The sequence below is a fragment of the Panthera onca genome, chromosome E2 (genome assembly GCF_046562875.1).
Source record: "Panthera onca isolate mPanOnc1 chromosome E2, mPanOnc1 haplotype 2, whole genome shotgun sequence".
Taxonomy (NCBI): domain Eukaryota; kingdom Metazoa; phylum Chordata; class Mammalia; order Carnivora; family Felidae; genus Panthera; species Panthera onca.
In genome coordinates, this window is record NC_138353.1 from 27,934,288 (window position 1) to 28,218,647 (window position 284,360).

At 47.8% G+C, this 284,360-nt stretch overlaps 3 protein-coding genes, 3 long non-coding RNA genes and 1 pseudogene across 20 annotated transcripts in view; 4 read left to right on the forward strand and 3 right to left on the reverse strand.

Moving 5' to 3' along the window:
* The first annotated feature begins 2,122 nt into the window (after positions 1-2,122).
* TENT4B (terminal nucleotidyltransferase 4B) lies at positions 2,123-78,672 on the forward strand. Of its 5 annotated transcripts, none has more exons than XM_078438619.1 (13): positions 2,126-3,085; positions 57,702-57,825; positions 59,587-59,633; positions 61,113-61,233; positions 63,125-63,232; positions 65,553-65,681; positions 66,438-66,651; positions 68,285-68,411; positions 68,509-68,612; positions 68,716-68,903; positions 70,948-71,112; positions 72,566-72,611; positions 78,266-78,672. In XM_078438619.1, exons 1-13 carry the CDS (start codon positions 2,454-2,456, stop codon positions 78,316-78,318), a joined length of 2,058 nt encoding a protein of 685 aa, XP_078294745.1. In that variant the 5' UTR covers positions 2,126-2,453; the 3' UTR covers positions 78,319-78,672. The 5 variants fall into 5 exon arrangements, with proteins under 5 accessions (XP_078294746.1, XP_078294747.1, XP_078294745.1 ...); XM_078438622.1 differs by lacking the exons at positions 2,126-3,085; positions 78,266-78,672 and adding exons at positions 42,389-42,526; positions 45,002-45,078 and having other exon boundaries at positions 72,566-75,278; XM_078438620.1 differs by lacking the exon at positions 78,266-78,672 and having other exon boundaries at positions 2,123-3,085; positions 68,857-68,903; positions 72,566-75,278.
* LOC132690404 (small ribosomal subunit protein uS8 pseudogene) lies at positions 16,806-17,351 on the reverse strand (annotated as a pseudogene).
* Positions 78,673-80,571: 1,899 nt separating the features above from the next.
* Positions 80,572-85,494, forward strand: LOC144614687 (uncharacterized). Its single transcript, XR_013552655.2, has 3 exons — positions 80,572-81,286; positions 82,893-82,945; positions 84,622-85,494. It is a non-coding gene; the product is annotated as an uncharacterized LOC144614687 (long non-coding RNA).
* A 611-nt stretch (positions 85,495-86,105) lies between these two features.
* ADCY7 (adenylate cyclase 7) lies at positions 86,106-145,288 on the forward strand. Of its 7 annotated transcripts, none has more exons than XM_078438627.2 (26): positions 86,106-86,184; positions 119,632-120,068; positions 121,771-121,974; positions 122,844-123,005; positions 123,743-123,892; positions 124,214-124,362; positions 125,172-125,283; positions 128,168-128,295; positions 128,466-128,624; positions 128,860-128,992; positions 132,645-132,836; positions 132,971-133,005; positions 133,508-133,591; positions 133,818-133,890; positions 135,259-135,356; positions 136,075-136,159; positions 136,550-136,675; positions 137,541-137,642; positions 138,266-138,459; positions 139,326-139,419; positions 139,824-139,979; positions 140,544-140,690; positions 141,597-141,701; positions 141,935-142,049; positions 142,666-142,790; positions 142,997-145,288. In XM_078438627.2, the coding sequence occupies exons 2-26, from the start codon at positions 119,898-119,900 to the stop codon at positions 143,141-143,143; spliced, it is 3,246 nt and encodes a 1,081-aa protein (XP_078294753.1). In that variant the 5' UTR covers positions 86,106-86,184; positions 119,632-119,897; the 3' UTR covers positions 143,144-145,288. The 7 variants fall into 7 exon arrangements, with proteins under 7 accessions (XP_078294753.1, XP_078294752.1, XP_078294750.1 ...); XM_078438626.2 differs by lacking the exon at positions 86,106-86,184 and adding an exon at positions 87,700-87,802; XM_078438624.2 differs by lacking the exon at positions 86,106-86,184 and adding an exon at positions 88,004-88,123.
* Positions 145,289-146,673: 1,385 nt separating this feature from the next.
* Positions 146,674-184,026, reverse strand: BRD7 (bromodomain containing 7). 4 transcript variants are annotated; one of them, XM_078438630.2, is made up of 17 exons: positions 183,731-184,026; positions 183,027-183,235; positions 170,530-170,659; positions 170,127-170,184; positions 167,523-167,667; positions 163,912-164,022; positions 158,911-159,095; positions 157,805-157,928; positions 157,101-157,176; positions 154,632-154,739; positions 154,139-154,274; positions 153,539-153,674; positions 151,265-151,321; positions 148,316-148,430; positions 147,894-148,037; positions 147,220-147,363; positions 146,674-146,904 (listed from the first exon to the last, which is right to left on the reverse strand). In XM_078438630.2, exons 1-17 carry the CDS (start codon positions 183,777-183,779, stop codon positions 146,849-146,851), a joined length of 1,983 nt encoding a protein of 660 aa, XP_078294756.1. In that variant the 5' UTR covers positions 183,780-184,026; the 3' UTR covers positions 146,674-146,848. The 4 variants fall into 4 exon arrangements, with proteins under 4 accessions (XP_078294756.1, XP_060506786.1, XP_060506787.1 ...); XM_060650803.3 differs by having other exon boundaries at positions 148,316-148,427; positions 183,731-184,025; XM_060650804.3 differs by having other exon boundaries at positions 148,316-148,427; positions 153,563-153,674; positions 183,731-184,024.
* A 30,782-nt stretch (positions 184,027-214,808) lies between these two features.
* LOC132691357 (uncharacterized) lies at positions 214,809-217,003 on the reverse strand. Its single transcript, XR_009615704.2, has 3 exons — positions 216,845-217,003; positions 216,239-216,411; positions 214,809-214,971 (listed from the first exon to the last, which is right to left on the reverse strand). It is a non-coding gene; the product is annotated as an uncharacterized LOC132691357 (long non-coding RNA).
* A 62,896-nt stretch (positions 217,004-279,899) lies between these two features.
* LOC132690402 (uncharacterized) overlaps positions 279,900-284,360 on the forward strand; it is a 15,530-nt gene continuing 11,069 nt past the window's right edge. For both annotated transcript variants that reach the window (XR_009615388.3, XR_013552432.2), the window contains exons 1-2: positions 279,900-280,023; positions 280,868-281,378. This is a non-coding gene — a long non-coding RNA (uncharacterized LOC132690402). The remainder of the gene's footprint in view (positions 280,024-280,867; positions 281,379-284,360) is intronic.

Here is a 284,360-nt window from a genome sequence, read left to right on the forward strand (position 1 = left end):
TCTGTTAAGTTTCTCAGGATCCACATAAGAGTGAAAACATATGGTATCTGTCTTTCTCTGTATGGCTTATTTCACTTAGCATCACACTCTCCAGTTCCATCCACGTTGCTACAAAGGGCCATATTTCGTTCTTTCTCATTGCCATGTAGTACTCCATTGTGTATATAAACCACAATTTCTTTATCCATTCATCAGTTGATGGACATTTAGGCTCTTTCCATAATTTGGCTATTGTAGAGAGTGCTGCTATAAACATTGGGGTACAAGTGCCCCTATGCATCAGTACTCCTGCATCCCCTGGGTAAATTCCTAGCAGTGCTACTGCTGGGTCATAGGGTAGGTCTATTTTTAATTTTCTGAGGAACCTCCACACTGCTTTCCAGAGTGGCTGCATTCTTGGTTGATTTTTAAAACAAATTTGAAGTTGTCAAAATAAACCTGTTTCTAAAATGCTTTATTTTTATATAATTTGTCAGTAGGTATAGCCTAAAAAGTACCACTACTTATTTTCCTGGCTTTGTAATTCACAGTATACAGCAAATTTCATTCTGAGAACACTTTTAATACTGGTATGTAGTAAATCAACAACCAATAAGATGAACCAAAGTTCTTTAGGGTTTTTTGGAGGGGTATGTTATTCTCTCAGCAAGAAAAACGGTAGAGCAGTGCTTTATAATTTGACAAATATTTTTTCATCTTTGCCCAAAACTACAACAACAACAGTCAACAACAACAATAAAAACTTTCCAGGATATTGGGGGGCACCTGTCTGGCTCAGTCAGTTAAAAGCCCTACTTGGGTCATGATCTCATGGCTCCTGAGTTCGAGCCCTGTGTTGGGCTTTGTGCTGACAGCTCAGAGCCTAGAGCCTGCTTCAGATTCCGTGTCTCCCTCTCTCTCTCCTCCTCCTCCCCCACTCACCCTGTCTCTTAAAAATAAATAAACGTTAAAAAATTTTAACAAACAACTTTCCAGGATATTGAGCTCCCAAAATAGAAGGTCAAAATCAGGCATCAGGGACTCCTTCTGACTTTGGACCAACCTCAGAGGGCACACAGGAAACATGCTCACTTATTTTTTTTTCAATATTTAAAATACTTAAAATTCCCTTTTCCTTGTAGTTTTTACCACAGGAATTGGGAAGACATGCAAATAACCACTTTGTGGAAAATCTCTACTGATGCCAACGATATTGGGCTTAAAAGGTTTGGGGGTTGTTTTTTTTTTAAGTTAATTCTGAACCGAGGAGAGCTTTCTATGGCTGCCGGTGCACCTGATGGCAAGTGAGAATTCTTTACACGCCGAGCAGCTTGTGTGCCAATCTCCATGCCTGTGCAGCTGTGCGCGCTTCTGTGTGCGTTATGTGTGCAGAACGGGTTTTGGGTGTGTGACGGTGGTTCTGAGCCCCTGGCTTACAGACCCAACGAAGATGCACGTACATCCATGCGGGCTGGCGCAGGTCTCTCCAGTCTAAGCTAGGGCGGGGGATGCTCCGCCAGGGCCTGGGGTGCTGCACGCATGGCGCGGGGACCGGTGGGGGAGCCCGCGCAGCCCGCGTCCACGCAGGGTCCCGAGCACATGCTCGGGAGTGGGGCGCATCTTCTCCCCTCCCCCCGCCCATGCCCGAACCCGACTTGGAGCGGAGTTCTCGAGAGGGTCGCGAGAGCGTTGGGGGGGGGCGGGTACCGGAGGCCCTGGGTGGGGGAGGGGACGACGAGGGGGCGGTGCCTCCCACAATCCATTCCCTGCGGAGCCGGGGTCCGTCCGGCCTCGCCCGGTCTCAGGGACCGGGAAACCCAGACCGAGGGCGGCGCACGCTTCACGGGCGCCTAAACGCCCAGGTACGAGCGGCCCCTTCCTCAGGAGCTACGGGGACGGTTGAGTCGGGCGGTTGCAACCCCCGCCACGCCGCACCACGGCCTCTGTGACGCACGCCGCGGCCGCCGGGGCTAGCCGGGCGGCGCGGCTCGGCGCGGCGCGGCGCGGCGGGGGCGGGGGCGGGGCGGGGCGGGGCGGGGGGGTGGGCGGAGCGGGCGGGGCGGGGCGGGCGGAGGCCCCGCCCCGGGGCCGGAGGAGCGAGGACGCTACGGAGCAGGCGCGTCCTGCCGCCGCCGCCGCCGCCGCTGCTGCCGCCGCCGCCGCCGCCGCCGCTGCCGCTTGCCCTACTCCAGAGCCGCCGCCGCCATTTGCACGGGGACCCCAGTGACAGGGGCTCGGCGGAGGGGCGGAGGGAGGGGGGTGGGCCCGCGGAGCCCCCGAGGGCGGGAGCGACGCCGCCGGCGCCGGCCGGGCTCCCTGCGCGACCGCGCCGCCCGCGGCGGGCCCCGAGCAGCAGTAGCAGCAGCAGCAGCAGCAGCAGCAGCCGCCGAGGCCGGGCGTGCGCCTGAGGCGCGGCGGCGGCGGCGGCCCTGCGGGCGGCCGGGAGGGGCGGGGGCAGCGGCCGCCGCCGTTTGATGGATCCGAGGATCGCCTGGTTCCAGCCAGAGCAGCTCGGACCGTCCAACAGTCTGTGGATGCAGATCTGGGAGACGACCCAGGGGCTGAGGAACCTCTACTTCAACCACCACTGTCACAGCAGCGGCGGCGCGAGCGGCGGCGGCGGCAGCAGCACGGCCACCGGCGGGAGCGGCAGCAGCACCGGCAGTCCGGGCGGCGCGGCCCCGGCCCCGGCCCCGGCCCAGGCCGGCATGTACCGCTCCGGGGAGCGCCTGCTGGGCGGCCACGCGCAGTCCGCGGAGCAGCGGGACTTCCTGCCCCTGGAGACGACCAACAACAACAACAACCACCACCAGCCCGCGGCCTGGGCCCGCCGGGCTGCCGCGGGCTCCTCGGCGTCCCCGTCCCCCTCCGTGTCCTCGTCCCCACACTCCTCCGCCGCCGTCCCCGCCGCGGAGCCCGCGGACCCGGCCTCGGGCAGCAGCAACAAGAGGAAGCGCGACAATAAGGCCAGCACCTACGGACTCAACTACAGCCTGCTGCAGCCCAGCGGAGGGCGGGCCGCGGGGGGCGGCCGGGCCGACGGCAGCGGGGGCGTGTACAGCGGGACCCCGTGGAAGCGGAGGAACTACAACCAGGGAGTCGTGGGGTGAGTGGTAGCCCTGCGGCCTGGTGGCCTGGCCCTTGCATACGCGCATCCGGGCACACGCCCACAGAAGGTGGATTAGGGGGAGCCTGGGCGAGGCCACCCCTCTTGGCCTGCCTTCGTTGCTGCTTCTGAGGGGGCTGATGGCCAGCCATCCCTCCATCCCTCCACCATTCACACCTTCCCCCACTCCATAGCGGTCCACACCTCCCCGCGCCCCCCCCCCCCCCCCCCCCCAGCTTTCCAGGCCTTTTCTGGACATAACCTCCGCCATCCACACCCTCCCCTCACGTCCCTTAGTCATCCACACTCTCCCTCTTAACAGTCCACACCTTCCCCGGCCCCCTTATCCATCCACTCTTTGCTCCCATCCCCCCTATTCACACACACCTTCCCCATTCTCCCCCCTCCAATCCTCCCCATCTTGCTCCCCACCAGCACACCCCAAGATGAAATCTATTAGCATGGACAAATCATTGATTTCCTGAGAACATTCCTGTGTTAGTGCCATTTGATGGTACAGGACCTGGAGGTGCTTTCCTTGCCAAGAATAGAAACATCCAGAAAGCTCCTCCCCCTCCCCCAATCCCAAACAGGAATCATTTCAGCCCCGTAAGGCTTTGCCTGCTGTTGACCCTTTTGCCCATCTTTAATTTTTTTTATTAAAAAAAAAAAAAATCCTGCATTAGCGATGCTTTTTTTTCTGTGGGGATTGAGGAATGAGGTGACAGCTAAGTTTAGGCTGGTGGAGATGGTGAGCTCTTCTGAGGCCGATAGAACTTTCTAGGAGTTCATGGACCTTGGCTCCAGCTTCTTACTGTAAAGTTGTCATATTGGCAGATACAGCCAATGCTTTTCGTTGTAGGGGGTAACTTTATGCTAATGAGTGAATGTTGCACCATTAATGACTTTCTGTTTAAAGTTCAGCTGTTACAAAATGGAATCTTACCTGATCCCTAGTGAACTATGTACATAAGCAGGGAATGTTTCCAGCTAGCTTTCCCTTCTAGAAGGGCCCCTGTGCTGGAATAGGTTCCTGAGTCATTTATATTTTGTAAAATAAAAATTTGGGCCGTGTGTGTGTGTTGTGTGTGTGTGTGTGTGTCGCTTGAGTATGGAGGATGAGCTTTCAAATTGCTTTTCATTTTTCAGATCCAGTTTTACATTGGGGGCTACAGTAGGCACATGAAATTACCATTAGTAATCTTTTGTGAAACGTTTTCTTAGATTCACCCATTCAGATCTGCCCTGCTTTGGCAAGCACAGACAGTTCTGTGTACCTTTTTGGAGGTCTGGGTAAAATGAGTTGGTGGGTTCCCATCTGCTTCTAGTGGGCTGGTGTCTGCTATATGCTACTATTACAACTCCCACCTTTTATGGAAAATGCAGTCCAGCGTTTTAGGACTGGCACGCTGGGGTTACATGTCAAACCTGTCCTCACTTTCCAGAGGGGAACCTTTTAGGGTTGAGTCCTCTGTTGCTATGCTTCAAGGGCGCTCTCCATGGTCATCACGTTTTAATAAAAGGCTCATGGGTTCCATCCTGTTAGCATTTCCAAGACAGAGCATAAACCTGTGGTTTAGCGACAAGCAAATTGATGTTTTGAAGGTTCTGGTAGTTTCATTTCACAGGAAAAGCTCCAGTTAGGCAATCACTGTCAACTAAAACCTTGGAGTTCCCTGGTTTCATTTTACCGAAGCTTTTGCATATATGTCTAGCAGAGATAGAGAAGAAATCCAGAATACTGGCTGCTCTTCTTTTTGACGGGTTAGAAATTGTCCTCTCCTCTACCTGCTATGTAATGTTGGGGATACTGTAAAAGGCTCACATTTGAACTTGTGTAGAGGCAGGATGTTCTTATTCCTGATTCAAATGTATTGCCCCCAAAGGGATTAAGGGGAGGAATTTCCATTTCCCAGATAGATTACTGTTTAAAAACTGATTGTAAACCTGTTTTTAAAACTGTTTATCACTTCATCAGACCTTCCATTCTTTTGCCTTTTCCTTTAGAGGATATCAGCAGTAAAATTTTCTATCAGGCAGTTCGTAAGAGTGTTTTTGTAAGAATGTCTGGGTGTTTAAAAATTCTTGTTTTGATTTGTGGGTCCTTATGTCTTGACTTTTCCAGAAGTTTTGCTATTTTTAGTACAGGTATTTAAAAATCTGAATTCACAGGGCATCTCAATGTTATGCTATGCCGAGATTAAATTTGCTAAAACTGTTACTAACATTCTGAGTTCTTGGGACTCACATTTAGCTGATAGGTCAACAAACTGTAGTGGTTCCTGGCCTCTGAGCTGACAGTCCAGGTAGGGGAGGAGAAGGCAGGCAGCACATTGAACAACGGACTGGAACTCTAGGACAGCTGTATACATATACTGTCTCGCATCTTTGGTCTCTGTGATCTCTGCCTCAGCCAAAGTGGTCGGCGTACTCCCTGAACATTCCTAAGATACAGTTCAGTATCCTAAGATACTTCTCCATCGTCCAGGTCCTTGATTCTCTTGGTGTTCCTCCTTTGGACTTTTGAAGTACTTGCCTCACGCTCTTGCTGTAGCCTGCTTGTGGTTATTTTTCCTTTTATGTATATGTTTCCTCTTACCCACTAGGTCACTAGTTAGGATGGACATTTCTTAAATGTAGAGTATGATATTTGGATTTCATCCTGAAGCTTTCATATTCCTCTTTCAAAGTTAAATCCGTATAAGCTCACCATCTCAGCCTTCTCCATGTACCCGCAGAGCTAGGGGGTTTGCTCATGTTCCTTTTTTCTTTTCCCCTCTTTTTAAAGTTGCTTTCAGTATTCTACTTCTTGGACTTCATTCTCCTCCAAGGCTGGCTGTGGTGTAGGAAGCAGTCCACCTGCTCCTTCTGGTTGTCCATGAAAATGAGCCACGAAACCCTTTTCAAAGATTTAATTGTTGATTACCATGGAGAAAGAAGCCATGACAAGAAGTGAACGCAGTTAACGTATGGAGATTCAGAGCCCTTGGTCCCGAGTCCCCCTGTCTCTAGAAACTTCTTGTGGAAGGTGCTTGGAGCTTCTCCAAGCTCATCAGGATAGGTTTGTGTTGGCTGCACTGCCAGATCTGTAGATATTTTTTTTCAAGGCTTCAATGACATGTTCAAAATAATGTTTTGGAGCAGGAATCTGACGGTGGGACATCAAGAAGACCCCATTGGAAAACTTGGGCTTAAGGAATAATTTCTTGAACTGCGATGATGGGGATGGGAACTGGTAAAGAATGAATGAGTGTGAGAAATGCTGTAAGGTGAGGGTGGAGAGGATTCTGGCTCCCGGGTTCACTGATCACACCACAGCTTTGAACTAGAGTGGGGAAACGTTGCTTTTATTATTGCCAATAAAGGATGGGATTGTTGATTTGGAATGAAAAATACGGTGGGGTTTAGGTGGAACTGTCTAACAGGGAGTTGAAGTTCGGGGGCCAAGCCAAGGTGTAGTCTTTGCTGCAGTGGGCCAGGTCCTTCCTCACATGCATTGTACACTGTATCACAGTAAGTCCAAGATGCTTCTTCAGCACTGGCATCGTGGCCTCTTTCTGCTGGTTTCTATACTGTGTGATCAATAGGTTGGTGTTGATGCTAGGCTCCAAAGTAAGTGATCCGATAGATTAACGTGGGTTGAATATGAGAGAATTTAGAAGCCTTTTTCCAAGTGCTTGCTGTATTAATTTTTGTGCGTTCACAAATGTAGCCCACAGTAATTCTTTAGTGAACTAGAATCTTCGGGTCTTTGAGTTTTGCTGCATTTTGGTACTGAAATGTGATTTCAGTAAGACAGGAAGTTTTCCTGAAACCAATACTACACTCTGTTAGCTAATTGGATTTTAAATAAAACCTTGGAAGAAAAAAAAAGACATTAGGTTTTCTACAGTGTTGATTCTATACTAACAGCGCAGTTTGTATTTGAGAATTCCCCCAAATCTGGTATGGTGTGTTCGACTAAGATACTTCATGCCACAACTCGTGTTCTGTCTAAAATCTGTGATCAGTGAACACTGTCACTGTCAGAATCCTTGGTATTTCAGGATGTGGTATCTTTTTCATCCCCTATTAAGTTTTTAGCTGTTGAAAAACAAAAGACTAGTGAGTAAATAGAGCTTTTTGGAGTCTACCTTGGGTTCCCGCAGAAGGTTTAGTATATATTGCAGTGAAGGAAGGATAGGAAGGGGATACTAGAAAAGTCCAAGGCAGTGGGGTAGCAGGGGAAGGGGAGAGGAGGGCGGCGGAGTGCGTGTTAGAACAGTGCTGGTCCTGGTGTGACAGATGGCTTTATATCACGAATACTTCCATGAAACCCCTACTAATAAATCCTAGTGTTAGGAGTCCAGAAGAACCCATGGGAAGAAAATTTAGGGGCTCCCTTGCTGATATGGGACTGGTCAGATGGTTGTAGTTAGATATTCTTATACCTGCTGAAGCTGAGAAAAATTTCAGCCACTTTTTCTATGGAAAATAGAAAAGCAAGCTGTTGTGTAATTTCACTCAGCTTTCTATTCTTCCTTCTGTTGAATCCGTTGGAGTAATATTTAGTGGAGGAAACTATTTCAGGATCACACCCACGGCACTAGAGACTGGATGTATAATCACTTACACACACATAGGTGTGGAGTAATCCTGAAGGGGGCTATAAACCAAAGAGGGTGCTAATTTGAAGAATTAGAATCTAGTTCCCAGCAGCTGGTCTGAGACTCCTGTCTTTGCTCTTTTCCTACAGAGCTGACCGGACAGCTCAGAGCCTGCTTGAGGAATTCAGAGGACTGCCGGTAGAATGTTCTTTCTGTCCTTAGGAATATTTGCTAGGGACTCAGCTGCTTCAGGACACCAGCATCTTCAAATTCATTTTACCATTTTGAACATGACATGGATTTTTTTTTTTCCCCTAAGAGAATATTGAAATTGAGGATGGCCCTGAGCTAGGCTTTACATTAATTTGGATTCGAACAGCAAGTGATATATCTGTTTTCATTTTTTAAGTTATTTGATGATCTAAGAGACTTTTGTATACTAAGGGCTTCAAGCCACATGGAGATTGAAGCTGGAGGTTTGAGGAAAAAACAATATGGAGATGTTTATGTTGTATACTGGCTTCTTACTCGAACACTTTCAAATCTGAAAAAAATCTTGCCATGTATGTAAGAAATTTTTCATGTGGTATCTGATAACTCAGGAATTCTAGTTTCAATCATTCTCTCTGCTGAAGTAGTTTGAATAGTCTGCAGAACCCGTGTTTTCAAATTAGTTGATTTATTAAAAGTACTCAATGAAGTCAGAGTGCTCATGGTATATAGCGTTTTTACCATGTTCCAAATGCTGTGTTAAATTTTTTCTGTTTGCTGTATCAAGCTTCTCATGCGTAGCCCCATCTGATTGTTTTGTTTTGTTTTGTTTTACTTTTTATTTTGAAATACAGATTGACAGAAAATTGCAAAAAACTGTACAGAGAGATCCCATCTTCCCTTCACCTAGTTTCATGCAGTGGTAACATCTTATATAACTATAGCTTCATAGCAAAACCAGGAAATTGACATTGTTACAATTCGTAGCATTACTTAGATTTCCCCAGTTTTACATGCACTCATTTGTGTTTGTGTGTGTGTGTAGTTCTGTGCAATTTTATCATGTGTAGATTCGTGTGACACCCCCATGATCAAGGTACCATCACCTCAAAGATCCGTCATGCTACCCCTTTTTTCTCTTGCACGCACCCACCCTCATCTCTAACCCTGAGCAGCCACTAATCTCTCCATCTCTCTAATTTTGTCATTTTGAAAGTGTTAGATAAATGGAATCACACAGTATGTTACTTTGGCTTTTTTCCTCTTACCATAATTCCTTTGAGATCTATCCAAATTGTTTCATGTATTAATAGTTCATTCCTTTTTAATGTTGAGTAGTATTCCAAAGTGTGGATGTACCACTGTTTGTTTAATGATTCACCTGTTGAAGGACATAACCCAAAAGTTTCCAGTTTTGGGCTGTTACAGATAAAGCTGCTATAAATATTCACATACACATTGTTATGTGAACATAAGGTTTCATGGGGGTGGGGGGATGAATGCCTAAAAGTGCTGGGTCATATGGTAAGTACATACTTAGTTTTGAAAGAAACTGCTAAACTCTCTTTTAGAGTTTTGTATCATATTACATGCCTACCAGCCCTGTGAGATCCAGTTTCTCTGCATCCTTGCCAGCATTGAGTGTTATCGCTGTTTTTTATTTTAGCTGTTCTGTTATAGGTAGTGATGGTTCATTGTGTTTTTATCATATTAACCTCATAAATAACCTCACCTAATTTTAACTTTAACTTTTGTTTAAAAACTTGTTGGCAGTATTGAGAATGTCCTTAATTAAAAATTTTTAAGTAAAACTCATTTTAACTTTTTCTTTGTTTTATCTTTGAAGTACTTTGCAGTGTTTCCTTTACATGTTGCTTCTTCTTAGAAACTAGTTAGAAACTAGTATGAAGTAGAGCTTTATTTTCATATTTTAAAAAAAACAAGTAAAAGGGGCGCCTGGGTGGCTCAATCTGTTGAGTATCCAACTTTGGCTCAGGTTATGATCTCATGGTCTGTGAGTTTGAGCCCCGCATTGGGCTCTGTGCTGACAGCTCAGAGTCTGGAGCCTGCTTTGGATTCTGTGTCTCCCTCTCTCTCTGCTCCTCCCCTGCTTACACTCTGTCTCTGTCTCTGTCTCTCTCTCTCTCTCTCTGTCAAAAATAAACATTAAAAAAAATTAAAGTCCCATCTTTAAAAAATAAATAAATAAAAATAAAAAAAATAAAAAACATGTTAAAAAAAAAAACAACTGCAGAATTGATTTCAGAATTTAGAGTCTGTCCTTTCATATGTTATGAGTAAGCTTTATTTTCTGTTGGCTTGGCTATATTTTGGGGAGTAAACACTATTGTTAGTGTTGGTTTTTGTTGTTGATGGTGAGGTTTTTTTAATAAATATAAATATAAATATAAATATAAATATAAATTTCATTTTTTAGAGGGAGAGACAGAATGTGAGTAGCGGAGGGACAAAAAGACACAGAATCCGAAGCAGGCTCTAGGCTGTGTGAGCTGTCAGTGCAGAGCCTGATGTGGGGCTCAGACTCACAAACTGTGAAGTCATGACCTGAGCTGAAGTCAGACACTTAACTGACTGAGTCACCCAGGCACCCCTAATATTTTTTTTAATGTTCATTTTATTTGAGAGAGAGAGAGAGAGAGAGAGACAAAGTGTGAGTGGGGGAGGGGAAGAGAGAGAGGGAGACAGAATCCAAGGCAGGCTCCAGGCTCCAAGCTGCCAGCACAGAGCCCAACGCAGGGCTCAAACTCATGAACTGCGAGATCATGACCTGAGCCAAAGTCAGACGCTTAACTGACTGAGCCACCCAAGTGCCCCAATGGTGAAGTTTTTCTACAGTATTTTTATATCTGAACAATGTGTTCAGACTGTGCAGAGTGAATACTTTATCTTCAAATTTATCCTAGAGTAAACTGTGTTTCATCAGAACCATTTTCTGGACTGAAATCTGGGACCTGGTCCCTCATTTTTCCCTTAGTGTTTTGATTTTGTTAAAATAACATTACTTTCAGTACCGTCAAGTGTTATAAATTTCTGCCAAAGCAAGAATAAGAATCTGTTAGGATCGTGGTCATAGAGGTTTAAAAGTTAATTTCCAATGATTGGTATTTAATGAAGTGTTAGGTGTCTGATGATGTTTGAAATTTTGATATCTTTATTCCTTGAAGTTTGTTATTCATCCTTTTTTTACTTCTTTGTGTGAGGTGTTAATACCACTGCCCCTTAGAATACTTGTTTTTAAAATCAACATAAAGGAGTGCCTGGGTGGCCCAGTCCGTCGAGCCTCCAACTTTGGCTTAGGTCATGATCTCACAGTTCATGAGTTGGAGCCCTGTATCGGGCTCTCTGCTGTCAGCACGGAGCCTGCTTTAGATCCTCTGTTTGGATCCTCGATCCCTCTCTGTCTCTGGCCCTCCCCCCCTTCTCCTTTTCTCTCTTTCTCAAAAATAAGATAAACATTTAAAAATAAATAAACAAAATCAACATATAGTTTAAATACTACTAATTAATACTAATTGCCAAGAAACTGGAAAATATACCTAAACCAAAGAAGTAAAAAAATAGCCTCCATAATACTATTGCCAGGATATAAACTACTGTTAATATATTGGTGTGAATATTTTTAAATTTTTAGTGTACGTATACCTATATTTCCTTTTTTCTTTTTATTAATATGGACTTCTATTGTGAGTATACTTAGAATTTATTTTCTAGTGCAAAGAGTTAATAAAAATTTTTTTAAATAATGAAAATTTATTGTCTCACAATCTGGAGTCCAGAAGTTAGAACTGATTTTACCCTAAGATTGTTTTCTTCTTTGGGAGAAGGGCATTAGAATATTGTGGGCCTACTTTTTTTGACTGAAAAAAAATTATTAATAGGACAAACATCTTTCATGTAAAATTTCTTTCTTTTTTTTAAATTTTTTTTTTTAACATTTTTTATTTTATTTTTGAGAGAGACAGAGACAGAGTGCAAGCTGGGGAGGGGCAGAGAGAGAGGGAGACATAGAATCCAAAGCAGGCTCCAGGCTCTGAGCTGTCGGCACAGAGCCCGATGCGGGGCTCAAACCCACAAACCGTGAGATCATGACCTGAACTGAAGTCAGATGCTTAACTGGCTGAGCCACCCAGGCACCCTAAAATTTATTTCTAAGGCAATTTTTAATACCTCATTACCTTTAGTAGGACTCTGTGTACCTGCTATGTGTGGGCATGGTATTCCATGGATTTAATGCACCTTAATTTATTTCACTGATCCCCCCCCCCCCCCCCCCCGTTGGACATTTACTTTGTTTCCAATTTTTTGTTTTGTATAAAAATCACGCTAAAATTTTTTTTTAATGTTTTTATTTATTTTTGAGAGAGAGACAGAGTGAGCAGGAGAGGGGCAGATAGAGAGAGGGAGACACAGAATCCAAAGCAGGCTCCGGGCTCCGACCTGTCAGCACAGAGCCTGACGCAGGGCTTGAACTCACAAGCCATGAGATATGACCTGAGCTGAAGTCTGGACGCTCAAACCGACTGAGCCACCCAGGTGGCCCTAAAAATCACATTTTTAGATGAGCCTTTGCTCCAGACAGGATTATTTCTTTCATTTTCTACTATTTTAACCGAGATGTAATTCACATGCCATCAAATTCACCCTTTTAAGATGTACAGTTCACGGGTTTTAGAATAACACAGGATTGTATAACCATCTCTGTTACCTAATTCCAGAACATTTTCATCACCTCAGAAAGAAACCCTATACCCATTATCAGTCCCCACTCTACCTTTCACCCTCAGCCCCTGGCAAACCCATACAGACTTTCTCTCGCTATGGATTTGTTATTCTGAACATTTCATAAGAATGGAATCATGTTGGGTTGCCTTGGTGGCTCAGTCAGTGAAGTGTCCGACTCAGGATCTTGGCTCAGGTAATGATCTCACGGTTCATGGGATTGAGCCCCATGTCGGGCTCTGTGCTAACAGTGCAGAGCCTGCTCGAGTTCTCTCTCCCTCTCGCTCTGCCCTCCCCTGCTCTCTCTCTCAAGTAAATAAACTTTAAAAAAGCCCTTAAAAAAAGGAATGGAATCATCCTATCGTATGTAGCTTTTTGTGTCTAGCTGCTTTTACTTAGTGTAATGTTCTCACAGTTCGTCGTGTTGTCGCACGTGTCCGTATTTAATTCCTTCTGGTGGCTGAATTTTCCATTGTATAATACACCACATTTTGTGTGTCCATTTGTCATTTGAGGGGTAATGGGATTGTTCCCACTTTTTGGCTATTAGAAATAGCGCTGCGATGGACGTTTATATACAAGTTTGCATGTGGACATACGTTTCTATTTCTCTTGGGTAAATACCTAGGAGTGGAATTGCTGGATCATATAAAGCAGCTGTAACATTTTTTGTTCCCACCAGCAACGTATGAAGTTCCCAGTTTCTCCATGTTTTTATCAGCTTATTTCATTATCTGTGTTTTCAATTATGACCATCCTAGTGGGTGTAAAGCAGTATGTCAGTGTGGTTTTGATTTGCATTTGCCAAAAACTAATGGTGAACATCTTTTCATGTGCTTTTATAGGCCCTTTTTTAGTTGGGTTGTCTTTTTGTTGAGTTATAAGGGTTCTTAAAATATTCTAGATACTAGACCCTTATTAGATAAATGATTTGCAGGTACTTCTCCCTTTCTGTGGATTGTCTTTTTACTTTCTTGATAGGTTCTTTGAAGTACAGGGGTTTTTGTTGTTGTTTTTTTCTATCTTATAAATTCCAGTTTATCATTTTTTTCTCTTGCTTGTGCTTTAGGTGTCATAGCCAAGAAACCACTGCCTAATCCAAGATCATGAAAATTAACCCTATGGTTTACTTCCAGGAGTCTTACAGTTTTAGCTCTTACATTTAGGTCTTTTTTTTTTTTAATTTTGTTTATTTTTTTAAAATAATCTCTCTGCTCAACATGGGGCTCAAATTCACGACCCTGAGATCAAGAGTTCCATGTTCTTTTTTTAAAAATTTTTTTTCAATGTTTATTTATTTTTGAGACACAGAGAGACAGAGCATGAACGGGGGAGGGTCAGAGAGAGGGGGACACAGAATCTGAAACAGGCTCCAGGCTCCGAGCTGTCAGCACAGAGCCCGATGCGGGGCTCAAACCCACAGACCGCGAGATCATGACCTGAGCCGAAGTTGGCCGCTTAACCGACTAAGCCACCCAGGCGCCCCAAGAGTTCCATGTTCTTAGTATTTTATTTTTTTTTTTAGAGAAAGCATGAGCAGGAGAGAAGGGCAGAAGAAGGGAGAAAGAATCTCAAGCAGGCTCCACACTGAGCCTGATGTGGGTTCTGCCCAGTGTGGGACCTGGGATCATGACCTGAACTGAAATCAAGAGTTGGACACTCAACTGACTGAGCCACCCAGGCACCCTAAAGAATTGCCTGTTCTACCGACCCTCACATTTAGGTCTTAGATCCATTTTGAGTTCATCTTTTGTATATGGTGTGAGGTACAGATCCAGCTTCATTCTTTTGCCTGTGGAGATGCAGTTATCTCAGTACCATGGGTTAAAGACTATGCTTTCTGTGTGAATTGTCTTGACACATAGTTTTAGACTGGAGGGTGTTTGTATCTCGTAAGACTTTTGCACCCTTTCTTGTGGAAAGATTGGGTCAGCTGTGTGTAAGAGTCCCAGTTTCCCCTAAACCCTCCCAGTGCTAAATATTAAATTACTAGGGGCGCCTGGGTGGCTTGGTCGGTTAAGCGTCCGACTTCGGCTCAGGTCACGATCTCATGGTCCGTGAGTTCGAGCCCTGCATCGGGCTCTGTGCTGACAGCTCAGAGCCTGGAGCCTGTTTCAGATTCTGTGTCTCCCTCTCTCTCTGCCCCTCCCCTGTTCATGCTTTGTCTCTCTCTGTCTCAAAAATAAGTAAACGTTTAAAAAAAATAAAAAAAATAAATATTAAATTACTAAAACCAACATAAAGAAAACAGTTTATGCCAATTTTATAGGGGAAAATAGTATTTTACTGATGTAATTTGTATATACCTTCACATTAATTGGCTATTTATTAATTTTGTTTGAATTTCTTATTTTCCTAGCCTAGCTCTTTTTCTTTTCTTTTTTAAAATTAAAAAAAAAGATTTATTTTTGGGGAGAGTGCAAGCGGGGGAAGGTCGGCAGAGAGAAAGGGATAGAGGATCTGAAGCAGGCTCTACGCTGACAGGCTGACAGCAGTGAGCCCCATGTGGGGCTCCAGTTCATGAACTACAAGATCATGACCTGAGCTGAAGTGGGACGCTCAACCAACTGAGCCACCCAGGTGCCCCTCTTTTTTTTGTTTTGCTTTTTGTTTTGTTTTTAAAAAGCCTTAGTCACTATTGAGATCAAACTCCAAACCTACATATATTTTTTTTAATTTACATCCAAATTAGTTAGCATATAGTGCAACAATGATTTCAGTAGTAGATTCCTTAGTTCCCCTTCCCCATTTAGCCCATCCCCCTTCCCACACCCCTTCCAGCAACCCTCAGTTTGTTCTCCATATTTATGTGTCTCTTCTGTTTTGTCCCCTTCCCTGTTTTTATATTATTTCTGTTTCCCTTCCCTTATGTTCATCTGTTTTGCCTCTTAAAGTCCTCATATGAGTGAAGTCATATGATTTTTGTCTTTCTCTGACTAATTTCACTTATCATAATACCCTCCAGTTCCATCCACGTAGTTGCAAACGGCAAGATTTCATTCTTTTTGATTGCCGAGTAATACTCCATTGTATATCTATACCATATCTTCTTTATCCATTCATCCATCAATGGACATTTGGGCTCTTTCCATACTTTGGCTGTTGTGGATAGTGCTGCTATAAACATGGGGGTGCATGTGTCCCTTCAAAACAGCACACCTGTATCCCTTGGATAAATGCTTAGTAGTGCAATTGCTGGGTCGTAGGGTAGTTCTATTTTAGTTTTTTGAGGAACCTCCATACTGTTTTCCAAAGTGGCTGCACCAGCTTGCATTCCCACCAACAATGCAAAAGAGATCCTCTTTCTCCACATCCTCGCCAACATCTGTTGTTGCCTGAGTTGTTAATGTGAGCCATTCTGACAGGTGTAAGGTGGTATCTCATTGTGGTTTTGATTTGTATTTTCCTGATGATGAGTGACATTGAGCATTTTTTCATGTGTCGGCCATCTGGATGTCTTCCTTGGAGAAGTGTCTATTCATGTCTCTTGCCCATTTCTTCACTGGATTATTTGTTTTTTGGGTGTTGAGTTTGATCAGTTCTTTATAGATTTTGGATACTAACCCTTTATCTGACATGTCATTTGCAAATATCTTCTCCCATTCTGTTGGTTGCCTTTTAGTTTTGCTGATTGTTTCCTTCTCTGTGCAGAAGCTTTTTATTTTGATGAGGTCCCAGTAGTTCATTTTTGCTTTTGTTTCACTTGCCTCTGGCAACGTGTTAAGTAAGAAGTTGCCACAGCCAAGATCAAAGAGGTTTTTGCCTGGTTTCTCCTTGAGGATTTTGATGGCTTCCTGTCTTACACTTAGGTCTTTCATCCATTTTGAGTTTATTTTTGTGTATGGTGTAAGAAAGTGGTCCAGGTTCATTCTTCTGCATGTCGCTGTCCGGTTTTCCCAGTACCACTTGCAGAAGAGACTGTCTTTATTCCTGTTTGTCAAAGATTAGTTGGCCATATGTTTGTGGGTCCATTTCTGGGTTCTCTGTCCTGTTCCATTGATCTGAGTGTCTGTTCTTGTGTCACAGGTGCTCTTTTTAAAAAATTTTAATGTTTGTTTATTTTTGAGAGAGGGAGAGAAAGAGTGTGAGTGGGGAGGGGCAGAGAGAAAAGGAGATGGAGGATCTGAGGTGGGCTCTGTGCTGACAGTAGAGAGTGCCACGCGAAGCTGGAACTCACGAACTATTGAGATCAGGACCTGAGTTGAAGTCCGGTGCTTAACTGACTGAGCCACCCAGGCACCCATCCCTTGCCTTGCCTTGCCTTGCCTTGCCTTGCCTTGCCTTGCCTTGCCTTGCCTCGCCTTGCCTCCTTCCTTCCTTCCTTCCTTCTTTCCTTCCTTCTTTCCTTCCTTTCTTTTCTATCTTCCATTGAGGCATTTTATCTGTGCTTATGTATTACATCCCTAGAAAAAAAAACCCAGGATTTTTTCTTCTGTGTGTTTTCGTCCTGCTTCTTAACGGTCCATGATGCCAACTAAGGTTGCCAGTACAGTGAAACCAAACTGGTGGGACGGGAGCAAATTATTCTGGAGTTTTTCTAGATCTTTGAGTTGTGCATCAAATCTGGGACAGATCACTTCACATTGTTTAACCTGTCTATGAGGTTCACAGCAGTTTTCCCAGCTCTGTGATCATCAGTGATTTTCAAATTTGCCATGTAATCATGCTTCATCATCACAGTTAGAAACTGGAAGATGACTTTGGAGCATGACCTAATAAGAACTTGGCGTTTGCCTGTCTTCTTAGTACTGTTAGTGCTCTGGAGCGCATCTGCTGGGACATTCATGCACACCATTATGGGGCACGGAAAGATGGCAGAAAGAGCATTGCCTACCTTTCTTTCATGTGTGTCTTATTGATTTGTAAGAGTTCTTGGTCTGTCCTATTATAAATATTTATAATTTTTAAATCTAGTTTTATGATTGTGAAATAGTTTTACTAGGGCATGATTTATAATAAAAGCCACCCATTTTAATTGTACCATTTAGGGACTTTGGGCAAATATATATAGTTGTGTAACTATAACAATCAAGATACAGGAAGAGATACAGAACATTTCCATCACTGAAAAAGTACCCTGATGCTCTTACAGCAAGTCCCCTTACCTCATCTCTTGTCCTAAGCAACCACTTGCCTTTTTCAGGATTTCATGTAAATGAAATGGTGTATACTCTGTAGTCTTTTGTGCCTAAGTTCTGTCTCTTACCACAGCGTTTTGGAGATTCAGCCATACTGTTGTGTGTAATATTGTTGTTACTTTTTAACGTCGAGTAGTATTCCATCGTATGGATCTACCACAGTGTGTTCATCCGTTCTTCATGACCTGTAGACTTTGTAAATGTGTCCTCTGCTTTTGGTACTATATTACTTGTTGGTTTTGCCACTCATCTCTGCACAGGCCAGAACTGATCCACACGTTTTTTGGTCGGATAATCAACTGCTATGTGCAGACTATTGTGCTAGACATTTTGTGAGAAGTAATGACAGTAAAACATATTCCTTGTCTTCTGGAAAATTATGGTCTGGTTGGATAGGCAGTGCATGAGAGAGAGGTTGCTTTTGACTAGTGATGTAAGGGCAAGCTTTGAGTGGAGATTTTTGCTCATGTTTTGAAAGATCGGTTAGTTGGTAGAGGGTTGGAAAAGAAAAACTGATTGTATAGGTTTCAAATGATAAGCTCTGAAAGAGCAGGTTGGCTATACGGTATTTAGTATAACTGAGATAGTCAGCAAGCAGGCTCTACTGTAATGGTTGACCTCAACCAAAGGAATTTTGAGATCTGAAATTATTCCAATTAATTTGGTAAAATCTACTTACTGTGGAAAATTACAAGCAATGTGGAAGTGGAGAGAATAGAATAATGAACCTCCATGTATGCATCATGCAGCTTCAGTGGTGATCAGTTGTGGACCAGCCTACTTCACCAGCACCCCCTGCATTCATTCCCACCCCACATTATTTTGGAGTGAATTCCAAGTGTCACATCATTTTGTATAATGTTTCTGTATGTGTCTCTAGATAAGGACTTAAAAAGAAACCATAGTCACAATACCATGATTACACCTAAACAAATGAACATTAATTCCTTAGTTGCATCAAATATCCAATGTTCGTGTTTCTCCAGTTGTGCCGTAAGTGTTTTTTTAGTGGTTAAAATCAGAATCCACATGAGGTTTTGCATTGCTGTTGGTTGAAATGCCTTCATTTTTTTTTAAGTGTTTATTTATTTTGAGAGAGTGTGTGCGCGAGTGGGGGGAGGGGCAGACAGGGAGAGAGAGAGAATCCCAAGCAGGCTCTATGCTGTCAACATAGATAGAGCCTGACGCAAGGCCTGATCCCACAAACTGTGAGATCATGACCTGAGTGGAAATCAAGAGTCCGATGCTCAGCCTGAGCCACCAAGGTGCCCTGGTTGGAATGCCTTTTGAACTACAGTGTTCTCTGCCATCTCTTTTCCCTCATTAATTTAGTTGTTGAAGAAATTGAGTTTTTCCTGTAGACTCTTCTGCTGAGTTTTGCTGATTGCATTCCTGTGGTGTTGATTTAATATGTTCCTTTGTCCCCCTGTATTTTCTATAAATTTGTAATTAGATCTAGCGGCTTATTTATGTTTTTTTTATTGTTTTTTTTTTTTGCAAGTATACTTCATAGATGATGATCTGTACTTTTCCCATAAGATACATAATGTCTGAGTGTCTTTCCTTTTGTGATATTAGTAGCCATTAATGATCATTGCATATATTTACTAGTTCATTATTAGGGTTGTAAAGTTGTGATATTCTCTTGAACCTTTATCAGTTGTCAGCTGGAACACCCCTAAAAGGAGGAACTTTTCCTCCTCAGCTATTAAGTTATCCTTAGGGTACAATTCTTACTGGGGACACAGGATAGGAGTGAGAAGAGGAGATATAACTTCTAACTGGTTCTGTTAATGAGCAGAGAGAAGCATGTGGGCTGCATCCAAAAAGCTGAAATGGCTTTGGGCTGACTAGTGCACGATGGGTGGAAAAAGCAGTAATTCTCCCTGTAGTGAGCTGTGCTTGGCTATTGGTCGGTGGCTGGGACTGGCCAAGGGAGCCCTTTGCCCGCAGCCATACCTGACCTTTGCTTTCAACTTGTGTTAGCTGAAGAAAACCATGGTGGATCCAGTGGCCTGTGAGCCTCTGTTTAAGGGACGGAGTTCTCACAGCCTTAATGCCAGCAACCAGGAGTAACACATTTATTTTTGCTTGAAATTAAACTTGGATTGTATTTCTTCCTCTTGTGTTAATATTCTTTTACCTTAATGTGAATCATTCCTCCCCTCAGGCTAACATAACCCATACAGCATTATAGGAAGGATTCCTATCGGTAGTAAATCAAGTGATTTTTTTTACCCCCCAATCAAATATTTATTTTCAAAGCCGCTATTTACGTATAAAAACCACATAGCAAGCATGGTGGCAGCTGTGTAAAGAAAGGGCTGCATGGCCTCTGTAAAAGAAGGTTCCAAGATGATGACCAGAACCCAACCCCCCGGTCACAGTGTGGCTTCAGCTTCCTTAGGAGTTTGTCGTAGCCCTTTCTGTGGAAGTCAGTACATAAGGTCATCTCTGAGGCCTGGGCAACATAGAGGTAGTCAAGGACTTTTCTGTCCTGAGGTAGCTGTTCCTCTATTTTTTCTCCACCACAAGGCATCTGTGTGTGTGTGTGTGTGTGTGTGTGTGTGTGTGTGTGTGTATTAGAATTTTTTTTGAGCACTTTTTTTTAATGTTTGTTTTTGAGAGAGAGAGAGAGAGAGCATGTTTGTGCGCATGAGTGGGGGATGGGCAGAGAGAGAGGGAGACAGAGGGTCCGAAGCAGGCTCTGCACTGTCTGCAGAACCCATCATGGGGCTTGAACCCACGAACCGCAAGGTCATGACCTGAGCCAAAGTCGGACGCTTAACCAACCGAGCCATGCAGGTGCCCCTGAACACTTTTGTATTTACAGAATAATTGAGCAGAAAGTACAGAATCCTCATGCTCCCACTCCCCCCTATTTCCATCCCATTTCTCCTATAATTACCATCTTGCGTGTTATGACTGATGAGCTGCATTATCAATGCAGTACCATTAAAGTCCATGGTTTTTTACATTAGGATTCAGTCTTTGTTTTGTACATTTTGTAGGTTTTGGCAAATGTATAATGACATGTATGCATCATCATACCATCGTACAGGGTAGTTTCAGTGTCTTAAAAATCTGTGCTTCGGGGCGCCTGGGTGGCTCAGTCAGTTGGGCGGCCGACTTCGGCTCAGGTCATGATCTCGCGGTCCGTGAGTTCGAGCCCCGCGTCGGGCTCTGTGCTGACGGCTCTGTGCTGACGGCTCGGAGCCTGGAGCCCGTTTCCGATTCTGTGTCTCCCTCTCTCTGACCCTCCCCTGTTCATGCTCTGTCTCTCTCTGTCTCAAAAATAAATAAACGTTAAAAAAAATTAAAAAAAAAAAATCTGTGCTTCATCCTCCCCTCTCTCCCTGAGCCCCACAGTCACTGATCTTTTTACTGTCTTCATAATTTTACATTTTCCAGAATGTCATGTAGTTAGAATCATGTAGTATGTGTCTGCTTTCCATTCTATGAATTCAGGTTTCCTCCATATCTTCTCCTGGCTTGATAGCTCTTTTTTTACTTTTATTTATTTATTTTTTTATTGCTGAATAGTACTCCATTGTACGGATGTAATACAATTTATGTATCTAGTTACCTGTTGAAAGATAGCTTGGTTGTTCCAAGTTTTGGCAATTATGAATAAAACATCTGTATGCAGGTTTTTGTGTTTACATAAGTTTTCAGCTCATTTGAGTAAATGCCAAGGAGGAAGATTGCTGGATCTTATGGTAAGAGTGTGTTTAGTTTTTTAAGAAACTGCCAAACTGTCTTCTAAAGTGACTGTACTATTTTACATCCCCACCAGCAATGAATGAGTTTCTGCCATCCCACATATTTGCTACAGCATTCGATGTTGTCAGTGTTCTGGGTTTTGGCTAGTCTGATACGTGTGTAGTAGTGTCTCGTTTTAATTTGCAGTTCCCTAGTGACGTATGATGTCAAGTATCTTTTCACATGCTTATTTGCCTCTGTGTATTCTTTGGTGAGGTGTTTGCTCGGGTCTTGTTTTTTTAAATTGGGTTATTTTCTTATTTTTGAGTTTTAAGAGTTCTTTGTGTATTTTGGATACCAGTCCTTTATCAATATGTGTTTTGTAAAAATTTTCTCTCAGTTTGTGGCTTGCCTTTTCATTCTCTTGACAGTGTCTTTTGCAAAGCACAAGTTTTTACTTTTAGTGAAATCCACCTTAGCAATACTTTCTTTCATGGATTGTGCTTTCAGTATTGTGTCAGAAAAGTCATTGCCAAACACAGGGTCACCTAGATTTTCTCTTAAGTTATGTCCTAGGAATTTTATAGTTTTGTGTTTTACATTTAGGTCTGTGATCCATTTTGAGTTCATTTTTATGAAAGGTGGAATATCAGTGTCTAGATTCATTTTTTTGCATGTGAATGTCCAGTTCTTCTGTCACCGTGCTAAAAAGACCATCTTTTCTTGCTTTTATTGCCTTTGCTCCTTTGTCAAAGATCAGTAGACTATATTTTGTGTAGGTCTCATTCTGGGCTCTCTATTCTTTTTATTTACTTATTTTGAGAGAGAAGAAGCACAAGCAGGGGAGGAACAGAGAGAGGGAGAGAGAGAGAGAATTCCAAGCAGCTCCACATTGTCAGCACAGAGCCCAGTGTGGGGCTTGAACTCGCAAACCATGAGATATAACCTGAGCTGAAATCAAGAGTCAGACACTTAATTGACTGAGCCACCCAGGCACTCCTGGGCTCTCTATTCTGTTCTATGATCTATTTGTCTTCTTTAGCCATACTGTTTTGATTACTTTGTTTTGTTTGATTAGTTTTATACTAAGTCTTGGAAGTCAGGTAGTGACAGCCCTCCAACTTTGTTCTTCCGTGTTGTATTGGTTATTCTGGATCTTTTCCCTTTCCATATAAATTTTAGGATCAGTTTATTGATAATACACAAAATAATCTTGCTGGAATTTTTATTGGGATTTCATTGAATCTGTAGATACAGTTGGGAAGAAATGACAGTGGCATCTTGATTCCTATCCATGTACCTGGAATTGTCTTCCATTTCTTTAGATCTTCTTTGATTTTTTTTAGAGTTTTGTGGTTTCCTTCATAGAGATCTTACACGTATGTTGTTAGATTTATACCTAAGTATTTCTGCTTTTTTTCGGATGCTAATGTAAATGGTATTGCATTTTAAATTTCAAATTCCAGTTGTTTATTGTTGGTATATAACAAAAAATAATTGAGTTTTATTAACCTTGTATCCTGAAACCTTAATGGTTTATTAATTCCAGGAATTTTTTTGTTGTTTCTTTGGGATTTTCTACATATCATCATGTCATCAGCAAACAAAGGAAGTTTTATTTTTTTCCTTCCCAATCTGTACACTTCTCTTTTCTTGTATTGTTGCATCTGGTAAGACTTCCAATATGATGTTGAATGAAAGTGGTGAGAATGAGGGGCACCTAGATGGCTCAGTCAGTTTAAGCGTCTAACTTCGGCTCAGGTCATGAACTTGTGGTTCATGAGTTTGAGCCCCACATTGGGCTCTCTGTTGACAGCTCAGAGCCTAGACCCTGCTTGGGATTCTGTGTCTTCCTCTCTCACTGTTCCTCCCCTGCTTGCTCGCTCTCTCTCTCTCAAAAATAAAGATTAAAAAAAAGTTTTTTTAAAAAAGTGGTGAGAGCAGACATCTTGCCTTGTTTCTAATCTTAGCAGGAAAGCATCTAATTTCTCATCATTAAGTATGATGTCAGCGGTAGGATTTTTGTATATGTTCTTTATCCAGTTGAGCAACTTCCCCTCTGTTTTCAGTTTGTTGAGAATTTTGATTCGGTGTTGGATTTTTTTCAAATGCTTTTTCTGTATCTATTGATAGGATTGTGGGATTTTTTTTTTATTCTTTAGTCTATCGATGTATGGATGGATTACATAAATTTATTTTTGAATCTTGAACCAGTCTTGCATACCTGAAATAAATCCTATTTGGTTGTGGTATATAATTTTTTTTTTTTTTTTTGTACATTGTTTGATTTAGTCCACCAGTATTTTGTCCAGGATTTTTACATTTGTGTTAATGAGAGCTATTGGTCTGTAGTTTTTCTTTCTTCTAATGTGTTTGTCTGGTTTGGAGATTAGGGTAATGCTTGCCTCATAGAATAAATTAGACAGCATTTTCTCTCTTGTTTTCTGGAAGAGATTGTGGAGACTTGAGATAATTTCTTCCTTAAAGCTTTGGGAGATTTCACCAGTGAACCCATCTGTTTCCAGTTTTAAAAGGTTATTAGTTATTGATTCAGTTTCCTTACTAGATATAGGCCTATTCAGATTGTTCTTTTCACCTTGTGTAAATTCTGATAGATTGTCTCTTTCAAGGAATTGGTCTGTTTCATCTAGATTATCTAATTTGTGGGCATAGAGTTGTTCATAATAATCCTTTATTATTCTCTTAATGTCCTTGGGCTTAGTAGTAATGACCATTCTTTCATTTCTGATAATAGTAATTTGTGTCTTCTCTTTTTTTTCCTCAATTAACCTGGCTAGAGATTTATCAGTTTTATTGGTCTTTTCAAAGAATTACCTTTTGGCTTCATTGATTTTTCTCTATTGATCTTATTTTTATTGATTTCTGCTCCAGCTTTATTTATTTGCTTGCTCTTACTTTGAATTTAATTTGCTCATATTTTTCTAGTTGCATAAGGTAGAAACTTAGATTCTTAGATTTTTAGATCTGTCATCTTTTCTAATATTTGCATTCAGTGCTATAAATTTTCTCTAAGTCCTGCTTTCTCTGCATTCCGCAAGTTTTGATAAGTTGTAGTTTCATTTAGTTAGAGATAGCTCTTGAGACTTCTTCTTTGACCTATGTTTTATTTAATCTCCATGTATTGTGTTTAATCTCCAAATATTGTATTTTGGGATTTTTCAGCTATCTTTTTGTTACTGATGTCTAGTGTAATTCAAGAGCATACTTTGTACAATTTCTGTTATTTTAAATATGTGAAGGTCTGTTTTATGTTGCAGAGTGTGGTCTGCTTGCTGGCTTGCTTATTTATTTATTTATAAGAGACGCTGGTGATGTAAGGTTCTCTCATCTCTACCGTATGTGACTTCATTCAAAATGACATATGGTTAGAAAAATCAGAACGAAGCAACTCAAGTATTTGTTAATGGATGAATGGAGGAACAAATGTGGTATATACATACAATGGAATATAATTTAGCCTTAAAAAGGAAGGAAGTTCTGATATGTGCTACAACATGGATGAACCTTGATAACATGCCAAATGAAAAAAAACCCAGTCACAAAGGACAGATATTGAATGATTCAATTTTTGTGAGGTGCCTAGAGAGTAGTCTCATAGAGACCAGATAGTTGAATTATGGTTGCCAGGGGCTGCCAGGAGAAGAGAAAGGAGAATTTTAGTGTTAATGGGTACAGACTTCCACTTGGGGAAGATTGCAAAGTTCTAATCAATAAAGTGGTCTTTTAAAAAGTTCTGTAGAGATACCTGGGTGCTCCGTTGGTCAAGTGTCAGACTCTTGATCTCAGCTCAGGTCTTGATCTCAGGTTTGTGAGTAGTTCAAGCCCCACACTGAGCTCCACACTGGGTGTGGAGACTATGTAAAAAATTTTAAAAAAATAGAAAAATAATAAAAAATAAAAAGAATAAATAATAAAAGATAAATAATAAAAAGAAGGTGGATAGTAGTGATGGTCACACAACACTGTGAATGTACTTCCTGCCATAGAACTGTACACTGAAGAGTGGTTCAAATGGTAAATTTTATGTTATGTGTATTTTTTTTTTATTAAAAAAAATTTTTTTTAATGTTTATTTATTTTTGAGACAGAGAGAGACAGAGCATGAACTGGGGAGGGTCAGAGAGAGGGAGACACAGAATCTGAAACAGGCTCCAGGCTCTGAGCTGTCAGCACAGAGCCCGACGCGGGGCTCAAACTCACGGACCGTGAGATCATGACCTGAGCCGAAGTCAGTCGCTTAACCGACTGAGCCACCCAGGCGCCCTGTTATGTGTATTTTAATACAATATTTTAAAATGGAAAGATTTTTTAAAAATTAGAATGTTGCCAAGGAAAAGGTTAAAGAGTTATTTGAAAATTTTCTTTTATGCCAAATGTTTTTATTTATCTTGGGACTTATTTGACTAGTTTAATTATCTTTTCTTTTCTTTTTTTTTTTTTAATGTTTACTTATTCTGAGAGAGAGAGAGAGAGAGAGAGTGAGTGAGTATGCAGGAGGGACAGAGAGAGAGAGAGAGAGAGAGAGAGAGAGGGAGGGAGAGAGAGAATGCTTAGCAGGGTCCGAGAGAGAGTGAGTGAGTATGCAGGAGGGACAGAGAGAGAGAGAGAGAGAGACAGAGAGAGAGGGAGGGAGGGAGAGAGAGAATGCTTAGCAGGCTCCGTGCTGTAGGTGCAGAGCCTAATGCAGGGCTCAAACTCATGAACCATGAGATCACGACCTGAGCCGAAACCAAGAATTGGACGCTCAGTTGACTGAGCCACCCAGACACCCCCCTAATTTTCTTTTATGGTTGATCTGATAGAACATAATTATGTTCAGTTAGGATTTCTTATGGTGTGATGAGGAATAGGATTTTTATGTAGACAAGACAGAAATGTATATATGATGAATCTGATACTTATAGAAGATATTCATGCATTTATTTAAGGACCACCCTGCTTGTGGCCTTGACTGATTTGTAGCTACTGGGATTTGAGATCAAAGGATCTTCAGAGGTCACTTATTTCAGTCCTTTTTAAAAAAGTGATCAGTTGAACCTCAGAGAGGTTAAATGACTTTACCAAGTTTCACAGCTAATGGAGTGACTTTATCTTTACCTGAAACCAGAGCTTCTTAGTCCTACTTTGTAACAGGTCTCTGTGTATCAGTAGTCTGGGCCCTATCAGTCCAAACCCTGATTTCAAATAAAACCGGCGTTGGTGTCTTACCTCCTTCCCTGGCATGCCACTGTTTCTACAACCCATGCAGATAATGGTGTTCTGCTTAATGAGCTTGAGATCAGTGACTCCTAAACCAGTTACTTCAAAGCAGTGTTCTCAATCTGAGGGGAAAAAATTCCTGATGCCTGGAACCCGCTCTCCGGAGATTCTGATTTAATAGGTCTGTAGGGGGGAAGGGTGGCTTTCCCATCATACTTTAAAAAATAATGATCATATTCAGCACAAGTTGAGAGGTGCTGCTTAAAGGTTCTTTTAAAGCATGGCTTCCCAAACCTGGCTGATTCCCAAATCCCTTAGGGAGCTCAGAACCCTCAGACCCCGCTGCTGTTCAAGGACTCCTTCCTGGTCCAGGAGGACTATGAGGTACTGGAAGTCCTCCGAGGCCACACTCAAGGTGGAATACTAATTTTTCTGTGTTGCTTAAAACCAGACCAAGTGAATGAAACAATTTCAGAACCGTTACATGGGCAGCAGATGTCATTTTAATGAAGTGAAGCTTGGCTCAGGCCTTATAATGCTGTTATTTTTTAGACTAAAAATAAAACTGCTTCTTAAAGAATTTGAGATGGTATGTAAAATTTTAAAAAATTTGGTCTCGTACTAAAAGCACCTTTTTAAAAATATTTTTTTGTAGAGGACGGGGTCTGGGTTTGTTTTTAAGCGAGGAAGATTATATTATTGGAGGAGTATAGAGGGAAATGTTTGTGTATTTACATGTGAAGACACTGTGCCTTCAATGCCCTTTTGCACTTAGATTCGAGCTGCCTGCGTTCATATGGATTTGAATTCCCTGAATGGAATACTAGATAAAGCACATGCAGTTTATGACCCAGAGATTTTTCTTAAATTTTAATTATATAAATGAGGCATGAATTTATTCTCCTTGTAAAAACTGAAACGTTACAGAAAAGTCGGGAGTCCCATATGACTGCCGTTCTGAGTCCTAGCCTAGTCCTAGACTAGGACTAGGACTAGGACTAGCCTAGACTAGTCCTAGTCTTCCTCAGAGATAGTGATGGTTCCCAGTGTCCTGTGGATCCTTCCAGAACTTTTCTGTATCAGGTAGACTGAGCAAAGAAAATAAATACTATTCTGTAACTTTTGCTCATTTTCATGTCCACTTCTGTGCAGCTGTATAGCTGTACCATAGTTCTTTAAGCCATTCTCCTATTGATGAACACGGAGGCCGTTCCCAGTGCTGCAGGGAGCATTCTTGTGCATGGCTCTGTGTGCACATGCGCAGTGTGATTGCTGGGGCAGGGGCTGTACGGTTCAGTGCCGAATCGTCCTCCAGCCAGGCCCTGCTGCAGGAGCTGATTGAACTGACTCAGGAGAATTTGCTGGGCGTCACTGAACTTGCAGGTATTTGAGTGAAGGCACAAAATGGCAGAGCATGTGTCAGCTTTTTGTTTGTAACTGTCATAAATACGAGGAGTATTTTGGGTTTGCCATGTAGACCCCGAATAACGTCTGCTAATAACTGTGTACCCAGTGCCAGTGTGCTGGGTGCTGACTTGGAAACATTTTGTAAAAAATGCTGAATTAGGGTAGTGATGTGAAGACAATTAACAGATAATGGTAGCCAGAATAATTGTGTCAAAACAGCAAGAAATATCAAGAGAATTTGATGTGTTCTGCATTTTCTTTGGTGCTTGCCTTTTGCAATAGCATTAGAAACTTTAGGTTGGGTATATGGTAAGTTTTCTTGTGTATTTGATCAATTTGACCATAAAATAATAACTTGGCCATTTCAAAGAAGCTTTTCATTATAAAGCGTCAACTGTTTATTAGTCTCCATAAATTCTTATTTGTGTCATTGTAAAAGATCCATTTTTAAAAATAATTTTCATCAACACAAATAGTGTTAGTGCTTCCCTTAGTTTACATTTTGCATGGTCTTTTCCATGTATTTACATAGTCTACAAATGCAGCCTTTCTTGGAGGGGGTTAATATATTTTCCTATGTGAATATACAAAGTTTTACTTTAGTTCTCCCCTATTGTTGGACTTCCAAGTCACTTTTGATTTTCTAGTGTGAAGAAAGCGCTGGAAGCATACTTGCGTGAAGTGTTGTTTGCTTTTCAGCTACTTTCTCCACCTGTGTTCCTCAAAATAAGATCGCTGGGTTTCTTCTTCTATGTTGCCAGGAAGATTGTGAGGCTAACAGTGAAGGGGGAGGAACTTTACCACTTTCTGGGGGCTACCCGGGCTCCTCTCTTCTCCCCCCAAGTAGATGAGCTTTTATCATTTTACTTATTTTTGTCTTGGTATAGGGTTGTGAGATTTTGCCCCGTGGGTTTATGGTGTTGGTGTTGGTGTTTTGACATCGGTGTCAGTGTGTTGTTTTGTCATTTTATGTTGGATTTGCACTAGTGTGTTAATGTTTTCATTTTTCTCATGCTTATCAACTCATATCTGATAGTGAGGTGATGGTGGACTTGGCACCACTGACTTAGAACAGTGGCTGTTTGTCCTTGGCCAGAAGATCAGATGACTGGGAGCAAGGTAAGGTGAGGGAGTCAGCAGTTCCAGAAATGGGCGATTGTGTTGTCCAGTGAAGAAGAATGCCAAAGAATTATCTGGGTCCATGTACCTTTCCATGGAATGAGACAAAGTTCCCTAAGTAATGGGAAATTTAAGGACATGTAATATGTGTTCACTGGTAAGGAAGTTGATAGTAAAAAGAGGGTCGCCTGGGTGGCTCAGTCGGTTAAGTGTCCAGCTTTGGCTCAGGTCATGATCTTGCGGTTCATGAGTTCAAACCCTGCGTTGGGCTCTGTGCTGACAGCTCAGAGCTTGTTTCGGATTCTGTGTTTCCCTCTCTCTCTGCCCCTCCCCTGCTCACACTCTCTCTCTCAAAAATAAAGAAACATTAAAAAAATAAAAAATAAATAGATAAATAAAAGAAAGTTAATGGTAAAAAGAGGTTTCTGTTGTTTGTTTGTTTGTTTGTTTTTGTTTTTATCTTCTGTGGATGCTTTGTCTTGTGAAACCAGCAGTGCCCAGGAGGGAGCTGAGATGGGCAGGTACAGATTTGTGGACTTTGTAGTGACATGTAAGAAGCTATTGGGACTCAAGTATTAGGTAGTTTTTACATTAAAAGTTCTGAATGGCCTCAGATAAGTGGTGACCCTGGGATTTCTAGACACTTTGGGTCCTAATGTAATGTGGTCTGCAACAATTTGCCTGTTACCTTAGTCCACGTACTAACTAAAATGTTAAGTTGTTTTGATTTATTTTGGTTTGTATAAGTCATTAATTTACTGGATGTATACATGTTTTTATTGACTTACAGGTTCTTCTATTCCTCTTATGTGCATACAAATTAAGGCAGAATCTTTTTAGGGCTGTGATGGCAGCCTGTCCTGCCCCCCCCCCCCCCCCTTTTTTTTAAATAGCAGCCTTTTTGAACTAAAAATCATACAATCATATAGTTCATCCATTGGAGATGTACACTTCAAATGGTTTTTAGTGTTTTCCCAGAGTTGTGTGCAGGCATCACCAGAATTAAGTAGAACATTTTCATTATTCCCCCCCAAAGAAACCGCATATCCATTAGCAGTTATTCTCTCTCTTTCCCCAAAACTCCCCAGCCCCAGGCTGTCCGCAGTCTATTTCCTGTCCTTATAGATTTGCCTGTTCTGCACATTTCTTGTAAATGGAATCCTACAGTATATGTGGTATCTGTCCTCTTTCACTTAGCATAATGTTGTCAAGGTTCATCCATGTTGTAGCAGGTGCTGGAGCTTCATTCCTTTATGTGGCAGAGTAACATTGCATTGTGCGGATAGAGCACATTGTATTTATTCATTCATCAGTCCTGGACACTTGGGCTGTTTCCACTCTTCTGCTATTGTGAATAATGCTGCTAGGAAAGGTTTCTGTGTGGGCTGCATTTTCAGTTCTTGTGGGTAGATACCTAGGAGTTTTCCCCGTTTGGTTCTTAGTCTCATTTTGACCCGGTATGCTTTCACATCTCCCATACTTGCACAGTATGAAATAGTGTTAGTAGTGAAATAGAAATAGTGTTTCAGCTACAAAGGAGGAGAAGAGACCTGGTCTGTGTGTGTGCCTGGATATGTTGGGTGGGGGCTGACTCTAGGGTTATTTCTACCCTGATCATATTTGTACAGTCTTGATATAACTGGCAAAAGTTGCAGTTGTTTTCAGTTTTTATTAATGACAGCTTTCAGATAACTCGCAGTAAGTAATGATGAAAGAGTCTTTACTGTATTGCTAGCCTGATGGGAATTTATTTGTTCGTTGGTAAAAATGGCTGCAGTTTTACTGCTAATGGGAACTAGCATTTCTTTAACTGGCAGTTGGGAGGCAGGCAAAAATCGTAGGACCAGTTGTGTGCTCAGAGTGCAAGGTAAGTCTGGCTAGTGAATGCTGATTGGCAGTTCTGATTGCTGTTGATGGCATCTTAGATCTGTGGAGAGAGAGGAGGGAAGTAGAAGGTTCTGTTGATGGTAAGTCGGCCTGTCAGTGGGCCGTCTGCTCATTTGTTGTGTAGAGCGGCTCATTATGTAACTTTTGATTCTTAGTCATTTCATATTTTTGTTATTAACTACTTTAAAGGTGTGGAGAGGATCTAAAGTAACATAATGAACCCGATTACTGGATTTAACAAATTTGACTTCTTTTTTCTTTTTCCTGCCTCTCTCCTTTTCCCCTTCTTCCCTCCGTTTTGAATTTTAAGGAATGCAACTTTTTGGATACACTTGAACATCCTTTGGTACGCCTCCCATATACCTCCCTCCTTTCTCAGGTGTAACCACTCTTGCAAGACAGGTAGATATATGTCCTTTTCATTTATGTTTTTATGCTCCTGTGTTTATGTTCCTAGCAATATATATTGATTATGTCTGTATTTTTAAACATTACATAAATAGTTCAATTTTTAATTCTAACTGTAGCAGTGTCTCTCAAATTTTCTCATTTTTGACGGAAGGCTGCCTGGTGGCTTAGTTGGTAAAGCATCTGACTCTTGATTTTGGCTCAGGCTATGATCTCATGGTTCATGAGATTGAGCCCCACATCAGGCTCTGTGCTGACAGTGTGGAGCCTGCTTGGGATTCTCTCTCTCTCCCTCTCTCTCTGACCCTCCCCTGCTCTCTCTCTCTCTCTCTCAAAATAAATAAATAAACATTAAAAGAAAACCAAAACAATATTTTTGGCACATATCTGGTGTTAAGTTTTTCTTGTGGTATGATAAAATATATATAGCATACAATTTACTTTTTTTTTAAGATTTTATTTATTTTTTTGTTTTTATTTTTATTATTTATTTTATATATATTAAAAAAATTTTTTTAACATTTATTCATGTTTTGAGAGAGAGAGAGCACAAGCAGGGGAGGGGCAGAGACAGGGGGAGACACAGAATCTGAAGCAGGCTCCAGGCTCTGAGCTGTCAGCACAGAGCCTGATGCAGGGCCCAAACTCATGAAATGAAAGATCATGACCTGAGCCAAAGTCGGATGCTTAATCCACTGAGCCACCCAGGCGCCCCTTATTTTTTTGTTTTTAAAGTTTATTTATTTTGAGAGAGAAAGAGCAGAAGCAGGGAAGAGGCAGAGAAGGAGAGAGAGAATCCCAAACAGGCTCTGTGATGTCAGTGCAGAGCCCAACGCAGGGCTCAGTCTCATGAACCGTGAGATCATGACTGAGCCGAGGTCAAGAGTAGGACACTTAAACTGAGCCACCCAGGTGCCCCTAAAGATTTTATTTTTAAGTAATCTCTACACACAATGTGTAGCTTCAGCTCATAATCCGGAGATCAAGAGTCATATGCTCTTCTGACTGAGCCAGCCAGGCGCCCCTAAAATTTACCATTTTAACTATTTTCAAGCATACAGTTCGGTAGCATTAAATACATTCACATTGTTGTGCAACCATTGCCATTATCCATTTCCAGAACTTTCTCATCATCCCAACTAGAAACTCTATACCCATTAAACAGTTATGCTCCATCCCCCCCACCCCTGCCCCCCCCAGTTGTTAGGTAACAACTAACCTCTATTCTACTTGTTCTATGAATTTGCTTATTCTAGGTACCACATATAAGGGGAATCATACAATAGTTGTCCTTTAGTTATCTGGCTTATTATTTCATTTAGTGTAATGTTTTTAAGTTTTATCCATGTTGTGGTATGTATCAGAATTTCCTTTTTACGCTAATACTCTGCAGTATAGTTATACCATATCTCATTTATCCATTTATCTGTTGATGGATATTTGCCGTGTTTCCACCTGTTGGTTATTGTGATTAATGCTTTGAACATTGGTGTATAAGTATCTTGAGTTTCTGCTTTCAGTTGTTTTGGATTTATACCTAGGAGTGGAATTGCTGGATCATATGATAATTCTATGTTTAACTTTTTGGGGAACTGCCAAACTGTTTTCCACCACAGCTAAATCATTTTATATTCCCACCAGCAGTACAGGGAAGTCCTGATTTTTTTCCACATCCTCACCAATACTTGTTATTTTCTGTTTCTTTTTTCTTTTTCCTTTTCATAATAGCTCTCCTAATGGGTTGAAATGCTTTTGATTTGTTTTTCTCAAATGGCTTATGATGTTGAGTATCTTTTCTGCTTAGTGGTCATGTGTATATCTTCTTTGAAGAAAAGACCATTCAAATCTTTCTTCAGCACCATTTGTGGAAAAGACTGTCCTTCCCCAGTTGACTCCTCTTGGCACCCCTAGTTTAAGTTATTTTTATTGTAATGTAAGAATACACGCAAGGATGAATTTCTTATGCTTAAAAGATTTTAAAAACAAGACAGATTAACAAATTACATATAGATAAAATGACACAACCGATAAAATTAAAATCAATTTTATGGGCAGATGATGTTTTACTCAACTTGGTACACTTACTGCGACTATAGTATTATCTGCTGTGGTGTTGGGAATGCATTGGGAATTTGGGAATGCCTTTTTTACCTGGCCACCTGACTCCTCTGTTCTCTCCCCACTTTTCTCAAGTCTGAAAACAATAAAACTGTGCAGGGGTGCCATTTGACCTTTAGTTGGATATGTGCGTTATGCACTTATCAGTTCTTACTCTGTTCTTGACTATTGGTACAGACCAATTAACATCCTGTTATTTGGCCTAAGCCTCGTGGTAGGCACAACAGCACACGTGGGTCGGGAAATCCCTGGGCAGCTCTCTGTTTCCAGGGAAGCGTCTGGATGATCCAGAACAGGCTTATGCTAATGTTTTTAGGGTAATATTAAAATGAAAACACACAATTTAAAAATTCTCACAGAGAGTGTATAGACTGGGAGAAGTATCCGCAGACCTGGTTTGAGACGCACTTCTCAGTGTTTGACAAACACTGTTTTATTTCCTCTGCTGCTGGTGAATTTAATTTTTCCCCCTCAAGTTTAAACAATTAAGGTAGGGATCCTGACCTTCAAGTTTGGCAGGAGGAGCTTGTTTTGCTTTTTTGTTTTCCTTTTCTTTTTCTGTAGTAACCATTTAGAGGGCATCTCATTGTTGCCTGCTTTCTGTATTGCCTCTGTCCTAGATGGTGGTAAAGGGTCCCTTCCCCTTAGCTGGGCATCTGCCTCTTTTTCTTAATTGCATTTATTAGCTTTAGTTATTCTTGTAACTTTGGTTTCTCATATTGCTTATTTTTAGTGTTTTTACTTTACTCCTTCTTCCCTTGAATACAACCAAAATAAAAGCTTCTGTTCTTTTTTTTTTAATTTTTTTTTACATTTTTATTTATTTTTGATAGAGACAGAGCACAAGTGGGGGAGGGGCAGAGAGAGAGGGAGACACACAATCTGAAGCAGGCTCCAGGCCCCGAGCTGTCAGCACAGAGCCCGACATGGGGCTCGAACCCACAAACCGTGAGATCATGACCTGAGCCGAAGTCGGACACTTAACCGACTGAGCCAGCCAGGCGCCCCAAAAGCTTCTATTCTTAATCTGAGCTCATGATATATGTGTTTACAAATAATTTTGCTGCCAAGAATCTGTCAGGTTGGCTTTTATTACATTAGTTTTATGTGGTTAACGTGACAACCCTTGAAGACCATGTCTTCTGACTTAAATTCTCAACTGAGCTGTCCCTATTGAAAGTGCGAGACTGCCAGTTTGATTTTAAATATTGGAAGTGAGTTACAGTGAGATAGAGCTGCAGAGCAACAACCTTCATGTTCCTTTGCTTCTAAATGCGTTTGGCGTTTGTTTCTACTTGAAGCTAGCGTTTCCCTGATGCTTTTTTTTTTTTTTGGAGGAAGAACCCTCTCCCTTCTGTGGACAGGTCTGGGGGCAAACGGCTGAGACATGAACTGGGGCCCTGGGCTGCCTCCTGTCAGGAGATCACCTTCACGCCTTCTCTCCAGTGTTCCAGTGTGTAGCTCATTTCTTACTGGCGTGAACTCCTATATATAGCACCTAAAATCAAACTGTTCTCGTCTGTGTGTGACATGAAGTAGTGCTCTAATCTAATTCCAGGACGTGATGAAATCTTCCTATTAACAATATAATAGTTTTCCAAATTTGTGTCAAGAAATAACCAGAGAATTACATTTATTAAGAAAATGCCCCCCCCCCCCTTTTTGGCCAGACTAATAGCATTTATGTGACATAACACATACTGCTGTGTTAGTAGTAGGCTAGGGCCTAGTTCTCAGTGATGTGTCTTTGCTGTTTAGCTATTTGCTGTCTAAGTGAGCTGTTGGCAATTTTTTTTTTGAACAGTGCATTTTTTTTTTTAAAGATTTTATTTTTGGGGCGCCTGGGTGGCTCAGTCGGTTGAGCGTCCGACTTCAGCTCAGGTCGTGATCTCGCGGTCTGTGAGTTCGAGCCCCGCGTTGGGCTCCGTGCTGACAGCTCAGAGCCTGGAGCCTGCTTTGGATTCTGTGTCTCCCTCTGTCTCTGCCCCTCCCCTGCTCATGCTCTGTCTCTCTCTGTCTGTCAGAAATAAATAAACGTTAAAAAAATTAAAAAAAAAAAAAAAGATTTTATTTTTAAGTAATCTCTGCACCCAACATGGGGCTCGAACCCACAACCCCAAGATCAAGAGTCACATGCTCTACCAGCTGAGCCAGCCAGGGGCCCCTGAACAGTGCAATTTTTTATTTTATTTTTAAAATAGTGGTAAAATACGCACAAATAAATTTACCGTCATTAACATTTTTAAGAGTACAGTTCAGTGGCACGTAATTCATAGTGTTGTATAATGATTGCCATTGTGTAGTTTCAGAACATTTTATCCCCAAATAAGCCCCATACCCGTTAAGAAGTCACTTCCCTTCCCCCCGCCCCCCTAGGCTCCGACGGCCAATAATCTGCTTCTGTCTCTGTGGATTTACCTGTTCTGGACCTTTCATATGAATGGAATCATACAATAAGTGGTCTTTTGTGACTGGTGATTTCAAAGTTCATCTATATATTGTAGCATAAATCAGTACTTCATTCCTTTTTTTTTTTTTTTTTTTTTTTAACGTTTATTTATTTCTGAGACAGAGATAGAGTGTGAACAGGGGAGGGGCAGAGAGAGAGGGAGACACAGAATCTGAAACAGGCTCCAGGCTCTGGGCTGTCAGCACAGAGCCCGACGCGGGGCTCGAACTCACAGACCGTGAGATCATGACCTGAGCCGAAGTCGGACGCTTAACCGACTGAGCCACCCAGGCGCCCCCTTCATTCCTTTTTATATCTATCGTATTGGGTATGTCATATTTTATTGACAAGTCTTTTGGTTAGCTAAATTTTTAAAACTTATGTTAAAATACACATACTTTAAAATTTACCATTTTAACCATTTTTTTAAATGTTTATTTTTGAGAGAACGAGGGGGAGGGGCAGAGAGTGGGGAGGGGCAGCAAGGGGGGTGCAGAGAGAGAGGGAGACAGGATCCAAAGCGGCCTCTATGCTGACAGCATAGAGCCTGAGGTGGGGCTCGAACTCATGAACTTTGAGATCATGACCTGAGCCAAAATCAAGAGTCAGATGCTTAACTGACTGAGCCATCCAGGCACCCCACCATTTTAACCATTTTTAAGTGTATATAGTTCACTGGCATTAAGTATGCTCACACTGCTGTGCAGTCATCAGCACTACTGTCTACCTCTAGAACTTTTTCATCTTCCCCAACTGAGACTTTGTACCCATTAAATACTAACTTTCTATTCTCCATTCTCCCCCAGTCCCTGGCAACCACCATTTTACTTTCTGTCAGTGATAGGGAGCTTGATTACTCTAGATCCTTAAGAAAAGTAGAATCATACAGTATTTGTCCTTTTGTGCCTGGCTTATTTCACTCAGCATAAAGTCCTCAAGGATCATCTGTGTTGTAGCACATGTTAGAATTTTTTTTAGTTGCTTTTTAGTTGCTTAATAATATTCCATTGCACATATTATACCATGTTTTGTTTATCCATTCATCTGTTGATGGACACTTGGGTTGCTTCTACCCTTTGGAATATTGCTCATAATGCTATTATGAACGTGGGTGTACAAGTATCTGTTTGAGTCCCTGCTTTCGGTTCTTTTGGCTATATACCCTCAGGTGAAATTGCTGATCATATGGTAAATCTATATCTAACTTTTTGAGGAACTACCATACTGTTTTCCACAGCAGCTGCACCATTTTACATGCCCATCAGCAATGCGCAAGATGAGTTCCAGTTTCTCCATATCTTTGCCAACACCTATTATTTTGTTTTTGTTTTTTTTTGATAGGTGTCATCCTAATGGCTACTTGAAATATGTATTTTAAATTTTAGTTTATAATTAAATGTCATTGTATAGGCAAGCACATAGCACTTAACACTAAGTTTTTTTCAAATTTTTAAAAAATATTTATTTTTGAGAGAGAGAGAGAGAGAGAGAGCGAGCGAGCTGGGGAGGGCAGAGAGAGAGAGGGAAACACAGAATCCAAAGCAGGCTCCAGGCTCTGAGCTGTATGCACAGAACCTGATGCAGGGTGAGATCATGACCTGAGCCAAAGTCAGGCACTTAACTGACCACCTGGGTGCCTGTAAGTCTTTTTAATAAGTAACAAGTATGACCTTAGTTGACTCTTTGATATGAACTGGGATGGGAGCACCGAAAATGTTGAGGAGACCATTGTTACTATAGTACTTCTAAAAATTATGTCTAAAAAATAATAATAAATAAAAACTGTAAGTCTAACTGTATAGATTTATTTACCCCCCCCCCCCCCAAAGTCATGGACAAGGTAGTGCACGGCAGTACTTGATGTAAGTTGGTAGACTTGATCTATCAAGTTATTGTTGGATATATTATAGAGTTTACATATAGAGCAGGGGTCAGCAGCATTTTCCTGTAAAGGTAGTAAATACTTTAAGCTTTGTTGGTTCTACGCCTTTGTCTCAACCACTCAACTCTGCTGTTGTACTACATGAAAGCAGCCATGGAAAATATGTAAATGGATGAGCATGGCTATACAAGTAACACTTTGTATGTATACGGTTATTTGTTTAAAAAAAATTTTTTTTTAACGTTTATTTATTTTTGAGACAGAGAGAGACAGAGCATGAACGGGGGAGGGGCAGAGAGAGAGGGAGACACAGAATCGGAAGCAGGCTCCAGGCTCCGAGCCATCAGCCCAGAGCCCGACTCGGGGCTCGAACTCATGGACCGCGAGATCGTGACCTGAGCCGAAGTCGGACACTTAACCGACTGAGCCACCCAGGTGCCCCTGTATACGGTTATTTGAATTGCATTTAACTCATACCTGTCCCAAAATGTTATTCATCTTTTGATTTGAAACCACTTAAAAATGTAAAAACAGGGACGTATGGGTAGCTCTGATGGTTAAGCAGCCGACTTCAGCTCAGGTCATGATCATGCAGTTCGTGGGTTCGAGGCCCACATCGGGCTCTGTGCTAACAGCCTGGAGCCTGCTTCGGATTCTGTGTCTCCCTCTCTTTTTGCCTTTTCCCCACTCGGCTTTCTCTCTCTCTCTCAAAAATAAACATTAAAAAATTTTTTTTAATGTAAAAATATTCTGGGGCACCTGGGTAGGTCAGTCAGTTGAACATCTGACTCTTGTGTTCAGCTCAGGTCATGATCTCACTGTTCATGAGATTAAGCACCCCCCCTACCCCCCCCCCCCCCCCCGCCCCAGCCTCCTGGAGGCTGCTTAAGATTCTCTTCCTCTCTTTCTGTTCTTCCCCTGCTTGTGTTCTCTCTCTCTCTCTCTCTCTCTCAAAAATAAATATTAAAAAAAAAAAAAGTAAAGGTATTCTTACCTCGTGAGCTGTACAGAAGTAGGAAGTGGATGGGCTGGGTTTGGCCTGTGGGTGTGGTTTGTTGATCTGTGGTATGAAGGAATTAGTGGGTATTAGAGGTGCTGTGGAACTCTTGTGATACTTGGGTTATTTGTTGAAACACTTTGGAGTTAGCTTTTGCTCCAGGCAAAGGGCCAAGGGCTAAGGGAGTCAGGCTGCTGGAAAGGAAGAATAGTAAGCTCAGAGTAGCAGATGCTGGAATCCCAGATGGGATGTGTGCCTTATGTAACAAAGATTAAGTGATCCAGCTAACTTCTGGCATGGTTCTTGGCACATCTTTGCTTTCCATAAGTGTCTGTGGGAATGTAGGTAAGATGAGGAAGGTGAACAAGGTCTGAGAAGGATTGGGCCATATTAAGTGACTGCTGTTTGGGTACCCTGTCATCGCCTTTGTGTGTGTGTGTGAGTTCATGAAGACCCCAGGCAGCTGAAACCTGGGGTCAGTAGGGCTCTAAAGTGTACCAGGTGCCAGGCAGCAGGCTGGGGGCCTCACTGAGCTGCTGGGTGGGTATTACCGTCCCTGTTTTACAGATGCAGGCACTGAGACGGAGGGAAGTTGGTAAATTCTGAAAGGTCACTCAGCTGGAAAACTTTTAGCTGGGATTTGAAAGTAAGTTTACCTCTCTGATCCTAATGGTTGGCGTGTTCCAGTGAGGAGACCTGTTTTTCGGATTTGGTTCTGCTGTTGATTTTCTGTGTGAGCTTAGGGAAATTATTCTCCATCCAAGAAGGAAAAAATTCTTTTAGCTCGAGTAACTTCTGCCAAGCCTGCCTCACAGAATTATTGTAGGTGATTGAAAGAGGGAATAGATAAGAGCTCTTTGAAAAATATGGAGTACCATACAGAAGCAAGATGCTTTGTCAAGGCGAGGCCCCTCCACAGGGCACTCTGGTCCTGTCTGTGTAGCTCTCAAAGCCTTGCACCAGATCTGGGAGCTTGATTCTTTGGAGAAGCCGAGCCCTTAAGCTCTCGTGAGTTTACTTTTTTTAATGCCTGTATTAAGTGGAATAGGAGCTTGAAAAGAGAGAAAGGGAGGCAGTCAGAATGGCAAGGTAAGAATGAGCTGATAGCAAAGCCCCAGAGGGCATATTCAGACCCCAGGCTGATCCAAAGGATGCTGCACAGCTACGGGTGTGCACATGATGGTCCAGAGTTATGAAACCAAAAGGAAAGTTAAACATTTTTTTAACGTTTATTTATTTATTTTTTTTCAACGTTTTTTTGTTTTTGTTTTTTTTTTTTATTTTTGGGACAGAGAGAGACAGAGCATGAACGGGGGAGGGGCAGAGAGAGAGAGGGAGACACAGAATCGGAAACAGGCTCCAGGCTCCGAGCCATCAGCCCAGAGCCTGACGCGGGGCTCGAACTCACAGACCGCGAGATCGTGACCTGGCTGAAGTCAGACGCTTAACCGACTGCGCCACCCAGGCGCCCCTACGTTTATTTATTTTTGAGAGAGAGAGAGGGAGAATGTGCGTGCGTGCATGCCAAGCAGTGGAGGGCCAGAGAGAGACTGAGGATCCAAAGCGGGCTCCACACTGATAGCAGAGAGCCCGAAGCAGAGCTCGAACCCACAAACTAGTGAGATCATGACCTGAGCTAAAGTCAGAGGCTTAACCGATTGAGCCTCCCAGGCGCCCCAGAAAAGCTTTAAATCATGTCTGGTATGGTGATATAGCATATTTTTACCATTATTAAAGCTTTAGCGTGTAGAGATGAAAGTCTGGCAATACTTACATATTTCATCTTCTGTGAGTGAAGAATAATCGCAATGTTATTTTATTACTATTACAAGCCCTTTTAAAATTATCAAAGTACTCATGTCTTCCAAAAAATGTGTACGTATGCAAAGTGTATATAATACATACGCTTTAATTTCGCAGGCTAATAGATCTATTTTGTCTGTAGTTCTTAAGAATTCTAAACTGTTTTCAGGGATTAGGGATAAATTCAGTGAGAGTCTTTAACACGGTTAGTGAGTAAGCATTATTGTGATAAAGTTCTGTGTGGCCCAGTGTAGACATATTAGAAATACTCTTAAAATAGCCGTCCTCTCAGGCCTCACTTTGGAGTGGAAGAAATAGTGTCGAAGAACTTCACAGTGCATTGCAGAGAGGTGGGACTGCTAAGGACTTACGCAGATTTTCAAGAGAAGTTAGGTGGTAAACAGAGAGCTACTGTATTTAAAATAAATTTGGTCTGAGAGATTTAACCTGATGAAACAGTATGGGGTCCAGATCATTTTTATAATCAAATGTTTTAAATTTTATGCACATCCAGCAAACAGGTCTTCCTGTGATATGCTGGTTGGCCACTCAATGAAAGTATCAGATGTATTGTTTCTATTTTGTTTTGTTTGCTATTCTGTTAAGAAAATTATCTAGTTAGGAATAGGGTGGGGGGAGGAACCAACATTTTATTTTTATTTTTTTTTTATTAGGGTTGTGGGTTTCTGTTTGATTTAAAGAATTTTTGTTTCTTACTGTATTTTACTGGCTTCTTTGTAAAATTTGTTTAGAGGGAAGCCACATACTTAGAGTTGTGGCTTTTATTTTATTTTAGTCATCATCATCGTTGTTATAATGAAAGAAAGATACTACCATGTTGCTTTATACTGGCAAAATGTATAACACATGTTTATTGAAAATAAGTTTACTGAGGGAGGCTTAAATGAAATTTGTCTGTTAATTATTTATATTATTTGGCCTTATCTTGGTAATTCTAGCCCGTGAAGTAGGACTAGAAAATTGGTCGATTATGAAATAAACATACAAAAGTCCATAGCTTTGCTGTGTAACAGAGGATATAATTTAAAAAAAGAAAAAGACTTTACTCACTACAGCATCAAAACTCCCAAAATAATTTAAAACAATGCCAGAAATATGAAGAAAACGAAAAACGTTACAGTGGTGACATAGAATACTTGAAGATGTTAAACCAACTCGTTAATTTTTTAATTAATGTAATTCAAAGAAAAATCCCAGTGAATTTTTTCTGACGGGGGAGAGTGACTTGTTAAAATGATTTTGAAGAGCATCCAGGATAATAAACAGGCAAGAATAGCGAGGAACACTTTGAAAACTAAGAGTTTGGGGGAGGATTGGTTTTGTACTATCAGGTATTTATAGATTTATACAAGAATTTTAAAGAGTAATCTGAGCCCTAGAATAGATAGAAATAGCAGTAGATCTGAAAAGAAAGCCTAACACCTGACCCAACTATGCATGAGTTTAATATATAGACAAAGGCTTTGTGTATAAATCAGGACTTTTTCAAGTTCAAGAGAAAGAAAATCAATCATCTTGGTTTAAGCAAAAAACAAACAAAGGCATTTATTTTGTCAAGTACCTGGAGTACCCTTGGGGTGATAACTGGCTTCGGTGACTCCAGAGGAGGCTCAAATGCCCTGTCTCTCCTGACTTTGCTTGTTTCTCAGGGTTGGCTCCTTTCTGTCCTATTGCTGATGGGCTTCCTTTCTGCAGCTTAGAGGAAAAGGAGGTGTGGTTGTTGACAGTTCCAGGCTTCTATTTTTACAGCAGAGGTCAAGGAAGAAAATGACCTTTCTTGCTGTCAGTATGTAAAATCTTAAGGAAGGACGCCGTGTGTGCTGCTGGGGTCATGTGCCCGTCCCTGGGCCATGACCATGGGATGCTGCACTAACAGGGTCACCCATGCCAGTTCTATCCAGGACTCCAGCTGTCTCTGCTGTGCAGTTTCACCAGAACCACACGGAACAATCAGGAGAGGAATTGTTCCTAAGGTGGGTGCGGCACAGGGTGACAGAATTACTGGGGGAAGGTGGAGGCAGAGTATTGGGCAGACTGGGGTGGCAAATGCGTACTCAGTCATTAAGAACAGGATGGAGTATTCAGTAAAGGGTGCTGCATACTTGGTTAACTATTTGAAAAAAAAAAAAAAAATTACATCCCTGCCTTTGACCATATTCAGTAAAATTCCAAATAAGTAAGTGATAGTTAAACAGGGGAAAAAAACTAACTAGAAGAAATAATGTCAACTTTTTTTATAGACTTTGTTTTTTTGAGCAGTTTTAGGTTCACAGCAAAATTGAGTGGAAAGTACAGAGATTTCTTCCCATTCCCCACCAGCATGGAGTACATTTATTACAATCAATGAATTTGCATTGGTACATCAGTATCCCCCGAAGTCCATAGTCTACATTAGTTTTCACCCTTGGTGGTGTACCTTCTGTGGGTTTGGAGAAATGTATAATGACCTGTATTCACCATTATAATATCATACAGTGTGGTTTCACTGCCCTGAAAATCTTGTGTTCTGTCTGTTCATCCCTTCCTCTCCCCCAGCCTCTAGTGACCCCTGAACCTTTTACTGTCTCCATAGTTTTGCCTTTCCCAGAAAGAATGTCATGTAGTTAGAATCATAAAGTATGTAGCCTTTTCAGATTGGCTTCTTTCACTTAGTAAGATGCATTGAAGTTTCTTCCATGACTTTTCATGGCTTTGATAGCTCAGTTCTTTTCAGCACTGAATAATATTCATTGTCTGGATGTACCATAGTTTTTCTATCTGGTCGTTTACTGAAGGACATCTTGATTGCTTCCAAGTTCTGACAATTGTGAACAAAGCTGCTCTGAACATCTGTTTATAGGTTTTGTGTGGACAAGTTTTCAGCTCATTTGGGTAAATACTGAGGCGCATGGTTGCTGGATCTTATGGTAAGAGTGTGTTTAGAAACTGCCCGACTGCCTTCCGGAGTGACTGTACCATTTTGTATTCCCACCAGCAATGTACGAGAGTTCCCGTTGCTCCACCCACCCACCAGTATTTGATGTTGTCAGTGTTCTGGATTTTGGCCATTCTGATAGGTGTATGGAACCGTCTTCTTGTTGTTTTAATTTGCATTTCCCTGATGACGTATGTCGAGTGTCTTTTCATACTCTCATTTGGCATCTGTGGTGGGTTTTTTGTTGTTTTGTTTTGTTTTTTTTGTTTGTTTTAGTGAGATTTCTATTCGTCTTTTGCCCATTTTTTAATTGGGTTGTTTGTTTTCTTATTGTTGAGTTTTAAGAGTTATTTGTACTGTGTATTTTGGATACCAGCCCTTTATCACATTGTGTATTTTGCAAATATTTTCGCCCAGTCTGTGGCTGGTCTTCTCATTCTCCTTATAGTCAGATATTTTTCTAATCTCAAAGTAAAAAAAGTCTTTTGAGACATAGAAAAAGGAGGGCTGAAAAGCAGAGACTACAGGCCGATAGCCTAATAACTGGAGCAGACTGCACGCACGTGCTCTATTTTGCCTACGCTGTTTTGTCTTGTGTAATTTATCTTTTGAAAATTGTGCAGGAATTTTATTTTTTTTAATTAAAAATGTTTTTTCATGTGTTTATTTTTGAGACAGAGAGCATGAGCTGGGGAGGGGCAGAGAGGAAGGGAGACAGGATCTGAAGTGGGCTCTGCATTGAGAGCAGAAAGCCCGACGCAGGGCTCGAACTCACAAACCGTGAGATCATGACCTGAACCGAAGTCAGATAGTTATCCAGCTGAGCCATTCAGGGGCCCCCGTGCTAGGATTGTAAAATATAAATTTTACCTACAAGTCAGGATTTCTGGCTTATCTTGAAAAAATGGGAAGTGTTGGCAACCATGGATTCAGATTCCTATGTGGCAGCAACTGGCCGCGTTAAGTGGAGCCACTTCCTGTAGACAGGGCGTGGGGCTCTCAGACACCACCTCCTCTACACTCTCTTGTGCCTCCCAGCAGTGAGGTTACGTGTGAGTTGACCTTTCTTATTTTAGTTAGGTTCATTTACCTTAGCTGTCTCTTCCTCTTAGATAAAGGTTCATAAGTATAAGTTATGAAGCAACTTAACTGAAGCAACTTCACAACATGGAGAAACTAACAGGGAGTGTATTTGCTGTCTGTGGCAAAAGGTTAATAGCCATAATATGGAAAGAACACTAATGCATCAGGAAGAAAATAAGACAAACACAACACAAAAAAGAAAAGTTAAAATTAAAGAAAAAAAAGGTTAATTCCCAACAGGCCATAAACTTCGTGACGGCTGGGGGTATGTCTGCCTTGTTCAATGTAGTATCTCAGTGCCTAGCTTAGTGCCTCCCACTTTGTAGTAGTCAACAAATATTTGTTAATGATAATTAGTGATAGATGATACGTACTGAGGGTTTACTATGTACTTAAGTAAGCCATCAACCCTGTGCTAAATCCTGCCCGTGCTCTTGTTGAATCCCTCTAGAAACCTGCCAAGATAAGTGCCATGATCCTCACTGCCCAGATGGGACACGGGCCTGGAGACGTAAAGCCCCCACTCAGGTCGGATTCCAACTGATATTCTTTAAGCTACTCTGTTAATTCCATCAAATAGCTTATTGAAATGAGTTGAAAAAGAAAGAATACAATGTTCAGTAAACATGGAGAACATTTCTAACCGTATTAGGAATCAAAGACTAAACCCAAAATACCTCCCGTTGCTGTGGAGGTTGGGGAAGGGTCTTCATGTATTTCTGTGGGAGGCTTCATCAGCGTCCATTCTGGTAGAGGGTATTTTGGAAATTTTCTTCAAAAGTTTTAACTGTTCATAACTTTTAACCAAGGGGATTCCACTTCTAAGAATTTATTCTTTTTTTTTTTTTTTAAGGTTTATTTATTTTTGAGAGAGAGAGAGAGAGAGCACAAGCAGGGGAGGAGCAGAGAGAGAGGGAGACAGAGGATCCAAAGCGGGCTCTGTGCTAACAGCCACAAGCCTGACTCAGGGCTCGAACTCATGAACCATGAGATCATTACTTGAGCTCAAGTTGGATACTCAACCCACTGAGCCACCCAGGTGCCCCCTAAGAATTTATTCTTTTTTTTCCCCCCTAAGAATTTATTCTAAGAGAAAAATTAGGGTTGATTACAGATTTATGTGCAAAGGTAGCATTATCATGTTAATTATAGTAGTGAAAAATTGGAAGCAGCCTGAATGCCCAGCGATAAAGGACTGGTAGAATAAATTATGGTATAGTCATATCCTGGAATAATATGTGGTAATTGAAGATTCTTCCTTACAGTATCAGATGACCACTGTGTTTGTCCACTGACTCTAACGTGCTGTGTGGAGTAAAGAAAGCAATTTGCAGCAGGTCTTTGGCAATGTATATGTCTGGCGCATACTCACCCCCGACTGTGTTTGCTGCTGTTAGAGGGGGTGGAGCTATAGGTGATTTTTATGCCCCCCCCCATGTACTTTTCCAAACAGCTGTAAATTCCCATACTTTGTTTCAGAGTTTATTATATTGGTAATTCTGAAAGAATATAGGACCTCATAAAGTTACCCTAGGTTGACGTACAGTAGGTTTTCTGTGAATGTGTAAAATTCTTTGTGAAATCCATTTGTTTTCATTTTTTTCACTTCAACTTTAAAAGTCTGTCAATACGGGCACCTGGGTGGCTCAGTCGGTTAAATATCCAACTCTTAATTTCAGCTCAGGCCTTATTCCAGCGTTCATGGGATTGAGCCCTGTGTCAGGCTCTGGGCTGAGCATGGAACCTGCTTAAGATTCTCTGTCTCTCTGTCTCTCCCTCTCTCTCTCTCCTCCCTTCTGCCCCTGTCCCTGGCTCACATGCTCACTCTCTCTCAAAAAAAAAAAAAAAAAAAAAAGTTCTGTGAACAATACCAATACTTATCTGAAAGATCTCAACAGTTCAGGAAAAAAAGCAGTAGATTATGGAAGCCTTTCTCCATGTTAGGCTAATTCCCAGGTCCATTAGCCAGGGTAATCATTATCCATAGTTACAGTACTTTAAATGTGCATCAGGAGTTTACCCTGTTTGATATAAATTCTTTATTAACCAAATAGTCACCTCTAATATGTTTGAGATATCTGGATTTTCATGAGTAGTGGTCCTTGAAAGTGAGGTACCCCTGTATTGGTTCTGTGCCTTTTTTATCAGAACCCCAGCACAGGGGAAGACATTCCCAGTGCTTATATATTTATAGAGCAGTGTTTGTTCTTAAACACCAGCCCCTCCATCAAAGATAAATACATAAATGAATAAATAAAAAATAAAATTTTGGTATTAGAGTTGCATGTAAACACATCCACACTCTATCGTTCTCTTTAAGACTGTAACAAACAAACTTCTGTAGAGTGAACTACTTTCATTGGCATTTGGACCTTGCCAATAAGGAAAGATTCAACCTCATTTATTTGTTTTTTCCACTCAGCAAATATTTGAAGACCTCCCCTTTGGGGAGTAAACTTAATAACTAAACTTTTATTTCAAGATATTTAATCTTGTTTGGGGAATGCTATCAACTATTCTTTGAGCTTCCCAGCATTGTCCCGATTTTCTTAGATGTACTCAGAGTCACGGAGTTGTTCAGAATTTTTACTGGAAGGGGAAAGAATTTAATGGCTGAATTAGATAAAGCAAGTCCTTCCCTTTTTTCTCTCTTCTCCTTTACCTTATAATTGCTTGAAAGTAGTGCCTGGAGAGGGTGTCAAAAGTAAGAGTCTTGGGGAAAGAAGTCAGATGGTTTTCATTATCTCTCTTCAGAGCAGTAAAGGGCAAAGGGACAAAGAGGAAATGAAATGAAAAAGCCATCCTTGTGAAACACTGGCCTAATAAAGCTGTGCTCCAGAAACCGAGAGCAACAGACGATGGCATCGAAAGGAATGCTCTCATTTCTAGGAAAGCAGGTATGAGCGCTTCCGAAAAGATGAAGAAAAATGAAAACTTTATACTCTAGGACACAGAGGCAGGATCTGTTCCCTGCACTTTCACTCCCATGTCCTAACCAAGAAGGGGTTGACAGGGCAAATGGGACACTCCTTAACTATGAGTAACAGTTTTAAATGCCTGCAAAGTTTGCAGAAGTAAGACCGTAGACCATTTTCCCTTTTGAATAATTTTATGTCATCATCCATATTTTCTCCCTCCTTTTATTTATTTTTTTTTCTTTTTGATTTTTTTTAACATTTATTTATTAAGGAGAGACAGAGACAGAGCATGAGCAGGGAGGGGCAGAGAGAGGGGGGAGACACAGAATGTAAAGCAAGCTCCAGGCTCTGAGCTGTCGACACAGAGCCTGAAGTGGGGCTTGAACTCACAAACCGCGAGATCATGACCTGAGCCGAAGTCGAACACTTAACCGACTGAGCCACCCGGGCACCCTTATTTATTTATTTTTTCAATGTTTATTTATTAATTTTTTTGGGGGGGGAGAGAGTGTGGGGAGGGGCAGAGAGAGAGGGAGAGAGAAGATCCCAAGCAGGTTCCACGCTGTCAGTGCAGAGCCCGACACAGGTCTCAGACCCACTAATGGGGAGACTGTGACCTGAGCTGAAATGAAGAGTCAGACGCTTAACTGACTGAGCCACCCAGATGCCCCTCTCCCTCCTTTTACGTCTTTAGAGTACAGTGAGAATTATTTGGGGGTATGAATATATTTCTTGTCAATAAATAGAAGAGATAGAGGGCTTTTTCTTTAGCTTTGATACTGGTGATCTTCCTAACTTAGTCATGGCTTTTTTTCAAGCAACCTTGCTGTATCCTTATCAATATTGTAGAAGATCATACACATGGTGCAGACCTTAAAATTTAAGATAATAAGGTATTCCACTTTTGAAATACTTCTAAGCCTTGGCTTTAAAAAAACCTACATGTTCACCATGGATATTTTCTTGTAGCCGTATCTCAGTGCATGTGCAGACTTATCTCCTTAGGCTGCATTTGACAAAGTAGAATAGCCATCTTTACCTCTGATGGACATCTCTAGCTCTTGGGCCAAATTGCCCTCCTTTCTTGTTCTGACATTTTGACCCACAGTGTGTGGGTGTCCCTCTCCTTGGATCCTGGTACTGAGCTCATTTTAAGGCATATAATCGCCATTTTTATCACCATGTGGACGTGGGTGTGGATAGATGTACACCAGTGATCTGAGGGTCCCTTCCTAAAGAGGCATTTCTGTGCTGCATCCTGGATCTGGGCACACAGCCGAATGAAGCCAGGAGAGCCGAGTCCGAATGAGGAGGCCTGGAGGCAGGTAATGGCTCTGGGGTTGACTGCTAGGCGGGAAGCAGGACTGGACCAGAGCGGTTCAGAAGCACTGAAGAGGAGCCAAAGGAATGTCGTGTCTGGGAAGTTGATCGAGGAGGTAACACTTGAGCTCTCAAAGGCTGAGTGAGAAGGTCCTCCAGACACAGGCCTGCCCGGGCAGGATTAGGGTTCTTGAGAAGGCCTGGAAGTTCTGGTGGCCATACTGGGGAGAAGAGCCTAAAAAGGTAGGAAGTGTCCTGATAAGGAGTTTGGAGGTGAAGCAAGTCGGTTGAGGGAGTGGAAGATGGCCTAAAGAAGGGAGAGACCAGGGGCAGGGAGGCCAGTTTGGAGGCTGCTGTAGAGTCTGAGCACTGAGAGACAGAGAGAAAGGGCTGGAGCTGTAAGGCAGCACACAGTCTGATTTGGAAGTTTTTTGTTTGTGTGTGTTTGTAGGAGGGACAGCATATGGAGACCTGTTAGCTCCAGAGGATGAGGAAGAAGGATGAACCAGGGAAGACTGAAGTTTCCATTTGGGGAAACAGTAATTCAAGGAGGAAAACACAAGGAGAAGGAATAGGTTTTGGAGTAAGATAAGGAATTTAGTTTGGGATTCGTTGATTTTGTGGTGACCTCTAGGTAGGGGTGTCTAGCTGGCAGCTGGAAATGCAGGAGCACCAGTGTGTGTGTGTGTGTGTGTGTGTGTGTGTGTGTGTGTGTGTGTGTGTGTGTGTGGCAATTTCTTTGTAAAAACCGACTTCTAGAGCCTCCTTGAAGATGTTCAGACTGCACCAGGATCGCCCCGGGGCTTGCTGTTAGTTACGTCTCTTGGTGCCTACGTGCATTTCAGAAAAATCAAACTGTTCAGCATATAAATCCCAGCACCTCAGAGTCCCCCCTCCCCAGAGGACTGCAGCAGTTTTTGTGTATTCTTCCAGAAACTTGTCTTGTATACACACACATCTAAGTCTGTAAATCCCTAGAAAGGGTGAGTCAGACACCAACAGAAACTCAATACACATACTGTGTCAGGCATGTAGTAGCTTCCCAAATGTTGTGTCATGTGTCTGTTGCTGTGTGTGTGAATTTGGGGTCCCTCTTTGTCCCCAGGGGTCAGTGCTGCTCACAGGCTGACCCCTGAGTTCCTTCTACAGTTGCTCAGGGTCTCCAGTGACTAGGTATATAACCTTTTGATGTGTGAGGCTAGATACTTGAGTCTTTTTCTCCTTTAAATGTTAGTTTTCTTCAGCGAATATTAATTGTTATAAAGATCTTGTTATAAAAATATACAGTGGTGGGCTGGGGCGCCTGGGTGGCTCAGTTGGTTAAGTGTCCAGCTGATTGCCGTTCGTGGATGATCTCATGGGTTTTTGAGATTGAGCCCTGCATCAGGCTGTGTGCTGACAGCACGGAGCCTACTTCAGATTCGCTCTCTCTCCTTTTTTCTCTGTGCCTTTCTTTCTCTAAATAAATACATAAATAAAATAAACTTAAAAAAAGTAATAATAATATACAACCGTGGGGCACCTGGCTGGCTTAGTTGGTAGAGCATGCAGCTCTTGATCTCAGGGTCATGAGTTCAAGCCCAAAGCCCCACATTGGGCATAGAGCTTACTTAAAATTTTTTTTTTAAATATATGTGTATGCATGCATGCGCACGCACACATAATGGGAATTAATATGCATGTATTTTTTGCAAGGTAGACTATATAAATGTATACATTTAAAAAAAGGGAATTCCCACCCACCCCCAATTCACTTACCAGATTTAATCACAGTAAACAGTATGGTATATAAATCCTGTTTTATGGGTTGGGGGTGTGGGGAAATACACACACGCACACACACTTGGGAAAATATTTAAAAAGTGACAAATGGCCTATAAGCTCTTTAAATTGATAATAACCCCTTTAGAAAAGCAGACAAACAAATATACACTGGTGGTTTAGAAAGAAGCACATACTAGTACAGCATGATGTGAAAAAAACCTTTAGTCTCCCTAACTGTCCTGTCATGCCCTGTCCTTAAGGTGATCGGTAATTGCTGTTAACAATTCTCCTTCTAGAAAATTTGGAATGAAGATAGAAACGTGTGTGTGTGTCTTTTGAATGAACATAAAATGAATCTTGTGAAACACATTATGCTTTTTCTTTTAAACTTAACAAATCTCAGATTTTCCTCTATTGGCTCATATAGCTCTACTTCATTCTTTTCTATGGCTTATTGGCTATAATTTAAGAGAAGGTCAGTGAGTACTGCTGTGATTATTTAATTGGATTCCATTGATGGACATTGAGTTGTTTCTCAGTTTTTCCGTATTCCAGGTAATACTGTGGTGAATATCATCATTCCCTCGTGGAAATGCTTCTGAAGGACGAAAAGAAAGGGACTTTTTTTTTTTTTTTTTGATGTTTGTTTGTTTTTGAGAGAGAGAGCATGAGCAAGGGAGAGGCAGAGAGAGAGAGAGACAGAAGATCCGAAGCGGGCTCTGCGCTGACAGCAGAGAGCGCAGCGTGGGGCTTGAACTCAAGAACCATGAGATCATGACCTGAGCTGAAGTCAGCCGCTTAACCACTGAGCCACCCAGGCACCCCAGGAAGTGACTTTTTTTTTTTTTTTTTAAATCAGCTTTATTAAAGTATAGTGGGTATACAAAACACCATGCTTGGTTAATGCAAATATTCAACCCGATGAGTTTGGACATATGCATACACCCATGAGACCATCCCTACAATCAAGGTAATAGACATATCCAGCACCTCAAAAGTTTCCTTGTGTCCCCCTCCCCCTTTTTCCAGTAAGAACATAATATGACATCTGCCCTCTTCAGACATGTTTAAGTGCATAATACAGTATTGTTACCTATGGGTCTGTTGTACAGCAGGACTCCAGAGCTTATCCATCTTGCCTAACTGAAACTTTATACCCATTGAACATCTCCCAGCCCCTGGCAACTACCATTCTATTCTCCGTTTCTGTGAGTTTGACTATTTTGGGTAACACATTATAAATGGACTGGCTTATTTCATTTAGCATAATGTCCTTGAGGTTCATCCATGTTGCAACTTTGAAGATTTCCTTTTTAGAGACTAAATAATGTCATAGGTATAGACCACATTTTCTTTATCCGTTGGTCCGTGGACATTTGGGTTGTTTCCATATCTTGGCTATTGTGAGTAATGCTGCAGCGAGCATGGGAGTGCAGGTGTCTCTTCAGAATCCTGATTTTAATGGAAGAAGGGGAATTTTAAAAATTATTCATAGAAATGTTATTTATCATCAATGAATACAACAACTGTTGGAGAGGTCGTGGTCATTTATACCTTCACACATAGCATGCAGGTGCCTTTTCCATATGTCTTTGTCAAAATTAGTTATTATTAACCTGAACATTTTTGCAGGGGGGTGGGTATCTTGTTATAGACGGTAATTAAATAGAACTTTGCCAGTGCCTTCATGTGAGTCTGAAGTTAATAATTAATGAGGACTTCAATTCTGAAAACTGAAAAGCTGGACCTTGATGTGTGGAGGTGGCCCAGGCGTGTTGCAGGCCAGCAGGTGTCCCTCAGTTAACGGGTGTTAGCCCATGAACGGATGTGGGGTGAGCCGCAGTGGGGGCCAATGGGGGCTCCTCTGCCTGCCTTGGCCTGGGATGAATCTGGGAGGCTGCCTCTGGCTTTAAGGATGCTGAACTCCTCAGCTGCTCACATCCACCCCTGGATAGTCCAGGTGAAAACAAGTTCTTCCCTTTTCTATAGCAAGAAATTGAGCTTTCTGAGGGCCATTTTTTTTTTTTTTTAAACCTTTTTCCCCCTGCCATATGATAAGCATTATGGAATTTGTATAATTTGGAAAGGCTAGCATTTCTCCTCTGGTAGAGCTTATCTCAGAGCAAAAATGATTTTTTTCACTTCTCTATTTTGACTTAAATTGTCTGTGCATTGTAGTTTTTAAAATACAGAAACTTTTTTTGTTTATATCTCTTTCTTTGTCACATTAAACTTTTGTGTTACCATTAATTTTGAGGTCAATGTAAATTTTACCCCAGCAAATTAATTTTGATTCTCATTCTTTTTTGGAGCATGGCATCCTTTCCAGTTACATAGTGACACTTATTTATATTGCTTTTATATTACATACTTATCCTTTGTAAAGAGGAGGTGTGGTGTGCTTTCTTGCTCACTTTTCCAACTCACATCATCCTCCACTGATGTCCTAATAGAGGGCACTGTGCTTTGGTCATACATGAGTTTTGATCAAGAGTTATATTTTCTAATTAAAATGAGAAACTGTAAAACTGGATATGAGGCCTTCAGCTGTATTTACTAATTAATCATACTGAGTTTTGATCCAGATGTGGGAGGAACTGAAAATTCCCCTGTGTAAGTGGAGGATTTCAGAGGCATAAAGTTCTGTTAATTTGTGAGAGCAAGCTTACAGAGTTTCTCTAGTCTCCAGTCTTTATTAGGTCATTGTGCTGACCTTAATAAAGTGTGCCAGGCATGTAGTGGGCACTCCAAAAATGGGATTCTGTTCCTTCCGGATTCTTTAAGCACCTAGATATACATGGTGCCATGCCAGTAAAAGTCCATAGAGATAGAGTCCCCTCAAGATTATGTAAAAGCTATACTGGAAGTTGATTTCCTAAATGTACTAAGATTTCACACTCAGGTCTTTAAGTATTTTACATGCAGCTAATTACATATAGGCAAGAGAGGAAGTCATGTTTGTATTCAGTGTGGGAAGGAGATGGCCTTGGCTGATGTGAGATGGGTTCTTGTGTTCTTATTGTTCAAGTTTGTTTTAGCTTTAATGGCCCTCCTTTTTTCCATGTTCCTCTTTCCCTCATCCAATATTGCACATGCAAATCAATAAAAGAAATCGGATAACCTGTGGAACCAGTTTTTCCTAAATAGGGAGATGGTTCCATGGAATATTAATGTTCAGAGTAGTCTTATTTTAAAGATTTTTAATTTTATTTATTTATTAAAAAAAATTTTTTTTTTTTAACGTTTTATTTATTTTTGAGACAGGGAGAGACAGAGCATGAACAGGGGAGGGTCAGAGAGAGGGAGACACAGAATCCGAAACAGGCTCCAGGCCCTGAGCTGTCAGCACAGAGCCCAACGTGGGGCTCAAACTCATGGACCGCGAGATCATGACCTGAGCCGAAGTTGGCCGCTTAACTGACTGAGCCACCCAGGCACCCCTTTTATTTATTTTTAGTGCTTATTTTTGAGAGCAAGAGAGAGTGCAAGTTGGGGAGGGGCAGAGTGAGATACAGAATCCAAAGCAGGCTCCAGGCTCTGAGCTGTCAGCACAGAGCCCAGAGTGGGGCTCAAACTCACAGACCATGAGATCATGACCTGAGCTGAAGTTGGACGCTTAACTGACTGAGCCACCCAGATGCCCCTAAAGATTTTCTTTTTTAAGTAGGTTTCACACTTAGCACAGAGCCCAATGCAGGGCTTGGACTCACCACCCTGAGATCAAGACGTGAGCTGAGATCAAGAGTTGGATGCTTGGGGCACCTGGGTGGCTCAGTCGGTTAAGCGGCCGACTTCGGCTCAGGTCACGATCTCGCGGTCCGTGAGTTCGAGCCCCGCGTCAGGCTCTGTGCTGACAGCTCAGAGCCTGGAGCCTGTTTCAGATTCTGTGTCTCCCTCTCTCTGACCCTCCCCCGTCCATGCTCTGTCTCTCTCTGTCTCAAAAATAAAATAAACGTTAAAAAAAAAAAAAAAATTAAAAAAAAAAAAAAAAGAGTTGGATGCTTAACCGACTTGAGCCACCCAGGTACCCCTAGGGTGGTCTTATTTTAAACGCTTGTACCACTTGGGGCGTCTGGGTGGCTCAGTCGTTTGAGCATCCGACTTCGGCTCAGGTCATGATATCACAGTTCGTGGGTTCGAGTCCCATGTCGGGCTCTGTGCTGACAGCTCAGGGCCTGGAGCCTGCTTCAGATTCTATGTCTCCCTCTTTCTCTGCTCCTCCCCTGCTCGCACTCTGTCTCTCTCTCAAAAATAAATAAAGATTAAAAAAAAATTTTTAAGCTTACATAACTTAATATGCTAATTAGAAACTTAAAATCTAGTGATAAATGGGAATTTTAGAATCTTCTCTACTTTTTACAAGTTCAGAAGTGTCTTGGGGGAGTTGGCTGTCTCAGTCAGTGGAGCATGCAACTCTTGATCTTGGGGTTGTGGGTTTGAGCCCCATGTTGGGTGTAGAGATTGCTTATAAATCTTAAAAGAATGTCTTATTAGACCTTTGTTTGCCTCATGATCATTTAGCTTCTTTATTTACACTCACAGTGACAGGGACCTCACTACCCTGCAAGGCAACTCACTCCATTCCCTGCAGCTATTGTCACTGGCAAGCTCTCCTTCTGGTCATCTGAAGCCTGCCTGTGGTGGAACAGTGCAGCAGTTATATATTACTCATCACAAAACTACTTTAAATGCATATTTCTTTTCGTTAGATGGAAATTACCAAGGGCAAGGATCACGTTTGACTAGCCTTCTTTCCTTCTAGTGTGTTGAACACAGGCACTCAGTAATGTTTAGAGAATAAATCCTTATTCAGTTTCTTGTGATTTGAAGATTAACTGGAAGTTGGGCTACGTATTTTTCGTCTATATTTAGAAACGGGAAGTGGACCTCTGTGGAGTAGATACAGTCACATTTAGGAGGTCTTTTTCCTCATTGGTTAAAATGGAAGTATCCCCTAGTGCTTTTGAACCACAAATACGCTTTGATCATTTATAGCAAACGATCCAGTTAGATAAGAAGAAATCTGTTTGTTTTCCTTTTTCTCTGTGGTCCTCATCCTTCCAAAGACCCATGCAGAAGAGCAGTGCAAGCTCTGAACTTTCTACGCTGATTATTTTAGCTGTTGTCTTCAAGAAGCTGAAAGGGAGAAAAAAAAAAAAAAAGCTGAAAGGGATACCTTAGAGAAAAGGGGATAACCCTTATAGAAAATCAGAAGGTGAAGATCCTAAGGTACCCAAAAGCGTACCTGGGAAGAGTCGACCCCACTGGGAGTCTCTGGATTCATGTGTAGGACTCTCTGGAGTTTTAAAACCCAGTTTTTCTGCAGTATTGCATAGTATGCATGCAGAACACTGCTACAAATCATTCCTTACTGAATGGCCCAGGTTTTGACATTAAGTCCTGAAAAGGATCCTGGTTCCCAGCCCCTAGTTTGTGCCTGTGGACACCGAGGCTGGGAAGCGCCAGTCACTTTTTGAAGGAACACAACTGCCCTCAGGCAAAGCCTGAGTCTAGAACTCAAGGTTTTTTGACTGTTAGCCTAAAAATAAAACATTAGAAGAAGCAGAAACTGTTGATTGCTTACTTGGCCATGTTTAAAATGTTATAGCCAAGTGGGGGTTGGGAATTAGACATCTTTTTTTTTTCCCTTCCTCAAAACCATTTTTAGTTTCCTGGTGTTTCCAGCTTGCTGTGTATCCTGTAGCTGCTCTAGACCGGGATCCTTCAAGACTGTGTTACTACAAGGCCACCCTACGTGGCCACCCCCCTCCCCAGGGTGCCCCTCTTGCTTCCAGGCACTTGGCAGCCATTGCTGTTAAGTGCTTTTCTCCTGGCCTCCTGGCCCACCAGAGTTGTACTAGAGGAGACCCTCCCTGTGAGGCCTGCCCCTGGAGCCGGCCTCCCGGGTCGCCCCCATTCAACACAAGTTTAGCAGATCTCCCTCCATTTCATCCTCGCTTTCCCTCCCAGAGGTCACTGCTCAGAGCTGTACCTGCTGCCTTCATTTTCTTCTGTCCTCTGGTATTAATTGACTGCCTTCAACTCCGTAGCCAGCCTCATTGGTTTTTCCTTTCATCTTGTTCGTTGATTCCCCAGCCTGTCAGGCTTCAGCACTCACAGGCACCCTTCCTCCCTCCCTTTTTCCTACTGTTGGTTGAGCTCTGCAGCCCAGCCATTGCGTGTGTGTGTGTGTGTGTGTGTGTGTGTGTGATGTCTCTGGAGCCCATTCCTTTCCAGCACCTCCCTTAGGCCTTCATCCAGCCCTTCTGCAGTTGCAGTAATTTATGGACTACTCTCTGCATCCAGTCTTGTCTCTTTGCCAGTCCATTGTTTGCACGGGTGCCAGATGAATCTTCTTAAAACGCTGCGTTTTCGAAGTCAGTCTTTCCCTGGTTCTTCTCAGAAACATTGAAGTAGCTCCTTGTTCCCCTAGGAAAGTCCGAGCCTACTGTGGTCAGGTGCCTGCATTCCTTGGTGGCTTCTCTCCCTCCTCTGTTGTCCTCAGCCTGTCCACTTTGCTCAGTGCCTCCTGGATGAGCCTTGTTCCTCTTGGTCTCGGGGAGTGTTTAGCTCCTCCATGGAGCCTTGTCCGCCAGCCATTCTTTTCAGGTCTTTGCTGATGCTCACTGACTCTCCTGTTCATCTGACTCTTGATTCACTAAGCAAACATTACAAAAGATAGGCTGTTTTGTTCCTGTGAGGAATGGATTATAGAGGGGTAAGATGGCCGGTCCCCATGGCCAGGAAGCTTGCCTGTGTCATCTGGCTTCTGTGTGTGTCTGCTGGATTGGAAGTATAAAGGCAGAGGCCAGGCCTTACGTATTACATTTAAAATTTTTTTTAAATCACCAGCATGCATACACCCGGCAAGGTTCTGCACAGGCAGATAATAAATGCTATGAGAGCGGCTGGTAAGACTTATTGGAACTTCTTCTTTTATGTAACTATTTTGGCAGTTTCTATTAAATTCTGTATATTCCCACTTTAGGCTAGCATCAGTTATAGCATTAACATTTAGGTAGAAATCTATGAACATAAAGTCATCAGCGGAGTCCTAAGACTTAATTAGATAAGGTTATTTAAGATAGTGATTTCTCATTAGACTGGCCCTGCCCACATTAGCTTTTCTGCTTTTTTTTCCCCCTTCAGTCTGCATGAAGAAATCAGTGATTTTTATGAATACATGTCTCCGAGACCGGAGGAAGAAAAGATGCGGATGGAGGTGGTGAACAGGATCGAGAGTGTGATTAAGGAGCTCTGGCCCAGCGCTGACGTGAGTATCTGTCTGGTTGCTGCGTGCTGAGGGCAACATCCCTGTCCGTAGCGGGGGAGGGCACGTGTTGGTGTCTCAGAGCCCACGTGCAGGCGTCTGTACACTTAGGGGCGATAGTCTTCTCTAGCCTTTAGAATTTGGGGCCTCCTGGCACCTGTTGGGATGAGCACTGGGTGTTGCATGGAAACCAATTTGACAATAAATTTCATATTAAAAAAAAAAAGAATTTTGGGCCTCCTAATTATTTGCAGTGAATCGGATGACTTAGTTAAAACTATTTCTTTGCAGTGCTGAAGAGCAAGACTAGAGGTAAACTATATTTAGGAAGCATTAGTACAAAGAGAAGACAGACAAGGCAGGCCTTTTTTTGTAGTAGCTGTGTTTTTGGATCTGATAGATCAAAATCCCATTACTGTTTTGTTCCAGCCTACCGTTGTAAGTGTTCATAGCTGAATGAAAATGTCACGTAGGAATCTCTTAGGTCATAAGAAGCTCATTTTCTTAGGCTAATGCAGGCATCAGTCTGTTTTCCTATCTTGACACTCCTTCTTTCTTCTTTCTGGCCCCTCCTTGTCTCCCCGTGCAGACCCACCTAGTGAGTAGGACTTTTGCCCAGGATTTCCTCTTTGCTTATTTGTGGTTCTTGTTGAAACTAAATACTTTTTAGAGGTTTTTTTGAGGGCCTGTTCTACAGTTTTATTCATTCAAAGAAATTAGAATCTGTTACTCTGTGTTAAATGGCTTTTCTTTAGACTTTGTCTTGGGATGATAAAGGGGAAGCCAGGGAAGTTTCTTTCGTCCAGGTGGCAAAACAGAAAAGCTTTAAATGAGATACTGTAGGTAAAGGGAAGAGGAGAGGACACTAATATTTTATTGAGCAGCTTCTGTGTGTTCACAATGATTCTCCTATGTGATCCAAATCAGTAGCTCTCAGCTGGGGGGTGAGTTTGCCACCCAGGGGTCACTTGCCGATGTTGGAGACATTTTTGATTATCATTGACTGGTGAGGTGCTCCTGGCATATAGTGAGTAGAGGCCAAGGCTGATACTAAACATCCTACAATGCACAGAACAGTCCCTCATGAAGTTATCTGCCCTGAATGTCAGTAGTGCTGAGGTTGAGAAACCCTGATTTAAATGAGTCTTCCTCCTTTAGAGGTGGGGGGTTTTAACCATATTTTTGTTTACAGGTGAGAAACATGTAGCTGTGATTAGGTTCCTGGGTGCGTCTCACCTCAGAGGCTGAGCTTTTGCACCATTCATCCTTTATTGCAATTACTCGCCTACACTGAATCTTCCACTCTTCTCCACGGTTGGGTTAGGATGTGTCTAGTTTTATGCCACAGCTTCTTGTTGGGATGACACTGCCTGGTGCTCTGCATGGAGCTGGCCTGCAGCTGAAGTAGTCTGACCCTAACTCAGTAACCCATGACAAGAGTCCTGCTTAGGGAATCAAAATTAAGGATTTGTCGAACATGTCTCTAGATTACAAGGGAGCATGAGTAACTTGGATATTACTTTTGAGAGTTTTCTGTTTCAGTCTGTACGTTTGTTCTTTTAACCTTATAAATTTAAACTATATTCCTAATGTCTGCCTATGAGATACAGTATTCCTGCTTCATGAAAGCATGGTGTTATTAAAAAGTGCCCTTGTAGTACCAAAAAATACCAATAGAGGGGAGCAAAAAACCAATCTTTCTCTAAAGCATGGTGGCTTTTCATCTGATAAATACCTTAATATAATAATTTTTTTCTATTTCAGGTCCAGATATTTGGAAGTTTTAAAACTGGCCTGTATTTACCTACTAGGTTAGTACATTTATGAAGCTTTCAGGATATTGTGCCCTTTTCTAGAATGTGTTCATTTTGGCTGTTGAATGTAGGCGAGTAGGAACAAAACAGATTTACAGAATGAAAATTCATTTTATCTGTATTTTATTTGAATTACCTTGGGGGTAGAACATCACTTCAGATGATCTTCTCAAACTGATATCTGTATCCTGTCAGATGTAAAGGGAACATGTAGCAAATGGAATCAGTTAACAATGAACTACCCTGCCTGTTCACTTCTGTAACGTAACCCACTAACACAGAGGTTGATGTAATATTCTGGCAAAACACCCGATTATACTGTAAAGCCGCATTTACTCTGGAATGGCCGGTCTGTCATTTCTTATTGCGAACTCCTACTATTAGATTTGTTCCCACATCCTGACCCAGAGCTTCTCTGAGGAAGGTCCCTTATTAATTTTAGTCTTCTTCAATCACGGCAGTCATGGCCCTGAAGTCTGGGGCAGGGCAGGACCTTTTGGGGATGATAAGGCTTCCCCAAAGTGTAAATACCTGTTTTCTACAAACTGAAATTTCATCATGTATTTGTTTTTGCTTTTGTTGTGGTAACAACGCTTAATGTAAGATTTAACCTCCTAACAAAATTTTGAGTGTGCAGTACAGTATGATTTTAACTATAGGCATCCATCATGATTTTTTATTTGAGCTTGATTTGATCTACTTTACCCAAATTAAAAACAAAAAATGTGTTGATGTGGATGGATCCTCGCAATTTCTATTCTGCCCATTGCTGTCGTAGGCCTACAGAGGCCATAAAGTATTCAACTTTGAGTTCATGAATATTTTTCCTTATTTAGATTCTGACTTTCAGCAAAACCCTGTGTCACTCTAAAAAATTTAATTGAATTTTATGAATAGGCAGTATATTCACATAGTTCATATTGAAAAGGGCACAAAAAATTACAATGAAAAGTGTGGATCCCACCTCTGTCCCCTGCTCCTTGGTACCAGTTTCTTGCACATCCTTCCAGGAACATTTTGTACCTAGAAAAGGAAATGTGTGTATGTTTTCTTCCTTTTTTTACACAGATGGTAGCATCCTAGATAAACCATTTGCAACTTGCTTTTTACACTTAATAATCTAAATCAGAGTTAATTAGTTAATCTCATCCATGTAAGAACGTCTTAAGTTTTTTAGTCCCAGAAACCTTTATGAACAGGAAACGTTCACTGGTATTTTTTGAGGTTTTAACTTCTTTCAGAATCACCATTTCCTGAGGCCTGGCTTCTGTGAAACAACTAGGAGGAGGAGGTTGTTAAAGTCCCCACCCTCCACTTCTGCTCTAAAAAACTACGAACAACACATTTAGTCTTCATTGGGCAGTGTGAGAAATAGGTTTTAATTGCACTTTGAAGTCTGTAAGTAAGCCCGAATGCAAGTGAAAACAGGTACAGTTTCTTCTTCAAACAACTTTCGTGTGTGTGTTCTGTGTCCAGTGACATTGATCTTGTGGTATTTGGGAAGTGGGAGAACCTTCCCCTCTGGACCCTGGAAGAAGCTCTCCGGAAACATAAAGTTGCAGATGAGGATTCGGTCAAAGTTCTAGACAAAGCAACTGTAAGTTCTTCTAGCATTTCATCTTAAAATCTCTAGTTACTTATGCATGAAGCTTACAAAATTAAAATTTAGTTTTGGAGAGCATAGTTGGATTCTCAGTGAATGATTCTTTGGTTTCATTAATGATCACACTACCTTGTGTGAAACAGATGAAGTCATTGTGGTTATATATTTCTTTAAAATATAGTACTCCATTTTATCATACATAATACTGTAGAGTTTTTAAATATAAGTGTATTTATATTTATTTATTTATTTTTTAAGGTTTTTTTTTAACGTTTATTTTTGAGACAGAGAGAGACAGAGCATGAACGGGAGAGGGTCAGAGAGAGGGAGACACAGAATCTGAAACAGGCTCCAGGCTCTGAGCTGTCAGCACAGAGCCCGACGCGGGGCTCAAACTCACGGACCGTGAGATCATGACCTGAGCCGAAGTCGTCCGCTTAACCGACTGAGCCACCCAGGCGCCCCTAAGTGTATTTATATTTAAGAAGTGTAAATAAAAATTTGGATATCTATTTAACAGTTTATAGTCACACAGAGGATGTTGCTGTCCTCTCTTACTTTGTGTCCTTAAAAAATTCTTCATACAGCTGACCCTTGAACAACATGGGGGTTAGGGGACCCAACTCCCCACACTGGTAAAAATCCACATGTAACTTTGGACCCTCCAAAAATTTAACCGCTAAGAGCTTTCTGTTGACTGGATTACTGATAACATAAATAGTTGATTAGCACATATTTTGTATGTTATACATATCATATACTACTATATTCTTACAATAAAGTAAGCTAGAGGAAAGAAAATGTTAAGAAAATCATAAGGAAAATACAGTACAGTATTGTGTAAAATTGTGTAAAAGAGGAGCCATGCAGTTTAAACCTGTGTTGTTCAAGGGTCAGCTGTAATTGAAATTTTGTAGATGAAGCAACTCGATATTTTAACTCTTATCTAGAATGGCCATTAAAAAACTTTCATAGATGCTCATTATGGAAATAAATTTATCTATTTTAGAAGTTCGGAGTTTTGTATATTAAGTTTTCTTAGAACAAAACAGCTTATAAAAAGCTATTAATTTGAAAACCCAGTTCTGTACATAGAGTTTGCTGACCTGAGTTTTCTAATACACAGTGCAAATAGAGCCTTTTTTTAAATAAAATTTAAAAAAAAGTTTATTTATTTATTTTGGTGGAGGGGGGAGGGGCAGAGAGAGAAGGAGAGAAACAGAATCTCAAGCAGGCTCCAAGCTTAGCATGGAGCCCAACATGTGGCTTGATCCCACCACCGCAAGACATGGCCTGAGCCGAAATCAAGAGTTGAAAGCTTAACTGACTGAGCCACCCAGGTGCCCCAAGCCTTTTTTTTTTTTTTAAGAGAATTTCTAATATCTTCTATAAACCATCCAGTGATTTTTTATTTGAGAATAATTCTCAGGTTTTAACTTCTCTTGGTAGGTTGTTTTATGGGCTGTTTGCAAAACTGACCAATAATACCAATAATTAACAGACTTAAGAGAGCAGATTTCTTATTAGGAACAATTTGCCGATACACCTGACATTAATCATAAGGACCGAGTTGGAAACTGTTGTCCAAAGTACAAAATGTTGAGAAAGGTACAAAGTACAAAAGATTGAGAAAGGTTTTTTGTTACCTGATTTCGAAATTCTCAACCAATAGAAATGATAATATACATTGTATGAGGCTCCGTGCTAAATATGTGAAGTATCTAGAAGACCAAGCAGACTGTGTAGTACGTAGTAATCAGAACACTCAAGAGTTTTTCTGTCCTTATGAGGAAGTCAAGACCTCAAGTCTAGTAACCTTTCCCATCCCCTGGTGTGTTATTTAACTTGGTCCACATATTTTAATTTTGCCTTTCTTCTCTTTTAGGTACCTATTATTAAATTGACAGATTCTTTTACTGAAGTGAAAGTTGATATCAGCTTTAATGTACAGAATGGCGTGCGAGCAGCTGACCTCATCAAAGACTTTACCAAGGTCAGAGAATGCATAGTGTTTACGCAGTGAAACTACTAGGAGTGGAGTTTTGCTTTGTGATTCTGTCGTGGTGTCCTGATATGCATTGCTAAACTATACTTATGTGTATTGCTGACAATTGCCTCTTTTCTGTGGGATGGTTTTACTTTCCTTGAATCTGCTTGTAATAATCAGTAATTTATAACGTGACTTAAGGTTAAGGGTTGGGAAAGCGTTTTGAAGAACTTCTCTGCTCTAGATCCTTCCTTTTAGGGAGACAAGGGCTGAAATCGTGCCAAACGGTTGATTCTTGTCATCTGCTTTAATCTCTTAAGAGTTTAGGCCCCCAAATCACCTGTAAGGTAGTTCCTGCAGGTTTCCTGGCTTTGTCTTGAAGTGATAGAATGTCTGTTTTCATTGGTTCTGTCAAGATGGGGTAGAATTTGTCAACATCTTCAAAGCATTCACGTGCTTAGACGTATCAGCCTTTTTCTCATTAAGCTAAAAATGTTAACTGCTTTGGTTTATGTAGAATGTCTTTTCTGTCCGTTCACAATACTTTTATCAACTCTACAGATTCACCTTTTTCTCCTCATGTAAGAAATAAATTTAACTACTTTGTCATGTTGTAAACATTATATTCTCATGTAAATGTGCAGAGTATAGAAAAGCAGAAAAAGAAAAATACTGTCCATAATCCCACTCTTTTTGGAGGTGTTGGGTGTATGTAAATTTTCTTTTTCCCAGAAAGGAAACCTTTTTAAAATTGAGAATAATGTGCATGATAGAAAATTTACCACTATCAAAGGAAAACGAAAAGCAAGTCACTTTATACCTTATATGCTTAGATCGGTTTCATGGGATTTGCCATCATCAACCTTTTTTTTTTTTTTAAATTTTTTAAAAAACATTAAAAATGTTTATTTAAGAGAGAGAGCAAGAGGGAGTACGCGTGCTATTGGGGGAGGGGCAGAGAGAGAGGGAGACACAGAGTCTGAACCAGGCTCCAGGCTCCAAGCTGTCAGCACAGAGCCTGACATGGGGCTCGAACTCACAAACTGTGAGATCATGACCTGAGCCGAAGTCAGACACTTAACTGACTGAGCCACCCAGGCACCCCAGTCATCCTCTTTTTTGCTTGTTTATCCTCTTGAAATTTTTAGCAAAAGGAATAGCATGCTGTGTACACATTGTCTTATACTTAATGTATCAGCACAGAGAGGTTTCCTTCATTCTTTTCCTTGACGACACAATAGTCTTTTGTCAGCACATGTCATGCTTTGTGTAGCATTCCTCTAGTGATGTTTCTAGGGTTTTTTGCTATTGTAGAAAGTGCTTGAACATCCTTCCATACCTGCCATCTTTCTTTACACTTGTAAAATGTTTGTAGGAAGATTCTGGAAGTGGAATTTCACAGTCAAAGGATACATGCAGATCAAATTCTGTTGGAAATGTGCCTGATTGTTCTTTAAAGAGACTATTTATAACTTCAACCATAACGTTTAAAAATGATTATTTCTCCATAGATTTGTAGTTATTTCTCATGCTTGCCGACTTTGACATGATTTGCAAAAGTAGAGACTTTTTTCTTTTGGAAGCAGTACCAGGATGTGTTCAGAGTGTCGAGAACAAACTACAAGTCACTAGTAAATTCTACCACTCCTCGGTAATGGCTGTTAAGACTTCTTTCTAGATGTTTGGGCCTGCTGTATTCCCCTCAGCGTCCTTAGCTAGGGCCTGGCTGGTGGAGAGCACTTAATGAGTATGTGCATGAGCGAAGGATGGACTCCCACTCTTCATGTTTGCCAGCTCAGGTGTCCTCACCATCTCTGTAAAGCGTGGTCACCTGCCCACATGGAAGGCGGCAGGCAGGACCCTGAGTGCCCCTGCTCCTGGGCTGTGCACCGTCCTCTGAAGGACCCTGGTCTGTTTGGTGGAGGGCCACCTAAGAAAAGTGATTCTTTAAAATCCCACTGATGTAGTACTTTACAAGTTGAGAATTGTTGTGTACTGTTGGTGTTAACCTGTTTACAAGTGAATTATCATATGGTAATGGCCATAGATCAGTGTCATCAAATATATATTGCTAGTGTTTCTGTCCCATAGTGAGTGCTTGGATGCCATTATTTACATCTACATGTTTTAGATCCTTCGTTGTGAGGAGAAAATCCTTAATTATTTATAGCTTACTTTTTTATAGCTTGCTCTTAAAATAGAAAATTAAGTGTGTTGGATATCTCCACTAAAGTCTGTTAATATAAGGACCCAGTTTATGCTCCTGTTGATGCTTAGCACGATTACTGATGTAGGAATTCACTGAAAATACACTTTTCTTTTTCAGAAATATCCTGTATTACCGTACTTGGTTTTAGTATTGAAACAATTCTTATTACAGAGGGACCTTAATGAAGTATTTACAGGTGGAATTGGTTCTTATAGTCTCTTTTTAATGGCAGTCAGTTTCCTTCAGGTAAGTTGTATGATTATATATCATGCCTCGTGTACACTAAAATAAAATTAATCCATCAGGAAATCATTTTGGAAAAAAATTTAAATCAAGCTCTAATTGGAATGCTTCCCTTAATTACTTATATGACTTTTCACTTTAAAGTGGGACTCTTTATAATTTTATAAATAACTATTTTTAAATCTCAGGAAATAATTTTTGGTTTGTTTTTAACCCCATATGTTCTAGTGGTTTTAAGAATTTTCACTGAAATTTTAACATGCATAGGTATGGCGTGCTTTTTGTAAGTGTAAGTGGTAGTATAAATGTCAAAAATAGTATCTTCTAAGCAACAAATCTTGGAAGTTTAGCTGGAATGGAGATCTGCTATCTGGGTGGAGTGATTTAGAAGTCTTAATGTTGTCTGTGAATGTGTTCATGAGCCGCAGTGCTGTCAACGGCCCGACTCCGCTCATGAGTCAGAATGATTCCCTGACGTTTTGGGCCAAGCCAGCCCTGTTAGCATCCTAGGGCAGCTGTGAAATTCAGCCTTGAATTTTGTAAATAAATTGTCCCCCACCAGTTCTGTACCAGTGGGGCTTTACTGTTGTCTGAAGCTGTACAGCCTGCCGTTACTCCAGTTGCCTGTTGGCTGCTAGCCTAACCAGAATTCTAATAGTATTGTTTTATAGAAGTGAGGATGTCTCTTATTTTACCCACCTTGATAATTGAGAGAAAATCCAATATAATTTCTTTTTTTTTTTTTTTTCCTGGTTTTAGTTACATCCCAGGGAAGATGCTTGCATCCCCAATACAAACTATGGTGTTCTTTTAATAGAATTTTTTGAATTATATGGACGACACTTCAATTATTTAAAGACTGGCATCCGGATAAAGGATGGTGGTTCGTATGTGGCCAAAGATGAAGTACAGAAAAATATGCTTGATGGCTACAGGCCATCGATGCTTTATATTGAAGATCCTTTACAACCAGGTATTGAAATTAGGTAAATTTGTGGGCATTCAAAGAAAGGGCATTGCCACTGTTGTACTTTAAACTCTTTTTAGAAGAGGGGCACCTGGCTGGCTTAGTAGGTGGAGCGTATGACTTGATCTTGGGGTCAGGAGTTCGAGCCCCATGTTGGGTGTAGGGATTACTTAAATAAATAAATAAATCTTTTTTAAAAGCCCCACAACTCACTCTCTCTCTCTCTCTCTCTTTCTTTATAGGTTTTTTTTTTTTAAACATTTATTACATTTATTCATTTTTGAGAGACAGAGACAGAGTGCAAACGGGGGAGGGGCAGAGAGAGAGAGGGGGACAGAATCCAAAGCAGCCTCCGGGCTCCAAGGCTGTCAGCACAGAGCCTGATGTGGGGCTTGAACTCACGAGCTGTGAGATCATGACCTGAGCTAAAGTCGGGTGCTTAACCGGCTGAGCCACCCAGGCGCCCCTCCACAACTCTCTTTAGGTGAAAATAAAAGATTAACTTCTAATTGTACTCATTATTTTTCCTCAAAATATCTTGCAAGAAAACATGAAAACACAACACACACACCAGAAAAACACGCTGCATACTCCCAGTGAGCTGGGAGTAGAGGCCATTTGGCCCTGAGAGGCAAAGGAGTATAGATACTAGCTGTTGGTTTGGGTGGCTTGTGCGCGTCTCCAGTTTGCAGGCCTTTTTCTTCTTTGTCGTGACCTTGTTGACCCTGATTTTAGCCCATTATCAGTCAGGGCTTTGAGCGAGGTTCCTGAAACCCTAAGAGGCCATAAACATGGTAATACCGCTCAGAAATGATGAGCAGAAGGGTTCAAAGAGACTGTTTTCCTTTTGAGCCCCTTCTTTCCTCTTTTAATTTTGCACAGTCTCCCTGTGCCTTTTCCAGCTTCATGGTGGCTTGAAAGGGAACAGCAGATTCCTTCCTTGCTGTCATGGGGTTGTGTTTGTTTGCTTGTATCCTAGTTTTTCTGGGCAGTATTTTTTCTTGCTATCATTGTAGGATATTTAGATTCTGTATTACCAGACTTCAGTGGAGATGCTTTTAGTCGTTTGCTTCACTGTGTTAACTTTGAAAATGATTAAGGAAAGGGAGTTAAGAGAGTAGTCATCTAGGGGCCCTTCTCTGGCTTATTGTGCCATATTATAAACCTTAATAGTTCTGTGTGTTCATTCATGGAGGAAATGTTTATCAGGAAGCTTCTCTACGTAAAGGGCACAAAGATTTTCAGCAAGATGCTCCTTGCTTCAGGAGCTTATAATTTAGTGCTGGAGATATTTAGATAGCTAATAGAAACAAAAGACAGGGATGTCTCATTTAGCTTGGTTTCACTCTTAGGAGAGAGCGGGCAGTTAACTCCTTTGTTTGCATGACTGTATGTGAGATAGTCCCTGTGGGGCCAGAATACATTGAGGCAATTTATATGCCATAATGTACTTACTGCAGGATACACACATTGAGAGCCTGGGGAGTTGTGGGGATGGCCACCCGCCCTGCCCAGATTCTTTGTGCAACTGTATAAGGAAAGCAATTGCCTTTGCTCTTCTGGAAGAGGGCCTGTGCACATTTAGTTCTTATTAAGCACTGGTCACGCTTACTATCTTCTATATATGTTTCTTTTAAAGGTAATGATGTTGGAAGGAGTTCATATGGGGCCATGCAAGTGAAACAGGCCTTTGATTATGCCTATGTTGTTTTGAGTCATGCTGTATCACCAATAGCGAAATACTATCCCAACAATGAAACGGAGAGGTAAAGGCTTAACTAAAGACAGCCCTTTGGGTCAAAATTGGTTGTGGCTTCATATCTCCGAATTAACGTACTCTCTTTTTTCTTTAAACGCATGCAGCATATTAGGTAGAATAATTAGAGTAACGGACGAAGTTGCCACGTACAGAGATTGGATATCAAAACAGTGGGGCTTGCAGAATAGGCCTGAGCCTTCATGCAATGGTAAGAGTTTTTCATTGATTGATTGACCGAGCATTAGTGGCTCTTCTGTGTTGTGTGTGTTTAATGGGAAGAAACGTTTTCCAATCTTTTGCCACTCTTTCAGGAAATGGTGTTACCTTGATAGTAGATACTCAGCAGTTAGATAAATGTAATAATAATCTATCTGAAGAAAATGAAGCCCTTGGAAAATGTAGAAGTAAAACTTCGGAATCTCTTAGTAAACACTCTTCAAACTCTTCATCAGGTCCAGTGTCTTCCTCTTCTGCCACACAGTCCAGCTCTAGTGATGTCGTAAGTATGAGGACGTGGCTTTTCTGAACCTATGCTTAGGAGTTCTGTTGGGGGGATAGCTGTCTAGAGGGCTAAACTTAATTCCTTTTCTTATTTATTACTGGGAAATTTTAATAACTTTATTGATTGTACATGTCCCCAACATTGGATTAAAATTTTGAAGCATACAGCAAAAGTGAGAGAATTTTAGGGAACATCCGTATACATCGCCATTAGACTCTGCCATTAACATGTTACGTACTTATCCCATAGCTAGCCATCCATCCATCCTTCTATCCACTAATTCATCTTATCCTTTGATACATTTCAAAGTAAACTACAAACATCGGTACACTTCCCCTAAAATGCTCTAGTGTGCTCATCACTGACCAGCATTCAGTATTTGGTTCGTTTTTTCTTTTGATACAAAATTGACGTACAAAGAAATCTAAATTGTGCATCAGTGAATGTTAACACTGTGTGCACATGTGTGACCCCAACTATAACAAAGTACAGCCTGTTACCATCATCCCAGAGAGGTCCTTCATGATGCTTTCCAGTCAGTCCCGAATTCCACCCCAGAGGTAACCACTCTTAAGATTTTCTAATACCACAGATTAGTTTGGCCTGTTCCAGAATTTCACATAAGTGGAATCATTATCATGTATACTCCTTTGTGTAGGGCTTCTTCCACTCAGTAATGTTTTTGAACTTCTTGATTGAATTTTTTTAAGTTGAGGTATAATTCACATAACATAAAGTTCACTATTTTATTTTTTTTTTTTTTAATTTTTTTTTTTTTTCAACGTTTTTTATTTATTTTTGGGACAGAGAGAGACAGAGCATGAACGGGGGAGGGGCAGAGAGAGAGGGAGACACAGAATCGGAAACAGGCTCCAGGCTCCGAGCCATCAGCCCAGAGCCTGACGCGGGGCTCGAACTCACGGACCGCGAGATCGTGACCTGGCTGAAGTCGGACGCTTAACCGACTGCGCCACCCAGGCGCCCCTAAAGTTCACTATTTTAAAATACACAGTTCAGTGGTTTTCAGTATATTCAGTGTTGTGCAGCCATTGCCACTAAGTCCAGTATATTGCCATCGCTCCTGAAAGAAACCCATCAGCCACCTCTAACCATTCCTCCCTCCCCGAATCCCTCAGCAGCCCTACCTCTGCTTTCTGACTCTAACTTACAGTTATACCTACAGTTACTGTTCCTCATCAGGGTTAATTGTGAGTGTGCTTCCTTGAGATATAAAATGGGCTTACCCATTATTTGAATTTTGACTTTATTAAGTCTGTGACATATAGAGTAATCTAACTGTGGAAGGGACATCATTTTATGTTGTTGGCGATGACCACGGATCATAATGGAATCATGAATCCTCATATGCACCATCTACCTGCGTGCCTTTTTCCTTCCTAGGGGAGAGTTCTAGAGGACGGAGCTGAGCTAGAGGTCACAGACACAGTGGGGCAGACACAAAGACAGCCTCAAGAGCGAGCTTTAGGGACTATGAGTGTGAAGGTGAAGGGTAGACCTGAGCAGAGAAGTAGCACAGTTGTGTCCCAGGCAGCCCAGAAACAGGTGGGGCTCAGCCCATCGTCTCCGGGAAGTTCTTAACCACGCGGGGTGTTCGGTTGGAGCACTCACTGATTGTTTATCACAGACGCACAGAAATTGAGCCTTTTGAATCAGTCGTTTTGTATTTGGTTGAAGACGTTGAGTCCGGGACCTGAGGCCTTATCTTTGCCGTGCTCTTTGCACTGTACTGTGGTTCATTTCCTATCAGTGGAGGTGCAGATAAACTTGGACCTCTGTGAGCCCCTTCCAGGCTTATTAACAAGGTCAGGTCTAGACAATAGATTTAACAACGAACAGAAATCTTCTGATAAAATAAGCCACTTAAGATGTTTGGAGGGAAATTTGTGGAGACAACTCAAGCGGTTAATTTTGTCAATTTGTCAAGGTGCTTCCCTTAACTCCCAAATGGCTACATTTAGTCTAAAAGATGAATATCCGAATTACTAATACGTCACATAATAACTCATATGACTTATGTTAGGATTCTGATGCGACACCATGCAAAACCCCGAAACAGCTGCTCTGCCGTCCGTCCACTGGGAACCGGGTAGGGTCGCAGGATGTGTCCTTGGAATCATCCCAGGCGGTTGGGAAAATGCAGAGCACCCAGACCAGTAACACCTCCAACAGCACCAACAAATCTCAGGTGTGTGGAATTTGTGTGTTTTTAATTGTTCATATTCAATACAGACTATTTAGAATTTCTCAAGCGTGAATATATATACACATTGTGGATTTGAAGAAAACTCTAGGTTGGAAGAACAAACCTGTTTTGTTCTAAGAGGCTCCAAAGCACAATGCTTCCTGTAACAGGGTGTCCTGAAGATCATTATGAGACGCCACTGTAATGTAAACCTTTGTGGGCATTTAGTGACTGGTCCTCATAAGACATCCCGGCCACCCCACCTTAGTACAGATTCAGCATTTAAACAATTGCACTGAGTTTTTAAAAGATTCAGTTGTACTTGAAGTAAGCCCACTATAAGCTTTTGCATGACCTCATGGCAATGTTGTGCACATCTGGGAGTAATATATCCTTCTTTTATATTTTCTTTTCTTTATTTTTAATGTTTATTTACCTTTTTGATATTAAAATAATTTTTTAATGTTTATTTATTTTTGAGAGAGAGAGAGAGAGAGAAAGAGAGCAAGCAGGGGAGGGGCAGAGAAACAGGGAGACACAGAATCAGAAGCAGGCTCCAGGCTCCGAGCTGTCAGCCTAGAGCCCGACGCGGGGCTCGAACCCATGGACTGCGAGATCATGACCTGAGCTGGAGTCAGACGCCCAACCGACTGAGCCACCCAGGCACCCTCACCTTTTTTATATTTTAATATTCAGTACCTAGTTCCTTGTGTTGAAATGATCAGATAGTGGGTCAGCTGTCGATGAACATCAGCTTTGACTTAGGCCACAGAGAATACTCTATTTTCAGTTTTGTAGTTGTCTAAAATTTTATTAATCATGAGTAAGGAATCAAAATGAGGAAAGAAGCCATTTCATACTGGGCTCTGACCCAAGGCCATCTCACCCTCTCTCAGTACGGTGGAGAGACCCTGGGGAAGGCCTCTTGGAGTAGAGATGGACTGTTAACGTTGGTCACCTCATGTCTGACTCCCAGAATCCACTTTACCTATACAGCCTTGGTCATGTGCACCAAACACACATCCATTTAGAAACAGCAATTAAGTGACAGGTGATAGCAGGATGTAAGATGACCATGACCTGACCGTGATCAGGGGGCCGTGATGACCCCTGACCTGGCAGCACACCTTTGTGTCTAAGAGCTTCTTCGGTAATGCTGTTTATTATGTGGTATATTGATGGATAGGTTCCTTGAGAAAAGTTTCACATTCCATGTACTCTGAAGAGGGAAGAGGGCAAGGCAAAGAAGGCAATGGTCTGTGTTTTCCAGTGTTTCCATTAAAAAAAAGAAACAAAAGTTTTAGAGCTCAGGAGAGTGAATCCCTGAAGTATCGTTTTTTGCCTGCAGGGTAACTTGGCATATTCCTCATTTGAAAGCTCCCTGAGTCAGGTCTTAGTGAGTGCTCCGCTGAATTCACAATACTGATGTCTCTTTGACCGCTTTCTTTCTCTGCAGCATGGATCAGCAAGGCTCTTTCGTTCTTCCAGCAAAGGCTTCCAAGGTACAACTCAAACAAGCCATGGTTCCTTGATGACAAACAAACAGCATCAAGGCAAATCAAATAATCAGTATTACCATGGCAAAAAGAGGAAACACAAGAGGGATGCTCCCCTCTCAGACCTTTGTAGATAGTCGGCGTTGTGCGATGGACTGTCTTCTGTGTGCAATGGTCTCATGCTCAGGACAGTTGGATAGGGACTCCTGGCGCTCGGGAGCCTTACACTGTTCAGACTTTGATTTAGCAACTGCGTTTTTTCCCAGCTCGCCACGGAATGGATCATGAAGACTGACAACTGCAAAAACAAAAAGCAAGCAAAAAAGGGGGAAAAAAAAAAGGCTGCTCATTTGATAAGTCATATGCTACAACAGGGTCATTTTAAGATTTAAAGCTTGAATGTAAAATAAATATATTTCTCATTGGCTTTATGCAGAGTTATAGGGAATAATATTCAGTGTGGGTAGGGTGATAGGAACAAAAACCAATTTCAGAGGATGGGGTGGGGAAAGAAAACAAAAGTATCTTATAGGAAGTCCAGATTCCAAAGGGGAAAGTGATCTGTGCATGTTTTCTTTTCTTTTTTTTTTTTTAATATTTTTGCATATATTTACCATTTTATTGTGTGTATATATAGATGACCATATAGGAAATTGATATTTGTAATAGTGGATTTGTTAATACTTTTTACATAACATTACTGTTTAAATTGTAAACAGATTTTTCTCAGGATTAGTTTCAAAAATAATCTGAATTGTCATCTTAACATCCATATATAGGGAAGTGATTAGTTCTATTACTCAATTTGTTTTCCTCAGCATTGAAATGACTTACTCTAGAACCCTTGTGACCTGCTGCAAAAATTTTTCCTCTAAAGAAAAGGTTTATGGTGGCAAATGACGTTTTATTTTGTAAAAAAAAAAAAGAAAAAAAGAAAAGAAAAAAGAAACAAAAGAAAGAAAAAAAGAAAAAAACGTACTATGTACTTTTGTGTAAACACTGAAAAGCTCTAGTCATCTCTAAGAATTAACTTGCAACTGTTTTCTATAGTGCTGTCGTCTTGGGCAATGGGCAATTACATGACTTTGTGTTTGTTTCCTTTGCAGTCTTGTTTTGTTTTGTTTTTCTTCCTAATAGGGGAAAAAAAAAAAAAAAAAAAAGGCCGCCCGCGTCTGGTCCCATTCCTGTTGCGGTGAAACCCCGAGTCCCACAGACTTTGCATGCTGGCTCCCAACCCTGTGTGCAGCGTGTGCTTGGTTCTCTCGTCTCTTCTTCTTTTCTAAATCCATGCTTAACTACTGTGGGAGAGAATAACTGTAAACAGCTTTAATTAAATCATACTTATAAAAAACTATTTTCTTATACTCCACTTTATGCTTTTGGTATTGTTGATCTTTAAAAATTAAATGGTCTTTGATAATGGATCTATTTTGTATTGCCTTATTAAGACCAAATACTTCTTGTCATCCCATTCTTTATCCTCTCCTTCCATGGAATTGTTATCTTTAATTAAAACTTTTTAAAACATTGGCTTGTTTCAATCATACTGTAAATTTTGGTTGTGGTCAGCTTTGAGCGCAAATGAGATGTATAATTCTGTTACCCATCACATGTTGAGTCTGAAACTCGGGAATGTTGAATATAATAGGATGTAAGTGACATTTCTGAAAATGCTCTCTTTCAATGTGAAGGCTCTTGTGTTTAGCATCAGTGTATGTGGCTCTGTTAATTACAGCCATTTGGGAAATGAGATTCTTTTATATATATACATATAAAGTACTATTGGCTTTTAGGAATTTCTTTTATATACATTTATGAAATACTGAAGACCAATCAGACCATTAATGGACACTTAGTGCAACTTTTTATAAAGAAAATAATGCTAAAGTAAGACCAAAACTGATGTTATCACTGAAATTGACAGTTTTCAATATGTTCGTATTTTAATTCACAATGGGAAAATGTGTTCCACAACTGGAAACTCATGATACTTGTGTAAATCGTGGAAAATTTTAAATGTGATGTTATTTTGACAATGTTTTAAATTTTAGAGTCACATTTTATTCTGATCAGAATTTTTATCAAGATGTTGAGCTTTTGTGTTTTGAAACTAGTTTGTCATAACATATTGTGCTTAATCACAGTATTTATTTTCTAGGACTATTGTGAATGTGTAGACTTATGTTTACTGCTAAGGGAACAATTATTTATAAAATGATATTAAATCCAGTATTAGCTGCCTATTTCAGACACTTAATACTTGCAGAGATCCATTGTTACATTTACCACACTGAAGTTTTGTTTTGTTTTGTTTTGTTTTGTTTTAAGAATCACCCTCATTGTTGAAAGTAAATGTACTCTTAGGGTGCAGATATTAGCGTTCCAATAAGCATGTGATTATATTAAGGTGGTGGTAGCGGGAAGATAATCTTGATTCCATTGGGAATCTTAGGTTTTCGTAAATTTATTGGGAAAATAGTTTTTCCTGTACTGCTGAAGTTTCTTTTTGGTAAACAGTATCTTTCTAAAAGAAAAAGCATGAAGGAGAAATTGAGGTGTGTACATATCCTCAAATGACCAGCATTGTATTCGTGAATACTGTGTATCTTGCAATGAACAGTGTGGAAGCTGTTCATTTTTCAATCTGAAGTAAAATACTTTCAAGAACTTTTAGTTTGCCTGCTCATTTGTTTTGTACATTTCATCTCTGTATTTGACTCCTGTCTTTTTTTCTCTTTTGAGTTTTAATACTTTCTATGAAGATTTTGTGAGTATATCAGAAATGTTTCATTTAAATATTACAGTCCATCCATACTCATGAGTCATAACCTTCCTTTGCTCGTACTTGTAGAATGGGATTTCACCAATTCTGCCTCACTGTGGTGACATTTCTCGGGGAGTCATGTATGTGTGCCTGGTCGGTGTTGGAGCTCCTTGAAAAGTTCTTGATAAACATTTCAGTACTGGTTTTCAGAAGTGTTGATGGGTCATAGACACGTCAGCATAAAACCTGAATGGTTATGTTTTGATGACAAAGGTAAATGCATTTTTTCCTGCAGTTTTGAGGTGTCCGCGAAGGAGCCTGGTTTTTAGCGTCTTTGTCTTGTTTGGAGATGTTGCATGTGGTTTTCAAATCTAGCTTTGCTCTCAGGATCTACTGGTTTTACATACAGTTGCCCTCCAGGCTTCAACAGCCTTTTTTTTTTTTTTTTTTTTTTTTTGTCCTATTTTGAGTGTGTTTTACTTTTACTTGCATTTTGAGCCTGTCATTAATACTTGGATTATTTGCTCTGGCTCCAGATATTCCTGGGTAAAGTCTTCACAGGGTAAAAACATGCATGCGAGGGAGAGCGTTACTAATAGTCTTTCTCCTCTGAAGTCTCGTACCTCCATGTGTTTTCTCGTTCCCTCCCCTGTGTCATGGTTAGTGTGAGTTGTGTTTGTCTTAACCTATGGACTCGTGTTTGGGGTTTCCAGAGCTGTAGGCCTGCCAGGAGAGCGGATGGCCACGGTGAGCTGCAGGGCCCTCTTACTGCAATGTGTTCATTGCAAAGACGTCCCCACTGACTAGGATGTAGTTATCAAGGTTGCTCTGTAGAAGTCCCTAGAAATCACCATTATTGGGTATTATTGATGTTTTGTTGATTTTTTTTTTTTGTTCATAGTTACATTTCAATTTTATTTTAATGTGGATGTACAGTTCAAAACTGATCAGTTCCTTTGATTATTACATGCTGTTGATCTCTTAGTGTTTCAGTCACTGACTAGGAATGTTGATAGGAGATTGGTTGCTTCTCAATTAACTTTTCAAGAACTAAGTGGTAACATATAAAAAAAAGACATTCCTAATTTTCCTGTGATAAATATTGAAATGTTAAATTAATGATTAGAAGAGTTTATTCTTATCCATCAGTTCTTGCTCTCTGAGCTCATTTAACTGACTTCGGTTAGTGGAGAGTAACATTCTCATCAAGTATTTTGTGAGGAAAATATTCCATAAATGGCTCTATTGAACTTAATTGAGTAGGAAGTTATATTTAATAGTTACTCTTTATCCTAATTTTCATCACTGACCTAATTCATCTAGTGACGTATTTAGAGAATGGTGCAGCATCACAGTGGGAACAAAGATGTGTAAAAGCAGTTCTTGGAAGTGATGTCTGTATCTTGCCTCAGCTTCTGAACCTCAAGACTCTATTTTATCAAAATATTTATGGGCGGAATGAACATTAAAAGGACAAATTTTAATACGCTACTTGATATTTAACATAACTGAGAAACTAGTCCGAGTTCACCGTGGAAGTTATTTGCGTGGCTCGGAAACTTGATGTGACCCAGAAGCCTTGTTCTTTACCGTCTTCTTGTGAGCTGTTTTAACTTTATGCCTTGAGCACCTTTTTTTTTTTTTTTCATCAAAGATAATGACCTAAATATCTGTATAAATTGAATGTTGACAGAATTAAGCAGAAGAATTGCTTTATATAAACTCTGTGGATGTATTTGACATCCAGAATTAAATATTTACTTAAGGGCAGTTTTTCAGTTAATACACTGCTAATGTTTGTTTTACTCTTAGGCAGGGTTTTGATTTTAAGTATTTGGCCTTTACATTTTCTACTTAAGTGTATGCCCTATTAAGTGTAACCTAGTCCACAGTCTACTAGCCAGAAGGAGGGAACACCGTAGAAGAGACTGAACCAGACAGATGGAGATAGCACATCCCCTTTGGTGGTTATGAACTTGAGGAATCTCCAGGATTTGCTGAGAGAAATGTTAGCCGTATCGCTAAGAACAGACAATAACAGACAGTCTCTTAATTTGTGTATTTTCAGCGAAAGTGTTTGTTGGTATTTTCTTTATTTTTGCATTCTAACATAAGTCTCTGTGGTTCTACACGGCCTTGACTCCTGGTCAAAGCAGCAGTTTCCATGTGGCCTGATTACAGGCCAGGTCTCCGCTAAGAAAACAGTCTGGATAAATTTGTTAGGAGTGTTGTTTTACCTTCAAGATGCTGTAATAATGAGAGCTTGTGAACTCTCACAAGCTGGGCATTACCAGAATCATGTGGTGGGTGGGGAGGGGAGACAGAGGCCTAGGAGAAACTGTCGAAGCCAGTGACTTGGTGAAGCTCTCTCTCATGGATTAGTGACCTGTACCTTCCAAAGAGAATGAAATTATTTATTGGTTATCAGCCAGATTCTTTGAGTTGAAATTTATCTCCCCTTTCAACTTGGGTTCTGTGCAGTTCGTGGCTGTTGCCTAAATCATTTTGTGATTACCTTTTATATTTGGTTGCAGTCTGTCATAACCTGTCTCTTTGTCCCTAAACTGAAATCTCCAAAATGGAAGCTCCTGCTCTGGTTTTTACATATTTAAATTTTAAGGAGTCACTTTTTAAAAAAGAGTCTCTTGAAAGTCCTATAATCCTAAAATATTCCAAAGACTTATTACAAGAGTATCAAAGTGTTCACTGCACTCACCACTAAAAAGCACTGTCTTATCGCACAGTGTGGTGAAAGTATAGTTTCTGGATATAAAACGTGAAGGGCTATGGAGATAAACATCTTTTAGTGAAATATACATAGATGTATATATTTAGAAGTTTGGCCCGCCAGTGTTTGTTTTTAATAACCTTTTCGTTTATTTCCTCCCTTGATCAGCATTGCCTTCTGTGTTAAGAAATGTGGACTCCTGTGAGGTGCTGGAGGTTTGAGTCATCTTGAAAGCTTTCCACTCTTGTCTAGTTACCGCTGCAGAGGCACTAAGGAATTTACCAGAAAAAGAGATTTGATACAAATGGTTTATGAAATCTCGACATTTCCTGAGGTCATTATCGCTGGGCACCAGTTACCAATACTATGAATTGCACACCTGGAAGCTCGCTTTTTGCTTTTTTTTTTTTTTTTTTTTAAAGCTCACGACGATTTCTTCAAAGACATCAATTGTTTGCCTCGAAAATTTTATAAATTGCATTTCTACGCACATCTGCCCCCAGTGCTTACCATTGGGCTTATTATTCATAATCTGCAATTCAATAAAGGCTTTGTGCTTTCATTTATCTTCAAAACCTCTGGTATGAGCCTTTATGTAAGACTTGAATGGCTATTAAAAAAATTATCTTGTAATTCTAAAGACGGCCCTGTTTAGACCAATGAGAGGTTCTTCTGTACATAGATAGCATTTCTGTGGGCTTCCAGCCTTTGTAATGCCAGTCATGGAGTGGGAGATGCTTTAAGATGCTGTTTTCTCTCCTGCACGGGTCTCCACAGCCACTGCAAGACTGAAGCCAACTCCCCACAGTCTGCTTGCTCCCAAATACCGCCCCATTTGTATCCTTTGCTTTGATGCAAGGGGTTATGCTTGCTGTACTAAGAAGTTGAGATACTTTAACGGTAGGTTTTGTGGAGCCACGAGTTACACAGACTAAAAATAGAATAATGAAAATGTTTGGTTCTCCAAAGAACAGAGAAAGAAGTGGGGTTAATAACCAAGTGTAACCAGAGCGTGTTTTCCCAAGGGGGGAGCGTCAGCCCTAGGACTTGGACTGACGGTGGTTGCCTGGAACCCAGCTGAGTGGTGGTGAAGAAAATCCTGGATAGTTTGCTTCCAGATCATCACAAGCTGACTTAGAGTGAAGAGTAGCTCAGCAGTCTAGACAACTGGCTGGTAAAGCCAGCTCTCCCGCCCCCCTCCCCAGCCTGGTCTCTTCTTGCACATGTACTGGAAATGTCCTTTTTTTTTTTTTAAGAGTATAATCAAAATATCTTGTTAGCATCCCAGAAGTTGCTCAAATGGTAAATTAGAGAATGAACTGAATGTACAGGACGACTTTGTCCATCTACCTAGACACAGTGCATTTACTTAATTTCTCAACTAAGGTGTGAATGCTCCATTGTGAAGAAATGTAAATAATATGTAAATATCTAAATGTAAGGATCTGGTTACCCTTCACCCTCTAATCCCTCCTAGCTCCCTGGAGCTACCTGCTCTATTTATTTATTTTTATTTTTAGAGGGCGAGAGAGTCCCGAGCAGGCTCCACACTCAGCACAAAGCCCAACACGGGGCTCACTCCCATGCCCCTGGGCTCATGACTTGAGCTGAAATCAAGAGTCAAGACACTCAAATGACTGGGCCACCCAGGCGCCCCATTACCGTTTTAATATTTGCGGATGTGGCTGCCTAGATTTTTTAAAATGTATTTACATACATAAACCTATCTGCACATACATGTCAGGAAGTCTCTTCCCCTTTTGCATAAGTGGTAACATACTGTGGTATTCTGTAATCCCCCTACCCTCCAGAGAGCTCTTTCCCTGTCTACACAGATAGAGGTCTATTTCATTCCTTTTATGATGCTGACTTTTGTTTGCAGGTAGCTTTAGTACATTAACATGTCAGATACCCCAGAGCCCTTCTAAACTGATAGATTTATGAAATATCCAGTACTTGAGCTTATCTTGAATAGGAGTTTTATTAAAGTATTGCTATTTGATGGCACTTTACTTCTGAACTGAGCTTTCTGAGGAAAAAACAAAAATTCCCCCCGTTTTCTCTTCTTTTAGGTGACTTTTCATGAGTTGCTTTGAGAAGTGTTTCATCTTTGGTACTTTTGCTAAGATTGAAATGTAAACACAATGTGGTCATGTGAAGTTTTTTAGAAAATGTTGCCGTTGACAAAAGTGATGTTGAAAAACCAGTTATTGACCATTCTCCACCATCTGCCCCCCAAAACTTGATATTTTAGGTTTTAGGTCCTTTAACAACGGCAAGCAGCAACTGAAAGTCTCTAAAGAGAAGTTATCTGTCTTAAAGTAGAATGACTCGTATGGTGAGCAAAGAGAGCGGACTCTGGCGAGAAGAAGGAGCCAGTTATTTGGGTCAGAGGAGGCAGAGAGCTGCCTTGAATTTTGTTTGGGAAATCTGCTGGAAAATTTTGTTGGAAAAAGAGGATGGAAGGTGGCTGTGGGAAATTCCAGACAGTGATCTCCCTAATCCTTAGGAACAGAGTGGTGTTTTTTTTTAGGAGAGATTTTCCTTGAAATCATTTTCTTAGGCTCTCATTATGTGTTTGTAGAATTTCTGCTGTGATTTCTATTCATTAGTGTTCAGAAAAGCCTGTTGTGAGACGTTCTACATTTACCAGGTTAGGTCAGTTTAAGAACGCAACAACTTTTAAATGGGAACATTCTTCACCTTTAAAAAACGTTTTATACTTTTTGCTTGTCTAAGAAGCCATTTAAAAACCCAAACAAACTAATCCATGATACAATCCATCTAGGAAATGGCATAAACTTGTGTCTATGTGTGTATGTTTCTAAAGCGAGTAACTGACTCCTATGTGAAAATATGGGATTACAGGGTTGAAGAGAAACCCGTTAGAAACGTGTCAAGGTTTAATGCCAACATTATTCACACGAAACAGGAGAGGGTTAAACGTATCAAATGACCTGTTTAAGTGGTGTATCAATTTTCAAAAGAGCTGTTGCTCACCCGTGCAAAAATGCAAACCATTTCTGTACTTAAATCACCTGGCAGGTATCTTCAGGAATGTGGCTTTGCACAAGGACTCAAAATAGTTGTAAGGTACATTACATCATGCGTCTTTGGTTTTTAAAATCCAATTCAAGACAACGGTGCTTTCACATAAGTAGGCAAGACATCGCCACCGGAACACAGAAGGTAAGGGGAAAGTCACACAGGAGCAGCCTGTGGAGACAGGTGTGTGTAAGGCTGGCAGGCAGGGCTGGGCTGAGGGGCGTGGGGACTTGGTGAAGAGCAGGTGGATGGGGCAGGACAGCAGTTTTGTCATCAAGTCAAATGGTTCTACAAGTCTGTTTGCCATCCCTTCCTTCCCTCTGCTTTTTCCCTGTCCTGAGGCAGCCACTTCCAACTTTCGGTGGTTTGGGGCGGGTGGAGTGTTTACCTCGATGTCTCTAAATGATATACCTCTAATGCCACTTCTTGCGTTTCAGTTATTGAAATTATGTTTCGGGGCACCTGGCTGGCTAAGTCGGTGGAGCATGTGTGTCTTAGTCCCAGGGTTGTGAGTTCAAGCCTCACGTTGGGTGTAGAGATTACTCAGAAATAAAATTTAAAAATTATGTTTTGGGGCACCTGGTTGGCTCAGTCAGTTATGAGCCCGACTTCAGCTCAGGTCATGATCTCACATTTATTGGGTTCTGGCCCTGCATTGGGCTCTCTGCTGTCAGCACTGAGCCTGCTTCAGATCCTCTGCCCACCCCCCACCCTGCCCCTCTGCTCGCCCGTGCTCTAGCTTTCAAAAATAAACATAAAAAAGAAATTATGATTTGACTTCTTACCACCCCCAAACTCCTTTCGTGCCCCAGCCTCCCGAAATAATTACGTTGGATTTTGTTTAGCACGATATTCAGTGTTTACATTATCGTGACTGTGTAGATGCTGCTCTTATCAAGTTGTATACTTAAAAAAGATTCCTTTTTTTTTTCTGTACAAGTTTTTTTCGTTTGTTTTCTCGAGGTGTTTTTTTTTTTTGTTTTAGTTTTCTATGTACTTTAGTAATTCACCCTAAACACTGCCATTTCCTTCCCTTCCCTTCCCTTCCTTTCCCTTCCCTTCCCTTCCCTTCCCTTCCCTTCCCTTCCCTTCCCTTCCCTTCCCTTCCCTTCCCTCTTCTCTTCTCTTCTCTTCTCTTCTCTTCTCTTCTCTTCTCTTCTCTTCTCTTCTCTTCTCTTCTCTTCTCTTCTCTCTTCAAGTAGGCTCCACGCCCAGCATGGAGCCTAACACAGGGCTTGAACCTACAGCCCTGAGATCAAGATCTGAGCTGGGATCAAGAGTCGGACACTTAAACCAACGGAGCTACTCAGGCACCCCAAATGCTACTATTATTCTAAGCCTCTGCAAATGCTCAGGTGCTCAGGGATTCCAACCCCTTCCATGCCTGGAGCTTCTGAGCAGCCATGCCCGGTGCACACGCACCGCCCTGCCCTCTCTCCACCAGCACCTGGTCCCCTTCACACACCCCGTGGTCAGCTCCCGTTCTCTGCATCCCGTGTCTCCCTCTTTTGTTGATAAGCTCTTATTAGTGCACAGTCCCAGGGGCTCCCTGGGGAAGGATGCACAGGCACTCGACACCTCAAATGGCCTGTTCTTCATTTAGACTCAACTGATAGTTCTGCCGGACAGGGAATTCTGGCTTGGAAAACATTTTTCCTTCAGAATTTGAAAGCATTGCTTCATCCTTCCTCGTGTTGTTATGAGAAAATGAACTGTAACCTTTTTTTTTTTTTTCTCTTGAAACTTTTAGGGTCTTCGTTTTGGTTCCCAATGTTCTGGCGTTGTCACTATTACGGAAATTAGGTGGGTCTATTTTCGCCTATTGTACCAGGCAGTTGGTGGCATGGATGCTTTCCATCTGGCACCACATGTCCTGGATGACGGGGAAACCTGGAATTCTTATTTTTATTTTCCTCCTTTCTGTTTTCTCTGGACTCCACAATTACTCAGATAGTGAGTCTCCTGGGCTGAGCCTCTAGTCTTCTTATCTCTTCTGACCTATTTTCCACCTCTGACTTTTTATTCAACTTGAACTTCCAACCTTTCTGTTGGTTTTTAATTTCTGCTCCCATGTTTTTCATGTGAGTTCTGTTTTTGCCCTCAGATGCTCCTCGTTAAAAAACAGTATCCTATTTGGTTTCATGATTACAATACATTTTTTGAATCTCTGCAGATATTAATGATACAGTTTTTTGCCTGCCTGCCTTGTCTCTGTGAACTTCTTCGTTCTGTTGTCTTTATTTATTTTTTCAGTTTATTCATCTATTTTCAGAGAGAGAGAGAGAGAGCATGCACAGGTCAGGGAGGGGCAGAGAGAGAGAGAATCTCAAGCAAGCTCTGCACTATCAACGCAGAGCCCGACGTGGGGTTTGAACCCACAAACTTTGAGATCATGACCTCAGCTGAAGCCGGACGCTTAACCAACTGAGCCACCCAGGTGCCCCAGAGATTGGGATTCTTCACTCCTTAAATGTTCAACCTCTGGCCTGTAATTAATTAATTAATTAGGCTTTTTTTTTTTTTTTTTTTTTTTTTTGAGAGAGAGGGCACAAATGAGCAAGGGGCAGAGAGAGAGAGACACAGAGAGAAAGAGAGAGAGAAGCGGGGCTTGAGCTCACCCGATGTGGGGCTGGAAGTCACTAACCATAAGATCATGACCTGAGCTGAAGTCAGATGCTTAACAACTGAGCTACCCAGATGCCCTAATTAATTTATTTTAGAGAGAGAAAGAGCCTGAGAGAGGGAGGGGCAGAGAGAGAGAGAATCCGAAGCAGTCTCTGCACTGTCAGTGCAGAGCCTGATGGGGGGCTCAAACCCATGAATTGTGAGATGATGAGTCGATATCAAGAGTCAGATGCTCAACCGACTGAGCCACCCAGGTGCCCCTCCACTCCCCCAACTTTGATTTAGCTCTGCCCTGTGGCCAGAGATAGCTGGCACTTCCAGTCTCTGAGCCTTTGGAGCTTCCCCAGTGTAACTGGGATTGCTTCTTAGTTTTCCCAGCTGCAGGTTTAGGGCTGTGTGTCTTGTGTCTCCCAAGGCAGTATTACCGATCCACTCGCTTTCCTCCTTTCACGTTCATACTGCTGTTTCTTCTCATTTCCTCCGTTCTTAGGGGCGCTAGAACCCTAACACCCATTCTAGTGGGCTTAAGGAAACAGTAAATGTAGATGATGGGTTCAATCCACCATCTTTTCTGGCCAATTTGCATTTTTTCCAGTTTTATGGAGTTATAATGGACATACAGCACTGTGTAAGTTCAAGGTGTATGCCATAATGATTTGACCTGGCTGGTGTTCTAACCTAAAACTGGATTGCCAGGGAGAAGGGTAGAGAAAGAGTCTATCTCAAGCCTTAAAAATCTGTTACCTCAGGGAGTGGCATGGAGGAGACGATTTCCAATTCTTATCTTCGGGTTGTTTCATTTTCTACGGTGAAGTACATAACCCCCTGCTAACTGAAACTCCTTAGCTGCATAGCCCGTCCACAGGTCCTCATGGAAGGAAGCTCCTCCTCTCTTAGGGGTGAGGAACGAGGACCACCAGGCTGGGAAGGCCAGCTTTGCTCCACGTAGTGATGAGCGAGAGGTTGAACCAGGACCGAAGCGATCAGCACCACCCTCGGGAACCTTGTGCGCTGTCCGCCTTGGCTGAAGTGCCCGTTGCCTGCTAAAGAGAAGGGCTGGTTTTGCTGAAATAAGTGACTCACAGCTTCTGTGACAGTGATTTATTTTAGGTTTTTAAGTCTTCTCTCTGCACAAGTGCGACAAGGCCCCCGAACTGTTGCCTGCCCCAGAAATTCATTCAGGCAACGAATGCTGATGGTTCTCTAGCAGCAGGAGCTGGCCTCTCACGGTGGACACTGCCCCTGGGCCAGTTAATAAGGGACTCTTCAGGCAAACGTGCTCTAGAGTTTTCCAACAGAGTGGATAATTAAGATCACAGACACAGTAGATGTGGACATTTGGAGACTACCCCCTCACCTGGATAGAGACACTGAAATTTAACCACAGCCCTTCAGTGTGGATTTGATTCCCTATGCAGACTTCTCTGCTCCAAAATTACTAAAAAATGTTTTTCACAAGGTTTGTTTTCAAACACAAAGATCTTTCATCGATTGGTTGATTACTGTTGTCTTAGTATGATGTGAGGTTGGTAGCTGATACTGTTTTTAAAAAAATTTTTTTTAATGTTTATTCATTTTTGAGAGAGAGACAGAATGCAAGTGGGCTAGGGGCAGAGAGAGAGGGAGACACAGAATCCGAAGCAGGCTCCAGGCTCTGGGCTGTCAGCACAGAGCCCGACGCGGGGCTTGAACTCACGAGCTGTGAGATCATGACCTGAGTCGAAGTCGGATGCTCAACTGACTGAGCCGCCCAGGCACCCCTCTCTCTTTTTTTTTTTTTTTAATTAAGTTTATTTATTTATTTTGAGAAAGAGACAGCGCAAGTGGGGGAGGGGCAGAGAGAGAGGGAGAGAGACAATTCCAAGCAGGCTCCGCACTGCTGGCACAGAGCCCGACGTGGGGCTCAATCCCATGAACTGTGTGAGATCATGACTTGATGGTGTCCCACTGACAGTTTTTCCTCAAGTGGTAGGCAATTCATGCGACACTTACACACTGAAGAAGTCACTCCTTTTCCTCTAGGATTTGAAGTGCCCTCCTTGTCACTAAATAAACTCACCTGGATTTTTAAACAACGCATATTTGCAGACCCCTCCCCAGGATCAGAACCTCTGGGAGTGGGACTCCAACTGTATTTGGAAATCAATGCCTTCGAGCCTTGCCTCCCAGGCTGGCCCGACAGACAGCCAGCCACACTGGCACCCCTGGGGAGCTTGGTGGAAATTAAAATTCTTGGTAGCCACTCCAGACACGCTGAATCAGACTCCGAGTGGGGCCCAGCAATGTGTGTCTCCGCCAGGCCTCCGTTCCATTCTGACGTTGGCTCCAGTTTTCCAGTCACTAACCGAGGGCAACATGCAAGGGGGCACTGGGAGCTGGCCGCAGAACAGAGGGTGGAGCCCGCTCAGCAATTAGTGGTAAGTTAATGGTTCGCACTGATGCAAGCATTGTGTTGAACTCGCTTTCCCCAGCTCCGTTTTCCTGTCTGCTGTCAGGAGAGTTGGTCATAGAATTGCAAAAACATGACACACACACCACAGGGTGGGAAGTCACAGCATCGCTCCCCACACCCCCCATGTGCCACGAAGGGCCCAGGGCTCCCAGCACTGTGCTTGAAGAGGCAGAAGGAAGAGGCCTGAGGGCGAGCCCGGCACGTCCATCCCGGGGCCCAGGGTTCACCCTTCACTCTCTTCAGGCTTGTCCTTGGCCCGCAGGTCACACCAGCCTGGAACTGAGGCACCCGCTGATCTTGAGGTCTGGGGCAAACTTACTTCCTGGGCTCTGCTCGGGGGCGGAGCTGCAGGGTGGGCGGGGCGAGGTGCAGAAGCGGGCTGATGAAGATTAGGTGTGCCCACCACCTCGCCCCCAGCGGGGATTCCCATTTTCCCGCGCAGGGAAGCTCCAGCTGCTCAGATCTTCACCTGTGAGCACTTGGCACGCAGCAGTGACCTCGCCAGGGTAGCGGCCCAGCTCCGGCCCGCAAGGCCAAGTGCCACCCTCTGGACGCCCAGAGGCAGTGGGAACTGAGCTCAGGGAATCAGGGCGCTTTTGATGCATTTAAGAGCTAGGAGTCTCAGCTGGGGACCATCTGGGGACCATCTGGGGTGCAGATCAGATTTTCACCTTTCAGCATCCCACCATCCGATTCCTTTCCTCGGCCTAGTTCCAAAGCAGGTGTCCTCTGGGCTGGCTTCTAGTCCTCCTGCAGGGTCAAGGCACAACCACCAGACCCTGGGTGTCTCTTCCCTGTAGGGTCACTAATGTACCCGGCTCCTAGATTTCATCACGGGGCACCTAGTAGACCAGAGTTTCTCCAACTGCTTGCCATAGGATCACCTGCGTGTTTGTTAAACTGCACATTCTCAGTAATCTTTCCTGTGGAACTGTGGCTACGGCCTCTAGGGTTGGGACCGGAGAAACGGGCCTCACACCTGCCCACGTGACCCCACTCTCAGCCAAGTGGGCACCTAGGATTCCCTAACAGGCATAAGTGCTGTTTGGACAAGTGGACTCATGAAGGTGTCAGTTAAGCGCTCTCCTGGTCTTGATTACCCCTTCAGTCGGTCTCCTTTGTCCCTCCCAGCTGTGACTCAGGAGCGCTTTCTTGCTCACCCAGCCTGGGTGCCTCGGAAACAGGGCAGATGTTTTTGCTGCCAACTCTGGGGCCCCACCCTGGGTTGTAGGCAGCTGTGAGTGGGGTCACCATGGGGTTAGCCGCCTACCTTCTGAGGATACCTACTTTCTTAGGCGGCTTTGTCTCCCGGTGCTCAGGGCGGTTCCCACCTCCGGACCCCCCAGGAGTTGAGAGAGGCAGAAAGTTTCAACCTAAGCTTCCTTCATCTTGGCAGCAGTGCATTAGCCCGACGAAGTCTATAGTTCCTTCTAGAAAGGGGCGTTCCTGGAGGGAGGGAGGACCGATCTGGAGCAGAAACAGTTGAACGAGTTTGCTAGAAAGTGTTTCCCTCTGGGGGTGGAGCAGCACCAGGTGCGTCCAAACACGTGCGGGACTTCGAGAAAACAGTAATTTTGGAAAAGGTTTGGTTTCCTGCTCACGTTCTGAGGGGGCCTGGCGGGGGGTGGGGCGCGGGGGGCCACGGTGGTCGTCCTCGGCATTTCTGGTGAAAATCGAGCAGGACGGTGGCCCGCGGCGCCTGAATGGGGACCGGGCGTCGGACCCCGCCGCGGCCCGGGGCTCTGGGCTCGGGGCTCGGGCGGCCAGCTGGGGGCGCCTGCGTCCGCTCCGCCGCCCCCGCCCGCGCTGCAGGATCCCGCCCGCGGCCGGCGCGGCCACTCGGGCGGCGGAGGCGGCGGCGGCGGCGGCGGCGGCCAGAGCGCCAGCGGGAGAGGCGGCGGCAGGTGAGCGAGGCCGAGGCGGCGGCGGCTGAGGTCCGGCCCCAGCGGGGGGGTGAGGCGCGGCGGCGGCGGCGGCGGCCCCGGGTGGGGGGAGCGCGCGCCGCCGTTCGCGTCCCCGGGCCCCCGCGTCGTGGGGGGTGTCGCACGGGGTGTCTGCGCGCTGCTCGCCGCCCGACGGCCCGGCCCCACCCAGGCGGAGACCCCGGCGGGGTGTAGGGCGGGGGCGGTGTCGGCCGGCGGAGCCTCCGAGGGAGGGGGAGTGGAGGCCGGAGGCCGGGCGGCGCGGCCCCCAGAGCCTCGGAGTCATCCCCGCTCCCTGCGCTCTCCTCCTCCTCCTCCTCCTCCTCCTCCCGAGGTTTGGGGTGGGTCTTCTCGGATGCTCCCTCTCTGGGCCCTCTACCCCCTCCCAGCTGGGGCGGCGGGAGACGCTTCCCAGACAGAGACCCCGCTGGGAGGAGCTGGGGCCCAGCCCCACTTTCCAGATAGCAAAACTGAGACCTGCCAGAGAGACACGGCTGTGGGCCTTCCCCGCCCTCCACCCCGGCCCGTCACCTTCGGACCTCTGTTGGCAAGCTGGTTGGCTTTTGATGGTACAGAGGGGGCTGGTTGGTTAGGTTTCCCAGACTTGGACAAGGCCCAGGACTCTGGGGACCATTAGAGCTGTTTAAAGTAAAAATACCTCAAGGGGAGAAGGCTCAGTGAGGTCCAGACCCGGGCATGGGGTTGGTTGCAATTCAGCCACAGCCCAGGGTGAGCAGGACCCCTCACCAATTAATGGGGGGCGGGGATGGGAAAGCCAGCAAGGCAAGCAGCTGCTGGCCCCTGCCTTGGATCCCCACTGGGGGAAACCTAAAACCTAACCCTTTCACTGAAGAAAGTGGGTTGACCCTGGTTGGGGCCCAGATGCTGGAGCCTTTTTCGGTGGGGCTTGACGTCTTTTCTCTCTGGTTTTTATGTGGGGTCCCCTCCCTCAAAGGCCAAGAACTCATGTGCTTTCTGAGTCAAGGCTGGACATGAGAGTTTAGGCCCCATTACTAGAACTGGAGCCTTTCAGATGAGGAACACAGCTGTCCTGGGTGGTTGGGCTGTGCAGAGAACATCCAGATCTGGACCAGCGTACTGAAGCACCCTCAGACCTGGTCCGGGGTGATGCTCAACAGAGGTACGAATGAATGACCAACAGGACTGCAGTGGTCTCAGGGCATGAGACTGAGGGGGCTTTGGGCTGTTATTCAGTCCCTGCTTTGACACATGGGCAGCTGCCCTCATAGTGGAGGAGAACTTGTCTGGTGTGGATCTGGGCTGTGCGGGGCAGACCCCAGGTGTAGCTAGGAGGCCGCATAGAAGTGGCCAGCTGTGCCTGGGGTGGGGTGGGGGCAGCAGAGGTGGATACTAGGTGCCTCCCCTAGTGCTGAATGTTCAGGATCTACAGACACACGTTGGGTTCTTTTCCCTCAGCCCTCGATGTTCTCAGGCTTTTGAGCTCTTGGGCCCTTTATGGAGGAGGGCAGGGAGAGGTGGGATTTCTCCGATTTCTGAGGCCAGATGGCTTACAGGGCCCCGGAACATCCCTTGTATCGTTTGATCTTGTGAGTTAGGGCTGGAATGACTAGCCCCATCTATAGGTGGGAAAGCTGAGGTCATCAAAGGTCTCGTAACAAGTCAGTCCTGGATCTGGGACTAGGGCCTGGCCTCCTGGTTTTTCCATCCTGTTCTGGCATGGCTCTGGTGAAATCTGTTGGAGTATACATCAGGAGCCTGTCCCCACCCCAACAGGAAGAGTCTCAAATGCTCCCCAAGGGGAAAACACATTGCCTGGCCACCTCTCCCTTCCTCCTGTTCCTACCTGTTACCTGAGGGTGCTGTGGGGCTTTGCTGCTGATCCCCACCTCTTGGATTCTTTTCCTCTGTACCTGGGCACACAGGAACTGGTGTTGAGGGACAGTGGCTTATAGTGGTCCATGGCTGACTCCCGTAAGGGAGCCTCAAGTGGCCAGCCTGGGCAGGAGGCAAAGAGCTGAGTTAGGCAGGGGACCTGCCCTCCTAAGTCCATTAGCCCACTGGGGAGATGAAGTGGTTGCACCTTGACCCCAAACACCTCTACTGTAGGGAGAGCCTCACACAGCAGGCGGGCCAGTCTGTGCACTGGACAGTGGAGAAGGATGGACAGCGAGAGGCCACACTGGGACATCTTTGGGGGAATCTGGTGATAGATCATTTTCTCATTCATGCTTTCTGTATTTTCAAAGTTGTCTGCAATGAGGAAGAAAGACAAAACGTTCTTCCCGTTTCATTTGCTCTGGAGAAATTCTGGCAGTTCTTGCTGCCTCTGGAACTTTCACCAGAGTTTGCAGGTCTGGTCTGGGGGCAGACATAAACTTGCAAATTTAATAGGGTGTCCAATGGGAAGGATTTTGAATATTTCAGCACAGATTAGCCTCAGAACTAACAGAACTGCCTAGAACTCAAGCAGAAGACCACATCCTAGCTGGTCTGTTGCAGAACTTCTTGTTGGCAGTGTTGTCTCTCCCACTGTGAGTCCGGAGGGTATCTGTGGCTCACGACCACCTGTTGGTGGTCTGGCTGGCAGACCAGAGGACTGCCAGCAAGTGGCTGGCAGGTGGATGGGAGCTAGGGGTGATGGCAGCTTCCAGGCCCTGAGCCACATCCATTTGGGAGCCAAAGAGAGTGGTTTCCTAAGCTGCTGCCTGGCCTAGATTGGAATTGAGGATAGGGGCTCTAGGCCCAGAGAGCACTTGATGACTTCATATCCCTGAGGGTCCTCACTGAGGAAGCAGAGTGTGTGGGATCAGCCCCCTCTTAGACAGCTGACCTCAGGGGTTCCATTCAGTGCTGGTGGGGGGAGGGGGGGTTGGGTCGGTGGGTCAGGGACCTGGCCTGGGGACCCCTTTGACCTCAGGCTTTGTTTCTGGGACATTTGTCTTTCTCTGCCTTTTGGACATGGACATTTGAGCCTGAATTGTCACTTTAAGAGGGGGAAGAAGAAAGGCAGGAGCCCTGGTTCCCTTCCACCCTCAGCCTTCCACTGCCCTCTCTGTCTTCCAGCTTATTATAGAGGGGGCTAAATGGAGCGCCACAGGGTGCGGTGGTGGGAATTGGGCCAGGGCCATTGCCAGGTGCACAGAGCTGGCAGCAGGAGGCCACTCCTTCAGTTAATGACCACCTGCTGAGTGAGGTGGCTGTTTGCAGAGGGAGCCACTGTTTTCAGCTATTAACAACAAAGGCTATTATTTGCAAGGCCTGTGCCTGTCAGACAAGAAGGCAACCTCTGGAGGGGACCTCTGAGGCTTGAGTCTCAGCTCCACATTTCCTGGCTGTGTGACTTTGGGCAAGTGCTTCAACTTCTCTGAGCTGGTTTCTCATCTATGAAATGGGGACACTAAGAGCAATTATCTTGAAGGCCAAGGAGCTGTTCCAGATTAAAGTTGACCAAAGAGACAGGACAACCAATGGAGTATGTGAAACCCAAGCTGGAAAAAAAAAAAAAAAAAAATCGTGTAAAGGACATTATTGGGACAGTTGATGAAACTGAATATGAACTATAGATAAAAAGCATTGTATCAATGTTAAATATCCTGGTAACTATCTATATGGGTCCTTGTTGTTAGGAAATATGCACTGAAGTATTTAGTGGTAGAGGGACACAGTTCAAATATTGATGAGAAACACCTATACAGACAGATAATAAAGTGAGACAAAATGACAGAAATAGGCAAAACTGCAAAAAAAAAAAAAAAAGTGTAGGGGAACTCCTTGTGCCTTTCTTATAACTTTTCTGAAAGTAGTACTTATTTCAAAATACAGAGTTAAAAAAAATGCCTATCGGGGCGCCTGGGTGGCTCGGTCGGTTAAGCGTCCGACTTCGGCTCAGGTCATGATCTCATGGTCCGTGAGTTCGAGCCCCGCGTCGGGCTCTGTGCTGACAGCTCAGAGCCTGGAGCCTGTTTCAGATTCTGTGTGTCTCCCTCTCTCTCTGCTCCTCCCCTGTTCATGCTCTGTCTCTCTCTGTCTCAAAAATAAATAAACGTTAAAAAAAAATAAAAAAAAAATGCCTATCTAATGGTCAGAGTGAAATGAGATTGATTCATGTTACTTAGAATGGTGCCTGGCACTCAGGACACATTAGCTGTTATTGTCACTGTTGCCTTTTATTGTCATTAGTATGGGCAAAGTGTATCTTATTGTCACAGTAACCTGTGTGATTTTTCCACTCTATAGATGACACAGTTGAAGTCCAGGGAGGTTAAGTGGTTTGCTCCGGGTCACACAGCAGTGAGTCCAGAGCGCTGATAGGGGAACTGTGTACAAATTAGTTTGGATTCGTTGCCAGAATCCATAATTATGGGATTCTACACAAAAACGCAGATTTCTAGTCTCGTTTGCCAATTCACAGGGCCTGTAGCACTGCCTACATTCCCACGAGGCCAGCCAGTCTCACTTGTGGTATCCTGTCTGGCCTCTGGGGTTCTGAGTTTGCCGTCCTGTCGTGCCCAAGGCTGGGGTCCCCTCCGGCATAGTGGCCAGAGCATCCTGCCACACCCTTCTCCATCCAGTGGGTGCTACAGGGCCCATACTCAAGTAACCACTGTGTGTATGTGTGTGTGTGTGTGGGGGGGGGGGGGGGGGCGGCACTGTGGGTTGCCAGGGAGGAGGGAGAGGAGCCTGAGGCTTTGTGGCTTCAGCCTGCTATGCCCTGTCATAGCTCGGGCCTCCCTCAATCCTACCTGTAGCCCTAAGCAGTGTGCCTGGCTTTTCCAAAGGGATGCATGGAATGGTTGGCTGACACCCCCACCCCACCACCCCTCTCCCCCCGCCCCATGACTTGAGTGCTGGAAGAACTCACTGAAGGGTTCCCAGCCTGCAGTCTTCATCTCGGTTTGGTGTGTGTAGGTGGGTAGTCATTTATCCCCCCGGACCCCTAGTTCTTCCTCCATAAAATGGGGTTTTACCACCTTTCTGGAGGGTGATCAGAAGGATTCAAGGGGCCAGCATGTCAGCCTTGAGCAGGGTGGATTTCTGCATATGTGGCTGTGAATACTGTTTACCCCAGTGTCCAGCCTCCAAAGCCCCTGGTTCCCCACCAGCCTGGGTGCGGGTCAGTAGGTGCCCAGGAGGAGAAGGCATACACGAAGGTCAGAAATGGGCAAGCCTGTCCACAGGGACTGCAGGAGGGCAAGGCTGGGCAGGCATTGTCCACATGACCTTGTAGGTATGTATGCCTTAGAGTCCCCATCTCACAGAGGAGGGAGCAGGCCCCATGCGGATGGTGGGAGGAGCTCACTTGGTGAGTTTCCCCAACAGATGGGGAAACTGAGGCTTAGCAAGGCAATATGACCTTCAGATGGCCCATAGCCATTCAGCCTCTCCCTCCTCAGCTCAAGGCTCTGTGCTGTGTTCCCAGGAGGAGGACAAAATCAGCTGGCATCTTAAGTGGCTTTAATTTTTTATGTTAATTACAGAAATAATTCACATTTATTATTGAAAGATCAGAAAACTTAAGCAATAAAGTGAGGACAAAAACTAGAATCTGTACTCTTTGAAGTAACCCATTAACGTACCAGCGTATGTCCTTCCAGAGGACTTTTTCTTTTTTTTAAACAAAGGACAAGAAAACAAACTGCTCATGACAAGTTTCTTCACTGTCCTCTAAGGAAAGTTCGGTGTGTCTAACGCGCCCCCACGCTTTGTGAGTGCCATCGCTGGGCTTCTCAGACCCCTCAGGCCGGCCCAGCATCTGCTACACGAGCCGCCCTGGTGGATTTTCTCTGTGCCCTGTGGCTGGACATCGAGGTTGTGCCTGATAGCTTTGCAGTAGGAGCGGTCCCCTGAAGAGCCGGCAGCGAGGTGTGTACGCACAAGGGGGGGGATTCTCTCCCGGAGGGTAAAATGAGGCCCGGGCGGCTTTGCAGACAGGATGCAGGTTTGCGGAAGGCGGCGTCTGGGGGCGTGGAGGGCGCTCCGCCCCCTGGAAACTGCTTTGTGGTCAGAGGATGAGACGGGGAGGGGCTTTGCGGGGAGAGGGGTTAATTGTCGCTGGCTGGTACTGGAAGCCTTTAAGCTCCCGTGGGGGAGGTGAGCGGAGGCGGAGGCCAAGGAGGCCGTGTGCCTGTGCCCGGTGCTGGTGGTGACTGTTGGAGCCTGGGACCCTGCAGCCACCCCTGCTTCCTGCAGAGCGGTCTGGGGTTCAGGTTGGAAGCTCACCCTGGTTTGGTGGTTTGCGGGGTGGGGAGCTGTCTCCGCCCAGCCCCATCCCCCTTCTAGCAGGGAGCAGGCGTGAGTCTGGTTTTGTCACTAGGTTCTAGTTCTGAGACGACCCCCCCCCCCCGCCCCGCCCCGCTCGTGAGTGGACCCCTTCACTGCTGACACTCAAATGAGACGACAGGTGCCAGAGCTGTTTCAGCATTTCACTGTGGAAAAATTACATGTCTACAGGGGAAGACAGAATAGCGTGACCACCCCCACATACCCATCCGCTAGCTGCCACCCTTTCCAGCTCTTGGCCAGCCTGGAGTCATCCCTGCTCCCACTTGCTGTCCCCTCCAGACCTATCACTTACTCTGTACAAATTGTAGTGTATATAGGGGCGCCTGGGTGGCTCAGTTGGTTGAATATCTGACTCTTGATTTTGGCTCAGGTTATGATCTCACGGTTGGTGAGATCCCCACTTTGGGCTCTGTGCTGACCTTGTGGAGCCTGCTTGGGATTCTGTCTTTCTCTCCCTCTCTCTCTGCTGCTCCCCTGCTCATGTTCTCTCTCTCCCCAAATTAATAAATAAACAAACACCAAAGAAAATTTAAAGTTGTCATATATATTACTACAAGATAAGGACTAGCCCCCCACCCAGTATTATTACCACCCCTAAAACCTAGCAATAGTCTCTTAAGATTGTAAGTGTCCATTCAAAGTTCAAATTTCCAATTGTTCTATACACATCAAATATATATTTTATTTTTTTTAATTTCTTAATGTTTATTCATTTTTGAGAGAGAGAGAGAGAGAGAGCATGAGCAGGGGAGGGGCAGAGAGAGAGGGAGATACAGAATCCGAAGCAGGCTCCAGGCTCCGAGTGGTCAGCATGGAGCCTGATGTGGGGCTCGAACCCATGAACCGTGAGATCATGACCTGAGTTGAAGTCAGACGCTTAACCGACCGAGCCACCCAGGTGCCCCTGTATTTTAGTTTTTAGAGATTTGAGTCCAAAAAATAAATAAATAAAAATAAAAAAATAAAAATTTGAGTCCAAATAAAGTCTATATAATGACATTGCATGGTATTGTTCTCAAGTCTTCTTTCCTCTGTAGGATTGATACTCATTCATTCTCTCCTAGGTGCCATGTTGATTTTTTTTTATTTTTTATTATTTGTCTATCTATCTATCTATGTATCTATCTATCTATTTATTGAAGCAGAAGCTGGGTCCCTTTTCCTACAGTAGAGCCTCTATCATGTGTAACACGTTCCTTCTTCCTGTGAACCTCCTGGAAATATGTAGTTGGATCTGGAGGCTTGATCTAATTCAGTTTCGGTTTGCACAAGAGTACGCTGGAGACAGAGGCAGGGTTACAGACTTCTGCTGGGAGGTTTGCATCTCCTTTGTGATGCTGGCAGCCAATGACGCCCCGTGGCTTTAAGGTAGTAGCATTTTAAATTATAAACCTTTCCGTTTTCCACCTGGTTACAAGTGGGGCTGAGTCTGGCGTTGGGGTAGTACTTCCAGCTCGGGATGTTGTTATATATTTTTTTATTCCTATTTTTTTTTCTTCATAGTGGTTTTACCTGGTACCTTTTAATAACATGGGTAGTTTCTTTTCTTTAGAGAAAATTGGAAAAAAGTCATAAATAAGACAGATCCGAAAATAAAACTGCTAAGTTCTGTCACTTGGTGATAACGCCCAAGATTTCCGTACATCCTTCTAGATTTTCTTTTGTGCAAACAACTATATGCACGTCTGTGTGTTGTTAAATGAGAGATGGCACCCGACGTGCAGGTCCGTGGGCTGGTGTTTTCCCGCTGCGGCATCACGGTGGTGACCCCCTTCCCGGGGACTGTGGCGGGGAGCATGGCCTTCCTCCCTGCCCCTTAGCAGTTCACAGCAAAGCCGGGCGTGGGGGAGGACAGGCGGCTGCTGGCGAGGCCCAGCTGCCAAGTTTTTCAAAGGAAATAAGGACTTTTGGTTGGCAGGGCGGTAGCTTTCACATCTGTTCTTTGAGGATTCTCTGCTGTTGCTCAACGCACTGTGACCCTGGCTGCCCCTTTCCTTCTCCAAAGCCCCGTCGCCTGGGTCTGGCAGGGGCTGGGGCCGTCGGGGTCGTGGGAGCCAGCCCCCTGGGCTCTGGTAGGCTGTGCCACCAACATGATGTAGTGTTGTTCATCTCTCCTTGTCCTGGCATTGGCCCTGTGACAGGCGGCAGATTTCTGCACAAGGAAGGACAGTGGTTGAGAGGAGCTGAGTTTAATAGCTAAGGTGCTCTTTACTTAGCACATGTGTTTATTTGGAGTGGCTTTGAAGCTCACCCCAAGTCGCCCCTCAGGACCACTGGTTACATCCTGTAACTTGTAACCAGTTGCATGACTTCAGCCAGCCCCATCTCCCCTGGAAACCCAGTTTCCTGCCTGTTGAGTGAAGGAGTGAGCAGAGCGTGTCCCTATGTTCCCAGCCTGGGAAAGAAAGGGATCCCAGCACATCCCTGAGCCCACAGCCAGGAAGAGATGAAGGCAGAGGGGCTGGAGGTGAGTTGATGCTTTGGAATGCACCCCCCCTCACCCCTGGCCCCGCCGAGTGTGAAAGATGATTCTGGGAGTAGGGTGAGTAATGGGTCCACAGGGCTGTGTCTGCTTCAGCGAGGCACCCTCCATGGGTATCACACCACAGCCCTCCTGCCCAAGAGCCTGGAAGAACTGGGGCCAGTAGACGGGCCTTCCCAGTGCTAAGCCAGCCTGCTCTGTCTTCGCAGGCAGGTGGGCGAAAAGGGGACATACGCCCTGCTGGTGCCACAGAGGGGGTGCTGGGTTTCTGCTCTATGCTCTTGTTGGGAGAATCTGAGTGCGGATCAATTAGGCAGAAATGTCCCTGAGGGCAGAAATGTCCCTGAGGGGCCAAACTCAGCCCCACTTGTAACCTGGAGTGCCTGGTGCTGGGGAGAGGTGCGTCTCATGGGAGAGAAGAGGTGATACTTGGTCGCTCCCGAGCAGGCAGGCCCGCTGTGGCCACAGGGAGTCATTCTACCTGTGACCGGAGCTGGAGGCTCTGCTTCCAAGGTGGCTCAGCCACAGGGCTGGCGGTGTGGGGCTGGCTGGAGGGAGGGGCCTCAGTTCCCTGCCACAGAGCTGCTTGAGCGTCCTCACAACATGGTGTCTGGCTTGCCCCAGAGCCAGTGAGCCAAGAGGGGGCCAGGGTGGAAGCCACTGTGTCTTTCATGACCTCAGAAGTCACGCGTTGTGATTTCTACACTATTTTGTTGCTTCTGAAGGTAGTACGGGAGGGGCATGAACACTGAGTCGGCCTCGTTTGGAGGCTGACTACCAGAGTGGCCGAGATGGCATGCATCTTGTTCCCACATAGTTCCAAGAAAGTCCCAGAACTGAATCTCATTGGGCCACTTCGATCAAGTTCCATGCCCATTCCTCACTGGACAGTGGTCCTGGGCCCACCCCTGGAGGGCTGGTTCCCCACAGGAACAAGGAGCTGTTACCAGAGTGGAAGTGGATGTTGCAGAAGGAGGGTAGCACTGTAAACCGTCTCTGGAGAGGCCCATGGCACTGTGTGGCCCAAAGGCGGTAATGATGGGACACTGGCGAAGGCTTCCTGGAAGAGGTGACCTTTGTACTTGTCTTGGCAAGATGGGTGGCATTCTTATTTTTTTAATGTTTATTTAGTTTTGAGAGACAGAGAGAGACGGAGTGTGAGCAGGGGAGGGGCACAGAGAGAGAGAAAGACACAGAATCTGAAGAGGCTCCAGGCTGTAAGCTGTCAGCACAGAGCCCGACGCGGGGCTTGAACTCACAAGCCGTGAGATCATGACCTGAGCCGAAGTCGGACGCTCAACTGACTGAGCCACCCAGGTGCCCCAATGGGTGGCATTTTTGACCATTTCATTTTGGCTGTGCCCTGGTGGTCTGAGTCAGGACATGAAAGAACGAGGTGTGGAATGTGGGCTCGGAGATGTGCTGGGATCCCTTTCTTTCCCAGACTGGGAACATAGGGACACGCTCTGCTCACTCCTTCACTCAACAGGCAGGAAACTGGGTTTCCAGGGGAGAAGGGGCTGGCTGAAGTCATGCAACGGGTTACAAGTTACAGGATGGAGCTAGGGCCTTCTAACTCCTAATCAGGGAGGATGGAAAGATGAGTTGTAGGGGGTCGGGAGGAGGAGCCAGGACTTGACTCAGGAGGCACAGAGAAGCCACGGAAGGCCTCTGACCAGGGCAGGCATGCAGTGGAGTGGGATCTGGGGTTTAGAACTGAGAGAACACCCTCTGGCCTCCCTCCGCTTCTGACTTTAACTTAGCGCTTACTATGTGCCTTATATGCATTTCTCACATAAGCCTCCCAGCCTTCTGAGGAGTTGGGTGACTTTACAGGTGGGTTCCTGGGCTGCCAAGGTTGCTCAGGGGGTCTCTGACTCTGTTGCTCTGAAGCCTCTTCATCCCGCATCCGTGGGACAAGAGGCCGGCTTGGTAAATCGCCAGCCTGGTTGCTCAGACCCCTTCCCGGGTATGGTGAGCCCCCTGACTTTAGGGGAAGGAAAAAGTATTTCCCTGCTCACACCCCTTCCCAGAAGCCTGCCTGGAGTCCGAAACGCGATGGGCGCTATGGGGTTTCTTCCCGAGGGAGGGGCTTGTCATCTGGTGTCAAACGAGGCCGAGCTGTTGGCTCCGGGCTCTGCGTTATTTGTCCTTTGGCCGCCTGACAGCCCTGTCTGCCTTGTTTTTGCTACGGTGTTACGCCCTCTTGCCCACTGTTTCGTGGCCTTGCCACTTTCTACAGCCTGTGGCTCCCAGGTGGCTGAGGTCTCTCTGCCCTGAGCTCCGGACCACGTATCTTGTCTTTACGGGTGGTTGTCCCAGACCTTTGGGCAAGCCGTTGTGGGCATGTCTCAGCCTGGGGGTTTGGCTGATGGGGGCTGTGTCCAAGTCACATTTGTGTCTGCAGCACCAGAGAGGGGTCCTGCCCATGGGGAGGAGGGCAGGTGTTCCTGAGAGGAACAGAAGAGGGTCGGGGCCATGCCTGCGCCCTGGCACCCGGAGTGAACAGACACCAGTTCCTGGGCTGATGCTGAGAAAGCCTGAGCTTGCCCCTCCTTTGGGGGAGTTTGTTCGGCAAGTTTAGGAGTGCTGAGTACCAGGGCTTAGAGGTCTCTGGTGAGGGTACCCACTGAGGAGGGGGTAGTGGGGCTTGGAGTAGCCTGTCCTCAGGGAAGCCTTTCTTTGGCCCCAGGATGGTCACGGGTGAGTGTTTGAAAGCACAAGCCACAGAGTCAGATAGACCTGAGTTTGAATCCTGGCTGTGCCTTTTGTTAGCTGTGTGTGCTTGGGCAAGTGAGTGGCGTCTCTGAGCCTCAGTTTCCTGCTCTGTAGAAGGGGCATAATAGCAGGACCTTCCTCATGGAGCTGATGGGCAGTTATGTGAGGCTGTCCCCAATGCCAGCACACAGTCAGTGTCTAAATGCTGGTTGTAAAGCACATTAGCCTGTGTGCACAGATCCTGTCTGCCAGGACCTTGAAGTCTGTCTGAGGGCTGGGGTGTCAGGTGCCCAGTGGCCAGGGTTGGGGATGTAGCAGGTTGGAAGGGAAGGGTCTGACCACTGCCCCCTCTGAGGAGGGAGCTGAAAGGGGGGTCTGGGGAGGGTGGGAGTGTCAGCTGGGAAAATAGGGCTCTGTTCTCCACTTTGTTACCAAACAGTAGGTTCTGCTGTCAGGATAAAAGGTAGAAAGTGATCCCAGGCCCCCAGGTCACATGCTCAGCGGGTGACTGAGGACCAGCAGTGCCTTCTTCCTCTGTCTTGGGAGGCTTCCGCTCCCTGCTTCCCAGCCCTTCATAACTGCCGCCTCACAGCTGAGCACCACATGATCCCAGTGGGGGAAACCGAGGGCTGGCAAAGCAGAAGGGGCTTGATTCCTGGCATCCTGGGGCCCAGGGCTGTTGGGATTCTTTGGGGGCTCGAGCTGCTTGGAATAGGGGCTCCAGGCATGGGGGCAGCTGGGAGATGGAAAGGCAGCAGATGAGGCTGGAGACCTTTGACCTCTCAGAGACGGATGAAGCCCCCTCGCTAGGTGGGTGGGGAAACTGAGGCTCATGGCCTGTCTGTGAGTGGCAGAACCAGCATGAGGCTCTGTGCCAGGCTGCTCTCTCACTTTTAATGCTCATCAAGGATGCATTTGCTCCTGGCCTCCAGCCGTCGTCTCGGGCCTTCTAACGGAGGCTTGGTGCTTGTTTTATTTTCACTTGTTGAAAATTGTTCCAGCTTAAAGCTTCCAATTTCCATGAAGTCATTTGGAGCCAGGAGCCTGGCCCGATGCCTCCCCCCACTTGTGTTGAGGGCCCCGCTGCAGCTGGGAGCGGGCCCCCCCCCCCCCAACAGCCCCGGAGGCGCTGAGCTGAGGGTTCGGCTGTAGCTTTTGTGAGGCGGCTGCTGCGGAGCAGGAAGTTGTGGGTCCCAGATGCGACTTGCTCTCGTTAGGTAGCCCGGGCGAAGGCGGCCTCGCATGTGTGAGCCTGGACGCGGGCCGAGAAGGGGCCGGCGAGGGACAGCCCACCTCCACGCCGGCTCCTCAGACCCTGGCCTGGCCGTCCGGGGGCCCCGGAGGAGAGCCAGGTAAAGCGGGCTGTGGGGACGGGGCGCCATCTGTCCCAGCGGCCCGGGCTGGGCGGGGGCCGGACAGGGTCTGGGCCGCGGGAGGTGGGGCGGCTCCCGGACACAGGACCAGAGACCACTGGTCATGGGCTTTGCCCAGCTTGACGAGGAGGTGCCGTCATGACCGTGGGGCAGGGTGGGGGGGGGTGGGCCTGGACGTCTGGGAACTGTGGACTTGCAGATGCCCGCTCTGCCTTTCAGGGTTGTAATTTCACACTTACAAGCCCGCTTCTCTGTTCTCAGTGACGGAAGGATCGTCGGGGGAGGGCAATCGAACTTCTTTTGTGAAGTAAAAATGAATAGCCCCAGACAAACTCTGAAAGTGCTACATGCCCCAGAGACAGAGAAGCAAGACGCCCCGGGAAGTGGAAGGGTCTCCCTTTCCCTCCAGCCCCTCCCAGTCTAAGGCCCCTGGGGACCAGTGTGCACCACTGGGACTAGGTCCTTCTGGATCATTCTTTGTGTTCCTCCAAACACATGTACACAGGGCAGATCAGGTGCTTCGCTTCTGTGTCACTACCTGGGGTTCAGGGCAGCTGGCACTGGGTGCTTCCTCTCTGGCCAGCGCTTGGGGGAGGGGAGCGGAGGGGTGAGGAAAGCAGAGGGCTGGGCTGGGCCTCCATGCACGGGGCCCCTGGCCCCGAGGCCTGGCCGGAGTCCAGGCGGGCTCTGCTCCGATGTCTGTGTGGCCGTGGGCTGTCTGCCACAGACATGCGGGTGGACGGCCTGAGGGTGGCCGCCTAGAGAGTGACTAGACCAGCTTTTCTCAGATGGGGGCCCTGTGGTGGTTTTAGGCCGTATGTGGATGAACATGCTTAAAATTTGTTAGGTATCTATTTTAATGTGTTTTAGGAAAAGGAAAAAAAAAAAAACACCTATAAATAGGACCTTAGATCTGTGACTTCATGATGTCCCTTTGCCTGGGACAAAGCTAAAGAAGATACGGAAATGAGAAGTGAGCAGACTTAAGAGGAAGTGTGAAGTGACCGGCTCGGCCGGATGTGCATGTGTCCACGGAATCGAAAGTCTGGGAGGGTTTCTTCTGGGAGGGTCTGTTCCTAACCAAGCTGTGGGTCTCCCCACCTCCAGGTTAGGGGCCTTCTGGGGCTTTCCTGTGGCTTCTGATGTGAGGTGTGGGTGCAGAGGAGGGGAGGCTGTCAGATTGTTCCGGATTCTGGGCCCTCAGAAGGGAAGGTGTGAACTGTGTGGGGGAAGAGCCTCCTGTAATGTTTTAGTGAAAAGAAGTGGCCGTTTACTGGCAGCCGTTTTCTGGGGGCCGGGAGGGGAGGGGTGGCCTCGAAGGGCCCCTTTGCCAGGAGTGGGTCTCAAGAGAGGAGGTCTTCCTGTGGGTCCTACAAGCAATGGGGGCTGGTGCAGGGAGGGCCTAGGCAGTGAGCGGTGGGAAGGAAGGGGCAGGAGCAGGGCTTCTAAATAGGCCAAAGGTGCTTTTCAGGAGGAGATACCGGTCAGATTTGATGTGGTTGTGAGGACATGCACCCCCCTTTACAGTTTATAACTCTTGGTTTAACCCATTTCCTGCTCCCCTCACCCCTACCCTGTGGTAGGTGCCTTTCGCCCCCCAGTTTGCAGAGGAGAAGACAGAGGCCCAGAGGGGCACTTTCTTGTCCCGGGTCACACGGCGAGTCAGTCCCCAGGGCTGTCCAGGTGTATACACTGCCTGTCATGGAGAGCCGCCATGTCTGAGGCCTGTAGGGGGTCAGGGCACAGTTCCCCTTCTTTGGAGAGGCTGCGTGGGGCAAAGCTGAGCAGGGGCTCTGGGTGGCTTTGAAGAGTTAGTAGGACATGATCCTCACCATGGGGAAGGAGGAATCAGGTTCCTCTGAGTTGGGTCCTCCACCCTGCAGGCCTGGCCTGACCCTTGTCTGTACCCACTGCAAGGTGGCGGGGGCTGGGTCAGGGCTCCCCCGCGGCTGGGCCGTGCCTCCTGGGTCACGTGCTGGGGTCCTGCTTCAGCTGGTGGTAGATGATCTGACCCTTTGGATTTTCCATGACTTGCCATCCTCCCATACTGGAGGTCATCAAGAGGTGATGGGTGGCCCATCCCTCAGTGTCCTTGACCTTTCTCCTGTCCTGGAGGAAGGGGGTGTGGGGCACACTGACACTCCGCTGGTGGCAACTTTCCATCTTCCAGGGCCTGGGCAGAGGGCAGTGCTTCACCCAGCTGGGACTGTTCTGGGGCTGCTGAGGGAGCGGGCAGAGAGGGTCACGCTGGACGCTCGAGCCAGAGTGGCTGATTCCAGCCTTGCATGGGGTCGGGTCTCAGGGATGGGAGGGAAGCGTGGGTAGTGGGCCTGTTAGGCATTTCGTGTGCTTGAAGAGATCTGTGTAGCTACGAGCTGGGAGTTAGTTTGGCTCAGTGAATGAGACCATCACATCTGAACAGCCAGAGAAGCCAGGGGTCTTCTGGAGGTCCTTGGGTCCAGCCCCCTGCTTCCGGGCCCCACTCTGCCTGTTTCCAGCAGCATGTGAGGTGAGCCAGGTTATTTGAGCCAGTTTCCTGCATCTGTGAGTTGTGTCTCTCGTGGTTCCTGCCCAGGCGGTTATAGGCTTAAACAAAGGGGGACATGTTGCACCTGGTGCAGGAGGTGTGATCGCTGTCATGTAGCTGTGTTGGGGGCTCTCCTCCGCCTGTCCTGTTTCAGGTGGGAGAGGCCTCCCTGGTAGCCTGCAGCCCTTGGGCTAACTGCTGTCTTACAGTCCCTCAGTCCCCTCCTCTATGAGGTGGCAGTGCCCAGGCAGGTTGCTGGGGGACTGGAATATGCATGAAAAACTCTGCCCAGCCGTCTGAGACCAGCACACCCATGTCTGGGGTTTCCCTGGCGGCCTGTGTGTGTTGAGTGCTGCCAGCCTGCTCCCCCGCCCGGTGGCCCTCCAGCTCTGCCCCTGCCCTGGCTTTCAGTCTCCACTCACCCACAGGGCTCTTCCAGCCCCCACCCCCCAGGGAGGGTGGCAGGGCGCCCACCCAGCAACCGTCGGCATCTGGCTCGACCTGCCGCTGCCCACGGAGTTCACAGCCGGCCACATCATGCCTGGGGTGTTGCCAGATCCTGGGTGCAGACCTGGGCTGAAGCACCTTCCACTCCCTGATGTTCCCCTGGAAGCCCTCTAGGCGCTGGGGTGAGGTAGGGCGAGACTTGGGTCAGAGGTGGGCTCAGTTCCTCTTTGGTGACCCTCCTCCCCATGATACTAGGTCATCCTTTCTCCCACCATCTGCTGATCACGTTGACAGACAGGGCATTGCCTGAGCACCAGCCAAGTGCTGTATGGGAGGGGAAACCGACAGTCCAGATGGGGTAGGATGGCCGACCTTGAGCCCTGGAGAAGGGGTTTGTGGGGTTCCTGGGTTCCTCCGATGCACACACTTGACCAGTTTCTCCCATCTGGTGTCACATCTGAACCCCTTCTCCTGGCTTCTGGGGTCCTCTGGTCCCAGCCCACCGTGCTGGTCCAGTCCCACCTCTCGTGGCCTCTCGTGTACTCTGGGGTCAGCACGCTGCTTGCCTCTCTCTTGCCCTGTCCATGCAGCCCCTCTGCTCAGGGCTTCCCTACCTCATACCCCATCCTGGCCCGTGTCACCCATGTGGAGGCCCCCTCCTCGGGGTCTTCAAGCTCGGGGGCTGAGGAGGCTCAAGTGGTCTGCTCTGGAGTCAGTCGCCTGGCAGCTTTCCCTCCGCCCGGGCTCTGTGAAAATCCCCCTGTCGGTGCCGGTGCCAGGGGACACCGGGGGCACCCTCCTCTGTCCGTTCTCCCTGTTATTCCCCTGTGTGTACCCCTCCCTACAGCAACCACTGGAAGCATTTACCTGTGACTGTGCCCAAAGGAAAAGAAACAAATTGAGGTCTTTGTTGTGGGTACCCCAGTTCTCAGACATGTACCTGGCCCCCCAGGCTTACCTCCTCCCTCTTCTTCCTGGACAGAAGTACTCATGGCCCAGGGAGGAGCTTGTGTCCTCCTGGGGTTGCAGCACAGCAGGCCTGGCTTCAAGGGAACAGGAGGCCCCCAGGGGATGCATGTAGTAGGCAGTGCCACCAACCACCTCTTAGGACCCAGAATATGCTGGTGGGGACCTCTTTGTCTTCTAGGATTCGGCCCTTGCCATCCCCTGCAGGGACCTTTCCTGCCCCTGGTTAGTGGCTCAGTCTCACTGCTTCTGGGACCAGCTGACTTGGGTGGATGGCTCCTGGTGTCATTGGCTGGCTGAGCAGGGAGAGGCCCAGGAGCATGGGGCACAGCCCCTCCCTGCACAGATGGGAAAACAGCCCCAACGGGCTTCACAGCTTTGGGGCTGGTGTGCATTTTCCTGATCAGAGCTCTGTTGGAGGCACGGTTTCCTCACGCCTCATTAAGTGGTGGGGATGTGGACGAGGGGCCACCTGTCTCCCCCACCTAGCCTCAGCCTCCCCATCTTTGCAGTAGGCAGGCTGCCCCCCCCCCCCCTCCTGCACATCCCCTGCCAGTGTGTGCCAGGGTCTTCCTGGCTCTGCCAGTCCCTGCTCCCGGCCTCCCACACCTGTCTCCCTCGGGCCCCATCTGGCTCGGGGAGGAGGAGCCCTTTGAAGTCAGCTGGAGGCGCTGCTTTAATGGGGGACCCAGACTAATGGGGAGGCATCCTCTTTTGGAACACCCAGACTCCCTGGAGCCACCATTGAGGCCCCCCGGGGAGGGGGTGCCTTAGCCCAGGTAGTGCCCAGGGCAGGGACCAGCACTTCTGCATCCTTTGTCTGGCCCTGCTTTCTGGGCAGGGGAGCAAGGGAAGGGCTACCTTTGGGGGGGGGGTGGTGTCAGGACCCCGGGATTTATAGGGTGTCTCCCAGTGCCTGTTGATATCAATCAAGGTTTCTCAGGCTGCCCGCCCCCGCCCCCCCCCGCCCCAACTTGTGTTTGGAGCCACTGGGGTGACCCCACCTAATGGCAGACCCTGTGTACTAGCCTCTCTGTGAAGTCCCTGAGCATTAGGTACCATTACCAGCCCATTCTTTGAGTGAGGAAACAGGCCCAGAGAGGTTAATGAATGTGCCCATGGTCACACAGCGCCTCTGATGTTTGGTCCCTGAGGCTTTCCTACCTTCTTGACTCCTCAGCCCCAGGCTGCTCCTTGCCCATCCTAGCATTTCTCTTCCTCATGTGGCTCATTTATTACATGTGTCTCCTCTTCCCCGACAACACACGCTTTCCAAGGGACCTTGCTTATCATGGCCTCAGCCTGTCACCTGGTACCTGGAGTGGGCAGGGGCTCAGTGAGCACTTGTTGGATGGAGGAGCACGGGCACCACGGCGGTGGGGGGTGGGGCGGGGGGGGGTTGCTTTCCTGTCATTGAAGTAACACAAGTTTGGCCCCCTTAAGTGTGTGAAGTTTCTGGATTTAGGAGGAGTTTTTATAGCCATGAGGTCATTTCACGTCCAGAATAAACTGGCAAGCTCCCCACTGCTCAGGTGAGAAACCCAGGCTGAGAGGCAGGTGACCTGCCCGAGCTCATGCAGATGGGGACAGGGACACCGGGGTTGGGACCAGCCCCCAGTGCCTGCTCAGCATGGGCTGTATTTGTCTCAGTCCATGGGGCTTGGGTTTAAGTGTCCCCTGTGTACCAGGCAGGTGTCAGATTTTGGAAGCTGAGCAATGAGTAGCCACACGTCAGCCTTGGGGGAGGCATCAGGTAGCCGGGCAGTGACAGGCCAGGTGTCCTGTGTTTCGACACAGGCACTGGGAAGGGAGAGCCAGGCACTGAATCCAGATTAGGAGGGAATTGGGCAGCCCTCCTGTGGAAGGTGGTGGCTGGGCCTGGCTCTGAAGGGTTGGGCAGGAGTTTGCCAGGCAGAGGGAGTTTTCGGGGTGGGGAGGTAGGCTGTGCTTTTAAGCGGCCAGAGCCCGGAGACAAGAGGGTGGGGCTTGTTTGGGGAACTGAAATAAGTCAAACTGTGCAGTCGCGAAGAAGGCCTCTGGAAGCCCTGGAGGAGGTTTTTGGCCGGGGGGTGAGCACAACTGGGCTTGGTGTTCTTGGGGACCCAGACAGGTGCAAGAAGCTCTGGCAGGCTATCCCAAGGGGAAGCTTGTGTTTAGGGGTGCATGGGGCTGCTGTGGACTGGGGATCCATCACAGCGGCTTCCCGTACCCAGCCAGAGCCTGGCTCTGGAAGGCAGGAGTTTGTGGCAGGAAGGAGTAAGTAACCAGGAGTGGGGGGCCTAGCTCTAGGGACAACTGAACTGTAGGGAGGGTCTCCTGAGCCCCCCGTGTGGGTGTAGTTACAGAGGCCAGCCTGTGGTTTGAGGGTAAGGGAGGTCGGCTAGGCCTGCTTCCCCTGCAGAAGGGCTCCTCCGGGCTCTGGGCTGGGCTTTCACCAGGCAACCCCCCCCTGCCCATCACGTGCCCCCTTGGCCTCGCTCAGGTTCTCAGGAAGCCTTGAGGAAGTGGGATCTCAGCACTTTGGATTAGAGCCGGGCACTCTGCTGTCTGGTGCTGTGGGAGCCACATGGGGGGGAGGGTCTGTGGATGAGGCAGTGGCTTCGGGGGCCCAGACTAGACAGTGATGTCTTGTTGGGCTCCATGGATGGCTGGGGGAGGCCATGGCCCCTCCAGCATGGCCTGCTGAGTTCTGGGCAAGGATGTCTTACTGTCTGGTTTTCCCACTGACCTCTCTGTGGCCAGCTTGCTAGTCTCAGTGGGACCGGACCAGAGTGGATAAAGGCTCCCACTCTAGCTTGGGTCTCCTGACATTCGGCCCAGGGCTCTGTCCCCTGCACTGCTTTGCCTCTGGCAGGTGGGCTACTTCCCTGCATTGCCTGAGAGAGGCAGGAAGCATGGCCAAGAGACGCAGGCGGGTCTTTTCCTGGTTGGTATTTAGAGCACTTTCTTGCTTTCTCAATTCCACAGGGCAGATTGCTCCCCAACTTAAAACTGCCTGAGGGAGGGCGCTGTGCATCCAGGCCTTCTTCCCATCTTCCCATCTTCCCTTCACCCCTACCCCAGAGGCCAAGCTTAGGGCTGGTCCCCTGGCCCACAAGCAGTTGCACTGGCTTGTCCTTCCCTTGTGTGTCCATCCAGCCCAACCCAGGGTCGGGTAGAGGTGGGAGAGCGGGGCCCCCAGCCAGAGGGAGCTCCCCAGGCTGTCAGGAGAGGGGAAGATAGTTGGCTCTCTGGGCCACAGCTGCCCAGTGAGGAGCTCTGAGCTATCTTCGAGACTCCACAGTCAGCATTTCCCAAAAGGAGTTCATTGGAAATTAATGCAAAAAAGGGTCCCTTGAACCAAACAGACCGGGGAATGTTTAGCTGTGTTTAACTCAGCAGGTTTCTTTTCTGCAGGACTTCTCAGAGCCTTTAATTGCTAATGTATACAGGGACTCTTTAAAGGAGGAGGAGGAGAATGTCAAGCCCTGCACTGCCTGTGACCAGAGTCCAGTGTGGGTGGGGCTGGCCATGTGTGTGTAGCTCTTCGTGGCTCTGCTGGTGGGCAGCACGCCTCAGGAAATGTAGACGGAGGGTTAAGAAAGAGCTGGAGCCTTGGAGTAGGGCAGGTCTGGGTTTGAATTCCAGCTCTCCTGCTTTTCAGCCAGGGGGCTTTGAACAAGTAGGTTAGGATTCCAGAGTCCGCCCCCAGCTGGAAACAGAGTGAGAGCAGCTCCACCCACACCCCCACCCCCACCCTGGGGGGGATGGGCTGAGGGGGGATGGGCTGCGTGGGCCTTGCCCCTGCCTGTTCCTGACAGGCGCTCACTGAGGTGGAGGTTCTCAGAGGAGGGAGGCCAGAGGCCGCTGGGAGTCTCTCTAGTTGGGTTCAGAGGTTGCAGAGCCTGTCCTGAGGGCAGGTGTTCTGCTTTCTCTCCTTGAAGCAGGCCTGCAAGGCTTGGGGTGGGGTCCCCATGCTGCCTGGGATGCCAGATGGCAGTTCTCTCTGACACTGTCCACCTCCCCTAGGGCCCAGGTTGGGTGGCTGGACCGCCTCTCTGTCCAGGCCCCGCCAGGCACCCCACGGGGGCGTCAGCCCCTGTGGCTGCTCAGGGCCCCAGATAGCAATTTTTAGGTGCTGACCACTTCTAGGCTAGGCCACTCCCAGGGCAGAGTAGGGGGCCGGAGCTCACGACTGGGTCATCGGGGAGGGGAAGGGGCAGGTGCCCCGCTCCCTGCCTTCCAGACCCCACAGCCCTTTCTGCTAACTTGGTAATACTTGTTATCTCGACTTGGGTACTTTGTGTCGGGTGGAGCCTCGACACCCTGCGTGCCTTACCCCCATTGAATCCTCTCAAAGCCCTGCAGGGTCAGAACTTAGTCTCCCTTTTTTCAAATGAGGAAACTGAGGCACAGAGATGAGAAGTAACTCTCTGGGGTGTGCAACTGACACTTGATGGGCCTGAGACGGATGTCTGTCTGTCTGTCTGCCTTCCTTCCTTCCTTTATTTTTCTTAAAACAAGTTCTATTTAAGTTTATTTATTTCGAGAGACAGAGCGAGCATGAGCAGAAGAGGGGCAGAAAGGGAGAGGGAGAGAGAGAATCCCAGGTAGGCTCCGTGTTGAACAGTGAGATTGTGACCTGAGCCGAAATCGACTGAGCCACCCAGGCGCCCGGTAAACAGGTTCTATTTTTTTATGTATTTGCATACATACTTATGTATGTAGATCCACACACCCCCACGCCAATAAAGATGCCAGGAACGTGTCTTTACATGTTTGTATATGCGTCCCTTTAATTATCAGTCACCTTCTGTTGCCCTTGAATTTTTCTAATAGAGTCTTTATTTTTTAGTTTATTTTTTAAAGTTTATTTATTTGTGTTTTTAGTAGTCTCTACACCCAACGTGGGGCTTGAACTCACAACCCCAAGATCAAGAGTTGCACACTCTTCCAACTGAGCCAGCCAGTTGCCTCACGTGTTTAGTTTATTTTAAAAACCACTTTATTGAGGTATGATTGACGTAGAAAAAGCTGTGCATATTTAATATATGCAGCCGATAAGCTGAAGATAAGTATTCCCCTCTGAAACCATCATGACAATCTATGTCATAAACGTATTCCTCACTTCCAAAAGTTTCTTTTTGCCCCCTTTATTATTATTATTGTTATTATTACTCCTAGTAGTAATAGTCGTAGTAGTGTGATAAGAACCCTCAACGTAAGATCTGCCCTCGTAGGAAAAATTTGAAGTGTACAATATAGTATTGTTGGCTGTAGGCACTATGTATGCAGTAGATCTTGCATCTTGTATTAAGAACTTTTAAAAAATGTTTGTTTATTTTAGAGAGAGTGAGTGAGCGTGTGGGCAGGGAAAGGGCAGAGAGAGAGAGGAAGACAGAAAGAATCCCAAGCAGGCTCTGCACTGTCTGTGCAGACCCCAACGTGGGGCTTGAACCCACGATCTGTGAGATCGTGACCTGAGCTGAAACCAAGAGTCAGATGCTTAACCAACTGAGCCACCCAGGCACCCCAAGAACTTCTGTTTTTGTTTGTTTGTTTTTAATATTTATTTTTGAGAGACAGAGAGAAAGAGAGTGAGGGGAGGGCCAGAGAGAGGGACACAGAGGATCCAAAGTGGGCTCTACATTGACAGCAGAGAACCTGATGTGGGGCTTGAACTCACGAACCATGAGGTCATGACCTGAGCCAAAGTCGGACGCCTGACTGACCCACGCGCTCCCCAAGAACTTCCTTTTAATTGCACAAGCTGCATTACGACAATAGAAACAAACTGAAGGTTCACTCATTCCACCAAAGCATCAGTTTTGGTTATCCTGTGTCCTGGTTCAGGCATTACCCGTTCCAGACACTGCTGTTGCCATGTGGATTTTTCACAGAACACCCTGGGACAGCTCAGTTCACACGGCTGCACCCTTTTGACGGCTGTGTAGTATTCCACAGGAAGGGTGCGTTGTGATTTATTTCACTATCTCCTAACTGGCAGACACACCATCTTCTTTTGTTATTGTAATGCTGCAACAATAATCTTGTACATGTGTCATTTTACATCTGTGAAAGTGTTTGTAAGGTAAATTACTTGAAGGACTTTTGCTACATCAAAGGTTTGTGTGTGCAGGAGTGATTTTGTTACATACGGACTAAATCGCCAGCCCCACCCCGGGGCTTATGCTGAGTCGCTCCTGCCAAGGCTGTGTGACTGCCTGTTGTGTTGCGTATAAATGCTTTGATCTTTGCCAATTGGATAGGTAAAAATGATTTTCCGTAGTAGTTTTAATTTGTGGTGTTTTTTTTTTTTTTTTTTTTTATTACGGGTGAGGTTAGCTTCTTCCTAAATGTTTCACAGCCATTTGTGTTACCTTTCTGTGCACTTTCTATCCATACCTTTCTCCCATTTTTTTTTTTTTTAATTGGTCTTTTTCTTTTTGATCTGTGGGAACTTTTTACATATGAGAGAGGTTAGCTCCTTATGGTAAGAGTTATAAATATTTCTCTAATTTCTCATTTATCTTTTGATTTTGCTATTAATAGCTTAAGAGAGAGAGAGAGTGTGTGAGCAGGGGAGGGAAAGAGAGAGAGGGAGACACAGAATCTGAAACAGGCTCTGTGAGCACAGAGCCTGATGCAGGGCTTGAATTTGGGAACAGTGAGATCATGAGCTGAGCTGAAGCCAGATGCTTGACTGACCGAGCCACCCAGGCACCCCTAATGTAGTAGATTTTTAATAAGTTTATTTACTCATTTGTTTTTAAGTAAGCTCTATGCCCAGAGTGGGCTCAAACCTGCAACCCTGAGATCAAGAGTGGCATGCTGGTCTGACTGAGCCAGCCAGGCACCCCTGGAGTAGTTTTTTTAAATGTAATGGGAGTTGATTAGTCTTTTCTGTGTCAGGTCAGAAAGGACTGACCCACTACAGCACTGTATGAACATTCTTTCATGGTTTCTTGCTCTCTTTGGAAATCATCTTGGTATAAATTATGACTCCAGCTTGTTCTCTCTCCTCTGGGCTCTGCTGTCTCTTTAAACAGGATACTGGCAGGGTAGTTACATCCTTCTTGCTCACTCCAGTTCAGTGGTTACTCTGGGGTATATCTATGGCTTTGTGAAATGGATCCCGTCCCCTATCTCCCAACCCTGTTCATGCCTCCTCACCACTGGCTGTCTGGGTGGGGCCCTGGGCAAAGTGTGAAGTCAGTGGCTAGACCTCTGTCCTGCCAGCCTGGGCAGGACTGGCACCTGGTAAGGTGCCTGTAGACTAGCCCTTTCTGTCCTTCCTTATAAATAGGAAAGAGGTCAGAAATGTGTTGAATGGGGGCATGAAAGTGTGTTCATTTTATTTTATTTTATTTATTAAAAAATGTTTTAAGTTTATTCTGAGAGAAAGGGAAAGAGAGAGAGAGAGAGACAGAGAGAGAGAATTCCAAGTAGGCTCTGCACGGTCATCGCAAAGCCCGATGTGGGGCTCGAACTCATGAACCCTAAGATGATGACCTGAGCCAAAACCAAGAGCTGAACGACTGAGCCACCCAGGTGCCCCCAAAGTGTGTTCATTTTAAGGAGGGAGCTTCGTGAGGGCAGTGCTTAACTTTGGGAATGAATCACTGACGGTGGGATTTCAGGCAAGAGCCAGGGAAAATGTTCTTTCCAGCAATCCTTGGTTGATCGGTTAGTTAGTTAATAAGCACTGTTGCATGGACCCCCACTCTGTACAGACACCTGGGAGAGGCCGGCATTGAGGTCTCTGCCTTCGGGGAACTTGTGCCTGGAGCATACTTTCCTCTTGGCATCTGGCCTGGTGCCAGGCGCATAGAAGGTGCTAGTGTACATCCATTAAAAGAATGAATGCATGGATCTCTCTCAAGGTGAATGAATAAACGAATGAATGAATGAATGAATGAATGAATGGACGATTTTTCCCCGGGCAGTTACTAACCATCATTCGAATCGGCATAGGAGATAGCAAAATTCATTTCCTGCCAGCTGGAGCCTGGGAGGTAAGGGGTGAATGAGGCATTTGTATTTTAAAGGAGACACTGACTATGCTGAGACTTAATCCACAGGAGAAGTGGCAGGGAGGATTTCAGGTACAAAGAATAATCCCTACCCCACCCCTAGAATAAGCCCTCTGGGGCCAGGTGACAACACCCAGACTGTCCCCTTAGGCTTGTTGTCGTTTTATGATTCAGACGCCACGCCCAGCCCAGCCCAGCTCCGGGTCTCAGAGGTCTGACAGATCCATTCCTTTGCAAGAAGGAAAACCGAGGCCCAGATGGGGCAAGGGACTTGCCCAGGGTTACAGAGCAGGTTGGTGGCAGAGCTGGACTTTCTGGATCCGAGACTGATGGGTAGCCTGTGGACCCTGGGAGCTAGTGTAAAGTCAGCCTGGGGGTCCTGGGGAAGCGTGATGGGGAGCGGGGCTGGCTGGAGGGCTCACATCACTGGGCACTTTGGCTTTTGCCCCTGCTTCGTGGCCTTGTAGGCTGTCACCAGGAGGTGGCAAGATGAACTAGAAGGTTCGTGGGGGGACCCTGCCTGCTTCATGCCTCTGTCTCTTCTATTTGGACTCCATGGGCTTCCTCAGCTCTGGAAACAGCCTTCTTTCTGGGCTCATTTGCTATTTTGTCCTTGCAAACAGCCTGCTGGCCATCATGACCTGCACCTCACTTTTCCCCACGACTTGGGTATCAGCACCCGAGTTTACCAATGAGGAGGACTGAGGCTCAGAGTGTGAGCGACTGGGACGTACGGCCATGGGAGCAGAGCTGGGGTTTGAACCTGTGCTTCCTTGACCAGCACTTCCCATTCTCAGGGACACACTTCCTTCATGTTCTCACCTCCTTCTATTTTATTTTTATTTTTTTAATGTTTATTTATTTTTGAGAGAGAGGGAGAGAGAGAGAGAGAGAGAGAGAGAGAGAGAGAGAGACACCAAGTGCAAGTGGGAGAGGGGCGGAGAGAGAGGGAGACACAGAATCCAAAGACAGAATCTGAAGCAGACTCCAGGCTCCGAGCTGTCAGTACAGAGCCCGATGAGGGGCTCAAACTCGTGAACCGTGAGATCATGTCCTGAGCTGAAGGCGGACACTGAACCGACTGAGCCACCCAGGTGCCCCTCACCTCCTTCTGCCCTGATGGGCTCTCCCTCCTTCTTCCAAAGCTGCCCTGTTTGCTTTCCCCTGCTTTTTCTGCCTGGTTCAAGATTCCAGCTGGTTGGTTCATCCGTGGGTCCATCGATCCATCTGTCTGTCCTTCCGTCTGGTCTACATGCAATGACCAGGGCCCAGCTGCAGGATATAGACACAGATCCTACCACGACAGATCCTGGCTCACCTTGGTGAGGCAGGTGCTGGGATGTCTGACAGATGGGACCGTTGGCAGGACTCTGGGAAGGCCTGGGAGAGACCTGCGTGGGGAGGGAGGTCAGGCCCTGCGTGAGCAATGGTGTGGAGGGGGAGAGGCCTGAGGGCTGCTCGGCTCTGGTGTTGGTGGAGGGGAGGGCGTGCATGGCAGTCAGGCTGAAATCCCTCGGTCCCATGAGGTTTCTTGGGTGGTGCCCCTTTATGCCGGGACTTTGCCAGGCAGAGCACCCTCTGGGTCCCCTTCACAAAACTCTGGGTCTCCTGAGGGAGATGCCCTAACATGAGACCCCCCCTCCCACCCCCAGCAAATAAAAATCTACTTGTGACACAGCCCGTGGAGCAAGCTGAGTGCTGGGCTAGCCGAGGAGGCTAAGACTGTGTCTGTGGGTTCTGGGCTGCAGCATCATGGACCCCAGGCTGGATTGGGTGCAGGGACTGAGCCCAAGGGGCCGAGGTGGGGCCTCTCCTCACGCCTGCCTGCTCCTCCTGCACACCCCAAAGCCCCCACTTCCTCCTTTTGAGGCCACCGGGGCCCCAGGCCCTGTGCAGCTCTGAGGCCTGCTGGGCTGGGCCAGAGGAAGCCAGGCCGGGATTCCTGCCAGTGCGGCTTGGGTGAGGAAGTGGGTGCCCTGTCCGTGTCTGTGAAAGCTGGAGGTGGGCTAGAACTCCCCAAGGGGTGTGGTAGCATTGAGTGTGCTGTGGGATCAGCTAGTTCTGCTGGGGAAGGATATCCTGAGCACCCCAAAGGGCCCGGTCTTGTACTCATAATTTGAGGTCCCAGCCTCCCTATTTCCGGCGGTTCTTCTGGCTGAGGAACCTGGAGCCCCCAGTCAGTATTTGGCAAGGAGACCACAGCCCTGCCTCAGTTGTAGGAAAAGGAGGAGACGGTGTGTGTGGGTAGCTTGGAGGGCTTCCTGTAGGAAGAGGTGCTCCTGGATCTTGCTGGCTTAGAGGAGGCTTCCTGACGTGGCTTTCTGACTTTACTTCTTCAAGGCAGATGGAGGAACCTTGATGGAGTACACTTTGCCTCCTCCCACCCTCGGTCCTAGGCTTTGAGAGGGGAGGGCAGGAAGGGGTTAGCATTTTGAGAGGTTATGGGCTCTGGGGATGTCAGCACCGTGAGAGTGTTGGGCAGGATGAGAGGTGAGCCTAGGTGGCCTGTATTCAAATCCCAGCTCTCTTTTACTAGCTGTGTGACCTCAGGAGAATGACTGAACCTCTCTGTGTTCCCACGTTCATAAAATGGAAGCAGTAGTCATACTGCCCTGCGGGGCGGGTGTGCAGAGTTTGAGCCCCCAGCGCTGGGCACGCAGTAAGTACATGGTAGACTTTGTTGATGGCATTGCCTGCCCCCCTCTATCATGGGGCACAGGGCTGTGGGAAGCGCAGGGCCCAACAGGAGTGCTTTGGGGGAGTGAGGTTGATTCCTTTGGTATCCATTTCTATGCAAGTATACCCCGGGGCTCCCTAATTCATCCCACAGAAGGGAGTATCTGGAGGCCACTGGAGGAGATGTGGGGAGGCCCATTGCCCCAGCTTCCTGCTGGACCGGGTCCCGTGCAGCCTGGCTGGCTCTGGGCTGTGGAGTCCGGGATGTGGTGACAGAGGTATGGGCAAGGGAAGTTCCCCTCCTTGGCCCAGCCCCCTTCCAGGAGGCCTAGCTGGGGCCAGTCGTATCTGCGGGCACCCGCTCTTGCCTCTGAGCTACATGGGACTCTGCCCCCTGACCCTGGACCCATCAGGAGACCATGAGGGTTTCCCAGATACAGTAAACTGGGGCAGAAGGCCTCTTGGTTGCAAGTGACAGAAGCACAAACTGGCTTTACCCGAAAAAGGCATGATTGTCCCGTGTGATTGAAATATCTGGAGGCTGTTTGAACTTCAGGCACAGCTGGATCCAGGGGCTCGGGGGGTATTTTCAAGTCTCTGTCTCTCTCCAGTTTTCTGTGTCGGCTTCATTCTCACTGGGCCGTCTCCTGTGGTGACTTCCAGTGGCCACCAGCAGCTGTAGGCCACCAGCAAAAGAGAGTATCTCTTTTTGGTGGGTCAGCAGAAGTCCCAAAGAGGGTTCTCAGAGGGTTGTGGTCACATGACTGTCCCTAAACCAGTCACTGGGGCTTGAGAGGGACAATGATGATGAGCCAGCCTGGCTCACGTGGCCCCTGAGCCAAGGGACTGAAGTGGGAGAGACAATCCCAGCAGCAGAAGAAATAATGTTCCCTCCCAACTGGACCTTGGGGGTCCCCTCCACTGTAAAATGGGCTGCTTGCCCTATTCCCCCTACCAGGGTGATCGTGAGGTCTGACCCCTGGGCTCTGCTTCCTCCAGGTAAAGGGACCTCGACTGTCCCATATGAGTGTCTCTGCTGTTGGTGTCTTTGGACTTGGGACAGAACTACTGGGGTGGGGGTGAGGGAGCGACGGGGGTCGGCTTCACTTGGCCTCAGGTGGGCCTTACAGCCAGAAGGAGTGCTCACTTCTGGAGGAGACCGCCCGATAGGCGATGAGCTCCCCGTCACTGAGGTGGGTGAGCCAAGGGTCATTTGTTGGAGGCTTGGCAAAGGAGTTCCTTCATTCAGGGCCTCTGTGGGGCCCTCCTAGTTGCCAGCTGTCAGTGACCAGCAGAAGAACTGGTGAATGGGCAGAAAGGCCTTGAAGCCTTCCCTGGTAGGGGGGGGCCTCTGTGTCCAGCTTTGGGGGGGTTGCTTCTAGGGAGCCGCTGGCCTTTGGAGATGCCGCCATTGGCTCCCAGGCCTCTGACCAGGAGCGATAAACACGGTCATTCCTCCCAGCCCTGCCCTGCTTTGCTCTTCCAGGAGTGGGACCCGGTCCCTGGATGGGCCGAAGTCCCTGTGTCCAGGGCTATTGTCCACGCCCTTGCCCGCCTGCCATTGCCCAGGAAGTGGCCTAAATAGATCCCCAAGAGCGGTGTTTACCAGGAGAGGGTTCCCCCCCTTTCCCCGGGAAACCCTCCAAGTGCTCCTCTCTCTTCACCCCTGCCTCAGCTGGGCTTCGTGTGCCTGGATAGGCAGGTCAGTAGTGGGGTGAAAGGTGCTGTGTGTGTGTGTGTGTGTGTGTGTGCACATGCGTGTCCTGGCCCCCCACAGCTCTGGTCTGAGGGCTTTGCCTGGGGTTTAGAGCAGCTGCAGGGAGACGTTGCCCTGGCCCCGTGGTGTTTGGGGTTTCTCAGCCTGTCAGTCCAGTCCCGAGGCACTGGAGTTTGGTGCCCGGCCAGAGAGATGGGCAGTGTGTGCACTTGTGGTTCAGTTCCCGGGAGCTGCCCTTGCTCACAGGGCTCAGTTCAGCGAGACAGAAAGGTCGGGCCAGGAGCCCTCGTTCGGGAGCGGGTAGACCCGGCTTTGAATCCCAGCCCTTCTGGCAAGCAGCTCAGCCACTCGACCTCTCTGGGCTCCGTTCTGCATCTGTAAAATGGCTGTACCACCTTGGCCTTTGCAAGTCATGAACTTGGGAGTGAAAATGTGGGTGTGGGCACCTGGCCTGACAGTGTTTCTGCTGTTGTGACCGCAAAGAGCTGGTTTAGGGGAGCTTTGCAGTGAGGGCTTCTCAGGGTGGGGACCTGATCTTGCTTTGTAAACCCTACCACATAGGGCGAGGCATACGTGGTTAATACTCCAGAAACACTCCGTGTGGAGTAAAGAGTGGTTGGTTTAGATTTAGAGGTTGTCAACCAGTGGGTGGCACGGCTCCAGCGTTTAAATTAGCCGCCCTCATTCATAAATCAGAATTTCGTGTAGAAATCAGCTTTGTAACTTGCCTAAGCGCTTTGGGCTCTTTGGTAGCTGTGGGCCCAACCAGGGTCTGAGGTGGCTCCTGGATCCCAGGTGGGTACTCACTTAGGGGGCTTTGCTCAGACGCAGGGACTCTGGGCACCCTGCTCTTCCACCTGTAGGGGCTCTGGACTCTTTCTTTCACAGCTTTTGCCAGTGGCCATTCGTGCCCTTCGTGACTGCCCTGAGCCTTCCCACCTCTTACCTCCTCCCTGCCCTCTGCCACCAGCCCTGTCCTGGTTCCGGTCTCTCAGGCAGGCCTGGAGGATGCTGGGAGCCTGGACTCCTGGTCCAGGGTTGCTCCTGTGACACAGGGTTCCCGCTGGGAATATGGCAGCTGCCCGCAGGCCTCAGCCCCTGCATGTAGGGATTGCACCTTTTTGGGTAACTTTCTCTCTTTGGGGACTGGGCGTTCCAGGGGGAGAGAGAGCTTGCCTGGCACACGGGAGGTACGTAGTGGGCCTAGGGGGCCACAGGCACAATTAACTGCCTTTTTGGAATAAATGAATAAACAAATGAATGAATGGTGCTGGGAAAGAGGGAGTCCATCTGGGCTGAGCATTGCAAGCCTGGCATCTGCTCCCAATTTTGCCATAAAGGGTCCGCTGTGCTCCCTCTCTGAGGTTTGGGCTCCTTTTCTACGAAGTGGAGCTTGCAAACTTTTCAAATTCTTGTAGGTGGAAACTTAAAAAATGTGTTTAAAAAAGGCAGTCTTTCGTGGAAGCTTAATGTAACATGAACGCAAGGGGGAGGGTCTGGGTGTAGCAGGTGTGGGGGTCTGAGACACAGAACGCACTACAAAGCCCCAGTAGTTGGGTGGGTGTGGTCTTTGGGCAAGGACCTGCAAACAGACCCCACATGCATGGTCACCTGACTTATCACAAAGGTGGCTGCACTGAACTCCTTGAGGAGAGAATGGTGGCTTCTTCAGAAGCTGCTGGGGTCATCAGATGCCCATGTAGAAGAAAGGGATGAAGGCTGATCCCTGCCTCACGCCCTACACAGAATTCGCTGGGATGGATCAGAGACCTCCACCTCCCTGTGCAAGTCAAACAGTCAAACTGTTAGGGTAGTGCTGTCCAGTAGAAGTTTCTAGATGATAGAAATGCTCTTTATCTGTGCTGCCGGATATAATAGCCATTAGCCGTGTGTGGCTTTTGAGCACTTGAAATGTGACTGGTGTGACGGCTGGACTGAACGTTGAATTTCATTTTAAAGAAATTGAGAGAGAGAGAAAGAGCAGGAGGGAGTGGCACAGAGAGAGGAAGAGAGAGAATCCCAGGCAGGCTCCGCACTGTCAGCACAGAGCCTGACGCTGGGCTCGACCTCACGAACTGTGAGATCATGACCTGAGCTGAAACCAGCTTACGCTACTGAGCCACCCAGGCGCCCCTTAATTTCGTTTTTAACCCAGTTAACTCTAAATAGTCACGTGTGGCTAGTGGCTGCTGCAGTCCTGGGAAACACAGGGAACCAGCCCTGTGTGCAGAGCCTGAAACGGGACCTAGGAGTTAGGTGTGGGTTTAGGTTGATGACTCAGACCCGGGTCTGCTTTGTGTCTCCGCAGAGCTGAGGACCCCATGTGTCTGGTCAGCCCAGCCCGGATGCAGAGGAAGAGGCCAGTGGTGCTGTGAGCCGGCCTGGCCGCGGAGCGGTGCGGGCCCCGTGTGGCCCACGCGGCTGCCTGCTGAGGGGGCCCCTGCCCAGCCCCGCCTGCCAGGCTCCGAGAGGCCAGAGGCCTAGGCCCACCAGGGAGGGTGTCTGCAGACAGATGCTCCCCAGGCCGTGGGGTCTCCTGAGGGCACTGCCGGGCGGGTGGGCCTCGAGGGGAAGATGCCGGCCAAGGGGCGCTACTTCCTTAACGAGGGCGAGGAGGGCCCGAACCAGGACGTGCTCTACGAGAAGTACCGTCTCACCAGCCAGCACGGGCCGCTGCTGCTCACGCTCCTGTTGGTGGCTGTCACTGCCTGCGTCGCCCTCATCGTCATCGCCTTCGTCTGCGGGGTGAGTGAGGCGGCCGGCCCACGGCGGGTTCGGGGCCCGGCTCTGCCGCTCTGCATCTGTGACGTGCTCGGGAGCATAGTTAGGCTTTTAATTTTAATTTAATTTTGAAGTCTGGGGTGCTTTGCGAGCTTACATTCATTTGGCCAAGTAAACTACACTCCTTTTCTCCAAAGTAAACTTCTACGGAAGACCTAGGTCTGGGACAGCTCGCGTGTCATGACTCCCTTTTCCCAGCACTCCTTCTCTGGCCTCAGAGTCCTTCTCAACCCTGGTCTTGAGGCAGACGCCCCTGCTGTCATCTCTGACCTAGGCCTTGCCCCACCACGGCCACTGCTCTTGAGACGTGGCTAGTGTGGCTGAGGAACAGAAGCTTTAAAAAAGTAAATTAATTCCTCCCTCCCTCCCTCCCTCCCTCCCTCCCTCCCTCCCTCCTTCCTTCCTTCCTTCCTTCCTTCCTTCCTTCCTTCCTTCCTTCCTTCCTTCCTTCCTTCCTGAGAGCATCAGCACGGTAGGGGCAGAGAGGGAGGGAGAGAGAGAATCCCAAGCACTGCAGAGCCTGAAGCAGGGCTCAATCCCATGAACCGAGAGATCATGACCTGAGCCAAAACTAAGAGTTGGATGCTTAACTAACTGAGCCACCCAGGTACCCCTGAGGAACTGAGTTTTTTTTTGTTTTTTTTTTTTTAAGTTTATTCATCTATTTTGAGAGGGAAAGCATGAGTCGGGGAGGAACAGAGAAGGAGAGAGAAAGCATCCCAAGCAGGCTCCACACTGTCAACATGGAGCCAGACACAGGGCTCGAACCCACAAACCTTGAGATCATGACCAGAGCTGAAGTTGGACGCTTAACTGACCGAGCCACCCAGGCGCCCCTGGTGTAAAATTAATCTTGAATAGCCACACATGGCTAGTAGCCACTGTATGCAGCAGCAGAGTTCTAGAAGAAAACTTCAGAGACTACAGGGTGTTATCAGGGTGATATGGGTACAGCAGCCAGCACTCAGTGGGTGCACTGTCGGTGCTGCCTGTATCTGTGGCTGGAAACCGCAGGACATTGGTTTCTGCATTCAGCAAATGGTTACTGAGTACCTACTGTATGCTGGCCCCCAGATCAGCCTCTGTGCCCGTGGAGCTTAGGGGCTCCTGGGGGAAACCAGGTGCTGTCCCAGCTGTGACTCTCCTTTCCTGTCAACCACCTTCCAGTGTCACCCTTCTGTCTCTTTGCTCCAGCTCTTCCCCTGTCTGGGACGCCTTTGGTCAGCCTTTGCTCCTAACCTCCATTCATTCTGTAACAGACAGGAGCAGTGGCCTCCTCCAGGAGGCTTTCCACGGCTTTGCTCCTGCACTCTGGTGCTATCTGTCCCCCGCAGGTCCTCACAGAGCACCCTGGAAGCAGAGGAGGCCTGACAGGGAGGGGTTGGGGAGTGGTAGCATCACAGGGCTGGGCTGTGCAGGATCTCAGGGCTGCACAGGAAGCGACTGGTGAAGGATGGTGGTGAAGGCAACCTTAGCCAAGACAGCACAAAGCCCAAAGGTAAGGAAGAGCTTGGTGTTCAGATGGAGCATAGATGTCACCCGTGTGGAGAACACAGGTGACATTGCTCGGGGCAGGCTGGACAGGCTAGCCTGGCAGGCTTCCTGGAGGAGGCAGTGCCTCACTGGGGAAAGCTGAGGCATTTCCGTGTATGTTTGCCCTGCCCAGGACCCCTCTGGACACCAGACTGTCCTGGGGACGACCTTCTTCACACTTGCTGTGTTTGTGGTTCTCTACGTGCTGGTTTATGTTGAGTGCCTCGTCCGGCGGTGGCTCAGGGCCTCGGCGCTGCTCATCTGGGTCTGCCTTATGATGCTGGGCTATGTGCTGGTATTCGACTCATGGATAAAGACAACCCACATGGGGGCACAGGTAACAGGGTGGGGGGACCCTGGTGTCCCCAGGGGCTGGATGCAACCACCCAGCTGTGCACCCAGAAACTCGTGCCTGCATTCAGTGTGCTGGCCTTGGGCCTTCCTCCTGCCACGGGCCATGGGTCTGTGACATAGGGTGGGCCCCGGGCTGATCTTGGGCCCCTGTCAGCTCTCTGAGCTGGAGAGATGGCTGAACTGGGAAGAGTGTCCCTGTGAATGTCTGGCTGGAGCATTGCAGGCAGACCCTCATTTGGTTGGAAATGACACAACTCCAGCTCAGAGAGGCAGAAAGGCACAAACGGGCCCGTGTGCCAGGAAAGGCTGGGGGCGCCAGTCCTGGGGCTCCAGCGGGATGGCCGGGTCCCAATTTCCCTCTGTTCTGTTTTCCCCTGTGCCATTTCATTCCCAGGCGGGCCATCCCCAGGTTGGGCTGATCTTCTGGGGGCGGCCAGTGAGCCGACCCTGCTCCAGCCTTTTGCCAATCACCATTCCTGTGGAGGGAGAGCCCCGGCAGTGGGTGCCAGGCGGGAATTCCCTCGACCACGAGGGCCTGAGTCTGACTCCTGGGGAGGCCTGGCCTCGGCCCCAGATCATAAATCAGCTCATAGGAAGTGATGGATACTGTTGTCTGGGTCTGACCCAGAAGCAGAATTCAGCTTTTTCTCGTTCTATTGCAAGTCTGTCACTGTCCCTCACCACTGGGAGGGGAAGGGGCCGCCCTGGGGGCAGAGGGCTCAGGATTTGGGTTTTGGGGGCCATCCCCAGAATAGAGACTGCAGGGGCCCTGATGTCAGCTCGGTCTGGGGCTGTGTCCTGGGGCGGGGGCGGTGGGGCCAGTCCCTGAGCCTCACGATTCCCTGCCCCCAGGTGCCCTTCTTCCTCTTCATTGTGTTCGTGGTGTACACGCTGCTGCCCTTCAGCATGCAGGGGGCCGTCGTGGCGGGGGCAGTCTCCAGCATCTCCCACCTCCTCGTGATCGGGGCTCTGATGGAGGCCTTCACGACGCCCAGTGTCCGTGCAGGGCTGCAGGTGAGGTGTGCACAGGGGCCCAGGAGTGGGGCAGGTGGAGGCAGGGGCTGTGGTTTGGTCCCGAGGGCGGCGGAGACCTGTGTGGGCGAGTTGGTCCTGAGGCCTCAGCACCCTGTTTTGCAGACAGATGGCCTCCAGGCTAGGCTTTCCCTCAGTCGGCTGGGGAAGCCGGCCCCCTGGGCAGGGCCATGCCCTGTGGCCTTTTTTTGCTGGCCTGTGGTGCCCCTGATGATCCGGCCCTCCTTCTCCAGTCCAGCTGTGTAGCTCAGCGTCACCTGCAGAGTCCCGTGCTGACAGGGCTGGGAGCATATCCCTGGGCACCCTGTCTTGTGTCTTTGCACTGAGTGAAACATTCACAGTTAGTAGTGGCCAGCAGAGGTATTTTCCTCTGACCAGGCCTGGTGTCAGCTCTGGGAGACAGAAGCCAGAGCTCTGGGCACCTGTTGGGATGCCATGCCTTCTGTGACTGTCCTCTGGGCCGAGCTGAGATGATGCCTTTCTGCTTCCCTGGTCTCGGGGTCCCCAGCCTGAGACCTGGTCTAATCATCACAGTAACTCTAGAGGACCAGCACCTGTCTGGGCCTCAGTTTCCCTGCCTGTCTGGGAAGGGTGCCAGCCCGAGTGGGACAAAAGTCAGAGAATGGGGTTGGGGTGCCATCACTAGCCTGCTGAGGGGGCTGGTAGCCTGAGGGCACAGGCCAAGCCATATACTGAGCCTGCCCTCCGCCCGTCCATAGCTGCTGGCCAACGCTGTCATCTTCCTGTGTGGGAATCTCACGGGCGCCTTCCACAAGCACCAGATGCAGGACGCCTCCCGAGACCTCTTCACCTACACCGTCAAGTGCATCCAGATCCGTCGTAAACTGCGTGTCAAGAAGCGTCAGCAGGTGTGGACCCCGCCTCCCCCTAGAGCCACAGCCCCGTCTTCCCCGGCCCTGCCTGGCTGTCTCCCAGGCCCCACGCCCTGTGTCCTTTCTCGGTGGATGTCAGACACTCACTGAACAGTGTGAGCATGGGCCGCATGACTGGACACCCATGCAAGCTTCGCCCCTGGGGGTTGCTGGGGACACGGGAGGCTGGTGGCAGGACACAGGCCAGCGGAGATGGAGGGTGCGCCAGGCAAAGCAGGAAGGAACGTAGAGAAAACAGAGGCCAGTCACCTAGGCTGGGGCCTCAAGCCCCCCTGCCTGTCCTCTACCGGTGCTCAGGAGAACCTGCTGCTGTCGGTGCTGCCCGCCCACATCTCCATGGGCATGAAGCTGGCCATCATCGAGCGGCTCAAGGAGCGTGGGGACCGCCGCTACATGCCCGACAACAACTTCCACAGCCTGTACGTCAAGCGGCACCAGAACGTCAGGTGGGTCCCACAGGGGGTTTGGGGGAGGTGAATCTGAGCTCAGTCTCCCCATTTGTCTCCCCAGGGGGTCGGATCAGACCAGATTGGTGTCGGGAGAGATCCAGTAGCCCCCTAAAATTGTAAAGCTCTGCACATAAGTGGGGCCTTTAGGAAGAGAGGGGTCCTTCCAGGTGATCCGCAAGGGGGCACAGGCCCCCTAAAAAGAGGCGAAGTCCCCTGGTCCTGACAGCCGTCTTTGGCAGATTCACAGCGGCTCCAGAATCTTATTTGAATGCACCAACCTCAGTGAGGTTGTGTGTGAGCTGGTCTGGAACTCACGGACTTCGAGCTGGGAGATCTGGTGCAAACTGAAGCTCTGGCTTCGAAGCGGGCCTTAACCAGAGCCTCAGTTTGCTCATCTGTGGAATGGGAGCCCTACAAGGGTAGTGTGTATGTGTCGAGTGTCGGGTGTGGAGCTCGGCTTGAGGGAGCACGGAGTCTCGTCTCACCAGCAGGCTTCGTTCTGAAGTCTGTGCAAAGGTGGGGAGGGAGGAGGGCATTCTGAGGCGCCTGTGAGAGCACCATCCTGTGGTCTGCAGTGATGGGGGCCTGGGGATGACAGTTCTCGATGGCCCTGTGACTCTGGGGCTTGCTGCGTTTTGCCTTAATACTAAGCCTCTGGAACGTTAATTCCTCTTTATGGCCCCGAGCTTCTCTCCTGTCCCTACGGAGGCTGAGGAGTGGCCGGGGTGATTGGGCTCAGGGCTGGCGGGTGCTCAAGGGCTTCCAGGGACCTGGCTCTGACCCTCCGGCTGCACCCCTGCCCCCAGCATCCTCTATGCGGACATCGTGGGCTTCACGCGGCTGGCCAGCGACTGCTCCCCCAAAGAGTTGGTGGTGATGCTGAACGAGCTCTTCGGCAAGTTCGACCAGATCGCCAAGGTGAGCCCGCGGGCCTTTGTGCTGCCCCTCTTGTCCCCATGGGTGGCATGTGCCCAGTGCTGTGCTGACATGGGTGTGCGGAGGCCTGAATCGTAGCATTCAGTCAGCAAACACTTCCAAGGGCTCTGCGGTGGCAGCCAGAATCCTGTCCCCAGAGTGTGAGGTCAGGGGGGAGACTGCCAGTACACGTTGGGGGATGCACAGGGGCTCAGGAGGGCTGCCTGGAGGAGGAGATGGCTCTATCTCACCGCATGAGGGCATCAGAAACAGGCCTCCCCAGGGAGCTTGGGAGGCCTTTGCAAAATGCTGGGCCTCACCCACAGGGTGCCTTCTGACAAGATCCCTGGTGAACCGTGTGCACGTTAGAGTTTGAGGAACCTAAAAAGAGACCCTGAAGAGGAAAAGCAATGGTTCTGGGCAGAGGGAACAGCATGTGCAAAAGGTTGGAATAAAAGGAAGCCTCTGGGGTCCCTTGAAGTGAACGGACTTCAAGGGTGAAGTGTGAGTGGACAGAAGATGAGGGAGACGAAGCCCCAGGGTCAGACATGCAAGGACCTAGGGCTGAGATGAGGAGAACTTGATCCGGGGACCCTGGGGAATGTGGCAGGTGCCAGAGTGGGGGTGGGCATTGGGTGAGGAGGGTCTCCCAGGTACAGCTGAGCAGGGAGAGGTCTGGAGACTAAGCAGGGCTGGGCTGGGCTATCACTGTTCATCTTCACGAGCAGCACTGGGACTGGGGGAGGGGGCAGGGAACAGACATTTGTGGGTCGGGGGAATCGTGTGTGTGTGTGTGTGTGTGTGTGTGTGTGTGTGTGTGTGTGTACTGTTACTTGTTAATTTACCGAATGGTCCCGAGACCTGCCGAGTGGCAGCCTTGAGCTCAAGTGGGGGCCTTGGGCCTGCCCTCAGATTGCTCCCAGCCTATATGCTATGTGCTTTGAAGAGGGGCGCAGGGAGCTGGGGGGCCTGGGGAGCAGCTGGGCCAGCTTCCGGTGAAGACGGGCTTAGTGGTGGCCACTAAGGAGAGACCCAAGTGTTAACACTGAAGGCCGAGGCTGTCTATGCTGGCTGCACACCTGAATTAGGTTGAAAGGTTAAATAAAATGCTAGCACCTGTGCCCACACTTGGGAGAGATTTTAAGAGCCTCCCGGGTGACTCTGTGTGTGGAGAACCAGTGGGGTGGACCCTGATGGGAGGTGAGTTCGGGCCCCGCAGCAGGAGGACTTTTTCATGGTCAGAGCTGCTCTGTTCTAGGAGGGACTGGCCCCCCAGGAGTGGCCTCTGTCTTAGAGAATGACCACCACGAGGGGTGGCTGAACTACCGGAGGACACTACTGGCCAGGGGTGCCCTGGAGCACTGTCCCTCGGGGTATTGTGGACTGAGTGACTCAGAGAGCCTGTCTAGTCTGGAGCCTTCCTTCAGGAGCCTCCTTCCTTCATGACATCTCTTAAACCAGCAGTTGGGAGTTCCCAGTAGATGGGCCATATGTGGGCCAAAGGTCTGGGTTTCCAGTCCTTTGTGGCCTTCTGTGGCAGGCGCAGGAGGCAGGTCCTTTGTACAGATGGGGAGAGGGACGCCTTCCTGCTGGAGCGTCTAGTTCCTGGGCAGGGCTGGTCCCAGACTTCTGTCCTATCAGCAGATTCCAGATCCGTACCCTCCTTCTGAGAGCCAGGGCCGACCCTCCCAGAGGCACCTGCACCACATCTGGGCTCAGGACCCCACGACCCCCAACATACACAACTTCGCTGGTTTCTTTTTTATCGTCTAATTTTTTTTTAAATGTTTTATTTATTTTTGAGAGAGAGAGAGAGAGAGAGAGAGACAGAGTGCGAGCGGGGGAAGGGCAGAGAGAGAGGGAGACACAGAATCCAAGGCAGGCTCCAGGCTCCGAGCTGATGGCACAGAGCCTGACGCAGGCTGACGAACCGTGAATCATGACCTGAGCTGAAGTCGACACTCAACGGACTGAGCCACCCAGGGGCCCCTAACTTCCCTGGTTTCTAAGTGTCAGGGTGGGGCATCAGCCTGGGGGATGTGGGCTCCCCTAAGTCCCTGACGGACAGCCCAGCTCCAGAGGGCAGCGCTGTGCTTGTCTGGGGCGGAGATGAGGGTGGCTGGAGCCCTGAGCCCGAGTCTCCAGGCTGGGCCTCCAGGCCCTCTCCAAGGTTCCTGCTGCTTTCTAGAAAAGCCACTGTCTTCCCATCCCTTGGCAGCCAGGGCCCAGCAGGAAGCAACTGGCACTCACTCAAATGAGGTCATTGGAAGAAGGTTTAGTAAAGGGACTGCTCATAAAGGCGTGGCTGGTACAGGGACTGAATGGGAGGGATGGTGCCCTACCTGGTCACTGAGGCTGGGCATGGGAGGGGACGGGCACCAGATCTGGAGGCCGAGGACACCTGTGTTCCAGGAGGTTAGCCAGCCTTTAGCCCTCCATTTTCTCCTTAGCACTTTCACCGCTGGATGTCTAGTTTAGTGTCTAACTGCCGCTAGTGTGTGAGCCCCACGTTGTGGGGAGTTTTGTCTGTTTTGCTCCCTGTGTGTTCCAGTGCCTGGGGTGGGGCAGGGAGCTCACGGACATTTCAGCATTGCATGACCGGATGAAGCAAAGACAGTGCCTCTCCCAGAGGCACTCAGGTGGCCATCCCTGATAATACCCTCTCTGGCCCCTGATGCTTGCTTAGGGGTTCCCTCTGGAGAGTCCTCCGTATCCCCAGTCCTTTTGTCAGGCCCAGAAGCGGCTACTGGTGGCTGGTACCCCAGAGGAAGCGTCTGGCCGCGAAGGAGTCTGGTTCGCTCTGGAGAGTATGGGGAGGCGCCTGGCACGTGTGGACCCCAGCTCTTAGCCATCTGCCGACCAGGCCCCTGCTTGCCTTGCCCTGCAGGCCAATGAGTGTATGCGGATCAAGATCCTGGGCGACTGCTATTACTGTGTGTCGGGCCTGCCCGTATCCCTGCCCACCCATGCCCGGAACTGTGTGAAGATGGGGCTGGACATGTGTGAGGCCATTAAGTAGGTACCATGGGCGGAACCGGGGCACTGGGTCCTGCTTCCCAACGCGCGGTAGGGAATGCACTGGAACTGCTTTGCAGTTGAGGAAACCGAGGCTCGGGGCGAAAGTGGCTCGCCTGGGTCCCTCAGCAGCCCTGGCTGGGATGGGGTGACTGGACTGCTCTGCCCAGGCAGGTGCGAGAGGCCACAGGTGTGGACATCAGCATGCGTGTGGGCATCCACTCAGGGAACGTGCTGTGTGGTGTCATTGGGCTGCGCAAGTGGCAGTACGACGTGTGGTCCCACGACGTGTCTCTGGCCAACAGGATGGAGGCGGCTGGAGTCCCTGGGTGAGGCGCAGCGGGACGGTGGCGGGGTCAGAGGCCGTGGGCCAACTCTGGGTTGGGGGCTTAGGGTGGGGTCAGAGACGGGAGCAGTGACCTCGCGTTGGGGGAGCCAGTCCGGGCTCTGGCCTGCTCGGCCCCGCCCATGGTGCACCCCTCCCCTCCCCCCCCCCCCCCCCCCCCCCCCCGGCGGACGCCAGCCTCCTCTGGGCCCTGCTGCTCTGACTCGTGTCTCCCCCAGCCGGGTGCACATCACAGAGGCCACGCTGAACCACCTGGACAAGGCGTATGAGGTGGAGGACGGGCACGGGCAGCAGCGGGACCCCCACCTGAAGGAGATGAACATCCACACCTACCTGGTCATCGACCCCCGGGTACGAGGGCTCAGAAGAAGCAGCCGGGCGGGAGGGCCTCGCTCAGGAGACCCTGGGAGCCGGGGCTGTGCGGGGGAGAGGGTCCACACCCTGGGGGAAGATCCCCATGGAGGGGAGAGTGCTTTTCTCTTCCAGGCTGTGGAGACGTGGGGTAGCAGCCTGCCCAGGGTAGGAGTGAGCTCCCCGTCACGGAGTACATTCTAGGCTCCAGTGCCTCTGGGCCTCAGTGTTCTTGTCTGTGCCATTGGAATAACAGCAGTGTCTACCTCAGGAGGAGGAGGAGCTAGTCTGAATGAGGCCCTCACATTAAAGGGGCACCTCATAAACGTCCCAGAAATGATAGTCGCTGTTACTTTATTTTCTGGGGGGTTGTCACTAATTTCCTCAATTTTGAAAAGACACATTTTTAACGTTTTTTATTTATTTTTGGGACAGAGAGAGACAGAGCATGAACAGGGGAGGGGCAGAGAGAGAGGGAGACACAGAATCGGAAACAGGCTCCAGGCTCCGAGCCATCAGCCCAGAGCCTGACGCGGGGCTCGAACTCACGGACCGCGAGATCGTGACCTGGCTGAAGTCGGACGCTTAACCGACTGCGCCACCCAGGCGCCCCGAAAAGACACATTTTTAAAATGTGCTTTGGCTGAGTCAGGAAAGTGGGACTAGGCAGGAGCCTAGGGTTCTGCCCCCCAGTGGCCGCCTAACTGGCTGGTGCCGTCACTTGCTGGGGGGTGGGGGGACCCCACTTTCCTCAGGACCCCGTGGCGGGGGTAGCTGCTGGGCTGCCGTAAGGCCGGTAGGCCCTGGCCCTGCCCTGCGCCCACACAGGCCTTCTTTCCTGCCACGGGAGGCCTGCTCGTCTGGCGGCCTCGGTGAATCATCCTTGGGACTTGCTCAAGAATGTCAGCCCCGACAGGCTCTTTCCAGCTCCCTCTCTCTCTAGCCTTGGCCATCCTCAGAGCTGGCCCGACAGTCTGTGGGGGAGCAGAGGGCCGGCCTGTGAGCCTCCCCAGGCCCCAGGGGTGCCCTCCTGCTCCTCAGGGATGGGAACTGCTCAGCAGAGTCCCCTCCCCTAATGTGGGCCATGGGTGCTGAGTGAGCTTCTGGGGAAACTCTTTCCGGGTACCCGGGGCTGTCATAGAATACAGTGTGGCCCCTCACCCTGTACCCCACAGCTCTGGGCCCCACCCTCTTCCACCCACCCCGTCCCTCCCTCCTGAGAGCCCTTCAGCCCCTGTCCCTCCACTGCCAGGCTCTTTGTACCCCAGGACCCTTGCCACTGCTGCTGTGTCTGCCCACAGCCCTCTTCGCTCTGCGGGCTCAGATGCTCCCGTCTGTTTGTCGTCTTTGCTTATTTACTGTCTGCGTGAGCTGCACGTGGGCCACCTTGGGGCAGAGGGGCCCCTCTTCTCCAGGCTGCAGTCCCTGCACCTTGAGTGCTTCCCGACAGTGGAGCAGGTGCTCGGAGAGCCTGTGAGCCGATGGAGCAGAGCCCCGGTCCTGCAGGCCAGCGGTGGGCACGGCCCCACCGGGCCGCCGCCTCAGCCAGGCAACCACGGGGCTCCTAGGTGAGCTTGAGTTTCACATAAACAGCGAAGAAGAAGTTTTTAGCATGAGCGTGTTTTGGGCAGGATCTCACGGGGCATCCGACATTTTCCCCAGCAGCCCTGCCTTCCCCCATCTTGGTTGAATGTCATTCATTCACAGAGTTGAAAATGCAGAGGGCACGAAGGGGGTGTTGTGGACAGTCGCCCTCACATCCTGTGTGCAGCTGGCATGTCCCCGCTAAAGGGGACCGGCGTGGTTGAGATTCTTGAGTTCCTTGCACAGACAGGTCTGTGCACATGTAAATAGACTGAGAGACGGTCATCTGCCCTTGCCAAGCCCAGGGTAGCGTGCCCCACCCTGTTGCTTTCTTCACCTGATGACATATTTTGGAGACGTGTCCTTGTGTGTGCACAGAGGCCACCACACGCAAGCTCAGGGTCGTCTCCTGTTGTGGACGCGGAGGCCCTTTCCCATCTTGGGCCTCCGTGGGCCCTGACACCGTTTCTTAGGTGTGAGGACCCCTGGGGGACAAGTGTCCAGAGGTGGCAGGTGGGGTCACCTGTGGGCTGCTGAAGGTCACAAGTGACCTCCCCGTTCCTGCTTCTGAATAGGTGCATTTTCTCTTTAGACAAAATTTTTTTTAATGTTTATTTTTGAGAGAGACAGATGTGAGCGGGGGAGGGGCAGAGAGAGAGGGAGACACAGGATCGGAAGCAGGCTCCAGGCTCTGAGCAAGCGGTCAGCACAGAGCCCGACGCGGGGCTCGAACACGTGAACCGCGAGATCGTGACCTGAGCCGAAGTCGGACGCTCAACCGACTGAGCCACCCAGGCGCCCCTGGGCTGATGGATCTTTATAGACGTTTATTTCTTGGGGAGCCCAGGTGTCTGGAAAGTGCCAGCGACCCTGAATTTGAGCAGCCGGTGCTGTGTGGGTAGAGTCACCCACCGGTGGAGGGGAGACAGAGAACGTGGCCTCCCCTGACCCCAGGGCAGGCCGCTCTCTGCAGGGCACAGCACATTCTCTGGACCCCAAAACTTTTCACAGAGGCTGGACTCCAGCTGTTCCTTCCGGTGGGGCAGACGGACATTTCTCAGGGTTTAAAAATGTTTCTATCCCGAAAGGAGGCTAGAAGTTTCCAGGCAAGCTGCCGCCTGTGGCTTAGTGAGTGTTTGTGGCTATAGGTGCTGGTCCATGTGGGTGTTTGCAGGGACCCAAGGAGACAGGGACTCTTGGAAGGCAGGAACCTTCACAGGGTAGGGGACTTGCAGATGACCCAAGTTTGTCTTTGGTGGCCTTGACGCTCTCGCTCTTCTCTAGTCCTGCCAACCCTCCCCAGCAGGGAGGGGTCCCCAGCTGTCGTTCCTTGTGGGGGAAGGGGGCCATGGAGAGGCAGGGCCTGGCTAAGACACCCCGGGCCTGCCACGGCCACGGCGGGCACATGGCAAGTTAACGGTCCCTGCTGTGGCGTGGGGGCCACATGAGGGGAATGCCCTGGAATGCTGCCCCAAGGGGTGGGGCTGGCCCCTTGTTGGCCGGCGCTCTGTCTCTCAGGTTCCTGGCCCACAGTCCTCTTCCTGCAGCTGTTCCTTCAGGAAGGACATGTGCCGGCCACATGTGGGTGGGCAGGGTAGGCGGCCAGTGGCTTTCCTGGGCACTGTCTCCCCAGGGTGTCTCTGCGGGGAGAGGCCAGTGGGCTTTCAGGCCCCGAGGACAGTGGCTCCACAGAGCTTCACGGGCCCAGTGGGGCCTTAGGGCTTAGGACTTTAACACGATCTTTCCCTGGGGACACGGGGGAAGGCTCTGAGGGGCTGTGCACAGTTGTGTGTGACCCCCAGTGTCCTGCCCGCCTGGGAAGGACAGGGCTGGAGCCGGGACCTGCCCTGCAGCCCAGCCGAAGAGGGTCCTGGGCCGCAGCCAGCCCCCAAGGAGATTGCAGACCTGTAGTGTTTCTGTCGTTTTCTCTTTCCACCAGCCTGGCCAGCGCTCTGGGCAGCATTCAGTGTCGGGCTGGGGGAGGGGAGGTTGGGCAGGATCCGGACAGTGGCCCCTTCCTGGGCTGAGGGGAGGGGACTGGACAGGCCGTGTCTGTGTCTGCCCGCAGAGCCAGCAGCCGCCCCCGCCCAGCCAGCACCTCCCCAAGCCCAAGGGGGATGTGGCCCTGAAGATGCGGGCATCCGTGCGCATGACCCGCTACCTCGAGTCCTGGGGGGCCGCACGGCCCTTTGCACACCTCAACCACCGCGAGAGCGTGAGCAGCAACGAGACCCCTATCCCCAACGGACGGAGGCCCAAGGTAGGACCCTCCCTCCCAGACTGCTCCGCACCTGCCCCGAGGATCCGAGAGTGCGGGAGATGATAGACCCAGTCTTGGGACAGACTTAGGGGTCCTGCTTTGCAGAATAACTTCCTCTCTCCCTTCTCTTCCAGGCCATTCCCCTGCGGCGCCACCGGGCCCCTGACAGGTACATGCACTGTGCCTTCCTCTCTGTCAACCTGTGGCCTCTTTTCCTGGCCAAATGCTGCCCCCGTCACCTCCTCCAGGCAGGCTGCCTTGACCATCCTCTGTCCAGGAGGGCAACCCTGACCATGGAGTTTGCCATGGCTTGGCTCAAAGTGTTTCTAGGAATCAGAACTTTACAATAATAGAGTTGTGTACCCACCCCGCGGTCAGGTCGGTGGGGTTGGTGTGAGGGACCCGTGTGTGTTTAGCGGAAGAGGCCTTAGCCTGGGGGCCGAGGTCTGTCCTTTGCTTCTTATTGAGCTTCTGGCCAGCTGGGTGATGCTGTCTGGTGTGGGGTCTCCGCTTGCCCTCTCTGGGCCTCAGTGGGACCTTCCTGTGTCCCTGGGGCCTCTGGCAGGCATCTGGGGACCCATCCGGGTGAGCCCTCTCGTCTACACTCCTGCCTTTGGGCAAGTTGTGGTCCTGGGGTGATGCAGTTGTGGGTTTCCGGGTTTCCTATCCAGGAGTGCATCCCCCAAGGGGAGGTCTGAGGACGACTCATACGACGAGGAGATCCTCTCGGCCATCGAGGGGCTTAGCTCCACGAGGTGAGACTCTGAGGCCTCTCCTTGTCCTGTCCCCCTCGGATGGGGGTTCCCCATTTGGCCAGGCCCACCCTGCGCCCTGGTGTCTGGTGGCCCAGCTCCAGTTGTGTCCACGGTGGCTCCTTCGCCTCCTGCGGGTGGGCCCCGTCTCCTCCCCCATCTCCTCCCAAGGGTGGGGCCCCCTAGTCCCCCGGGCCAGGTCTCACGGCCTGTGTCTGCCACCCCCCAGGCCCTGCTGCTCCAAGTCTGATGACTTCTACACCTTTGGGTCCATCTTCCTGGAGAAGGGCTTTGAGCGAGAGGTGAGGGCCCCCGAGCAGCCCCAGGAACGAGGGCTCCAAGGCCTGGGGGTGGGGGGTTGCGGAGGTGAAGGCTGTGGGACAGCCAACATTCCCACGTCTGTTCAGGGAGGGTGGTGGGGAGTCACCCCGGCTGGCCGTGGGGGTGGGGGCCCAGTCTGGCTCTGTTTGGACTCTCTTCCTGCTGGCTCACCCCTGACATGCCCCCCCCACCCCGCCCCCACCCCGCCCCCATCAGTGATTCTCCCTCTTGGGTCTGGGAGAGGCTCCATTCAGATGCTAGGGAGCTTTGCCCATAAGGGCCAGTGCACGCCTTAGTCTGACAATATCAGCCTTATAGTTAGGAAAAAGTGCTTCTCCCTCTGGCTGCACGACGACATGCTTTTTGTACCAAGCGTTTACTTATTTCTTGAGCGCTACTGGGTTCTGGCAGTGTCCCAGGTACACACGTTATGCCACTGAAACCTCATGTGGCGGGACAGACGGCCGCTTGCTGCCTACTTCACAGACCCTTGATCTGTGTGGCCAGGGCTGGGACCTCTCTCCCCTCTCAGCGTCCAGGACTGGGGGGGTCTTTCTCTGGGGCTCCCTGAGCTGGCGGCTCCGTAGGAGCTTGGGGTCTGGGGGAGGTGTGGTCATCGGGAAACCTGTCTGGCAAGCCTTCCACTAGCTGTGTGACCCGGGTGGGCTGCTGGACTCTCTGAGCTTCAGGGTTGGTTGGTTTGTTTTTTCAAGTTTTATTTATTTATTTTGAGAAAGAGAGCACGAGTAGGGGAGGGGCGGAGAGAGGGAGAGAGAATCCTGAGTAGGCTCTGTGCTAAGTGTGGGGCTTGCTCCCACTGATGTGTGGCTCGATCTCACGACCACGAGGTCACGACCTGAGCCAACATCACGAGTCGACTGAGCTGTCCAAGCGTCCCAGCCTCAGTCTGCTCATCTGCGGTAGGAGCCCTGTGGCTGGAGACCATGAGATTGTGCCCGGTGTAGGGGGGCAGACAGCACTAGCTAGGGGCTCAGCCCCGGCCTTACTCCTTGGCTTGGGCTGGGGACGGACCCACCACCAGCCCAGAGCTCAGACTTGGTTCCCATCCACAGGCTTGGGGCCATGGGTTCTTCAGGAACCTGGGAAATCAAGTCAGAGACCCCGGGCGGGGTGGGGGAGGGGCAGGGACGGCTCTAAACATCAAGGAGCCATGCCCAGTGGAGCTCATGAGGGTTATTTGGTCGTGATGATGTCCCATCGCCACCTGGAGCTCAAGGAGGGTGTTTTTAAGGTGATTAACCCGAGCCGGGGTGGGCGATGAAGGGGTCAGAGCAAGTGGCCCTGTGGGCGGGGCCTCTGCCACCCCTGATAGTCCCCACCGCCCCCAGTACCGCCTGGCGCCCATCCCCCGGGTCCGCCACTATTTCGCCTGCGCCAGCCTCGTCTTCGTCTGCATCCTGCTCGTTCACGTCCTGCTCTTGCCCAGGTCAGTTGGCGTGGCGGGACCATCCAGCCCACTGGGGTTGGGCCAGGAGGGGCGGTGACCTTGCAGGGCTCACCAGAGGACCTGCCGGCGCTCTTGACCGGCAGGAGGGGGCTGGTTTTTGAGACGGGAGAAACTGGACTGGGGTTGTGGCCGCACGCCTGGGGTCACTAGAGCTGATTTTTGTTGTCACTGACTGTCCGGCTGCAGGCCTCCCCCTCCCACACACGCCTCCCCTCCCCAGTCCCCTGTGGGCTCAGGGCCCTCTCCGGGCGCACGGCCAGGGTATCAGGAGCCGCGGAGATTCGTGCTCCTGCTTCAAAGGCCCTGCTGGGTGGGGGGGAAGGGTTGGGGGTGAGGTCACAGGGAAGGAGTAAGGTCAGGTACTTGGCGGTTTCGGGAAGGGTGGTCTGGCCAAAGGGTCCGCGAGGACTGGGGTTCAGTATGTGCCTAATAAAGACCAAATAGGAAGCACTTTTATATGGCACTTTGGTGCCGGACAGGAGTCTAAAGTCTGTGTAACCACGGGCCCTGCGTGCCGGGAGTGGGCAGCTGGACCACAGTTCTCAAAGATCCCCTTTGCTGCGTGTAGGCAGTAGTCTGGGGGGGGGCAGGAAGTGGCCGGGAGCTGGAGAATTGGGGTGCTGGTGGGTAGGGGGGCCTGCCTGTGTCTTGGCCCTGGGCAGACGGTCCTCCAGAACTAAGGTTTTCTCCTCTCCAGGATGGCGGCCCTGGGTGTGTCCTTCGGGCTGGTGGCCTGTGTGCTGGGGCTGGTGCTGGGCCTGTGCTTTGCCCACGAGTTCCTGGTGAGTGGGAAAGCCCGAGCGGGCACCTGGCCGGGCCCTGCCCCACCGGCCCTCCTGCTGCCTCCACTCTTCCCCGGAGCCCTCCGTGCTCAACTTCGCCCCTGCTGCCTGGATGACAGTTTGCCGGGCGCTTCTCCCAGTCATCTGCCCTCCCAGGCTGCTGCTGGCCCCCAAGTGGCTGTGGCCGTCCCCGGCCCGAAGGGTGGGAACGTCCCTTCTGTCTGTGCACCCCATGAGTGCTGAGCTCTGGGCTGGGCACGGGCACAGCGCACCTGCTGACGGTCACTAGCTCTTGGGAGCTCTTGGGAGCTCGCGCATCCGCCGGGCCGCTGCACCGTGGGCTCCTTGTCCGGGTGCTGGCGCCGGCCACCTGACCCCGTGCCTCCACAGAGGTGCTGCCCCGCCCGAGGGACACTGCAGGCCATCTCCGAGAGGGTGGAGACCCAGCCCCTGCTGCGGCTGTCCCTGGCCATCCTGACCATTGGCAGCCTGCTCAGCATCGCCATCGTCAACCTGGTGGGTTCCGGGGGTGGGGGAGGCGGGCCCTGGCAAGGACCCCTCGAGCCTGAGCATGCTTCCCGGGTGGAGGGGGCCAGTGTTTGACCCTGGGAAGCTTCAGATTCTCGAATCCCATCATCCTGTTGCCTGAGAGCTGCATCTGGTGTAGCCCCTGCAGAGCGCAGCGGGCAGGCTCTGGGAGGTTCCCGAGGCAGGCCTGGTTTGCAGAAAAGGACTTGGGGACCCCATAGAGCTTCCGTGGCTAGCCCCACGAGGCCGCGATGTCTTGAATCACCAGCGTTTTGGCATCCTCGCCTTTCTTTGTGGTCCCCTGAGGAGGCCCTGTCTTTCTCTCTCTGAGACTCCATTTCCTCACTAAGGAGTGGTTGCCCGGGCACAGGCCCGGAGGACACTTGAGCCCCTGCTTCTCAGGCCTTGCTCGCGTGCTCAGTGCTGCAGACAGCACCTGTCCCTGCTGGTCCTCCCAGCTCTGACATCTAGAGCTAGGGTGTCTCCGTGTCCTGGAGACTCTGTGACCACCACACTCTGTGTCACCTGGGGAGCAGGGGGCTCATTGTCCATGTTGATCCCAGCTTCTCCCCCCACCCCCCACACCTCCCACCATCAGCTTCTGATGCTCTGGGGACAGTGTGCGTATGGCTTCATTCTACACCCTTCTCTCCCCCAGACCCCACTGTGGAGCTGAGGACCGTGCTGGGGAATTGGGGCAGTGACTCTGGCCACACTCAGAGCTGGGCCTGGCAGATGTCGCGGAGGCCTCGGGCCCAGCCCTCTGGCCCCTCCCCACCCCTGCTTGGTCCTGGCAGGTCCTGGAGTCCCAGGTCCCCGGACCACCCCTCATGGTGACCTGTCTCCTCTGTAGCCGCTGATGCCTTTCCCGGCCCTGAGGCAGCCTGCAGGCAACCAGAGCTTGGCGGATGGGGACGTGAGCAGCAGGGAGCTGGCCCCGTGCAAGCTCCTCCCGGTGAGTGCGGCCGGACTTCTGGGCACCGCGTGTCCCCACCTGGACCGCTCCCGCACAGCTCGAGACGTTGAAGGCACTCATCCCGAGTGGTGGTGAATTGGGAGCTGGTCTCTGAAGGGCAAGAAGGTTATGGGACAGGGGGGTGGAGCGGGGCCAGTTGGGAGATGGGGCCAGGGGTGGCTTTGATCTAGATCAGGGGGGACCATGAGTGTCTCTCTTCTGGGGGCAGTGGGGAGCCACAGCATGATCTTGAGGAGAGGAACGTGGGCAGAGATGCACTTCGGGAAGGGCAGGCTCCTGGCCGAGCCGGAGGCAGGGAGGCCGCTCGGGTGTGTGCGTACCACCTTGGTCACGTCCACATGCCGCCGCCTTCTTTCCTTTCGAGGAGCCCGTTTGCCGCAAGTAGAAGCAAACATACAGTGAAGTTTTAGACTCTGTTGTCTGCTTTGTTAAGAAGGGTCGTCAAGGCAAGAGGGCAGCGCCGCAGACAGGCCGGCTCCTCACGGGTCCCCCGAGCGGGGCCGGGGCTCCGGGTCAGTGTGCCGCGGCTAGAGGCGGCCCTCTCTGGCGACCCCCGGTCCGGGGGGTGCCTCGCGGTGACCGACGTCCCCCCGCCTCCCCAGTATTACACCTGCAGCTGCATCCTGGCCTTTGTCGCCTGCTCCGTCTTCCTGCGGATGAGCCTGGAGCTGAAGGTGGTGCTGCTGACGGTGGCCCTGGTGGCCTACCTGGTGCTCTTCAACATCTCCCCGTGCTGGCAGTGGGACTGCTGCAGCCACAGCCTGGCCAACCTCACCAAGACCAACGGCACCCTCAGGTGGGGCCCGCGGCGCCCCTCCCGACCGCGCTCCACGGCAGCACCTCCCTTTGGTTCCGCCGTCGTTTCGAGCTGCGGGACGGTTGCGTTGGGTCCCCTCTGGACTGGACGCCTGTGGGGTGGACCTGCAGGCGGCACGCTTGCCATGTGACAGGCAAGCGACGGTCTCGGGCTGCTACGCTCAGAGCTGGAGAGGGACTCGTTTGCAGGTTCTCTGGGGGACGCCTGGAGGCCTGGTCGCACGGAGGCCTCCTGGGTCATCCGGTCTCTATGCCGCTCGGGGGGTGGGCCGGGGGGGAGGCCTCAGCTCTAGTCCAGGCCCCCTCCTTCATCCGTGTCCTGGAGGTCCAGAGAGTTCTGGAAAGCACTGTTGTCTGACACTCGAAGGGCTGGCGCGTGGGTGCTTTTGGGGGCTCTCGGCCCCGGTGGGTTGAGGAGAGGGGCCTGGCTCCCCTTGAACTTAGAAGGCTGGAGTTTCGGGACCCAGAACAAAACCTGCTCCTGTGGGTCTGCGGCACCTGCAAACCCCACCTGCCAACCTGGAAGTCCCCGACTCACTTTGAGGACTCACCTGCCTGCAGAGCTTTTCCTACAGACTTTGCCGTGGCTATCCTTGGTCATCCGGGTATGAGCTGTGGTGTCGCCGCGGTGAGGCCTCTCCCACCTCCCCGTCAAACCCTCTTTTCTGTACAAGTTGACGCTGCCTTTAGCGTCTCCGCCATGAGGACACGAGCTCGGATGGCAGAGATCTCTGTCCCGTTCACGCCTTCCCGCAGGCTGGCTCTGGCCCGCCCCCCGCCGCCCCCTGCATCTGAGGACTGGGCGGGAGGCTGGAGATGACTCCTGCTTTTTCCCTTCGTGTCCAGCAGCTCCCCGTTCTGTCTGTGGAAGGACCCGAAGGCAATGATCAATTTCTACCTGGTTTTGTTTTACGTCACCCTCATCATGCTCTCCAGACAGGTACCGCCTGGGGAGCCCCCAGCATCCCTTGCTCAGCTCGGAGAGAGAACTGGGATGGGGCGGGAACTTCCGCAGATTTGGGGCAGACAGCCCTGCAGGGAAGCTCTGGTCCCTCGGGGAGGGGTCCCCGCGTCCTCACCTCCCTGTTATCGCCTCCCATCAGGACACCAGTGACATCTGGTCACGTGGGTCACTTGAGAACTGAGTCACGGCTGACTGGGACTCTAAGGCCACTGGGAGGTGGCTGTTGAGTGGGAGCCATTTGCCAGGGACAGAGGGTGGAAGGGCGTACGGGACGGCTCCGCAGCCCCAGGGTGATGGGCGCGCCCTGCTGCTTCTCGGCCTGTGTCATTCTGCCCCCGCTCACCGCGGCCAGGACACTGATGCTCCCCCATCGTCTGCAGATTGACTATTACTGCCGCTTGGATTGCTTGTGGAAGAAGAAGTTCAAAAAGGAACACGAGGAGTTTGAAACCATGGAGAACGTGAACCGCCTCCTTCTGGAGAACGTCTTGCCAGCCCACGTGGCCGCACACTTCATTGGTGACAAGCTAAATGAGGTGCGGTGCGAGCGGGGCCTGGGTCACTAGGGCAGGGCGTCTGAGGGTCCAGATGCAGCCCCCGGGACCTCACGTCCCGGGGCCCTGGACCTCGCCCCTGTACGAGGGGGCGCACGGGTCAGGGTGGCTGTGAGGACCGGATGTACGTCCAGGCATTTGTAATCTGGACAATCCGTGTGGATGAAAGCGTGCGCTCCGCCAGTTCTGGGTCGCCGTTTCACAGATAAGGAAGCAGGCCTTATCCGCAATGGGTGCGGAAGCCAGGTCTCCTGTGATCTGGGACCTCCTCCCACCCCAGGGGCTCTCAGCCTCAGCCAGGAGACCCAGGGTACTGAAGGGCCAAAGCCAACCAGGGCCTGGCCTGCCCCAAGCAGCGGACTCACGGCCTTATTTCTGTAACAGCCCCCAGATGGGTCTCCGTGGAAGCCGGGCGGAGCGGCACCTGCCTGGCGCCCCCTCCCGAGTTTGGTGGGGCGGCCGAGGAGCCGCGTCCCTGTCTGCTCCCGGTCCCTTCCGGGGCCGGGGGGCCTAAGGTGGCCTGCTTCCTTCCCCGCCCCCACCCAGGACTGGTACCATCAGTCCTACGACTGTGTGTGTGTCATGTTTGCGTCGGTGCCGGACTTCAAAGTCTTCTACACGGAGTGCGACGTCAACAAGGAGGGGCTGGAGTGCCTGCGTCTGCTGAACGAGATCATCTCCGACTTCGACGAGGTAGGGCCTCTGGGCCGAGCCGCGGGGGGGCGGGGCGCGGAGCGACACGCACGGCCGAAGGTGCACATCTGCCTCTCCTCGCTTCTTCAGTAAGTGTTGTTATCTTCTCTGGGACGGGCAGCCTGCGAAGATTAGATTTAGGTCCTTGAAGAACTGGCAGTCCCTTATCTGCGGTTTCGGTTCCCCGGGTGAAGGAGCGGACCCTCCGCCTGACGTGTGGTCAGAAGGTCAGCTGTAGCCTGACGCCATGTCACAACGGCCAGGTCATTCACCTCGCTTCGTGTCCTCACGAGGAGGAGGATGAATGAATACAGTAACGACTTTCTGAGTGAGACCATTCACGTAGCTTCTATTACAGGACGTTGTTCTGTTCTGTTGTTGACCTTTCCCTGTGCCTGACGTGTACGCTGAACATCGTAGGGATGTGCGTGCAGGCGGGAGCACTCACCGTAAAGGCTTCGGGAGTCTGAGGTGTTAGGCGTCCCCTGGGGGTCCTGGAGTCGGTGAGGGGAGGGGCTCCTGTAGTTTGATTTCCAGCAAGTCTACACTGTCAGCTGGTCTAGAGGAAGTCAGTCGGTTTGGACTTGATTCTCAGCTGCAAGCAGTCGACATTCCTGGGTAGATACTGTTGGGCTGTGCTTTGTGCTTGGTCCTTAAAAAGGAGAGTCCAGGTGCCCCAGGAGGGGCCGAGGAGCAGACGGACGAACCCCGGGAAGCCGGAGTCAGGAGGAGCAGGGCTGAAAGCCAGAGGCCGTGTCCCTGCGTGGACTGGCTGTCTGCCCACATGGGGAGGCCGAGCGTGAGAACTTAGCAGCAGTGGCGAGAGGGACCCCACCCCTTCTCAGACCCTGGGGTGGGCCTGGGCTGCGGCTGGGCCATACGGCTCTGTGTCCCTTCATCCCGCAGCTGCTCCTAAAGCCCAAGTTCAGCAGTGTGGAGAAGATCAAGACCATTGGCAGCACGTACATGGCAGCCGTGGGGCTCAGCGTCCCCTCAGGGACTGAGAACCAGGTACCGAGCTGAGCTGGTGGCCGCGGGTCCCAGCCCCACGTTAGGGGGACTCAACAGTTCCCAGACCTATCACCTGACTTCGAGGGGACACCCCTTCCTGCCCTGTCCTATGAGGGAGGGGCAGAGGACCTCACAACTCAGCCCGGGGGAGGCATCTGGTGGGGAGTGAGGTGGCTAACACCCCGTGGAGGAGGGAAGACGGGGCACGGGATCCCACGGCCCCTGTCCCACAGGACCTGGAGCGGCAGCACGTGCACATCGGCATCATGGTGGAGTTCAGCATCGCCCTGATGAGCAAGCTGGACGGCATCAACCGGCACTCCTTCAACTCCTTCCGCCTGCGAGTCGGTGAGGGCCCGAGGGTAGGGTGGGCCGGGCCACGCCAGGGTGGGAGGCTGCGGTGGGTCCCGGAGCCCGGCAAGCCCACGCTCGGGTCTGTCGGTGCACCTGACTGGATGGTAGGAAAGGTCTGAGAAATCCCTCTTGGCCACACAACCCCAGCAACTGGGTAACTACTCTTTCTTTGCATACTGTTAATAAAGTTACCTTTGAAAGTTTACATCAGAACGTATCACTACAGAAAACGGAGAACCAGAAATCGGGCTGGAATCCTTAAAATAATACTGAGAACAAAGCAGTTACGAGCCTGACTGCTCCGTGTTAGCTAACGGGGTTGGGACTCAAAGCCCGTTTATTCTTTGCTGGGAGATGAGCGGATACTGGAAAAGTGATGACCTCAGCCTGACGTCAGGAGCGAGCAGCTGGGAAGAGGGCCGCCCAGGGAGCACCTCTCCCACGTCCCCAGTGAGAGGTCCTGTCACAGGCTCGGGAAGCCCCCTCCAACCTGCATTTCAGCTGCTGGTCGGTGCTTCCTGGGGCTGCCGCTGGACTCTGTGGCCTCCCGTAGGGGCAGAGCCTGAGGCTTCGCCCCCCCCGACCTGCCAACTGCAAATGTCATCTTCAGGCATAAACCACGGGCCTGTGATCGCTGGAGTGATCGGGGCACGAAAGCCTCAGTATGATATCTGGGGAAACACGGTCAACGTCGCCAGCCGAATGGAGAGCACTGGAGAACTTGGCAAGATCCAGGTACACCCCAGCTGGGGAAACCCATGACCCGGGGGAGGAACTTCCCGGCGGGGGCGGGGGACCCAGGCATCCGTCAGCTTTGTGATTCCAGCCCAGACATGCTTGAGGGACACCAGACGTGGGTGTTCGGGGCTGGTTCCCGGCCATCCCTCCAACAGCAGGCGTTTCTCCTGCATCCCAAGAGTTTGTTGTCCTTTCCTTTTCAGGTTACTGAGGAGACATGCACCATCCTCCAGGGACTAGGTTATTCTTGCGAGTGCCGGGGACTGATTAACGTCAAAGGCAAAGGCGAGCTGAGGACTTACTTTGTCTGCACAGACACGGCAAAGTTCCAAGGGTCGGGACTGAATTGAGGGCTTCTGGGAGGTGAACATGCTGGAAGCGGATTTTCCGTCCCTGAAGCAAGACAGGGAGCACTCGGCCCTACGCCAGCCACAGAGGCATTCCAGGGGTTTGGCCATCACTACCCTGACAAGGTGGCTGTGTGTGGCCTCCTTGGACTTGTGCTAGAGGATTTCTTGGAACGTGCACCAGACTCCAGCCCGAGGCTACCACCGAGCCTCGCCACGCACAGGCAGCTGGGACATGCGGATCCCCTGGGTACTGTGGAGACCTCAGAGGGGGAGCCGGACACACAACTGGCCATGGCCTGCCAGCCGCATGGGTGGGACTGGTCTTTTCTAGGTACAGAACCACGACGAGCTGTCCGGGATGGGTTGGGCACGCCTTTCTCCCAGCGGAGCAGCAACAGGGCTGTACGTTTCTAACACAGGCACCCCGGTAAACAGAGCTGAAAATGCAGTTTTCCATCTATGGTTTCACACAGTAGGGAGAGAACAGCACAACAGAGGCTTGTTACTTGTCCTCTCTGGCAGGTGTTTGATTTAAATGGGTATAGGATTAGTGGAGTTTTACCCTTTCTAATGACTTCTTAGATGCCAGACAAAAATCTCTTCCCTCCAGCGTGTTGTCTTTTTAACCACGTCCGCTGACGGCTTAGCCCCGCTGGGGCTGAGAACACGGCTGTCACACAGCAAGAAGGCAAGGAGCGGCACAGCCCGGAAAGAAAGGCACGGCCTCTCAGCCCCTCCCTGACCACCGTGTGTACTTGGAGCGCCCTCCTGCTATCCTCACATCGCGGTTCCCGTCCTGGAAAGGAAGGGGGTCTGTGTAGACAGAAGGCAGACAACCTGTAGTGCTCCCTTTCTCTTCTTTAGTCCTCACAGCTCACTCGTAGAGCTTCAAGACGAAAAGCACGTCCTCCGCAAGCGTGCAGAAGAGGTTCCCGGATCTGGGAAGCCAGCCCGCTCAGAGATGCGGAGACAGACTTGTTCCAAACGGGAGGAATCAAATCAAGTGCAAAAAGCCAGGTTTGCGAGAGGTGTCTTCTGGTGCTGCAAGTCTAAGAGAATCAGAAGTCAGCCTTCACTGCGTTTCAAGGTTGAGGAGGAGCCAAACTGCTCGTTCCTGTTTCTGAATCAGTTTCACCACTGCATCCCCAGAGCACACCTGGGGCTCTAACATGGCTGAAGTTCACTACAGAGCAGGGATTCCCAGCTGGAGTCCTCCAGGAACCCCCCCGCAAGTACAGGGGCGCTAGTGCAGCTCTGAGGCCCGCATGTAACCGGAATAGAGGCGAACGAAGTATAAGAACTTGGATAAAGGAATTTTGTGGCGAGAATTCTGTTAAGGGGAATAACCTTAAACTGTTTTATGCACCGACTTTCCATATAAAGGGCTGGTTTCAGGGGGCACTACACTGAAATGCGTCCACTTAACTCAGCAGTGACCAGGGCTGCTCAACAGGGCTCTCCCGCAGTGTCAGGGAGGTTCTGTCACTGATGCGATATAGACACACACAGCCGTGTTGGGCCTCTCTGAGGTGGACATATTTCTACTTTTGCAATATTCGAATTACTTTTCTCTTCTGGCAACAGAAATCCCAATTAGGAGTTTAAAAAGTAGTTACCATAGATTTTTATTTCCAGTTCAAGCACTGTGCTCAGATAAAAATATTTTGTAAGTTTTTAGTTTTTCATGTGCAGACCCTAGTGCATAACTGACCATAAAAAGCACATATAGTTTTGATTTGCCTGTTTTCTGATCCCTGAGCCCTTTCTTCACAGGCGCCATTCTGTCTTAGGACAGGACAAGCGTCTTTGCTAACACTGACCTTTTCTAAGGGTCAAGGGCTTGCTTAAAGGTGGCCTCCCTGACTCTAGTGACAATCACACCTGAAGTTCTCTGGTTTACTCATTAAGAAAATTTCCTAATAGAGAAGAAGATCATTAACCAGCTTCTACACTGTGTATATAACAGGTCAACATACAGAAACAGGTTTTGAGAAGGTGCAAACAACTAGGAATTACTCTGTATCCTGAATATTTATAGATCTGTAACATTTGTTTCAAAATGTTTTATTTTCTTTTCATAAAGTACCAGTGTTTCTACTTTGTTTAGCATTTCATTCATTAAATTAGCAATCTGGAAAACGTGAATGTCCTAGTGTTTTGAATTTAATGTTTTCTTGGTTTCTACGTAGATCTAAAGTTTAAGAATCAATTACTGCCTGAATTATAACTGAAAGGTTAAAATTAAACTCTAAAAACACTTGATAAAATGTGTATTTGAACAATTTTAAAGGTCTTCTAGCATACAGTTTTAAGTAGGCTTTTATTTTTTCAAAGTTTGAGAGAGAGAGAGAGAGAGAGAGAGTGCAAGTGGGGGAGGGAGAGAGAGAGGGGTAGAGAGAGAATCCCAAGCAGACTCTGGGCTGCCAGCACAGAGCCCTATGTGGAGCTTGCACCCACAAAGCCGAGATCATGACCTGAGCCAAAACCGAGGTGCCCCTGTAGTAGGTTTTTAAAACACTGGGTCATTTCTAACTCTCTTGAGAGAATCCCTTCTCTTTCACCCTACTTGTTCTTGCTAAATGTTAGTTTCAAGGTCAGGACAATAAAACTAACACGACTTCCAGCTGGGGGGTTTTACAGAAGGGCTATGTACAGTCCACGCAGGGTCTTAAATGCGCCTCGTTCACTGAACAAGGCTGCAGTGTGGCGCCTGTTACAGGAGGGGGCCACACGTCTCACGGTCTCCTGCTCAGCTGCCTGCTTGAGCAGCTGACCTTTGCATTTCAGATAAAATTAGATGACTATTAGGGCAAGGGACACGCTGAGGCACGGGTGACCCGTGAGAAACGGTAAAAGAAATGTGAACGTGAAGCTCCATGATTCCCTTATTTAGCTTATCCTTTTACAGCAATTCTAAGTGACTGTCTCAAAAATGGAAAACGGCAAAGCAAACAGGACCTCCAGACAAGTCAGTGCTGTGATTTCTGGGGGAGGGGGAGGGTGGCACAGGAAAAGCACCTTGCACACACGGTGTCATTCCCAGCAGGTATGGAGGGGACGTACTAGCAGATTCTAAAAGTATGTTAAGTGTATTTGTTTCCACAATGTAACAATAGGAAATCTCACTGGATGGGGATTTGAAAGAAATGTCTTTGCTCTGGTCCCGTCTGTGCCCCCCAAGGAAGCGGCCTTATCACCATCTGACCCAAACGTGCCCAGGTCCACTCTTCCTTTCTGCTCCGGAGGGCAACAGGTCAGAGTCCATCCTATTCCTTCCTCACAAGGCCATTCTTTGAAGAAACCATCCAGATGAAATGTTTTGTAAGTCAGGAACTAGCTGGTTGTAATTTCTGAGGAGGGTGGCAAACGTGGAAAAATGAGGGACTTCAATTATTTGGGGGACTTGCCGCTTTTAACGAATGGTCCTGAAAAGGCTGTTTTACTTCCTAAGTGTTTCTCTATCACTTTATCCTCAGACCCAGCCCCGGGGAAAGGTCAAGGGCAGCTCAGCTGATAACACGCGACACAGCTCGCAGTCCCTGGCTCGGCTTTATTACCTAATAGAAGTCCAACCTCTGGAACGTTAATTGTTCCAAAGTTTAATTAAAAACACAATTTACAAATATTTACTATCTTCTGAAAAGGATTTCCAAGTGAAGAATGAAAAAACTATGTACATAATATATAATGAAGTACCAGTTAGCTTCAAACCCCATCCAGTCCACACTCGGCAACATCAGTCTTTTTAGGTTCTTCAAAATCTGAAAGAAAAAGTCACGGCTTCATTCAGCACTTCCCCCTTTTAAGGAAAAAGTAAAGGTGTCATCAGGAATAAGTGCTGACAGCCCTTCTTTACCACGTTCAAGGTTAAAGACTAGATGTGCTACTAGGGCATCACTGTGGCTCTGTCTGCAAATGTGTGAACCCGTTATTTCCTTTATATCTTGTCTCAAGAATAAAAGCAGTTTTTACACTATCGACATGCAGAGACAAAAACCTCCCCGGTGTTATTTGAAAGGAGATGTCCCTTTTGCTCGCGACAGCCTTCCATTTTCCCGGAGACACAAGGCACGTACCTTCCGTTAAATCCACGAAGTTGTTTTCCACGACGGGGGAGGGGATGGAAATCCCCATCGCCTTCCGAACCCCATACGTGCTCACGATATCACCTGGGGCGACTTGCTGTGCGAGTTCTTTCAGATTACTGGTCACTTGTTCAGCTGGGAAGGAAGACAAAAAGAAAAAGAAACACAGCTCTAGGTATTGAAACGTGGTTCCTTTAGATTAAAAAAAAAACAAGTCATAGGAACACCACAAACTTGACCCTGGGACAATGGGGTTCACACTGTGCAGATCCACTTACATTGCCTTTCTTCCCGATAACACAGGGCTGTAAATATATTTTCTCTTCTGATTTTAATACTTTCTCTTCTCTAGCTTTGTTGTATGAATCAGCATAGAACATACGAAATGTCAGCTGCCTGTTTACAGGTAAGGCTTCCAGGCAACAAAAGGCTATTACAGTAGTTAAGTCTGGGGGGAGTCAAAAATCACACATGGATTTTCAACTGCGCAGGGTGGGTGGTTGGGGTCAGCATCCCTAACCCCCACGTGTTCAAGGGTCCACTGTGTAAATGCAAAAAATAAATCACCTACAGTTCACTTTAGCACTGCTTCACAGCGGTGTCCCTTCTCAAGTTTTTCCCTTTAAATATCCCCCAAGTCTCCTTTTCCCGGAGGTGCGACCTACCGAGATGCATTTCCCTGTAAGAGGGGCCCAAGAGACAGATCATGTTGGGAGGGGGTCTGGTGCTCAGACGCTCGTTCTGGGCTTCCTGGAGCTCTCGGAGCAATCTGGTGGTCTCATCAAGTTTCTTCTGGAACATTTCAGCTTCTGTAAGGTACGAAGAATAACATGCTAAGGAAAACAGAGACATACTTGGGTTCCACCTTGTGTAGTAAAGGGAGTCCTGTGCTCTGGGGTTTTGCTGTTTATTGCCTAGTCTTCTCTCCTCAAAGGAGTGATCCCTTCCAAATGAGATCACCACCACAGACATGCTTTACTACTCACTGAAGCATGGCCAGCCAAGATTTCCTGTGGTGAATGGCTATGTTAATCTGTACTAATGTGACATTAAATCTGGACTGCCTGGGTCATGAAATGACACTCACCTTCAGAGTCAAACACTTCAACAGGAGCACCAAAATTTGTTACTGCTTTCAGCGCTGTGAGCCTGTCCTGATTACTGGAGTCTAAACGCCCCTCTGGCTCTATTTCTGTAATCTGCTTAAAAAAAAAAGAAAAAAAGAAGGAAAGGAAGAAAGGAATTATTTCAGCTTGTTAAGTCCCGTCAGTGCTGCCATGGAACGTCAGTAAGATGGCTTGTGTGTGCAGGCCAAGCTGTCCCACCTATTAACTTGGCAGTTAGAGTTCTGCTACCTATAAAAAATGTCTCTCCAGAATACGCACACTTCTCTAGTGAAATGATGTGTCATCACACATCACCTGTTCCATGTGGCAGCCACCTAAAAAGACTACAGGAATGAGGGCCTTGGTGATGTCTGCACCATGAAAAACTTTCGGGGACTGTGACAATGCCTCGCGCTTCCAAGGCTCACAGGCAGTGTCTTGGCCCCCGGTCCGTGCACCTGCAAACCCACAGCAGATGTGCATGAGGTACTTCCTGGGTCTCTTCCCTTCCACAGAGCCAGGCTGTCAGTATGGCATGGGAGAAACAAAATCCTAAAAAGGGTGGGGTTTTGGTTTTGGAATTATAAGACTCAGAGTTTCCATAACCTCAACACTGCTTTTTAGGAAGAGATTGCCCCAGATAACAAGTTATCAGAAGTCAAGGGTTCCCTTTAGATTTTGGCATGGCACTCCAGATGTGTATCGTTTGAACCCCCGATTTCTCTAGCTACACGTGGGCAGGTGTGTGGAGGAAAACCATCAGTAATGCCTGCGGCTTGCCATCGGGGCTGGGCCCTCACGACCCTATTCCGTAAGCTGTTCCTTTTTTACCCAGCTGCCTTTCCCATTCTCAAGATTTCTCGCATTCTTGCCCCCTCACTAAGCATATGACCTTGCCTGCTCCTCATTCCTTGAAAACATGGTTTGGCAGGTACCACATCCGCATCTGTCTTTGATCTCCTCTTCAGGTTTTCTTCCGTGTCAGTTACCGGGCACACATCTGTCCGCTCGTGTCCCAGCTTCCCTCCGCTCCTTTAGCCAGCCCCCTGACGTCTACCTCCAACCCCACCATTTTACCAGCACTGCTCTGCCGGTTACAAATGCCACACCTGCCACTCTTACTGGGCTCATTGGCAGGGGCTGACACTGCTGGACTCCTTCCTGCATGTCCCTCTTCCGTGATTTTTCTACCTCAACTACGGGTCTTCTCCAAAGTTCTGTCCTTCAACCTTTTTTTGTTCCCTTTGTTTTGAAAAGAATAGTGTCTTTAATAAATGTATAGGAACATTTTCTTGACTTTGGTCTGAGTGATGATTTCTTGGATATGAACACAAAAGCACAGCAACAGAGGCAAAAATAAAGTGGGATTCCATGAAACTAAAAATCTTCTGCACACCAAAGGAAACAATCAACAGAATGAAGACACAACCTATGGAATAAAAGGAAATATTTACAAACCATGTATCTGATAATCGGTTAATGTACAAAATATATAAGGAACTCAAACAACACAATAGTATAAACACAGACAAATAAAAACATTTTTTAAATGGGGAAAGGACTGATATAGACATTTCTGAAAAGAAGATATACAAATGGTCAACATGTACATGAAATGGTGCCCAACACCACAAATCATCAGGGAAACAGATGAAAATGACAATGAGATATCACCTCACATCAGCCAGGATGGCCATCAACGACGACGACAAAGCAAGAGATGGCAAGTGCTGGTGAGAACGTGGAGAAAAGAGCACCCTCCTACACCACTGGTGGAATACGAACTGGCACGGCCACTACTGAAAACAGTACGGAGGTTTTTCAAACCACCAAAAAAAGAACTGCTACACGATCCAGCAATCATCCCATGTCTAGGTATACGGATGAAATCAACACACGTACACAGGCACAGTGGAACGTTGCTCAGTCTTTAGCAAGTAGGAAATGCTATCACTGTGACAACATGGATGCACCCGGATCTGTCCTTCAACCTTTAGCCGGGGCACGCGTTCTCTCGGGACAATCGCATTCACTTGAATGACTACAGTAACACTCTCCCTTTATGCCAACAACTTCCAGATCTGCATGCCTGCCGCCAGATCCGGGAGTCCTAGGCCTCCCCTGCAGCCACGTCTCGAGTCGCCGCCGCGTGGGGAACTGAAGGCAGCTGCTCTCCCACTGAGGGGAGCTCCTGTTCCCACCCTGGATGGGCGCTCACGATGCTATGATGTACCTCACGCACCAGGTCCTGTCGACTTTAGTTCTACTGTATTTCTCTTTACTGTAGATCTTTATTGTCTTCCATGTTGCCACACTCATCAGCATATGGCTGTCAAGCCCCACAGCTTCTCACCGGTCCTCTCCTCCAGCCTCTCTCCCCTCCCCATGTTCTTAGAGCTTCCTGTCTTCAAGGGTGGACTCTCAGCGTCTCGGACTGCACGTATGGCCCTCTGTCACTAGACCCTCATTCGTGCAGCCTCCCCACCTTTCCTCCTCTGCCCGACACCCCCGGGTCACACACTTTCCACGCTCTCTGCACATGTGCCCCGTCCTCTCAGATCTGTTTGTCCCACTTCGGCATCTCTGCCCACTTCAGATGCCAGGCGCTGCTTGCTGGGACACTGCCTGGCCATCCTGCTAGACCCCGTCCACCTGGCATCCCCTCTGTGAGGATCTCCCTGGCCATCCAGAGCAGCTGGTTTCTGATCTGTGTTCCTACAACGTGTACATTTCCACGGTGCGGTAACTAGTTTGGGCTCCCTTGTGTACATGCTTGTGCACCGCACTGGCTACTACTACGCTCCCCACAGGCAAAAAGAGTTCTTTTACCTAAGGAGATAATAAATAATTTTCTTTTAAAATAAAGCATTATCATTTAGGCCTTTGAGTTTATCCTCCATTTAAATATTTTTAATGACGAATATAATCACCTCCATTTCTTTTGCTGTGTCAAGGGTCCTGGTCTGGCCTTCATCTTCAGGTGATGGCTGTAAGGACAAAGAAAACCAATTTTCATTAAAAGATATATTAAAAAGGTAAATATCAAGGAAAATCAAAAAATATTAAGAGTTTCGAGGCAAGAAATAAGAATATGGATTACTGGAAATTATTCATTGAAAAAAAAATTTTTTTAATGTTTATTTTTGAGAGAGAGATGGAGTGTGAGTGGGGAGCGGCAGAGTCTGAAGCAGCTCCAGGTTCCGAGCTGTCAGCACAGAGCCCGACCTGGCGCTCAAACTCATGAACCATGAGATCGTGACCTGAGATGAAGTCGGACGCTTAACAGACTGAGCTACCCAGGTGCCCCTGGATTACTGGAACTTAATTTTTTATTTATTTTGAGAGCGAGAGAAAGAGCACGCATGAGAGGGAGCTGGGGAGGGACAGAGAGATAGAATCCCAAGCAGGCTCCATGCTCAGTGAGGAGTCTGATGCAGGGCTCGATCTCTTGACCGTGAGATCATGGCTTGAGACGTTATCATGAGTCACATACTTAACTGACTGAGCCACACGGGCGCCCCTGGAATTTATTTTAAACCAAAAATGAAATAGACACAATAAGTAGCATTTTGAGAGTATTTGTGAGTCAAGAGTACCTATTACTGGTAACTTCAAGACTAATCTTTCTGTGCCTGAGCAAGAAGGTATGAAAGTATTTGGTAAATAGCACAGAAGTACCTAGTAAATGGAGTCGGTTTTCAACAACCGGTAAGTCTATGACAAGGAGAAAATAGGAGGCACTCTAGGGACTATTTTGCATTAACAGAGCAATAGTCTCAGGTAGCAGAAGATTACTGTAAAATATTCAAATGCTATGGAGAATGTGAAAGCTTCCTATAATACCAGCCTTCAGAGATCACGCACATATTAACAACAGACAAAGGTATCATGCACAGACATTAGGAACGATGTTATCTTTTAAAAAGTTTTAAAAGTTTAAAAAATTTTAAAAAGTTAAAAATAATGATGTTATTTTTTAAAAAGTTGTCTGGGTGACTCAGTTGAGTGTCCAACTTCGGCTCAGGTCATATCTCACTATTTGTGGGTTCGAGCCCTGTGTCTGGCTCTGTGCTGACAGCTCAGAGCCTGGAGCCTGCTTCAGATTCTGTGTCTCCCTCTCGCTCTCTGCCCCTCCCCTGCTCATTCTGCCTCTCTCTCTCTCAAAAATAAACAAACATTAAAAAAAATTAAAAAAAAAAAAAGCTTTATTATGATTTTTTAAAACCAATTCCCAATTTTTAAAAATTATAAACAACACATCCTTATATATAACTTTTTAAATTTTTCTAAGATCTATTCTGAGAAGATCTGCTGGATCAGTGGACAGAGAAATTTCACATTTGAAATCTTTTGCCCTATCAACCAAATGAAAGATACTCAATTGTAGTTGAATACTACTAATTAATTCAGGTTAACTGATGGGAAGGCTAGAGGAAAAATATTTTTGAGTTGATGTGAAGGTGCGTGTTTTTAGGTCATGCGAAGAAAGCAGATCGAGCACTAAGACTGTACAGCTGTTCTCAGTGAGCCAGAGGTGCCGACTCAGCGCTGCTGACAGTCACCCAGGGACCAGCAGCCACATGTGCAGTGAGGGCAGAGGACAAGGCGACAGTAGCCACAGCCACTGGAAACAGCTAGGACCCTGAGAGACGTAAGGTTCTTCTAAGTATGGTGACAAGGACGGTGTGGAGCTTGACTCTCCTCGGCACCAGGAGGAACACTGTCTGGTTCTAGTCTCTGAGCTGTGGGCCTGCCAGATTATCAACTACGTCCAACTGAACTAGAGACAGTCTACAAGTGTTAGTGACAGCAAAGAGGAAGTTTCTTATTTTGTTCCTTGGGGCCCCACCACTGTGTTCTTACCACATAAGAAAGAAAAGGACATTCGCTAGCATTGTAAGTCAACTCGGTTTCAATCCAGTGAGCGAGACCCCCTGTTCTGTTAGGGTACATGGCACCAGCTGACTTCTGAGCAGTCAGCCCCATCCTGATTCTTATGTTCCCAAGATCGGGAGATAACGACAGTCTTCTGGCCCTCACAGACCCTGGTAGCTGGCTTACTCGTTTCCGTTCATTGTCCTCCACCCGCGGTCCACACCCAGGCCGGGCTGTCTTTCAGGGGAAGGCAGCCCAGCTGTCACCCTGGTGACTCCCATGGTTTCATAACACTCAGTGACTAATGCTGAAAGCCAATAATAAATTACCCGGTTCTTTAGCAGCCTTCTTACCGTCTCCAACTCTTGAAGGGTTCTAGAATGGCCTCCTTTTGTTAAAACATCCAGTAAACTATCTGCCATCACGTATGGATAATCCTGGCATGTGGCCAAAAACTCATGGATGCTGAAAGAGAGAACGTTGGGAAAGTCGCTTCCATATGAATCACCTGTCGGCTTCATCTTCCCATCCCAGCCAACGGTTTCCACCAGACACGACTTAAATTTATACGCCACTGTGTAAAAATTTCTGTCTAGGTACGATAGCATACTTACAGCCTTACCAGTGCTAACTTTACCGTCATGAGAGAAGCAAACAAGATCAAGAACACAGTGAAATGAAATGCTCCTGGGGAAACCGTCAAAGAAAAAGAAGACTTTCTCAATGACAGAGGCTTCAGCATTCAGTCCTGGACTTGTTCCTGCCCTTCACTTCCTCCCTAAGGTGACCTTACTCACCTCAGGACTAACACATACACGGGGTCTCAAAAGTTATACTTCCAGTTTGGACCACACCCCTTGTATATACACACGTTTATTAGGATTTTAGAACAACATGGCACTCAGCAGACTGATGAACTGGTGACTCACCTGAAATCACTTGGAAGATCAGACTCTTCCCCATAGGTTGAATAGATTAGATCAGAGTCGTCCTTGCTGATATTTGCAAACGTGGAGTCGTAATGTGGAGCATAAGAACTGTAGGGTCCGTAATTCAAGTATAACACTGTTGACAGAAATTAAGTACTGCAATACTGCTCTTTAACTTCTGTGTCAAACTGATTTTTATTTTATTAAAGATTATTCCCTTCTAATTTTACTACTTCAATGACTGGTATAACAAATAGAAGGTAGGTATTTCCCCCTCCTGGATCCTCATGAAGTCACAACTCAAGTGACTTCTCCCCCGAGGAAAGAAAGAACAAAAGTCATTTTGAATACTAGTAACTGATTTTTCAGTTTCTTCCGAAGTTAATAAAAGAGTTGATTCATACTGCAAAAATGCCACCAAAAGAGTTAGTAATAAAGCAGTAAGTGGTAATTACACTTTCCCCCCGCTAACTGCTTGAGGAAAAAACCTTACCCGGAGTGACTTTGTTCCTTTTGTCCTCCTTGAACCCCTGCAAAGTATTCACTCCAGACTGAAGCCTTCCGGTTGTCATTCCCAGTCTCACAGGGCAGTAGCCTGGTTCTGAAACAGAAGACCGGGCTCGGTGTGGGAGGTGCACGTGGTAAGGAGCCGATGGGTGATCTGCAGGGTGTCTGCACGCACGCTGCTTCGTGCCATCCATGGGACTCTGTCCAGGAGGCTTTATTCACGTAAGAAAATCGCAGCTTAGCAAGGTAGGAATGTGGCCAGGCCCCAAACCTGGTCCTTTTCATTACCCTCTCCTGCTTCCTGGAATACTTTATAATCATGTTGCAGTTCACTTAAAAACAAAAATTAAGGATTTAAAAGTTGAAACCTGTGATGAAAGTAAACGAGTAGAAAAGGTTAGTAAAAGACTAGGGGACAACACCCAACTAAAGACAAGAACTCATGGTACATTCAGGAGAAGAATTAGGATCTCTGAGGCATACTTTCAATGCAGTGAGGAACGGTCCTTAAAGATGTGCTCTGTAAACCAGGAGCAGACCCCTGTAACTGGATGGACTCTGATATAAGCAGAACTGGGAAGGACGGTTGGTATGAGGAGAAGACACGATCTCTAGTGAAGAGTCCTGGTTTTTGCACCGCGACCACCCTTGAACAGAGGCTATGCCACAGGTGATCAGCATGAGGGAATGAAAGCACTTGCGAGAAACTCTGAACACCTAAATTGGATCTTCTCTCCCTCTTGGCGAGCAGTCTGGAATTTGGAAGAAGAACCTGGAAGTGAGCAGGGGCAGAGCTTCCACCTTAGACCAGTGCTCAGGCCTCTCAGGGAGCTGCCGAAACGTGAGGAGCCGGGGCAGCCTGGGCCACACCGACTCCAGGAGCTGCAAATGCAAGGAAGCAGAGCAAGGGCAGACACAGACCCCGGACATGAAGAAAGGGGCAGATCTTAAGGTGTCACCTAAATCATTAATTGCATCCTTATCCTCTTAATTACCAAATTTTCACACAGCTACACTAGAAAGAACAACGTTCCCGATCTCGTGGCACTTTGACTCAATACCATGTACATTTCACATGAAACGAAAAGTTCACATAAAAGCAAAAAGTGAGTTTTGCTTTGCAGACAGCACTTTTCTTCTACGTGAAGGGACTCCGTCAGCACCTCAAGAGTGGAGGGAAACGCTGAAAGACACGAACAGGCTCCCGTCTGTAGTCCTCAAATGCATCCGGCTCTTCCCACTGCTTCAAAGTCTCTTACCTCCTATCCCCGCACTCCTTACTCACTTTTTGGGACCAACCTAAACGTCACCTTGCTAAGGAATAAGGAAGCCTTCTCTGACCCCCACCTGTGTCCCGTCACAGCTGCTCTTCTTCACGCGATTATTCTCATTGGCTCCTCCGTCCCGCACCCCACAGACAAAAGGGGAGGGACTCATCTCTGTTCTGTTCCCTGCTGTACACCCAGCTCCACCTCCGGCACCCAAGACAGGCCTTGCCTGCAGCAAGAGGTAAATACTGGAGACTGTTAACTGGAGCGTCATTCATTTTTGTATCCCCAGTGATCTCTCTCATAATGGCGGTGGGGAAAATGGGGATTTATAAAATAGCATGCTCACATTTGCGTATCACAATATAGGATTTTTCCTCTCAGGTGAATGACAAAAAATTCTTCTATCAAATTTTAAAATTATTCCCTATACTACTACCATTAAAATACCTGAGGGAAATAAAAAACATGACGGAGGTTCTAAAGCAATGCTTCCCAACCTTTACAAACTTTCTACCAACTACAGTGAAAGCCATCACGTCAGCAGGATTTTATTATTCCTATATGGTACTGTATGGCATACATATTCGTTCTAGTCACTGAAATTTAAAAAGTCAGTCAGATGTTTTATAAGAAGGTTTTGAGATACCTCCAGAAATAACTGAGCATACATACCATAATCTCTTTGAGCCAGAGTTAGAAACTGTAAAATTTTGGCTTTAATTGTGGGTCTGATATTCTGTATTAAATACATTGAAATTCCAGACTTTTTTTTTCCCCCTGAGAGAGACAGAGTACGAGCTGGGGGAAGGGCAGAGAGAGGGGGAGTCACAGAACCTGAAGCAGGCTCCAGGCTCTGAGCGGTCAGCACAGAGCCCGATATGGGGCTTGAACTCCTGAACTGTGAGATCATGACCTGAGCCGAAGTTGGATTCTTAACCAACTGAGCCACCCAGGTGCCCTGGGACTTTGTAGTTTAAAGAAAACTTGATGTATATATAGAATCTACTTAAAGATGAAGTAAAGCTATTCATGCTATTAGCATGAAATACATGATGCCTAGCCAAGTTCTTTATGGCTGACAATACGGTTGGATTTCACAGTACTAGGCCTGCTGGTTTAAAACGTCACCCAGGTTACTGCCTGCGAACCAGCAAGTTCATGCACAGTGTGATCTGTGAACTCACCTCCTACAATGGGATCCACAGGATGCAGAAGCCCCAATGTTGTCGTTCCATCTGGTTTTCTCCTTTCAAATTCACACTGCAATGACCCAAAGTATCCAAATGTCCTCAACAGTTTTATATGTACCACGTTCATATGCATGTACACATACATATATATGTATATATATCACACTACAATGCCCTAAATTTAATCAAACCAATATAGTAAGTTGCTACCATTACACTTAGATATTAACTTTCCCACCTGGCTCCATATACATAGGTGCATTAGCAGGGCTGCAGAAATGAAGGTTAAGGAAACATGAGAATTTTAAAGAGCTATGTGGGGCCTTCAGGCCACTCTGTTTTGTCCCCTCCGTTAAAAAAAGGAGGATACTGGAGACCAGGGAAGGGAAGTGACCTGCTGGAAGTTATGTATTAATCTATTCGGTTTTAAGAGCAATGTGGTAAACAATGAATTCAAGAGACCAGAGTATAAACGCTCATTTGCCAAGTTTAGAACACATTAACTTCACTAAAAGCCAATAATAGAGAAAAAGGTTAATCATGTCCTTTATAAATACGTTATTAAATCTGCCTCCTCGGAGTACTGTACTGAACAACTCTATGGCAGACACGGGCTACAAGTGCACAAGCAATGTGAAAACTGCATGTCTCAGACGACCAGTCAGAAGGTAGTGAAAAGAAAGGAAAAGTCCAATCACCTGACTGTTAACAAGCCGCCTGGTTAGCTTTCCTCCAGATTCCTTAACAATGCGGTCAATCTGCTCCTGCTCTCTTTCTAAGTTACTGCTCTTAGATTTATCTTCAAGCATATCTTTGTCTTTCCTGAAAACACACATTAATACTAAGTAAAAAAAAAAAAATAAGGTGAAAACATTAAAATGAGTTCCAAATAGGGGTACAACTCAAAGGGTGACAATGGCACTACAATCACCAACTATGGCTTTGTTCCCTAGGGGCCTGCCGAGAGCCTGTGCCACACTCGAAGTAAAGCAAACCCGACACCCTGGTTACTTCCCTCCTTTCGGTATCTGGTGCTATTTGTCTTAAACATTTTTCTCAATACAGTCATCACACAAATGGATTCTACCTCAAACATATTTTGAAAGCGGAGAGACATGGAATTTTCTTTTCAAAGCCTGATTTTTAAAACTTAAAATGAAATACATTTAAATTGTACAAATCTTAAAAACAGAACAAAAATATGTCACAAGTTTACTTTCTCTGCACTGCAACCGCAGAAATCCCAAGCCGCTCCCTAGAACCCTCTTCCAGAGAGGACGGTGAGGTGCGAGGCATGAGGGCCGCTGGCGAGAGGTGAGAGCGGGTGTACACACCTGCGTCCGGCCACACCGGCTACTGCTGGGAGGTACTGGTCCCGCCAGGCGATGTCTGGTGGACAGCACGCACCTCAGCAACAGCCCATCTGCTTAGGAATGGCTTTAACTACAGGTAAGCTGAATTACTGTCTATGGAATGAGGTGACGAATACAAATTTTTTCTTAGAGTTCTATTTAAATAAGTTCACTGACAATCAGTCCCTAAAGATAATTTCTTGATTTTAAAACTACTTTCATAAGAATATACATTCAGAACCATTTTTCTGAACTGTGTTTAAACGATTCCATATAGTGCCTTTATGAGAAGAGGAGGGTATCACATCACCAAAATGGACTTTCATGCCACAACCAACCAACCACGGGCAGACCAGGACTTGGATTTCCCAAGGCAGGCACCGAATTAGTATTTTTCCCCCTTCCTAGGCTGAAAAAGACAGCTTAGCTTCAATATCCCGAAGATTCTTTACTTTTTGTTTTCCTTGCTGGTACCCTTGAAGGCTCGGGTTTCAGGGTCTCCGGAGTCTTCCCTTTCTCTTGGCCAGGAGCCGCTGTCCTCCCCACTCTGAGACTGGTCGGTTCTATCCTTCTGCTTTCGACTTTTTTGTAAGTCTGCCATGAATTCTATGCTTTGCTTCAGGCTCTGAATTCTCTCCTAAAAATATTCAAGAACATTCTCATTGTATGTTTGCCATTGATTTTTAAAGTAATGCATTTCTTTCTCACAATGTGAGTTCATACTTAAAAGGGAAGAAAAGCAATTAAATATAATTATAACAAGAGAAATGTTTGGGGACCAGAAAAATACAGTCTATTCCTTCAATTCAGATCTTTAATTTCCAACATAAGAGAGTGCTTTGCAACCTGACTACATCATCAAAACGTTCAGAGAAAGTATGAATAAATACTAGTAAGTATTCTTTGCAGTACTAAATTTAAAAAGCAGAATTTAATTTAATAGCACGTTAAAATTTTAGATTTCACAGAATGGCTTATCTTGTGAAACTTAAGAATTATCAGGTATTTCAAAAGCTAAATGATGTGAACATGTTAAGAACCCTTATACTCTGGTATCCTAGGATAATCACTGATGACTCTAGCATTTTACTCTGTGTGAAAACAACATGCTTCAAGGAGAATGAAAGGTTCCTAGTGTAGTTTCTTTCCCAGAAAGCATAATGTTCTTCTAACCAAAGAAGCCTTGTTTATATTTTGTGAAACATGTACTTAATTTTCCACTGCATTGATATGCTGTGAAATTTTCTTTGTGGTTAAGGGCTTGAGGTTTCTGGAGGCACGTTTGTTTCTAGCGACTACTCTTGCCTTCCAACTGAGCACTGTCCCTGGATAAAATATGGAGTGCAGTCTCCTTAGGGCTGCATGGCAACGGCAGGGAGGATTTTTGCAGAATAATAGAAACTAAGAACTGGAGAAGACCAGAGGTCATTTGAATAAGAACAATGTAGCCCAGAAATGCTACATGACTCACCTAAGGTCAAGAACCAGTGATGAAGTCCAGGCCTCTAGTGTCTCCTAAGGGGCTTTGGCTCATCACACTCTGCTATATTAGTAGTGCAGAATATGAGAGCCTCAAGAACATGGATTATTTAAAAATTTTTTTAAATGTTTGTTTATTTTTGAGAGAAAGACACAGAGTGTGAGCGGGAGAGGGGCAGAGAGAGAGGGAGACACAGAATCTGAAGCAGGGTCTAGGTTCTGAGCCATCAGCACAGAGTCCGACGCGGCGCTTGAACTCACGAATCGTGAGATTGTGACCTAAGCTGAAGTCGGACGCTTAACCAACTGAGCCACCCAGGTGTCCCTGGACTAGCTATCTTTACTGAACTTTTATCTTAAAGTAACCTTAAAACTATTATAGTAATATATTTCATTGTAGACAAAGATTTAGGTAGAGGAGAAAAAAAAAAAACCTTGTTAATTTATCATTATTCCAGTATTTCTCTAAGCATTACACATATCAGCAGATTGGCATTACACTGAATATTTGGTAACATGCATTTTCTTCATTAAGAAATTACAAGCATGTGCCCTCCATATCATTAAGTATTCTTTAAAGTGTTTTCAGTAACTATATATATATATATCTATATCTATATATATATATATATAGAGATATATATATATTACTTTATCTTAGGTACCATGGTCTTACTAATATCCCGCTATCAGACATTTAGATTATCTCCAAGTTTCCACTATTACAAATAGAAGTCTCATGAACATCACTGTAAATAAATCTCTCCAAGAAGATCTCTTTAGGATAAATGCCTAGATGTGATACTGTATGTAAGTATACTTAAAAAAAAAAATTCCTAGAAGTGAAAACACTAGGTCAACAAGAATGAGTATAAGGCTTTTGATATTTACTGCCAAACTGCTTTCCAGAATAGTTTTATTAATATACATTATATTACATGTTAGTGTATACATTATATATACACGTCAGTGATTGACAATTTCTCTGAATCCTTACCAAATTTAACAGTATTTAAAATAATTTGCCAGTTTGAGTTTTAAAAATATGTCTGTTTTAATACATACTTAAAAAAATATTAGTATGATTGTCTCTGTAACTTTTTATTGGCTGTTTGTGTTTTCCCTTGTGTATATCATTTAGGTAATTTCTCACCCATCTCTCTCTAGTATCTAAATCAGAGTCTGGCGCACTGTTAAGTGTTCAGATCATGAAGCTCTCACTTATCTTTTTATTTCCATTCTTGGATTTTATAAAGAGGAGAACCTACATCAAAAACATTTTGGAATTTTAAAAAACATAACATGCACAGGGGCACCTGGGTGGCTCAGTCAGTTGAGAATCTGACTTCGGCTCAGGTCATGATCTCGCGGTGAGTTCGAGCCCCGCATCAGGCTCTGTGCTGACCGCTCAGAGCCTGGAGCCTGCTTTGGATTCTGTGTCTCCCTCTCCCTCTGCCCTTCCCCCGCTCATGCTCTGTCTCTCACTCTCTGTCAAAAATAAATAAACATTAAAAACAATTAAAAAAAACCCAGAACATGCACAGAATTAAAAGAATTAGAGAAATTTCCTAAATTTCAACACACATCACTGGAAAAAGTTGAATTTAATTTTCCTTTGAAAGTAGTCTTTTTTAAAAATAATTAAGATGTCTCCCAATCAGCATACTACTTATCACTTTAACAATATTAAATGACTAAAAGGGCTTGATTCTTTGCCATTAATGACAGCTAACCCTTGGTGCTTTCCCACATGTCAGGTATGATTCTAGGAGTGAAGTACTAGGCCGAGAAAGGTAACACTGCCTCCTGAGGTCACTCAGCATCTCGAAGGCACAGCCAGGCCCTGAACCTTGATTCTATTATTTTGTTTGTACTAGCACACAGCATGCTAGTATTTATCTAGGAGAGCAAACAAATTATTCTACACGTGTCCTTTATAAAAATGTCTACTACTAAAAAATAAATAAGTAAAAAGGTCTACTAATAGTCACTATTTGTGTGTAAATGAAAAAAAATGATAAATGACTGCACAATCTTTACACTGAACATTCAAAACCAATGATCTTTTAAAAGACATCAATCATAGAAGGGTGTACTGGGCTCTCTTGGGAGCGCTGCTGTTACAAGAGTTAACTCAGGTCTAAATTTAAACGTTTAAAAATCACTGTTGTAAGGATCCCTCCCACTTAGGGTGGAGAGGACAGTCAACAGGAAACTATAACACAGGATGGGTAGGGCTCCTCAACAGGAAGAGATCTGAAAAAAGGAAGACAACAGAGAGAGAAAAGGGAAAGTGGAGAAGAATGTTTATTTTCTGTGCTTCCAGCCATCCCATCCCCAGGAAAATTCAAGAGACCGTGGAATCTTTTGCATGTTATATTAACTACATTATCTGAAGAAAAGAAAAAAATGGGAAATGAAAGTTGATAAATTTACTTGGAATACTGCAAATTCAACTTTCTCCTAAAACTTCAATATCCAGTTTTGGAGTGACTAACGACTGCACTTGCAGGATGCACTTTTACTTCAAGTGCAGTAACGAGCATTTGCAGATTTTTAAATCTGGAATATGGCTTCATTCTGGATTCTGAACCTTCCTGCAAAGAGGGGTAAACAGATTTTGCCAAAGATGTGTAACTGGCTTACATTACAGGGTCTTAAGTCTTTAGGAAAGGGTAGGAACTGATGCTGTCTGCGCAAGAATAATTGTCAATCCAAATGATTTTCTTTCCCCAGTTAAACGGATCCAAGAAATCTTTTAGAGCCAAGCACACAGACACTCAGATATCTGCACACCACGACAATTCTTTCAACGTAAAAGTGTGATACAGATGATCACTACAACTGGAAAGCCATGTGCGGCTACACATGACTCATTCCTACTATCCTATAACTCTCCTGAGTCTGGGCCCAAGCTCTTGATTCTGATTTCCTTCTCATTCTTCCTGTCTTACACCCACTTGTTTCCTTCTTCGCAAAATCCCTCTCCTGTCTTGCTCTCCTTTCTCGTAGTCTCCTCCTAATTCTAGCTCTTATGGAGTTGGCACCCTAATGCTAGCAATCATCTTGGGAGATCACTCTTGAAACCTTCTTCTCCACACACGAGAACACTGGAGGCCCAGCGTGGTTAATGCCTTGCCTCAGGTCCACAAGTTCAAAGAACTCCAACTTCCTGCCATGGTAAGGTGCCAGGATCATTTGTTAGTTTCCCACCCTACTCAGAGCTGAGTAAAACCTCAAAGAACACGACTTATCTCGTGAGCTCTCCTTTTCTCCCAGCAGGTGCACAGCAATCACCTCAATTTACCCTAAGGCCTTTCCTCAAACTGTAGCTCTGAGGCAGCCCGTGTCATTTTCTGCCACTAACCTGTTTTGAACACACGGTCATGTTTATGTGCTCTCATGAAGCTTGATGATGAAGTAAGTGTCTGTGCATGTGCACATGTTCCTCCCACCTTGACCACCTTATTATGTAGCAGTTGTGGTCTTTCAAGGGACAGTGCTCCTGTGGGGAGGTGGCAACCAGCAAGTTACTGCTCATTGAAATTTTATTTCTTTCTACTGCAAGGAGTTCCTGTGCCTCACCAAAGCATCAGGGTCCATCTGTACAAAGGGAAGTAGACAGCTTTTCTCCTAAAAGCTCTCATAATTCATCTAATCAATCTTACCCTGGAATTCAGGGTGATGTTTCTTTCATAGCAAATATAAATCTATCTGGTGACTACCAATTCAATAGCCTCTAAATAAATAATTAGTAGTGAATGCCAGTATTTATTTGCATCAATTCCAAATGAGAACTTTCCTACTTTAATTTTCTTCTTTATGTGAAAACTTTTTTCCTTTAGTATTTCCTACTTTAATAAAATCTGCCTGTAAAACTAGTACTGTACTGGACTGGATCTCTATCAACTCTAACCAAAAAACAAAGGTATATAGATTTTATGTTATTATTTATGACAAAGAATTTCCTTTACCTGGCTAAGAATTTTCATCCCTGAGTGCAATAGCTTCTTTGCAGCTTTATAATAAATGGTCTCGGGTTTGTTGTAAATCATAGCATTAGTACACATTAGTTTGAAGTTATCCTGGAGAGAGAATATTAAGAAGAAAAATGCATTTAAAACAAAACAAAGCATCCTCCTGTCTGTTTGAAATCATATAGGTCTTTGAAAAATTAAAAAAGATAAAACCAACAAAAAACCTTTCTTTCACTCTTTACAACATTAGTAACAATTTACTAAGTTTTAAGATTCACTAACAAATACTGCTAAATTAAATATTATACATTTCTTTCTAAATTCTTAGACATTTTGTAGTTAATTACATGAACCTTTAGATCCCAAGATTAAATTTTTATTTATTTATTTTAGAAAAAGGGAGCAAGTGAGTGAACACGAGAGCCAAGGAGTGGGGCAGAAAGAGAATCTTAAGCAGGCCTCACGCTCTGTGCAGTGCCTGATGAGGGCCTTGATCCCACAACCCTAGGATCATGACCTGAGCCCAAATCAAGAGTTGGATGCTCAACTGACTGAACCACCCAGGTGGCCCCCAAGATGAAATTTTTAAATGGGTTTCTTCACTATAGTCTAACTACACAGAAAAAGAGTTAGAAGAAAATACTTCCATTTAATAGAATAATCTTAACTGAGTTCATGTAATTAAAAAATACTACTCTTAGTTTTAAAACAAACATCGCAAGTTTCCGTTTATGAATTAAAGAATTTCAAATCCTGATGAAAACTGGGACAGGGCTAAATTATCACAATATTTCTTAGAAATTCAAATTAACTGATCAAAAACACTAACACATTTACACTAATGTTAATATGTGGGTACTATCGTAAGCTAAACAGAACTTGCAGAATGCTGCAAAACCATGCCGACGTGCCACAAACCATACAATCTCGAGGAGTTGAAACATGTAACTAGAATAGCCAAATTATCAAAACTGTACTTTTGGGTTAAATTTCAAAGTACCTACATGTGCTGGAGAGCTCAATTCCACTGCATGTTTTCATGGTCAAGTAATTTTTTACTTTGTATAAATGTGGCAGTGATTATACCAAGGCCTTACTGAGTTAAAATGGTAAAAACCCAACAAAAAAGAATCCCTCTAAACAAACTCTCTTCCTCTAAATTCAAACCAAATATTCAAATCTCACTATTTAATAACTAGTGATGACAGCTTAGAATCCTTACAGGGGATAAAAACAGGTAGATTTAGTATTATTTGAAAGCATGTGAGAAGACAGACTCAAGGGTCCCAAGAAATTTGGTGTTAAATTTAAACTGGATTTAAATTGGATCCTCAGTGTCTGGCCAAGTCTCTAATCAGTTCAGAATTTTGCTACATCCCAGAGCTTTAAGAATGTGATGAAAGCCATGGATCCATTCCTCAAGCATATATATGCACACCAAGTTGAACACTAAATTGTTCATGTCATTTTAGTAGGTTCCCCTTAAAGGCTTATCTGTGGCTTCTATCCGGGGGACGCCAGGTTAAGGACCCTTGTTACAGATAGTAGGAAAAGCTTCTATTCCATTAAGCATCATTAAATATACGGAGTGCCTGGGTGGTAAGCACCCGACTTTGGCTCAGGTCATGATCTCACAGCTCATGGATTCAAGCCCCACATTGGGCTCTGTGCTAACAGCTTGGAGCCTGAGGCCTGCTTTGGATTCTGTGTCTCCCTCTCTCTCTGCTCCTCCCCTGCTTGTGCTCTGTCTCTTTCTCAAAAATAAATAAACATTAAAAAAACAAAGAATTACTAAATATATATTTTGGGAAACAAGGCAAGTGAGGGAGGACATCAGATGGCTATTACTTATACTAAATGACCACTGGGCCTATAACTGGCAAGAGAGTACTGGATCTGATAAGGCATTTGTAGATTCCATGAATCTTAACTGTCATGTGCTAGGCTTTATTGGACTTCGGGGTAATGGCACTTGGTCATTCAAAAAGCTGAATGACCTTTCTGCATACTTTCCATATAATTACAAAAAAAATCAAAAACCCAACTTGAACAGCTTAATGAGCTGAATAAGCTAATTAATATTACATTGGACTACTGGATTTTTCCCCAAAAGAAAACATACTCATGTAGAAAACTCTAAAACGTTGAAAATATTAGTTCATTCCACTTATGACAAATCTTAATCATTTGTGCAAAAACACTTAGGGGGCCCATTTCTATGGTCTCCTGTCATCGTAAGAGAAAGATCAGAAGAAAACTATTCACAAAAAGAAAAAAAAAAACCTGTGAAATTTTTTCCCATTAAGCAATAAGAAGGTCAGAAATATGCTGAAATAAACTGTTCTAGTCTAATTTTCACCAGAGGAAAAGTTGGGAAAGCTTCCATTTCTCTGAACATAATTCAGTTTTTTCAGAGTAAGTGGAATGTTATCTATGTAGTCAAATGGATAGCAAAGATAGAATTAAATGCTGGTTTTATTCATAAATCTCAACTGATACGTGGATGAAAAAAGGAAAAGGTAAAGATAATCTGTAACTGACTAGAGTCTAGTATTTAGATCAGGTGAATACTACAACGTTCATGCAGAAGAAATGAAGGCAAAATAGATATTATCTAAACCAGTTAAGTTTGTGGTGGTCTGACACAGAAAATTTCAAAAACCACGTGGTTCCTTCTCTTTGAGGATCAAAATGAAAAATTTACCATTGAAATCAACATATACCAAGGCTATTTAAAGATGGAAAACACTCCCATTGTAACATGAGACACACACATCATCCTGGTGGCTTATAGCTTCTTTATTTTTATTTTTTTTAAGTTTATTTACACATTTCGAGAGTGAGCAAGTGAAGAGCAGAGAGGGAAAGAAGAAAAGAGAGAGAGAATACCAAGCAGGCTCCTTGCTGTCAGCACAGAGACTGATGTGGGGCTTGAACCCACGAACCATGAGATCATGACCCGAGACAAAATCAAGAGTCGGAAGCTTACGAACTGAATCATCCAGGCGCCCCTTCACTTTTAAAGTTTTTAATCTCCTTCTTCTCTTTTGAAGAAAATATGCTCAATAAGTCTAGCCAAACTGAACTCAGAAAGCAACGGACTTTCATCAAACTAGAACATGTAATTAAACTTTTGTTGACTATTTTCTGGACAGGCCAACTTATCCTCTATTTGAGAGACATGACTAGAAACAGAAAAGGAAACTACTCTGCCACAAATTTAAGTATCAATTTTATCTGCACTAGTCTGAAATTAAAAATCAGATACTTTTTCATTTTAAAGGTTGAGACTATATATTGTAGAACATATGAAATTCAAAATTTTTTCTAAAAATGTCCCAAAATAATAAAAGATAGCAGATGGCTTAGTTTGCCTGGTTGCCTATCAACAAGCTCTGAGACAAAAAAAATACAAAGATTTTGGATATTAAAGTAAACTTAATTCTCTGCAAAATAAAAGGTCAATTAGAAAGTTTCCTAATACCAAAATGTAGATTTCTACCAAGATTTTGTACATACAGTATCCAAGACTCTCAATTGAACAGACATGTTACTTTGTATCCTAAGTTCATCTATTTTCCAATCACGACATAAATAACTACAGTTACCTTCAGTTCTTCTATGGACTGGTAATCATTGTTCTTAATCTTTTCTTTCATGGTGCTAAAATCCATTGGATGCTTAATGATCATGGAGTAGCCGGGAGCAATAAAATCAGTCACAGGAAATGAAAAGAAAGCACTTGGGTCTTTTCTGTGAAGATACGCAAAGAGCAATCTTATTTCTACTACAAACAAATCTACTGGTCTAGGACAAGTCACAGGAAAACTTTCAGATGTAAAAAGAATGTGTAGTATGCTAACATACTTTTCACTGAAAAGTGAAAGAATGATTTCAAAGACTAACAACTAATAACAAGGTGAAGATGTTTTACACACTAGTTGTACCTTTAAGACAGAGAATCTTTTAAGATATACATATCTAATTAGTTGGTAGCACCTCCCACATAGGGAAAAATGAAACAAAATAAAAAATCTAGACTAACTGACCAGTGTCTTGGCCTCTGGGACGTAAACCCTATGTACTTTCATCAACCATAGGGGAAAAGGCAGAAATAGTGACTATAAATGCACATCTGCAATCTTCCATGCTGATTTATAACTATAAGCTTGGACTCTTGGGGGGCCACAGGATTAATACATCTATGTAAAATATGTATATTTTCTTAATCAATGGATCCAACTTCTATTTCATCTACAGGGGAGAACTCAAAAACCTGATACTAAAAAGGTCCTCAAATTACCCCCAAACTTAAGAACCAGTGCTTTCTATCACAGGTTTTCAATTCTGGCTGTGCATCAGAACCAATAGAGGAGCCTTACCAAAAAAAAAAAATTCTAGTTGGGGGGTAGGGAGGGGAGGAGGAGGCTCAGCCTAGACCCATGACATCAGAATCTTTGGGGAAGGAGGGCTGGTGCAGACATTGGTACTTGTATGATTGAGTATTCCTATTAGTGTTGGAATATTTGGCATTGGTAACTCCAGTAGTGACAGGGTTGAGAACCATTGCTCTACAATTAGGTCATTAGACTGATTTTTTTTTTCCTCTGGCAATTTGGCATACCAAAGTTTTCATACTGCAAATACTTATATTAATAAAAATGGTTTAAAAAATAATAAAAGCAACTTTTAATATGTATTTACCACATGCAGACCAAGTACTTGATTTATTTTATATGCAATCTTTATAAAAGCCACACAGGTGGTGGTATTCTCAGTTAGAAATGAGAAAACTAAGGCTCAGAGGGCAAATCATTTGTTCTAGATCATAAATGTGATAAAAGAGTTGGAATATAACCTTAGATGTTTGTTCTTCTCTAGCAGGATGCCTAAGCAATGAGATTAAAAAATAAAGAATAAGCAAAAATACTCAGTCTGGAACTGCTACATACAACTGTGTGCTGTCCACAGTAGTTACTATGAATAACAACACTAATCATCTCTGGAGGACCTCTTCAGAGCAAATTACCTACACCCCCTAAAATCAGTCATTTTAATATGGTCCTAATCAATTACATTATTTACCAGCATTTGTGCTGAGTCTTAAGGATAACGGATCTCTAAAGACTATTCAAAAAATGCGGCTCTGGGTTCTAATTCCCAAAGTGTTCTGAGAAATGTGAATATCCTTGGACTAAGAGAGACCTTGTTAAGTAGAATTCTTTTAAGGTAACATCATTAGCCTACATCCTGATCATGTCATAAGAAGAAAAATTTAAAAGGCAACCCCAACACTTCATAGTCGAGCATTACAATAGAGTTGGAATACCTAATGCTTACCTGTTCATATTTTTGGGACAAACAGTGAATGACTTATTCAAGTGTAAAGACTGAGATATAATTTTCTCAATTACTCTGTAACACCAAAAAGGGAGTGAGGCCACTAACTTCTGATCTTAACTGCAAAGCTGAACAGGTGTTGAATACAGATAGCACTAGAGGCTTTCACTTACAAAATGATTTATAATATGTTCTGGGGTTGACACAGAAGTATAACACAGTGAGAAGAAAATTCAGTATTTAGAATGCATGGCCTATACCCACGAATCCTCTGCAAATAATATAAATGTCTTTGGGTTGAAAACTCAAATTCTGAGTAAAGAAAAGTAGCAAAAATAAGTATTTTAATGAAGACTGAGTTATTCTTTTCCTCTTTAAGAACTTAACATTGGTTTAATCTAGATACTGAATTTTTTAGAACAAAATTTTGCATTTAAGAGAGGGCCACAAATCCTTCTTAGTTTCTTCTCCCAGACTTAATTATTGTTGAATATTCACAGCATGATAAGCATTAAACAAATATACAGAAGGTATTTTCATTTATTAGCAAAGTGAAAATATCTGTATTATTTATTCCTGGTTTAAAGCTTCAACATCAGAAGTTAGTTTAAAGAGAAATTTGCCATTAAGAATATTATGTAACACTCTTCAGGTTGCCAGTTAAAACAAACCAAAGGAGAACATTTAAAAGTCAGCTTCTTAAAGTACTTTCTATTGCCAGGCAAAATATTTATCATCCACTTTAAAATCAAGTACATTTGGATTTAGGCCATAAAAATGTGGCTTTAAATAATCAAAAATAGAAAAGTGGTTTGGATCCTATATTTCTCATTTTAATTTCCAAGTTAAAAAATACTGGAAAGAACATTTACCTCTGTAATTGTCTCATCAGTTGATTCAAAGCTTCTTGAAGGGGTGTCTGTTCTACTTCTAAAGTAAAGGAGAAAGGAAAAGAGTGTTTTCAAAAGGAAGATTCTAAAGAGTATTGTTTAGCTGATTTCTTTCCATATGACTTACCTCATACTCATCATTAAATGTCTCATACAGAAATTTCATTTATCTTACAAATATATTGAAGTACTAGAGTATCAATTCAAAATGGAAGCTACTTTAAAGCTCTTATGCAGTGACAGAAAATAGAAAACTTAAAAAAAAAAAATTCAATTATACAGCTTTTAATCTTAAAAGCTAAAACCCAGTCACCTTCCCGGGCTACAACCCTTAAAATAATTTCAGCTTCCTCATTCAAGTAAGTTAATTCAGACTTATTCCAACCTTCTTGTTTGGCTAAAGAGCTTGTGAGAGGCTTCTCAGGAGGCAAGTCTAATCTTACAGGGGCCTGGCACTGGAGATCTTTCTCTGTCTCATTCTCCACACGGTCCCGATCTCGCTTCTTTTTATCCTCCTAAATGGAACAAAGGGAAACAATTTAGAAATACTTCAGAATTAATACCTTTAAAACAAATAATTTCAGTGAAAACAAAAACAAGACACTACTTAAAAGAAAACAGATTTTTAATAATGAAATCTTAATGTATTTTATTGCCATCTACTGGAAAAGGAGAGAATAACAGCTGGGGGGGGAGGGTAGTGCTTCTATATAGTGCTTCTATATCCCAGAAATAATCAATTAGAAAAATAATACTATTCACAAAAGAAAACATACCTAGGAATAAATCTAATAAAAGATGTCCAATACCTTTTGGGAAAAATTATGAAACATTACTGAGAGGTCACTGTGGAAGACCTGAATAAAGGAGATATACCATGTTCATGAATTGATAGTCAATTCTCTCCCAAGTAATCTACAAATAAAATGTTATGATGGGGTGCCTGGGTGGCTCAGTCAGTTAAGCGACTGACTCTTAATTTCGGCTCAGGTCATGATCTCAGAATTCGTGGGATCAGGTTCTGCAATGGGCTCTGCACTGACAGTGCAAAGCCTGCCTGGGATTCTCCCTCTCCCTCTCTCTCTCTGCCCCTCCCCTGCCTGTGCACTCGCTCTCTCTCTCAACATTTAAAAATAAATAAATAAAATGTTATGTCAATCAAAATTGTAAGACAGAATTTCATGAAATTTGACAAGCCAATCATAAAATTTATCTTGAAGAGTGAATCATCAAGAATAATCCACACAGTTTTGAAAAAAGTCACAATAAGATGTGTTTTACCAGATAGTATTTGTAGTACTAACTGGGGCAAACAGACCAATAGAGCAGATTACAGAGCACAGAAACAGACTTGTGCACAGACAAGTCTTGGTATATCAGGGGTGGCATTATAAATCAAGGACAAAAGGGCAGTGCTGGCACAACTGGTTATCTACATGAAAAAGAAAATAAAATTAGATCTCTACCTCATATTGTACACAAAAGGAAATTCCACACAGATTAAAGACTTAAATGTACAAAGCAAAGCTTTAAAATTTCAGATAAAAGTAAAGGATCTTTATGACCCAAGAGTAGAGAAGATTAGCTATCGACTGAGATAAAGTACTTGAAACACAGAAAACTCAAGAGTATTAACAAAAACTGTGCAAAGGGCATTTATTCAGGTAAAAAGGCAGATAACCCAATAGAAAATGAGTAAAGGATATCACAGGTAATTCCCAGAAACCTGAAATATCAAAAAACATGCCAACTAACTCAAGCTGCCTAGAACTCTGGGGATTATAAATGTTTGAAACTACAAGGCATTTCCTAGCTCTCCACGTGACAAAAAATAAAATGCCTGAAAATGTCAAGTTTTGATGAAAACAGAGAAATAGGGCTCTCACACCTTGCAGATGTGTAGGTAAATAAGTACAACCATTAGGAGAACAATTAATATTTTAAGGCTGAAGATGCCTTTACCCTACTTCTCAGCTTTTCTACTCCTGGGCATATACCCTAGAGAAACTTCTCTACATGGAAGGCAGGTATAAGAATATTTACTGCCACATTCTGAAATAGTAAAAAATTATGAACAATCCAATGCCTACTAAAAGGAAAATGGATTAATAAATTAGGACATTTACACAGCAGGTAAAATTTATAAGCTAAAGTTACACTGTATCAAGATGTAGAGTGTTCAGAACTATAATTTCTAGAGATAAAAGTTGAGAATACTGTTACAATATTGGTTTTGTAGTTTGAAAATGTGTAAGTGTATATTATTTACAGATGTATGTGGAAGTGGTAAAATTACAAAAACAAGTATGCAACTGATACACAGGACGCTCACAATAATGGTGGTCTCCAGGGCAGAGAGAGAGGAGACAGAGGGAGAGGAATGGGATTCTGGAAGAATACACAGAAAGCTTCATCTGTATCTATATTCTAATTTCTTTCTTTCTTTCTTTCTTTCTTTCTTTCTTTCTTTCTCTCTCTCTCTCTCTCTCTCTCTCTCTCTGTCTCCCTCTCTTTCCCTTTCTTTCTCTCTCCCTTTCTTTTTCCCTCTCTCTCTCCACTTTTCTTTCTTTCTTTCTTTCTTTCTTTCTTTCTTTCTTTCTTTCTTTCTCTCTCTCTCTCTCTCTCTCTCTCTTTCCTTTTCTTTCTTTATTTATTTGGAGAGAAAGACAGAGCAGGTGAACAGGGGAAGGCAGAGAGAGGGGGAGGGAGAATCCCAAGCAGGCCCTGTGCTGTCAGCAGGGTTCCATCCCATGGCCCTGGAATCATGACCTGAGCCAAAATCAAGAGTCAGATGCTCAACCGACTGAGCCACCCAGGTGCCCCTATTTCTTTACAAAAACAAACAAAAAGCCAAAGCCAAAAACCAAAAAATCAAGTAAAAGGTAAAAAAAAGCTAAAGCTGGATGGTTGGTATCCAGGTGCTAGTTTTATTATTGTGTTTTTTTTTTAAATTAAATTTTTACTAAAATTGTCTAAAAATGTCTATTTTATGCCTTTGAGAATCAAGCTTCTCAATAGGATCTTATCGACTCTAAAACTATTTTCTTGGCTTATGTCCTAATTTATTGTCCTAGTATCCAGAGCAGTGGTTCTCAAAGTGTGCTCCCTGACCAGCACCATCAGCATTATCTGGGAAGTTGCCAGAAGTGCAAATTCTGAGTGCCCATTATGGATCTCAAGCTTCAGTGTACAGCAGAATCATCTGAAGGTCTTGTTAAAACACTAACGTCTTGGCCCTGTTTCCGGGATTACCCATCCAGTAGGTCTAAGGCAGAGCCTATGCGTCTGCATTAATAACAAGTTTCCAGGCCTTGTGGGTGTTGCTGCTATAGGAATCACACTTTCAGGATCACGGATACAGAGCTTCTATTCTCAGGGTCCAAAGCATCTAATACAGAATATATGACTGGTTTAAAGGCTCCAGAGAAAAATGCTATATAAACTGTACTCATAGTGCTCTTGATCTCAGTCATCATCAAGTTGATTGGTGTCTATTTTTATGACTTCATGCCATACTCTAGAGCAGCAAATTTTGATTCTGGAAAGTTTTGTGGGTTTTTTGCCATCAATCAGAACAACTGGCATCAATCTTTTGTAGGCTGGAAAATTTCCTTCTGTTCAATGGAAAAAGACCCCCTAGAGACACAGATTCCTTCCTATGAAATGTAAATTGTGAAGTGAGGACAGTTGCAAGGCAATAAGCACTCTCCTAGGTGGAAAGAACCAGGGCTATAGTGCCAGGAATCTAGAGCAGGAGTTGGCAAACTTTTTTTGGTAGATGGCCAGACAGCATATAATTTAGCTGTGTGGTCCTAAGGTCCCAACTACTAACCTTTGCTGTTGTGGCGTGAAAGCAGCCCTACCCAATACGTAAATGAATGGGTGTGGCCGTATTCCAACAAAACTTTATGTATAAACCCAGGTGCACTGGCCATGGTTTGCTGACCCATGGTCTATGGGCTCAAGTTCTAGCCCCAGCCTCATCCTTAACACACAGTGACCTTCTTAAGCAATTCACTTATTCTCATCAGGCCTCTCATCACCCACAAGATAGAGATTTAACTGTTGGTTTTATCTATCTTAGAATCAATGGAATGGTGAAATGAGGTCAAGAAATAGAAAAGTTGAAAAAGTACCAAAGGATGGTGCTACCTGGTCACTTTATCCTGTCAGCCTAGTCTACGTTAACCACCTTAATATTCAGAATGGCAAGAGAATATAACCTTCTGGGCTACAGTCCAAAAGAGAAAAAGAATACAAAAACCTATACTTGGAAAGCACCCTAAACTGCATGGATATTCAGTAACATGTTACTGCCAGACTAGGAATTAGGAGACCTGCCTTCTAGTTTATCAGAATGTGACCCTGAACAAGTTATCCCACTCACTCACTCAGTTTCACCCACAAAACAAGAGGCTTTGACCTCTACACTTCTCTCTCCACTTAAAATTCTGATTCCAACCTTCTAATTTTCTTCATGATTCAGAACATAGTTAAAGAATCTTACTGAGAACGTCCCTTACTAAAGTCTCACAGATATGTAAAACCAAAACTTAATACAGTTATGCTTAACAGTTAACGCATTTTGCCAATTACATATAGAAAACGACACAAAGATACTGGAGCCATTTAACTTTAGGTAGCCAAGGAAGAAGGGTTTACAGTTACAGTTTATAAATAGGCTCATTCTGGCTTTGCCACTTATTTGCCATGAAATTATGGATAAACTATATAATTTGGGGGAGGGGACTAATTTTCTTATCTTTGCAATACAATACATACCTCAGAAGATTGTTCTGAGGATGAAATAAGGCAGTATATGTGAAATTTCAGCGAAGCACTTGCCCATACTGTACATTCATTCATGCATTCAATAAAAAAATAAGGTTCTACCGTATAGATAAACACTGGTGGAGAACACACACACACAGCCCTGCCCTTAGGAAGCTGACAGTGTAACAGCAGAGACACACATTAAACAACTCATTAAAAAGACCCAAACAGAATCCATGGAGAGAATAACTGTTGGGTGAATCTAATTTAGACTGGACAAGTGTGGGAAGACTTCTACGAGGAAGTAACATCTGAGCTGAGATCTGAAGGACAGAATTTAGCCAGGCTGGGGGTGGAGGTGGGTGGGTGGAAACAGCATTCCAGGCAGAGGAAATATCCTGTGCGCAAGAAGGTCCAGGCAGGAGAGAGGAACAGCGGCTATTTCTGTAACTACAAACACACTGTACTTAATTTCAGACTCTAATTTATTCACAACTCAATGGCAAGTTATTAATTTGTGAATGACCCTTCTGAAGCAAATCTTTGCTCATATTATTAATATTATTAACACTCATTGCACTATAAACACATCTGCCTCCTCACTAGAGTTCCTTGTGGGCAGGGTCCCATGTCATTTTTAGTGCTGTACCTCCAAGCTCAACAATGCCTTATGCATAATACTTGCAGAATTAATTAATTACAGGAGGCAGCATGGAATGGGAATGTGAAAGCACACAAATTAACAGCTGAAGTCCTTAGTGATAAGTACTGTCTTTCAGCTACTTTTGGAAGGGATACAGATACAGATACAGAGATTTCTAGCTATACTCAAATAATGCTCCCAATCCGCAAAACAATTTTAGAATTTAACAGGTGATTTTGAATTTAATTGAAAAATCAGTCTTACTACCTCAAAGTGACACCTCATTTTTGGCCTTAGATTGAAGACAGCATGTGCTGCCTATTTAGTCTGTACCTATGATGCCTTCCCCTGGCTCCCCAAGGGAAAACAAGAAACAATTTCCCCTGGACTCCCAGAACATACCTTTATTCATACCTCTACTAGAATTTACCAGGCCATGAAGTTTAGCTCTCCTTTCACATCTGATTCCCCAGCCCAACTCTGAGCTCCTCCTGTAGGGCAGGAACTGTATTTTATTTACCTTCATCATTTGAGTCTAATAACAGAGTCTGGCATGTAAGAGGTGCCTGGTAAACGTCTGTTGAGTAAATAAATGAATAAACAGCCTTTCCATCAGAGAAGCAACGCTACTCTTACACTCATAACAGTCTTTCTTTCTCTAGAGGTGCCTGGCCGACTCATCTGGAAGAGCGTGTGACTCGTGATCTTGGGGTTGTGGGTTTGTGCCCCATTTTGGGTGCAGAGATTACTATAAAAAAGTAGGGGCATGTAGGTGGCTCATTTGGAAGCACATTTGACTCGATCTCAGGATCATGAGTTCAAGCCCCACGCTGGGTGTGGAGCCTACTTAAACAAACAAACTTTAGGGGCACCAGGCTGGCTCAGTTGGAAGAGCATGTGACTCTTGTTATGGGAGTTGTAAGTTTGAGCCCCACAATGGGTACAGAAATTACTAAAAAAATAAATAAAAATAAATAATAATAAACCTTTTTTTTTTTTTTTTTTTTTTTTTTTTAAAAAAAGAGGACAACCTCCAGAGGAAACCAGAGTGGGAGGATTTTCTGCTGGGAGATCCTGGCTTTGGCAGATGTCATACCAAACAAATCAATGAGTTGTGTTTTGACAGAATTTCCATTCTGCTTAATGATTACAGTCATCCATTTTTTCTCTCTAGTTATGAGCTACCTCATCCTCTATGCCTTAGTTAACTCAGCAGTAAAATGAGATACTAACAGCACCTACTCCACAGAGCTATTTGTAAGAATTAAAATAGTAAATGTAAAGAACTCAGAACTGTGCCTGGCATACAGTAAACGCTCGAATGTTAATTTTTTTTTTTTGGTTGTTTTTTTATTTTGAGACAGAGAGAGAGAGAGAGGGGGCATGTGCACATGCAAGCAGGGGAAGGGCAGAGAGAGAGAAAGAAAGAGAGAAAGTGAGAGAGAATCCCAAGTGGACTCTGCACTGTCAGCACAGAGCCCAATGTGGAGCTTGAACTCATGGACTGTGAAACCATGACCTGAGCCAAGGCTGGATGCTTAACCAACTGAGCCACACAGGTGCCCCATGATTCCTTACCTGTAATCGTACAAGATGAAAAGAATATCCCTATATTACAATAATAGCTCAGAGTACATAGTTTATCCCATTGCTTGAATATGTAGTGTAACATCATTATATTCTGATTTTTCAAGACCAGCTCAAATGCAACCGCCTAAGCAAAATCTTCTGTGATTCCCCCACCCAGCCCCAGGGACTCTCAAGAGACTCAGAACTGGAACGCCCCCCTCTGTTAAGGGCACTGATTTTAATTTTCCATGTACTGTGAAGGGTGTGGAGGTCAGTGTCCATTTTAACAACTCTTTCACACTACAGACCTATTTAAGGGGCAGGGTTTGAGTTCCTGTTCTGGCACTGATTATGCAACTTTGAGCAAGTGACTAAGCTCTCTGAGCCTTAAGTTTTCTCATCTGTAAAAGAGAAGACAGGATGATCTGGCACTTCTACTTTTGGATATATATCCAAAAGAACTGAAAGCAAGTTCTCAAAGAGATACTTACATACTCGGGTTAACAACAGCATTATTTATAATAGCCAAGAAATAGAAGCAAACCAAAAATCCACTGACATTTAAAAATTTTTAATTTGAGAGAGAGAGCATGCAAGCGGGGGTGGCGGGGAGACAGGGAGAGGGAGGGAGGGGGTAGGGGGTAGGGGGTAGGGGGTAGGGAGGGGGGATAGGGAGAGGGAGGGGGAGGGAGAGGGAGAGGGAGAGAGAGAGAGAATCTTAAGCAGGCTCCACACTCAGTGCAGAGCCCCACGACCCTGGGATCAAGACCTGAGCTGAAATCAAGGGTCAGATGCTCCACCAACTGAGCCACCCAGGCATCCCACAGAATTTTACTTATTGCCCCTCAGTTTTACTTCATTGTCCTCTCATGCTTATATTACTAGACCAAATGATAGGAGCATTTATTCATCAGCTGTTATTTTATTTATTTAAAGTTTATTTATCTTGAGAGAGGGAGAGACAGTGTGTGTATGCATGAGAGGGGGAAAGGCAGAGAGAGAGGGAGGGAAGGAGAATCCCAAGCAGACTCCACACTGTCAGTGAGGGGCTCGAACTCACAAACTGGGAGATCATGAACTTAGCTGAAATTAAGAGTTAGATGCTTAACTGACTGAGCCAGGTGCCTTATATATTTTTTATATGATGTGGAAATTGGAAATAAAGGACTTGCAAATGTAAAGCTGAATCTTTAGGAAATACATTAAGAGTTATGCCAGCACACAAATTCTTTGCCAATCACTCAGCATTCGAATGCTCAGGGGGGAAAAACTAGCCAACACACTTTCAGAGGGGTGGTATCTAGATCATGGCCTGATTAAAACAAAGGGATGTTGTACTCATAATGTTCTGGCTGGTATTAAATGCCACTATGCTACACAGAGAAATACTATCGATCATAACTGCTTGGCCATTTTAAACTAATATAACCAGGGCCTTTCCTACTCAAGAGAAGAAACTCATTTAACTCCAACACCTTTGAAAAATTATAGGGTTTTATGTTGTAAGTGTGTGTGCTTCCCCCAAACTTTACCTTTTCCTTTTTTTCCCTAAGTAACAGATTCCCGATCTTTATTAGGGTACAAAGCCCCACCTCCTTCTCCAACTAAAAGACATTTCCCAGCCTCCCTAGCAGCTAGGGTGGCCATGTGGTTAAGTTATAGCTGATGAAACACAAGCAGAAGTTATGTATGCCTTTCAGAAAAACGCTTTAAAATGGCAAGTTTTATCCTTTCCCTGCATCCTTCCTTCTTCCTGCCACATAGAATGGCCAAAAGAATCACCAGTCCCTTAGAACCACACATACCCCAGCCCCTTCCAGGCCCATGTCTGTTACACAGCTACTTCTCCCCAAGAAGAGACCAGAGGCAACTGCTGTTCCTAAAATTCCCTAGAGATCCAGAACGTAGCTCAGAGAGGAGCGTCCGGAAGTCTCCCTTCCTAGACAACACTAGTAGAAGAACCCCCTCCCCCATCCCTGGTCTGACCTGCAAAGAAGGGATGGCCCAAACAGCCTCTACAGAACCAATGACACCCCAGAGAATCTGGAATGTCCCATGGTCTCTGAGTCCTGGGGAAATGGGACCTTGGGCAAATTCACTTCACTTCTGAGTTTCCACATTACCTTTTATAAAACGGAAACCAACCTACTTGTCCTATTCTGCAGGGTGTTACGTCCAAGTAAGACTATGGATGCAAAAGCATCTTAATTTACAAGGTAATCGAAATATAATGAAGGCTAATGACATTTCGAGCCACAGTCAAGAAAGGGCAGAGTGGCTGGAACACAGGGGGAGAATTCCAGGAACTTATCCTGAAGATATCCTTACAAAAGTATACAAAGATTTGTGTACACGAGGCTCAATGAAGCTTTACTTGTAACATTTAAATGTAGTATCAAATAAAATATGGTACATCAATATAACAAAATACTACGCAGTTAATAAAAGGAATGAGACAATTGATAAAAGAAGAAATGAAGAACACGAGTGTATCAGCTGGCATTATGGTGCCAGAACTAAAATCAGAAGTGGTTAAAAGGGGTGACCTCAACTTCCAGTTAAATGAGATGAACAAAGTACAGACGAGATGACAGGGGATGAAAGATACCCACACATTTGGGAGATGAAAGGCAAGCGTAGGAGCGTGCAGATCACGGAAAGCAAGAGACCTCCTGCATGCAGAAGTGGACAGCTAGAGAAAAGTTCAAACCTGAGAAACCTGGAAAAGCTCACACGAGACATAAGGGACCAGAGTCTCCAGACAGCATACCAGCCAGAAGTGGGGAGAGATGCTGGACTGAATGCAGAGCACTGGGTGGTAGGACCTTCAGTCCCCTTCCCTGGCTGGCCCCCAAAATACCAGCAGCCAGGTAAAATCCTTGTCCAAGAAGGGACTTTTCTCTGGAGAACAGACATTTGGGGGTTCCCCAATGGAATGATCAGGTCTTTGTTTAGTGACTCTAGAGCTAGAAAACTAAATACAAAGTATCTATTCATACTTTAATTAAGTACTTTAATTAAAGTATTTATTAATCAGCCCTTTTGTGTTTCACACTGAAATACAGACTAGGAAGGCGCAACAGGTATCTAAGGGATGCCGTTAACATAAAAGGAGGAGACCAAGAAAATAAACTGAAGAACTGGAGATACAAAGCAAGGAGCAAAAGAAAACTTAAAAGGAAAAAAAAAATATCCTCAGAGAAAAAAAAAGAAGATACTGCATAGAAAAATAAGAACAGGGTGCTATAAAAACAAGGACAACTAGGGGTGTCGGCGTGGCTCAGTTGGTTAAGTGTTGGGACTTCAGTTCAGGTCATGTCACGGCTCATGAGTTTGAGCCCCACACGGGGCTTGCTGCTGTCCGCGCAGAGCCCGCCTCAGATCCTCTGTTCCCCTCTCTCTCTGCCCCTCCCTCCACTCACACTTGCTCTCTCAAAAATGAATAAACATTTATTATTTTTAAAAAAAGGACAACTAGAGAACAAGATGCTTTTATTTTTTTTTTTAATTTTTTTTTTTAACGTTTATTTATTTTTGAGACAGAGAGAGACAGAGCATGAACAGGGGAGGGGCAGAGAGAGAGGGAGACACAGAATCTGAAACAGGCTCCAGGTTCTGAGCTGTCAGCACAGAGCCTGATGCGGGGCTCGAACTCACGGACCGCGAGATCATGACCTGAGCCGAAGTCGGCTGCTCAACCGACCGAGCCACCCAGGCGCCCCGAGAACAAGATGCTTTTAAAATTCTAGGACACAATAATTCTCAATCTGGCATTCCATGCGGAGTCAAACCATCCATCTATATGAGACTATAGGATGTAGAATAAAGATATTCAAACACATAAGGACTTCCAAAACCTACCTCCTATGAATGGTTTCCTAGGAACTTCCTAGAGTTAAGAATCTACCACAATAAGGGAGCAAATCAAGAAGACATGGGATCCAGGAAAGAAGCAAAGGAGGATCCCAGAAGGCCTAGAGGACTCAACCAGACTAGACAGAGCAGGAGGGCACAGAGGGCTCCAAGATAGAGGTCTCAAGAAAAGGAGAACTGTTTGACCATGTGAAAAACAGAAATCAGACGGGTTTCATAAATCTGTCAGTTTGGGAAGATTTGGTACACAATAACCAAACAAATGAAAGCAATTAACAAGAGACCAAGTTCGGCTCTATATTTGCTATACTTGTCACCAGTGAAAAACAATGAAACACTGAATACTGATTTAACCAACAACTGTGATACATCCACGCTGGAAGAATGGAGGGAGGGAAATCGGGGGTGTGAAGCGGTACTGGACTGCTGACTTAAGTTCTCACCTTCTGTAACTTACCAGTAAAAGATGTACTGATAAGTCAGGAAATAACATAAACTACATTTAAAAAAGGACACAAATACCTAAAAGAAAAAAACTAAAACATTTTGGAAGTAAAACTCTCCACTGGAGCAGGAGACTGCTTTTGTGTAAAAGCTCTGAAGTACTCTTGACTTTTGAAAACTATGTTCATTGGGGCGCCTGGGGGGCTCAGTCAATTAAGCGTCGACTTCGGCTCAGGTCACGATCTCACGGTCTGTGGGTTCAGGCCTGGCGTCGGGCTCTGCGTTGACAGCTCAGAGCCTGGAGCCTGCTTCAGATTCTGTGTCTCCCTCTCTCTCTCAAAAATAAATGAACATTAAAAAAAAAATTAAAAACTATGTTCACAAACTACTTTACAAGTAAAAAAAAACCCAGCTTGTTACTTTTTTTAAATTTTTTTGAATGTTTATTTTTGAGGGAGAGACAGAGACAGAGTGCAAGCTGGGGAGGGGCAGAGAGCGAGGGAGGCACAGAATTGGAAGCAGGCTCCAGGCTCTGAGCCCGACGCGGGGCTCGAACTCACGAGCTGCTGCCTGAGTCAGACACCCAGGTGCCCTCCAACTGGTTATCTCTAGTGGGAGGGACTGTATGAGGGACTAGGGTGAGGAAAAATTTCCTCCTTTTGGTTCACTCTGTATTGGCTGAATTTCTTAAAAAAAAAAATCACATGCACATAATAGTTTTTATAACTTAGCAAAAGAAAACATTATATAGTTCTATATATTGTCACAATCCAGCCACAGGCAATTAAGAACTGAGGCAGAAAATAACGGATTTAGGAAATTCTAAACAGAGGGTCTCTAAGATTTCGTGACTTATCAAGGTATTTAATCACATGGAATAGAACACTTCTGTTATGCATATACACATAGAAGTTATAAAACTAATTTATGGAAATCTATCTTCAAGGTACAGTAACTGATTTAATAAACCACTCAGTGACAGGTTAAATCTGGGAAGTGCAGAAGTCTAGGCTAATTCCGGGCACGTTTGCCGAGCCTGTGAACCAAGACAGCGGCTACCTTCCCCCCCCCCTTTTCTGTGATGGTTAGGAAAATGCCAATTTTTACCACTGGCGTCACGTCCCTTAAAGGTCTCTGATCAGATTTCCTCTTCAACGGATTCACGTTTTAAGATGCAAGCTGCTCATTATATATCTGGCATTACGGTATTGACCTCGGAGCAAAGTCTGAACCCCGACACGTCCCGTTCGCTTTTGAAATGACTATTGTTGTTGACAAAGCTGAGGCTGCTTCAGCACGACTTCTACTTTTCCTAGATGGGCAAATGCTCTTTGACGCGGCTCTTGAAAATCAGGACTCAGCTGTGAGTGTAACTAAGTATAAATAAACCAAGAGTTGCTGAAACTCCCAAATGATTCATGTTTCTAGGCTGCCCTGCTATTCCTCAAAACAAGACAGCCGTAAAGGCGTTTCAGCGTCTCGCCAGACACAGAGAGAATCAAGTTAGGTTGGCAGCGGGAGGCGGGAACTCTTAAAAAGTGGCACCACCAGCAAAGCCGAAGCACCGCAGCCACGTTTACCTTTACTCGTCTCCGTTTTCTCCCCTTTTCTTCTCCTGGAACCTGCTTCTCTCCTTTCTTCCTCTTTTTCCGCTTTCTGTCCTTGTGTTTGTCATGATCGTTTTTGTCCTCGAAGAGGCTTGAGTCGTGCCCCGAGCTGCCCGTGGAGAGCTCGGTGACTTCGTTCCCTCCCACTTTGAGGACCAGCTTCAAGGGCTTCTCTACATACTCTTAAACAAAAGGACAGAGCCTCGATTACGGGCGGGACGCGCCGGCCAGCATCCACGATGCAGAGGCACCGCGGGCAGGGGGACGGGCAGGGGGACGGGCAGGGGGAGAAGGGGGAGCCACTGCCGGGGCGGCTTTGGGCGCGCAGTGGGCGCCCCGCGAAGCACCTGTTGACTGACGGTCACTCGCCGAATGTGTGCCCCGAACGCTGCGGGCCTCTGGGGGCCGTCTCACACCTCCCAACAAGAGCCCCGCCGGGGGGGGGGGGGGGTCAGGGGTCCCGGGTTCGAATGCCGCCCCCGCCTGGGGGGGGTCTGCGCGGCCTCCCGCGGGCCGCGCCCCTTTCGCGGGTCCCCGGCCTGCCCGTGGGAGGTGCGGCCCCCGGCCGGCCTCGGGAGCTCGAGGGTGGTCTCGAAGGAGCGAGAACCCGCCCCCCCCACCCCCGCCACATACACACTCCCCAGAGCCGCCGCCCCCCACCGCGGCCAGCTCCTCACCCTCGTAGAGGTGTTTGTCCGACTTGTGCTTCTTGTGCTTCTTGCCCATGTCGGACCGGGCCCCGGTGCCCGCCCCCCGCGCCAGGCCCAGGCCGTGCGGCGCCGCTTCCGGTCCGGGCCAGGCGAGCGGAGGGCGGGAGCGGGGCCCGCGAGACCCCGCGCCCCGAGGCAGGGGGACGGCGTGCGCCGGGCGGCGCGAGGCCCCTCACGAGAAGACTGCGCGCGAGACCCGGCCGGAGCCCGAGAGCGGCGGCGAGGCGGCGAGCGGCCGGCGTTGAGGCGGGAGAGAGGGTCCGCGGAGCGCGCAGGGTGCTGCTGGCTGCCCGTGGCGGCTCCTGGCGGCTGGAGGTGGCGCCGCAGCCCGCGCCCCGGGGGCGGGGCTGGGGGCGGGGCCGGGGGCGGGGCCGGGGGCGGGGCCGGGGGCGGGGCGGCGTCCACGGCTCAGAGTCCCCCTGCCCTCTGCTCTCAGGTCTCCCTCCGTTCCTGTCCTTTCTCTTTTTCCCTCTTTTCCCCTCTCTTCCTTCCATCTCTGTCTTTCTTCCCTCCCTCCTTTATCTCTGTTTCTCTCTCCACTTCTCTCTCTCTTCTCTCTCGCTTCCTCTCTCTTTCCCTCTTCTCGCCTCTCTTCCTCCCTTCCCTCTGTGTCTCTTCCCTTCCTCCCTTCTCTCCTTTCTCTGTCTCTCTGAGATTGAGACTCAGTCTGTCTGATTGTCTCCTCTCCCTCCCTCCCTCTCTGTCCCTCTTTCCCTTGCTCTCTCGCTGTTTTCTGTCTCACTGTCTCTGTCTCTCTCTCCCTCTCTTCCTCTGTTTCTATCTGCCTTTGTTTTCGCTCTCTCCCTCCTTTCCTCTCTGTCTCTGTGTCCCTCCCCCTTTCTTCCTTCCCCTCCTCCCTCCTCTCTTTCCCTCTTCTCCCTTTCTTTCTCCCTTCCCTCTTTCTCCCTTCCCTCCATCCTCCTACGTCTTGTCCTTTTTTTCCCCTTCCTTTTCTTTTCTTTTTATCATCCTTCCCACTCCCCTGACTTCTCTCTTCTTTCCCTCTTCCCCTTGTTTATGTCTTCCTTTTAACAATATGTATTGAACCCTGTACTGGATGCCAGATCTAGCAAACCCAGGATGCTGGTAACTGAAGGATTCTAATCTTTAAAACAAAACAAAACAAAACAAAACAAAACAAAACAAACAAAATTCCCCAAAACCCACCAAACTTATATGCTGATATGTAAAGGCCTCCCAAACTGTAACGAAAACAACACCAACGAAGTATGAAGCCGAGTGTGTTTGGTAAGATCCATATATAGAAATAAAAGTTAAGATCTGGATGAAAAGGCTCCAGTGGTGCTGAAGTGGATTGTTTTAGTTTTATGCTTCTCTCTTTGTTTGACATTTTTTCTCGCGTGCATGTTAAATTTTTTTTCACATTTATTTATTTTTGAGAGACAGAGAGAGACAGAGCCCAAGTTGGGGAGGGACAGAGAGAGAGGGAGACACAGAATCAGAAGCAGGCTCCAGGCTCTGAGCTGTCAGCACAGAGCCCGACGCGGGGCTCGAACTCACAAACCGTGAGATCATGACCCTTAACCGACTGAGCCACCCAAGCGCCCCATCACATGCCTGTGAAATTTTTAAAAATGAAAAGAAAGAGACGATTTAGAAAAGTATGAATTTGCACACACACACACACACACACACACACACACACACCGATGAAAGTATGTCAGACTTTACCAAGTGGGGGCCCAGACTAACACCATTGCTCTGTAGATGGATGTCTACCCCTTGAGGCTGTTTTAAGACTTTCTCACTCACTCTTATCCTCAGGTGCTGAGTCCTACTGGAGAGATGTTGTTCACATTTCTGTTCATTGGCATTTACCCAAATATAGTATTAAGATGTATTTAATATAGCACATCTAGGGACATTGGCTGCAGGGAAACAAAATAATGTTGATATTTTTCTATATGACAGCATTGTAAGACAGGAAGTGCAGAAACATTATTATTCCCATTTTAAAGATGGGGAAATGGGCGCCCAGAGAAGTGAAGTAGGTTTGCCAGTTAGTGGCAGAGCCTGCACTCAAATTCAAGTTTTTCTGATTTGAATCACAAGCTCTTTTTACACATGAATAAGGTGAAGGATGTCTTGACAGCCTCTACTTTTAACCTTATGATGCCCGGTGTATTTTCAGATAAACCCATATCACAGCCTTCTCTCAAGAAAGGATCTTAGTCATTTATACTTTAGTAAGAATTTGGACCTCTGGATCACATCTCCCAGGAAGATTTGTAGCTTTAGCTTGAACTCCCAATGGTAAAATTTTATACTTCTAGTTCAGGACCCTATGGTTGGAGTGTGACAGATACCCAGTTTGAATTATTTTAAGTAAATAAAAAGATTTCAAGTAAAAAGATTTTCAAGTAAAAAGATTTTCAAGTAAAGCTTGAAGACAGGCACCAGGAATTTGATACTGTCTGGTATCTCTCTCTCTCTCTCTCTGTCTTATTTCTGTGTACGTAGGGCTCCACCTTTTTCCCTCTCTATATGGCTAAAAACATGGTTACCAGCAGCTGCTTCCTGCATAACTAGGAAGATAGTCTCTTCTCTGACAGCTTCACCCAGGAAGAAATGCCAGAGAAAGGCTCTGATTGGCTTAGGTTGGGTTATGTGTCTTATGGGCCAGGGAATGGAAGATTGATCCAGCTTGGGTATCCAGTCCACCCCCATGGCCAAGAGGAGTTAGTCTGTGACCATCAGGCCCCACCAGACCGCCATGGTTAGCCAGGGAAGATGAGGTTCCTCGAACAAAGGACGTTTGTGTCTGTTGCCTCCCTGTAGCAAGCCCCCCTGGCATCTGCGAGGTGGAGTCAGAGTGGGGGAAGGGGGTTGTGTTGGGGAAGGGAACTTGGTTGCTCTGAGATCAAGCCACCATTGTCCACTAAGTATAGGGCAAAGCTTGGTTCAACTTTTCAGCTGTTGGCTATAATCTCTTTCCTTTAACTCCCCATGCGGATCTGGCTTCCAGTGTGGCATGCCTCACTCCAGGCCGAACCTGTGAGTTTCCCTCTTTGCTCCCCATCCCCCAGTGTGCTTCCCCAGGGAAGGGTCTGGTCTCATTCTCTTTGTTTCCATAGCAGCCAGCACAGTGACCTCTACTTTGCAAATACCCCTAAGAGCTAGCTCACTGTGTGTGTGTGTGTGTGTGTGTGTGTGTGTGTGTGTGTGTGTGTGTTTCTTTTCCCTGACCAGCCTGGGATGGAGGGAAAAGGGCCTAGTTAACTCATTCACACTATGGAGTGAGTAATTGTCCTCCTCCCCTCAACGGAGATCGTACACAGGTTCCCAAAGTGTTCACAGCAGTGAAAAACAAGAGCCTGAAGCAGAAAACATCTCACAGAAGTTCCTGGGAGATGGACACCCTGGCTTCCCCACTTTGTAAGTTCCCAGCTCCACGACAGTGCCTGGTACATAAAAGGCCCCAGAAAATGCTAGCTGAACTGAACCTTGCTGTGTAGTGCAGACTCCAAGGTGACCCCTGAAGACTCCTGCCTCCTGGTATTTATGTTCTCCAATTGTGTGTGGACAGGCCTAGAGACTTATATCTAGCCATTAGGATATAGCAAAGGTGATGAGATGTCTCTTCTGGGATTCAGTGACTTAAGATTGTGATTTCTGTCTTGCTAGCCAACTGCACTGCCATCTTGGCCTGCATGTTTCGAGGAAGGAGGCTGCCATGTTGGAGAGGCTCATGTGCAAGGAATTGAGGGCGACCTCCAGCTCAGCAGCTCTTGAGCCATTGACCCTGCCAACAACCACCTGAACTTCAAATTGAATCCTTCCTCTATGGGGCACTCAGATGAGACCTCAGCCCTGCCTCATACCTTGATTGCAGCATTCAAGAGACCCTGAAGCAGGAGACCCGGGTAAGTGATGGGCAGACTGCTGGCCCACAGAAACAACTGTGAGATAATAAATGTGTGCTTACTTAAACCACTAAGTTTTAGGGGGATTTGTTACACAGAAATTGATAGCATATACAAATATTATCCCAAAGAGGGAACTTTCTGAGCCTGCTGAATATCTCGATAAGAAGGACTAAAGTGAGAGTAAAGGAACAACTTGCCTGTGCAGGGTACTTGGCTAGAGTGTTGCACACACTGTCTCTTCCCTTTTCTCCTTTTCCTAGCCTGGTGAGAGGAACACTCTTATCCCTGTCCCAGTGAGGAAACTGGGGCCCGAAGAAGTCAAGTGGCTTATCCAAGGTCACACAGCATGCCTCTCCGGGATCTGAATCCATGCCGGTCTACCTCCAAACCCTACATTCTAACCATGAGGCCACACTGCTCTTCTAAAAGAGGGCCAGAAACCTTCCAGGTTTCTTCCTGCATGTTTGGAATAGTGTCAGATAGAGATAAATTCTGCAAGAGGATTCACACGCTCACACGAACACGTAGGAAGGGATGTTTGTGCATCGAAAGGATTGGAAGAGAAGTTAAAGAGTGGAGATCGTTGTTGTTTGCTGTTTATGGATTTCTGGGGTCCCATGAGGCTAAATGAACAAAGGGAGCCCAAACAATGAAAGGTGACTGCCGTGCTGAATGGAGCAGTGCTTTAATGGAGGAACTTCTGGTTTCGTGATACCTGGGCACCGCTGCCTCTGACCTGGGCAGTGTGGGGAGGCTTCGTGGCAGAAGCTAGCTGTCCCCCATAAGGCAATGGAGACTTCTCTCTCGTGCATCCCGATTGGCTGTAGAGGAAGAGGACGGTCTTCGGAGAGGGCAAGGCTGACTCTGTGCCTTGCTTAGTCCCACCCAGTACCTTCCTCTGTCTGCGGGCCTCCATCACGTCCCTCGCAGTCTGTTTTGCTGCAGCTGTAGTGGAGGCCGAACGGCTGTCTCCTCTTTCCAAGGTGGATTGACCTCATATGTTTCACCAGGTCCCTAGAACCACAGCCCCCAAAGCTTTGGGGGTGAGTAACTGCCATCACACCTGTTGACCATCTGCCTCCCACCCACCGCCAGCCCGCACCCTTGCTCAGTGTCCTCTCTGCAGCCCCCGGAGGAGGATGCAGTGTGTCCGTCTTACAGAGGCTGGAGCTGTGGCAATGTCAGGACCAGACAGGAGCCAGCTATGTTACACAGCTGGTGGCTGGGAGTCAAAATTGGAAGCCAGGCAGCCTAACATCAGGACCAGAGTAACCCAACGGCTCTGGAGGGGGCCGGCCTGGCTCGTCTTGAGCTCATGCTTTCTAGCTGTGTGACCTTGGGCGTATCACTTCACCCCTCTGCACCTCAGTTGTCTCTCTTGGAACAAGGCAAGGGAATCAGGCCGACCACTTCATAAGGTGGTTGTAAGGATGAAAGAAGATAATGTGGTCAAAATGCCAAGCGTAAGACCACATGGAGAGTAAGGGCTCGATAAATGCCAGATGCTGATATTAGTTTTTAAAAACTTTGTGATTCTTGGGGCGCCTGGGTGACTCAGTCTGTTAAGTGCATGACTTCGGCACAGGACAGGTCATGATCTCGCGGTTCACGAGTTCGAGCCCCGCTTCGGGCTCTGTGCTGACAGCTCAGAGCCTGGAGCCTGCTTCGGATTCTGTGTCTCCCTCTCTCTCTGCCTCTCTCCAGCTTTTACTCTCTCTCTCTCTCTCTCTCTCTCAAAACTAAATAAAACATCAGAAAAAAATTTTGTATTTTGTGATTCTTTGAAAACATACTTGAGGTAATGTTGTTTCCCTGGTAAAAACTGTCTCAGAATCAAAGCCGAATCCTTACCTTGGCTTCCAGGCCTGATCTGGCCCCATCATCTCTCCAGACCCACTTCCTACCCCTGTCACTGAGGCTGGCCACACTGTCCTCCTCACTTGCTTCTGATGCACAAGCCTGCCTGTGCCCCAGGACCTTTGCCTCTGCTCTTTCCCCTGCCTAGAGCACTGTCCCCTCAGCTCCTGGCCCAGCTCCTGGGTCCCAGCTTCTGGTCTCCTGGGTGACTGCTTCAGAGAAGCTTCCGGACCAGAGATCTACAGTAACACCTCCTCGAGAGACTTTGCTTCTCTTAATAGCACATGTGGCCACCGACATAATGTTACGTATCTGTTACATGTCTGTGTGCATGTTTGTCAACTGTCTCCCCCCCATGGGACTCCCGGCTCCCTGAGGACATGATTGGGGCCTGTATCACTCACAGGTGTGTCCCCTGTGCCTAGCACGGAGCCAGGCTTGGCACAGGCCCTCAAAAAATAATTTTTGGATGAATGAATGAATGAATGAATGAGTGAATGAATACTTATACTGTTTTATGATGATGATGATGATGATGCCCTCCCACTTTCTTCCCCTGAGGGTCTTTTGGTTGAGGACAGGAGGTAACTGGTGGCCTCCTAGAGCCTGAGGAGGAGGAGGAGGAGAGAGGCAGTGAGGAAGGCTGGCCACTGGGGGGGGTGGCTTTCCCAGGAAATGGCCTCTGCTCAGCTCTCAGGGCCAGGCCCATCTGCAGAGGACTTGTTGCCCAGGGGGGTGTGAGGCTGTGGCAAGCCGGGCCCTTAGCAGCCCCAGGACCCGGAAGCATGCGAGGCGACCACCACAGCTGGGCCTTTGGAACTTGGCGCGCCTATGGAGAGAGAGAGCTCTGGGACACAGCTGATGGCCTGGGCACCTGATCCTGGAGTAAAGCGTGGCTTCCCTTGGTTGGGCAGTTCTGGGAGACCCAGTGGAGACTCTTCACAGGTCCGACAGATGAAAGGGGCTTACTGGGAACTGACCCCATGCTCCCATCATGTTGAAAGCCCTGAACCTCAGGGACTTTGGAGACCCCCACCGCTGCCCCGTGGTGTTCCTCAAAGCCCCCTCATGCGGCTGTGAGGTGGGGCCAGGAACTCCCAAGGCCGGTTGTCCGTGGGATACTTGCTTCTCTTGTCTTCTTTTGTGTGAACCCCTCTGCCTTCTCTGAGGAGTGGGCAGAACCAGCCATGGGCACCAGTGTGGTTGGCATGAGGGTCGGGGAAAGGGAGGGGGACAAGGGCTTCTTGCACAGTGAAGGCCTCCCCAAGTGTGAAAGGTCAGAAAGGGGGAGGGAAAGAGCTGGCTCTCCTGGATACTCTGGGGGAGCCCTGCCCTCTGTCCCAGGGGGAAGGGAGACAGGAGGCATCCCTTGAGCCCAGGCCCCCAGCAACTGCAGCGGTGCCCGAGTCTGGCGGCGTGGGCAGGATGGTCAGGCCCCAGCCTGTTAGCGCTGTGCAGAGAGACCCCGAGGGGCAGAGGCTGGTTCATTGGGCAGCTCTTTGGGGAGGCAGTGGCCTGAGGTGATTCCCTGTGACAGGCTGTTGACAGTGCAGCTTCCAGGGTTGCTCACGATCACAGGTGGTGCCGCCCCAGCTGTCTGCCTCTGAGTGAACAAAAGAAAGGCAACAGATGGCATCTGTCCATGTGGTGATCCCTGTGCCTCCCCTGCTCTCATGGCCTCACAGCTCTTTGCTGGAGGGCAGTGAGTCCAAGCCATGGTGCCCATTGCTGACAGCCACAAAAGTCATTTGGACTCAGATTCTACCAGAGAGAGAGCAACTTGGAGCCCCTGATCAAACACCTTCCTCCCTCCCTCCCACACCCTTTCTCCCTCCTTGCCTCCCTCCCAAACCCTCCTTCCCAGCCTCCCTGCCTCACTTCATCCTATTTTCTTGAGGGCCTAGTATTTTTTTTAAATGTTTATTTATTTATATTTGAGAGAGAGAGAGAGAGAGAGAGAGAGAGAGAATCTGAAACAGGCTGCAGGTTCTGAGCTATCAGCATAGAGACCAACGTGGGGCTGGAACCCACGAACTATGAGATCATGACCTGAGTTGGAATCGGATGCTTAACCAGCTGAGCCACCCAGGCACCCCAAAAGATAAATTTTTAGGGAAGTATTAGGTTCACAGAAAAATGAGGGAAAGATACATAGACTTCCCATATACCCCATGCTCCCACACATATATAGCTTCCTCCATTATTAATATCCCCGACGGAAGTGTACATCTGTTACAATTGATGAGCCTGCATTGACACATCATAATTACCTGAAGTTCGTAGTTCCCATTAGAGTTCACTCGTAGTGTTGTGTACTCTATGGGTTTAGACAAATATAATGATGTATATCCGTTATGGCATTATCATACAGAGCATGATATACAGAGTGTGCCCTAAGAATTCTCTGAGCTCCATCTATTCAGGTGTCTCCCCCCTACCCCCAACCCCTGGCATCCAGTAATCTTTTTGCTGTCTCCATAGTTTTGCCTTTTCCAAAATGTCATATGGTTGGTTGGAGTCATGTAGGATATAGCCTTTTCAGGTTGGCTTCTTTCAGTTAATAACACGCATTTAAGATTCTTTCACATCTTTTCATGGCCTGGTAGCTCATGTCTTTTTAGCACTGAAGAATATTCCATTTTCTGGATCACCACATTTTCTGGATCAGCACATTGTCTGGATTACCCATTCCCCTACTGAACTGAAGCAACATCTTTGTTGCTTCCAAGGTTAGGTAGATATGTATAAAGTTAGTATGAACACCCATGTGCAAGTTTTTGTGTGAACATAAGTTTTCAACTCCTTTGGATAAATACCAAGGAACACGATCACTGGATTGGATGGTGAGGGTATGTTTAGTTTTGTAAGAAGGTTCACCTGCACTGAATGAGAGTTCCTGTTGCTCCATGCCCTCACCAGCATTTGATGTTGTCAGTGTGCCGGATTCTGGCCACTTTAATAGGTGGCCAGTGGTAGGCGTAGTGGTGTAGTGGTGCAGGTGTAGTGGTACCTGACTATTGTTTGCATTTCCCTGAGGACATATGATACGGAGCATCTTTTCATAGGTTTACCTGCCATCTGTGTGTCTTCTTTGGTGAGGTGCCTGCTAAGGCCCTCCATTTTTAAATCCGGTTGTTTGTTTTCATATTGTGAAGTTTTAAGGGTTCTTTGTATATTTTGAATAACAGTCCTTTATCAGATGAGCCTTCAGCCAATATTTTCTCCCAGTTGGTAGCTTGTCTTTTCATTGACTTTATTGTGATTCACAGATCAGAGGTTTTTAATTTTAATGAAGTCCAGCTTATCAATTATTTCTCTCATGAATTTGTGTGCTTTTTGTGTTGTATCAAAAAAGTCATTGCCATACCCAAGGTTACCTAGATTTTCTCCCATATCATCTTCCAGTTTTATACTTTTGCATTTTTACATTTAGGTCTGTGATCCACTGTGAGTTAATTTTTGGGAAGAGTGTAAAGCCTGTGTCCTGATTCATTTTTTTTTATGTGAAGATGTTCAGCAGTTCCAGCACCATTTGTTGAAAAGACTATCTTTGTTCCATTATCTTGCTTTTATTCCTTTGTCAAAGATCAGTTGACTATATTTATGTGGATCTATTTCTGGGCTGTCTATTCTGCTCCATTGATCTATTTGTCTATTCTTTTGCCAATACCACACTGTCTTTTTTTTCAGTTTATTTGTTTATTTTTGAGAGAGAAAGAGAAAGAGAGAGAGAGAGAGACAGAGTGAAAGCGAGGCAGGGGCAGAGAGAAAGAGAGGGAGACACAGAATCCAAAGCAGGCTCCAGGCTCTAGCTGTCAGTGCAGAGCTCAACATGGAGCTTGAACGCACAAATCGCGAGACTGTGACCTGAGCCTAAGTCAAATGCTTAACTGACTGAGCCACCCAGAGCCACTCAGGCGTCCTAAGCACGCTGTATTAATTACCCTAGCTTTATAGTAAGTTTTGAAGTTGAGTAGTGTCAGTCCTCCAAATTCGTTCTCCTTCAGTATTGTGTTGGCTATTCTGGGTCTTTGGCCTCTCTATGTAAGCTTTAGAATCAGTTTGTCTATATCCACAAAATAACTTTCTGGAATTTTGATGTGGATTGCACTTAATAGGTAGATTGTGTTGGGAAGAACTGATATCATGACAATATTGAATCTTCCTGCCAGTGACTGTGGAATATCTCTGTTTATTTAGTTCTTTGATTCCTTTCATCAGAGTTTTATAGCTTTCCTCATGTAGATTTGTTAGACTTATACATAAGTATTTAATTTTTTTTGCATGAGAATATAAATGGTATTATGTTTTTAGTTTCAAATTCCACTTGTTCATTGATGGCTTATATGAAAATAATTGACTTTTATATATTAACCTTGTATCCTGAAACCTTGCTATAATCATTTATTATTCATTTTTTTTAGTTGTTGATTCTTTCAGATTTTATACATAGATGATCTGCAAACAAAGACAATTTCTTCCTTCCCAAGCTGTATCTTCTTTTCTTGTCTTATTGCATTGGCTAGAACTTCCAGTATGATGTTGAAAAGGAGTGGTGAGAAGGGACATCCTTGTCTTGTACCTGGTCTCAGAAGGAATGCTTTGATTTTCTTACTATTAAGAATGCTGTTAACTAGCTGTAGAGTTTTTGTTAGGTATTCTTTTTTTGTTGTTAAATTAATTAATTAATTAGTTAATTTTTAAATTTACATCCAAGTTAGTTAGCATATAGTGCAACAATAATTTCAGAAGTAGATTCCAGTGATTCATCCTTTATGTAGAATATCCAGTGCTCATCCCAACAAGTGTCTTCCTTGATGCCCATATCCATTTAGCCCATCCTCCCTCCCACAAACCCTCCAGAAACCCTCTGTTTGTTCTCTATATTTCAGAGTCTCTTATGTTTTGTCCCCCACCCTGTATTTATATTATTTTTGCTTCCTTTCCCTTATGTTCATCTGTTTTGTATCTTAAATTCCTCATATGAGTGAAATCATATGATATTTGTCTTTTTCTGACTAATTTCGCTTAGCATAATACCCTCTAGTTTCATCCACATAGCTGCAAATGGCAAGATTTCACTCTTTTTGATTGCTGAGTAATACTCCATTGTATATATGTGCATATACCACATCTTCTTTATCCATTCATCCATTGATGGACATTTGGGCTCTTTCCATACTTTGGTTATTGTTGATAGTGCTGCTATAAACATTGGGGTGCATGTGCCCCTGCGAAACAGCACACCTGTATCCCTTGGATAAATACCTAGTAGTGCAATTACTGGGTTGTAGGGTGGTTCTATTTTTAATTTTTTGAGGAACCTCCACACTGCTTTCCAGAGTGGCTGCACCAGTTTCCATTCCCACCAGCAGTGCAAAAGAGATCCTCTTTCTCTGCATCCTCACCAACATCTGTTGTTGCCTGAGCTGTTAATGTTAGCCATTCTGACTGATGTGAGGTGATATCTCATTGTGGTTTTAATTTGTATTTCCCTGATGATGAGTGATGTTGTGTATTGTTTCATGTGTCTGTTGGCCATCTGGATGTCTTCTTTGGAGAAATGTCTATTCAAGTCTTTTGCCCTTTTCTTCACTGGATTATTTGTTTTTTGGGTGTTGAGTTTGATAAGTTCTTTATAGATTTTGGTACTAACCCTTTATCTGATATGTCATTCGCAAATATTTTCTCCCATTCCGTTGGTTGCCTTTTAGTTTTGCTGATTGTTTCCTTCGCTGTGCAGAAGGTTTTTATTTTGATGAGGTCCCAATAGTTCATTTTTGCTTTTGTTTCACTTGCCTCTGGCGACGTGTTGAGTAAGAAGTTGCTGCGGCTAAGGTCAAAGAAGTTTTTGCCTGCTTTCTCCTCTAGGATTTTGATGGCTTCCTGTCTTATGTCCATTTCTTTCATCTATTTTGGGTTTATAGGTTTCTTTATCAAGATAAAGAAGTTCCCTTCTATTCCTACTTTCCTGAAAGTTTTTTTTTAAATCATGAATCGATGTTGGATTTTGTCAAATGCTTTTTCTACTTCTACTGATATGATCATGTTATTTTTCTTCTTTAGCCTGATGATACAATGAATTACATTAAGTGATTTTTGATTGTTAACTAGCCTTGTAACCTTGGATAAATCTCACCCAATTATAGGATATAATTCTTTTATACATTATGGGTTTGATAATATTTTGTTGAGAATTTTTGTATCTATGTTCATGAGAAATATTGGTGTTTAGTTTTCATGTAATGTCTTTGTCTAGTTTTGGTACTAGGGTAACGCTGGCCTCATAGAATGAGTTGGGAAGTAGTCCCTCTGCTTCTATCTCTGAAAGAGATTATAGAGAGTTCATATAATTTCTTTAAAAAAATTTTTTTTAATTAAAAATTTTTTTTAATGTTTATTCATTTTTGAGAGACAGAGAGAGACAGAGCATGAGCGGGCAAGGGGCAGAGAGAGGGAGACACAGAATCCGAAGCAGGCTCCAGGCTCTGAGCTGTCAGCACAGAGCCTGACGTGGGGCTCAAACTCACAAACTACGATATCGTGAACTGAGCTGAGGTCGGACGCCTAACCGACTGAGCCACCCAGGTGCCCCCATATTATTTCTTTCTTAAATGTTGTATGGATTTCACCAGTGAACCCACCTGGGAATGGTGATTTCTCTTTTGGAAGGTTTTATTTGTTTATTGGTTTAATTTCTTTAATAGATAAAGTCCTATTCATATCATCTATTTCTTCTTCTGTAAGTTTGGCAAATTGTGTCTTTCAAGGAATTTGTCCATTTCATCTAGATTATCAAATTTATGGGCATAGAGTTGTTCACAGTATTTCTTTATCATCTTAATGTCCATAGGATCTGTAGTGATGTCCTCTTTTTCATTTCTGACATTAGTAATTTCTGTCCTTGCTCTTTTTTCCTTAGGCTGACTGGAGGCTCATTGATTTTATTGATCTTTTCAAAGAACCAATTTTGTTTTCATTGATTTTCTTTTTTCTTTCTTTTTTTTTTTTGAGAGAGAGGGAGAACAAATGGAGGAGGGGCAGAGAGAAGGAGAGACAGAATCCCAAGCAGGCTCCACACCATCAGCACAGAGCCCAATGCGGGTCTCGAACTCACAAACTGTAAGATCATGACCTGAGCCAAGATGAAGAGTCAGACACTCAACTGATTGAGCCACCCAGGCACCCCTCATTGATTTGCTTTATTGGTTTCCTATATAACCAATTTTTATACCTTGGAAACAAATAAATCAAAATTTGAGTTTTCATTGATTCTAAAAGTAAATGTTAAAACTTGTAACTGAAAAGATAAAACACATTTGCACTAACAAGACACTGCTTTTGTTTCTTATATACAGGAGCTCTGCTTATGACTTTGTTTGAAATGAGAAGTTGTTAAAAATCTTTGAAAACCGCTCAATGATATGATCTCTAGGGGCCCTCCCATGACTCTGTGATTCAGTTAGATGAAACACTGTTGTAATCAGATGTTTAAAAAAAAGTATCCATCTTTTAGTAAACCATAAAGTCATGCAGATTTGTCAAGTTTGGGCATGTGGTTGGATACAGTCATCTGGAATACAAGACAGGGTAAGAACACAGCACCGGAATTCAGGATTTCTGGTTCTCGCCCTCGCATTGCTCAGGGTCTGTGTGATCATCAGAATGCTTTTTTTTGGTGGTATCTAAAACCCACCCCTAATGAGGCAGAGCTTCAGGTAATGCTACCTCCAGGAGCTCAAATGATGCCACAAGATTCATGCTTTCCTCTGCCTTTGGGCTCTGCTTCCTCTGCACTTGTCCTATTTTCAGACAGGCTATCATGGCTCCAGGCTGCCATCCTCATAAATCCCAGTTCAGAGAAAAGAGAATGTTTCTTTCCCTAGTGGTCCAGCAAAAACTCATGAGGTTATCTCACCCGGCCAATTTAGATCTTGTGCCGACTCTGAACCAATTAGCATGAAAGGGTGGGGGTGGGGCTGGGGTTGGTCACGCTGGTGGTAGAATTCAATGACAAGCCAAATCTTGTCTAGTCCTGGAGCCTTAGTGGGAGGCTTGTGCCACCAAACCATGTGGCCTAAGTTGAGGTCCCCAAGAAAAATTAAGATGCTGTTACCACAGGATTGGTGAATGAATGGTGGATAGGCAAAGCAATTCAGTAGAAGTGAAAACAGTTTCTAAACTCAGTTCTCTATCTGCTTTGAGGGGACTTCAGTTATGAGGACCTGATAAGAGGACGATGTGTACAACAGGGAGGACCAGTAACTGGTCTGAGATGGACGGAGCCCGGAGGCACATTGCCGTATAAACTTGGCTGGCAGGCAGTACCTGGTTGAGTAAAAACACACGGGTATTTAACAAACACAACAGGCTTCACAAAACGTGAACTCTTGCCCCTTGTGAGACTGGTCACCGATAAAGAGCTGACAGAGAGACTCTTTCTGACTAATCACATTCTGGTTGGCCTGGTTGACTCTTGCCCTGCTCATCCAAGAGGCAAATGTGCCCATTTGCTTGGGGAAATGCCACCAGGGAAGCTCTTTCTGCCTCTTTCTCTTCTGTGATCTTGTGTTTCAGAGGCCAGTAGGGATCAGACTCGGAACTGCTGACATCGTTAACCCCATGAGAAAATGTGTGAGGCTCAGCCAGATCTATTTATGCCAAATTTTACAATGTCATTGAGCCATTCACACTTGGAACTGCTGATGGTTTGTTGTAATTATTGGTTAGCCCTACACGTAGGTAATTCGGAAGGCACTGATTGATGAATGGCCATCTCTTTCTGGTTTCTGCGGCAGGAAAGGAAAAACAGAAGTTTCTCCTTTATTCAGAAGGAAAAGATTGGAGTGGGGGATGCAGCCTTCTCCTTCATCCTCGCCTGTTGAGTTTTCAGTTGGGGTAAAGACCCCTCCTCAAAGCCTTTCTAGATGCCCCCGTTAGGAGGAAAGAGTCACCCATCTGTGTGCCCTTGACATTGACTTAGTAAGAGCTGCCATGTCTTCCAGCTTCCACTCTGCCCCACTCTCAAACCACTCTCCCCATGAAAGCCAGAGTGACCTTTACGAACATAGATCAACTTCGACTGAACCAGTGCCTTGTTCACAACCCTTTGGTGGTCTCCCTTTACACTCAGATAAAACCTGAGCTTTTGTTCTGCCCTGGCCCTCCTCTCTGATTCATCTTGCACCGTGACCCACTTTGACTCATTACACTCCAGAAATAATTTTCTTAATTTTAGTCCCTTGAACATGCCACATTTTCCTACCATGCAGGACCTCCCTACAGGCTGTTCCCTTTGCCAGATATGCCATTCCCACACTCTTCATATGGCTGGCTCCTTTTCATCTTTTGTCACCTCAGAAAGGTAACTCCCCAAACCCTGCTTAAATGAGTCTCCTTTTAGTCTCTTTCATAGCGCTTTGTACTTTCCCCATTTCCTTTAAACTTTTTTAAAAATTTATTTGTTTGTGTGTGTGTGTGTGTGTGTGTGTGTGTGTGTGTGAGAGAGAGAGAGAGAGAGAGAGAGAACGAGTGGGGGAGAGGCAGAGAGAGAGGGAGACAGAATCTGAGGCAGGCTCCAGTTTCTGAGCTGTCAGCACAGAGCCCGACACAGGGCTCAAAGTCACAAACTGTGAGATCATGACCAGAGCCAAAGTCAGACGCTTAACAGACTGAGCCATCCAGGCACCCCTTCCTGTTTCCTTTAAACATCACATTTGCAATTACATATCTGTTTATTATCAGTCTCCCCCTTAGACTGAGTTTCATGAAGGCAAGAGCTGTCTATTTTTTTAAATTTATTTTAAGAGAGAGAGTGCAAGTGCAAGAGGGGGAGAGAGAGAGAGAGAGAAAGAGAGAGAGAGAGAGAGAGAGAGAGAGAGAGAGAGAGAGAATCCTAAGCAGACACTGTGCTTTCAGTGCAGAGCCTGATGTGGGGCTCAATCCCATGAACCTTAAGATCATGACCTGAGCCAAAATCAAGAATCAGATGCTTAACCGACTGAGCCACCTGGGTGCCCTGAGCTGTGTCTATCTTTCAGCTGTGTTCACTGCTGTATCTGCTGCACCTGGCACTTAGCATGTACATAACACATTTTTGATTGGAGGGTTGAAGTTCACTCTTATGGGAGTCAGGACCTTACTTCTGGGTTCTTCTTTCTGGCCAAGACCGATTTCTTCTCCCAAGAGGGGAGCAGAGGTAGGGGTTTGTGTCACACTTACCTCTGTCTCCCTCGAAGCACTTAGCATAGTGTTTAGCCCACAGTGGGGGGCCCCGTGCTCTTCCTCTCCTATCTGCACAGCTAGCCACCCCTGGAACAGGCGTAAATAGTGACCTACAATGAGACTTCAGAGTTGCCAAGCCGCTGCCAATCTACAACTGCCTCTTCTGTTGGTGTGCTGTGGTCCCTCTGGTCCCTGACAGCCTCTAAGACTCATCTTCCAAGACGCAGCACATCTGGACAGCCCTTGAGCCCACATTCTCACTTTAAGAGATACTCATTAAACAAATAGTGATTGTGTTAGGGTCTGTGGGGACCTCAGACAAGAGCAAGACACAACCCCTGACCTCAGGAAGCTCAGGGTTTAGTAGAACAGTTGCATAACTTTCCCCTTTCTGGCTGTAAGGCCTTGGACCCATTGCTTAAAACTTCTCCAAAGCTTTGGTTTCCTCATCTATAAAATGGGGTAAAAAAAAAAAAAAAAAAGTGCCAACGTCATTGCTGATAATTCAGTGAGTTGATGCATGGAAAGTGCTTAGGACAGGGTTGGGCTTCATAAGGCTTGGCAGTAAGTATAGCAGTAGGCACCTGCTATGATCAGAGGGTTGGGACAGGACTCACCTAACGGCTGCCCTCTGACCACGTCCTGTTTTCCATCATCTCTAGGCAAGCCTGCCCTCTGGTGGTAATTGTGCAGAATGACCACCTGGCCTCAGCCCCTGCCTGTTCTGCCCAGTTTTGGCTTTTTGCTTGTCTTGTGTGTGGTATTTCCCAGACCTTCCTCTTTTGCCAGGTTCCCAAGGCCACCCTTCCTAGTCAACAGGGGTCTCAGGTTGCCCACAGTTGAGACAAGCGAGGACAAAGACAGAAGCCTCAGGGTTCAGTGGTTGTACAAGACCGTCTGGCACCAAGTTCCTTTTTTTCCCTGAGAACGTATCCTGAGTTCCATCTGGAGAGCCTCCTCTCCCTGACGTGACCCAATCCTGCCAATGAGGGCATCTCACCTGCCAGAGCCGGTGACTAGTTCAGGAGTGGTCATGTGACCTACACCGGCCAATGGCAGTATCACAGCTTCTAGGGCCAGTGATTGGCTCAGGGGTAGGCATGTGACTGGGGCCTGGCCAATGAGAATATCACAGCCCCTGGTTGAACGATTGGCAAGGGGTGGGCGGGTGACTGAGGCTTGATTTTGATGGGAAGTTTTGGTGAGAAGGTTTCTCCCGAGGTTGCTAAGCTGTAGCATGTCAGCCTAGAGCTGTCGAGGCCTGAGAATAAAGGCAGCGTGGAAAAAGCAGGGCCTAGAGCAAATATCCTGGTGACTGACAGTACGGGAGTTTCTGGATCATCAGCCTCTTACGCTTTTCAATCCAGTGGGAAAATAAACTACCTCTTTGAGTTTGGCTACTTTGAACTGGATTTCTGTTACTTGCACCTCAGAGTGCACAACACACACACACACACACGCGCGCGCGCGCGCACACACACACACTTCTTTCAGTACTTTCAGTACTAATGGAGCACTCCCTCTGCTCTGGGAACAGAGCACTGCCTGTTCCCAGAGCACACAGAGGTGACCTGGACTCCCCTCAGGAGTCTCAGGGGTGGGGAGTAACAAGGCAGGCTCCTTGCTCAGATGCTTTTAAGCAGGAGCAGGATCTGCTATGTAATCTGTGGGGTCCAGAGCATTAAGCTAAGTGTGAACTCCCATGTAACTGCCTAGGTGGCTTGCTCTAAAAAGCCAGCCCTGGTTCTCAGCCTGCAGCCATTTAGGCCTTTATATGAGGAAACTTCCACGGAAGCCACTAGGAAATCATTGTAGTGTAAGCTGTTCCAAGGGGCAAGGGCCTGGCTCCTTAGAAATAGAATAGAAATAGAAATAGAATTGGTTGAGCCGCCGACTTCGGCTCAGGTCATGATCTCACCGTTTGTGAGTTCGAACCCCGCGTCGGGCTCTATGCTGACAGCTCAGAGCCTGGAGCCTGCTTCAGATTCTGTGTCTCCCTCTCTCTCTGCAACCCCCCCCCCCCCCGCCCCCACTCATGCTCTGTCTGTCTCTGTCTCAGAAATAAACATTAAAACAATTAAAAAAAAAAAAAGCAATAGAATCTCCAGCAGGGACCCAGGTTTGAAGAGTGCTCACCATGGCAAGACCCTTGAAGGGAGCTGGTGGTGAGTGGAATATGGTACTGTGTGTCCGTGGTCTCTTGTTTGGAAGGAAGAGAGTTCCTGGGACTGCAAATATCTCAAGTGTGGGCCTGTGTGTCGCTGGGAGCAGAGAGAAGAGGTGCTTGTGGGGCTCCCTGTCAGTCCTGAGGAGGAGGGAAGGGGAGATAGGGGCCCACATTTTGTAAAAAGAAGAATCAAGAGTCCAAGAAGCTCGCCAGGAGGCTTGGTGGTGTCGTGGCTCTGCAACCAGAAAGACCTGGGGTTGACTTCCACTTTGACCAGTCAGTAGCTCAGTGACCTCGGGCAAGTCACTTGCCCTCTCTGAGTACAGTTTCATGGAGTGGAAAATAGCAGTGATATTGCCCTCAGTAGGTTTGTGGTGAGCAGAGAGCGAGACAGTGTCTATGAAAACACCCTTCGCAAACGAAACTGATAAAAATATAACCACAAGCCCATCAATTCTAAGATGGGCATTTTTTTTTTTTTTTTACATTTCATATTTCTGAAATTGGGATGAATTGCCATCCACGGTATAACATCATTTAATTGGTGGCTTTTCGTTTTTCTTGGTGGTCCACCAAATAATTGTGTGTTGCAACCAGCGGCATCTCGTGAGTGGATTTGATGCAATCGTACTTGAAATAGTAATTGCTGTCCTTTCCTCCCCTGTGGCTACCCTTGCCCGTGAACGCTCAGGGAACAGAAGCGCCACCTTTTCGCGGGTGCCCCCCCGGAGCCTGGACGATGTCTGGCACAAGTCACCACTCCATTAACGCTTTGTACTCTAATAAGGGCAAGTGGCCAGCTTAAAGGTTTGGCTGGAAGAACCTTTGACCTTGTCACCTTCCACTTAATTTGGCGGCTTGGGCATGAGGGGTGGTCACTTGTGTGTCATGTTCGTGTTGCAGCCCAGCACCCATTTCCCTTATTTCCGAGAGCTGCTGTGGTCCACTCCCATTCATTTGGATGTAGTACAAGGGAACGCCTCCTCACCACCCCCTCATGCCCCTGCCCCACCATCTCACCGCTCCAGACCGATTCAGTTGGCACAGGACATCCCTCTGGTGTCAGTGATAGGTCCAGGGACAAACACAATCTGGTCAGAACCTTGGAGATACAATGAGATTTTTGCCGATGTGACAGCCTCTGTCTGTGCCCCGACCTTAGTGCTCTTGGCATTTGCTCTTTCCATGAACACTGGCTGAGATTCCAACTGCCAGTCCTTGGGACTCTTCCGGAGGGCTCTCTCAGGCTGCTTGAGCCCTCCGGGTTCATGCAGGCGGCAGGCCAGGGTGTCAGGGAATCAGTGCCACCAGGGAGCAGCCAGGGCTGGGACCACAGCTAGGCGAGTGAGGTGCCTAGTGTGCGGGATGTGAGGAGTTCTAGACCCCATCCTGATGCAGCCCTCAACCAGGGGCTGACGGAGGCTGGTGGATGAACGACCTGATCCCCCTCCGAGTGCATGCTTGACCCTGTCTCTCACAGCTCCCCGGTGAGATCAGGCTCCGGCCGCCCACAGAGATAACTGGCTTCAGAACACATCCTTTATTGGCTTCATTCCCTTCCCTGGCTGGCTTCCCCATTCCCTACCAGTGTTTCCTGTGATCGCGTCCCAGTAAACCGCTCGTCCTCAAATCTTTATCTCAGTGTTCCCTTCAGGGGAGCCCAAACCAAGACCCAAGGACCCCTCCCGCTGGCTGTGTTTAAGGGAGGGTTCAGCTCTAGGAGCTGCCAGCAGCCGTCTCGCTAGCCACGAGGGTCAAACCCTCCGAGCTGGCATGGAGAAGAGCAGGACCGAGAGACGGCAGGTAATGTGATTTTAATGAAGTTTTACGCAAAGGCTCCTACACCACAGTTTAGACACTTTATGAAACGCCCCATTAGGTCTCTCCGTGCAACGGTATTTTTTCTCCTAGAGCCACACGACAGAATTAATCTCCTTTGGGAGTCACCATTCTGGAAGTCGTTCAGGCATGGGCAGGGAATTGTAAAGAAAATGTAGAAAGCGGTGCGTGCATGTTGGTAGGGTGGGATGTGGTGTGCATGTCTGGCCTGTGTGTGTGTGTGCGGGTGTGTTTGTGCTTCTTGGCCAAACTCATCTCCTAGGCTCCAAAGTCAGGAGACGCAGCACAGCCTTGTCTCCTGGGAAATCACGTGCGCACCCAAACCCGGGCACTGGAGGCCTGCCCACCCCCCGTCTGTCATCTCTTTCTGTCTTTCCGGAACCTTGTGTCTCTCTCATCTCTGCTGTTCTCAGTCACTCGTCTCTTTCTCCTTCCTCAGCTCTTCGCGGCCCGATGTGATCCTCCATCCGCTACACCTGACAGCCTGATCCCGAGTTCAAATTCCCCAGAGAACCGGACAGGCTCTGCGCAACTGCCAATAGGTAAACTTCCCTTACGCCAGGTCCTACCCCTTGTCCAATCAGCTGTGGCCGTGGTGCTGGGGGCGGGGCCTTGGAGAGAGTGGCCAATGAAATATCCTCAACGCCTCCGCCCCTTACAGGTGCCTGCTCCTCCAGAAGCCTGAGGCTAGTGTGTGGGAGGGAAGGTAACAATGATAATAGTAAGAGCCAATAGTGTCAGACATTTCTTGAAATCGGGCAAAGCAGACACGGGACACCTATTACCTCTGTTGTGATAAAAATTTATTAAAGTGTAACGAGTGCACACATCTTAAGGGTACAGCTCAATACGTGTATTACTTCTTTTAGTTCTCGCAGCAACCTCCGGACACGGGTGTGGTTACTGTCCTCTCCAAGGCACCGGCCCGAAAAGAGGCTCAGGGAAGTCTATCTCCTGTCCTAATGAGTAAATCTAGGGTTCGAATCTAGGCAGTTCAACCCTCAGATCTGAGTGCATCACCGCCACTGCATACTGCTCGCGTCACAGGTCACCTTCAGGAATGGTTAGAACCTGTGATCCCGGGCAGGTGACGTTAACTTCCAAACCAGGTGACGTTAACTTCCAAAGGGCGCAGGGTGCTAGGGAGAGGAGTTACAGCCTGGCTCTCTCCTCTTGGCCATCCTTCCCCCTGCCCCTCCTGGTCACTTGGTGCCTTCCTCTGCTTTTCCCCGGGCAGCACGGGCGCAGCTGGAGGCAGCCTCTGGGAACCACCACGCGGCTTTATGATGTGCAGATGGTGTTTCCGCTGAGCCCCTCGCTTTTTATGTCGGTGGCCTCTGGGAGCTGGGCCAGCCCAGATGTCCCTGATCGTGAGAAAGCCCTCCCCTGGCAAAGACTGGCACAAGATGCCAGCGACTGGGGCCTCAGGCCAGCTCTGGCTTGGATTCTCTGGTGAGGGGGCTTGGCTGGATGCTTGTGAGGCAATGATTCTGTCATTTGTGTCCTGCCCTGTGGATTAGGATGGTGTGTCAGCAGAGCCAGGAATATCACTTCTGAGTCTACAAACAGATAGAGATACTGCACAGCTAGCTTTTCAAAGGGACTCTACATTGATCTCTTTTTTCCATATATGTTGTTTTATCTGCCTCTCAAGCTATCTATGGGCACAGACTGCCTCTCCCATCAGAGGAGGTGCCCTCCTGGGATGGGAACAACCCCTCCCTTCCACACTCCTCCATCGGTGATAGACTGGTCCAAGATCAAGAGCTATGTGTCTCCTCCATCAGACTGGGAATTCTACAATCAGAGATAAATGTGTCTCCCCCATCAAACTAAGAGCCACCAGTATCAGGGAAAATGTGACTCTGCTCTCTGTCCTCAGACTGGAAGTTCCCCAAATCAGGAAATTAGGACTCTCCCATCAGATTGGGAGTTTCCAAGGTTGAGAACGATGTCAGTCTCTTCCATCAGGCTGACAACTCCCCAGGGATGAAACGGGTGTCTTCCCCACCAGACCAGCAGCTCCCTGAGAGTGGAAGCATGGCGTGTCTTCATTTCTCTTCTCCCCGAGTGTTGGACAAGGCTCTGCCTCTAGAAGACACATACTGCAGGAGAGAGGTCTGCTGATGATCCTGGGGTGGGGCTGGCAACTTCCAGCCTGGACCCGGCAGACCTGCCCTTGGTCCGGCCGCCTGGGAAGGGTGGAGTCAGTGTCATCCAAAGCGGGTTCTATGACACATGGGTGAGGACGACCAACTGGGAGATTTATGGGCACCTGGAAAGTGTCTGTCTTGTGACTTGCTGCAGAACCCAGCTTCTGGTTCAGGGCTTGCTCCTCTACAGGAGCTCAGTGATGATGGCTGAATGAACGAGTGAATGAGTGGGTGAATGAATGAATGAGTGAATGAGAAGGTGAATGAAGACCTGGTTCCTGCCCTTGAGAAGGTCACTTTCTACAAAGGAAGGAATGGAGCTCACTCGTTTTGAGTGCCTGTGTTGGACATAATTTTCAGCTCTTTCACATATATCGCTTTCTTTAACCCTCAACACAACCCTAGAGGGTAAGTTCTGTGTTCTCCACTTTATGAATGAGGAAACTGGGGCTCAGAGGGGAAAATGGACCTCTTCAAGGTCCCACAGCTGGTGAATAAGACAGCTGGGATTTGAACCGAGATCTTTTGATTTCCAGATGTGTGCCTGCTTCCTGAAAAAACTATTGCCATTTAATTTCAGAGTTACCCAAGACAGATGTGGATGAAGCAGCATATGAGCTGAGGGAGAGGGAAGCTCAGAAGGGCTCCAAGGCAGGAGTGACACTGGGGATGGGTTTTGAAGCATGAGTAGGAGTTCACCAGATGCTGGGGAGGCGTGATTAGAAAAGGAGGGACTACTCTGGAAGACTCCCTTTAGGGTTTGGTGGGCAGGATGCCCCCTCCCACATGTGCTCATTTGTGGCCCTACCTCTCCAGGAGCTGGGCTTCCTCTCTCTCTTTGGAAGGACATAGAGATGAAGCCTAATCTCATGTTGGCACGTCACTACCAAGGTGCCAGGAAGTCTCTGCTGTGGACCTCCCACCCTGGCGCCAGCTGTGCTCTTCACAGGAAGGAAGGGTGGTTGGGGCCAGCTGTGATGGAAAGGAAACTGAGACGTTTCCTCTTTGGACTCTCTGAAAGGGACAGGGCAGCGGAGGAAGAGCTGGGGCCCCAGTCCTGCATCTGGCTAGAGGGAGGGGGCACAGGAATATGGGGATAGATGAATTGTCCCCCAGGCCTGTGATCAGTGGCCACCTCTCTCTGGTTTAGAAAGCAGATGCTGATCTATCCCATCCCCCGTGAATGTGAACATCCCTTAGATATCTTTTCTGGGTCTGGTGTTTGAGGACACGCAGGTGTTACATTCTCCCCGGTGCGAGTGCAGAGTAGATTTTCAATAGAGACTTGGTTGCTGATCCATGGTCAGACTTTGGGAGCTCATCATTTGGTTAAAACTGGATAGAATGAAGTTTAGCTCTTGGTTGAGCTCACTGCGGTCCGATGTGAATCACAGATTCAGGGAGGTCAGAAAGAAGGAGCAGACCCTCTCAACTTGTGGCTTTTAAGTTGTATGTGTGTTTTAATCAGCGGAACCTTAAAAAAAAAATCCTGGAGATTTTATTGAAGTTCAGTGTGCATAACAGATGAATGCTCTATTTGGAGGACCCCAGAGTAGTACCTGCTCAGCTCCCTCTTGACCTCCCCTTGGCCCCCTCAGGAATGTTCATGGAACCCCAGTTCTCCCCAGCACCTGAATAACTCTGGTGTATTCCAACTCCTGAACTTCCAACTCCTGAACACGAGGACAACCGAGGCACTGAGAGGGGAGCGGGTTGCGTGAGGTCACATCAGTAGTAGGTGTGTGTGTGGGTGTCCCCCAGATTCCTGCACTGAAGCTCAGTCTGTGGGGGGCGTCTGTTCATGTGTAGTGCTGGCTCTGGCATCATCTCCTCCAGGCTCCCATCCAGGCCAGAGGAGCGGCCATGACCCAAGGCTTTGGCTCTGGACACTGCTCCCCAACAGGATAGGAGAGACTCTGCCCATGAGTGTCCACTAGGTCTCTTTTGCAGGAGGGCAAACTGAGGTCCAGCAAGGGCCAAGCTCCAGGTTACTTGGGGGTCAGGCGGGGTGTTAATGGAGGACTGGCTCAGGGCTGCTTTTTGGTTCTTTCCCTCCAGGATCTTTGCTCGTCCCAGCATCAGTCAGAAGGGAGATCCTCCCGCGGGCCCCGGCAGACAGCCATCTGCCCCAGGCCTTGCCCAGCCGGAAGCCGCGAGAAGCAGGTCCCGATATGGAAGCTGCCAGGGCATTACTAACGGGCTGTCGGTTGCAATTAGGGCAGTGGCCTTTCATCTCCCTGCCGCTCCCCTCCTGCTCAGGACAGCCTCACATCAGCTTCTCGCTCTGACTCCGTCTGGCCGGTGTCAGGCACCCCTCCTGAGATGGGACACGAGGCGGGGGCCAGGTTGGCAGTCCTCACTGTAAACCACGGCCAGGGCCCGGCTCCGGCTCCAACTGTTGAGTTTCCCGGGGCCCACCTCCAGCAGCCTTCGGTCCATCCCTCAGCCCCACCAGGAGCTGCCCGGTCCCTCTCTGAGCCTCGGCCTGTCCAGTCCAGTGAGCCCTGCCCGAGATTACCTAGGTGTTCTGGTGACTTCTGAGGGCCTTGCATGAAAGATAACGCCCAAATCAACAAATCTGCCATTGTGGCTTTGAAGAGCCAGTCTCAATCACTTTATTTTGTCTTTATGTCAGGTTTGCCAGATGGCTTGGGTCTTTCTGAGGCCCTGTACCGAGGGGGCGCAGAGAGAACTGGTACAGCTTCAAAGCTCCTTTTTAATCTTTAGCAACATCACAGCGGCTGGGAAACTGCCTGGGTTCCCATAAGTCTCTCCCACAAAAGAGGCGCGGCCGAGGCTCTAATGAAAGCCAGATAAAGGGATGGCTGGAATCAGAAACAGAGGGAAAAGAGCAGTCGCGAGTCTTTCTTGTAGCTGTTTCAAAAGAAATTCTAAGACAAATTATGGCTTTGGGTGTTTTTCTAAAAGGACTGACAGAGAGAGGAGCCGGGGGAGGATGCTTTGACCCCTCAGCACCCTTCCCCTTGCATAAAAGGCACAGGAGACTGAACAAAAGGCCGAAATACAACAATAAACTTTCGGCGTGCGCGCGTGGGGATGAAAGCTTCGCTGGCATAATTATGGGCGAGGGTGCGCCGGAGCGGGCGGGTGGCTTTACCTTGCCGCCAGCGCTATTAATGATGAGGCTCCCTCCTTTTTCTTCTCTGGAAGGGGCGCCTTTGGTTTTCGGGGACGGGCGGGGGGGCGGGTGTTGCGCAGCGCCACGCGGCTGACACCAGGCGCAGGCTGCGGTTACGGGACGCGCCTTGCTCCCAGGGCCCTCCTCGGGGCATCCGTGAGAAGGAGGCCAGTGTGCCCACGGGTCATCCTCCCTCCCCACCCGGCCCCCCTGCCTTCATGGCTGTCTCTTGGCATCTGGGCAGGGGTTTCTGACCTGCCATTCTAGGCCTCCACTTACTCTCTTTTGCAAATCATTCCTATTCTAGGGAGTCAGGGGTGCGGAAGCCTATGCTGTGGCCGCATTACGCACTGTCTTAAACGCGGGCCGTCAGGCAAAAGGCCAGGCCGGCCTGGTGCCGCTGTGTTCTCCAGTAGGGAGGAATCAGCTGCTCTCACTTTCCGTCTCACGTCGGGTCCTCTTATTTCTATGGATGGTGGTCAGCTCCTTGCAAGGCCCGGAGGGCATGGGCCAGCTACGGTTTGCTAGAAGGAGGTGGGACATTGGACAGGATAGGGGGCTTTCCGGGAGACGGGTAGGGTGGACAGCTGGGGGAGGCTGACCAGCATCCTTCTGAGAGCACCAGTGGCTTTGAAGGCTGGTGAGGGCCAACAGAGTCCCAGGACCGCAGAGCCCCAGCCCCCAAAGGGCCGCTCACTATGGAGATGGCAGACTGAGGTCTTTGGAAGGGAAGAGGTTAACCACGGTCATACAGCTGGTTGGGGACAAAGCCAGACCTCAAGTTCCTGTTCCACGGGAGGTATCAGATATTCTGAGAGAATGGGGGTTTTGTGTGATGTGGGGTGGGAAGAGAATTCAGATCCCTGGGGAGACATGGGCAGGGTCTGGCATGTGTCCCTCTGCCTTCTCCTTTTGCCACTTTGCAGGGCTCAGTGGCCATGGGCTTTGGTCTCTGGAGCCCTGTCAGGAAGGTGTTTCTGGGGCCCTCTAAGCATCGGGCCTGTTGCCCAAAGTGGGGTTGAGGGAGGGGTATTTCCCATGGGCACCTATCTTCACTCACTTCCCCTCCGGAGGTGCTCGTTCTGCATCAGGGACTCGAAGAGAATTGAAACTGAGACATGTAGCTGCAGAACTCTCACCTGCCTCATTTACAAGGTCTTCCCTCTCCTCTTCTTGCTTTCAGCCCCGAGACAAGAGAGAGATGTGTTGCCTGTGGGAAGGGCGAGGGAGGACGCAGCCCCATCTCTGGTTCCTACATTCTGCCTTTGCTCTCTTCCTGTGTGTCTTCTCCTCTGTCTGTCTCCTTCCGTCTGTCTCCTCCTCTTCTCTTTCTGTCTGTCTCCTCCGCATTCCTCTCCAGTGCTGTCCTGGCCTGGGGCTCTGGTTTCTGTTCTTGTCACTGGGGCCTCCACGGCCTCCTGTCTCCTGCCCCCTGCTGCACCTGTCGCTGAGGGAGGAGCTCAGGGCGTCCAGGGGTGGAGAACCCCAGCTGACTGAGGAGTCCAGACCAGCTGGAGCGGGAGGGGCTGGCAAGCTGGTGAGGGCTGGGGTGTCGTATCATGCCTCCTCTCTTGGGGCAGAGCCAGACAGATACCGCCAGCCACGCTCCTGGGCTATTCTGATGAAGAAAAATCTGGGCAGGTTGGAGGTTATGACCGTGTGGGGGCAGGTTTCTCTGGCTCTCCGGAATGTACTCCTGTACATGTGTGTACTCTCTAGCTCTCCTGTGTGTGGGCGCACTGGCCACCACCAAGGTCCCCTTGTCCAAAGTATCCTTCAGTGGGGAGGGCATAGGTTCTGGGACCACACCCTTGGGCCCCAACTTCTTAGCTGGAGGGCCTTAGGCAAGTGGCTTACCTTTTGGGGCCTCACTTTTCTCACCTAATAATTGTCCTCAGCTCTTAGGGTTGTCATGAGAAATGAGTGAGTTAACATGTGGAAGTGCTTAGAATAAGTGCCCGGCACACTGGTACTGGCCAAGCGTGAGCTGGTGTTCTCCCTATCCACGGCTCTTCAGCCATCACTGGTTGTGGGTAACAGCTAAGTGGAGAATCCACGATGTGAACCAGTCCTCACGCTTGGGTGTTGCGGGGGTTCTGAGGTTAGCGACTCTCTCTCTCTCTCTCTCTCTCTCTGTCTCTCTCTCTGTCTCTCTTCCGCCTTGTCTTCTGGCAACCAACGTTCTTTCCTGGGGGGCGTATTCCGAGTAGAACCTTTAAAGGTGGGGCAAAGCCTGCCGCGGTCACGTGACACAGGCCTGGCCAATCAGAGAACCCTATTCCTCAGGCCACGGACTGATTGGCTCTGGGAAGGTCATATGACCTAAGCCAGGCCAGTGTCGTACCTAGAATTTTGCCGCCAGAACTGTCAGGGAAGGTGGTCTTCCATTCTCTGAGATCCCAAGTTCTAAGCGTGATGTAAGCTAGAATCACCAGAAGCCCCTTCTCCAGCTACAGTAGGAAATGAGACCATCACGTCGAGAAAAGTAGAAATAAGAAAAGAAAGGGAGGAGTGGAGAGAGAGAGAAAGAGAGAGAGAAAGAAAAGTACCTTGAATCCTGCCTGCTGGCTCCCCTGTTCTGTGTGTGTTTACTGCTGAGCAGTGACCTTTTGCATTTAAAGAGATTCAACGTGGGTTTCTCACAATTAAAAGAGTCCTGATCAATGGTGGGGCTGGCTTGACTACCTGGGAGGCCTGCTCGCAGGAGCTCAAAGTCTCCCCAACAGAAGCCACACCATGAGAAGGGCGCTGAGGAGTTGAGGGGCAGAGGCAGGGGGTGGCTGGGTTGGAGACTTGGAGTCAGTGTGGATTCAGCAGAATACGTGCCTTCCTGGTGGTGATGGCCATGGAGCTGGGCTTGATTTTGGGGTCTTGGAGAAAGGGAGAGGGGAGCAGTAAGCATTCCAGGTGAGCTAAAGGCTCAGAGGAGAGAAAACATGAGATAGGTTTGGCTGAAATGTCAGGTAAGTGGGAAAAGGGAAACTGGAGGCAAGGAGACTGGAAAGTTCCATCAGAGTCAGAGCAGGGCACGTGTTGAGTTTCAGGTCTAGGAGCTTGGATTTTATGGACTGGACAGTAGGGAGTAATTGAAGTTTTTTGTTTTGTTTTTGAGTGGAAGTTGAAAGATTCAGAGCTGTGCAGAGGATGGTTAAGATATGGAGGCTGAAGTCAGGGTGTTAGTTAGAAACCAGATGAGAAATAATGGCCACCTAGCTTTGGGTGGTGGTCTAGAATGGAGATGTGTATGTTGGGAATTTGTTGTTTTTATGTTCTGCATCCACTCTCACTTCTGCTAAGAACTTCCTCATTTTCCTTGGGGAAACCACTACTCCCTCAAACTCAGTCTATATGGTCTGGGTGACACTCAGCCCACATCACCTAGTCCTAAGGCATGGCATCCGACCTTGGCCTCAGTCTGTGTGGTCTGGGCACGCATGTGACAAACTAGGGCATGGCATGTGAACTTGGCCTAAGCCAACTCATATATCCGTCCCTCCACCACACTAAATGGCTCAAGGATGGGTCTCAATGAGAGTCAGGCCCACTATTAAAAAAAAAAAATTTTTTTTTTTTTAACGTTTATTTATTTTTGAGACAGAGAGAGACAGAGCATGAATGGGGGAGGGTCAGAGAGAGGGAGACACAGAATCTGAAACAGGCTCCAGGCTCTGAGCTGTCAGCACAGAGCCTGACGCGGGGCCTGAACTCACTGACCGCGAGATCATGACCTGAGCTGAAGTCGGCCGCTCAACCAACTGAGTTACCCAGGCGCCCCCCCCCCCAAAATTTTTTTTTAAATGTTTATTCACTTTTGAGAGACAGAGACAGAGCATGAGCGGGGGAGGGGGAGGGGTAGAGAGAGGGGGGACGCAGAATCCAAAGCAGGCTTCAGGCTCTGAGCACTCAGCACAGAGCCTGATGCGGGGCTCAAACCCACGAACTGTGAGATCATGACCTGAGCCGAAGTTGGATGCTCAACTGACTGAGCCACCCAGGAGCCCCCAGGCCCACTATTTTCAGAGGATGAGTTTGGGAAAGGGAATTTTATTTTCTAGTGGACTTGTGACAGAGAGGCAATGGGTCTGGAGCTTTAGAGGCTTCCAGGAGGCAGAATGGAGTCACACGGAAGAAAGCAGAGTGACGTATGGAGAAAGTGAGACCAAGCCCTGACCCAAGTTACTTAGTTATTTAAAAGATGAGTCAGGGAGCAACAGGTAGAGAAGAGGCGGGAAACATTCTTGGCAGAAGAACTGGTTGGCGGCTAAAGTAAGAGGGGCCCCAGAGGGAGGTGGGTGGAGTCACAGGCTCTGATGTCAACTGGCAAGTCCTTCAGTTTCTCTGCGAGTTTGCTCATCTGAAGAGTAAACCCAGTGACGTCTACCTTGTAAGGGCGGTATGGAAATTATTAGCAGGATGTGTCTATGTGTCTCCAAGGTGCCTGGCACATAGTTGGTGCTTAAATACTTGCCTTGCTGCTGTTATTTATTTATTTATTTATTATTAATTAATTAGTTTATTTTTTAGAGAGGGGGAGAGAGAGAGAGCCCATGAGGAGGGGGAGGGGCAAAGGGAGAGGGAGAGGGAGAATCTTAAGCAGGCTCCATGCCCAGTGCAGAGGCTGATGTGGAGCTCAATGTCACGATCCTGAGATCGTGACCCGAGCTGAAATCAAGAGTTGGACTCTTAACTGATTGAGAGCCATCCAGGTGCCCCACTACTGTTATTTTTTTAATGATGTATTATTACTTTTCAAGGCATGGGAGGTTCATGGTGTGTGTGTGTGTGTGTGTGTGTGTGTGTGTGTGTGTGTATGTGTGTGTATTAGTCATCTTTCAGTTGCAAGTAAAAGAAACCCAAATCAGACTGCCTTAAGAAAAAACAGAAGGAAATTGTTGGCTCACATATGAGTACAGTCCAAGGGACTAATGGATTTCAGGCATGGCTAGGTGTAGGGGCTCACATAACATCTCCAGAACACTGTCTATCTCTTCATCTTTTGCTTCTGTTTTCCACGGTATACGTTCCACTTCAGGGGTGTGCCGGAGCCAATGGTAAGACTTTCTGGAATCTCGAACAGTTAAGTCATTGGTAGCATGAAATTGTCCGTGGTAGGAGTATTTATATCATGGAAATTGGCAAACACTACAAATCAGGGCCTTTTTTTTTTTAATTAAAAAAAATTTTTTTTAAATGTTTATTTTTGAGAGAGACAGAGACAAAATGCGAGCGGGTTAGGGGCAGAGTGATAGGGAGACACAGAATCTGGGGCAGGCCACAGGCTCCGAGCTGTCAGCACAAAGCCCGGCGCGGGGCTCGAACCCACAAGCGGCCAGATCATGACCCAAGCCGAAGTCGGACGCTCAACCGACTGAGCCATCCAGGCTCCCCAGGGCCTTTTAAATTTTTATTTTCTGTGGGAGGAGAGCCAGTTCGCTGGCACGTGACGGCCCCATTCTCCAGAAGGCATTTACTGTTGCAGTAGCAAGATGGCTGCTTGCAGCAGCTGGCTGACCTCCCACCATCTATGCAACCCAAATGGGAAGCGAGTACTTCTTCCCCAGGAATTCCAGGAAATGTCCCAGGGTTGGGTCTCGTTGGCCTGGCTTGGACCACAGGCCCATTTATGAAATAGTGACTGAGGCCAGGGTACCAGGGTGCAGATTATACTGACTGGCACATGTCTTCTCTGGAGCTGGGAGATGGGGGTCAGCTCCACCTGAACCGTATGGATTGAGTGGGTGGGGATGGTTCCCTTTATTGTAACAAACAACCACAGAACCTGGCTGCCTGGAACAGGAAGTGTTTATTGCGTGCACATCTGTGGTTTGGCTGGAGTGTCTGGCCAGGCTGAGCTTGTCTGAGGCAGTTAGCTGGGACCGCTTTCCCCGCCACTCCTCTCATCTTCTCCTCCTGGGACCAGTTGATCATCCCCGAATGTCCTCCTTGGGTTGATGGCAAAGCCACAAGACAAGAAACAGTGATGCTCTTACAAGGCTGAGGCTCAGACTGGGCACACCATCACTTCTGCCTCATTCTTTTTCCCAAGCCACAGGACTGGGCCCAGACCCAAGGGGCGGGGATGTAAACTTGGCTTCTTTAGTGAGATAAACCATAAAGTCTGACGGTGGAAGGTTTAGATGTGGAGAGGGGAGAAGGACTGGCACCATTGAAGCAACTTAGCACCGTCCTTGGAGGAAACCAGGGTGCTGTCGATAGCAAAAAGGGAACGGATGCCGGGTGGGTATAAACAATGAATGTGCACTGAGGGTGTTAGGGAGAGTGGGGATGGCTTGGGCTGTGCTGTGTGTGTAGGGGGAAGGGAGAGGGTGAGAAGGAGGGCAGGGGGGAGAAGAGGCTAGAGTATAAGGTAAGGACATGACTGCCTCTGTGACAGCACGTGCGTGAGACAGATAACTAACTGCCTTGGTCTGCAGGCTCAGAGCTGTCTTCATTTTTGTTTCCCCAGGAGCAGACCCTGAGAAAGGGTTTGAGTATAAGTTTATTTGGGAGGTGGTGGCAAGAAGCAACAATAAGAAAGTGGGAAAATGAGCCCATAGAATGCGGGTAAACTGGTTCTTTAGGGAAAAACAAAACAAAACAAAACACCCCACCCAAACCCAAAAAGCAACACCCCGATCTGTAGCGTCTGCCAATTTCACAGTGTAAATTCCCACCGTGGTTGATTTCCAGCGGCTGACATGACACATGTGAATGAGGAGCGGGGGAGAGGTGGGTAGAATGGGCTGTGTGGCATATGGTGGCCGTGGCGAGCGAGACCGAGATGGGGGGTGGGCTGGCAAAGGGAGCATAACCAAGCCAGTCGTCACTGTAAGCCCCTAGCTCTCAGTGCCCCTGGGTGCTGGCAGTGGTGAGTGCCATATGCCCTCACGTTACCCCTTCAAGGGCAAGGGGCTGGGGTGCTCCTTCACCGGCTCTCCATCTGCCATCAGTTCCAGTTATCCCTCAGGGGATGGTAAATTACTGGTACTTCTGGACAAGACCCGTGGGGCTGGATGTTGCAAGATGGGCCAGTGTGTGCAGAGGCGGTAAGGTCCACCGCGGGAGCCCTGGGAGAGTTCCCAGCAGAGAATGAGGTCATCCCACTGAATCCCTTACAGCGGCCTCCAACAGGCCGGCCTTCAGCGTCCCTCACCAGCTTCAGGGCCATTCTCCCTTAGCATACTACCCCCTCGTGGAAAGAAACATTACCGGGCCACCTGGGTGGTGGTTGAACATCTGACTTCAGCTCAGGTCAGGAGTTCATGGCTCCGCTCTTGAGATCCAGCCTCCGCATCATCGTCGGGCTTTGTGCTGACAGCATCCAGCCCGCTTCAGATACTCTCTCTTCCTCTCTCTCTGCCCTTCCCCCGCTCATGCTCTGTCTCAAAAATAAACATGAAAACAAATTAAAAAAACAAAAGGAAAGAAACATTACCTGCTTCCCTACGGGAAATGGAGTAAACATCCTTTAACATTTCCAGTGATATACCATTTTGATGTTCTCTGGATGCGGAGGTGTTTCTCTGGAATGTTTTCAGATCTGTCTTCGTTGGGGGTAGGAATGGGGTCACCTTATGTCTATTTCTTGCTTTTTCTTAGACCCTCTGATGTCTCTTTCTTGGGGTTGGGAAGCCTGGAGAAAGTTCTCTCTGTTGTGTTGTTGTTGTTGTTAATAGCTAAAATCCATTCATTCGTTGGAAACTACTTGTTTTCATGATTTGCCTCATGGAGCAGGCACGGTGGGTGCCCCATAGCGATGCCTTTGCCGCTCACAGCTCCCACCTCTGACTTCTTCCAGCAAAGAACTACACCTACCTGGACTCATTCTCTGGATGCACAAGGGTGACCAGCACCACGTGGGGCAGGCCCCACATATCCTAGGAGCAGCCCTTAGTGGAGGACCACTGGGAAATTGTGGACGAATCCTTCAGCTTCTGGTTGGGATTGAATGCCTTTTGCCCACAGCAGTTAACCTGCTCAGTAACCCATCCTGTACTGGCCACCTTCCCCACCCTCCCTCAGCTCCCCACACCCCTACAGATGCTTCCTGGGGCCATTTCCCTGCTAAGCTGCTTGTACTTAACATCCGTGCCTCACGCTCTGCTTTGGGGGAACTCAGACCGGGGCACCCCTCTTGGCTTCTGAAAGAGGCTGCCTGATAGGGTTGAAGTGGTGTCTCATGGTGCTTTTTGGTTTCCCAAAGGGGCCCAGCAGGGTTCCAACATCCGGTCAAAGAGTCAAAGAATGTGAAAATTCAAATCTATATGTGCTGTGTCCTCCCAAGTCTCTGTGTCCGGCCCCCTGTCTCCTGAGCCCTAGACCGTGCATCTGACCGGATGGCTCTGGCTGGACCCCTCAAGCTCAAAATGTAACTTATGAGTCCTTCCCAACCCTCCGTACCCAGCCCGCCTCCTCTCCTGTCATCCCTCACCCCGGTCTTGCCTCCCCGCCGCCCCTCCTTCTGAAGCAACCTTGGCCACATTGCTCCCTACTGAAGAGTCCTTTGCTGTGGCTCCCCATCCCCATAAAGAGGAAACCCAAACTCCTGGCCGGGGCCTCACAAGGCCCCACGGGAGCTGCTCCCTGCCCAGTCTGTGGTGTCTGGGCTCTGCCCTTGGAGCAGAACTGCCTTCCATTCCTGGAATCTGCATGCTCTCACCTGCAGGCCTGAGCTAAAGCTATTCTCTCTGCTGCAACTTTCTTCCTCCTTCTCCCTCTGGCCAGCCCAGACTCATCCTTTTAGATTCAGCCTAAATGCCACTTCCACTCCGTGGAAACCTCTGAATCCTGGGCCTGGGGGACGAGAGCCCATTATTTTCATGGACCCCGGTGGTCACGTGGCTCCCCTGAATTATATTCAGTTACTTAATCCCCTCTCTCCTGGGAAAGGCGGACTCTCCCCTAGCAGGCCCCGTCTGATTTGTTCCCTGGCGTATCTTTGGCACTTCGGGCTGAAGCTGCCCTGCGAACGCCTGGCCGGTGGAGCAGGGAGTCAAAGAGTGACTTTTCTCCGGCCTGCCCCGGAAGAGTGCAGCCGGAGACCTTGACTCCCAGCTCTCCGGGAGGAGACACAACTTTTGCTTGGTGGCCTCTGTGTTCCCCACGACATCTTCTTCAGGTCCTTAATGGGAAGAGAGGGGAGAGAGGTGGAGAGAAGGAGGCAGGGCAGGAGAAGAAAGGAAGCCCTAATCCGTGGCCCAGAAGGAATGAACATTTCCAACCTTGCTACATCTCTCATCTAAGTAGGTCACACGGAAGAACTCGGAGTCCCTGTCAAAGTTTCAGGCAAAAACAATAACTTGGTTTTGACCTTGCTCTCTTCAAAAAGCAAGTTGCTGCTGAGCTGCAACATCAAAAAGAATAAATAATTGTTTTTCTTTTTTGTTGTTATGATATGGATCATCTGAGCGGTTAGTGGTAAGCAAGCGGCTTTGATTCGACTCTGGCTCCCCAGCGCTCCAGCCTCTATATGTCAGCAGGCTCCTGTTTCCACCCCAGGATAGCAGAATCCCTTGATTAAATTCATATTTGTTTTAATCTTTCCCTGTGTCTGATCTCGAGCTCAAAGATGGTCAGGAGAAAAAGCCGGCTGCCCGCTGTGGCCACGGGGAGGGCCCGTGTCAGGCCTCACGCTGTTTGTTCTGTCCGGCGCGATAAGGCAGCCAGCCTGCGGCACCCTGTCATGCCCACTGTGCCAACCCCGGTTCCCGCACCGCCAGCGGCTGCCGGGACAGCCCGCTGAGCCGCTGGGCCGCAGGAGCAGGCCGAGGAGGGTGGGGGACGAGCCGTGCCGGCCACAGCCTCCAACCGGACCCCCGTGCTGGACTGGGAGTGCAAGAATTCTAAAAACTTGAAAGCCGGAAACATTCTGGATCTTGGGTGCACGGAATGGACTTTATCACCCTGCCCAGTTCACAGGGGGCCGAGGCCATTTGTATGTATTTTACACCTCCCTGCCCTCATCCCTGCCCCCATTCCGCCAGCATGGAGGCAGCCTCCCCATGTGTTGGGTAAATACCCTTGAATACATATTGTTGCTTTGTATGTGGATATGTGTTTCTTTTTTTTATTACGGTAAAAACCGCCTAACACAAAACTTACCTTTGTACTCTACGTGATATTAGTGAACAGAGAGACACTGTGTTCCGTACGGTGTAGCTTAGCGGCCAAGAGTCTAGGCTCTGGGCTCAATCTGCCCGAGTTCAAAATCCCAGCTCTGCCACTTGCTAGTGGCTCCTTAGCCACTGGGCGCCTCGGTGTCTCCATCTGCGAAATGCGATGGTACACTCGTTCCTGCTTTGCGGAGCTGTCCAGAGGATTAAATGAGCTCACACTTGTGAAACACTCAGAGCGCTGCCTGGCAGATGCGAAAGGCTCGAAAAATGCCAGCTCTTTTTTATTATTCTGTTTTTCACTTTTTCTTTTCTCTCACTTAGCCCAGTGTTTGTGAGAATCACCCATCTGCTACATGTGCTTCTGGTTCTTTGCTTTCGACTGTAGTCCACAGGGAGCATTGCCCACATTTTATCTTTTGATTCCTCAGAGGTGGACCCCTAACTGGCAATGCGGCCATGAGCTCTATCCCTTGCAGACCAGTAGGGAGATTTCTGCCCGCACGAGAGGGGTCACCGGGTCCCCGATCGGAGGTCACAAATTTTTCATAAACGGTGAGACAGTGAATACTTTTGGCTTCGTGGGCCATACGATTTCTGTTGCAATTACTCAGCTTTGCCGTCGTGGCACTAAAGCAGCCATAGGCTGCATGTTAATGGGTGTGGGTGGCTGTGTTCTCATAAAACTTTATCTACAAAAACCGGGGTGGGCCAGATTGGGCTTGCCAGTTTGCAGACCCCCACACTAGGTCATAAGTACACTTGTTGCCGAATACCACTAGCTACTCCCAGACTATTTTCCACATAAGTCCATGACGTGATTCTCCAAGTCATGGATTTGGAGGGCAGAGAGAAGAAAGAGGGCCCGTCCCCCTGCCCTCATCCTCTGACTGTCTTTCTTGCCCTCGCTCTCTGGTCACGACTCCCTTTCACTGCGAGGTTGGGACATCTGCATCTTTTGGTGGAGACATTTCCCTATGAAATTTAAGTTAATGTGTTCCTGGGACGTTCGAACCGTTGTCACTACCATTTATTGTGTGCCAGGTGCTGTGCTAAGTCCTTCACGTGTGTCAGCCCCTTTCCTCCTCCCAACAACCCTGTGAAGTAGGTACGAGGAGAATTTCCTTTTCCAGATTTTGGAAACTAAGTCTCAGGTAGGTGGAATGACTCACCTGAGGTCACACGACAAGAACGAGGTGGAACCAGTACATGAAAGCACATCTGTTTAATGTCAAGTCCAATTCCATCCTAGTCCCTCTCTCATGGGGGATCTGTGAAGAGGGCGGGGCCCGGCAGAAGAGGTCTGGAAAGCTCAGGTGGGGGTGGGGCATGCAGGGAAAGAAAGGGAGGGAGCTGATGGGAAACTTGACTCTTACACACCTGGTGAGGGTAGGGGCGGCTCTGGCTCAGGATCCTGCTCTGGCGGTTTGGATGGTCATGCTCACGGTGGAAAACTCCTCTGTGGAGTCAGCAGCTTGGGACCCAGGTCTGGGCTCGGGGAAGGACCAGAAAGGGCACAGGCTCGGTCACATGTGCCCAGTGTGAGGCTTGACCCGAACTCTGCGGGAGAGAGGGCCGTGTCTGGACCACCTTGGAGCCCCTCTGTCGTCAGTGCTATGCCTGGCATTTACTTGGCCAAGCAAATACTGCTTGAACGTGAATGAATTAAAAGTGATATTTTCCAGCCAGTCTTCATTGACATATAGCACACATATGGAAAAGTATGCAAGTCCTGAGTACGATGCATTTTTCCAAAGTGAACGTACCCCTCAGACCGCAGATCAAGAAACAGAACTTCACCAGTACCACGGAAGCTTTTCTCACACCCCCGCCAGATATCTCACCTCCCATGGGCAACCACTCCTCTGGCTTCTGACAGCATAAAGCAGTTTTGCCTGGTTGTGAACTTGAACTTTATGTAAATGGAATCAGCGATGGGTTATCTTATTTTGTTTGCCATCTTTTGCTCAACATTATGTTTGAGATTCATCCACATTGTTTGAATGTCATTTTTGTTTGTTCTCATTCCTGGAGAAGTATTTCATGATGCATACATTGTATATATACAGTTCTCACTATATATGTGAGACTATATAGTCTATCTATCTTTCTATCTATCTATCATCTATTATCTATCTATCTCACAATTGATTTACCCATTCTACTGTTGTTGGGCATCTGGGTAGTTTCCCTTTTTTGACTATTCCACATAATTCTGCTGTTAACATTCTTATATGTATCTTTTAGTGGCCATTTGCACGATTATCGAATGGGTATATATGTAGGAGTAGAAGAGTTTGGTCCTAGAGGAGCAAATCTTTAGCTCAGGTTAGATACTGCCGAACAAGTTATAGTCTCACCCCAGTGCATGAGGGTTTTGTTTTCTCTAGACCCATGATTACATCAGGGCTTGCAAACAGCTATTGAGTTCATAGGTATTCGGAAGGTCTTCAAGCTTCACCGAAGTGTGGGTGCAAATGAGGGCCCTTAACACATCCAGTGGGTGCTTCCTGATCAGACAGCTCCCTCCTCTTCCTGCCTTCCTCCACAGAGCTATAGGTATTAAAACAGTGTACTTGTCCATCACTAACGGTGATGGCGTTTATGGAGATCTTACTATGTATGTGGCACAAGTGCTGTTCAAGAATCTGTTGATTTAGGGGCGCCTCGGTGGTTCAGTCCCTAAGCGTCCGACTTTGACTCAGGTCATGATCTTGTGCTTTATGAGTTTGAGCCCCGTGTCTGGCTCTGTGCTGAGAGCTCAGGGCCTGGAGCCTGCTTCAGATTCTGTGTCTCCCTCTCTCTTTGTCCCTCCCCTTCTTGTACTCTGTCTCTCTCTCTCTCTCTCTCTCTCTCTCTCTCTCAAAAATAAACATTAAGGGGCGCCTGGGTGGCGCAGTCGGTTAAGCGTCCGACTTCAGCCAGGTCACGATCTCGCGGTCTGTGAGTTCGAGCCCCGCGTCAGGCTCTGGGCTGATGGCTCGGAGCCTGGAGCCTGTTTCAGATTCTGTGTCTCCCTCTCTCTCTGCCCCTCCCCCGTTCATGCTCTGTCTCTCTCTGTCCCAAAAATAAATAAAAAAAAAAAAAAAAAAAAAAAAAAAAAAACATTAAAAAAATAAAGAAAAGAATTTGTTTATTTAATGACCACAGCAACACTTTGAGATGGGTACACTTAATAATCAGCCCACTTTGCAGATGAGAAAGTTGACACACAGAGTGGGGAAGTTACTTGTTCAAGGATACACAACTGGTAAGTGGCAGTGCCACTATTAAACTCCATGAAATCTGGCTTCAGAGCCTCTCTCCTTAAGCTTGATCTCACAGTGCCTCGTAGCTCAGTCTTCCTGCACCTCAGTCTCTGGGCCACCATTTCCTCCTCCCGTGGGTCCTCCACGAAAGGCCCAGTCTCATTGTTCTGCTCAGGCAGCTGCCAGCAGTGTGTCACTGGTGTCCAGGCCACTATCTGGTGCTGGTCTGGGCCACCCTCCCCTGGCCTTCCCTAGACTGTCATCTGGGAGCTACTGCTCATGTCCCACGGGAAATGGGTAAGGGGAATGGGCCCCACACGGTGTCAGCGGGATCCCACGGCAGACTTACCTGAGCCCTGGGGGTCTTAGTTCTTGCTGCCACAATCCCTGGCTTGCAAAGGGCTTGAATAAGAGCCAGCAGGGCAAGAACTATTATTCCTCCCCCACTTGCAGTCTGGCTCATAACATCAGACTTTTCTTTCCTTCAAGATGATTTATATTTTAGGGGTCCCAGTTCAGTCTGGGTTCTGGTTTTATGCAGCAGAAGCGGGCGTTGGCAAACACAAGCATGAAAGAAAAGGCACAGAAGAGTATTGGGTAGCTCATAGAATCAAGAGAAGATTGGAGTCCTTTGAAGTGGAGCCCAGACTCTCCCAAGACTCCATGGGGGACGTTTCTCCAAAATAGGAAGGGTGTTTGGATCCTGGGGAGGAGGGCAAGACAGAGAAAGAGAGAGAGAGAGAGAGGAGAGAGAGGATCTTCTGGATCCTGGCCCTCACCTGGGAAGCCCTTCAGCCCCCACCCTGACCCCATGTAAGTTAGTGGGCACCAATAGGGTGACCAGGAAGCCTGGTGCAGGCGTCCCCAACTCACTGCAGGATGCCCTGCATCCTGCCCTGTAAGTCTGCGTCTTGAATTATTATTAAAAAAAATTTTTAATGTTTATTTATTTTTGAGAGAGAGAGAGAGCCAGAGCACGAGCAGGGGAGGGGCAGAGAGAGAGGGAGACACAGAATCCGAAGCAGGCTCCAGGCTCTGAGCTGTCAGCATGGAGCCCAACGCGGGGCTCTCATCCACAAACCGTGAAATCATGACCCGAGCCGAAGTCAGACGCTCAACCGACCGAGCCACCCAGGTGCCCCGAGTTATTTTTTCATTTTAGTGGCTTTGCTGCCAAATGAAGGGCTCAGTGCTTTTCTGACAATGATCTGTCCAACCGAAGTCATAGTGCCATCTAACAGTGAGGAGCACACACAGGGAGAGAGAGTGATAGCCACGACTCTGATGAACAGAATGCTGAAGTTGGAAATAATTTATGCAACAATTTCTCACCTCTTTAGTTCACATTCCAGTCTTAAGATAACATTTACAATTTTAAATGTTGTTTTCAGGAATAGCCAAGAAAAGATTGTTCGTGCCGTTGTCACTGTTGGCTGTTTTGTTTCTCTTTAGGAAAACGACTTAAACACAAACTCAACATGTTAGAGAAAGGGAGGAGCATTGCCAAATATATAAGACAAGCAGTATTGGGCTTAAATGTATTTACAATCTAAAAATGCAAAAGTAGGGGTGGTTTGGTTGACTAAGCATCTGACTCTTGATTTCGGCTCAGGTCATGATCTTGCAATCGTGGGATCGAGCCCTGCATCAGGCTCTGTGCTGGGCATAGAACCTGGTTGAGATTCTCTCTCTGCCCCTCCCCTGCTTTCTATAAACAAACAAACAAACAAACAAACAAACAAATAAATACACAAAAATAGATTTGAGATTCGTTTTAGAAAATTGTAAAAAAAAAAAAAAAAAAAGAATCACCATTGGGCGCTGCTGAAACGATCAATGAAAATGTTCATTTTGGCCAAACTCATTTTGAGCATTTGGGCATCTACAATAATGACAACATCGGAAAGCCACTGTGGCAGCCAAGATCGCCTGAAAATGATTTTGGGATGAAAAAAACTTCAATATGAACAAAAAAGAGTGACAAGTCCATTTAAAAAATGTTGTTGTTGCATGAGAGCAGAAACCAGAGAAATCAGGAGCTTCCCCAAATCCTAAAAACTGGCAGAAATAGTTTAAAGTGTGGCCAAATTACCCAGGAGCGGAAAAAAGGATCCATGAGATATTAAACAAAAAAGAAAGGAAACCCAGGGACCTATTCTGACAATTTGTTGCTTTGACCGTTGTTCCATCTGCCAGCTCACCTGGGGTTGTAGTCATCTGTCAAACAGAGGGAAGAGGCTGGTGGGTCTTGGGGACACCCAGCGCCTCCACACCGCCCATCCCTCACAGTGTTGGGCTTTGCTCTCCCTGCTGAGCCACTACTGCTGTCCAATTTCTGGTTCTGCATTTCCTGTCAAGATTACTTACTATGTTTGAATGCTTATGCTGCTTTTTCCTTTAGGAGCCGTGTTTCGGTGTGGCCAAGTAGCCCCAGTTGTGGAGGGAAAGTACCTCTTTATGCAACAGTACTAGCTACTAAGTAAAGGAATGAGGCAGTTAGGACATGGCCATTTTGCAGCCATTAATAAAATTTATTGATTCAGGCAAGGGTCATCAATGATGTTGCAAGCATTAGTTGGAAAGGTGACCAAGCACTGGATTTTTGCACAGTGTCGAGCTGCTGACCTCACGGTCTACCTGAAAAAGGAAATATGTAATTGCCTATTGGCAAGGTCTGGCTGCTGCCCCTCTACCCAGGCATCAAATTTATCTAGTGTCACTAATGTAGGGTTGTTCTGGGCTTCCTGATGGGATATCATGACGAAGCCATAGCTTCACTTTTGAGAGATCCTTGCTAAAGATGTTGAACCTGCTCCTAACCAAGCCTTTAGCCCCAATTCTGGATTATAGAAAATATAAAGGACAAAGGGACCAAGTAAATGATGTCACAAGGAAACAACAAGAAAGACAAATATAGATTGTGCAGTATTCCTTAAGATAAAAGGTCTAGTATCTTTAACAAAGTAAATGTCGTGGGGGGGAAAAATAAGACTGAGGGGAGATTGTTCTAGACCAAAAAGACCTACAAGACACAACAAATGCAAGAGGGGGTCTTTGACTGGGTTCTGGTTTAAACAACCAGAAAAGATATTTTTGGAACAAATGAGGATTTGAATATGGATTGATTATTAGATGCTACTAGGGAATTAATGTTTTTGTTAGACAAGATAATGATATAATGGGAAAGTAGCCTTTTTCTTTTTTTAATTTAAATTCAGGTTAGTTAACATATAATGTAGTATTGGTTTCAGGAGTAGAATTTAGTGATTCATCACTTACATATAACACTCAGTGCTCAATCCAACAAGTGCCCTCCTCAATGGCCATCACCCATTTTCCCCTCTCCCCTACCCCTACCCGCCACCAATCAATCCTCAGTTTGTTCTCTATACTTCAAGAGTCTCTTATGGTTTGCTTCCCTCTGTTTTTTTATCTTATTTTAGTTTCCTTTTCCTTCCCCTGTGTTCATTTGTTTTGTTTCTTAAATTCCACATATGAGTGAAATCATCTATTTGTCTTTCTCTGCCTTATTTTGCTTAGCATAATACACTCTAGTTCCAACCACATTGTTGCAAATGTTGCAAGATTTCATTCTTTTTGATCTTTTTGATCACTGAGTAGTATTCCATTGTGGTGTGTGTGTGTGTGTGTGTGTGTACATATAGATATGTACATATATCTGTATATAGGTATATATATGCCACATCTTCTTTGTCATTCATCAGTCGATGGACATTTGGGCTCTTCCCATAATTTATCTATTGTTGATAGTGCTGCTATAAACATTGGGGTGCATGCATCCCTTCGAATTAGCATTTTTGTATCCTTTGGATAAATACCTAGTAGTGCAATTGGTGGGTCATAGGGTAGTTCTATTTTTAACTTTTTGAGGAAGCTCCATACTGTTTTGCAGAATGGTTGCACCATTTGCATTCCCACCAACAGTGCAAAAGTATTCCCCTTTCTCTGCATCCTTGACAACATCTGTTGTTTCCTGAGTTGTTAATGTTAGACATTTGGATAGGTGTGAGGTGGTATCTCATTGTTTTGATTTGCGTTTCCCTGATGACGAGTGATGTTGAGCATCTTTTCATCTGTCTGTTAGCCATCTGGATGTATTCTCTGGAAAAGTGTCTATTCATGTCTTCTGCCCATTTCTTCACTGGATTATTTGCTTTTTGGGTGTTGAGTTTGGTAAGTTATTTATAGATTTTGGATACTGACCCTTTATCCTATATGCCATTTGCAAATATCTTTTCTTATTCCGTCAGTTGCCTTTTAGTTTTGTTGATTAGTATCCTTACTTTTCAACAACACATGCTGAAGTACTACTGTCATAATGTCTGCAATTTAATAAAAAATACAGAGAAACAAATATGTTAAAGTCAGAAGGAGGTTTATGGATGTCCATTCTTCTACACTTTCCAGTTTATTCAAACATATCTTTAAAAAACTGGAAAACAACAATATTCCAGTGCATATGAAAACCATTTATTGATTTATTGATGATTTATTTATGTTTTTTTCTTTTTCTTATTTATTTATTTATTTATTTATTTATTTATTTATTTATTTTTTGAGAGAGAGAGAGAGAGAGAGAGAGAGAGAGAGAGAGCACAGCAGGGGAGGGGCAGAGAGAGAGGGAGACATGGAATCTGAAGCAGGCTCCAGGCTTTGAACTGTCAGCGCAGAGCCCGATGTGGGGCTCAAACTTACCAACCATGAGATCCCGACCTGAGCTGAAGTTGCACTTCGGCTTAGCTGACTGAGCCACCCAAGTGCCCCTCCAGTGCATGTGAAAACCTTTAAAACTCTTAATAGTATGGTCGCAAACAGTGAAAATAGAGGGGCGGTGACTGATTCAGGAAAAAAAGAAAAGCCTAATCCATAAAATACTGGCTTTGTGGCTCCCTCAGCAACAGTAACTTGAGGGAGACGTGGGTGGTAGAGTCTGGATGTGGTAGGTGGTGACTTTGCCACAGTGCATGAGATATCCCATGATGGTGGCTCGCCAGCTTCTCTGGAAGTCATTGCCAGCGTTTATGATTGGGTTTACGTAGTTCATTCAACACTCTGGCACCTGCGCAAGAAATATATGTGCGCCCTTGGAAAGGTGAGTATGCCCTTGAAAAGTTGTAGAAAAAACCGAAAAACTAAACAACCCACTAGACCTATAAAATCCACATGGAGTCTACAAATTGTGTCTTATCTCTCCCCCATCTTCTTGATTTTCCTGTCACCACCTACACAGCTGAGGCAGACCACGGCTTGCCTTTAGGTTCGGAAGCTGTGATTCCTGACCTTGGCTGCTAAGAAAGGTGTGGGTGACCTTGAACAAGTTACTTGGCCCCTGGGACATTAGATTTCTCATCAGTAAATAAAGAATACTGAAATCTGTCTTCTAGGTTTTTTGGTTTTTTTTTTTTGTTGTTTTTGGCTTGTTTTTCTTCAGGTGAACTTCACAGCACATAAATTACAGTAAAACCTTGGATTGTGAGTAACTTGTTCTGCTAATGTTCCACAAGAGGCGCATTTCTAATAAATGAAATAAACATTTCTAATAAATTTTAAGTTGATAAACGAGAGATGTCTTGCAATACAAGTAGTACCTGATGCCGAATGTCACATGATCACAACTGAGCCAATGGTTCTTGAAATTCACTTTGATATACAAGTGCTTTGGATGTCAAGCATGTTTCTGGAATGAATTATGCTCGCAAACCAAGGTTTTACTGTATTTGAAAATGAATTCAGTAGCACTGAGTACATCTGTAATGTTGTACAACTGTCACCACCATCCAAATGCAGAATTTTTCATCTTCCCAGTGGAAACGCTATACCCCTTAAACAAGAGCTCCCTATTCCCCCTTCCCCCCAACCCTTGGAAACCACTAATCACCTTTCTGCCTCTATGACTTTACCTATTGTGGATATTTCAAATAAATGGAATCATATAATATGTGACCTTTTGTGACTACCTTCTGGCATTCAACATAATATTTAATTCATAATGTCATAGCATGTATCAGTACTTTACTGCTTTTTATGGCTGAATGCTATTGTATGTATATACCACAATTTGTTTATTCATTCCTCCACTGATGGACATTTGAGTTGTTTCCACCCTTTGGCTATCAAAAAATAGTGCTGCTGTGAACATGCATGTATAAGTATTTGAGTTCTTGTTTTCAATTCTTTTAAGTATCTAGCTAGAAGTGAAATTTCTGGGTCATTTGGTGCTCCTATGTTTAACTTTTTGAAGAGCTGCTAAAATGTTTTCCACAACAGCTGAACAATTTTACATCCCTACCAGCAAAATCTGAGGGTTCCAGATTCTCTGCATCCTTACTAACACATTATTATTATTATTTTAATTTTTATTTTAATTTTTATTATTATTATTTTTTAATGTTTTATTTATTTATTTATTTATTTATTTATTTATTTATTTGAGACAGAGCATGAACAGGAGAGGGGCAGAGGGAGAGGGAGACACAGAATCTGAAGCAGGCTCCAGGCTCTGAGCTGTCAGCACAGAGCCCAACGCGGGGCTCAAACTCACGCACCGCAAGATCATGACCTGAGCCGAAGTTGGCCGCTTAACCGACTGAGCCACCCAGGCGCCCCAATTATTATTATTGTTTTTAAATGTAGCCAACCTAGTGGGTGTGAAGCGGTTATCTTAATGTGATTTTGATTTGCCTTTTCCTAATGATCACTGATATTGAGCACCTTTTCATCGGCTTATTGACTATTTGTAGATCTTCTTTGGAGAAATGTCAACTCGAGCCCTTTGCACCTTTTTGAATTGGGTTACATGTTTTCTTACTGTTGAGTTGTTGGAGTTCTTCATATATTGTTGATACTAATCCCTTCTCAGATATATTATTTGCAAATATTTTGTCCCATTTTGTGTGTTGTCTTTTCACTCTCTTGATAATGTCCTTTGTTGCACAAAAGTTTTAAAAGTTGGTGAAATCCAGTTTATGGGTTTTTGTTGTTGTTGTTGTTGCCTGGGTTTTTTGTGGTATATCTAAGACTCCACTGCCAAATATAAGGTTACCCCTGTTTTTACCATGGGGATTACAATTAAATCCTAAATTTGTAACCATCTAGTTTGAGTTGATTCCAACTTAGCTTTAATATCATGCAAAATCCCTGTTCCTGTACATCTCTGTCCCCTCCCTCTTATGCTGTTATTGTCACAAATTACATCTTTATATATGTGGGCCTATTAACATAGAATTTTAATTATTGTTTTATGCATTTGTCTTTGAAATCAGGTAGGAAATGAAAAGAGGAGTTAGAAAAAAACCCGTAATAACGCTGGCTTTTATTTTACTTTTGTAGTTATATTTACTGAAATTCCTTATTTCTTCATATAGATTCAAGTTATTGTCTAGTGTCCTATTGTTTAGCCTGAAGGACTCCTTTTAAGCATTTCTTGTGGGGCTGGTCTCCTAGTGACGAACTGTCCCTCAGCTTTTTTTTGGTTGGGAATCTCTTAATTTTTCTTTCTCTGTTTGGTTTAATTGACTATTTTTATTATGGTAAAATATACATAACATAACATTTACGAGGGGTGCCTGGGTCGCTCAGTTGGTTAAGCGTCTCACTTCAGCTCAGGTCATGATCTCATGGTTTGTGGGTTCGAGCCCTGTGCCGGGCTCTGTGCTGACAGCTCAGAGCCTGGAGCCTGTTTCAGCTTCTGTGTCTCCCTCTCTCTCTGCCTCTACCCTGCTCACACTCTGTCTCTTTCTGTCTCTCAAAAAATGAATAAAATTAAAAAAAATTTACAATGCTAACCATTTTAAGTGTACAAGTCAGCGGCATTAACTGTATTCACAGTGTTGTGTAACCATCACCACTATCTACTCCAGAACTTTTTCATTATCCCAGATAGAAACTCTGTACCTATTAAACAATAACTCTCCATTTCCTCCTTCCCCTTCCCCCTGCCCCAGTCCCTGGTAATCTCCATCCTCCTTTTTGTTTCAGTGAATTTGCCTAATCTAGACTCCTTTTTTAATGTTTTCTCTTTATTGATATTCTCTCTTTGTTTATACTTTGTTCTTCTGGTTTCCTTTAGTTCTTCATCTATGGTTTCCTTCAGCTCCTTGAGCATATTTAAGATAGTTGATTTAAAGTCTTTATGAAGTAAGTCTAATATCTGGGCTTCCTTGGGGACAGTTTCCGGCAATATTGTTTTATCCTGTGAGTGGGCCATACATTCCTGTTTCTTTGGATGGCTTGTAATTTTTTTGTTGTTACAAGTGGGCATTTCGAATGTTGTAATATGGGAACTGTCTAAGTCAAATCCCCCCCCCGCCCCCGCCCCCCCCCCCCCCCCCCCGTGTGCTGTTGTTGATTTTTGAGCATTGCAGCCATTTTTTTGTTAATGACTCTTCCCAACTGTTTTTTTCTTTGCCAAGACTGTATTCCTTGTTGTATATGGTCACTGAAGTCTCTTTTCCTTTACCTCAGAGGTTAACCAGTGACCTGAGAGATTCTCTTAAATGCCTGGAATCAAAAAGAAGAAAAATACTTTCCTACTCTTTGCAGAATGGCTCTAAGCCGGGTCACTCCTTCAGTGCTGAACCAGGCTATACACATCTGCCTGGGCTTTTACCTCCTTCTTGTGCAGGCCCCAAAGATCAGCCTAAGGGAGAGGCACACGGTCCTATCAGATCTTTTCTGGGCAGATGCCCAGCCCTGGGAACGCACATTGTACTCCAGTTTTCCTGTTATACATAGGAGTCCTTTGAAGGCCTCAGTGCCCCAAGGATCTTACTCTCTAGTCTCTTCCTTCCCAGACTTATGCTTGCCTTGTCTGTCCTACCCAGGTAGTGGCAGGCAAGTGGCTACAGATAGTGCTTTCTACAGGTTCACCCTAGAAAGACATTCCAGCCGTAGGGGCACAAAGCAAAGGTTAGCCTCATGCTGGTCTCTCAGGGAACTGCCAGGCAAATCAAAATGCACGACCACAAATTTTTGAGAGCAAGACCTGCATTGCCCTTCAACTTCAGCAAATCACACTAGGAATGCAGGCTGCCATCCCTGTGGTTGCCACTGAGCTGGAGGATGGGGGATGATAGGCAGGTAAGCAAAACTGCTACACCCTAGTTGCTGTAATTTTTTTCCTTTTCTCTTTATTTTTCTCTTATTTTTTTAATGTTTATTTTTGAGAGAGAGAGAGAGAGTTTGAGCAGGGGAGGGGCAGAGAGAGAGAGGGAGACACAGAGTCTGAAGCAGGCCCCAGGCTCTGAGCTGTCAGCATGGAGCCTGATGTGGGGCTTGAACTCATGGACTGCGAGATCATGACCTGAGCAGAAGTCGGACACCTGACTGAGCCACGCAGGAGACCCCTTTCCACCTCCTCCTCCCCTCCTCCTCCCCTCCTCCTTCTTCTTCTTCTTCTTCTTCTTCTTCTTCTTCTTCTTCTTCGGACATTCTAGTGTTCCAAAAGAATAGATTTTGTTAGTTTTTGCTAGTTTAATTATTGCTTCTGTGGAGGAATCAGTTCTTAGAGCTCCTTACTCCTTACTCCTCCCTTTGTGTGCCATCACTTAACCTCTCCCAGGTTAAAAATTTTTTTTTTTATTATGGAGAAATTTAAGCATACACAATAGTGGGGAGGGTATTTTAATAAATTCCCATGAATTCATAACGTTTTAAAAATTATCAACTCATGGCCCATCTTGTCTCATCCATGCCATCAACCATCGGTCAAGGACTTAGCACCGTGCTCAGGGTCCGGCATGCATTATCTTGTTTCCACAATAGCTCTATGAGGTAGTTGCTAATATCTCTGCATCACAGATGAGGAGGTTGGAACTGGGGGGCTGCATTTGCCCAAGATCACTTCCTGAAGCAGGACTTGACCTGGGATCAGAATCACGGCTTCAGCTGATTCCCCTATCGCTTTTCCTCAGAAGCCCGTTGGGTGCCCACGGCAACCTGAGGGGCAGGTGTGATGGACACGGCTGATGTTCATTCCAATCCACTGCTTAACCTGCTTTGTGGCAGGCGGGACTGTGACTCTAAGGATTTGTGAAGTTAGGCAGGGTCCTGTGGCAAGTTCTGCTCAATGAAGTGTAGGCAGAAGTGACAGGCGTCATTCGTTATTGGGCTGACGCATTTAATTGCTGCTGTTTTGCCCTCCAGCCTTCTCTTCCCTTGCTGCAGGGAACTGTGAAGGCTTGCTCTGAGATGCTGGTTCCAGGTTCCAGATTGAGGGGCCTCTGTCACCCTGGGTCCTTGAGGAATGACTACGATGAGAGAGCACAGTTCTTTGTCAACCTTCACTGTATATGTCATGTACACAAGCAATACACCTTTGCTGCGGCAGGCTGCCAAGATCTGGGGGCTTGTCTATCAGTGAAGCATTATCTAGCCTATCCTGACTGGTAAAGCCAGGCAGTGCTATCATCCCTGTTTTCTACGTAAGGAAACTAAGCCCTGGCAGCTTGCCTGACGTCAAAAACCAATTTACTTTTAGGAATAGGGACGGGACCCACATCCCTAATCCCTTGTCTGGATTCTTACCTGCTGACTTTTAGTGGCATGTGTAGCTTTCTGAAAGGGGCCGACTTGATGTGAGGTCCTCATGGGATGCCAGCACGATCCTTTTTCTCAGAGTATCTCTCATTCCGTGGTTGCTGTGCCTGAAATCCTATGAGCCTACATTTTTAAAGCATCATTTCCACAATGGAGATGGGCTGTTGGTGGTGTGTGAGTGAATGTAGCCTGTTTTTGAGGTCTCACTGATCTTTGCCATGGTTTTAGACGATGTGGCTTTTCTGGCAAGGCTGCATGAGAACGGGAGCATGGGTGTGGTCTGAAGGTTCTGTGCGTGGTTGGAGGTAGGAGATCCAAGTTCGAGTCCCCCTCACTCTCTGTGACCCGAGGAAAGCCAATCAATCTCTTCAAGCCTCAATTTTCTCAGATATAAGATGAGGCCAATAACAAAGAGGTTGTGTGAAACTAGTTAAACCATGTGAAACACGTGACTGAAACTGAATGATAAGCTGCAGAAAATAGTCACTATTACCAGGGAAAAGACAGAAAGTTAAAAAAAAATTTTTTAATGTTTATTTTTGACACAGAGAGAGACAGAGCATGAGCATGGGAGGGGCAGAGAGAGAGGGAGACACGGAATCTGAAGCAGGCTCCAGGCTCTGGGCTGCAGTTGGGAAAGGGGGAGCTGGGGAGCCGTGATAGTTGCTGTCACGGCTCTCAGCCTCAAGTCACCTGTACAGACTGATCTGACTGCGCTCTTGTGGTCCAGCCAGCCCAGGTCCTGCCCCGAGTTCTGCACATCTCTCCGGGGCCTCCGGACCCGCTGGCGGGCTGCGGTGGCGGGGGAGATGCTTTCAGCTGGCTGCGTGCTGATGCCCACAACTTACTGGTTGCTACTTTGCGCACGAACCCTGCCTGGACCCACCGCCTCTCCCTGAGAGCCCAGGAAGGAAAACTCCCTGGGACCATCCCACATGCCAAGGGCAGGAGCTGGCAGCCCGGGGCCTGCTGGGAGCTGGCTCTTTCCTTTAAAGCGAGGCCACTGGCTTCAGACTTACTGGCCCTGGGCACTGCTGGGGTCCCCCTCCTGCTTGCACGGGAATCAAACCTGCTTGGTGTCTTTTTCCAAGTCAGCTGAAAAGTTCCTAATCTCTTTGCAAAGTGTCAAGTATCTTCCAGCGCCTTGAAAGGTGATTTTCTAAAAGCAGATCAAACAGTTTTGACATTTGCTGCCGAGCCATTTTAAGTCCTACTACAGGCTTGCCGCTGGCCTCGGCGGCTCAACTGGCTGCAGATAAAGGTTGAAGCGGCATCTCTCGTCACAGACACGAGGAGCCTGCTTGTGGGAGCCGCATCCTGGAGAGAAACATATTCCATAAAAGCTAATCTGCTGCTTTGTCTTGGCCAACAACTTATTCTTTCATGAAAGCCAGGCTCTGGCCCCCAATTGAAGGCTGCACGCACATTTTTTTAATTTGCCGGAATTTGCGAAAACACATTAGCGGCCCTGCTGCTTTTGGGTTTTTATGTTTAGCAAAATAATCCCACGGCATGGCCTTCAAAGGGCCCTCAGCGTCCCGCTCTCTCCAGCTCTATTTTGGCTTCCCAAAGAGGGAGGCGAACCGTGCGCAGAGCCCGTGAGGATGTGGGGCCCGGGGTCACCCGTCCGCCGTGCTGTGAGGGGCTGCTGGCCGGGACCATCGAGAACGCGCTCGCCAGCTCGGGTGCCTGCAAGGGTCCGGCAAATAAAGGAGAGGGCCAGGTGAGCTGGGTGGGGGTGGGGGTGGGGGACACTGAGGCATGGTGGGGACTGGAGCAAACTGAAGGCTGCATGCCCTCTCTACACCGGGCGGCTGGCCCTAGCACGGAACAATTGTTGTCCTGTGGAATGTGGGCCCAGTGCCCTCAGAGCTTCCCATTTTCCAAAAGAAGCAAGACATTTGGCATTTTTAAAATGTGAAATCTGTCCGGTTTTAAATTGTTGGCCCACATTCTCTTCAAAGGCTCTGCAGGCCAAACCAAACATGTCTGCTGGCTGACTCTGCCTCGAGGGGCCGCCCGTTGGCGATTCTCGATGAACGCGGCAGAGATAAGGAACGGGGAGGGCAGCCTCCCCTTTTCGCTTTAACCTGGGAGGTCATCCAACTCCACGGCCTCGTTCCACAGATGAGGAAACTGAGGTCCATCACACAGATGGCACTGATCTTTTCCTCTACTTGCAGCCTCTCTCCTCCAAGACTTAAGAATGTTAGTCCCCGAGATATGAGTCTTGAGGCGGTGACATCTCCCCCGGACTTGCAGAGCCTTTACAATTCAAAGAAATGCCTCTCTTCGATGGTGGCATTTCAGACAAAGTGACAGGGCAGTGGGGTGAGGGCTTTCCAAAAGTCTCCCAGCTGCTGGGTGATTTTCCATGCGGCCTTGCCCCAGGTGGTTCCTGGGGCCGGTCTCCCCACCGCGATATCGGGCATAGATGCCTGCTCTCCGACACACCCGCTGGAGGCACAAGCGGGGTGCCCACGAGGGGCTGGACCGCTGGAATGCCGGGGCTCCCGTTTGGTGTTTCCACACCTGCGGATCTAGCACGAAACTCCCAAGGTGGGTCCGGCCGCCGGCTGGCTTGGAAGGCAGGGCCTCCCTCCCTGGCTGCTCAGTAAAATGAGTCCGAGCAGCCGATATTCTCCCAGGACCTGCCCTGGGCCCGGCCGGAGCAGAAGCAGTTTGCTATGGGGAAAGGGTGTCCTTCTCACTTCTCCGTCCTGCTGGCACGGTCAGCGAGACGTCTCTCCTGCCCTGCGCTCCCAGCCGTGTCCCCGTCCTGCCCTCACACCTCCTCATGCGCAGCCTGTCAGAGCTCTGACCACCAAATTAGCCCTTTGTGATTTCATGTGGCTTTTATTGGCTCAAGCTGGATGTTGGAGATGGCGCCAGATGTGAGGCCAGGGGAGCCCTTGACAGACCAGGTAATTAGCAGCATCTGCCTTCGACTTCTTATCTTGACAGGCGGACACACAGGGCAGTGACCTGGGAGCTGGGAGGCAGTTGCCTTTTCCACATTAAACGAGGCAAAGGCCAAAGGGGAGCCTGAGTCGGCCTGGAATGCCACCATCTGTGTGTGTGTGTGTGTGTGTGTGTGCGCGCGTGCGTGTGTGTGCGTGCGCACACATACACTCACGTGTGTGCGCAGGCACGTGTGCAAACATGTGAGTGTGAGCATCTTGAAGAATCATCCCCTCCACCCACTGCTTGTTCTCTTGCCTCCAGGTCCAGGAAGAGCTGTCTGCCAAGCTCTAAACACCTGGGGGTAGAATTAGTGTTATGTTTAAGTTGCGGAGTAATTTACATCCGATGAAAGGTATGGATCTTAAGTATACAGTTTGATGAGCTTTCACAAATGAGCAAAATTTGTGTAATCCATGCCCGAACGAAGATGAAGATCTAAAACATTTTCATCACCCCAGAAAGTTCTTCAAGCTCCTTTCCAGTGAATTCTCCTCTGTCCCGTGCACAGGCAACCACAGTCCTGATTTCTAACACAACAGATCAGTTTTTTTTTTTCCTGCTCTTAAATATCATGTAAATGGAATCATGGAATATAAACATAGGCTTACAGTCTTTTTGTGTTTGGCTTCTTTTGCTCAACATAATGTTTTTGAGATTCACCCAAGCCGTGACATGTACCAGAGGTTCATTCCTTTTTATTGCTGAGTATTCCAACTGTGGGGGTGAATTGCAATTTGTTTATTTATTCTCTGGTTGAGGGGTATTTGGGTAATTTCTGGCTTTTGGTTACTATGAGTAAAGAAGCATCATAAATGACTATGCGTTGAATGGCTAAAAACAATGCAAATCTATTATCGTACAGTTTCTGTGGGTCAGGTGTCCAGGCATGGGCTGGGGGCCCTCTGTTCAGGGTCTCACTAGGCTAAAAGCCAGGTGTCTGCCAGGGCTGGGTCTCCTATGAACCCTGGGGACCTCTACAGAGTTTAGAGAATTGTCGGTAGAATTCAGTTTCTTCTGTTCGTAGGACTGAAGTCCTCAGCTACCAGAGGCCACCTTCTGTTCCCTACGTGTGGCCTTCTCCACAACATGACAGTTTGCTTGTTCAAGGCCAACGGTGACATATCTGCTGTTGCTTCGGATCTCTCTGACGTCTTCTATCTCTGATCTCTAGGCTCTCTTTCAAAGGGCTCAACTGATTAGGTCAGGCCCACCCAGGATAATCTGCCCTTTGATTAAAGTCAGCTGATTAGGGACATCTGAAAAATTCCTTCACCTTTTTCAGGGACATCTGAAAAATTCCTTCCCCTTTTTCACCTAATGTAACCGAATCACAGGAGTGATATCCCATCATATTCACACTCAGGGCATGTACACCAGGGGATGAGACTCTTGGGGGCCATCTTGGAACTGTGTCTACCACAAGGAACTATGAACATTCTAGAGTTTTTATGTTACTCAAGTGTGCATCTTTAAAAGATGAGGGCATTTTCTATTGAGCTAAAATAACATTATCCCACTTGATGAAGTAAATCACATCTAAATATCATCTTATACCTGGTCCGTATTTAGTGAGGGAATCAGTTGTCTTAGCAATGTGTTGTAGCCAGTTTGTGAAGCAGAAGATTGTCCAGGACCTTGCAGTGCCTGTGGGCACCTGTGCCTTGGATTGCTTTCCGTCTAGCACAATGCTCTCTGTTGTGGCTGATTGAAGAGAGTGGGTCCATCATCTGGCAGATGATCAGTGGGATTTTTTTCTTTTTTTTATTACGATTTTTAAATGTTTATTTTTGAGAGTGAGACAGACAGAGTACAAGCCGGGGAGGGCCAGAGAGAGAGGGAGACATAGAATCCGAAGCAGGCTCCAGGTTCCGAGCTGTTAGTACAGAGCCCGATGCGGGGCTTGAACTCAAGAAACCCGAGATTATGACCTGAGCTGAAGTCGGACGCTCAACTGACTGAGCCAGCCAGGTGTCCCTCTTCTGTTACTATTTATCTTGTTCCTTTATCCCTTTTTACATCCTGTGAACTGGACTTCAAATCTGCAGTTTGATGGACCCAGTAAACATCTTCTGGCTGGTGCATATCATGAGATAGTTGACAGCTTCAAGCGGTATCACTGGGCAGACATAAGATTTCTGGTTGTCCCACTGTGTCTAGTGAAAGACTGACTCTGGGAGGGGGTAGGGACAGCCTGACTTCTCCAGTTCCATTTCTTCCTCTTGGGCCACAAGGAAATCTGTAGGGTCTATTTTGTACAGTGTGAATGTCCAGTGGTTCACTGACAATTCACCGTGTAGTTTTAACACATTCGTTGATAATCCTTGCCTGGATCAGTGATTGCATTAGAGGCTGAAGGTGGACTTTTGACCCAGCATTTCCGCTCTGCAAAGCTACAGTTTGGTCTGAAATCTACCCGGCTTTGGCCCCTGGAGGCCTGACCTCCCCTCGGCGGGGACCATCTGGAGTAGACTCTTGTCAGGCCTAGGGGCAGAGGTGTCCTGAGATGGGAGGGGTCGGGAGATCGAGTCCCATGTCAGCCTGTATGCAAGTCAGGCTCTGCGCGTCACTTCACTGAAGCCTCCAGGAGGTCCAGGCTGTGTCACTGCTGAGTCTCCAGGCCCTGGGCTATGTTGTGGAGCTCCCAAGGGTTTCTCGACAAATGAACGTATGAATGCACGGTAAGTGCATTCTTGAATGTTCATCTGGCCCGAACACGGGGCTCCCGAGCTTCCTGAAATCTGCACCTGGCTTTCGGTTCTCCAGTTGTTTCTTGACCAGAGGCCATCCAGGAGGCCCAGCGACGCTTTGAGGGACCTCTCAGTGGCTTTCCGACTGGTACCTGCTCCCATGGGGAGCCTACCTTGATATGCTGACGCCCCTCTTCCGCCCAGGGTCCCAGCCAGCCCGGGCTCCGCCTGGGGTTGTAGCTTCCTGCGGCAGCTCTCTGTCCGCCCGCTGGATCGGACTCCCCTAGAGCCTATCTTGTTCCCCGGGGCCCCATCGCAGGGAACCAGCTGGGCCAGCCTGCAGCTGCGGGTTCAGCCGGGCAGCACTGGCACCGCCACCTGCCTGTGAGGTGCCCATCAGATAACAAACATGAGGACACTCGGGCAAGTCTGGGTGGGGTGCGTGTACTCCCCAGACGCTCCTCCCGCCACCCTGGCCTCCCTCCCGGAGAATGGCTCCGGCTCCGGGCCAGCTGCCCCTCCTGCAGAGAAATCTGCCTTTAATTTAGAAGTTCTATTTCTTTCTCTGTGGAAAAGTCTTTGTGGTACCAATTAAGGAGCCCTTTTATCCTCTCCCGTTTGAGGAGTGAGGAATTTGGGGACTGTCTAGGAAGGGCTCCTTTCCTCACGAATTCCCAAGGCAGAGCGACTTTTCCTCGGGAAGGGCACCTGGCAGGAGGCTCTGGGAGAGTCCTCCCTGGGCGTCTGGACGTGGGCATCGACGGGGGGCCTGCTCCGTGCCGGGCACTGACCACGCTGCACGACTGCTGCCTCCCTGCGTCTTCCCAACCACAGGAAGGTCTATTGCCATCTGTCGTTTGCAGATGAGGAAACTGAAAGGCCACTGTCACTGCTCAGAGAGGTCGCTGTCTTGCTCAAGGCCAATCGGATCATTGATGGTGGAGCCAGAATATGAACCCAGTTTGGCCTGATTCCAGGGTCATGGTCCAACGTGGGTCATTGCGTTGACAGGATATGTTATTTAGCGTTTTTATTGTAGGACATCAGATCCAGAAAAACGTACACCTGGGCCAGACGTGGCCCCGTTTTGCACAGTTTAGAACTTATTCTTCTCTGTAGAGTCTCCAGTGCATCTGTGTGAAGTCCCCAGATCAGGGTAACAGCTCCTAGGAAGAACCAAGGTGTGTGTGTGTGTGTGTGTGTGTGTGTGTGTGTGTGTGTGTGTTTGGGGCTCTGCCTGATCTGTTCCTTTCGGGCTGCCCAGCCTCCTGTGCCACTGTTTTACCCATGCCTTCTGTCTGGCCACACCAGATGGTGTGTTTTGGTCTGGGAGCATTTGCTGGGCTTGGATGCTGCTGGGTCTGGAATGCTGTCCTTGGGATTCCACCTGATGGAGTCTTTCTCTCCTGATCCCCCAGAGACAAGGATCACTCCGATTACGTGAACACTGCATACCTTCATACTTTTCAGAATGCTGATCATACTGCATTGCACTTTTTTAAGCTTGGAAACCATTTTAATACAGAAAGCGAAGGTAAATCAGTATAACGAATATACTCACCACCCAGAACTAACATATGACAAAATTTTGACATCTCTGTTTCAATTTTCTTTTTTAAAAGGTAAAACATAAAGGGGCACCTGGGTGGCTCAGTCGGTTAAGCGTCCGACTTCGGCTCAGGTCACGATCTCACAGTTCGTGAGTTCGAGCCCCGTGTCAGGCTCTGTGCTGACAGCTCAGAGTCTGGAGCCTGCTTCCGATTCTGTGTCTCCCTCTCTCTGTGCCCCTCCTCTGCTCACACTCTTTCTCCCCCTAGAAAATAAACATTAAAAGAATTAGAAAAAGAGTAAAACATAAAATATATCACTTCAAACATTAAAGTCCTTTCTGAAGTCCATTATATTTAGTCTCTTCTTCTCCGCAGAAGCTGCCAGTATGATAAATTTGGTGAGCTGGCCTGTGTTTTAACACCTTTATTACAGTTTTGTCCAGCAATAAATAGCATATAATACTGTTTCTCGTGTATGACATTTTTACATGCTCATATCTTTCAGTTTCTTGTTTATGTTTCACACAAGTTCATTTTTTTTTTTTTTACATTTTCTTTTGCCATAACAAATCAGTGCGTATTTAATACAGTTTAAGACAACAGCCATTTATTTTCTTGCTGTTTCTTCCGAAAAAGTCCAAGCACAGTGCAGTTCATCTGGTCAGGGCGTCACAAGGCCAAAGTAAGGTGTTTCTTCCTAGAGGAAAGAATCTGTTTTTTTTTTTTTTTTTTTTTTTAAATTTTTTTTTTCAACGTTTTTTATTTATTTTTGGGACAGAGAGAGACAGAGCATGAACGGGGGAGGGGCAGAGAGAGAGGGAGACACAGAATCGGAAGCAGGCTTCAGGCTCTGAGCCGTCAGCCCAGAGCCCGACGCGGGGCTCGAACTCACGGACCGCGAGATCGTGACCTGGCTGAAGTCGGACGCTCAACCGACTGCGCCACCCAGGCGCCCCAAGAATCTGTTTTAATGTAAAATCATCTGGGATAAGGGCTCCCTGCAAACGGGACTTCCTGGCACCAACTGATTTTTGTTTTGTTTCATTTCATTTTAGCTTTCCTGAAGTATCTTTGCTATACAAAATACAGCACACATATTGTGTGTGAATCTTGGTGAATTTGGGCAAATGCATACATCATGACACCATCATCACAACCAAGGTATTAAACTTATCCATCACCTCCCAAAATTTCCTGATGTTTTTTTGTGTGTTGTTTAAAAATAACATTTATCATGAGATCTTTTCTTGACATACCTTCAAGTTCATAAAGCCGTACTGTTACAACCACAGGCACTATGCTCTCCAACAGATCTTAAGAACTTACGCATCTTGCATGACAGGAACTTCATGCACATTTTTTATTACATTTTTCACATTGTTGTTGATTCACCTGGTTCTCGTTCATTCCTTTTAAGATCTGTATGGATTTCCACTTCAGAATAAATCACAGTGCATAGATTTTCCCCATTGAATCCATTTGGCTAGGTTCTCCAGGAGGTGGATGCGGAGACAGAGGCTGGTGGCAGCAAGAGTCCCGGGGAGCGTTCTCAGGAACGCCACGTGGGAGGGAGCAAGGGCAGCAGAACTGGGCACAGAGAGATGGGAGTGTGACATAGTTGGGAGGGAGACCTCGGCCGATCCCCATGGGGAGTGCTGGAGCCGGGAGAGACTTTCAGAGTTGTCCTCCGTCAAGACAAGTTTCCAGGCGGTTGGATCCCTCATTGTCTGGTCATTGGATGAAGGCTGCCTTCAGGAAGGGGACATGATATTGGGTGAGGCAGCTCTGTTTGTTGAAGGTCAAGTCCCAGAGAGGACTCATAAGGGGACCATCTGCAGCCAACACTTCCGGCAGCTGGGGAGGGGGAGTGAACGCCTCTGTGCTCAGCTGACCACAGCATCCCATACAGTCCAGCTTTTGTGCTGCTTGGATCCACCTGCTTCATATTGTAAAAGCCTCGCCCCTGGGAGGGGCTCCTCCAGGACTTTTCCAGGGAAAATGACAAAAGGGAAGTTAGTGGGACAAATTGTAGCCCCTGCCACCATGGCTAGGGTTGAGGCCATATCAGGGTCTCATCATCTCCCATGTCTACTGTCCATTCGTGTTCATTTCATATCAATTCTATGTCCATTTCATCCTCTGTTAGCACCTCCGCTGGTCTAGGTGGCTTTCCTGCTGGCGTGACCCTGACTGTCATCATTGGGGGACTATACGCTTGGTCATCATATTCTTCCCTGGCCATAATTACCATACGTGTGCATTTGCTATCAGAATTGGGAAATACTAAGGGACGCTCAGCAGATTACCTGGCTTCCAAATGTATTTTTCTTTGTTCTCACTATACAAGGGCAGCCCTACGTCCTTCTGCTAACAGCAAAATTACACTTGTCAGTTTAGTGACTCATCTTCTTGCCTGTTGGTCTCTTGGCATAAGGAAACGTAAGTAACCAGGTGATGGCTGTAGTTTTAAGTTTAATGGGGTCTTTACTGTGTCCCCTGGTGGGAGCATGCCCTCTTTGGAATCAGAACTCCTAGATCCACGAAGTCTAAATTTGAAGGAATGAAAAACCCAAATTCCCCAGTTAGGTTATGGTAAATGATGGTAATTGGGCCACTCCTACTTCCATCTGTGGTTCCTGGACTCACCTCCTTTACCTGTTGGGAATTCCATGCATGGTGATCACTGCTTTAGAGTTTATTCCCATCTTGCAGGATGGTGTACCATTCTCACAGGATGTGCTCTCTGATATGAGATCTTGGCTACACCTTTCAGGCCAGTACCTTCTCAATGGTGCAGTTTGTGATAGGGATCCAATGGTCATTTGCCCACCATTAGACCTTCTCTGCTGTTGAATGGGTTTCTTGATCAAGACGATGTCATACAAGATCCTATGTCAGTAGATCAAACCACTCTGCACATCCCAGGGTAGTGGTATTGACTGGCCCCTGCAGGTAGGAAAGGCAAATCCATATGCAGAATATGTATTGATTTCAGCCAAGAAGATTTGCTGACTCTTTCAGGGTGGTAGGGCTCCAGTGTAGGCAACTTGTCACCAAGTGACTGGCTGTTTTGTTTAAGCAATAGTGTCATCCTGAAGGCTCAGTGTTGGTCTCTGTTGTCGGCAGAATGGACATTCTGCAGTGGCTGTAGCTGGAACCACCTTGGCGAGTGGAAGCTCGTTTTGGGCCCATAAACAGCCTCCATTCCTGCCACTACGGCCACTCCATTCATGAGCCCATTTAACCAGCACTGGGGTGGCCAACTGCAGAGACTGGCTGACATTGACTGGCCGAGTTGTTCTGTCTGCTTAGTTGTTTAGTGCCTCTTAGCCAGGCCACTCACCACCGCCTGTGGATCCATGTAGAGTCTAACCTCAGGCTATTTCTTTTCCAGCACTAATGGAATGATCAGGCATGCCCCCAAAGCTCTGCCACTGGGAAGAGTGTCACCACTTCCAAGGCTATAGAATAACAACCGATCATCTTCGGCTTCTGCCACGTGCAGAAATGACCCATCTGTGAACCAAACTCGGGCTTTTTCCTTCTCCATCAGCTGGTCAAGTTTCCCCCCAACTAAGAGGTCATTGATGTGAGCCAAAAGAGAGGAACCAGTGCAACAGAGGTGAATGACGTGGTCGTGTGGGTTCCCCACTCATGCAGTTTCCTCAGACCTTCAGGCCTTGCTTGTTCCTGATCTGAGATGTCCCATTCCATTGTATGGCCAATTGCTGTTGGGCCCAAGTAACCTTTTGACCTAGCCGGTCTGATGGAACTCTGCTCATGATGGGCTGCATGGTCATTTGAAGTTCAAGGTCAGATGGTGCATCTCTAACTAGGCTCAGTAGCACTTCAGGAGCTATTTTATAAAAGGTGTAGACTTCTCTGTTGCAAATGGTACACTCTTGCTCTTCTGTTGGGGCTTGCCATGAACTCTACATGGCGTCTTTCTTCCCTCACAAACGCTTCTAGTACCATAGGGTCTGTTGAGTTATTTGACTCAACTGTAAGCAGAGTTGCTTACACTACAGTCTGGATCTGCTGTAGAGCATTTTCCTGCTCTGGGTCCCACTTGGGGCTAGCAACCTAACATATCACGCAATATTCCCAAGTATGTCCTGGAAAGTCCTACCAGACATTATCCTTTGTAGGAGGTATAGGTAGCACTCATTAGCTTTTTTAAAAAAATGTTTATTTATTTTTGAGAGAGAGAGAGAGAGACAGAGAGAGAGAGAGAGAGAGACTGGCCATGCACGCTTGAGTGGGAGAGGGCAAAGAGAGGAGACAGAGAATCCAAAGCAGGCTCCATGCCATCAGCTCAAAGCCTGATACAGGGATCATACCCACAAACCTTGAGATCAGGACCTGAAGTCAGACGCTCAATTGACTGAGCCTCCCAGGTTCCCCTCATTTGCTTTTTAACTTTGGAGGGGATGTCCCAGACCGGTGGCCTCTCAGAAACTTCGCTGATATGGCAGCATCCTGAATGTACGATAGGGTTTGTATCTTACTCCCAGAAATACACACATCTTACAAAAGCCTCCACAATGCATGCCATTGCTTGCTCATCCAATTAGCATGATGTCACTGACAGAGTAGATCGTTGTGATTTTCTGTGGGATGTCCAGCCTGTCCCTTCGGACTGTATTATGATAGACAACAGGAGAGTTAACTTAGCCCTGGGAAGACTGAAAATGTATACTATTGCTCTTCTTCCACAAATGGGAAATCTTTCTGATCCTTTTCTTGAAAGGAACGGAAAAGAAGGCATTTGCCAGATCAAAGGCTGCATACCGTGTACTTGGGGCTGTGTTTAGCAGAGACTGCACATCATCAAGCAGCTGCAATGGAGGCTCCTACTTGCTTGAGTTTACAATTGTTCACTGTCATCTTCCAGGACCACCTGTCATTTAGGAGCCAGATGAGGGAATTGAATGGGACTATGATGGAGATCACACATCCCTTAGGTTTCTAGGGTGGCACCTATCTCTGTCATTCTCTCTGGGACACAGTCTGGTTTTTTACTTGCTATCCTTGGCTAGAATGGGAAGGTGGTGTCAGGGGCTTCTCACTTGGCCCCCGCCACTGTGCTAGCTCTTATCGTAGGCCAAGGAGCCAATGGGGGGCTGTGACAACCACCATGTATGTCTCTTCCCATCATACATTTGGGGCTGGGGGAATGACCACTGGTTGGGTCTAGGGCTCAGTGAATCCACTGTGAATCAGATGTGAATCAAGCCACATATCATTGCCTGGTCCCCACATGTCCTTTAATGGTGGTGGTGGTGGGGCATGATACCCCTTCAATTCCTTGAGTATCAAAGTCAATTCAGATCCCGTATATGAAAGTCACTGAAATGTGAGGGCATTTTTCTTTCTCTTTTTAAAATTAATTTTAATTTTAATTTTAGGGAGAGAGATCGCATGTAGGAGAGAAGGACAGAGGGAGAGAGAGAGAGAGAGAGAGAGAGAGAGAGAGAGAGAGAGAATCCCAAGCAGTTTCCATGTTTATTGCGGAGCCCAACATGGGGCTCGATCCCATGACCCCAGGATCATGACCTGAGCAGAAATCAAGAGTCAGATGCTCATTTGTCTGAGCCACCCAGGCACCCCAGAGCATTCTTCTTCCTTGAGTGTATGGTTATCCATGTGAATGACTATAGATCCTTTGGAGAAAATCTGGAGGAATAATTACCATCTATTCTTGCCATGGCATTGCAGGGTTCTTCCTCGCGGTGACCTGGCTTCTCCTTCAGTCAGTGGTTTCTGGGTCTGAGAACTAGCTCAGGTCCAGAAATTGGCCAAGGAACAGTGACTTTCTTAGGATGGCAGCTCTCAGCTTTCTGATAATCCATCCTTGATTTCTTTTGGTTGTATAAATTGCCCATCTACCTTCCCCCTGGGGATGTCTTAGTCTATTAATAATTTCCTTAATCTTTCTTTGCCATTGCAGTTTTGCTCTGCATTACAATGATTACCATTGTGCTTCTTTTGGTTAAGCATCTACTCAAGACCTCATCATCTCCACTGCAAGGAGGGAGTCCATTCCCTTTGGCCCTGGTCTCCATAGGTCTGCCACCAGTAAACTTCTGAGTGACGCTGGGGCCACCTCATTATATTATTCTTTATCATGTTGGAAAATGTGGTGCCCTCTGGGCTTTCCATGGAACATAGCCAGCTGGTGGGTGTTCCACCTTTACCTAGGATATCTTCTCTAGCATGCCGGTGTCTATGAGCATTCTGATTCCTTCCTCTACCACCTGCCATGACAGCTCTGGCATTTGTCCTTCACTTTGGATGGTCCATCACTTTCTCCAGGGTTATAAGATCTATTCTAGCAGCACATTAGTGCCATCTCCCAAGGTCCGTGCCAGGGTGTTCACTCTGATCATGGGACAGTGCTCCCATATCACTACACTCTCCTTTAGCCAACTTTATAGCCCATCCTTAATTAAGAACCCTCAGGATCTACTCCTGCCAGTGTAGACTGACGAGATCCTGCAGCACCTTCAGGGTATAGTACTTTCCCCTCCTTAGCAGGTCCAGCACCCGACCCAGGCTCTAGTTATTGGTGGGGGCCAGGAGGAGAGGTAGGTGTAAATCCTATCTTATAAGATAGAGGTCTCTGCACCATCTTTAAGCAAAGGGAAGCACCTTTAAAGGGGAGGAGGGGCCACTTCTGTGAGGCCAGAGGGCTCAGGAAGACCTAGGATTTCATTTTTCTTGAGCACACGGACTCTATCTTAAGCGCCAAGGTCCCACCCCTGCCCACCCAGGGTGCTAATTTTGGCATTAACAGATTTGTCAGAACTGGTTGAGAATTCTACTTTCTTCGGAGGGCTGCTATTTTTATAAGTAAGTCCTGGGCTTGATTCTGAGCTTTTTATGCCCTCTTGCTGCAGGAGATGAGAGTTGTACACTTCACTATAAGTTGGTAAGTAATCACCTTCAGTCTTTCATTGGCTTTCTCCAGTGTATTTACTGCACCTAACAAGACCCATCCAGCTTCTCCCGAATGCGTGAGGTGTTGTAGCAACCGGCGCATCCCTTTCTACCATTTTCCTATCCCACTTCACCCCCTGTGAAATTTTTAACACTTCCCCATGCCAGGTACTTATGTGTTCCGCCCGTCCCCAGTGATGGGGTCCTCACTGCCATCTGCCAAGTAGGGTGATCTGGCTCTAAACTCCCGATTTAGAGGGCCCGGTCTTGGACCACGTCTGTTACAAGTAGGTTTCCAGAGAAACAGACTTTGAGACGGAGATTTGCATGCAGGTGGTTCATGAGAGAGTGCTTGCAGGACTCCTACCTAGGAGGGGCCGTGGGAGGCAGGCTTGGCTGGAAGAGAAGGTGGGCTGCAATACAGATGCTTCAGAGGCTTCCACGGGTCCTGTGGGGAGTGCTGGAGCTGGGGTAGTCCTACTGATTTGTGCTGAACTGAGACAAAGGGGCTGGGCATTGGAGGTAGGCTTCCCCAGGGAGGGCATATAAGCAAGGCAGCTCCCTTCCACCGAAGGCCATTCTCAGAGAAGAACTCAGTTATGAGCCATTAGCAGCCAACAATCCCAGGAGATGGGCAATGAGTGTCTCAGACTGCAGGGGGTCTAGGCAGCCCACTACAGTCTCCACTACAGAGACGCAAATGGTTTCTGTGTCCCCCTATTATGACAATGCGGTCATGGCCATCTTTGCCCATCTCGGTGTCCTGCCTGTTGCGCATCATGCGGCATAAACAGAACATGTACGTCTCGTTGGGGTAAACGGGACAGAGTTTAGAACAGAAGTAGGCTGGTGGAGTTGCAGTGGGCAGGGGGCTCAGGCTGCCCCCGTTACCCTCTCCCCCAGGGTTGCCCCCAGATCGGAAAGGATCAGTATTTCCATCCTACACACAAGGGCTGGAACTCTCTATCTGGTACATACATACCTAGATGAGGAGCTGCTGGCTGTAGGGTATAGACATTGCCAGCTGTCTATACATTGGCATCTGTTTTACAGAACTCTAAGGAGATGCCATTTCACGGCATCTGGACCTTCACATTGTTGTTAAGCTGACGGGTGAGAAACAGCGTCTCATCACTATTTTTCCTTCCCTGCTTACCGGTGTGGTTGGGCATCTCTTTGCCCGTCTCTTGGGCACTTGCTTCCCTTTGCTATGACTTGCCCGCTCATTTTTATCTTTTCCTGCTGGGTCATCAGTCCTTTTCTTACTGATGTGTGGGGTTCACTGCTTTGCTTCCTGGCTGCCTCTGCAAATTCAGTGCCCCTGCTATCACCACAGCCCCCACCCAGTAGTGTCTTTGATTCTCTGCATCTTTTTTTTAAAAAGATTTTTTTTAAAGTTTATTTTGAGAGAGAAAGTGCACGTGTGTGCATGTGAGTTGGGGAGGGGAAGAGAGAAAGAGAGAGAAGGAGAGAAAATCCCAAGCAGGCTCCACGCTGTCAGCACAGAGCCCAGCTCAGGGCTCCATCCCACAAACCGGGAGATTGTAACCTGAGCGGAAATCGAGAGTCAGACGCATAACTGACTGAGCCACCTAGGTGCCTCTAAATCTCTGCATCTTTATGCCTGGAGACATACGTCTGGTTGCCTGAGAGAGTGTTCAAGTCACATGCTTGCACCTTTGCTGCAAGGGCGTCTAGGAACGCAAGCACCTGGCACTTGTTTCTGCCGTGGAAGGTGGGCTCAGCTTCTCACTGGGTCCCAGAAGGTGGGGAGTTTCCCAGAGAGGCGTTGGACTTGGGAACCCCCCTTTTAAGAACAAGAAACATCTATTCCAGTGTTAACAGGTCTGTACCACAAGGTCCCTGAGACAAGGAATATGTAAGCGTGCCTGGCAGGTACCCATGAGATACTGTGGGGATGGCCAATTAAGTGGATTCGCATCATGTGACATTTAACCCATGCAAACTCCCCACTCCCTCTCAGCGCTGTGCTCCTTGGTTGCAAGAGAGAAAGCTAACAGCTCATCCGGATCAGGCGGGTTTGCCCCACCAGCGACTACGCTCTTCCCAGGGAGAGAACAGGAAGATGTAGGGCTTGGTTTCTGCTGTCGGTTTGCTGATCTCGGCCCCTAGTGCCTCTCCCACGGCCCTGAGGGAGGGTAGCTTTCAAAGACAGGCATTTTCATATGCTCCAGACTCCCGACCAACTGCATTCGAGCCCATCATCCTGCGCTCCACCAATGGCATAGCGATCCGTGGCGAGGCTGGAAGGAAAAACCACCTGGGTCAGTTTCATTAAGAATCTGACCTATCCTGGGGCGCCTGGGTGGCTCTTGGTTTTGGCTCAGGTCATGATCTCATGGACTGTGAGTTCGAGCCCCATGTCAGGTTCAGCACTGATGGTGCAGAGCCCGCTTTGGATTCTCTCTCTCTCTGCCCTTCCCCCTTTCATGCACACACGCTCTTTCTCAAAATAAATAAATAAACTTAAAAAAAAAAAGAACCTGACCTACCCTGTACTCTGAGATTCAGGAGATTTCAAGGATGATCTTTGACACTGTGGAATTTTCCTTTTGTGTGAGGACTTTAGGCTCTAATTCCTATCGAAGCGACAACCCCTGAGAACAAGCTGAGGTCTCATCTCAAGTGCTGCGGGTGATGGATGGACTGTGACAGTCTGGAGGGTTGCAGGAAAGAGGGTGATCTAACAGCAATGTCTGCCAGGAGGGCAGGAAGGGCAGAGTGGGCCACTGGGGCTGGGGATCTCTGAGAAGTCTGAAGCTTGTCTCCTCTTCCTCCTACCGAATCCTCTCCCTGTGCCCTTGGGCGGAACCCTGCTCTGCCCCTGAGGGTGGCAACAGTTGAGGTGCACGGAGCCCTCTGTTAGCCCAAGGTTACTGTTGGTCAGTATTCCCGGATGTACATGTGTCTTGTCCTCTGTGAGCTTGAGCAGTGTGGGGGTTCTCAGAGCCTGGAGACTCAGGAGTGATTGATGCATTGGGTGTATTGCGGGGGGGGGGGATCCTGCTAGGCTGAGAGGCAGACCACCAGCCTGGAGAGCTCACTGGGCTGGCCTATCCCTGGGGACTGGTCACTGCCAGGATGTCCTGTGGGTCTACTTATCATCCTAGAGCATCGCTGCTGCAAAGGGCTGCAGGGAACTTCAAGCCGTCTCATAGTTCAGGTGGGAAAAACTGAGGCCTAGCGAGGGAGAGGGGGCCCTGGGGCAAGCTGGAGACTTGAACCCAGATCTCCTGACCCCAGCCAGACCCCAGCCTACCTTCTCAGCAGTGTGTGGCACTTGGGTCCCTCTCTACCCTGGTTCCAGATGGTCTTCTGCGAGGACTCCTCCTAACCAGGGTTAGAGCCGGGCTACACAGGCAGCATCCAGAGCCCTGGCCTGGGGTGGGGGCCCAGCACTCGGGGGGCCACGTCAGAGTCCAAGGGCTGGACTCTTTTCAGTACAGCCCTTCCTGGTTGCCCTAGGTGACGTTCTTGACCCTATTGGACATACGGTCCAGAACCACAGAAACATGGGGTTTGAGTGAGCCTTGCACAGGCTTGGGTGGCCCTCACATCCATCCTGGGAAAAGGCAGAAAGGAGCCTCCCAGGCCATCCAGTTGCCCCCCAGTGACTGCCACTGTCCTTGGGGCCCAAAGACCAGATCTTAGCTCATAAAGTAGATGGGTGAGCCAGGGGAGGGGGACAAGCCAGGTTGTGTCTGGGGGCAAGAAGGCCCCATTGAGGGCTGCGGCCACCCAGCTCCCCGTACAGAGACCCCCACATCGGCAGCACCCCTCCTCCACCCCAGCACTGTGCTCCAGGAGTGACCTCTGCGGCCGGCCAGACAAGCAGTGGGGTGAGCAGTGCCTCCCTGCCTGATAATTCTGGGGCAGACGCTGGATTAGAGTCAGATTCCTGAGCTCTAGTTCCCCCTCAGTCTGATGGGTGAGGCTGGGGCATTTTTTTAAAAAAGTTTGTCTCTTTTGAGAGAGAGAAAGAGTGGGGGAAGGGCAGAGAGAGAGAGAGAGGAAGAGAGAGAGAATCCCAAGCAGGCTTTGTGCTGGCAGTGTGGAGCCCGACGCGGGGCTCAAACCCATGAACTGTGAGATCGTGACCTGAGCTGAAGTTCATGGGACGCTTCACTGACTGAGCCACTCAGGCGCCCCGAGAATGGGGCATTTAAAAAAAATAATTTCTTGTCTAGTTAGCTAACATACAGCGTATACAGTGTAGTCTTGGCCTTGGGAAGAATGGGACATTTTTGACTGGAGACATACCCGTGATGCACATATACACCACACACACACACACACACACACGCACACACTCACAGGTTTCCAGGTTTCCATTAACATATACAGGGAAACTTCTATTTGGCCTGGGTATGGGATATTTGGAAGGAAGCAGGAGCCAGGAAAGAGGGGAAGATGGGGTGCCCACCGTCTGCTCCTCTGGGCTGTCCTGAGTTCTGGGTTTTGCAGGGAGCTAGAAGTTGGAGGTGCAAGCTCACGAGGCCGCCAAGGGAGATTTTGTGAGACTGGGCGCCCGGCTGAGGCTTCGGGCCCATGGGACTCAGGGTGTCACTGGGCTGGGGAGAAAGGGCTCCCCCACCCCTGCGCAGAGCCCAGCACCATCGCGGGACCTTGGAGGAACATAAGGGGGGGCATCTTTGGCTGCGTACAGGCCTCAGGCAGTTCCAGCGGCTTTGTGGGCAGGTGGAAGCCAGAGCTGGGGCGCAAGGGCAGGGCGGGGGCCACACAGCCCGTGGCTGATGGGCCCACACATTTTGTGGGTGCTGCTGCACCACCACAGACGTGAACCCCGTGCGGGCGGGGACCGCATCTGTATCCCAGTGTCAGGACCGGACCCTGGCACGCAGCAGAGGCTCACTGAGTGCTTGCAGACTGCCTCGGGGGGCTCGGCCGCGTGGCTTGAATACCTCCCGGGAATGTCCTTTGGGAGCTGTGGGGCACCGTGCCCGTGGGAGGGGTTCTTGTGCCCCTTTCCGCGGGGTGTGGCGTCACAGTGGTGTGGCAGACTCGGGGCCGCTGATCGTGATGGGCTGCAGGGAAGGGGGATCCGGCCCAGCGGCAAGGAGCAGGGTTGAATCACGGGCCCCCAGCTGTGAGCTCCCGCAGCTGCCGCCTCTGCTTTCCAGCCCACCTCGCACCTTTCTGGGGATCCCCCTCCCTACCCTGCCAGTGACTGAGCAGGGGGGTGGTACCGGAACCTGGTCACACCCGGCAGTCTTTGCTCTGGAGCTCCCTGGGGGCTGGCGGGCTTTCCTCAGGCGGGACTGTGGAGTGACGGCCCCCCAGTCCTGCTTCTCTGCCCTGCCTTTCCTTCTGCAGGCGGGGGAACCCCTCAGTGGTTTGTAGTATATTCAAACCGGGGTGCAGTGGTCACTACAGTCAATTTTAGAACGTTTTCATCACCTCCAAAAGAGATCTAGGACTCGTGACCAGTCACACCCCCCTCTCGCCTCCCCTCTCTAGCCTCCCAGCCCCTGGAAACCGTGACGGTACTTTGTCTATAGATTTGCCTATTCTGGGCATTTCACGGCTTCCTTCTCCTAACATTTTCATCCACGCCGCAGACTGTACCAGTCCTTCACCCCTTTTCCTGGCTGCGTAATATTCCATCGTCTGCCTCGGCCACGCTTTACCCATTCGCCAGTCCACGGGCCTTTGTGCCCTGTCTGCTTTTTCTTCAGTTATGAAGAATGTGGCTCTGACATTCATGTCCAAGTTTTGTTTCTCGAGGAGTAGGATGACGGGGTGGTATGGTAACTCTTAACCTTTCGAGAAACTGCCAGACTGTTTTCCATCTGCAACCTTTGGCGTTCCCACCAGCAATGCCGGAGGGTTTGGATTTCTGCGCACTCCTCCTCCCCGACTTGTTCTTATTCGTCTTTTTCATGCTGGCCGTCCTTGTGGGTGTCAAGTGATCTCTCCTGTGGTTGGATTTGCATTTCCCTGCAGGCTAATGAGGTTGAGCATCCTTTCCTGGGTTTATTGGCCCAAATAACGACTTTGTGTTTCTCACTTCTCAGCGCTGCTTTCCAGAGAACCCAGCTGGCAACAGGACAGATGGAGAGCACATTGGGTGGGGCGTCAAGGAGGGGCCGATGTCTCTCTCTTCCTCGGGTCCTCTCTGTCTCTTTGTCTGCCGTCACTCCCTTCTTTTTGCCCACTGTTTCTGGAACACACTGGTGATGCCCAGAGTGTTTGCAATTCTTTCAATTAGAAGCACAAAAATGTCAGCTGGATACCACGCCATGGCAACCACCCCATAACAAGATATGTTTTCTTTCCATGGAGCTTTCCAGAGACCGACCGGCTCAGTTGGACCCGCAGCCCTTTCCAGGTCCACAGCCTCAGTCACCAACTGGCAGACCCTGGGGTTGACCCATGGTCATCTCCTGGCTCTCAGAGAGACTCTGCATCTCCTCCCTCTTTGCTCTTCCTTTCCGGTTTTCTTCTCCCCTCTCCTGATGATTTCCTTTGTGCCATTCTTTTCTCTCCAGCCAAGGGGTGTGAGCTCAGAGAGGGCAGGGACAATGTCCCTCTCTTGTCTTTCTCTCAATGCCAGCAATGCGCTGGGACTTGGCAGAGACTTGCCCCTGACAAGAAGCTTTGTGATGAGTGGGAGCTGGGGATCGAGTCTGATGGCCTGTAACCTATAGGAGGCTGGACCACCCCCCCCCCCCGCCCACCACTGCCGCCCCCCCCCCCCCCGCCCCGCACCGCTCCGGCTTGTTCATCCAGTGACCAGGATGGTGACAGCATGTGGCAGGCTGTGGTGTAATAAACGCTGTGGTAGATTTGGTTTTTGTCCCTGGTTCCTGGCACAGAGCTCCTGGAACTGTTGTTATTTCCTGAGTGACAGGAGCGTCTTTTCCTAATGGGCCCCTTTGACCACACCTGAGTTTCTGCTAATGAGGTGACACAGGGTGGGGCCCCTAGGAGGCTTGGGGTGGGGGGCTGGTCACCAGAGAGACCCAATAGTGATTAGAAGTGGGAACTTTCAGCCCTACCCTGGACTTCTGGGGAGGGAACCGGAGGCTGGTTTATAAGAACTCTTGAACGAGAACTTCCGGAGGGCTTCGGGGCTGGGAGACACCTTGAGCTGCTTGGGGGGGGGGGGCGTGGTGTGCCCAGAGGGGGCCTGGAAGCTCTGTGCCTGCCCCCACCCCCACCTTGCCCTGTGCCTCTCTTGTATTGCACTGTTCCTGAGCTGTGTCCTTTAAAATAAACCAGCGATCAGAAGTAACCCCCTTTCCTGACTTCTGTGAATTATAGAGTCCGAGGAGGGGTTTGTGCTGAATTTTAGTGGCTGGGGTGGAAGTGTGGGTCCCTGGGGGACCCCAGTGGTGGCTGGCATCGGAAGTGAGGGTGGTCTCGTGGGGCTGAGCCCTTAACCTGTGGAGTCCGGTGCCAACTCTGGGCACTCAGAGTCAGAGTTAAATGGAATCGTCGCACACCCAGTTGGCATCAGAAAGCAACCGCATACAAGCCCTCGGTGAAAAGTCGCTGAATGGACAACGAATAACAGCTCAGGTCATTTAAGCGCTATATCCTTCGTCCTTTCCTGAATGCTTTCCATTCAGTCATTCAGGAAAATGCTTTTTTTTTTTTTTAAAGTTTATTTCTTATCAAGCGACAGAGAGAGACAGAACGTGAGGGGCAGAGAGAGAAGGAGACACAGAATCCGAAGCAGGCTCCAGGCTCTGAGCCGTCCGCCCAGAGCCCGACGCGGGGCTCAAACTCACAGACCGCGAGATCATGACCCGAGCTGAAGTCAGTCGCTTAACCGACTGAGCCACCCAGGCGCCCCGGAAAACGCTTTTGAGTGAGGACTACCTGCCCTGTGCTCCACTTGGTATTCGGGGACAGCTGGGAGTAATTAAGTCAATTCGACAAATACGGTTTTAGCACCCACCACGTGCTGCGTACTGGTCTAGGCACTGGGAACGCAGCTTTGAGCAATTCGAGTCTGTAAACTCATATCTATTGAGTGAATCTCTACTACATGTCAGGCACTGCTCCGGGCCTGGAGGATACAGCGGTGACCCAAAAGTCAAAAATCTTACGCCGGGGCACCTAGGTGGCTCAGTTGGTTCAGCATTGACTTTGGCTGAGGTCATGATCTTGAGGTTCGTGGGATCGAGCCCCGCATCGGGCTCTGCACTGTGCTTCTCTCTCTCCACCCCTGTCACTCTCTGCTCCTCCTCGACTCCCACACTCTCTCTCTCTCTCTCTCTCAAAATAAATAAGTAAACTGAAAAAAAAAAATTCTTGCCCTGTGTGTATTTTGCAGAAGCCCTAGGAGGTAAGGCCTCTGATTTTATTCATTTTACATTTGAGGAAATTGAGGTTCAGGGAGGTTAATTGTCTTTCAGAGGTCACGCAGCTGGGGCAGTCAGGCAAGACCCAAGCCCTGGCCCATCTGATGTCAGGCCTGGGTTCTCATCCCAAGCCCATCTGACTGGCTTAGGCTGAATATTAATATTGGGGTGGGTCCTGTGGCCCACCTTGCTGAGATCTTTGGGACTCCTACATCCTCCGTGCAAGCCTCCCTCTTCTGGGCCCCCTGGCCCTGCTCCCTCCTCTCTGATGCACAAGATTCCGACCACGACTGGCGGTGTTCCTGAGTGACACCCCCGAGTGCCGTAATGTGTTTTTGTGCACAAAACCTCGTGTTCAGCAAATTGCTGTGACCGAGACCCTATCCAGTTACCTGCCGCATCAGAGGTATGTTCTGTGGCCGTGCCAAGCAAAGCAGAGAATAATACTTCTAAGAATTTTAACCATTAGATAGAAAACGCGCAGTCCTGGCAGGCCCTGGCAGGCGCTGCCGAGCGGGAACCGGAGACAAAGCAAACAAGAAGGGCTTGTCCACGTGTGGGCCGCCCTGGCCCCACAGTCACGTCGTCAAAGCCATCGGCCACCTGACTCCGGTGGCCGGCTGGCGGCAGGTGGTGCTGGGATTTCCAGGCACTCATGGGCCCAGCTGGGATGGCCGCTGAGGACAATGGCTCCACCCATCAGCTCTATAAAGGTTTTTAAATGTTTCTTACTTTTGAGGGAGGTGGTGGGGAGGGGCAGAGAGAGAGGCAGACAGAGGATCCGAAGCAGGCTCTGTGCTGGCAGCAGAAAGCCTGATGCGGGGCTTGAATTCACGGGCTGTGAGATCACGACCTGAGCTGAAGTCGGACCCTTAACCCACTGAGCCACCCAGGCGCCCCTTCCACGCGTCAGCTTTAAAGCCATACTCTGCCAAGCCTGCCGTTGTCCCTCAACCTCAGCGACTTGTGAACTTTGAGGAAGCGACAACCTTGCTGAGCCTCACCGGGGAAGGCAATAATAATGATCCCTGTTGCGCTTGTGAGGATTAAAACAGGCTGATACAAACGCAGAGAGCTGAGTGTGGCATACCCTTGGGCTCTGTAGCTGTTAGCCCTTACCCCCAAGCCAGACCGATCTCTGGGGGCACCTGCTAGGCCTTGCCAGGTGCACACCAATGAGGAGGGCAGATGTGGTCCCTGCCCTTATAAAGCTTACAGTCCAGCGGGGTGTCAGGTGACACGATCCCCTGTGACACTCGAACTTGCTCCATGATAGGATTTCACTGCGTGGGGAGTCAGAGAAAGGCACTCTGGGAGATTTGGGGGGTGCCTGAGCTGAGACCTGAACAAGGAGGAAGTTATGAGGGTGTAGAAGGGAGGGACAAGGTTTCTAGGCAGAGGGAACAGCACTTGCAAAGGCCTGGTGGCAGGAGGAAGCCTCGTGACCCCAAGGACCTGAGCTAAGGCGGGTGAGGCTGGAGTGCAGAGCGACAGGGAACTGAAAGATGGGGCTGGAGAGGTGGGCAGGGACCAGGCCTTACAGCGCTTTGGAGGCCGAGCGGGTGCATCTGAAAGGCCTTGCCTCGATGGAAACTATCACTGGCCCCAAATTCCTATAGAGGGGACAGAGAACGAGCTGGGTCTGTTCAAGCCATACTCACTTCTCTGCACCTCTTTGTCCCTAAAAGCCACCAAAGGCCAAGAAAGCCCTGTGCTGGACACAGCCCCTCTTGTGTCCACACCTCCCAGCCAGCCTCTCTCCAGATGCCCAGGTAGGGTCATGTCAAGCCTCCCGAGGACGGACCTGCCTCTGTTCCCTCCCGGGCACTGCGGGGAGCTGACCCGCTCTCCTCCGCACTGAGGGCCAGCCTCTCCCGGTAGAAGCCAGTCCCAGCGTGCTTGGTGCAGTAGGTTTAGACCCGGTTTTGGAGTCGGAGAGACCCAGGTGAGGGTGCAGTTTCCACCGTTACTGGAACTGTTCCTTTGTCTGTGGCACGTAGGGGCACCTGACTCATGGGTGGTAGTGAGGATTTGAATGAGTTATCCACATAAAGCACTCAGAAAAAGGCTGGTGATCACAAGGCTGTTGAGAAGACAGTGCTCTTCGCAGCGCCTGGCACCTGGTCAGTGCTCAAGGAGTCCGATGTTGCCGACCCTTACAACAGCGCTAAATCGGAAGCAGCTTCAGGGCGCCCGGGGGGCTCACTCAGCGAAGCGTCTGACTCTTGATTTCCGCTCAGGTCTTGTGTTTCGTGGCGTCGGGCCCCACGTCAGGCTGTGCCCTGATAGCACGGAGCCCGCTGGGGATTCTCTCTCTCCCTCTCTCTCTCTCTGCCCCTCCCCTGCTTGTGCACTCTTTCTCTCTCTCAAAATAAACTTAACAAAAAAAAAAAAGCAACTTCAGCCTCTGCCATTGCGATCTTTGCAATGTCAGTCCACGGAACGGGAGGGAGCTATTCGAAAGGACGCTGTAGGAGAATGAAGCAGGAGCTTCCTTGTCCTATCATGTTAAGGGAAAAGAAGTTGGGATTAAAACTTGCTATGGTCCGAACGTATCCCTGTAAAGATCGTATGTTGAAATCCTAACCCCCAAAGGTGATGGCGTTAGGAGGAGGGGCCTTCGGAGGGTACTTGAGTCTAGAGGGTGGACCCCACCCTAGAGAGATCCGCAACCCTTGCACCAGTGAGGACACTAAGAGGAGGTGCTGGCTATGAACCGGGAAGCAGGTCCTCACCAAAACACACCCGGGCCGGCTCCCTGATCTTGGACTTCTCAGCCTCCAGAGCTGTGAGAAGCAGATTTCTGTTGTTTCCAATCCTGGTGTTTGTAAGTGGTATTTTGTTACAGCAGCTCAAACGGGCTAAGACAAAACTGTTCGGGTGGTAGGTGAGAGAGTGGTGATTTTATTTCTTGTTTAGGCTTCTCATAATTAACAAAAATTTCAATTATGGGGCACCTGGGTGGCTCAGTCAGTTGAGCGTCTGACTTCGGCTCGGGTCACGATCTCACGGTTTGTGGGTTCGGGCCCCGTGTCGGGCTCTGTGCTGACAGCTCAGAGCCTGGAGCCTGCTTCCAATCCTGTGTCTCCCTCTCTCTCTGCCCCTCCCCTGCTCAGGTTCTGTCTCTCTAAATGAATAAATGTTAAAAAAAATTTCTAAAAGAAAATACTAAAAAAATTTCAATTATGAACACGTATTTACTTTAGAGTCAGAAAAACTATTATGTAGGATGTTTATAAAGACTTTTCGATGACAAGGGAACATGCTTGTAATCCAAAGTGAAGTTAAAAAAAGAAATTAGGTCATAAATAGTTTATGCAGTTTTGGCTCACCTACACAAAATGAAGTATATGCCATGACCTCATTGTTTGTTATCTTGGAACGAGGGTGTGGTGATTTTTATTTTTTTTAAAAAAATGTTATTTATTTATTTTGAGAGAGAGAGAGAGTGTGTGTGAGCAGGGGAGGGGCAGAGAGGGAAAATTCCAAGCAGGCTCCATACTCAGTATGGAGCCCAACGCGGGGTTCGATTCCACGAACTGTGAGATCATGACCTGAGCCAAAACCAAGAGTCGGACGCTTACCTGACTGAGCCACCCAGGCACCCTGGGGGTGTGGTGATTTTAAAACAAGACCTCGTATCCTTTGACCTTCCTCCTACTGAGAATCAGAACCTATGGCCTCTCTCCCTTGAATCCGGGAGGGCTCGTGACTGCTGTAACCGCTAGAATATGGCAGAAGTGACACCATGTAACTCGTTTCTGTATTTAAAGGAATGTCTGTACCCCACAGGGGGCTCCAACTCAGAACGTTGAGATCAAGAGTCACATGCTCTGCCAACTGAGCTAGCCAGGTGCCCCTTTACTATACAGCTTTTAAGACTAGGTCATAAAAGGCTATGGAGTTTCCCTCATTTGCTAGAACCTACTCTTTTGGAGCCCTGAGCCTCTCGGTAACAAGTACAACTCCTTGGAGGCCACCATATTGTGGGGAAGCCTAAGCCACATAAAGAGGCCATGAATGGGCACTTATTAGGTCAACAGTTTCAGCTGAATCATCCCAGCCCAGGAGCCAGACATGTGAATGAAGATTCTAGATGGTTCCAGTCTCCAGCTGTTTGAGTCTTTCTAGCTGAGGCTTCAGACATCAAGGAGCAGAGACAAGCCATCCCTGCTGTGCCCTGTCCAAGTTCCTGACTCAGAGAGTCTGTGAGCATGATTACACGGTCGTTCTCTGCCAGTAAATCTGAGGTGGTTTGTTATACGGTGACAGGTAACCGGGACAGGGGGATTATGGGAAATTTTTATCCTTTAACTCTACTTTTCTGGAAACCTGGAGTTTTTTTTATTGGTGAGCATGTATTTTTATTATTAAGAACATATAAGGATTTTTTTGTTGAGTGAATAAAAGAGAAAGTCAAGAAAGGAAACACCATGAATTAAAGAAAAGGGAAGAGAGGAAGAGGCAGGGAGAAAGGAAGCAGAGAACCGTTTTTGTGGGAAGGTCCTGACTCCACGTCTCTCAGGAATCATGGAGCCCATATGAGTTTCCTCTGGACATTTCTTCCCTCCATGGCCCATTCCCTTAAATTACTCTATTCTTGGACCATGACTGAAGTGTGCAGCAGTAAATGGCTCAGAGTCAGACAATTGGCTGTGTGTCTTTGTGTAACTCACTCAACCTCTCTGAGCGCATTTCCTCACCTGCTACGTGGAGTGTGCTTGGACACAGCTGGAATGGGGAAGAAGCAGGATTCAAATTCAGGGTTGTCTGACACCTGCCAGGGCAGTTCTCTTTCTTCATTAAGGGGGTCCAGGAAAAGACAATTGGGAGAAGAAAGCTGCCCCCAGCCAGCCCCTGCCTGGGAACCTTCCGGGCAGGCTGCCACTGGGGCCAAGGTGCTAGGGAGGCTGGGGCCCAGGCAGAGGCCAGTCTGCTCCAGTCCTTCCAGGAAGCCAAGTGATCCCTCCCATAAACCTTTCACCCCTGCATGCTCTGAATGGAGCCATTCAGAGGAGGAAACCTGAGCGGCCGATGTTTTATATGTTTTATGCATGGTCCGCCCGCGCCAACAGCGGCAGGTCTCTTGGGAGGTATTATTTTTAGCCAGAGCATGCGAGGGAGTTGGGAGCTTGAAAGAAGCAGGCTGGTCACCCACCTGTCCAGCCGCCTCACCTAGCGACTCCTTGCCTTGCTGGGTGGCCGGAGGCAATGTTAACACATTCTGTGCCCAGCACCGGGGGCAGCGGCCCGAGCCACGCATCCGCTGGGGGTGCGGGGTGCGTGTGTGGGTCTCATCATTCCAGGCTGTCTGTTGTGCGGCCAAATAAAGCAGCTGGCTGTCTCAGACACCTGTGTGGCCACCTCCCACGGGGAGCTCCCTCCCTGTCCAGGTATTGGCTCTGAGTAAGGCTAAGTCCTGGGGAGGGGAGGGGAGGGAGCACGTTCCTGACACTCTGTGAGAGGATGGAACCTTTGTCAGCCTTTCAAAATCCCTCTGCTGCTGCAAAACGTAATCCGGCTGCTGGGGGTGCCAGCTTCAATCCTTCCCAGCGTCCTCCGGGGCAGTGTCTCCGCCTGGTAGGATGTCCATTGCAGGGGGATCGGCAGCGGAGCCTAGGTAATGAACGTCTTTATCTGTCAGGTGCCCACCGGTGTTCCCTCCCCCTCCCGCCTTGCTTCCAAATGAGTTTCGGTGGCACTGTGGCTCACGTGCGTGGAGCATCTAGTCTGCGCTTGGAGCTTTGTGGCCCATCACTGCTTCGTCCTCACAACCCTTGGGCCTCCTTTTTATGGGGAAACTGAAACTCACAGAAGAGAGTGATTAGCTGGAGGCCACACAGGGAGTTACGGCAGAGCCAGGACCCAGACCCAAGCCTGTCTGCCCCAAAGGGGTATTCTCTGCACACTTTGAGGCCTGACCTGGTGACTTCTTTAGGCCAAGAGCCCAAACCCACAACTCAGGGGTGTTTCGTCTTTTCTCTTTTTTTCCTTTCGCTGAATAATCAGAAGCAACAAAATGTGGACGTGGAAGGAGCAGTGGAGAGCACTCCTTTCAAGCTAAGCTGTTCATTTCTCAGATGGAGAAGCGGAGGCCCAGAGGGAGGAGGGCACTTCCTCGAGGTCACTTGGCCCAAGGGCACTGCCCCGTGTGCTGACCTTATTCCAGGCCTCCTCCAGCCCAAGATTTTCTAGTACCTCATCGTCCTGGGCCTCTGTCTGCCTGTCTGTCAATAGGGCCAGCCATCCAAATGCGACTTACAAGCTGTCATGGATGTGAAGGTGTTTGGCAAAGAGATGGCCTGATTCCCTGGTGCCGGACCTGTGAGCCCTCCCTGCGTTTGGCAGATTGGTCACAGGCTAATAACCCCTCACGTAGGCATCCATCCAACGGGGGGGGGGGGGGGGGTGTGGCCCCCCGATTTGAAATGGCCAGGAGAGGTTGCTGGATCATCACGGCACTGATAAATGATACATGACCGAGGTCCAGTCTCTAGGTATGTCAGTGAGAGAGAATTCCATGGAGGGCATTGACTAGGTAAGACATGTGAGAGCTGAGGGGCCCAACAGAGAAAGTTAAACCGGCCAGGAGCTTAGCAAGAGCCGGAAGCTGCGCCTACCCCAGGACCTGGGACAGAGGTGGTGTTACCAGAGCCCGGGAGCTGGGGCAGGGGCTAGAATCTAGGCGGGGGCAATCTGGGGGGAGCAGGATCGTAGACCCGATGGTGGTTTTGTTGGAAACACTACAGGAAACACAGAGATGGTGGGAGAGGGGAGAAATTCCTCGGCTTTTCCCTCCTCCTACTCTCTGCCATGCCTCGCATTGGCCAAACCAACCCCGAAGCCAGGTGGCAAAGGAGTCTGGGAAATGTAGTGCCTGTAAGACGGGGCCGAGCAGAAGAGCCGAGATAGGATCTGGGATCTGCAGGTAGTGACCAGCACAAGCTTGACCCGGCATTACGGCTATAACAGCGAGCATTGGTTAAGCGCTCCCCAGGAGCTCTACCTGTGGTAACTGTTTTTTCCCATGGTAACCCTTTCACAGATGAGGACACTGAGGCACAACGTAATGAAGTAGCTCAGCCAGGAAGTGGGGGAACTGGCTTCAAGGCTGGCCTTGTGCTCAGACTCTGCCCTCCTCCTTGCTGCAGGCACCCCCCCCCCCCCCCCGGGCTGGGCTCCAGCCGTGCTTGGGAGCGTGCGCTTTGGGTTGAGTGACAACCCCTCAATACAAGCTAGTTGTTAACATGATCTTACAGCTGAGGAAATGCAGACAGGTTACAAGAACCCTCTGGGTCACCTAGCTCATTGGTGGCAGTGCTGGGAGTTTCCACCCATCTCTTCTGGTTTCAGAGCACAGGTCCTTCAGAGAGCGAGAGACCCCTGCCCCTGTCCAAGGTGCTCCCCGAAATCCCTTCTAATGGCCACTGTTGGGATCCCCCGTAGCCCTCTCCAGCTCATTAACTCTGCCCAGATGGCCGGGCTGGCGTGGCTCAGGCCTGACCCGCACGCCCAATTAGAGGAATTCAAAACGTCATTTATTTATCAATGACTTAAGTTCATTTGATCATGAAGGATGGAGCCCAAACTGTTCTCCGAAGCGACTATCGTCCCTCAGCTGTGCCAAATCCGCCTTTGATCTACTAATCCTGAGTTTATAAGGTTAGGAGATAAGTGGGCGGAACAAAATTCTTTTCTCTTTTGGTCCATCTAAGCGGCATGAACCCCCCCAAGCATCACAGACCTCCTGGGCCCCTGCCTCCTCGCCAGGATAACTCAGATGGTGTGTGAAGGGGGAGCTGGTGTCCTGGTGCACACAAGTTATTTGGGGCGGCAGGCTCTCGCCACCGGCTCTGCCTACTTCTTTTTCTTTCTCCCCCTTCTCCTCCTCCTTCTCCTCCTCCTTCTCTTCCTCCTCCCACCCTCTCCCTCTTCCTCCTCCTCCTCTCCCTCCCCCTCCTCCCCCTGCACTGCCCTCCTGATGCCAACCTGGGGCTTGGAAAACCCAGGAAGCCAATCCAGCCAGAGACCTTGCCAAACTGCTGAGAACCTGCTCCCTCCTTTGCTCCCCCCCCCTCTTTCATTTTATACACAAATCTGCTCTTCCATCTGGAGCCCTCCTGCCTGGTACTGACCCTGGGGAGGTGACAGAAACCCTGTCCGTAGGAAAGGGACAAGGTTTCAGGCCAAGTGAGCCTGATCCAGATTTATGGTTCCTTTGCAGGAGAAAACCCCCAGGGAGTGTTTATAATTCAATGCATTGAAGAGCATGGAAGATTTGTAGTCAGACAGTTGCCATGTAAATCCCAGCTCTGGCCAGTTACGTGACCTTGGGCAACCGCTTCACCTCTCTGAGCCTCCGTTTCTTTATTCATAAAATGGGGATAATGACGGTACCACCATCATTAACTGAATCCTCACTGCGAGTATCCAGTGAGGACACCTGCAGCCTGGTGCAGACTAAGTACTTCAGAAAGGGTGCTGGTCGTGATGACTTTTGGGGTCCTCTGTAAGAACTCAGCTTCCAACTGTGCAGCAGCCCCCACTCACCCATTCGGTGGTGGGTCTGCGGCTGCTGTCTGTCCGTCCCCACGGACCCTGGACACAAATTGCGTGGCCCCTGCCACGTTGCTTAGGCCAGGGCTGAGGGAGACACGCCAGGGAGTGGGACAGAGATCCACAGCGGCTCTGAGGAAGATGGGGGGACATGGGCAGGTGCTCTTGTGAGCAGCTGTAACTGACTCAAGCCACAGACTGATAAGGGCCACAGGAGAGAGGTTCACCGGTCAGAAGAGGCCACTTGGAGACAGACAGGGGCGGAAGGCTCGTGGGTTGCTGAGAGGCTTGGAATGCAGGCGTCCTGACCTATTTCATGCCCTTTAGATGCAAAAGACCTTCAAGGGCAAGGACTGATCCTAGACGGGGAAGGGAGAGGCTGCAGCAGACCAGCCTGCTTCTCTTCCACCAGGGCGTGAGAGAGGCGGGTGAGGGCATGGCCACTGCTTTGGGCGTCTGGAGGCTGTATCCTTACCCTACTTCCCACCAGCTCTGAGTTCTGAGCCAAGTCCCCTCATGTGGAAGACATCACCTGACCTCTTGCCTGTGTCTCTATTTTTAAACTGTAAACTGGGAGCTCCCTCGAGCTGAAGCTTCCTGATTTATCTTTGAGCAATCCACCTGTCAGCGGAGGGCACTCCGTTTATAAGATGCACATAAAACAGATCCTATACTCACATCTTGGAGTGGGGGGTGGGTGGGCAACCAAGCTCTCCCGAGATTTCTGCAAGGTTAAGGTGTCGACAGTTTCACGGTCATTGCTGGCTCTGACTCCCTGTCCCCCGCCCCATCTCCTCTCTTACTTTCTCTCTCCTCTATGACTGTGTCCTTCCCTGTCCCTGTCCCAGCCCCAGAGTGGACCCAGACTCTTTCCCCATATGCCCTGCAAACACCACTGACACTAGTCATTCCCTGGCACGGCAGACTTAGCTGGTTGGGGGTTTCAGGAGGAGGAAGGTCACGTTCTAGAAACTAACCGGTTCAAATCCGTGTTGGTCATCCTTCCCTGGAAAAGCCCCTTAGCCCTTGCCCCCATAGACATTTTTCACTCGATGCCTTTCTATGTGAGCTCCTGCTATGCACCTACTGTTTTCTCCAGCAAGCCCTTGATCCCTGCGAAACCCATATGCAGGGCAATTCAGTTTATTACCATCTTCCGAACATGCACATCAAAGCCTAACCCTCACACACCAAGTGCCCCAGCAAGATATTTTTCTCAACAAAAGTTTCTCTTTAAATGGGATTCTGGAACTGTGAAATGGCTTCCCCCACCCCCTCAATCAACGTGCACCCTAGTACACACCCTCTCTGGGTCTGTCTTCCCTCTCTTGTCTGTGGTGATCACCGTATCTACCTTTCCATCCCACGACCCTGTCGTGTTGGATCAAGACAGACTAATGTACAAGGAAACAAAAGGGCCGCACAAATGGTTGAATCCTCCTTGGAATAAATATTCCATGATGATGAAAATGGCTCTACAAAACTCGGGAAGAACTTTGGTCTCTCCAGTTTGGATCCCCACGTAGGAAGTTTTTGACCTTGCTGACAAAATAGCACTGTGCTCTCCCCACCGCTGAGATTTGCCAAATGCTGGAAGGATGGTCAGAAACTCTGAGGTTACCTGTTAGAGAGGAGAAAAGATGTCTGTCTCCTCTCATTTGGTCCCTCTGTGGGGAGAGGGTCGGTTTTATTCTCTCCCCTCTTCTTTTTTTATTTTCTTTTTTTATTTTTTACCATATGCAAATCTTCCTCTTGGCTTCCCTCACAGCTTGATAAGTGATTGGTTCTTGCTTTCAACATCAATAGCAAGGCATATATTTTTTTTTACTTATGCGCGATTCTGTGTCTAAGTTCTCGGGCACTGAGAGAAAACAATATAGTTCTCCTGCAGGAGGTAGACTGTGTAAATATATATTAGTTTGGGGAGAAGGAATGAGGAATGATAAAATATTCAGAAAGCGGTCTGTTCTTGAGGGATGTTATTCTGCACAGCCAGGGAGCAGATTAATGACACCGTTTGCGAGGAAGGGAGACCAGCCCCATAAAATATGTATTAGTGGGGATGGTGGTGGGGTGGGCGGGGGTGTTTGGGGTTGGGTGTGCAGGCCCCAGCCTCAGAATCTGGTGCCCACCCTTGGGCTCCCTCATCGGAGCTCCCAACGGCCGGGTCCAGGGCCCTGGAGGGTGAACGCTCCTACGTGGGATGCACTGGCCATACAATGGGCAGCCGCAGGTCACCCGATGGGTTCTTGGGAGGGAAGAGTTGGGAGGCCCGGCCCTGCCTCTAACCTGCTGTGTGGCCTCAGCCAAGTCACTTAAGTCTCTGAGTCTTTGTTTCTTCTACTCTAACATGAAAAGTAAAGGCTTCTTAATAGGGCTTAAGTGGCAGGGGAGTGGGTAGGGTTTTTTCTGGAAACGAAGCAAGATGGCAAAGTCAAATTTGCTAGGCCTCAGGAGCGTACCGTGCATGGCTTGAAGGAATTCTCCGATAAGCCAGTTGGAGGTGGGGGGTAAGACCCCTCAGGACCCCGCTTGAGTAACAAGGGATGGTCCCCAAACTGCCCTCTGGAGTGGACAGTGCTGTTAACATTAGGGTTTGGTATGGCTCAGTAGGAGTGCAAGTTTGAGCTGAACTGCTTGGGGCAGTGGCAGGAGGAGAGGCTGAGCACGGCCAGCACTGTTCGGCCTGCCCTGGAAGGCAAGCGTGGACATATATTTACACTCTGTCAGCCTGGGTGTCTAGGACCAGGGCTGATCCCTTGGGTTACTTCTGCCTCAGCCGCTTCAGCTTTCTTTGGCCCATTTCTACCCCCACCCCCCCCCCATTCAAGCCCTTCCCCGAGCCGAACTCCGCCAAATTTAGATTTTACTACGAAAGGTGGCCTCCTGTTACCCCCTCGGATTTCACATGGCAAGAGTAAAAAGTTTGTACAACCCACCCCATGTGCTAGGCATTGTGTTACAAGTACCATCTCATCTCGTCCCCAGAACAATCCTATCGTGTAAATGCTATGATTGGCCCATTTTACAAATGAGAAGGCTGGGGCTCAGAGAAGTCAAGGAACAAGTCCAAGGTAACACAGCGGTACGTCAGATGCAGAGGCCAAGGCTTCAACCACTGTGCAATAGCTCCATGGGACTATCTCCTCGCTTCGAATTGTACTGAAGCTTCTCAGGGGAGGGTTTTGGTTCCACTGGCCCCCTGTGAGGCAGAGCCCAGACCTGGCTGCAGGGGGCTCGGCAGATGACGGTAATCCATTGATTTCCCCATACTGGGCCTTCCCAGCCTCTCATTGGCAGATTCCTTGTCAAGTTACAGGTCTGGGCTGGCGAATCTCACGGGACATCTGCCTGGGGTCACCGAGGCTCTCATGTCTCGGATTTAGAGGACACTCCCAAGTGTGTTTGCCAGCGAGGACTCACTTATGACTGGTTCTCCTCTGAGCACCCCATGCTGCCTTATCTGTGGTTTCTAGCACGATGTGGATGAACCTGGAGACCGGCCTGTGAGCCTCTGGATCAGTGATGGGTCTCCTAGCTCAGAGCCCAAGAGTCCATGCAGCCCCCACGGGACAGCTGAGGAACCACTCAGGCTTTGACTGAGTCAGAACAAGTGGCCATGCATGAGACAAAAGACATTGTAGCTAAAACGGGGAGTGGGGCGCCTGGGTGGCTCAGTCAGTTATAAGCCCGACTTTGGCTCCGGTCATGATCTCATGGTTCATGGGTTCGAGCCCCACATCTGGCTCTCTGCTGTCAGCACAGAGCCCACTTGGGATTCTCTGTCCCCGCCCCCCCCCCCGCCCCTTCCCTTGCTCCCTCTCTCTCAAAGATAAATAAACTTAAAAAAATACAAGCATTTTAAATTAAAAAAAAATAAAACTGGGAGTAAATATTTGTAAGCACGTAATAGAAATATGTTCCTACCTGCACCATCCAAACAGCCTACCAAATATAAGAAAGAAGGCAAACAGCCCAATAGAAAGTAGGCAAAGGGTAGGAATGGGCAATTCCCAAGAGAGGTGACTCACAGGGCCGATGAAGCAGGGCAAGACTCAAAATACTTAGGCGTGGGCATCTGAACAGGTGCAGCCTGCCTGGGGACCAGCATGCAGTCAAAGCATCAGACGACCCTCCGTCCACTCGTGATCCAGGGAATGCATGGCCCAGGAACAGTGTGGTAGAGCTCTGACAGGCCCTCCTTGGCCCTCCCCTCAGACCTGGCTTCCCTCCCAGTCTCCCCCGCAACCCGAATTCCCCAGGAAACATTCAGCTCACCGGGTGAGGTTTTTCTCAGGATTCGAGGCCGGAAGGTGTGAGTTGGTCTTCAGGTTCTGAGAATCTGTTCCCTGAAGATTCCCTAAAATGGGGCCCTCCCTTCTTACTCAAGATCAGAAGAGGAGGTGCCCTCTCCCCATCTTTCCCCGTTCTGGGAGCAGGTTGTGGGAAGTCACAGCAAACCGGAGGTCTGGTCACCTGCCTCTCTGATCTGATTTGGTACAGTCATCACAACAGGGATGGATGAGACATGCCATCTGACATCGTCCAGGGTCTTAGGCAGGACAGGCAGGAGCTTCCTCCCAGACTTCTTCTTCCCTGCAGTGACCTTGGGAGGGGGATGGATCCCTCTGTCTCGTGCTGTTAGAGGAAGCCCAAAGTGCTTAGGGGGTGCCATGCCTGGGAGAAGGGCTCATTTCAGCACTTCAAGATGCATGAGGCTGGACATCAGTCCTGGTGTTGAGCAGAGGGGAGAGAGCCCCGCCCTGCACTGTGTGAGGGCCTCGGGAGCAAGATGAAGCTGCCACCTGCACGGAAAAACACCCTTGGCCTTTGCTTTAGGGGGCACAGGCAGCGGTCACGGGGCTGGGTGAACTTGTAGGGGCGCAAAGCTCTGTCCTTCTTCCCACAGATGTAACAGGTGCAGCCCGTGCTCCTTCCAAATCCCCCCACCCTGCACCTGTTCACTACTTCCAAATCCCCCCACTCTGTACCATCTGTGGCTCTTTCTGGATGCTTCCTCTGGCTGCTGGGACTTATGCAATGGAAGTGCAGGGGAGTCAATGTCTGACAGCACTCTTACCCCGCTGGTGGGATACCTGAGGTGGGCTCTATGCAATCCCCAGTAGGAGTGAGCCTGGGCTGCCCACAGGGGACCTGCTCACTAACGCACCCCCTGACTAGCTTCTGTCCCCCCCCACTCCCTTGCAGGTGCTTTCTAGGATCACCCCCTGAATGCATTCCCTGTTTCAAATCCTGGTTTCAGAGTCTGCTTCTGGGAAGCCCCACTTAAGACAATAGTTGTAGCAGAACTAAAAAATTATGGGTTTGGGGGTGTAATCCGCAGAAGCTATTCACAGATGACCCCAAAGCAAGAGAGCCTCACTGTATTGCCCAACCCTGGGACACTAGTGAATCCAGCCCTCCTCTCCTGGGCACATAGTTGTTTTTTTTTTTTTAATTACATTTCCCCTGTTGATAAACCACTTGTGATTTTCACACCATAAAAACATAGAATCGTGTCTGGGGTTTCACAGTTTTGCCAGCTGCTTCAGCACGCGTTTGACAGTTCTGGTGTGTTTTAACTGTCTGCAGTATCTACATCAGGAAGGGGTGCATTCCCCTGAAGCTATGTTTGCCCACGCTCTTGCCCCAGGCTATATCAAGCTGTCCCAAGAGGGAGCCCCTGTCGCCTCTTCCCATCCCAAGCCCAAAGGAGGGCTGGCCTCATCTGCAGAAAGTGACTGTCTCAAGTTGGGCCAGCACAAGGTGACTTATAGAGTCAGGGGTGATGAGAGCCCCAGGGAGACCTTGAGGGATTGGCCTGGAGATCCTTCTCAGATGGACCGTCGGCAAGTCTAGGCTTTGCACATGAATTGTAGGCTGGCAAAAAACTGAGTGGAGATCTCACGGGAGAGAGTTGGGACAAGTCTTGAGATGCTCCATGGGGGTCCAGAATGGGAGGAGAGGAGGGGGCTATGTCCATATTTGACCCCTGGGCCTCAAGAGTTATGGGACAGATGTGCAAAGTGCCAGGCTGGAGAGACTGAGTGGTCACCGTCCAGAGGGCTAAGTCATGCTGACTTTCTCAGGACAGCTGGTGGGGGCTCTGAAAAGATGGGCAGGCAAGGGGGCTGGAAAGGTCCCCGGGTCCCCTCTGGGGGACTGAGCTCACCTCCCCCAACCATGCATCTGTGGGCCCATTGGGCTCCTGTGATGAGGAGTGAGTTTAGAAGGCTGTCACCTGCTGGATATCTGCTGGCAATCTCTCACGATGAGGACAGAATCATGTGACACTGTGATTGCCAGTGGCTTATCTGGAAGATGATCCCGGGAAACCCCAGCAAAAGAGCAGGATAGCAAGATGGGGAGGGGAGGGGAGGGTGGCAATGTGACAAAGGGAAGGACATGTCCTCAAGCGAGGTAGGGGAGCCCTGGGAGCCAGTGTAGAACATGCACTCTGGGCTATCCCACCCCCGGAGTATTTCCAGACCACCGCCCCTCTGACACAGGAGGGTGGCTGCCCTGGGACACTGCTGGTTTTGCAGCCGTGCTGTCCTGTGGCCCGAGTGGACATGTGGGACTCTGGCCGTCAGAGAAACCCTCAGTAGGAAAGACGCACAGGCTACGGGCAGGGCAGCAACAGCCTCTACTATACTCCGGCCCCAAACCTCGCCACCGCTCGGACACAACTCAGCCCCGGCCACCTTGCCAGGCTCGCTTCACCCCACAGCCCTGTTCAGAGTGGGCCCCGGTCGTTTCTGCTCTCACCCGTCACCTTTCCTGTCCCTCCTCCTGACTTCTTCTCCTGCATGGTCAGCAGCCCCAACCCCTCCTCCTTCAGCCAGGACCTCAGCGCTAGTGCCCCGGAGGCTTCTGGGAGCCCTGACCGTCCGTGGCGCTCACTTTGTCCTAACACAGGTCGGGTCAGGGTGGTGTTCTCTTTCCCGGGTTGGGTTGGCTGGGGTAGCTTGTGTCCTCGAAGAGGCAGCACCCTTGTGTCTTATGCAGCTCTGGGTCGCAATGCCTGGAACAGCATCAGACACATAGTAGGTCCTCAGTAAGTGCTTATTGTTTTTGTTGATGGCATGGGGATGGTGGTGGTGAAGGTGACGAGGTCGCCAACGAGCAGGTCACGGGTCTCACTCTGTAGCTACTTGCTCTGTTTCTTCTTTTTTTTAAAGTTTATTTTGAATGAGAGAGAGAGAGAGAGAGAGAGAGAGAGAACACACGTGTGTGCGAGCAAGAGAGGGGCAGAGACACAGAATCCCAAGCAGGTTCTGCACTGTCAGCACAGAGCCCAATGTAGGGCTCAAACTCACAAACCGTGAGATCGTGACCTGAGCCCAAGAGCCCGACGCCTCACTGACGGAGCCATCCAGGCACCCCTTGCTCTGTTTCTCCGGACGGCTCACATCATCTCTCCGAATCTCTTTTCTTGTAACAGACCCTTTAGCTGGTTGTTTTAAATGGTTCCCTTTTCCTCCTGGCAACGCGGGGAACCTACGCTCTCCTGCATCCTTGGTGGTTGGGATCAGCCGTGTGACCGAGTGATGGAATGTGGCAGAAGTGACGCCTCCACCTCAGGGGTTTGTCTTGTAAACCCTCCGAGGCACATCCTTCGCTGCCTTTCTCCCATCATGCACTAAACGTGGAAGGAGCCCGGCCACTGGCACCAGGGAAGACGGACACCCCTGTGGGGCTCCCGTGTGGGTATTACTGTGGCAAGCCCCTCAAGTGTAAGGTTAACTGTAGCCGTCCATCTAACTGTGATTAATGTGAAAATATTTATTTCTTTGCTTGTCTAATGTTTACTTATTTATTTTGAGAGAGAGTGAGTGTGAGCGGGTGAGGAGCAGAGAGAGAGGGAAGAGAGAGAATCCCGAGCAGGCTCCACGCTCAGCACGGAGTCCGGCGCGGGGCTCAATCCCACGACCCTGGGATGATGACCTGAGCCGAAATCAAGAGTCGGATGCTTAATTGACTGAACCTCCCAGACGTCCCTAATGTGGAAATATTTAAAAACGAGAATAATATCGACATGAATGGGCTGTCACCAACATTGATGATATGACCTGCTCAGAAGATGCCACATTAGTTTCCTAGGGCAGCCATAACAAAGGACCTCGGGGTGGGGTGGCTTCAGCCACAGAAATTCATCCTCTTTTAGTTCTAGGGGCTGGAAGTCCCAGATCAAGGTGCTGGCAGGATTGGTTTCTTCTGAGGCCTTTCTCCTGGGCGTGTGGATGTCTGCCTTCGCCCTGAATCTTCACCTCGTCTTGCCCCCGGGTGTCCGTGTTCAAATTCCCTCCTCTTATAAGGACACTGTCATGCGGATATGGGCCCACCGCAATGACCTCGTTTTAGCCGAATCACCTCTTTAAAGACCCTGTCTCCAAATACAGTCACCTTCCAAGGTCCTGGGGTTTAAGACTTCAAACTATGAATTTGGGGGCGGGGGGGCACAATCTGGCCCATAGCAGAAGCTCAGGAAGCGTTCCTTCCCTTCCTCTCCAGGAAATTCTAAGACACTCCGGTAACTAAGAATGATGTCCACAGCATGTCCAACTCGCTCTGAACTGTGGTGTCCACGAATGTCACACTGGCCCTTTGTTCAAAGTCTAATGGTTTGATGGAAGTACATCAGAGACACTGTGACTCTATGACGTAAAATGTGACAAGCGCGAGGCCACTGGGGAAGTGGGTTGCCCACGCTGGGCTTGGCGGGGGGCAGGGCAGCAAGATGGACCATGCAGCACTCTCGGCCTTGACCCCGTGGACTTGACTTCATCTGTACTTCGGCAGGGCTTTAAGAGACCAAGCCATAATAATGACATCAACCACAATTTCTCGAGCACTTACTAAGTGTTCGACACTTGGCTAAGCACACCCTGTGCGTTATGTCACTGAGCGCTCTCTAAGTGGGTTCTCTGGTTATCTCCCTTTGAAGAGAGGCCCAGAGTGTAGACAGCTTGCTCAAGTTCACACAGCAGGGGAGAAGCAAGGATGGTGGGTCGGGCCAGCGGCTGTGGGTTGGCCGGATCATTTGATGAACGACGCAGACGTGGCTTCTTTGACATGGCCACCGGGTGCCGGTCACACCAACCGTGCGGCCCCTGCCATTTCCATCGGTGGCTTGGGCTGGAGCCTGCCCTCTTCTGCCTTCAGGGTAAGAAAGCCCCCTCCAGCCTCCTTCCGTGTTCATCCTGAAGGCTGGCCGCCCTCCCTGCCAGCGGCTGGGAGCTTTCATTCGAGTGGAATTGAGCCGAGGACTTTTGTAGCACTTCATTTACATGTATGCCAACAAGCTGAAATGTGCAGCAACCTTGGAACACTTTCAAAGGCAGGAATAATTCCTCTGAAATAGGTCTTCCGAAAGCTTTATCTTGTCCTTTCTTTTTTTGTTAATCTTGGAGCCCCTTAGCATGTCAAAGCAATTTTTCTAATGTCACATCTCTTAGACATTAGCATGAAAGGGCTTTAAGAGATGATTTGAAAAAGAATAAATGTTGAATGAGCATTTATTATAGAGTCGCTTACGCTACATTTGCATTTTGACTCTATTTCTGCCGTGTGGGCTGGAGAAGCAGGCTGATTTGAAAGTCAATGGTGTCTAAACAGGCGACGCTACAACTCTGTTTACACTCAGCTGTTTCCTCTACGCATTAATTTACAGAAAGAGAAGATTTCATTAGGCTGATTTGTCGCGGGGAATGAGATTAAGCAGAGCGTGTGTGCGCCTCACACAGAGGTGGGATTCCCAGCAGGAGCTGAACCTGTCAAGAGGCCACGAGGCAAAGGTAAGGGGAGCCCATTCTAAGTGCTGATTGCTTTCTGCACACGTCTTAGCAAATTAATTAGCGCTGTCCCGAGGAAGCCGGCCTGGCCCAAGTGGCACAGCGCAGTGGTTAGAGCCCAGCCTGTGAACAAGATGCCCTGGAGGGGACTCCCTGAGGCCCAGGGCGACTGTTTTCATCTGTTTCCTCGTATCCGTCCTTGTCTCACAGGGTTGATACGAGAGTGACACGGCGGATGGAAGGTGAATAGGGCGGCGCTGGGCACCCAGGAAGTGCTCCGTCAATATGAGCGGGTTTTGACATTTAACATTTCTATTGGCTTCTTGGTACAATTTGGTCAGAGTTCCAGACAAATGACCCTGGTGTGTGCCAAGTATGGGTTTTTCCACCTTTGCTTCTGGAAGAAGCTCATTCTGTGGGTTCTGACCACAGGCAGGCAGGTGGGTATGAGTGGGTTCTGGGGCCAACGACGGGTGTTTCAGGGATTGCTTCAGGCCTTCTCTGTGTGTGTGTGTGTGTGTGTGTGTGTGTGTGTGTGATTGGGGGGGAGAGAGAGAGAGAGAGAGAGAGAGAGAGAAAATGAGAGAGGGACACAGGTCAGCTCAACGCATCCTGAGGCGCCCTCAAGCGTGAGCCCCCGGCCCCGCCCTTCCCAGCCCCCAGTCAGCCTCTGCCACTCCATTTTCCTGCAAGTTTCTCTATTTGTCCCCTCACGTCCCCAGACTGTAAGCTCCTTGAGGGCAGGGAATGGCTCTTATTAATTTTCATCAAAATCTGGCCCTCAGTTGATGCACGATGAGTTCGTGCTCCATCAAGTCTGTGCCACTTGCTCAGGCTTGGTTTTTTTTTTTTTTTTTTAACGTTTTTTTTTTTTTTTTTTTTTTTATTTATTTTTGGGACAGAGAGAGACAGAGCATGAATGGGGGAGGGGCAGAGAAAGAGGGAGACACAGAATCCGAAACAGGCTCCAGGCTCCGAGCCATCAGCCCAGAGCCCGACGCGGGGCTCGAACTCACGGACCGCGAGATCGTGACCTGGCTGAAGTCGGACGCTTAACCGACTACGCCACCCAGGCGCCCCTCAGGCTTGGTTTTTTAAAGCCGCCTCCCCCGTGTCCCAAGCCAACCTTAAGTGGAGGTCCAATCCCACGGAGTCTGGCAGAGCGGGGACAACGAGCTCTGTCACTTACTGGCCGTGTGACTCCAGGCAAGTTACTTAAACTCTCTGACCCTTAGCTACCTTCAAATGCGGATAATCATAAACAAGTTGCTTCTCCTTCCTGGGCCTCAGTTTCCTCTTCCATAAAAGTGAGGCTGGATGGTCTATTTTTTTTTTTTTTTTATAACATTTTTTATTTATTTTTGGGACAGAGAGAGACAGAGCATGAACGGGGGAGGGGCAGAGAGAGAGGGAGACACAGAATCGGAAACAGGCTCCAGGCTCCGAGCCATCAGCCCAGAGCCTGACGCGGGGCTCGAACTCACGGACCGCGAGATCGTGACCTGGCTGAAGTCGGACGCTTAACCGACTGCGCCACCCAGGCGCCCCTGGATGGTCTATTTCTAAATTCCCGTTTAGCTTAGCAGGTCTCAGACCCCCTGGTGCCAGGAGTGGGATTTGCCCCTCTCTTTGAGCCCCCATCAAAAGGCAACACAGTCGCACCTGGGCTCCTGCCCTGCAAGAAAGGCCCGGCAGCCTGGGGCGAATCCTCCTTGTTCTGTAGAAAAAGATGGAAAGGTTGCCAAACAGAGGCTACTTGAAAACGTAATCATAAGTTTTGGCTTAGGAGGAGAGAGAGATTGAGGTGGGGGTGTGTGTGGCGAGGAAGAGAGAGAGGTTTGAGAGAGAGAGAGAGAGAGAGAGAGAGAGAGAGAGAGAGACAGGGGAGAAGAAAGCCCACTTCAAGGCCGGTTTCCCTCCCCTGGCTGGAAACCTGTGTGTATGCAGGGAACAGAGCAGAGGCAAAGGCTGGCCTTCTGATGGAGCATGGGGTGCCCACTTTGAACGGTGGCCTTTGTGCCTGCCTATTCAGGGCGGCCTCAGGACAATGGGGGGCAGACACGCAGGGGCGGACAATGACAGGGACATCGCTGCCTGCCGCTTTGCATTCCCTTTGAAGTGGCTCTGCCCTGGGCCCCCCGCAGGCTCCAAAAAGAATGCTTTTGTTGCCCGCTCCAAAGATGCTTAAGATGCTGACCAAAAGTAACCGGAGGGGATCTGCTCGATTAAAAAAAAAAAATTAAAGATAAGAAACAAATCAAGCTGGCCACGTGGGGGCTGGCGGCAGCTTTGAACCCTGAGAAGAGAAGGGACATCGTGACCCAACCCTATCTCCCCTCCGGGGAAGTGACTGACTTCTGGGGGTCACTCTCAATGGGAGCTGGGGGCCGGGGTGGGGAGTCCTAGCTTGCTGGGGTCTCCTACAAGTTCCCCAAACTGGAGCCGGACCCGGAAAGCCCACTCCAGTGCCGGCGTTTGGGCAGAAAAAGGCTGGAGGCAAACTATAAGAACTGTACTGTTTACTGACTTTGGCCTGTGCCAAGCCTGGGGTTAAGTACTTGCTTTCTTGCCTGTGTGATTACCTTAAAAATGCTTTGTTCTTATCCATGTGATTAATGTGCGAACACAAGATAAGTCTACTTCCTAGGGGGTGGAGGTCAGCATCAGAATTACCTAAATCAGGGGGTGCCTGGGTGGCTCAGTCGGTTGAGTGTCCAACTCTTGATTTCAGCTCAGATCATGATCTCACGGTTCCATCAAGCGCAGAGCATGGTTGGGGTCCTCTTCCTCCCTCCCCTCTCAAAAGTACATAAATAAACATTAAAGAAAAAGGAGCTGCTGAAATCACGAGTCCAACCTGTTGGGTTCCGGGCTGTGGGGGAGTAGGTGCAAAGTTCCAGAGGGTGCCATTCATCCTATGGTTTTGTCACGGTACCTGCTGGAGTTGTACAGTGTACAACTTGTACATCTGCACATGGTGCCCCTGCCAGGGATGGTTAAGTGATATATGAAGGGTCCTCATCAGGAATCCACACTTCCAGTATCGTTATCAAAATCAACATCAAGAATTTGTGTATTAGCGTGAGGACTGTTAGAAGCAGTTTTTTCATTGGTGATGAGAATGGAATTTGAAATAGCTGGTTGGTTGGTAAGGTTGGATAGGCCCCCCTCCCTGTGAAAAATGGGATGTAAGTCCTGGGAAGCCCAGGAGTCTAACACTAGCTCGGCACAGTGTCTAGCTCATCGTGAGTGCTCAGTAATTGTTATAATTATCCCCATTCCCTGCTGAGGAAGCGGAGGCTCAGAGAGGGGAATTAACTTGCCCAAGCACACACAGCTGGCAGATGGCAGTGCTAGATGTGGCACTCTTGGGTCCTCCAGCCCTGGCCTCTCCTGACTTTGAGAGGATGCCTCTTTCAAGTGGGCAGTAACGGGGTCAAATCATGGCTCTGTGAATCATCGCCTCAGGCCATATGTGCCAAGGCCCCCTGCTCAACAGTATCAGGTGCCCTGACCTCGAGCCCCAGGTCCATCAGACCTTTTGGACCTGCCCTGAACATCCGGAGAACTCTTCATGCTTGCCATGCCCTGGGTTTGCCCCCAGAGGCTTTTTTTTTTTCCAGACAGTATTCAAAGGGGGCAGAATCGAAGAAGATCTTGGGTTAGTGGACAGTCATCTGGGTCCCTTTTATCATTTTTGGGCACCGAGCCCCATTTCTGTGCTGGCTCTCCTTTGGAGGACTCCTAGGGGCGGCAGCTCTCTGTCTACACCGTGGAGAGTCTGAAGTGCCTGGGAGCTTGTCCTCCGCTAGAGCAGGTGTGTGAAAGCTCACTCGCCTCGCCTGGGCCCTTCAGAGTTCCCTGTGGGATCAGGTAGAAGCTGCCCTCTGTGGGGCTGGCCTGAAAAATTACCTTGCTTGGTCCTGCCCTCCCCCACCCTGCTTCCCTGATTCACTTCCTGAATGCATTGCATGGGCTAGAATGCTCACCTTGGGATCTGCTCCCCAAGGTGCTGACCCCTTTAAGAAGCCTGTACCCACAGAAAGTCCAGAATACGCAGCTTTGCTCCATCTTGCATGGGAACCAGCTTACCAAAGTGAGGCGTTCCCCTGACAGAATCCAACAGGACAATCTGGGGCGCCTGGGCAAGTGGCCCAAGGCCGTGCACTCTGCTTCTGGGGCCTCCGGAGGACTCGCCGTCCTGTCTTCTCTGATGCTCTCAGGGAAGCCCCACTTCGCCTCCAGCTAGAGAGTGGCTGAGTCAGGACTTGAACCCAGGCGTTTCACCATAAGTCTAGGACTTAAAAACAAATACCACCCCTTCCCCCGCAAACACCCACAGCACATTCATGGCCTGCAGGCCCTGTGCTGGGACTTTTCCCAGTACCTCATCTACCAACTTCCTTCCCACTGCCCTACAGGTGAGCAATAGGCCGAGAGAGACACAGAGGCCACATCAGGGACAGAGACTGTGAGCTGGCAGGAAGCAGAGGGCCTGAGAGTCCAAGATGGGTCATGACCCAAGGCTGTCCGTGCTTTTCCTGACTGTCTGTATGCCTGCCAGTGTCTCTGGGTAACCAGTCCCTTTCATTCAGACTCCTTGGGAACTCTGGTGGCTCTGGCTTGCTGGCCTCTTGGACAGGCGTCCCGCCCTCAGTCTCTGAGGCTGCCTCTTTAGAATTCCCCAGGGTTCCAAGAAGTCCTCAGTGGCTCTCACGGCCAAAGGTCTGGTTACTCTCAGCTCCTGGGCACTTAGCAGCCCACAGATTGGCACGGGCAGGCAGCCTGTGACTCCCCACCTCCTGCTTGTGGTGGGTGAAGCTCCTGCTTCAGGCACCTCCTTGCACTCCTAGGGGCTATAACCCAGTACCTGAGTGGCCTATCCACTAGACTGAGCTCCCTACCGGGCAGAGCAGGAGCCTGAGAGGGACCCTGATTTACTGGATCTAGTGTGTGCAACATGCTACGTAATGTGTCAGGCACTGAAGGGGGAGAAAAGATGCACAATGCGAGCTCCCTGCTCTCTGGAGCATGGAGCTCAGCCTACTGCCTGGCAGGTCCCAAGCAGCCAGAAGAGCCTGGATACCAGTAGCCAGCAGGCTGAGTCAGACTGGCAGGGATCTCAGCAGAAGGAAACCTGTTCTCAGGAGGTCAGGAGGGCTTCCTGGAGGAGGGAGCATGAACTGAGCTTTGATTCCTGGAGCCACAGGACTGTAGAGAGAATCAGATCACCATTCCTGCCTTTTCCCAGGCTGTTGCCCAGGCCTGGCCTTGTGTTTGACCTGTCTTATTTCCCATAACCCTGCGAAGGGGATCTTGTCCTTTCTTGATTCTAGATGAGAAAACTGAGGCAAAGAGAGGTTACAGAGCCACACAGTTGGTGACTGGTGGGGCCCAGGTTGGAGCTGTCAGTCTGGAAGGCACACAGATCCTGCAAAGGAATAAATCGCTGTCAGTCAAGGCTATATGTTCTCTAGTAGGAGGGAGGCATGCTGTGGGTGTAGGATGGGGACTGGGAGAGATGGGGAGGAAACTTTTAAAAATTGGGCTCTTGCAGGATGAGTAGGAGTTTGTTCAGGTCAGAGGAGGGCATTCGAGGCAAAGAAAACAAGTGCTAGCACATGAAGGTGAGAGAGAGCTCGGTGCCGCCAGGGAGCGGGGCTGGAGGGACATGAACCTGAGGCCAGCATTCAGCACATAGTAGACACTCAAAAATTGTTTATCGGATGAATGAATGCATGTGCATGCATGAATGCATTGTATCCCTAGGCTCTGTTGGAAGTAGGAGTTCAATAAATATTCGTTGAATGAATGAATGAACGAATGAACGAACTGTATTTCTTTTGCCCCCCACCCGCACCGGGCACGCCCTGAGTACTTGCTGAATGCGCGACGGAACGAATGCAGTGGCGATGTCAGGAACTCGCAGGGGACGCCGACTGCCTCAGCCTCGCGGGTCCGCCGGCCCGCGACCGCGCCGCGGCGTCCCCGCCCCCACCGGCGTGCGCGCTAACGCGGAGCAGATGGCGGGCGGCGCGGGCCGCGCGGGCGGGGCGGGGTGGGCGGGGCGGAGCGCCCGCGCGGCGGCAGCCGGGCCTGATTAGGACCCCTCCCGCTGGCGGCCGCGGGCGCTTTGAAGTGAGCCGCTGCCGGGCCGCTCCGGCCGCCTGGCCGTCCCTGCCGCCAGGCCGTCGGTCCGGGGCTGGCGGCGGGGCCGGCGGCGCGTGTTTATCCAGGTGCGGGCTGGGGGATGGGCGTGGGGATCCTCTTTCCTCCCGGCCCATCTGGGACTTCAAAGCGCGGCGCCGGGCTCAAAGGCGGCCTCGGGGTGGGGGTGGGGGTGGGGGTGGGGGTGGGGGCGGGGCGGGCGCGCGGGCTTCCTGCGCTCCGCCGGCCCCAGGCCCGGGGCGGGCGGCCCCTCGCACCGCCGTCCCCCACCCCCGCCCCCACCCCGGAGAGCGCTTTATGGAGCGCCTACTGTGTGCTCTGCTGTCAGTGTGTGATTTCCTGACCTCTCGTTGCGTCTAGAGACGGGCGATGCTAGGATCCCCATTTTACAGGGGGAGGACACTGAGGCTCACAGAGATCAAGGGCTGGTCCGGCACGTCTATGGCCATCTGACTCCCAGGGCCTCTCTGCATCCCTGCCTTTAGGAGCAGCCTTCTTCCAGCTCTTTCTGAAGCTCAGCCCTCCCCGTTGTGGGCACAATGGTTATAGTTTATTATAGAAGCAGTGGCTGGCGTGTCTCGAGCCCCTCCCATGTGCCAGGCGTGTGCCAGGCGTGTGCTAGTGCTTCGTCTGCCCACACCACTCTGTGAGGTGGGCGTGGCCGTTTCCCTCACTTCAGAGAGGTCAAGAAATTTGCCCAGAGCCACACAGCTAATAAATGCCAGAAGCAAGATTTGAACCTAAGGCCAGTTGGCTCCAGAGTTCTCCCTCTATCCATCAGATTCTACCCTACTCCCTCCAAGGAGCCCTCCCCAGTAGCCCCAGGTCAGGGCTCTTTCTGTCAGCAGAATAGCCGATAGAAGTTAGCTGTCTACACCCTGGGTACATCTCATCTCTTATCTCGTTACTCAGGTACCACCAGGAGCCCTGGCATCATCAGAATCTTATTAGAAATGTAGAATCTCAGGCCCCTCCCCAGACCTGCAGAGTGAAATCTGTATTTTAAAAGATCCCTGGTGAATTGGACAAGCAATAAAGTTTGAGGACGCTAACATCTGGTTAAAAGTCTGCTATTGCCACTGTGTGGGAACCTATCTTTGGGAAGCTGCACCTCCTTCATCGGATTGGCAAGAGTTGAGCCTTCTCCATCAGACCAGCTATGCTTCCAGAGCAGAGGCTGTGCTTCTGGGATCTTCCCGAGGACAGGGATTGATCCTCCCCAATCAAACTGGGAATCTGGCAGAAACAGAGGTGGTTCTTGGTCGCAGGCCGGAAGCTCGCCTGAAGCTTGTGGTGCCACCCCCATCTGACTGGCAGTCCCCAGGATCCCCTGTGAAACTTGGCTGGCTTTGGGGTCGAGAGCCACCTGCAAGGAGAGGTATCTGTTCGCGTTTTCCAAGAGGATGGAGAAGCCAGAGCGGAGGTGTGCCTTCTCTCCGGGACCCTCGTGAGCCCCTTTCTGGCCAGGGGTGTGCCTGCTAGAGGGTTCTGGAGGGGTGGGGGCAGGGGAGAGGGCAGATGCCACAGTGGGACCATGTGTGCTGCTGGACACCAGGTCTCTCTGGGCAAACATTTGTCCTTATGTGTCACCAAAGGACCACTCAGGCGGCAGGAAGCCCGCAGGCGGGTGCAGGAGTAAGCCTGCTGGCAGCGGGAGGGTATTTTTAGAGTTTTGACTGACGGCCCTTTATTAAGCTGTCGTTGCCTCTGCCCTGGCCCCCGGCCCCTTTTGGCCTGGATGAAAAAGAAAGCACATTGTCATTTTGTTACGAAGAGAGTCCTGGCAGCCCTTCTATGGTCCCTCGCCAACTGGACAGGTTATTTCTCGCTGTGTCTGGGGTCCGTGCACCCCCGCTGGCACTCCCAGTGGGCCCCACAGCCTGACCCTTCACACATCTGGCAGTGATAAATGGCTTCAGCATCGCTGCCATCACCTTGCACCCTCTGATCCCGCTCACTTTGTTCTCCCTTTAAAGCCGGTGGGCGGGTTGGGGGGGGCGCTCTCTCTTCTTCCCCTTCTCCATCAGCCGTCTCCTGGATACTTGCAGGCCTGTGCTCTGATACCACTTGAAAGGGACCGCAACAGTCAGTTATCTGGTCTGGGAAGTCCGGCCGTGAGTTGTCTTTGCTGACTCGTGGAGTATGTGGGGTGGGAGTGCATGCCTGTGTATGGATGTATGCCTGTACATGAGTACCTCAGGCATGCCTGCGTGTGCTCGTGTGTGTGTGTGTGTGTGTGTGTGTGTGTGTAGATCTGAGCATGTGCTAGTATGTGTGCCTTTTAATTACTATAGCTTTATAATTTACTTTGATCTCCAGTAGGGCAAGACCACCCCATTCCTACTACCCCCCCCCCCACCCCGGCCACCACAAACATCCTCTGCTCTTTTAAAAATTATTCTTGGGGTGCCTGGGTGGCTCAATCGGTTAAGCCTCCGGCTCCGGCTCAAGTCATGATCTTGCGGTTTGTGGGTTTGAGCCCCGCATCGGGCTCTGAGCTGACAGCTCAGAGCCTGGAGCCTGCCTTGGATTCTGTCTCCCTCTCTCTCTGCCCCTCCCCGACTTGCACTCTGCCTTTCTGCCTCTCTCTCAAAAATAAACAAACATTAAAAAAAATTTTAACCCAGTAGTTCCAATCTCAGGAATATGCTCACCAAATTTGTGCATAAATGTGGATCAAAAGACAAGTATCAGAATGCTTTTTGTGAAATCTCCAAGCTGGAAACTCCCCAAATGCCTGTGAAGAGTAGAATGGATAAATATGTAGTGAGATAGTCGTATATTGGGATATTACACAGAAGTGAGAATAAATGATCAACAACTCAGGCAACAATATGGATGAATTGCACAATCATATGTTGAGTGAAGGAAACCAGATACAAAAAGTACATGTGGTGTGGTTCTAGGTATAGAAAGTTGAAAACCAGGCAAAGCTTGTTGATTAGGATAGAGGCCAGGAGAGTGGAGTACCCTTAAAGTTGGTACTGGGGCGCCTGGGCAGCTCACTTGGTTAAACATCCAACTTCGGCTCAGGTCATGATCTCGCGGTTTGTGAGTTCGAGCCCTGCTGTCAGCACGGAGCCCACTTTGGATCCTCTGTCGCTCGCTCTCTCTCTGCCCCTCCCCGCTCTCTTAAAAATGAGTAAATAAAAAAAGATGGTAGTGACTGCAGGGAGGCAAAAGGGCAGTTTCTGGGGCAGTATTCTGTTTTGTGATCTGGGTCTGGGTGACCTGGGTGTGTTCACTTTGTAAAACTTCATTGAGTTGTTCACTTCTAATTTGTGTACTTGTTTGGGTGTATGCTGTTCTTGGGTTATGGTCCTCCATAGGAATTTTTAGAACAGCTTAGTGAGTTCAATGAAAAATACTGTTGGGTTGGAATTGCATCATATCATAGGTTAATTTGGGAAGATTTGTCCTCTTTATGACATTGGGTCTTTTCCTCCATGAACATGGTATATCCCCACTTATTCAGATCAATTGTTACATCTCCTCAGTGAAGTTTTATGGCTTTCTCCAGAGTCCTGTGAATTTCTGCTTTGGGTTTATTCCAAGGTGGCTTGTGTGTTGTTGTTATTGTGAAGAGAATGTTTTTTCTCTCATATGTTTTCAAATCTTTAGAAAAAATTGGGGTAAAATACATAAATATTTACCATTGTAATCATTTTGAAGTATACAGCTCAGTGGCATTAAGTGCATTCACATTGCCACATCACCACATTCATGTCCAGGATGTTTACCTCTTCCCAAATTGGCCCTCTTAAACATGATCGCCGTTCCCCTCTCCCCCCAGTCCCTGGAAACCACTACTCTCTTTTCTATGTCTATAAGTTTGCCTATTATATGTATCTCATATAAATGAAGTCAGACAATATTGGTTCTTTTGTGACGGACTTATTTCAATTAGCATGATGTCTTCAAGATCGATTCATGTTGTAACAGGTGTGTGAGAATCTCATTCCTTTTTAAGGCTGAATAATTTTACTGTATGGATGTACCACATTTTGTTTATCCATCCGTTGTTGGGCATTTGGGTTATTTTCACCTTTTGGCTGTTGTGAGTCATGTTGCTGTAAACATTGGTGGACAAATCGGCATTTGAGTCCCCGCTCTCAATTCTTTTGGGTATATACCCAGAAGTGGAATTACTGGATCAAATGATAATTCTCATGTTTAATTTTTTGAACCTACTGGTTTCCACAGCGGTTGTGCTATTCTACTTCAAATCGGTTTGGTTGGTGTGCAGGCAAGTGGTTGGATTTTTGAAAATTGATCTTGCAGTTTTGTGCATATCGTTGAGTATGTGCATGCATTGTGTGTGTGTGTGTGTGTGTGTGTGTGTGTGTGTAGCAGTCACACTAACAAGAGTATGACTTTTAGTAACTTAGAATTCTCTGGCTGCATT

Coding starts and splice junctions, on each gene's coding strand:
- TENT4B (XM_078438618.2), top strand. CDS start 2,454: ATGGATCCGAGGATCGCCTGGTTCCAGCCAGAGCAGCTCGGACCGTCC. Junction 63,233..65,552: donor TCATCAAAGACTTTACCAAG/GTCAGAGAATGC, acceptor TTTCTTTTTCAG/AAATATCCTGTATTACCGTA. Junction 71,113..72,565: donor ACAGCACCAACAAATCTCAG/GTGTGTGGAATT, acceptor CTTTCTCTGCAG/CATGGATCAGCAAGGCTCTT.
- ADCY7 (XM_078438627.2), top strand. CDS start 119,898: ATGCCGGCCAAGGGGCGCTACTTCCTTAACGAGGGCGAGGAGGGCCCG. Junction 128,296..128,465: donor GACATGTGTGAGGCCATTAA/GTAGGTACCATG, acceptor TGCTCTGCCCAG/GCAGGTGCGAGAGGCCACAG. Junction 140,691..141,596: donor TCATCTCCGACTTCGACGAG/GTAGGGCCTCTG, acceptor TTCATCCCGCAG/CTGCTCCTAAAGCCCAAGTT.
- BRD7 (XM_078438630.2), bottom strand. CDS start 183,779: ATGGGCAAGAAGCACAAGAAGCACAAGTCGGACAAACACCTCTACGAG. Junction 153,675..154,138: donor GATCTTCCAAGTGATTTCAG/GTGAGTCACCAG, acceptor TCTCTCTTTCAG/CATCCATGAGTTTTTGGCCA. Junction 151,322..153,538: donor GAAGGCTGCTAAAGAACCGG/GTAATTTATTAT, acceptor TTGTCCTTACAG/CCATCACCTGAAGATGAAGG.